The following is a 288,358-nucleotide window of genomic DNA, read 5'->3' on the forward strand; positions in this document are numbered from 1 at the left end:
ATAATGAAGGCTCTCACCTCCTTTTCCTTCTTTTTTTTTTTTACCATTGAGCGCCCCGGCTCATCATGCAGTTTTTCCTCCCTATACTTTAACCCATTTTGACCTGAGATCAGATTCTAAAAATATCCTCTACATCCTGACAGTTTTCTGAAAAAGCCATGTTTCTATGTCAGTGGTTCTTCGATTTTTCAAAAATAGCAGACCTACAAGCTCGTAGCGCGCCACTCGGTGGCGCGCTATGAACTTGTGAATAGCGCTTGATGTCTTTACGGGGCTGCCTGGAGCCACACATTCACAGTCATATGAGCCGGGCGGTGCTTCCACGCCCGCACGGCATGTGTTTGTAAAGCAACCAAGTGCTCCCCTTCCCCAGTACAGCTGGAATCGGCTGCGAATGATATAAAGTGATTGAAGGAGTGGGTTATCGGTGCAATTTACACCCGTCACGTGACGGTAACCAGCCAATCAGAATCAAGTATTGGGACTACCCGTTTTAGAATTGCTATTTTTCAATAGCTAAAGCATAACATAATGCTAACACCAAAAGGGGTTCCCCCGATCAAAATGGGTTAACAGCATGGAATCATCGTCATTACATCCTGTGGTACAACACGTTCACAGAGGAGAAGTCAGGCAGTCACATCCACCGCACTCAGACAGCATAACACACACACACACACACACACACACACACACACGCGGCTGGCGGCAGGCACCTGCAGAGTCTCACATCTCCTTTTTTTTTACAGACAGGCGGTACAAAAGAAAAGGCAGACTTTGTCCTCCACCACCATAGAGCCTTCATCACACCTTCTCTTTCAACCATGCTCTTTTATTATAGCTGCTGATTCTCTCTCTCTCTCTCCCATCAGGCCGTCACTTCACAGCATCTCTGGCCAAACGGGACGCTCATAAAAGAAGTCTTTCATTATTATTTATTACCCTCCATTATCCTTCCCTGAGGATGCCGTACGTCGCTGTCGGGCAAAGAAACTTCTTATCTCCAGATTTTTTACTTTTTGGTGTTTTTTTGGTAAATGAACGCCTTGATCACACAAAAGCATCAACAGTGAGCTGGAGACGCGGCGTGAAGGGACTTCTTTTGAACTCTTAGATTATGTGCTGCTTTTGATGCCGAATTCCAAAAAGTAATAGTTTTGGATAATATCAGGTTTCCACTTTCCACCCCGACAGAGACGATATTATGCATCCCAACTGTCTACTGTACTTTTTGATGCACCTTTGCGCACCTGCTCTTTTAATTTTTTATTTATTCATTTACCTGTATTTATTCGTTTAGTTGTAGTTATCAAATGATGTGTGTTTGATATTACTATAGACCCTATTGTGGAATGTCAGTATAGATGAACATTATCATGAATGCTACCGAAAGGTTTCCAAAAATAATGGAATTAGCTAGGGTCCCTATCACGTTATTTTGTATGTTTGTTTTTTGCTAGTATGAAGGCAAGTATGAAGAATTAGAAATAATGTTTTTATTTAATTTTGACTCCCATCCTGTCATGATATGCAGGGCCAGATTAAACCCCACGAAGGCCACTGGGCCAGTAATGTTTCGTTTTCGTTTTTTTTTGTCATCTTTTAAACACAATCAACGGCCAAAAAAGGGCCCCCCAGGAGCCCTTGTCAGGGCTTGTGCCCTTGTCAGCCCGCAGTACCGCAGGCTCCAGTTTCCCCCGAAGGGCCCCTGAGAGCCAAGGGCCCCTACTGGGCCCCCCTGGACCCACACCGGCCCAATGGCTATAATTTGGGCCCTCATGTTATTATTAATGCAGGTGAGATGGAGGAGCTGGAGGCGCAGTGGCTGACGGGCATCTGCCACAGCGAGAAGAACGAGGTGATGTCCAGCCAGCTGGACGTGGACAACATGGCGGGGGTGTTCTACATGCTGGCCACGGCCATGGGCCTCTCCATCCTCACCTTCATCTCCGAGCACCTGTTCTACTGGAGGCTGCGCTACTGCTTCAACGGGGTGTGCAGCGGCAACCCCGGCCTGCTCTTCATGATCAGCAGGGTGAGTGCACGGTGATAGTAGCAACAGGTACAAACCATAGACTGTAAAAGACAAAGCGTTCTCCGGGTCTGATATGGACGTAAGATGAAGCCTGTCAGTCCTTGGAATTGTAAATCGCCATCTTTCTAGATCCGTTTTGGCCCAGCTGAGCCATTGGCTGGCCCAGACAACGAGGCGGGACTTCCCCCCTTCTTCTTTGTTGGTTTTTATTTTGACTCGAGCGGGGGGTGGATCCCGTTCATAGACTGTAAAGGTATAGCCACGCCCCTCAGAACATACTCGACTTTATGGTCATTTTGTTTAATAAATGGGACCATAATTTTCCAAAAAGAATATTATGACATGAGAAATGAGACCTTAAACTAGTGACGGGAAGCAGAAAGTATTCATGACCATGTTTATTAAGGTAATACAGTCTAGGTGAATTTGGGCCCAAATACATGGACCTCTATGGAGCTATGGGGTTTTTTGGGCCCAATGACAGCGCCACAACAGGCCATTATATGAACTTTCAGGAAGTCAGGATTTCCTACTGGCTTCAGACACTATTGGCTTCACTGCCCCCCTGGTACAAAAGGAATAATAATAATAATAATCTTTATTTCAGACCCGTGGGTCCATATAAAAGAAAGCAGCACATACTATAAGACAAAACGGATCCCTCGAGAGCAAAATATTCAAATAAATTATTAAACATATTGAAGCTTTTTTCCTCCAATGCTCTCTGTACTGAGCCTGCATGGATGAGCATCTATAACTGCTTCTCATAGAGGCTGGTTAGAGCCTCTGTGGTGCCGTTCTCGCCGTGAAGCCGACACATACAATCTGTAGCCTACATCAATCTTAAAAATGCATCACATGTGGGCACGCCATCAGACAGAAACAACTGACTGTCACTATACCATCTGGGAATGTGGAGCAACAACCCCATATAGCATCATTAGAAGCCGCTCTGGGCCTCTGCATATACTAGAAACTCCTAATAAAAAACAATTGACAATAAAAGCCACAATATATCAAAAACGTAGTAAACAGCAACCAAAAAACAATAATAAAGGGAGTAGGGAGAAGTAAAAAGGTATATATATACACCCTTCTTATATAATATTCATATTCCATTTAAACAATAAAAAACTGTATAACCGTATATGATATCTGTATACAGATACTCCTGTATACATACAGTATCTTAATATATCCTGTGACGACACGCCAGTGATGCAACAAGAACTCAACATGTTTTACTTAAGCCAAAGTATAACATTATGTATTTGCGTCTGTGACGTCGTAATGTGGTTCAAATATTTGCTATTGTTTTTCATTTTAGTATTGTGTTTTACACGCCAGTGATCAGGGCGTCCTTAAAAAAGAGGCTCAGTGGGCTTCCCTGAATAAATATAAAGGGAAAAAGAAAGAAAGAACTAAAGTTAACTAAAAGTAAAACATTTGCCTCTGATATGTAGTGGAGTAGAAGTAAAATAATCGGAAATTGGAACTATACGCCAGCAAAGTGAAAGTACCTCAAAATTGTGCTTATATAATAACATCAGAGTTCGGTAAGAATGAACTGCTAGTCCGGAATTCTCCTTTAACGTGAACATTTCAGCAATATGTTCTAATGGATGCATCATTATCAGGATCAGGGATCATTATGGCTGAAATCTGAGGGTGGCAGAATACATTATGTTCACTCTACATGTTCGGATGTTCCTATTGTTGCATCCCAAAAGCTCTGAAGACATCCGGAATGTTGTTGTTGACCTTATCCACAAACTCAATTTCACACTCACATTATGCACGCACACGCACACACGCACTCGCACACATGCAGATAATGCAAGTTCAGAGTCCAGCTGAGGCACAAATTAGTCTGTCTGCTGAGGCTTCGTACACGCATAAAGAACAACTGTGCTGTGCTTCCAATGGAAGTCACGTGGTTTGACCAAACACTTGTTTGTTTGCCCCCCCTCCCCCCGTCAGACACAACTGTTTGGTCAAATCATGTGACTTCCATTGGAAAAGCATTGAAACACGGACAGCACAGAGCATGATCGTCTGATATGTGTGTACGAAGCCTGAGACTGTGTGTGAGGGGCAGGACACACACACACACACACACACACACACACACGCACACACAGTCACACACGTACACACGCACGCACACATACACACACACACACCATACACACACACACAGAGGCACACACACACACGCACCAAGCGGACATACCCGTTAAGACCGTTGCTTCTTTATTTATAAGTCATGTCTCTGTTAGGCAAGGCTTTTATTCCAGACGAACAGCACCTCCTCACACGTTAAGTGTTTTACAAAATGTGCGTGCATCTATATGTGTGCATCTGTGTGTGTGTGTGTGTGTGTGTGTGTGTGTGTGTGTGTGTGTGTGTGTGTGTGTGTGTGTGTGTGTGTGTGTGTGTGTGTGTGTGTGTGTGTGTGTGTGTGTGTGTGTGTGTGTGTGTGTGCAGGGTCCTAGAATAGCATTGCGGTAGATTAAACCATTCTGTACGGGAACCCCTTTTGGTGTTTTAACTAAGCATTATGTTATACTTTAGCTATTGAAAAATAGCAGATCTACAAGCTCATAGCGCGCCACTCGAGCTTATAGGTCTGCTATTTTTGAAAAATCGAAGAACGACTGACGTAGAAGACATTTTTAGAATCTGATCTCAGGTCAGACTGTAAAACTGTCAGGATGTAGAAGACATTTTTAGAATCTGATCTCAGGTCAGAATGGGTTAAGTGGCCTCCCAGCACTCTCTCAGACCCCCTACAGCAGGCGGAGGCAGGGGTTTCCAAACTTTTCAGCTCGAGAACCCTGCAGATACATTAGCTGTCTACCCGGGAGCCAGACTTACGAAAATACATTATGAATGAACCACTTAAGTTCTGTTTTATAGTGGAAATAGCCAAACTGCTATTTTCAATATTTCTTAAAAAAAAGATATGATATAAAAAAAAAAATCGTACGTTAATACCCAACTTGATCATATTACAGCGTTGCACAAAAGCATCGGAAGTAGTAGCCCTGAAACGTGACTTTCATAATCAGTCAGCCTGCTTTTTTGGGACCGCTACATTTACAAAGCAAACGTATACATAAACATTCAGATTTCAGATATCCTCACCCAAGGTGAACTTTGCTGGGTTGGCTATTGGCACCGTGCATTCTGCGTTGTTAAATAAAAAGCATTCGAATCGGAACGTGCGTTCATCTCGATGTTCTGGGCATCTTTGTAACGTTAGTGTTAGTAAAAAGCAGGTAAAAGAGTAACGTTTGAGGCAGAGTAAACATCAGTCACTCTACCGTTCACTGTAGTGGAAGAGGTGCGTCTGGTGAGGGTTTAAACCCCGCAGCTATGTCGAGTCCGCCTACAGGAAATACGTAAGCTGCGACCATGAGACCCGTTTCTGAATTTGTCTATATCGAATGCACCCAGTGTATCAGGGTCCAACCGATAGGGGCGCGTAGTTAAAAGCTCGTATAAAAATAGCTTTTTATTGAACAATGTGGAATGCATGGGTGCTAATAGCCGACCCAGCAACATTCTAAGATCCGTGGCCCACTTTATGTTTGAAATCTGAACATGTATGTTTGCGTTTTTAATGTATATCAGTCACAAAAAACAGGCTGAAGTTGCGCCATGACGCTCGTGATTTGCGAGCGTCATGTGAACCATGTCCACGATGCTCGATTTGAGCTTGTCGATCTGCAACTCTTGCAATTTTTTATTTGAAACCTGTTGAGGTTTCCACCCGACGATATATTAATTTATGTATTTGACATTTGTTATATATATATTTTTTTTTCTTTTGAAAAATGTTTCGTAGGATACCCATACAACCCAAAATATAGCACCGAAGTCGGGTTCATGTACTTTTTTTGTAATCCCCATGGGGGGATTTTAGATGGCCTCATTTAAAAACTGTGTTTGAAAAATAAACATGTCATCCCGGCCGCTTCACTCATATGGATATGAACAATCAGCTGACTGAGAGAAAATTCCATTGTTACTGCTGCTGATTTAGTTACATTTTCGCTAGAAACAGACTGCATCATATATGAGTGACTGACTGTCATAAATGATATACAGAGACACCATGTCTATACCCATTGTTTGGGATCCACTGGCCTAATAAAACGACGGCATCCTCAGCCCCGTTCCATTTGCTCAGCTGATGATCAGAGAACAGTTTTGTTCTCACAAAGCTTGATGATTATCTGGCCCAGACACATTCCCAGACACTTAAATGAGGTCAAACATTTAACGGATAGTGAAAGTATAGTTGTTATAGCTCTTAAGAACAAACATTTGCCTGGCAAAGAACTCGCATTCTTTCAAGTTGTGATGTGAGGTTTATAAGGTCAGAGGATTGAGCTCATCTGTGTCTTATATTCTCTCTCTTCTGTTTTCCTTTCTCCATTTTGTTTTTCCTGTAATACTCTCGCCTCCCCTCCTTTACTTTCCTCTCTTCTTCTCTCCTTCTCCTTCTCCTTCTCCTTCTCCTTCTCCTTCTCCTTCTCCTTCTCCTTCTCCCTCTCCTCTCCTCTCCTCTCCTCTCCTCTCCTCTCCTCAGGGCATCTGGAGCTGCATCCACGGCGTTCACATCGACATGAAGAAGAAGGCACCGGAGCTGGACTTCAGCCCCCAGGCCAACATAATGCACATGTTCAAGTCTGCCAAGTCCCTCACCTTGTCCTCTCCCAACCGCAACAAGACCGTCCTGTTGCAGCCCAACATCATAGACATGATGAAAGGTATGCTATGTGCTGTCTGTCTCTCACACACCTCCTCCGTGTGTGTGTACAAGCCTCACGTCACCTCCGAATAGATGAACACATGAAGGGATTAGTCACACACAAACGCACGCGCACGCACACACACACACACACACACACACACACACACACACACACACACACACACACACACACACACACACACAGACCCCTATAGTCCCTGGTGGTATCTTGAGGTGGAAGTGGAAGCCCTGGCTGCATACTCTCACTGTCAAACCTGACACCAGGCTCAAGAAATACAGGATAAGGACATAAACACAGTGTTAGGTTATAAAATCCTCTCCAGGGCTGTGTGTGTATCTCATTCTGTATCCACTGTGTGTTTGAGGCACATCTTTCTCTCTCTCTCTCCTTGTCTCCTAGGCAACTCTCTCCACAAGGGTCCCGGTCTCTATAGCAACGCATCCGGCCTACAGGGTTTCCTGTCGTTGTCCAGGGGAAACAAGGACCTCCTCAACAACGCGGCGCCGTTCCCGGGCGGCGGCGGCCAGCCCCCCAAGGCCTCGGCCAGCCCCAACAAGCCGCAGCTGTCCGTCACCAACGACAACGGCAAGACAACCCGGCTCACGGCCGGCGGCGGTGGCGCGCCCGCGGCCGCCGCCTCGAAGCCCCGGAACCTGTGGAAGAAGAGCGTGGAGACGCTGAAGACGCAGCCGGCGGTCGCCACCTCGCCCGGCCCGGGTCCGGGCCCGGGTCCCAGCCAGAGCCCCACTCCTGCCCCGGGGCCCGCTGCGGCGGCCCCTGGACCGGGCCCTCCCATGCCCATGAAGAGTCAGCGCTACCTTCCCGAGGATCCGCCGCATTCCGACATCTCCGAGTGCTCCAGCCGGCCCACCTCGCACAAGGAGTCCGACGCCATGGCGGCCGCCAGAGGGGGCGGCGGGTTCAAGGGCGGGGTCACTCAGCTGAGGAAGAGGTCGGGGGGAGGAGTCGGAGGTAGGCCTGTCGCGGTTATTATACATAATCGTCCGATCGCAGTTATTTGAGATAATCGCAATTATTTTTTGCATAGGCGTCATAATCGTTTCCATGTTGAAACATTTTCATGCATTTTCTAATAGAAAAAAAGCTGAAATATTTTGTTAGGCACAAGTATAAAATTATTAAATATATCTGTAATTTCTTTTGTATATTTAAGTTTTTCATCATATCTGTCCTGCGCAATTTTGTTTCATTACGAAGCCTAATGTCCAGACTGCACCAATGCAACTAGTCGCATGTCCTTGCTTAAGGCCGTCCACATCAATGCAACTCCTTGCAACCGCCATTGGGGATAATGGTTGCAAGTAGTTGCACGTTGCAAGGAGTTGCAAGGAGTTACCTTGGTGTGGACTGGGCCTTAAAAAGCCAAACTAATTGTGATCATTCTGTTTCAATGTTCAACAGCAATGCCAAAAAAGTACTAAAAAAACACAATTTGTTTGTCTGACAATTAACCATGGACCATAAATGCTGTAACGGTGACAGCCCTTATAGGATGTGCGGCCGGAGGTGGGAGTGGACCCAAGATCTACTCCATCGACTCGGACCAGGCCAGCATCCACTCGGCCCCTCTGTACCAGCGGGACGGCCAGGGGGGCTCCAGTGACGACCACAGCGGCTACCCCCCGGACATGTTCCCTCCGGACGGCGGCCTGCACTCCCACGCCGCGCGGGCACACAGCCCCCACCAGGGGGGGTCTGCGGAGCGGGCGGGGGACGCCCCCGTCCTGCAGCTGAGCGCCAGCCTCCTGCACCAGAGCCACAGCGCAGAGGCCGACCTGCACTCCCTGAAGGACAAGAAGTACAACACGTACAAACACAGCAGGTACTGACCCAGCACTGTTTCTCCATTAGCCATTAGCTTCTGCATTAGCCGCCGCCCGCGGCCTTTGCATGCTCTTTTCTTCCGAAACGGCGGCGTTGTCCGTGGTTTTGAACGGATCGGCGATGTGATCGGAGGTCGTTTTTGATTATCCGGCGATCCGCGATTGGAACATGATTGATTTTTTTGATTGATTGATTCTTTATTTAAAGTGTCATGCTTCGCCAGTGATTTCAAATCCAACGCTGCACTGCCAAAAAAACGTCTATAGACGTTCTATATGGTTTACGATAGATTGGCACTCTTCGCCAATGGTTCTAGGTTGCTAGGAGATCCCCAACTACAGTAAATTATTGATTGGATACCAAATGGACCATTACAGGTCTGTAACTCAGAAAGTGTACGAATGGAGCCAAATGGACCCTTACAGGTCTGTAACTCAGAGAGTGTACAAATGGAACCAAATGGACCCTTACAGGTCTGTAACTCAGAGAGTGTACAAATGGAACCAAATGGACCCTTACAGGTCTGCAACTCAGAGAGTGTACAAATGGAACCAAATGGACCCTTACAGGTCTGCAACTCCAAGAGTGTACGAATGGAACCAAATGGACCCTTACAGGTCTGCAACTCAGAGAGTGTACAAATGGAACCAAATGGAGCCTCGCGGGTCTGTAACTCAGAGAGTGTACGAATGGAACCAAATGGAGCCTCGCGGGTCCTTTCGCACACTCTGAGCTATATGAGCCTCCTAAATGCACATACCATAAGTGGTGATGGGAAGAGATCCATGGGCTACCCGCGTCTTCAGAACTCATTAAAAGCCCATAAAGACAGATTCCCAATGTGCTTAGATTCTTGGAAAGAAGAACGTTCTGTTTCTGTGGGAGGAGATGAGAGAGAAGTGGATGGATCTGCCAGGCAGTCGCGCACGCTTTCATCTTCTCACTACCATGGCTGCTTCCCAAACAATGGGTCGGGACCCATCTTTGGGTCACAGATCCATTTGCATGCAGAGTTAAAAGGCTTTCTTTCAGCTTTCAGGAAGAAACCAAAATATACACATAGGGAAGACACATTTGAATATTCTAACCACACCTGGGGGTCTATAGACTTAGTAAGCAATGGAGTAATGTTAACTCCATAGACTGCATTCAAAACGGCAAAAGTACAACAATCACGGCGGCATTGTACAGATCTATGAGCACCAGACTGGCTGATGATGCTCCAAATTTTCAAAAAGTCACTCCTTGGTGTCCTTGCTCCAGGCAAAGTGACGCCTCTACGTCAAGGAGAGAATATTTAATGATGTTTTAATTCGTTTTAATGTGTTCAGAATTTTATGATTCAAAGGCAATGTTGGAGGAGCAAATCCACCATTATTAATTTGTTGCGTTAACTAAATCCTATATTATTCAAAACTTTTCTTTTCTTTCCCATGGAGGTATTTTGAGCAGGGACCGAGAAAGAACCTTGACTTAACTTTGAAGCCGTGTTTCTCCCAATAAATCGTGATTTATTGGGATCCTGAATCAGACTCCCTCGATCCATTTGACCAATCAGTATATATTAAAAACACATAAAAAGCAGCAGATCTACAGCTTGTCGATCTGCTTCTTTTAATGCTTTTGAATCCGAGTACTGAAAAGTAAAGGTTTTTGACACATGAGGTTTCCATCCAACAGAGATGAAATGCTACATAGACCCTCTGTATTTGCACCCGGCTAAAAAAAAACGTTGACTGGAGGAGGCTCCGAGACCAGAGGGGGTATCACAACAGCACAATGTTCATGAAAATCTATTTAAAATATCTTTTTGCTATTTCCATTTCCGCTAAGCAGCGAGCTAGCCCTAGGGTGCGGCCAACTAATTTAGTTTCCAGAAGTAGGAGTTATTTATGCAACTATAGTGCACAGACGAAACAAAAGTGGGGAAAGCTTTATATGCGATTTCTGGAGCTTCCTAGTACAGCCTGAAAGCATTAGACAATTATGGTATATGGTACATAATATTCTAGACTGGGTCAACTCGTTTATAGCAGTTTTCTGATACGCTCTAGGAGAGCAGTAATTACTTTACTGCACCAGGCTTGTGAAAACAAATACAGAAACAAATCCTCGCTTTTGCCGTCCCTAGCACATCATCTTTTCAGACGGGGGTGTTGGGGAGGGTCTGCAGTGTGTATACACATTATGGTGGTCCATGGTGTAAATGTTTGAGAACCACACGGTATTGTAATTACGTTAAAATCCACATTCCAGCTCTGGCAGAGTGAACCAATTCCAGTTCCTCAATGTTGGTTTATAGTTTCCTCTGATTCCGTATCCCAACACCGACCGTATCCTTGACATGAAAATGTTTGAGAACCGCACTACCGACTGTGGCTCAAGAAGGTAGAGCAGGTCGTCCAACGATCCATGGGTCGGCGGTTCGAGTCCCGGCTCCTCCTGTCTACATGTCGAAGTGTCCTTGGGCAAGACACTGAACCCCACATTGCTCCCGATGTGCTGGTTGGTACCTTGCATGGCTTCCGCCACAATCGGTGTATAAATGGGTGAATGTGGATAAAGGCGCTATATAAATGTACCATTTACCATTTACTATTTACCATGAAATGTAAATGAGAACCGCACTACTGATGATGTTTATCTGTTTCCGTGCCCTGCTCTCTCTTACAGCTCGAAGGACAAGGCCGGCGGTTCATTCGAGACCCCCGGCGGTGGAGGCGGGGCTCCGGGAGGAGGAGGAGGAGGAGGAGGCCAGGGTGGGCTCCTCCGGCCGGGCCAACACTGCCGCGCGTGCCTCACCAGGCTGAGCGGCTACTCCAGCCTGTACGCGGTGCGCGCCCCGCCGCAGGCCCGCTGCGAGGCCTGCGCCCACCTGGGCAACCTCTACGACATCAGCGAGGACCAGCTGCACGCGCACTACGCGGCCGCGCACGCGCAGCAGCAGCACGCGCCGCCACCGCAGCAGCACCTGCACGGCGGCCTCGCGGACATGTTCACGCACTACCTCCCGCAGAGCGAGATGAGCATGGTGGGCGAGGGCGACGGGCTGGTCAGCCCCTTTGAGCCCGCCTCGCCTTCCTCCCCGGCGGCCGCAAGCGCACACCTCAAGGTTATGAGAGTTTGGGATTTTTTTCTTTTCGTTTTAGTTATAGTTTTGACTTCTTTTCTTGTTGTTTTTGTACGTTTTTAGAGTGGGTTAGGTAGGTTAGGTAGTTTTTGTGACAATGCTTATATTAGTTTTAGTTTAGTTTTTATTAGTTTACTGTTAGTTTTCAGTTTTTTTTCATAACTTTGGTTATTTGTCATGTGCATGATTCAAAAAGGCAAGTATTGTGTAATAAAAACACAACAAAACATACCATTTTCAAAAAATAGGGGGAGCTCGCAGGAGCTCTGACTTGATCCCTTTGAACTTCAAAGGCAGACTGGTTAGAACCAGTAGCTTCCTCCCTCCCCTCCTCGACAGCTGCCAAAGTGATTACCGTCTATGATGCAGTAACGAGCCCAGAGCGCATTTGACACACAACCACTTTGAAGTTCAAATCGATCAATTAAGAGCTCCTGGGAAAGTAGTGACCAGCAGGGAAATTACCCAGTAAGGCTTTAACAAAAATGTCAAATCAGTTTCCGTTAAACGTACAATAACCTTGCTCTCCTCTCCTCTTCTCTTCCTCTTCCTCGGCCCCGGCGCCTCCAGCTGAGCCGCCAGCACTCCTACGAGAACGTGCTCCCGGACGGCGGCCCCGAGCAGCGCCAGCAGGCCCACCACCAGGCGCACGCCTACCTGCGCGGGGCGCTGGGCGTCGGCCTGCTCCAGGACAGCGACCTGGACGACGGCAGCGGCTACGCCAACGTGCTGACCATGCGGTCGGAACGCGCCTACGGTAGCAGCCGCAGCCCGCCGTCTCCCTCGCCCTCCTCGCACCACCACCACAGCAGCCTGGACGCCGCCGCGCCCATGCCGCTGCCCCGGCGCTCCAAGAGCCTGTTCCCCGACCGGCCGTCCCACAACCCCTTCATGCAGTCGTCGTCGGCGCCGGCGTCGTCCTGTGCCGGCCCCGCGGCGGCGGCGGGCGCCCCCCAGGCGGCCGTGCGGATGCCACAGAGGAGCTCGGCCCACGAGCTCTACAAGCTGACGCTGGGCAACCACCACGGCGGCGGTGGCGGCGGGCATCACACTGTCATGGGGGGGCACGCGGGGGCGGGGGGGCACCACCACGCGGAGCAGCAGCTGCTGTACCAGCAGCATGAGGAGCCCCCCGTGGTGGCGTACATGGTCCCGCCCGCCGCCTCTCAGCCAATGAGCTATCTGGGGCCGGGGCCCCGGGCCTCCAGCGCCGGAGGGAACAGGCCCCGCCTCTACCGCCGCATGCCCAGCATAGAGTCTGACGTCTGAGAGACGAACACGCGAACACGAACACGCACACGCACACTCACACACACACACACACACACACACACACATGTTGTATACATGTATTCTCACTGTAACACACACACACTCACACACTCATACAGAGACGCATGCAGAGAGGATAGTGTTTGACTTGGACTGGGAAGTTCTGGTTCTGACAACACACACACACACACACACACACACACACATGCACGCACGCAAGCACGCGCACACACAAACACAGGCACGCACGCACGCACACACACACACACACACACACACACACACACACAGGTGATGGCATGGACCAAAAGGCTGCCTGCTGTTGATTCTGCTGATTACAGCGGAGTTTGTTGTCCATCACAAAAGGCCTCCACAGTGAGGCGACCTATAGAGACGTCATGACGACATGGGGGAGGAGCCTGTGTGTTGTGTGTGTATGTGGTGGCCTCTGGCCCTCAGCCAATGAGTCACCAGCATGGTAGAAGGTCCAATAGAACAAGGATGGGACGGTTGGGCCGTTCAGGGAAGGACCAGTGGAAGCCTTGACCCTTGACCTCCCGCAGGAGGTGGGAGGAGCAGAGAACTCCTCTAGTCCCCGCCTCCTCTTCTACAAGCTACACACACACGCGCGCACACACGCACACCACACTCACGCACACACACACACACACACACACACACACACACGGCCTGAACATGCCCCTCCCCTCCATGTCTCTACAGGATATACAGTATATATATATGGTCATCCCTGTGTGCTTTCAGAGAATCCAAACTTGCACTGCCAGTCGTATACGTATGGTTTAAAGGCCCAATCCAGTCTAATCTTAATTTGTGGAACTTTCATACCCCGTAGTTTTGGTTTTTCAAAGTAATTCCAGCCTCCAAAACTAGCCTGGGAAGCATTCCTTTTCGGGTTCATGATCCGGTGATATTCTTATACGTCATGTTGCTACCCAATAATTTTAGGGCCTACCTATGAGGCGTAGTTTCACAGATTTTTAAAATAAATATAAATGACTATTTAGCACCTGTATGCCACGGGGGAATTCTATTTTTATTATAATTATTTCATATGTTTTGGGTAGTTCTCATTCCCGTTGTGGTTCCAGCCTGATGACTATACAAACCCGTGACGATAAACTCATCTTCATCTGTGTTGTCTATTAGTTACACCTTGAGTCAAGAGCTCAGCCAATCAACTATAGCCTCTAGTATGAAAATACTGTATGTGTGTGTTTTTTGGGGGGTTTTTTGTATTGGATCACGGATTGGGCCTTTAAAACGGAATCCACGGCACAACTTCTCCAGAAGCAAGAAAACTGCACCCCCTAGAGGGGAGGGGGAGCGCCTCCTGTCCGTAGCTCTACAACCACTCAGAACACACTCAAAGCAGACTAATTGGTAATTGGTTGATATCAGTTAATTGAACATTCCGAACGGCAGACCAAAAAACATGGCCGACTACTCGCCTATATAGCCAAGATAAAAATAGAGAGACTCACCATCTCTGGTTTACCTCCCATAAGTAGGCGGCAACCTTTTTATAGGAGATTGTAAGCAGGTTGGGCTCTATCAACACTTTGACTGCGTAATTCATTAATTAATCTTTAATTCCAATGGAAGAGTGAGCGTGAACACAGCTTCTGAACCATTCTTTAGCCCCGTGGTCACTGAACTAGCCCTCACCCTAAACCTAACCTCCCACGGGGCAGCACACCTAAACCTAACCGTAACCCATGTCTAACCAATGACTAGTCTAAACTAAGCATGCACCGGTTTGCACCCCGTCACAAGCCATACAATATTCCCAAGATTTTTATGCTAAAATGGCTTCTTTTCTTTTCTCCAGAGAGACAAAACCAGGAGGAAATCCACTTTATTATCGACCTTTCTCTGTCCCAGCAACACACTCTCGTGCGATCTAGCAGGTCCTACTGGTAAAGCCAGCCGCTCGCGCCCACTCAGGAGACCATTTGTAGGATGTGTTTACCATTTCGTCTCTAGTGGGATGGCGGATCTTCCTAAATGAACCATCTTTGCCTAATAGTATAGTGTGTTCTAGTGGTTCTAGATCTATATCCCAAATCCCACGGCTTCCCTTGCTTATCCTCTCTTGAGCTTGATTCATACAAGAACAAATTGCAGAACGTGTCGTGAAGTTGGATTGGTTATTTCTCAGAGAGCGCCCTAATATGATGCCATACTATGACAACATTATAAATGAAGCGTTTAGCTAACCTTCATTATAACTGCATGCTTCCTATAGTGCCCTGTGGCGCTGCGGCCAACTCGTAATACAGGGTCACACTCGCACACAAATACACACACAAGCGCACACGCGCCGCACACAATAGCCTAGGTTAATATAGTTTAGGGTGTGGCGTGTGTGTGTGTGTGGTACAAGGCTACGAGATAGCTTTTATTTGTGCACTTTGTAGATTTTATACCCTGCCACCAAAACACTGATGTTGTTTGACAAAAAAGATTAAAATAATAATATTAAATTCAACACTAATACTTTTATAAGATCATCAATGAATATATTACACTCCAATTATTTGCTGAATAGGATCATTCCTTTCTTCGTGACATTTAGTTTAAGGGCGACATCAACCGCTTACAACTATACCTTCCTTCTACCTGGATCCTTCCGTCCTTCATTCCTTCCTTCCTTCCTTCCTTCCTTCCTGCACCATTAAATAATAGCTATATCTTTGGGTATTGTTTGGAAGTCTCTCCATAGTAATGGTAGTATTGCAAAAACTGACTCGTCGACACACACACACACACACACACACACACACACACACACACACAACACAAGAGCTGTCTGTATGCGTGTTCTTCTAAGTCAGCTGCTAAGTAAGCGCATTGATTTTGGAGTGCAGGCATTATGACTGAAGAGCAGCATAATATCCCATTAACAGAGAATTCTCTCCCTCTTTTCCCTGCCTCTCTTTCTCGCTCTCACACACACACACACACACACACACACACAAATGCACACGCACACACTCACTGACAAATACACATGTTGCCTGAGAAGAATGCAAACCAGTTTGAAACGAACAGAAAACAAACTACAACTACAACACCCCAACATCCCAAGTCGTTCTTCAGTTGTGTGAGATATTATGCACAATATCAGGTTGCAATATTATACTTGTGTACAGAGGAAAAAAACTAGTTTTAAATGTCATAAATTAATTGTTTTGATTTGAATGGTAATAAGTGTAGGACTCAATTTTAATAAAACGTGTGACTTTTATTCTTGCTTCTAAAGAAAAAGAAAAGAAAAAACAAGACTGGCATGTTTTAAGAACTTGTGTGGAAGTAGATTTATTTATTTATGTAGGCTATTTATTTATTTAATGATTTATTTATTGATTTATTTGCTTTCCTTTTGGTGCATTGTTGTTGGGACCTCACTGTTTAGTCCTCACTATATCAGGGTGAACAAAGCTAGCTAATGGTTAGCCACTTCAACCCCACCCAAAGTTACTAGCTTACATGATACACCTTTGTGAAGTGAGGGGCGCTCTTATCATCTTTACAACATGATGATGTAAAGCAAACATTGAGACAAAACAAACATTAAATTATCTTTACTGTATAGTATAAGTATAACCCATCATTTCCCTCTACTACCAGCAGTTATCAGCCACGGTTGGCATACCGAAATGAACAGTGAAAGCACCCAAATGATGCATGCTACCTGCATGGGTCACAACTGTATTACAAAAATAAACAAATCAGCACGGCGGTTTAACTCACATGGGCATGAAGAAACATCTGACGGCGAGAAAACGTCATGATGTTTCTGCAGCCACATTTGTGCAGCCACATTTGTCACTCATTTGCCCATCAAATGAGTGACTGACTATCGTAAATGATACAGAGCCACCTCCCTGACAATATCGCCTGGATTGGCCAGTATGATGAGATGATGCACGATGATAAGAGCGCCCCATCACTGCACACGGGTGTGATTTTATTTCTACCACAATTTTACATGAGACGATTCGAAGATGACCCAATGCTATTCTCCATAAGAAATACTTCCATGACCCAGGGGGTGAACGAATGACGTCAGGACTTAAGTAGGCTAGGCCTACTCTATAGAAGGAAATGATTAGTACAAAAAAACAAGCTTTATTGTTTTGTTATGTACAAACACACGGGCAAAGTTGCATAAGTCTACCTTTAAATATCTTATGCTATATTTGCAACCCCCCCCCCCCGGATGCTGCATGGGGTTTAAGTGGTTAATTAAGGTTTTAATAACATGCTGGCTGGGTCGCTAATCTCAGACACACTATGGGTAAATATAGTTCAGGCCCTGTGTAATTATATACACACACAGGGGCGTGTGCACACGCACCGACTACAAAGCTCTCTTCCAATCTTACTGTGTTTTTTTTCTTCACTTCATACGTGTGTGTGTGCGTGTGTGTGTGTGTGTGTGTGTGTGCGTGTGTGTGTGTGTGTGCGTGTGTGTGTGTGTGTGCGTGTGTGTGTGTGTGTGTGTGTGTGTGTGTGTGTGTGTGTGTGTGTGTGTGTGTGTGTGCTGATCTATAAGCTCACAAGTCACCGCGGACGCGACATGTTGTGAACGTATTACATCAGCTACTTTTGGGGGGCGCGCAACAAAGTATATACTTTGAGGGTTAGGGTTAGTGTGTGAGGGTTAGGGTTAGTGTGTGAGGGTTAGGGTTAGCATGAACAGGCACGATATACACAAATTATTGGTTGCAAGGATGCGAATAGACTCCGCACCGGGCAACGCAAAGGGATGCAAATTTGAGTGTGGAGGTTGAAATATTCCAACCTTGAGTGGAATAAGAACACCAGTCACGCAAATAAAATTGTAGCGTTAGTGATGCTAGGCAAAATGTCTCTTTGGCTCCTGTTTGAACAAATCTTTAAGTTTATACATGGTTGCTGCATTGTGCTGTGCAACAGAAAAGAGCAGATCTACAAGCTCACACGACCTGTTGTTCTGCGATGCTCTGCAAGCTTAGATCTGCTCTTTTTTGACCTGCACCTGAACCATGAAACTACAGTTAAATAAATCTAAGGCTTCAGGTGTAGGACAATAAGGGGAGAATAATGTAATGAATGTAATAAGTGAATGCGGTGTCCCCCATCAGTTTGCAAAACCAACAACGTGTGGGTGCGTGTCTGTGTGTTTTACACTGTGCAAGCATTTATATAAGGTATAGGGGATGATGCATATGTAAAGGGTGTGTGTGTGTGTGTGTGTGTGTGTGTGTGTGTGTGTGTGTGTGTGGTGTATTGCATTCTCTACTGAACTCTCTTTCCTCCCTCCTACATGCCACATTTGACCTGGCTCTAAGTCCTATCACACACAAACACAAAGCTGCCCACCCACACACGAATACACACACAGAGGGAGAGAGTTTGTATAGGACATAATTCTAACGGCCATTCTCTGGTGCCATCGATCCAGACCCCATTCATTTTTCCCATAGAGATTTCCACAAATATTTATATCAATTATTTTAAGCCTATAGAATCAAGCCATCCTGGCTCCTGGTGATTCATGACCATAACAAATAATATTTAATCATATGATATACTATAATTAATAAATTACATTTTGTGGTTTTCTTCTTTTTTCTTTCTCTCCACAGAATCAAATGTTTTGTGGTCTTAATTAAATCACCAGGATCCTGGATGGCTTGATTCTAGGCTTAAAATAATGTATCAATAATTTTGGAAATCTCTATGGGATAATGAAAAGAATATGAAGGGAAACTCCGTAATAAATACTTTTATTGTGCGCAGATCTGAGTGTGCAGATCGAGCTTCCTTTTGTATTCTTTTCATTATCCCTTTATGAGACTCCAGCAACTCACTTAAGTTTTTTCTGGTGGTTCTTCTTACTTTATTGTCGGAAATCTCTATGAGAAAAAGATGGGTATGGAGTGTGGGTTTTTGTATGTTTGTATGCTGTCGTCACCACAGACATTTTTACACCAATGATTTGTATTAAATGCATGACGTGCTGGTGGTTCTGGTGGTATACATTCTTTGCTGCAGTACCTTGAGTTCTCCTCTTCGTTGGCTCGCTGGGTTCCATTTCAAACTGTGCACCCTTCCTTCCGCTCTGCCTTGGGAGTTCTACTATACACACAAACTCAATCATTAGGACTTAAAGATGGTAAAAGTCCTCCAGTGTTTAAAAAAGGGTGCATTTGGTTACCTTTGTTACACCATCGGAGTTAGACATATACGTACATAAAGGTCCATTTCGTTTCCTTCTGTACGCCTTCTGAAGGTCCAATTTATACTTTGATGGACAAGATTCGACCAAACCAACATGTCGAGCTATAAGTGTCTCTCTCATTCACGTTCATTTAATATGGTCCTTCGAGTCGGAAAGAATGTGTACACAAGGAAGTAGATGTATATGATCTCTCGTGCATCTTTTTCCCCACCACTTCCAACAGAGAACATGCTATGAAGGCATCTACATCCTCTCCGCAGGTACGCAGCGACACAGTGTTTGTTGTTTTAACGCCACTTTCGGAATGCAACACGTCGGGCCGACATTTGATGCTTAAATTGCTCATAACACTGAGGATTTCATTGTGTGTACGGTGTATATATATATATACACACACACACCGTATATTGGCAGAGTGGAAGGTTTGATGTGAGATGTGAGCCTGGTGGGTCTCCTTTGCTGTGTATCTCACATTGTGTATGAGTTCAGGGGTTTCTAAGCTATTAGTCGTGCTGTAAATAATGACCATGTCACTCAGTACCTCTGTACAATCTGTAAATAAGTAAAGGTTACATTTTTGTAATTGTTTGGCTATCGTTTCATCGCTCATTTGTGTGTGTGTGTGTGTGTGTGTGTGTGTGTGTGTGTACCTGCGTGCACGTGTGTGCCAATGTGCGTTTAAAACCATAGACTGTAAAAACAATACCAGCGGTCCAGCGCCCACATATCAAATAGAGTATATAGGCAGGCACCGCTCACTGCACACTGGGTGTGTTTTTTACACAGAAAAAAGTAATCCCTGGAATAATCGCAAAGAGAAGAACATGTATTTTCATTTTCAGCCCTATTCATTTATTATTTTTTTAGGCTGAAATGTCCAAGGATAGCTCTCTGAATTGTCTTTCTCCCTCAAAGCAGTTTGCTGACTGAGAAAATTGAACTATTTGGGGAGCTGCTAAAAGAACAGTTTTTCCCTCTCCATGAGCTAAGGTAATAATAATACTGTGCGTGTGTGTGCGTGCGTGCGCGCGTGCATGCGATTATAGACCACTGTTCTGTTAAAAGCTTTATTTTTATATTTTGCTCTCCCTGCGGAGACTGAATATGCTCTAATCTGGGCTGAAGTGGAACAGGAGAGGCACAGACGGAGCATCCACCAACATGTGCACACGCATGCCACGCACACTGACACATACACACGCATGCCACGCACACTGACACATACACACGCATGCCACGCACAAAGCAACATAGCACAGGGACCGGATATGCATGTTGCTGAGTGCAAATAAGTAGTACCACATTTATACATCTCTCAGAAGCTAGACAGGACTGGACATTGCATTAGAGACCAACTATAGATAGATAGATAGATAGATAGATAGATAGATAGATAGATAGATAGATGCAATTTTAAGTCATCCTGCACTTTTTTTGAGTGTTTTTTTGTGGCTTTCGCCTTTATTACAGACAGTAGGCTGACAGGAAATGGGGAGAGAGATGGGGGACATGCAGTGAAGGCCGTCGGGATCGGGAGTCGAACCCGCGGCACACTGCCAGACTGGATTACTATATAGCCAAGGTGCCTGGACCGCTGAGCCACGGCCCAGGCCATCCACAGTCTTTTTAAAGAACTTCTGAGCAAAACATTACAACACTGCTAGTGTGTGTGTGTGTGTGTGTGTGTGTGTGTGTGTGTGTGTGTGTGTGTGTGTGTGTGTGTGTGTGTGTGTGTGTGTGTGTGTGTGTGTGTGTGTGTGTGTGAGTGAGAGTCCTAGCAAGATCTGCGTGCGTGCGTGTGTGTGCGTGCGTGCGTCTGTGGTGCCCCTCTGAGCCTGGGTGGGTATAAAAGGATGCTGCAATGCTGGCCTAATTCTTCTTGACGTGATCCATATGCTCACATCTAGTGGACAGGATCGTATGGGAACACACACACACACACACACACACACACACACACACACACACACACACACACACACACACACACACACACACACACACACATGTACAGATACAAAATGTGCATCTCTTATTTAATTAATAGAATTGAGCTGCTCCACATGTCAGGGTCTAACTTCGTTATCCTCCTAACACATGGCAGCTAGATGCATGTTCCTTGCATGCATCCCTGCGGAGATGCATGCACACACACACACACACACACACACACACACACGCACGCACGCATATTGCCCAAGCTATATAGACGCACATGTAATCCCATGGCCGCAAACCCACTCACTCACTTTACACTTTACTTACTTACTTAGTTTATCTCTCTTTCTAACACACACACACGCACACTGCATACTGTACAGACGATGACATGAGTACTGTGCCCACACACACACACACACTATGTGTACAACTGTACACTGTGTGTAGGAATGTGAGATGATGTAGATAAATGAAGATAATTAATTTCTAGGATTAAGAATGCCTTCATCTGAGGCAGCCTCTGGCAGGAAACATGTCATATACAGGAAACCAGAGAGAGAGAAAGAGAGAGAGAGAGAGGAGAGAGAGAGAGAGAGAGAGAGAGAGAGAGAGAGAGAGAGAGAGAGAGAGAGAGAGAGAGAGAGGAGAGAGAGAGAGAGAGAGAGAGAGAGAGAGAGGGGTCGGGAGGAAGTGAAGGAGAGACAGAGCTTCATTTGGCCCACTGTCAGTTGTTCACTTAGCCCTTCCCAAGACTGCAAACAGCCCTGTTACCATGTATCTTAGCCTGGTCCTGGAGTAATAGTGCAGACCTTTGGCTACAGTCTAGAAAGAGTAATTTTCAAGATGGAAAGGTCATCTTGGGGTCAGATGGAAGCTTAGGGACATGGGACGTTTTCTATATAAGTGAGGCAGTGATATTCGCCATAATGTGCTGGAAAATGACCATGTTGTTATTTTAGCAAACAGTTAATTTTTGTTTGTGGGGATGATGTAGGTCATATTTAAAAATACAATGGTAGCAAGCGCCAAAATCCTATTCTGCTACTTACCCCTATGTGTCAGGATACTCCATGACAAATTTCAGACTACCATGTCGATTTATGTAATGTTAGTGAATTAATATTTGTCTTTACACAATTTCGCCATAAGCCATTTGCTATGAGAGATGCTATTTTTATTTATGGAGCACCAATAAACCATTTGAAAATAGAATATTTAAATTTCAAATATTGTCTCAGCAGAAATTTGTAAATGTATACACAACCCTTGGTTTTATGCAGGCCTGCTTTTTTATTGAAGTGATGAACAATGAAACATTAAAACAAATATGAGTGAAAACTAATACTTCAGAGTACTATAGAGTATTCTTCAACACGCAGCAGCAGAGAGAGGGGGTTGGTGGGGGGGGGGGGGGGGGGGGCATGCGTCGAGTCCATTCATTGGAGCACAGCTGACAGCAAATCAGACTAGTTAGGGAGGGAAGCTCATAACTAGGATTGAGCATTTGGTTTATATTTCTTTAAAAAAAAATCATAACTTTTGACAGGAATGTGCTAGAGACTTACTTTTTTTTGGACAGACTCGTACATTTATGCTCTACAAGTGGGGGGCCTGATTAAATCATCTCGCGGGCCGTATGTCTGACATGGCTGAAGTATACAGTAAATTGGCAGACACTCCCTAACCAGGCTTCAAAGCGCTCTTTAAAACCCTCCGGTAGCCACGCCCCCTCCCTCTCCACACACACACCCACCCACATGGGCTGCAAACTTGTTTGTTAACAGTGTGAAAAATATAAACAACTTATAATGTAACTTTGCACTCCATGAAGTGGAGTAGTCTGGCGTGTTAGGAAGTGAAAACTGCCCAGTCACAACACTGTGTGACAGCTTGAAAGAGAAGTTATCTTCATAACAACAAATGGTGGGTTTGTTTTCATTCTGCAGGTGAGTTAGCTACCTATGCTAAGTGAGCATTAACGTGTGTGTGTGTGTGTGTGTGTGTGTGTGTGTGTGTGTGTGCGTGTGTGTGTGTGTGTGTGTGTGTGTGTGAGAGAGAGGGAGAGGGGGGGGTAAAATTAAATGAACAAACAAAGGTGCTTGAAGTGCTGTAAAGTGTTGTGTTACCTGAATTGCACACAAACCTGAGTTAGCTACCTATGCTAAGCATACTGTGTGTGTGTGTGTGTGTGTGTGTGTGTGTGTGTGTGTGTGTGTGTGTGTGTGTGTGTGTGTGTGTGTGTGTGTGTGTGTGTGTGTGTGTGTGTGTGTGTGTGTGTGTGTGTGTGTGTGTGTGTGTGTGTGTGTGTGTGTGTGTGTGTGTGTGCGTGCGTGTGCGTGAGAGAGGGAGGGAGGGACTGGGTGTTTAAATAAAAAAACAAAGGTGCATTAAGTGCTGTATGTGTGCATGTGGGTCCTATATATACATAAATAGAATAAATATATACAGACACAATGTTGTTTGGGGCGTCACAGGACCAAATCCTTGTATAAAACTGAATTCTTCTTAACTGTTTACCAATGATGGTTTAACCCATTCTGACCTGACATCAGATTCTAAAAATGTCTTCTAAATCCTGACAGTTTTCTGAAAAAGCTATGTTTCTGTGTCAGTCGTTGTTCGATTTTTCAAAAATAGCAGACCTACAAGCTCATAGTGCGCCGCTATGAGCTTGTAGATCTGCTATTTTTAATAGCTAAAGCATAACATAATGCTATATCACCAAAAGGGGTTCCCGCACAAAATGGTACTGTAGGATAATTCGATGCTAGAAGGCTTTCTTACTTTTCTTTGTAGTTGTTACGTCCCCACCAAAGAGGTCCAGGTGTTATTTTCTGCAAAAGCGCATTATTGGCTATTTCCCCTACCATAAACCCCCAATGAATTGAATTTAATTGAATTGAATAGGGCATTGGGGTGTTGTGCTAATTTGCTTATTTCCATTGCTCAAATCATAATGTAAATAGTATCCCAAGCGGCACACTTTACTACTTATTTCGATGGAAATAAGTGAATTAGCACAAAAATCAAACCCCCATTGTGGGCTTATATATGGGGAAATAGCCAATACTTATACTCAAAGCTTATATGGTCTCTCTCAACCTGCTCCACAGGTACACGGGCCAGGGTGACGACCCCAGATCCCCAAGATCAGCTTCTTCTTAGCCCTGACAGGCCTGACATGCTGTGAATGCTGGACCCTATAGAGCCCTGACATGCTGTGAATGCTGGACCCTATAGAGCCCTGACATGCTGTGAATGCTGGACCCTATAGAGCCCTGAAATGCTGTGAATGCTGGACCCTATGCCTATGCCCTAAATCCCTGACCACGACACTGTGAATGCTGGACCCTATGCCCTAAACCCCTGAATGCTGGACCCTAGAGCCTATGCCCTAAACCCCTGACCACGACATGCTGTGAATGCTGGACCCTATGGAGCCTATGCCCTAAACCCCTGACCACGACATGCTGTGAATGCTGGACCCTATGGAGCCTATGCCCTAAACCCCTGACCACGACATGCTGTGATTGCTGGACCCTATGGAGCCTATGCCCTAAACCCCTGACCAAGGCACTACAGCAGAATGCTTGCTATGTGCTGTGTAGTGCGAAACATCCAGACCAAGGCTGAGTGAGAAGATCAGGCAGCCAGGATAATGAGGCTGGTTGGGGGCCATTGATACTGGGAGGAGAAGTACTGCATGGCCAGCTAGCCAGCCAGATGTATGGAGGATGGAGATGAGATGACTGGAGTCTGGAGGAGCTGCTGGAGGTCTCATCATGAACTGGAGAGAGAGAGCCACAGTTTTCCCCTGGCATCACTACAACTATCTTATGAAGTCAAGTGGAAGAGTCGACAGCTCAAGGTATGAACTTTGTCTTTTGCTTCTTGGCTACTGCTTGTGTTTTTAATGCGTGTGATTCAAGCTGGTGTGCTATTGCTGTCATTTTGGGACCCATTGACCGGGTGGCAAATGGCAATGGAACTGGTTCTGGCTCTGGGGTTGAATGCTATAGTCATCATGTGAATCTAGAGTTGGTCTGTTGTGTTGTATCTGCTGTACAGTATGTGAGTTCAGTTGTTGTACCAGGGAACAGTATGTGTGTGTGTATGTGGCTCTTGATCACTTCAATAATCCCATGAGTGAATTTGCTATTTCCATTTGGTTGGAGATAGAGCTTTTGGGCTTTGACATAACAGCCATCAATTCCAATGGTTAATTTTCAATAGAAGACTGATTGACATTAGTTTATGTACGTTGTTGCGTGGTCACTGAGGTTCGTTGTGAGTCGTTGTGAGTGTGACAGGGTGGCTGTATTGGTTCATGACTGGCATGGTGGCAAAGAATGTCCCTATGTAGGTCCTTTCTTTCTTTCTTTCTAGTCCATGGACTTTAATGTTTGTTTAGGGCACTAAATGGCAACGTAAGACATCATGTAAATAGTTGTATTTGCTACTCTTGTTTCTCTGCCAAGAGGCAGCGGTGGCCGAACGGTTTGTGGAGCGATGTTGATATCGGAATGTCGCTAGTTCGTATCCCCGGACCGGCACGTTAAAATTACCACTGCTGAAGTGCCCTTGGACAAGGCATTGAACCCCTACCATGAAATGTTCTATGAGCAGGGCCTGGCTGTAAACAAGTTCTTGAGCTTAGTCCAGTTACCCTGGGTAAATATAGTAACTTCCCTTTGCCTGTCCTGAGCCCATGCAGGCAGAGGCCTTTTTGGGGTAGTTCTGGTGGTGGGGTGTCAAAATTTGAAGTCGGTGGGGCAAACTGGTTGTTGAGGTGTGTGGATTACAGACGCGCGCGCACACACACACACTGACACTCACACTCACACTCACACACACTCGGTGCATTTATGTGGAAATAAAACCGTCACTGGCGTCACACGTGCGTCTGCTTTGATGTGTGTTGTAAAGCAGCAAACAGTACGTTTTTTTTACAGCTGCTACTAAACAAAACATAATGTAAACACTTGCTAAATTGAACCTCAATCAAATGCTCGGCTAATATTATTCATTCTTACCTTAAACGTGAAAAAATGGTGAAGTGAAGACAAGTTGAAAGTTTGTGCAGGTGCTGTGAAAATGGCGTCTGATGTGAGGACACAGGAGGACTACTTGAAGGGGGAAAAGTTATTGAAGGGGCGTGTCCAGGTTTCCAAGGCTTAATTCTGTATATTTTACTGGATTCTGACCATTTTGTGTGGGTACAGAACAACATTGGTTGGAATTAAGTAAATGAGTCCATTTGAGAAATACATGCACACGTTCTTGTATTATTAACAAGAGATGATTCTCGAAAAAAGTGACATTCTTGTACACAAAAAACGTAAATGTGTCTTGTTAATCATAACACATTTAATCATGTTACATTTACTGTTCCTAATTTACCATTTGCCCGTAAATTTTAATGCATTTTGACCATTGTGTGTGCGGGTACAGAACAATATTGGTTAGAATTGAGTGAATAAATCCATTGCATAAATAAATGCACACGTTCTTGTATTTTTAACAAGAGATGATAATCGAAATACTTGACATTTTCTTGTAAACGAACATACTTAAATGTGGCTTGTTAATCATAACAGATTGAATCATGTTACATATACTGTTTGTCAGATCCACTTATATGAGTGCATGCAAGCATCAGCCTACACGCTTACTGTGTGTGCGTGCGTGCGTGCGTGCGTGCGTCTGTGCGTCTCATGCATGTGTGTGCGTGTGCTTTGAGGGTCGACTCCAGCAGCATGTAAGCGCTTGTGTTCTAAACTGCATGCTTGTACGTGTGAGAGAGAGAATGAGAGAGAGAGAGAGAGAGAGAGAGAGAGATATAAGGGGTGAGCAGCATGTCAGCCTACACACTGAACAAACCTATGAAAATTCATAAGGACCTGACGACGCCCACTCGCACATACTAAAAATACTGTGAGTCGAGCGACGTCAGAGAGAGATAGAGAGAGATAGAGAGAGAGAGATGGAGAAGAAGTGAACAGAGGAGGAGATGATTGGATGGATCTCTCCTCAGATAGATAGGTGTAAAGTAGAAGTGATGAACATCAACTGCATACAACTTATTGGAGCTTCCGTGTGTGTGTGTGTGTGTGTGTGTGTGTGTGTGTGTGTGTGTGTGTGTGTGTGTGTGTGTGCGTGTGTGTGTGTGTGTGTGTGTGTGTGTGTGTGTGTGTGTGTGTGTGTGTGTGCCACTTGTTCAACCTCCTTTCTGCCTCTTCTGTCCATCCATATTGATCGTCTCATGAAAGAAGCGAGTTTGAACAGTTGCCATGTATTGCCATTTGCCAGATGTTGGAGAGGGGTTGACATTATTGGTTTGGAAAAAAGGATAACACTAACACTACAAGGCTATATTCAGCCTATATATTTCCACCCACAGAAAAACAAAAAAGAATGTTGTTAATAGTATTTCTCAGCATTCATTCCATGCGAGTGGATTAAGTCCACATTGCAAGAAACATGGGAATGACCCATAAAGTCCTCTTTTATATCTTCTTCTGTTCCTATAAACGGAAAACACATACGGTATTGAAATTCAGATTCAATAACATTGCAGAAGAGAAAGAAAAAGAAAAGTAACTCAATCAAAGGCAGCAGCAAACCTGGCAAAATGAAATCAGACCTGGGTGTTCCATGATATAGTACAAGATCAGAAATGTACCCCTATTTGCCTGAATATATAAGACTACGTTCTTTTCCCAATGGAAATATCGGAAAAAACGGGGTCGTATTATAATCAGGGACTAGACTATTTGACATGATTCAATGTTATCTTTCCACAAATGAGTCTTGAAAAATGGGGGTCTTATAATCAAAGTCTTATATTTGGGACAATACGGTCATTCAAAGCTTTATAGACTATTTTGAAATCAATTTCTTTGACACACAAGGAGCCAGTGTAAGGATTTAAGAAATGGCGTAATCTATATATCTGTCAAAGATACTTGGAACGTAGCCCCGGATCACACCGGGCAGGATGCTGCGGCTGTCACTGAGTTCCCTCTCTGTAATAGCAGAGTGGAGACTAGGGCTAGGGCTATGCTTAATGGCAGGGTTGCAGTGTCTGACAAAAGAATCGAACAAAACGTTTCTTGGGAAATAAAAGCGACTTCTCATAGCCAGTCATCATCATCATGGCCAGAGAATGCCATTCCTATCAGTTCTCTTTGACAAAGTCTTTCAATGACACAGCCAGGAACATTCCTTTTCAGTGCATTATTATTGTGCAAATTTGTCACACATTTTTATAGCATCTCTCATCGTGTCTTTAATTGAATACATGTGGTCTCTACACATTGGTTTAATTACTCACCGGTTGATTTGCCTTGCCTATACGTCACCTACAGAGTTTTGTGCGGCATGTGTGTTCAACAAGCAGCAGCGTAAGAACAGCTGTAGCCTATTTTGTCACGCTGACGCTAATGAAACAATAAACTGGATTATGATGTCATCTTTCATGTCAACATTCAAGTATCAGATTACCCAGGTAAAGTACCTGACCAACGTATCATCCATCCATCTTCAATCGCTTGTCGTCATTCCAAAACCTGTCCGGGTTGTGCAAGTGACGACGCGCTGTGATTGGCCAGTCGCTGTGATTGACAGCTTAAACCTATAGCCCTAACCCAAACCTAACCTCAGTAAAACTATATGCCTAGTGCCCGGGGGGCGTGGTTATAAGCACAACCAGGCATGGATTTCGAATGTCACTCCGTAGTCGGGCTGTGGGAGCAACAGCTCCATCAGAGAGTTCCAGACTTCCCTCTCCAGAGCAACATTAGTAGCCTCGGAAATCGATGTAATCCCTCCAAATGCGCCTTTGATCTGCCCCGGGGTCTCCTCCCAGTGAGACATGCATCAAGAACCTCCCTAGGGAGACTGAACAAGACATAAACCTAACCTTTTTTAAATCTTACTATATTATGTTGATATAATGCCATTTAGGTACAGTAAATGAATATAACATTATGTTAGATATAATAATATAGCAGCGGGTAGCCTACTTGAGTCATTAATTCTTCTACTCTTCTTCTTCGCATCTTCTACATACATTTCGGGGCATGGCCATGCCTGGCCAAATCCGCCATTTTTGTTTAGGGCTAAAGACCATTGGAATTGAATTATGGAACCTACACGTTGTTACATTTAATGTTTTTCTTCGTCCTACAGCGACACGATGGTCAAGTATTGTAGTGTCAAGTGTCGGGAACTTCAAAAACAGCAGCAACAGCAACAAATACAACGTCCAAATGTACCTTTTCCTTGTTCCCCAGCCACGAAAAGGAACTGGAGAGAAGAACAGACACACATAAGGGTATTTCAGGGCATCTCCGAGGAGTGTGTATGGACACTGTCACCAACTTTTGTTTATACCGAGCTAACACGCTTTGGTATACGATGAGGTGCGATGCCCCCCAATCAATCAATGAGAGGCTGCGGCATGCGTTTATTTTGGACGCACGGAGAAGTTGAGGGGCGATTACGCAAGCGTATTTTCACGGGTGTGGTCCCGTGAAATTGTCGTGCTCGTGCTTGTTTCGTGCACACGCCCCACGCCACCTCGCGGGCAACTAGACCTGCAATTGTGGTTCGCTTTTATTTTTTACGCTTGCATCACTTGCTCCCATCTGAAAGAACCATAAAACAGTAGCCTTCCTTCAGACAGAATCTCAGACACTCTATTTTAATAACACGGTTATGAAAGATTCAACGTGTTTAAATATTTAAATGGGCTTACATACAGAAATGGAAATGAAAAGTATATTAAAATTAAGCAAGCTACTAGTTCATCACTACAATAAAACATTGATAATATCATGCTGAAATGCAGATTATCAAAGAACGCCACAAACTTTGAGTGCTGTTTCATCTTCACTCCATGTTCGAAAGGCCTCTCCGCACCAGCCAATTAGAGAGAGAGAGAGGGAGAGAGAGAGAGAGACGCCATGCTACGTCCATCAAAGCCCATTCGTTGTGAACAAAATGTGTCCAACTGACAATTGAAGTGAAAGTTTGCTACACTGTGACCAGTTGTGCAACTGCCAAATTAAAACACACACAATTGCAGGCACGCCCGCAGGCACGCACGCATGCTAGCCCCCACACACACACACACACACACACACACACAGAGACCATGCACACACACACTGCATCTTGAGTGCACGGGCATGCAGTACGAGAGCTGTATAATAGAGTGAAACCAACTCCTCGTTTCATTTTCATGGTAGATTTAGCCAGATTTCACGGGAAAAGACCCAGTCGTCATGACTGTTATTGCGAATATTCTGCCAACAGTATACATACAGTACAGTATGTTGATCATCATTATCGCCACCGGCTGTCCTTTTCACCTCGTTGTGTCGTCTCTCTTTCTGCCTCCTCTGTCTGCACTGCTCTGGCACCTCATTTTATTGTGAATCTGTGCCTATTCTCCCCTGGGTCGCCACAATACATAGTACAAATCCCTATATATGTTTATTTTTGGTTTTCGGGAGAGAAATCAGATGTCTCCCAGAGGACTGGATGGTTCATGATATCACACAAAGATCGAGAAATGCATTTCGGCCCTAAACCATTCAAAGCTTTATAGACCAACACAACAGTAGTATTTTTAAATCAGTTTCTTTGACACACAGGGAACCAGTGGGATTTAAGAACTGGAGTATGTGTGAAGACCGTCAAGGACCCCGAGATTGAAATGTATTTGTCCACGGAAACTCGTCTGAGAATATCTTGCGCCAAGGACACCCATATATGTGATTTGTGTTGTTGAAATGTTTCAAACTTTTAAAATGTTCAGTCGCAGATCTACAAGCTACAAGTGAGCTTGTAGATCTTCTATTTTCAAATAGATGATGTGAAGTGGTAAAACTTAGCCTAGCGCTTATTTTGGACTTGTTTTCATAGAGCCTCGTTGCTCTTCCACTATCTGGCAACACTGGCTATGGACTGTACCGCAGACTGCAGCGCTGTACCGTGTTTATATTCATAAAGGATTTACCGGCTCGATTCATTATTCAGTGTGTAATCTTCTTTTGCAGTGACCTTGTTTATATAAACTCAAACTCAAACACCTGGTTTTAAGTAGCCTACTAATTCCATAAACGGTGGCTGCTAGACACACTTTCGGGTGCCCGGAGTCGGACCATCTGTTTTTATTCATGATTGCATCCTGCTCGATCCAGGCTTCACGCTTGGCCATTTTGTAGCTATTTTGTCCCCGCTTAGCGTGAACGCAGTATATTATGCATAAGCAATAATGGTCACACATGCGTGACCCATTCATGTCCCGTTCACTTACATTCTTGGTTTGTGAGCGAAGGGAGGGAGTTTGTTGCAGTGGCAGCAAGTGCATTGGTACGTGATGTGCCATCCAGTGGCATAACCAGATGTCACTGGGCCCTGACGCAGGCTGATCAGCGAGTGCCCCAGACACTGCGACATTCTCCAGATTTACAATTTTCTTGTTGCAGTCTGCACGGGGACACGCCTTGTATATGCAGTTGTGCTGTCGAATATCGACAACCTTTGCCACTATACTTTGTACTAATAAACCCATTCTCTCTGTCCCTGGGGCTCATTCTTCATCTGGCCCACGGTTTTCCAGTTGGCCTTGGTTACGATATTGTGTGACCAGGTTGGTGTCAGGGTTTCCAAGTTCCTTCAGTAGCCTGATGGTGACCATATACTCACTCCAGTTGATCTTCCCCTCGCCAGGCCTTCCCACCACATCCACTGGTCCTGTTTAGAAAGAGAGACAGCCTTTGCACTTCTTGCGGTCTCCACCAGTTTCCTCCGCCCAAATGTTGATGCCTTACCACCAGGCCAAAGATGCCTCTTCCTTAATAATTTCTGCACTTGATCTTTATCCTTGAGGCTTACATTGTACCAATTTCTGCACTTGATCTTTATCCTTGAGGCTTGCATTGTACCAACTACACAGGCTTCTGATGAGTTGCTCAGACACTGTTGGTATATACAGCGTCGCAGTCCCGCCCCCTTTCAGAACGACGAGTGGCCCAGGAAATGATTCTCCATTAATTTTCTCCATAGGCTTTTCAAAAAGTATTTATTTAAAGGCGGTTACGCCGCGGACAAAGCCAACTCGGATCGTGACAAATCATGACAACAAACGATCAAATAATTAGTACGAAGAAAAACAAAACAAATAGTGTTGTATCCTGCCTTTATTTTCTTCTTTCAAATTATTTGATCGGCACAAAATATTGTGTTTGTTGTCATGATTTGTCACGATCCGAGTTGGCTTTGTCCGCGGCGTAACCGTCTTTCTATAAATACTTTTTGAAAAGCCTATGGAGAAAATGAATGTAGAATCATTTCCTGGGCCACTCGTCGTTCTGAAAGGGGGCGGGACTGCGACGCTCTATTGGGTCATCTCCAATGAAGAACTTCACATCTTTAAGCTGTCCCTTGACTATGTACCAAAAGTAAAAGTACTCATTATGCAGAAGGTCCATTTCAAGTTTTGAAATGTATAAAATATATTGTCACTGCCCCTTGGCCTGGCCTGCAGCCTGCATGGCCTATGCTGTGTATATGGTGTACTGCCCTGTGTGTGTTTCTCCCACAGATCATGTGGGCGTCGGCCAACTTGAGACTCCTCATTAGGTGCATTAGGAGCACCTGCGGCCAGTGTCCTGGAACCTCTATAAAAGAGGGCTTAATTGCCAGACATTCTCTGGGTCCCTCTCCAGATGATAGCACCCTTCTGTTTGTTCCCCTTTACTGTTTGATTTGCACACTAGTCTACAACACACACAATTGGAAATACTTTCATTAAAGTAAAAAAGATACCTCAAAATTGTACAGTACTAAATGTAATTATGTTACTTTAGTTCACACCGTTGCAAAACCTACACTATGTTAATTTGAACGTTGTGTCTTTACTATGTAAATAGTAAATACTCAGTACTCAGTACTATAGATTAGTGAGCATTAACTATACAGTTTGATACAGCTGCTTTCAGCACCAGCTGACTCTCGTTCTGTGATCGGCTTACTTCAGTAGCCTACTGCCTGTTTGTTTTTTTCACACTTCACCTTTGTTTAAATCTGTACAGGATTTAAACTAAAGGCACCTCATGGAGTCATTCCAGGTTATATGTTTGTAGTGAAGCGGCATATACAGTGTTTGTTTACTCACACAAAATATGTAATCTGGCAAAGCCAAGCCTAACGGTAGCCTATGGCGTTATCAAAACAAGCTGTCCAGATCTGCCGAGAGTGAGGGACAAAATCAAGTTTTCAATGCATTTTAGAGAAGGTCTCAAACAGCAGCTTTCTTGCTTTGCGGTGGAGTTCATAAAAGCTGAGGTGGGCTTGGGGTGACTCCACATGTCACCGTTGTGTACACTAGACAGGGCTTACTGTACGTGATGATGGGGTGAATGGGAGAAAAGATGTGACGTCGCCTCCTGTCATAATGCCATACAGCCTCGGTAAGCTGCTCGCTATAGTACCAACGCAAGTGTTTCCAGATGTGAGAAATAAGCTGCCCGGTCTATGAAAACAAGCCCGAAAAGAAGCGACTATAAGTCACATGAGCACTTTTAAACCTTTATAGCTTGTAGATCTGTTATAATCTTGGGAAGAAATGTGGAATATAATTGTACAAATCTGGTACAATCCCTGGCACAACATATTTTCAGATCGCAGACAAATTCATACAACTCAGGGGGTTCCTTAATTGACATGAAAATGTTTGAGAACCACTGGTTTAAACAACATTAGACAGCAAGCCCAAAATATGCAATTAGGCCTGCACTACCAAAAAAAACACAACCCACAACTACCAATATTTAAAAGCAAATTTACAGAAAAAAACCCCAATCCCAATGTCGCTTATAATAAGCAACGCAGTACAGTAGCTCGTGTCACCTTCAAAGTCCTCTATCCGGAAGGAAGGGCTTCTTCCACTAATCCCCTGTTTGCATGGATGTAGAGCAGAGCCCAGGGATTTAAGGGGGAGGTTGACACAAGTTGACATAAGCACACCCTGCCCTGCGAGTGAATCATCAACATCACGGAGACAGGAGAAAAAGCTGACATATTTCGTGGACCCTACTGTGGGGCGCATGTCATAAAAACGGGTGAAAAAAGATCGAAATACTCCCAAGACAAATGGCAGACATGTCGTGCGACTTATTAGTATGCATGCATGCATGATTAAGTACTGTATCTCGTTCCTCGTTTTCTTCGTAAATTAACGCCCTATACTTGATCATACTGCACTACAGCGTCACACAAAAGCAGTAAAAGTCGCAGATCTACAAGCTCAAAACGTGTGTTGAGCTTATAGATGTGCTACCTTTGATGCTTTTTAATGTGTTACGATTTCACTGCCCTGCCCGCACAGCCAAAAACCCTACACTCACTCTCGGCACTCACACAGGAAAGGTTTGGTTCTTGGAAGTTCTGGAAATAAGAATAATCCTCCCCCCCCCCCCCCCCCCCCTAAACACTCAAAGAGTGCTGCTCCTGTACTTTCCCAGGGAGCTGCTGACAGCTGATGTATGATTGATGGTTCGAAGCCTGGGCAAATCATTTCATATTCTACAACAAAGGGACCTGCCAGTCTGCCACATCCACACACAGCCACCTGGCTGTAAATCTCAGACAAGGGGATGTAGTTTGCACAGTGTACTGTACAGCACGTTCGTGCACGCATGCGTGCGTGCACACTCGCGCACGTATGCAAGCATACAAACGTGTATTTTGAATGTTGTGAACTGACGGCCAAGGTTAGGTTAGGTGCACCGATTAGCCGTTGCATCTATGACGTACAAAGACATCTACACGTTACATGAGCACATGGCAACACACACACACACACACACACACACACAAGCACACATGCACACACTCACACACATTGTTTTGCCTAGGCTCAGCTCATGCTAATGGCTGTATGCTAATAAGGGTTAGGCCTATTATCAGGTTCAGAAATAGCAGCATGCAGAACACATTTAGAGTGAATTTAACTTTAATAACCCGGCTAATAGCGACACTAATGTTAATGATGAAGTCATTTGGCACTCACATATACACACACGCGCGCGCGCACGGTCGTAGAAGATTCAAAATAGCACATGCACTAAAGATGTTGGGGTTTACTGGATATATTCTGTTGTTGGATAGTGTTTTACACCTGAGCGGTGTGAGGTGAAGGATGCTGGAAGACAGACAGGAACATTGAGTTGGACAAAGTGTGTGTGTGTGTGTGTGTGGCTGTTAGCGGCTCCGAGTGTGCTGAGCGTTTTTGTTGTAGGCCTATTTGTTTTATTTTGTCTCGTGGATTAGTGATGAGACCTCTCTCTGTGGGAGCGGCCAACGTGGAGCGACAGAGAGAGAGCGGCTGAGAGGCACTCAGTCCTTCTCCCCGGGGAGGTGGCTCCACGGTGGGCATCGCATCGCCTTCCTTCCCCAGTAGCAGCCATGCGTCGCACCACCACCATCCATGACAGGTTTTCGTCGTGTGCATGTATGTAACATGTATGTTTTACCGCGTCTGACTAATTGCGTGTGGTTTAGCCTACACATGTGTGACAGCATAGAGTCATCAGGGATATGTAGATTTCCCCCCCCCCCCCCCCCCCCCATGCAGGTTGGCTCAGCTAGACTGTGTTCCTTTTGTTGTTGTTTTGTGGATTTGTTTAATGAGACTGTCAGGTGACTGGCTGTTACCAGATGGGTTGTTAATTGGTGCCCCGAGACCGGGAGAGACTGACACGACGAGAAGAGCTGAGTGTTTAATATATCCTTGGCTTATCGCCCCGGGGGCCTTGGGTATATTAGCGACAGACATTTATTTCCTATAACTTCACAGGGAAATGATGAGACGTGGCAGGGAGCGGAAAACCGCGAGGCGTACGTCCAACATCCACTGATTGGATCAAGTGGATATATCATAAAGCCGCGATGCCAACCGGAGCCAATGTGGCGACTCGCGCCCTAATTTGCTCTTTTTCATCCTCTATTACACAGACTCCAGTCAGTCATGGTGGCGTCGCCATTGAAATTGGCCTCAATTTAATTTAAAACGTACATGCTGCACTTTGTAATTTGCTCCCCGTGAGGCGTAATGTCTAGTCGTCTAGGTCTAGTGTATTTAAACACACATTTTGCCTATATACCGGTATTCAACCATGTACAAGAAAAAGAATGGCACAAAAAACTTTTACATTTCTCTCTACAACGCTTGAGCAGACAGATTTTGCTGCCATTAGCCGTATTTGCATAATGAAATGTGTTTGACAAAATAGCGTCATGGAATGACTTTCCGATTAGTCTGCAGATGCCAATCGATCACCCTAAGCTATAATGTTTGCTGGGACTACTCCACTTCAATCAGTGCTTGATTGGGAATGTGATTCCCAGGTCTAGATGTTGTAAGCACAGACATACACGAAATGTATACAGAAATAGTGCCTGCAGCATAATGTGTGTATTATGCTGATTGGATTCACATTTCACATTGGATCTCTCCATTGACCCATCTCACAGAATATATGACCCATCTCAGAGAATATATGACCCATATCACAGAATATATGACCCATATCACAGAATATATGACCCATGCATATCACAGAATATGGCCCATATCAGAATATCGTTGCTGTCGGGCAGAAACCTCTTATTTCCATATTTTAACTTTTTGTGTTTTTGAGAGGTGCTATAGCTATGCCCAGCTTTGTGTTTGTGTGTACCAAAGACGCCCACCCTGAAGGGTTGACTCCCACTTCTAGAACAGAGCGGCCAATCCTCCAGGCTTTCATTTTTTGCGCCAACGAAAATGAAAGCCTGGTACCAATATAAGGCTACTGCAACAGTATCCTCAACGGCACCACCTCTAGAGTCCTCAAAAAACTCCAACACGTGCAAAACTCAGCTGCCCGTCTGCTCACCAGTACAAGAGTTCCAGAAACCACATTACACCTGTCCTCCATGACCTACACTGGCTCCCCCGTCAAACAAAGAATTCACTACAAAGTTCTTCTCACCACCTAGAAAGCTCTCAATAACCTGGCTCCCCCCTACCTCTCCGATCTTCTCGAACCCTATATATGTCCCCTCCGACCCCTCGGGGCCAGTGAAGCCAACCTCCTGAAGGTCCGCACCTGGGGGGACAGGGCCTTCTATACGTTTCTGCCCCCAACCTCTGGAATGAACTCCCCAACCATCTCAGAGTTGCCCCCCTCCCTCCTCTCCTTCAAAACCTCACTCAAAACCCACCTCTTCAAGATAGATTTCCCCAGCTGAGGTCTGGTTAAGATGCCCCCCCCCCCCCTTGTTTATCCTTTTATCTTTTTAACCTTGCAGTGATTTTGTACTTTGTTGTGTTGTTTTTTCCTTGTGTTTTTATGTAAAGCGCTTTGGGTATTTAGAAAAGCTCTATATAAATGTGAGCTATTATTATTATTATCATTATACCCACAATGCCGTGAGGAGCCACCAAGGCTCCGCCCACAACGCCAACAGCAAGAGAGGCAGGGCCAGCTGTACTCTGGAGGGCCTCATCTGTGGTGCGTGCATGTGAGGGAGACAGAGAGGCAAGAGTAAAAGTGTACAAACTGTACATGTATGCGGTTGTGTGTAATGCTTAATGAACAACTCCTGATTACAGCACTATTGGGTAGACAGAACTGCTTTCTCTTGGTTGCACACTGCGCGAGCGTGCACGTACACACACAGAATATATAAGCAAGCAGTCATGCACAAAACATAGTTTGCATTAAATACTTGATGAGGTGTATGAGTTCATCAAGCATCATTCTGCTGCTGCCACTGTGTGTGTGTGTGTGTGTGTGTGTGTGTGTGTGTGTGTGTGTGTGTGTGTGTGTGTGTGTGTGTGTGTGTGTGTGTGTGTGTGTGTGTGTGTGTGGGTGTGTGTGCATGCGCGCGCAAGTGTGTCTTCTCCAGAAGATCCTCAGTCTCGGGAATTCACAACAAACGCACACACAAACATACCACAGCATGAATGAGCACGATCTTAAACACACACACACACACACACACACACACACACACACACTATATTGCTATCGGGAAGATGTCATTTATCCCCACATTCCTCCATTCTAACACTACAGATTCATGCAAATCAAAAGCATCGAAAGTAGCAGATCCAGAAGCTCAAAACACGGTGTGAAGCAACACATTTTGAGCTTGTAGATCTGCTACTCTGGATGCTTTTCAATTTGAATCCTGCAGAAGTATAAGAGTGTTATTGGACATATGAGGTTTCCACCCGACAGAGACGATATGTAGCCTATCCATGCTCCGCGCAGTCTCAGGAGCCGCTCCTTCAGATCAGATTAGTTTGAGTGACTCGGAAGAAACTCTCCCACTGTGAGCACTCTTACTGTACCCTTTATATCTCTGAACACACACACTCAAACACACGCACGTACGCACACACGCGCACACACAGGCACGCACATGCGTGTGTGCATTATATATTTTTTTTCTTACCCGCCTCCTTTTCTGTGTAGAGACAGGAACTCGGTGTGGCTACTCCCCTTTCTTAGTCCACTTCCCCCCAGGTATTTATTCCTACTAACTCAGCACTTTCACTTTGGTTGACCACTGATGTGCTTTACTAGAGGTTCACGCACCTTGGTGCCCTCACATCTAGGTTTGTGTAAGGTGAAAATCTATACACTAAAAGCTGAATATAAGGAGGCACACTTGTGTGAAGTGAGTGGCTCTCTTAGACATCACCAAACACCGTCATATACCGTGCTCAGCCAATCAAATCGTTGCATTCCATTCCTCGGAATGTGACTACCGTTCCACCACCACCACCACCACCTGTCTGTGTCCCTTTTATGCCCATATGGAGATTTATGTATCTGTCTCTCTGTGTCCCTTTTTGGAGTTCTGTGTCGGGCATGCCCAAATATGAAGTGTTGTGATGTCAGAACAGGCCAGCTCCATATATGGAGATATAGGGGTGATCAGGTCCAGAGCCCGGGCAGAGGCTTTTGTGCTGGTTCAGGACACTCACGCACGTGTCAAATATGTTTTTTTTAAGATATTCATTGTTATGTAAACATTACATTTAATGATGTCCTTTAAGTAAGTACCCAGCCTGTCCACCAAGGTGTGGCATGCTGTAGGTCACACCTTTCGGCCAATCACATGAGGGCTGCATCATCAACGACCATATATGGCTTTGCCAGGTGAATGGGCAAAAAGCATAAACATTGCCAACGGGCCACTCTGTTCCCATCGTAAGCACGGCCGGCGCTCACGACTTCCTAAGAAGATGTCCACCCCGGATGAACGTGAAGAGTTGGAAGGCGTGCTCCTTCGCCTGGCCTACGCGGAGAGCGACGAGCAGCTTCAGGACGTCATCGCCAGGTTCCTGCCCGCCGTTCTCCTGACCCTCTGCAGCGCTCAGGACGGAGTGCAGAGCAAAGCCATGGAGCTGCTGGGCCACCTGAACAGGAGGCTCAGGAGCCGGCCCAAGGTCCAGCTCCCGGTGGAAGCGCTGCTGCGGCAGTACCGGGACCCCGCGGTCCCCCCGGCCCTCACACACTTCACCATCATCTACGTGCGGATGGGTTACCCTCGTCTGGAGGTGGGCAGACAGTGTGAACTGGCCCCTGCCCTGCTCGCCGCCCTGGAGGGCAAGCCTCGGCCGCAGCAGGACATTCTGATGCACCTGCTGATCCCTGCGCTGCACCACGTGCAGTACCCCGCTGACCCCTCCCGGAACGCTGGCCCCTTCACGCTGACAGAGAGACCCGCAACGGCGCGACTACTGCTGGAGTTCATGCTGGACGTCCTCCTGATGCCCTATGGGTATCAGGGAGGCGTGGTTGGAGGCGGTACGGTGGAGGCAGCAGGCGACGGTCTCCCCCAGCCTCCCCCAGGGATGAGTGTCTATGCTGCCAGCAGGGTGGCTGGAGAGGCCCAGTGGAGCGACCAGCAGCTGGAACAGTGCAAGCTGGGCATAGTGAGGTTAATGGAGGCCGGGCAGGTTCCGGAGGTCGACGCCGTGGTGCATTTAGTGGTCGCCTCCACGGACTCGCGACACGGCGTGGCCTCCGCCGCAGATCTTGCGCTGAGGAGCAGACAGAGCGCGGTCGACTGGAACGATCCTTCCGTCGTCAGCGGGATGTACAAGGTCTACCTGGGAGACGTTCCTCTCAGGACCAAGGGGGCGGCCGCCGTCAAGCCGGAGCTGAAACGCCGGCCGGTGAGCACCAGGGTCAAAGTCAAGATCCTGACGCATCTCCTACGGTCCCGTCTGGCGGCGGAAAGCTTCCCCGCCAACATCCAGGTTGTGTACGGTGGCCTGTTTGGAGCCGACGCCAACCACAGACTGCTGGCCCTCAGTCTTCAGTTTGTGCACCACATCTGCGCCTTCTGTCCCGACACCAACCAACCGCTGGGCCTGATGCTGCTCAACGGTCTCACCAAGCTCATTAACGAATACAAGGAGGACCCCAAGTTGCTGGGCGTCGCGTACTCTGCTGTCGGGAAGCTGTCCAGCCGCATGCCACAGCTGTTCACCAAAGACATTGCATTAGTCCAGCAGTTGTTCGAGTCCATGTGCCGGACGGGGGAGACAGACATCCGTCTGGCCATTCAGGAGGCTCTGTCCATGATGGCAGGAGCATACGCCAACCTGCAGGGGGCGGCGCTCACTGTGATGGAGGCGCTGGTTGCCGCGTACATCGGAAGGCCCGAGGTGCAGGTGCGTCAGGTGGCCATCAAGTTTGCTAGCACTGTGTTTGCACCTGATCACGTGGCCTCCAGATACCTTCTGCTGTTGGCTGCAGGAGACCCAAGAGAAGAGGTGTGCGGGGAGGCCCAGAGGGTGCTGAGGGCCTTTAACAGTAAGAGCATGAAGGAGGGCTCAAAACCTCTGCCTTCCTTCACTGAAATGGTGGTCTACGTCCAGGAGAAAGCCGCTCAGAGTATGAAAACGCCAGGCGAGTACGTTGTTGGAACCTCCACTGTGCCCTTCGACCCCTCTGCATTCAGAGAGATCATGCTGTACCTGAGGACGTGTCTGGCGTACAGTTCCGGGGGCGGGGCCACATCCACGTCCAAGAGCCAGCTGGTGGTAGACATGCAGGACGACGCACCTGCCATCGGCCGCTACGTCCGCACACTGCTGACCTCTGACCCCCGGGCCTCCCGGTCCGACCCGGTACACGTCTACGCTGACCTGCTCCAGCAGCTCCTGTCGGCCGTCAGAGGAGTCCCCGTCATGTACTGTCTTCTAGAGGTGGTGTCCGTCTGCCCAGAGAAACTGGCTCCGCGCTTTTTTGACAACATTGACTGGATTAAAAGTCTGATGAAAACAAACAAGGACGACATGAGGGAGTTGGCAGCCCAACTGTACGCTGTGGTCGTTTCCACCATGTCTGGGAACGAGCTGAAGACTGCCGTGTACAACCTTGTCCTGATCACTAAAGACAGCCATAGTCCTGAGACTCAGCATGGGGCCATCGTGGCTCTGGGCCACATGGTGGGCAGGTACATGAGGAAGAAGAATGCTGTGGATCAGCAAATGAACACCAAACCCCAGGAGGAGGAGGCTGTCATCACGGCCACCAGGGCAATCGCTTCCTTCCTTGACAGCGGTAGTGCACTTCTGGCTGTGGCAGCATGTACAGCACTGGGGGAAATTGGACGCAACGGGCCCCTACTAGTGCCCTCGGAGGGTGAGGGCTTCACCAAACTGTCCATGGTGGACAACCTCCTGGCTCGCATCCCTTCCGGAAAGGAGAGCAACAAGATGAAGGAGCGATCCATCCATACCCTGGGGTACCTCCCAGTGGGAGATGTGGACTTTCCCCATCAGAAGAGGATACTGCAGGGTCTCATGGACTCTGTGGAGGCGAAGCAGGTTGAGCTGCAGTTCACAGTAGGAGAGGCCATCACCAATGCTGCCTTAGGAAGCAGCTCTGGAGCCGGCAGGGACCCATGGACGTGCACTGAGGATGACTACAGCCCACCACTCATGTCACACGTTAAGAACAACGATGTGGTGCCGTGGGTCCTCGGCTCCATTCTGACCAAATACATATCCAGTCAGAATCCGCATGTCCGACAAGCAGCCTGCATCTGGTTGCTCTCTCTGGTCAAGAAACTCGGCCATCACGAGCAGATCCGGTCCAACCTGAAGCAGATCCAGGTGGCGTTCATCTCCGCCCTGTCGGACCCTGATGATCTGAGTCAGGATGTGGCGTCTAAAGGCCTGGGCCTGGTCTACGAGATGGGAGGAGAAGGTGACCAGCAGGAGCTGGTGTCGGCGCTGGTGGAAACACTCATGACTGGCAGGAGAGTGAAGCACGCGGTGTCAGACGACACAGAGGTGTTCCAAGGGGAAGCTTTGGGGAAAGCACCGGACGGACACGGCTTGTCCACGTACAAGGAGCTTTGCTCATTGGCCAGCGACCTCAACCAACCGGATCTGATCTACAAGTTCATGAACTTGGCCAATCACCACGCCATGTGGAATTCCCGCAAGGGAGCGGCGTTCGGGTTCCACATCATCGCCGCGAAAGCCAGTGAACACCTCACTCCCTACCTCCCCCAGCTGGTGCCCCGCCTCTACTGCTACCAGTTTGACCCAAACCTGGGCATCCGCCAGGCCATGAGCAGCATCTGGGACGCGCTGGTCAAGGACAAGACCCTGGTGGACAAGTACCTGAAGGATATCCTGCAGCATGTCATCTCTAACCTGACCAGTAACACCTGGAGGGTTCGGGAGTCCAGCTGCATGGCCCTAAATGATCTGATCCGCGGCCGCCAGGCCGACGAAATCACAGAGCACCTGGCGGAGATGTGGGAGACGCTGTTCAGAGTCCTGGACGACATCAAGGAGTCGGTGAGGAAGGCTGCGGACGTGGCTCTGAAGACACTCAGTAAGGTGTGCACTCGCATGTGTGAGTCCACGAGTGCTGCAGCCCAGAGGACCGTGGCCATCATCTTACCCCCCCTGCTGGACAAAGGCATCGTTAGCAACGTTTCTGAGGTTCGCTCGCTCAGCCTGCAGACCCTGGTGAAGGTCAGTAAGACGGCTGGTGCCATGCTGAAACCCCACACCCCTCGGCTGATCCCAGCCCTGTTGGAGGCCCTCAGCACCCTGGAGCCCCAACTCCTGAACTACCTCAGCGTCCGAGCTACGGAGCAAGAGCGGAGCGCCTTGGACGCGGCCAGGCTAACCGCTGCCAAGTCCTCCCCCATGATGGAGACCATCAACATGTGTCTGCAGCATCTGGACGTCTCTGTTCTGGGAGAGCTGGTCCCCAGGCTCTGTGAGCTGCTGAAGAGCGGAGTAGGTCCGGGAACCAAGGGCGGCTGTGCCAGTGTCATCGTTTCGCTCACGCTGCAGTGTCCCCGGGACCTCACCCCATACTCGGGTAAACTGATGAACGCCCTGCTGAACGGTGTGCATGACCGGAGCGCCGTGGTCCAGAAAGCGTTTGCCTGCGCCCTGGGCCACGTGGTCAGGGCGGCCAAGGACAGCAGTGTCGAAAAGCTACTGCTGAAGCTCAGCGCCTGGTACCTGGAGAAAGAGGACCCAGCCTATAGGTCATCGTGCATGCAGACTGTGCACGCCATCAGCCGCCACAGCCCTGATGTACTGAAGAGCCACGCCGGAGTGGCACTGCCCCTGGCCTTCCTGGGCATGCACCAGGAGGCCCCAGGCCCAGAGGAGAAGGGAGGGTGCCACGATGCCACGCTGTGGGCAGAGGTGTGGCAGGACAATGTCCCAGGAAGCTCCGGAGGCATCAGGCTCTACATGGCGGAGTTGATCGCTATTACCCAGAAGGCCTTGCAGTCTCAGTCCTGGAAGACGAAGGCTCAAGGTGCCGCTGCCATGGCGACCGTTGCCAAGGAGCAGACGGGCTCCTTGGTGGCGCCGCACCTTGGCACGGTGCTGACCGCTCTGATGCAGGGGCTGTCCGGACGCACCTGGGCGGGCAAGGAGGAGCTGCTGAAAGCCATTGGCTCGGTGGTGCGCGAGTGCCGCTCTGAGCTGCAGAAGCCCCGCCCTGGTCAGCCCGCCGTCTCCGAGGTGCTGGCGGCGGTGATGAAGGAGTGCCGTCGCAAGAAGGAGAGCTTGGCGTACAAGATGGCCGCCCTGCGCTGTGCCGGCGATGTGCTGCACAGCAGCCAGGAGGACGGCTTCAGCGACATGGCCCAGATCCTCATCCCTCTGATCAGGAAGAGGTGTCCAGAGAGCGGCGGCGGCGTCAGGTCACTGGAAGAGGATGAGGAGGAGGAGGAGGATGTGAAGGACGGAGAGCTGCGGACAGAAGCTCTGCTCTGTGCCTTCGACACGCTGGCAAAGAGCTGGCCCAGGAACCCACACACTCAGGCCGCTTTCCAGGCGGAGGTGTGCGCGCTCATGTGCGACGTGGTCAGGCGGAGCGGCTGGCGGGTGCAGCTGGGAGTCCTGCGGTGCATGAAGGCGTACTTCCAGGGGCTGGTGTTGCTCCAGAAGGACCACCACGACCACCACCACCACCATGAAGGTCAAGATTCAAACGCGCCGCTGTCGCAGATCCTCTCGGAGACCTGCGCTGCTCTCGCGTGCCCACTGGGGAACAAGAGCTACGCGTCAGTGCGGAGCGAAGCCTTGTCCGTGGTGGAGCTGCTGCTGCGGAGGACCGGGGAGAGCGGCCGCTGGGACTGCCTGATGCCCGAGAGCAGACGGCTGCTCCAGAGCTCTCTGTCGGGCCTGCTAGAGGACGTCATGCCTGGCCTGAAGGACCAGGCCCTGGAGCTCCACAGAGTCATCCAGAGCCATCAGCCCTGAGAACATGGCCTGGGATCCAGCCTGCTTGCTACATTCTGAGTTTTATTTTTTTTGCTTTAAAAAAAAAAGAATTATGAGGGGCTACGTCATACGACAGCAAAGTCTATGGATTTTTTTCAGTTTTGTTTGTTTAGAGCACTTTAGAGCCATCCAAGTCTATGAACTTTAATATTTGTTTAGAGCACACACAGTGCCCACTTTTAAACAGCTTTTTAAAAACACACCTGTATGTCAAGTGCTTTTCCTAATTTCAGTTTTATATACGTGTGTAGACCTATGTAGACCTATGTATGTAGATATGCATATATGGATATGTGTATTATTCATTTATTTATTTTTCTTTCTATCCTTGATGTGTTTTGATGTGATGTTATGCTTTGTTATTTCTGATGTTCTTGATGTTCTTTATGATTGTTGTTTTTAATCCTGTCTGTAAAGCACTTTGTAACTTTATGTTTGGAAAGGTGCTATATAAATAACATTCATTCATTCATTCATTCATGCACTTTAATGTTTGTTGAGAGCACTTTAGAGTCTATGAACTTTATGTTTGTTTAGTGCACTACATGACGACATACGACGCCATGTGGCCGATATAAATACACTGTGCGCCCCTCACTTCACACGAGTGTGATTGTTTGTTGTTTTTAGTTTTTTTTTACCTGGCTTCATATAGTCTGGAAAGCCTCCTATAGTCTGTGCCCAAACGAGAGAAAATCACTCACAGCTTCTGATTGATCTGTGGGGGCTGGTTGGACCAGTGTTGTCCAATGTAAGACTCAAGTCACTTCCTATAATGGATATATGAGATATGCTAACTGAGAAAAACATCACAGCTGTGTGAAGTGAGGGGCGCTCTTATCATCGTACATCATCAATACGTAAAATAGACACTATGCCTGTTTGCTGACGTAAAATTATCCATTCATTGTCAATGGGAATGTAATGTTTGTGTAAGACAAAAATAGACACTAAGCTGATTTGCTCAAACAATATTACGTAAAATTCTCCATTCATTGTCAATGGGAATTATGTTTGTGTAAGACGAAAATCTACACTAATAGCTGAATGTACTGCATGTAACACTTTGTCTCTTGCGGGTGGAAACTAAAAGCTGTTACTAAAAATAGCAAAGAAATAGCAGCTCTACAAAGTGAAAATGTCGCTTAGCTTGTAGATATTAGCTATTAGCTTGGCTATTTTAGCTATATATTTGTATGTGTGATAGTGTATAGTATTACGAAATAGGGCATTCATTTATGGGGGAAAACAACAACATAAAAATATGGAAATAAGAGGCCAACAGCACCGACTTATTTTATGAATGCACAGCATGTATTTGCCCTGGGTGTGAGAGATTAGTACTGACTGAGCGGGTGGAAAATTGTATCATTCCTATAGGGTTGACAGCTTATCAGTCCTAGGGCTGATATATCAGTTATGAGCTGTAGGGCTAATACACAACAGTCTAACTCTAACTAATCGGTGCACGCGAAATTGCTGCTGCACACTAACCTCAGTGCACAAACAACTCAGCATGGCAAACATGTCTGCCACATTTGCTTGTGTTTATGCCATGCTATTTTGTCGTCTTTTTCCCAGTCGTCTGGTTGCTCTAAAAGAAAAAAATAAAATCTTCTGCAGCCAACATTTCATTAGAAGTGTAATGGCAATTTATACCTTCCAGTGTCCTGTAGATTGCACATTCAGGTAGATCACAGGAGTGATCCTACGGAGTAAAGGCCACATAGTAAAAGGTATCAATATTGCAATGTAGAAATACTAGAAGTAAAAGTCCAGAATTCCCAAATTGATTTGAGTAAAAGTACAAAAGTACTGGCATCACAAAATATACATAAAAGTACTAAACGTAAATTTGCAGAATTATGCAGAATGTCCAATTTCACAGGTTTCAAAGCGGATCTACAAGCTCACAATGTGTCGCGATGCAGTGTGGTTAGCTGCCATTCTCTCTTCTTGCCAGTGGATCTGGTCCGTTGCTCTGTCTCTGTCTGCATCTGATAATAACTGTTTGGCTCCCCAAGCTGGCTTCACTGACTCTAACACCAACAGCCATAAACGATACTGTATGTCATTGTCAACCCAGGATTTGTATAGTTATTATGGGTCAAGCCCAAAGGGCAAAGGGCTTGTTTCCCTGATAAATTCTGCCATTTTAGCAGTTTTGGCAGTTCTGTGCTATCGTTCTTCACGAAATTTCGGCAATATGGTGAAGGGCCGTTTAGCTGATCTGACTGTGAGGGAGAGGTTGTATAGGGTTGGATCAGGCTTTATAGACGAAGTGGATGCCATACCTTTGGTATGTGCAAAGCAGATGCTGTGCATAGATCCACAGATTCCACACACATAGCTCCCGTTTAGAGGATTTTCTTTAATGTTCATTTTGAGCAACACAGGCACTTCATCAGCCTTATCTATATTCACTACCTCATCATTAGTCTGACTATAATTATATTGATGTATTTCATGAAATGAATGTGTTTCTTATGGCGCTGCAGAACTTGGCACCATATGCACTATCTTTAAAGAGACAGCTATAGTTCCTGCACTAGCTGTTTCTTTAAAGATAGCCCACTGCATGCTGTGCTGAGTTTTGCAAGCATACACAGTCACACAAGAAAGGTTACTTAATAGACAATATATTAGCCCTTTATTTGACTTAATTAGATGTTGACAACATAATGAGCGGTGAAATCTCTCTTTCTCTCTCTCTCTCTCTCTCACACGCACGCACACATGCACTCGCGCGCACACACACACACACACACACACACACACACACACACACACACACACACACACACACAAATGTACGCACACAGAAAGTGCACCAGGCTATTATTTATTTCTTCTTATAGTATATTGTAAGTACATGTCCATCATTCTCTGTTGCGGGATGATATGGTTATACAAAAGCACAATGAAAAGGTTGCTTGCAGCAATTCAGAGCTCAGCGCAGCTCAAAAGCTGCCACAGATAAATCACTCCCTCCAAACGACAGTCTATAACAGTTCTCGTATAAAAGAAATCATCGGGGAAAGAAAGCCAAAGGGGCTTCTCGCCATGATCTGGCTCACCACCAAGCTCCGGGAGAATCCAAGAGAATTGATTGGTCACTCGGTGCTAGGCGATGCTGCTGTTATATCCGTTGATCAGTTGTTTTCTCAAACTTAACCTGCTCCATATACTCCTGTGCAGCACATCTCTGTTGGGTGTCCAAAACTGTTACTTTTCAGGGTTCAAAAATGGTTTAGTAGCAGATCCACAAGCTCAAAACGTGGCGCGTTTCGAGCTTATGTGTATCTGCTACTTTTGATGCTTTGTGTGATGCTGTATTGTGATGAGAGTCATAATTGTGTTAATGGGGGGCACACACAAAAAGATATAATATGGAGATGACCAGTAATACATTATATATCCTAGTAAGAAGTGATACAACAGTCCTAACCTTGTTTAAACTTTCGTTTATTTTAAACCTCAAAGAAAACTTCAATCTTTAGAGTGCTTAGTCTAAATAAAATGCTATTTTAGTGCTACATAAAATGCTTTGAGCCTTTGCATATGCCTGTAAGGTCGTGGGGGCTAGGGCAAGTGCTACGGGGCATGATGGAGTCTGAAGAGGTGGGTTTTCAGACTACGGCGGAAGATTGGCAGTGAGACTGCAGTTGTGATGAGCCAGAAGCGTTGCCCCGGCGTTTTCAGTGAAGGTACTTCCAGCTTCCCTGCGTTTGATAGAGTGCAAAGTCAAACCTGCAGTATAGTTTCCTAAGCCTTTAGTCACTTTCAAGCTGGCTTCCATATTTTAGGTATGGCAGTCAGCTACTGCCGTATTAGCCCTATAGCGCTGATAACAGTTATAACCAGCCCCCGATATCAGTGATATGGAGATTACATACAAGTCAAGAGAAAAAGCGAAATGAACCATAAAGAGATGTGAGATGGGACAAGACGGGCAAGTAGTAATGAGGAGGAAAATGGGGAACGTTCGCTTCTATTGAAGCCTAATTTATTATCTCTGTCGGGTGGAAACCTCATATGTCCAAAAAAAACCAGAACTGTCACTTTTCAGGATTCAAATTCAATGATTAAGTATCGGCTACTTTTCTGCTACTTTTGATGCTTTTGATTATTTTGTTGTGCTTTTACCGTGTTTGATGCTTTTGTGTGACACTGTAGAGTTATCGGGCGTTAATGTCCATTAAAAAACACAAACAGTTAGAATATGGAGATAAGAGGTTGCTGCCTGACAGAAACGATATACTTTGTCACACTGCCTTGTCACGTGTCAAGAAATCGGAAATTCTCAGCGAGAAGCACAGACATGCGACAAAGTATAGATCGGGCTTTAAATACTCCTGCTGAGATGCTGCTGATGCTGAGATAATACTGGTCAAACACAGAGAGAAAATATATGAGAGAGAGAGAGAGACTGTTTATGCCATTGTTTCATTGTTTGTCATTCACTTATTGTTGATGTATGTTGTATGATGTATCATGTACAGTATGTACAGTATGTATTATACTGTATGTTATTCACTTGTTGAGAGAGAGAGAGAGAGAGAGAGAGAGAGAGAGAAAGAAAGAACAAAAAAGGACTCATGAGCTGGATAGAGGGAGTGGTGACTGCTGCAGCAAAACAAGGACTGATGTCTGGGAGTTATTTTCGAGACAAGGGGACTCAATGATTTGAACCGACTGCTCCATTAGGGACAGTGACAATTGTGCCAAAGGGTCTCAAACTCTGTCGCCCTTGCTCTCCCTGTCAGTTTTCACTTCCAGATCTCTTCTTCACACTGTCTGTCTGCCTGCCTGCCTGCCCGCCTGCCTGTCTGCCCGCCTGCCTGCCTGCCCGCCTGCCTGCCTGCCCGCCCGTCAGAGAGCAAAACTCTTCATGCACTCTGACATCATCATCGCACTGCCACTCTTGACATCATCACTTATACTTTTGTTGCGTTCACACGAGACATCTGCAAACATCCCAGCGTATTTGTCGCTTTGTATATCTGTTGCTCACACGGTCGTTGACGTCATCAGGCATGCATCCGGCGTATCTACGTGTGTCGGAGGCGTGGCAGCTGGCAGGGGAGATTGAGAAAAAAACAACAACGATCCAGCATGTAGCTTTCATGGCTTTGCATCTGGAAGTTGAACCTGGGTCCTGTTCCATGAAACTTGGATTAACTAATCCAGGATTTAGGCCAAAACCAGGCTTTTTAAATCCTGGTCTTTACAGCCTGGTTTATTCCGTTCCACTAAAGCCAAGCGAGGCTTAGAATGGGCGGATTTAGCGAGCCAGGATCATAAAGCCTGGCTGAATAGACAGCCTGGCTTTTTTCTGTAGACCCATTCGGTGGAATGATCCTTCTTCTTCATGGGGTATTATGGCAGTTTGCATCCTTAATAGTTGCATTACTGCCCCCTTCTGTATATCTCAGTATCTTTACTAATCTATTCAATACTTACTGATACAAGGACTTGAATAAATACTGCTGCTGTAATTAAAGAGAGAACATACTCTCAATAGTGGATAGACTGAATGATTAACTACCCCAAAAATATAGTTTACATTTTAACTATTAACAGCAAACATATTCTGGGGAACATTCACCAAAAGCAGCTGATCTACAAGCTGTCATGATGTTGTGCAGCCTATATATTTTGGTTCTTTGATTTTATATAGTGCTTAAATTAGTCCTTTAATGCAGACCGATAAAATAAGGCAACATAAACCCATAATAATTGAATAAACAGTAAAGACATCAGGATTAGGTTAAACCTGGCTGTTAGCCTGGTCCGGAGCAGGCTAAATCCAAAGCATTAGTTTCCATGTTAACTAATGTAGCATCACTTTTACGAAACCGAATCAAGCCTCAACATATCTGTGGGCGGCTGTGGCTCAGGAGGTAGAGCAGGTCGTCCAATGATCACTGGGTCGGCGGTTCGAATCCCGGCTCCTCCTGTCCACATGTCGCAGTGTCCTTGGGCAAGACACTGAACCCTACATTGCCTCCAATGAGTTGGTTGGTGTGAGCTTGCCACCATTGGTGAATGTGGGAAGTGAGGACGCTGGCGTCGACTGTTCGCCGCTTCACCTCCCAATGTATGAATGAATGGAACTTGGAAAAGCGCTATTCATCCAGGTTAGTTAAATTAATCTGGCAAGATTAACCAGTTTCCATGAAACCGGTTAATCGCTGATCCAGGATATATTAAGCCAGGATATCTGTTAAATCCCGGCGTAATCTCTAATCCAAGTTTCGTGGAACAGGCCCCTGCTCAGCTTCAATGTATAGCTTTGTTTTTGCAGCAGCTACAAACGTCAGATGTATCTTTGTATCTTCATGTTGCTGGCTTCCATTTGAAAATGAACGGTATACTGTATGTATGCATCTGCCCGTGTGAACACGCCATTGGAGATGCACGATATAATCTGTAGCGTATCAAAATCGGCCATATCGGCCATAAAAATGGCATATCGGTAAGTATTCCCCGGTGTCCTTACATCAGCAACTTACTGTCTTTCCCACGGGTACGCAGACAGACGGATATGCACCACGCACCGCATGTGGTGTGCACTGTGCACAAACACACACTCATGTACATGCATTCACTCAGTGGATACTATAGTGCTGAACTACTGGCTCTAACCTGAGCTGACAAGGCAAAAGAAGACACTTGTCGCACCTGCGAGCTATAGCATTAAAGGCTGATACTGCTGTATCAACACGCACAAATATGCTCAGACACGCCTGGTCATCAAAGCAGAATGTTTACCATGATGAAGGTATACAATGAAGGACAGCTTGACGACAGAACATTGGCTGGAAGCCTCAATTGACCTGTAAGTAACCTGTAAGTAATCTGCTTGCCGTCACCGGCACCAGTGAATAAAGTCCCAGCTTGTCCTCTGTTGGAGATAAAGGGGACAGACAGATTAGTTGGACGGCAGTGCGTGACAGCATCAGGGGCAAAGGGCAGAGATGTGCTCTGCTGGGCACAGGGCAGAGATGTGCTCTGGGGGGCACAGGGCAGAGATGTGCTCTGGGGGGCACAGGGCAGAGATTTGCTCTGGGGGGCACAGGGCAGAGATTTGCCCTGGGGGGCACAGGGCAGAGATGTGCTCTGGGGGGCACAGGGCAGAGATGTGCTCTAGGGGGCACAGGGCAGAGATGTGCTCTGGGGGGCACAGGGCAGAGATGTGCTCTGGGGGGCACAGGGCAGAGATTTGCTCTGGGGGGCACAGGGCAGAGATTTGCCCTGGGGGGCACAGGGCAGAGATGTGCTCTGGGGGGCACAGGGCAGAGATGTGCTCTAGGGGGCACAGGGCAGAGATGTGCTCTAGGGGGCACAGGGCAGAGTGTTATTTAAGATTTATTTCAACCTTTATGAGAACATGAGCAAAAAACGTCTTTGGTTTTGGTTCCTCGGCAAGTCAACATGTATGTGCGCGCATAATGTTTGTAGTCGTAATATAATTGCAGATGTCCTCAAAACAAAACAATAGGATTTAGGTAAAATGTCAATGACATTGCTACACTATGTCGATCCATCAATCCAACATTTTAGTCCCAAAACAAGATATCTCGAGAACACTATACCAGTTGGATTATCATGGACTTTGTTGTGTTGTGCACCTCCATTAGCCTGGTTTCCAGCTTGATTAGCTACTCACTCTGGGAAGGGTCCTATCTCCAAGGTAGGCAGGACATGTAAAAGGGAGAAATCGGCCCGAGTATATTCTGATTGGTCTGTGGTGCAGGTTGGGGGAAGAAACACCAGTTTGACGTTGTATCAATGCATACTGCATAGCTACTGCTGTTGTATTGATGATACATAATGATTGTAATCAGCCCCTTTGAAAATGTAGGTTCCACACAGAGATTCCTCCAGACTAATATCTACGCAGTGATATTATTCTGGCCATGCCAGGCTAGTTTAGTATGTAGTGGGTTGAACTTTCCTAGTCGTAATGTGATGCCCCAATCACCCATATTCAGGACAGCTGAGACACCTGGCTGCTGACTGAATAAAAGGGAGCCACACCCAGCCATCAGAGTAGCTGTGTTCCTGGTGGTGTATTGGGGTTGTTGGTGCAAGAGTGTCATTAGGCTGGATTACTGCAACGCACTGCTCATCGGGATCCCTAGCAAGAGGCTCCAGTACATACAAAACAGTGCAGCTAAGATCCTGATGAGAGTGCGGAAATATGACCATATTACACGGTTTACACCCACCCTCCGTTCTCTCCACTGTCCATCACCTTCAGGACCCTTCTTACACACCAGTGCATCTACGGAAATGCCCCCCCCCCCTCCCCACCTCAAAGAACTCATCGCCCCTAAACCCGCCACTCGAAGCCTCCGCTCCTCCAACACCCATCGTCTCCCCGTCCCCCACAGCAACCTCCGCACCATGGGCGACCGGCCTTCTGCCACACAGCCCCATGTCTGTGGAACTCTCTCCCTATTCACCTGAGAGCACCACAGTCCACTGACTCTTTTAAGAATGGACTTAAGACCCACCTTTTTAAGAAAGCTTTTCCCCTAAACTTGTTTTACTGCTTATGATGTTGCTTATTGTTTTACTGCTTATGATGTTGTTTTATTGTATTTTATTTTATTTCTTTTGCCATGCTTTTAACTTTGTAGCACTTTGAGATTTGTAAGAATGTAAAGCGCTTTATAAATAAAATGCATTATTATTATTATTAATGGTATGCAGTATATGGTCTGTGTTTTTCCTTATCTTGCAGGCATCTGACAGTGGGAATCCCACATGTTATTCCCCCCACCTGTTGTGGGCTTATACTATGTAGGCTTATACGTATGCTTATACGTATGCAGATTTGCATGCAGAGCTGCTGATATACGTTAGCTCCTTATCGTTAGTGGCTTACTGCCGCAGTGCCCCATGGACCAGGGAGTACTTTACTTACTTTATATGTTTATATGGACAGGACAATGCATACTAATGACCGTCACATGGATGTAAGTACACCGGATATACTGACTGCGTGGCATCTCCACGCCATCGCCTCGTATGCGAACTCACATGTGGTGCTGTGCAGCTCCTGTTGGTTCGGTGGTGTGCTTCACGGGACCAGAGCGCTGATGACAGCATGGCCTCTCATTGCCTAGTCTGGCATTCTTCAATCTGAGGAGGTAAAGGGCTGCCTATAGTATATTGTATTTTTGTTTAAACTGTAATGATTATGATTATTAATGTCCTTTTGTTTTATTAGGAGGAGCTCTGCCTCTGCTGTTTTTGTCCTTTTCTTTTGATTTAAGTTTATTTTATTTGGTTTAGGTTTATTGCAAAGAAGGTCACACTTTACTCCTGTGCTTGCGGCCTTGCACTGGCTACCAATCGACTCCAGAATTACATTTAAATTTGTATTAATTACCTATAAATCTCTCCATGGGCTGGGCCCAATTTATTTAAGTGAACTGGTGCACCCCAAGGTAAATATGAGACACCTTAGGTCTTCGAACCAAAGGAGATCGAGCTTACGCATTTGTTGCACCTACGCTGTGGAATGACTTACCACTCTACTTGATGCTGTGTCTGTTGAGATCTTTAAAGGAGAATTCCATGCTAGAATGCTTTCTTATCTTTCGTACCTTTCTTTGTAGTTGTTACGTCCCCACCAAAGAGGTCCAGGTGTTTTTTTGTGCAAACACTCCTTATTGGCTATTTTCCCTACCATAAGCCCTCAATGAATTGCATTGCATTGAATGGGAATTGAATGGGGCTATGGGGTGTTATGCTAGTTCGCTTATTTCCATCGAAAGAAGTAGTAAAGTGTGCCACTTGGGATATTATTTACATTATGAAGAGAGGATATATACAAAGAAATTATAATTTTGAGCGATGGAAATAAGCGTATTAGCACAACACCCCATAGCCCCATTCAATTCCCATTCAATTCAATGCAATTAATTTAGGGCTTATGTTATGGTAGGGGAAACAGCCAAAAAGGAGCTTTTGCACAAAATAACACCTGGACCTCTTTGGTGGGGACGTAACAACTACAAAGAAAGGTAAGAAAGCCTTTTAGTTTGGAATTCTCCTTTAAAGGACCACAAATGATTATTAGTGAGGACCTATTATATGAAGATAGGTTGAAAAGTGGTGAAGTGGTCCTTTAAGAAGCTACTAAAAACTAATTTGTACCGCAAACATTTTGGTGTGCTCCAGTGATTGTTTTGTTGATTTCTATGGCAGACGATCTGACCTCCACGATCTGACCTCCACGATCAACACCACAGCCATCATCAAGAAGGCTCAGCAGAGACTTTACCCCCTCCGGAGGCTCAAGAAAGGCGGGCCTTCGCAACTCCCCTCCTCACCACCTTCTACAGGGGCACCATAGAGTCGATCCTGACCTACAGCTTCAACCTCTTGGTTCGGCAGCCTCAAGGCCTGCAGGAACAACACCAGCTGAATCGGGTGGTGATTGAAGACAGCTGGGAGGATCATTGGTGCCTCTGTTTCCCCCCTTGTTGGTGCTCTATAAAGAGCGCTGTGCCAGAAGAGCCACCAGCATCATTGGGGACCAGCATCATCCCTCCCACGGCCATGTTTATGCTCCTACCCTCAGGGAAAAGGTACAGGAGTATTAGGGCTAAGGACAACTAGGATGAGGCTCATATGAGTGCATGAGTGCAGTGAGGCTCATAAACGAACTGTGCCCCCTTCCCCCGCTCGTAAACAAGCTGCGCCCCCTCCCCCGGAAAACTGAAAGAAGCGTTGGACTGAACTGGACAAAGAAATGCACTTTGGATGCACAACAGCACTTTAAAAAAACCAGTGCTGGTATAACGTTTTGTTTTTAAGGACTAGCCCTTACCCGTTGTGAGATATTGCCCCCCCCCCCCCCCCCCCCCTATTAATTTATAATTAGTTAAATTGGAAAAAGGGCACCATGAAACCTGCACAATGCATACTGGTGATCTGGGGTTTGTCCGTTATTTTAGTTTTTGGCAAGTGTTATTTAGATAGGCTCCATGTTTTAGTCAATGCCGATAACTGAGGGGAAACGATATTTGTATTAATTACCTATAAATCTCTCCATGGGCTGGGCCCAATTTATTTAAGTGAACTGGTTCTTTTGAGGACACCCACCTAGGGTGTTATTTTGAACAAAGAAAAATGGCCGCAATGGATGAGGCCGAAAAATTTCGGATTTTGTTTACGATTTACATTTTCGGGTTTTTTTTATTTTTATGTTTTATGTTTATGTTTCTGTTTCTTTTTTATATAATTATTGCTTATGGACTTAAACTGATATGAAAGGCGCTTTATAAATAAAATGACCTCACCTTGACCAACCTATTCTTTCTGACGCAAACCAACATTGTGGCTTTAGAGGGTGTAGTTATTAGGCTGCTATCTTCCCAGTTACAGTCAGTGTGCCATAGTCCTACAGCCGTGGTTGGTCACGGCTGTAGGCTGGTAAATCTCTCTCTCTCTCTCCCATTAGCAGGCAACTGCAGCACTCTCTCTCTGTGTCTGGCACAACAGCGCACAACAGCGCCCCTACTGGTACTCAATCTCGTGCTCATTTACGTCACAGACACACATAGATAGGCGGACACGGACATTGCTGGTTGTAGGAGTGGTTGCACCACTCAAATATATAATTATAACAAAAAACATTGCATGGATGCACCTGGGACGTATCCTCAGTGATGTATCCTGAGGTCAACGGGGTTTTGGGTCTCTCAACATCATACCCCTCACCCAGCCGGAGTGATCAAGTCCCGACTTACGTCCCAGTAGCTACCCTGGCCTCAATCAGTCCCACTAGGGAAAAACCAGGGGCACACAATCCGTTGGAACTACTCCAGAACTACTCTGCCAGGGCTAGGAGGTACACTTCTGGCACATGGAGGGACTAGGCTCTGTGGATTGTCTCCTGTCCGGGCCCCTCCTACGTCTCACCAGGTCCACTCCTGCTCTCACCAGGAGTAGAGCGAGGACCTGTGCGTTGCACCAGAGTCCCAGCACCAGACAGTTCATTCAGGAGTGGTGGGCAATGGTTCCGCAGGGTCATAGTGCTGCGGTTCCGCTTGCTGCTTGCATGGCCCTCCAAAAGGCCTCACCGAGGGTTGTTGGGCTTCATCCTCACGGAGGACACAGGCTGGGGCGCTAACCCGGGTGCCGTCTACATTCTCTGGCTGTCACCCGTCTCTCCGGTGGTCACCAGACTATACCTGGTTGTCACATAGTCTATTCCTATGAGTCACTATAAATAGAAGAACTATAATAAAAAACATCGCATGGATGCACCTGGGACATATCCTATATATATATATATATATACATATATATTTTTTTGAGGACATGTGGGGGGGGGGGGGGGGCAATACGAGCTTATGTGGGGGCTTGTGTGGGGGGCCAATTCAAGACGAACATTTGACAAGTAATGATAAATTCCACTATCATAATGAATTATCTTTTAATCTGCCATTCTGCCATCAGTCAGTTTTAGTTTCAGACTAATGAGAACATATTGCTTATTTTACTGTCCAATGACATGAAATGGCACAAGGGAACTGCTGGTAACATTATAGAGTTATAGTGAATGATATTTTAACTTGGTTTTGATACATTTTGTAGTCCTCCTTTTAAATGGGTTGTTAAAGTAAATAATTATATTTCTAACCTGATGACCCTTCCTTGCTGTTTTTAAGTGATTAAAGTATTCTGCCTTGAGCCTGAATAAAATATGATGTATTTGTACTGGAACCACATGCCTCTGCTGCTGCTCCTCATCTCAACTCTGTGGGTATTCAATGTGTATCATTATATATTATCATATATTCTCTGGGGTGAAACTTAGTCTGGTTGTTCTGTGTCCATGCCAAGGTCACACACACACACGTATAGGTTTTACTCTTGGGTCTCGAACTTGCTCATTTTATTTTGACAGTGAGAAAAGCCATTTGCCACGAAACACACTGCACTTGCAACAGCGTAGGTGAAGTAACCCTAACTATTTCAGGTAGCATGATGAAGCAGCCTCTAGCCCTGTCTTTGTCTTTGAAGCTTGAAATGTGAATAATAATTGTGGCAGTGTAAGCTACAAACCAGAAACAGAACTAGTTTTTTTTTTACTTAAAATGATGTTAATACATACACACAATATAGTTCTGTTTTGTTTTTTTGTCCCTGTAGATAACTATCATCCACGGCACCCCTGCATTTCATTGATACTATAGCACATTACATTTATGGCATATTATGCTAATTACAGTATGTAAAATATGTGAATCTTTCCCCTTTACAATTGTGTCACGAGGAAGAGAATATCCGTTTCCATTTAGGACAGATTGAAAATAACTTTATACGTGACATTTAACCACTTGAACCATCCGCTATTTCTGTTCAGAGTTGGAAGAATAACTCATTAAAGGGGAATTCCACTCATTTTCAACATTTTACTATGTCATTAATATAGTCTACCTTAGAGCTGTTGTGTGGAAATAATAAAGTCCCCCCCATTCTGTGTTTCCTAGAACTGGAGGTTTGAAAGAATCAACATGGCGAAGTACATCTTACATCTTGATGTCATCAAGGCATACTTCACCATGTTAATGGTATTGAGTATTTCTGCATTACCATATCGATACTTTTACTTAAGTAAAACATGTGCACCGCTGGATTTAAGGGTGCCGTTTCTTTTAACCACACAATGCGGTACGTAATTATGTAGGAGCAAAGAATTGAACACATTTCTAAAAAGGAACAAAGATATCATGTTGCGCAAACACAAAGACGTTGTGTAACATGTGGCATGTATGCACGCAAAACGGCTTTGTTCACAAGACAAAGCCAAACCAAAACAAAGGCATTTATATATTATTATGCATTTCAATGCGGCGCACACCTTCCTCAAGCTCTCTGGCATAATACAGGAGATACAGTACCGTAGTTCGCTGTTGTCGGGCAGAAACCTCTTATCTCTCTTTCAACTTTTTGTGTTTTTGGGGGTAGATTAACCCATTCTGAACGGGAACCCATTTTGGTGTTGGCATCATGTTATGCTTTAGCTATTGAAAAATAGCAGATCTACAAGCTCATAGCGCGCCACCGAGTGGCGCGCTACGAGCTTGTAGGTCTGCTATTTTTGAAAAATTCGAAGAACGACTGACATTTTTAGAATCTGATCTCAGGTCAGAATGGGTTAATCAGACCAGTGTGTGTCCCGTGGAAACCTCGTATGAATCTGATCTCAGGTCAGAATGGGTAACGTCCTCCTTGATCATACTACACCGTCTGTCACAGTCACAAAAGCAGCAGATCCACAAAGCTTGTCAATCTGCTACTTCTGCTTCTTTTGAATTTGAATCCTGAAAAGCAACAGTTTCGGACATATAAGTTTCCACCCGATAGAGACGATATCAAAACCTTTGATCAATGTTTGGCCATTCTATTTCCACAAATAATAAAGAGTGTGTGAATACAACCTTGAATGGTTGCCAATGGACAGGAATCAACCCCAAGCTCAAATAATAAATACAAAAGAGTTGTTAGTGACAAAAAATCCTCAGTGTTCCTTTGTTCATTTGTAACTATAAGAGCTGTATACAGAACGGAACTAAATGGATCCGTATAAGGGTCCACTTGGTTCCATTTGTATACATTCTGAGTTAAATGAGCACTCTGGCGAGGCAATTTTATTTGTAAAGCACGTTTCAACAACAAGGCAATTCAATGACATAAGGAAAATTAGAACAGTGCAAAAGGAGAAAAGAAAAGAGAACAACTCAATCAAAGGCAGCGGCAAACAGAAAGGTCAGCTGTACCAACCGCTCACTACCTTGAATTTAAAATAAAAATAAAAAAGAAGGAAATGAGAGTGGCGGCAGACCTGCAGTTTTCTTGGAGTTTGTTCCAGATATGTGGTGCATAAAAACTATAAATGCTGGTTCCCCATATTAATTACGTGCAGGTTGTAGGACAGACCAGCTGACCTGAGAGGTCTTATGATATCTTATGATATCGCACACGTTCAGAAATGTATTTTGGCCCTAAACCATTTCAAGCTTTTATAGACCAACAGTGACAATACAGTAGAAATGTGTCATTTTTTTGGTTTTTTACTATTATCTGACTCGCTTTCTCTTTTTTTCCCATCATTAGACTCTCTGGGTCTCCTCTAGTTGTCTGTGTGGAGCTCAGTAAGGATTTATAGGCCTCCTTTCCTCCTATAGACTACCCTATACTCTCCCCTTCCCCACTCTTCTCTTCCCCACTCTTCTCTTCTCTTCTCTTCTCTTCTCTTCTCTTCTCTTCTCTTCTCTTCTCTTCTCTTCTCTTCTCTCCCTTGCTTCACCTGATCCCTGAGCCCAACAATCGGACACGGGGTGCTCTGCTCTCGCACACATGTACTCATGTAAACACACACACACACACACACACACACACACACACACACACACACACACACACACACACACACACACACACACACACACAAGCCATCCCAAACCCATCTGCAGCCAGCAGAGCAGCATCTAATCCTCATGCTGAAGGGAGGGAGGGGGGGTTACTCTCTCTCTCTCTCTCTCTCTCTCTCTCTGTTCCACCATTCATCCTCTTCTTCTCCTCCTTCCTCCTCTTTTAACCCGACCAATGTGAGTGTCGTTTTGAGATAACAACATCTCGTTTTGAGATAACAACATCCATCCACCTCCTGCAAAGTCCAAGCCCAACGTCCAATCCCTAGTGACCAAGAGCTGCTGCTGAATCCAGACTCTGGCTCCACCCTGTGGCCAAAATATACAACTGCACCAATTCCTAGCACCAACCATCACCACTCACCCCCACTTCCTCCTCTATAATGACCGATTGACCGTTCGAGGTTCGATTGTTTTTTTGGGGTAGGGATGCATCGTGCACCCCCGACACACACACACACACACACACACACACACACACACACACACACCACCCCTTCTGTGGGTTGGTAAATATTGCTGGAAGATATATAACGTGTTGCTATGGTGATCAGCTCGTTTTTTCCTTTTTTCCGCTGCATTTGTAGAAGACGGGGACATGCTGTTGCATGGGGAGAAGTCTATTGCTGTGTGTGTGTGTGTGTGTGTGTGTGTGTGTGTGTGTGTGTGTGTGTGTGTGTGTGTGTGTGTGTGTGAGTGTGTGTGTGTGTGTGTGTGTGTGTGTGTGTGTGTGTGTGTGTGTGTGTGTGTGTGTGTGTGTGTGTGTGTGTGTGTGTGCCCCCTCTGGCAAGTATGAGAGAAAAAGAAAAGGAGAGAGAGAGAGCAAGGGGTGAGAGAAAGAGAGAGTGTGTCACACACATGATGAGACCCTTTCTCTCTCTCTCTTTCTCTCTGTCTCTTTCTCTCTCTCTCTCTCTCTCTCTCTCTCTCTCTCTCTTTCTCTCTGTCTCTCTCTCTCTCTCTCTCTCTCTCTCTCTCTCTCTCTCTTTCTCTCTGTCTCTTTCTCTCTCTCTCTCTCTCTCTCTCAGTAACCCTTCCACACTATCAGCCGTTGACATTGACCACATGTTATTCCCCACATGAAAAATAAATAAATAAAATCACACTTCACTGCCCTAAACACACAATTAAGTCCATATAGATTTGGCTGGTGACCAGTTATTTTTAATTAGGCTCAGTCTAAACAAACATTAAACGTCCATAGACTTGGCTGCCACATGACATCATTTCGGGTTAAGAACTATGCAGGGTTAAACTCATGAAGAGGTGCTGGAGCCAAAAGAAGGAAGGAAGGAAGGAAGGAACGACCCAGTTTTACAGGTGAGGAGACTGACCGGGAACAACCATCACTTGGAAAGTTAGAATAGTTTTATAGTTTATAGTTTTTATCAGTGTTGGGCAAGTTACTTTTAAAAAGTAACTATTTATAAGTATAGTTAATGATCTAAAAGTAACTTCACTGTGAGAGCACATCACCTGTAAGTTAGATGACAGATAGACTCCACGGGGGGAAACCAGTTCAGTTGGGTATCAGCCATTTAAATCACAGTAACTATATAACAGCGTTACTGAATGGTATAAGGTAACTACTTACATTATTACATTGGAGCAAAAAGTAGTTACATTACAGTAACGTGTTACTTGGTAAGACGTTAGTCCCAATGTTAGTCCCAACACTGGTATAGAAAATGGGAGAAAAATGTAATGGAATCCCTGTGAAACCCCTGTGAAACATACATGCTCAGTATGAATACAATTTGTGCTCAAATGTAAAGAGTGTGGGGAAAAAGAGAGACAAGTTAAGTTTCTGTTACTTGGGTGCCATAAGGTAGTTGCTATGATTTAACTGGTAGATGTGTTCTATTCAATAGAGCATTCTTATTTTCAGAAGGGGGCAAGGAGAGGGAGTTATCCTAGAAGTTATTCAGTACGCTCTGGACCAATCAGAACTCCCACACGACATCAGGTGGGAACTGGCAGCCATGGCAACCAACGACACCAACAACAACAACCGAGACCACATTCCAGACGAAGGAACAGCAGAAATATCAAGAAATGATGGATCAACATCTCATCCCACCTGATGGTGAGCCACCTCTCAGCATCACTTACTGAGATTCAAACCTCAGGAGACTCCTTCTCTCCAGACAGGCTCTCTAACCATTCAGCTAGGCATCAAACTATAACAATTGTTCCGTTGTGTTTGTTCCCGACACAATGTGTTGGGAACACAAACCGTGTCTGTATGTTCCAAACGGAACAAAACTGAACTCTCTTTATTGTATTGTCACGGGGCAGCCCGTGCCCTATACACACACACAGTGCACACACACTGATTAAGGACATTGCACGCACGCACACACCACACAGACTGTGGGTAGTGGGGCAGACAGGTCCTATCATATAATGCCAATACTGTTGATGTATGCATTTACAGGATGTACAAATGAAATGATACACACAGGGAAAACAGTCAGTTTATTAACCTGTGTGTTTATTGTAACCTCAGTATTTGTATGGCCTCTCCAGTGCATGCTGTCACTTTAAGAAGGGGGGAAGGTGCCAAGTACTGTTGAGGAGTAGGGGTGTTCCACAATGTCAAGTGTAAAGTATGTCTATTATCTGGGGAAATGAATGTAACCCCATATGATGTATAATCTAAAATAGAACATCTAGGTATGGGGTTACTTATTCAGGTTCAGCTGATATCTGTGAGCTTGTAGATAAGCTGTGTATATTTAATTGCTTCTCTGTTGGTGGTAGGATCCTCTCCTATAAAGGGGAGACTGCAGGCAGAGCTAGTCAGTTAGGCTCGGGCAGGCTTCATGTTGATAGCCCAGTGAGAGAGAGCTGCTGTTAGGTTTTTTTCCTTCTCCTTCTACCAAAAAATGGCAGTTTTGGCTGAACCGTGTGAAAAAAGAAAAAAAAATCTGCCTACAGAGAAAACAAAAATCTTAAAGACTATCTGGTACACTGAAAGCTAAAAGGAATCAACACACCAGCACGCCAGAGACCAGAATACTTCAAACCCAAACAAATAGTTAAAAATAGAACTACAAAACGCATGTTGGAGATTAAACAACAGATAACAGCCAGCACCAGCAACTGTGTTTATTTAATCACATGTGAAAAATGTGGCTTACAATGTCAGAGAAACGAGTAAAACAATAGCTACAAGGCTGAGACAACACAGATACAATATTAACAATGCAAAAAAGACAACTACAAGGATTGTTCAATATTACATGGCACATGGCATTGAAACTCTAAAAGTATCTGGACTTCAACACAATCCCAACTGGACAGTAGGACAAAGACGTTTTAATGGAAAACAATGGATCAAGAAGCTCAACACAGATTTTAAACATGCCAAAATACTAGACAAGTTGTTTTGATTTTGTACCAAAACTCCACAGCCATATAAATGCTAAACACAGCCAACAATCAATGGAAATCAGACTTTGAATATAGGGGACAAATTTGCACATTCCACACCAAGCCAACCTGGGACACGAAGCAATTGTGTAACTGACACCAAATGGGCCATTAGACACCGGGCCCTGCAGGAAACAACATGACCGGGACAAATATATCTAGTTTTAAAGAATAGACCAATACGTAAACCTAAATCCCAACGCTAAACCTAAACCCAGGAAGCCACGTCGAGCTATAGTCATAAAACCTGCCACTGGCTGAGGAGCCATGGGGTGAATTAACCCTAAACAAAGCCCAATAAGGCTAAATAAACAAATCCTAAAACAATAGGGTAAACTTAAACTCAGGGATAAACTGGAGAAAATCTATAAGAGTGGTTGATCAGGCTTCCTTCAAATACATGGCGAATGCACTCATTCCTTGCATTGTTTTACATATGTAAGTACAGTGCACTGAAGTCCCCTCAGTCAACCCCGCCTCTCTCTCGCTCACTCACTGCCTTGCTCTCTCCCACAATGTTAATGTTAAGTTAGTAAAGTTACACCTATTTCATGTAAATAACATGGTAAAATGTGCATCATTGGGAGGTAAAGGGGAGACACTTTAATTGTGAAGGGACAACAGGATGAGGAGGTGTTGTTGCTAATTGTAGGCCTACAAATAATTATGTATATGGGGGCCTCATATTTGGTCTTGAAACGGGACTCCAGATTCCAAACGCTGCCCCTGTGTGTGTCTGTGTGTGTGTGTGTGTGTGTGTGTGTGTGTGTGTGTGTGTGTGTGTGTGCGTGTGCGTGCGTGTGTGCGCGTGCGTGTGTGTGTGCGTGCGTGCTGAACTAATAGTATTCTAGCTACAGTACTAAAATCCTTCCTACTTTAATGTAGCCCTACTAAACTCTTTATGCAATTCGGAGCGTGTAGAAATATAAACAAATGGACCCGTCCGTACGGGTCCATTTGTTTATATCTCTGCACGCTCCGAGTTTAATATAGGCTATCGCATATATTAGCAAAAAACGATTTCATATCATTAGGACTCCTCTCTGACAGACTGGGTGCAATAAGCATCTCTCCGGGGAGTGTTTAACCTCTCCTAGCTCCTTCATCCTTTCCCCCATGCACTGCTCTCTGTCTATCGGTCCATCTCTCCATCTCTCTCTGCTCTCTCTCTCTCTCTCTCCATCTCTGGGGACGAATTCGCTGCCTGCCTGATTGGCTTTTGTTTATGGTGTTTGGTGTTTAATTTAATGTATGGGTGTGTGCACACCACGGGGGCGCTTGCGAGCGTGCGCGTGTCGCGCGTATATGTGCGGGGAGCGTTCTAATCTGTACTCTATCAATTAGTGGCGAGCCGAGGTGCAGCGATTATATTAACCAGCGTGTTGCCTCCCTCTGAGCGCGCCTCTTTAGTGTGTTCCCTCCCGCTGTGCGCGTACTAGTGTGTGTGTGTGTGTGTGTGTGTGTGTGTGTGTGTGTGTGTGTGTGTGTGTGTGTGTGTGTGTGTGACTGTGTGTGTTCCTTCCCGCTGTGCGCGCGCCTCAGATAACTACTGCATCATCGATCGCCAGATGTCCGCTATTGAAGAGTCCCTAATGGTCAGGCCCACGCATAACACATGATCGTTATAGGAGGGGATTTTGTGTGTGTGTGTGTGTGTGTGTGTGTGTGTGTGTGTGTGTGTGTTTGTGTGTGTGTGTGTGTGTGTGTGTGTGTGTGTGTGTGTGTGTGTGTGTGTGTGTGTGTGTGACAGTCTGTATATGGTTTGGTACATGCCACCAGCTCTCCTTTTAAGCACTGCATCCTTGGGACACCTATGCGTGTGTCTGTGCTGTGGGCGTGCACATGTGGGAGAGAGTAGGTTTTCACTTTGCAGAACATGCAGCTCCTTTTCATTAAGGGACATGTGTGCGTGAGTGGCTCATATCTGCTCAGCCCAGATGGCCGTCTTCGAGGGGTATTCTGGAATGTTCACTTGTTGCTCGCCACCACAAATATGTCTCTCTCAATCCCTTCCTCGCTTTCTCTTCACTCTACCTGCTCTGTCCCTCATTTTCTTCCTCCCTTTCGTTCTGCCTCTTGGATGGTGTGTGTGGCGTGTGTGGCGCGCGCGCACACACACACACACACACACACGCACCGTGCATTCCTCTTCGGGAGTGTGAAACAGCTTGCGGTCATATGGGCTCTTCATCCGTGGCTCCGTTCGAAGATATCAGCCCTTTAAGAGCCTCGGGTTCAGATACACACGCACGGCCGAACGAGAAAACGGCCGTTTGGCAGCTGTGACAGAGGCTTATAGAAAACCCCCAGCAGACCAGATTTCCTCACTGGGTGCTGGACACGCGGCGGCGCTGCCGGCGGAATGCCTTAACTTCTTGTGTTTGACAATAATAGACTATGTCAGGATGGATATCACAACAAGCGGTCCTCTGGGCTTACTTTGGGGCAAGCCCCGGGAACACTAGAGGTCAAAATGTTTAGGCCTATACTGATGGCCTGCTGCAGGGCTCGCTTCCTCCGTGACCGTCGAAGACTCGGTTCATCTGTGGCACTAACATAGGGAAACAGGAGGGTTAGAACAGGGGACTATAGCCAGAAATCACTAATTATTTTTTAGGCATTTAGCAGATGGATGCTAAATAAAATGGGTGTAAAGTGGCATATGCCTACTGTGTGACCCTAACCAATAACAGCGTAAGTGGTGGTCATGGAATAATTACAAGGCTAATAAACCCAAGGACTGTATGTGCTATAGAAAATAACAAGGACAAGTAAACCGCTCAGATAGAAATCCAGCCGTCATAGCAGCATGCAGGGTAAAGAGAAAATCTCATAACCCCGGAGGTTCGTTGGGTCACCATCACAGACAATCTGTTGACCAGCTCTCTCCATCTCTCTCCTCGGCAGCATCTCATTGCCTCGCCGAGTATCAAATGAGTCCAACGTTCTCCTAGCCTGGCATGGCCAGACAAATAGCGTATAGATATTAGTCTGATCTGCATTTCCAAGGGGCCTCTGGTGATAAACCTATATTTGCATACTGGTTCGGTTCCTAATTGTTGTTCCCTCACTACTTCAGAGGGAGTGAAATCCAATCCCAACTGAGACCAAATCTGCCGAGGGCACATTTTCTTTTGCAATGGCAGATTCGTCTGGTTTATGTATACCTTCCCATCTTTTTATTTTGTCTCCCTCGTCACCTTTATACGGTGCCTTTGCAGGATGGTCTTTGCCATATCTGGTTGTGTGGCCGTATACCACCTCAGTTTCTTTTTTTTTTCCACTTTCTAAATATAACAACAGGTGCCTTGGCTGGTCTTTCAGTATAGTATAGTATAGTAAGTAGGTCTAATGGGTAAATAGCTGGTAAAAGTAAGTAGTAACTAGGCCTAATGGGTAAATAACTGGTAAAAGTAAGTAACTAGGCCTACAAAATGACAATAATGTAAATAGGATAACATATAAAAACCCATCTGTGCTGTCCCAGTCATTTAGTTTATTATAAGATAGGTTTGACTCCCCCTATGTGCATGCATTTAGCCTAGCTTGATGTGTAATCAGGAGTCAATTGTGCAGCCAATTGAGGTTCAGTAATTTCAGGTGTGCAGGACAGCAGAAGTCAGTTGTTCTCCAGCAGCCTAGGAGCAAACACACACACACAGAAGCTGCTACTGTCATTCTTTGTTTTTGGCTTGAAACCATTTCTTTTTCACTGTACTGTTGATTTGTGTCACGGACGACACCCTGAGAACAGTACACCATCCGTTACTGCACTGGTGAGATTTGCAATTTAGTTTAGTTTATTGTAGATCATCAGCATTAGAGCCTATATATCTGTCGTATCGTATATGCGTTTTAAAGGGTTAGTTCAGATTTAAAGCTGTAGGAAATACTTGCCATTAATTGCGACCGAAGGCCGCAGTTATAACTATGGAATCGAGCATTTCCCGTCAGTGTGTAGGCCACACTGCAGGTGCACTACTGTAGGGCACCAGTGTGTGTCAGGCACCATATATGGTGCCCAGGTCTTGTGACATCATGTGACATCATCAGCGATGGAGATGTGGAGACCCTGATGTCATAGTAAATGCGACCTGCTGTTGCAGTGAAGCCCATATATGGAGATCCCTGATGTCATCACTATTGGCCAGCAACTCTTCATCTGACCTCAAACCTCAAACCCTTAGATCTCCATATATGGATATATATTTCAGAACCGGTTCTGACATTCCATATGTTGATCCTTCCCCATCCTTCCTCTTCGATGTCTCCCTTTTGACTTATACCTGTCCATTCAAATTTCAAACTCTAGACGGGCCTGCTCCAAAGTTATTAGTGCAGCCGCACTAGTGCAGCCCAAGGGGCCAGTGAGGCTTTCCAACGTTGAAGCACGTGGTAAGAGGAAGGACTGCAGGCGGACCCGTGGATTAATGACGAGGAAACCTTGGGCTTTAAAATTGAGCGCTCGGTTGCACTTCCGCATTTGGGCACCAAAATTTGGTGCCCAAATGCTGAATCGGCGAAAAAAGGCGAAAGTAGACGGTCCTTCCGGGTGCTTCAAAACGCCACTGAGCTACTTCCACTGACATGAATAGCAGGGGGGGGGGGGGGGGGGGGGATCAGTCTCTATCCTTTTAATACTCTATGGCAGTGATACTCAACCTCAGGCCCGCGGGCCACATCAGGCCCGCGGGACCATTATGACTGGCCCACCAATGAAAATCTAAAAAAAAGAAGAAAAAATAATTGCGGAAATGGAAATTGAGGAAATTGCGGAAATGGAAATTGAGGAAATTGCGGAAATTGCAGAAATGGAAATTGGGGAAATTGCGGAAATTGCGGAAATGGTAATTGCGGAAATTGCTCTTCACTTATAGCTATCTATTTTCAGGTAGATTGTTTTATTTTACTCAGTCAGCCATATCACTACTCATTTTTTTTCATGAAAAAGGTCATAGCTGGGTAATCTATTTTCAGGCAAATTGTGTTTATTGTATTTTATTTTACTCAGCCATAACAATTTATTTTCTGTTAACCAACTTGCTGGCTGGCAGGCAGGCAGACAGCTACTCATAGACAGGCAGACAGACAGACAGACAGCTACTCATGGAGAATTGGACAGGCAGGCAGTCAGACAGCTACTCATAGACAGGCAGACAGACAGCTACTCATGGAGAATTGGACAGGCAGGCAGACAGCTACAGCAGACCTCTCACCACGGAACTCAGGCAATCAATTAATACCTTTACAAACAAATATTTCCTTTCCCACAGTTTTAAATCCAAAAAACTGAACTAAGTTTTAACCACTAGAGAGTAGACTAGACAAGATGTACCATCTTCTCATACTACATTGTATTTGCTCTGGGAGTTTTAATACACTGGGAGGAATGCTTGTTCTTGTCATGTCTGGATTGATTGTCTTCTTTCCCTTAAACTCACTGCAGTTAAAACAATTTTGAGTGACTCATCGCATTCAAAGAAAACAAAATAATCACATTTGGAATATATGACTTCTAGCCAACAAGACATTTATCCAATATTTTGTTAGAAAATGGTCTGCAAGGACGGATTATCATCTTTTGTTAAATTTGTCCATGTATTAGTCTGACATGTTCGCTCTTCTCTACCATTTACAGTTGCATTGAGCAAGAGCCAACAAGCCAAAATGCAGACTATGTCGCCACCTTGTGTTATAAATCATGCACTACTTTGAAATTGGCCCAATTTAGCTGGAGGATACCACGGCTATATCTGACATTGCTCACAACACACGTAGCAGTCCGAAGTTTGAGAGAGTTCGGTTAACCGAACAGTTATCAAATAATGTGAAACGATAAAACCTATCGTTTCACATTTGATAACTGGAAATAGATTAAGTGAAAGTCGTTAAAATGCATATCCCGTTTTCAATGGGGTTTAGACAAAAATACATGAGACGAAAGAGAAGTCGAGAGGGGGAACAATGCAATTATAAAAACAGACCATGCCCTCAGATGATGTGGCTAAGCTTGAATTGATAGACTATCAATGTCAGCCTTGATCTTTGCTTTATTAAAAGTATCCCCGCTGGTATTTAAAGAAACACATCCCCTTGTCAGGGGGGGGTAACCCGCTGTGAACTCAAAAGATGTAAGCAGCAAAAGAGATGATGCAAAGCACCAGTAAGTCCTTTTTAGATCAAATATGCAGGGGAAAAAAATCAAAGGAGTCAGGGCTTTAGTTAAACACTTTCTCTCTTTAATGTCAGAATCAGTATTGTACATCATGATGGATCTGCACTTTTTCTTTTTACAATATGTACCACATATATAATCAGAACAGCACCTACATGTTATATATAATATATACACACAGACATTAGACAAGGCCGTATCACAAAGCAGTGTTTAAATCAGTTTGCAGCTCTCTCCTAGATGATGGGCGAGATAAGAAAATTCAAGTGACTTGAGCCTTATTCAGCCATCAAGCCCAATAACCCTCTAGCAAAGCAAGAAGAATAAAAAAAGGGAGATAATCACAGGCATCGGCCATGACTACATTGTAGATCTAAAAAGGTAGAACCACAAGCGTCAACAGTGGAATCGTCTCCCGTGTAGCCTAGGGTGGCAGTAGTTCTCAAAGTGTGGTCCAGGGGACCCACAGGGGCCCCTTTGGGGAGGGGGGATTCCAGGTGGTCCCCAGCTAAAGAATTAGGAACCAAATGACTCTTACAGGTCTGTAACTCAGGAGTGTACAAATGGAACAAAAGGGGCAAAATTATTGGACAGGAGGGGCAGATCTGTTTGGACAAATACAACGCAACAATTGATTAATGCTATAATACGAGGACCATCCGTCTCCCACAAGTCGACACAGATGAGTTTCCCCGTCGAGAACACGCAGAGTGAACGAGCAGCACTGAGATGGAGGATACCACTGGGGAATATAAAAGCATAAAGCCAAAGCTGACAAAACACACTGAAGGACATGGTTTTCGTACACTATGGGGGTCCATGGCCTAATTGCATAACGGACTGCAGGGGTGGGGGTCCTTGAAATGTAAAAGTTTGAGAACTACTGGCCTAGAGCTGTGGTTGGTTCTCAAACTTTAATTCCAATGAAATGGAACCAAATGGCAATGCTTGTACACTCCGTACACTCGCAAGTTAGACCTGTAAGGGTCCATTTAGAAGCCCCTCAAAGAGGAACCCACTTTGAGAACAACTGACCCCTAGAGAGACTTGATGGATGGTAAATGCACTTGAAGGCCCAATCAGTGCATTCCCAGTGTAAACAGTATGGCAGGCCTGTCACGTAAAATTGAAAGTGATTTCAAACATTTTCATTGTTGGTAAAAGTGATTGTCAGAGCTCTTAATGCAAGGACTGACACAAGGGGGGGGAAATCAAACAGGATTCAGGTGTATTTTGAAACTGTAAAAACAAACATTTTATATTGTTTTGTAATAAGGATGGGATGATAGCTCTAAAACAATGTCATTATAAATTATAATTCAGCGACTACCCCTTTGTTAAGTACCTCTTTTCAATAGCCCCAATGAATGTAACCATAACAGATATGTTTAACACATCTACACTAGGGACAACTTGCCAATCAATCCCATTATATATTTTTTTTGTCATTTTGAATGCATTGTCCCTCCAACCTATAATTAGCTATATGTTCAACTTAAGACTATCCTGCTTTGTGATCAAACCCTGGTTTGGGACTGCAAATACACAGGGGTAAAGGGGAAAAAATTAAATTAAAAAACAAAAAAGGGAAAAAAGAAAAATAAATCCATTTCAAAAAATAAAATTCAGTCAAGATCGTGCTTAAAAATGTGCCAGAACCTCGCACGCACACACTCATCGTCCCCACAATGACTAGAGATAGCAGCGTCCTTAAAAGGCAAAGACAAGAAAAACACAGTTAAGTGGCAGTTCTGCTGTGAGATGCCAACACACACACACACACACAGAGCAGCAGCAGATTGAGATACACACACTGACAAGCGTTTTTTTGGAAGGGGGAGGGGAGGTATTAAACAGGAAGGCAGTGTGGACCTCTCAGGACCCCTCTTTCCATACACACACACTCACCAAGCCTGGGTTTCAGTCCAGTCTGGTTTGGCCAGATCACTCACTGAGAAGAGGAGGAGTACATAGCGGGTTTGAAGAATGAAACAAAGGGATATAAAAAAGGAGACTAGAGTGAAAACGTAAGGCAACAACAAGCCCAGTTCATCAGATTATCAGATGTAATGATGTGCCATGCGAGTTATGGCCTGGTGGATGGCGAGTTGGTTCTAAATGCAGTGCTCTGTCTGCGGGGGTCACAATCTCAAGTGTGGCATGTTTTGTGCTCCCTTACAATCCTATTCAAATGTTATCACGTAGGAAATCAAGTGTGGGGGGGAGGGGGCATGAGAGGGACAGGGGTGGGTGAGGAAAACTAGATGCAAGGCAAGGAGCGAGGGGGTTAAAACAGAATGGAGGAGAGATGAGTGGGTTGTTATACAAGTTTGTGTTTCTTTATTTGCAGCATTGCAGCAACAAAGACGAAGGAGGAAGGAGTTGATTGGCTGGCCGAAGACATCGTCCTCATCGGTTGTCCAAAACTCGGCCACTGAGGACAGGACAGAGGAGGGGGCCGTGGCATGTGGGCGGCAAAGAGTTTAGACGCTCAGAGCATCCTGTTGCGCTTATGAGTAGGCGAGTCTGTAATGACATCACTGCAGGGTGCCGGTCCTCGTTTGCGATTGGCCGTTGCGTCCAAGTGAAGCGCCATCTCTTCGGCGATGAAGGTGTTCAGGTCGACGTCGTGAAGGCCATTCCGGCGGCGACTGAGGGACTGGGCGGGGTGTGTTGGAGAGCCCGGTGGACCGGAGCGCACGGAGATGCTGGCCATAGCCCCGCTCAACCCTGGAGAGGAACCACGCCCAAATTAGTTATACAATTTAGAAACGCATGCATGTCAATACATAAGGTACATCTATCAATGTTTGTTACGGAAACATTGATATTTTTTCATTTATTGACAAGTTTTCAAGTAAAGGCATGGGTTGTGGTGTATTGTCCAACTCAAGCTGAACATTTACTGTAGATTCCCCTTGCAGCATGAGCACTTGTGTGTGGGCGTTTGTTCCATTAAAATATTGTGTGCAGTGTGCAATACAAAGTGTTTTTTTTTCTTCTTTCGGTACAGTAAAAGTCCATACTTTTTTTTCTCTTTTTACACATGATGTAATTTCTGAAAGCCAGGCATTCATCTTGAGGCTGGTACACACAAAGCGGATGCCAGGCTGTCAATAAGCTTCTGTGGCTGGAAATCGGTTGTAGAATGTAGTGGGGTGTGTACACCTGACCATCAGTGTGTGAGCGTCTTCCCCTTGTAAATAAGGCACGGCCAGAGTAGTCTAGACGTGGATTAAAGCCAAATAAAATCTCACAACTGAAAATGTTTGTATGACCAAATCCTAATGTGAGACTGTGTGAAAGGCGCACTATCGCTGATTCCTAAACAATTAATAATGATTCCTAAACGATTAACAATATGTAAAATTATTATGTTTTAGCAATACTGTTCTACATACTGGCAGACCCAGGACCAGATGGGAGGATTATATTGCCATATTGGCCTGGGAATGTCTCTGGATACCGCAGGAGGAAGTTGCCAATGTTGCTCTGGAAAGGGAAGACTGGAAATCTCTGTTGGACCGGTTAGCCCGACAACCCGATTCCAGGTAAGCAGTTGAAGATGGACGGATGGATACTGCCAGCCAGGTGAAGTAGTCACAGACTGAGGTTTCAAACCTTTGCTTTTATATGAAATACCTGAGACTAAGATTTTATGGAAGACGCTTCTGAACATATTGCTAGTCTGACAACATCCTGGCTTCTGAGAACTTGAATCCGTGTGTGTAGCGTCGTTGACCTACCATGTAGCGCTATAGCTTCTCTGAAAGGCTGTAGGTCAGTCTCTATGGAGCTGCCGGTCTCTGGAGCAGATGGCCGGCTGGTGGACACCACTGAAACCCTGGGCGGGGCCCGAGTGTTACGGGGAGGTGGGGCCTTGCCACACAAGAAGCTGATGAGATCCTCTCGTCTGATGGTTCTTCTGCGCTTCTTCACCCACGCCAGCACCTCTTTATTCCTGCGCTGGTAGCCAATCTGGATGCCTAGGTCATAGCTCCTTTGGTGAGCCTCCATACTCTCTGAAGGTGTACATGGGACAGAGAAATACTCGACTGTTAATTAGATCCAACTTAAACACTTACAGTCCACATACAATAAGTCAGTATACAACTTATGCCATGTACAGAGGTCACAGAAAAGGGTTTTAATTTACTTGCCTTTGTACAGGTTAGTGACAGCTGTTGCTGCATTCTGGAAGGGCACCCACAGAGAGAGGCCTTGTTGTTGGCATACACGATCTGTTACCATTAAAAGGAAAAATTGGATTATGAGATTAAACGACAAAATAAGTGAGGTCAACCAGTATAGCAATTAACAGCATAGAAATTGATTAACCTAGTCTAGTACCAATGACGCACTAATCAAACTCAATGGAATCAAATTACACTGCAGTTTTTAAAAACACTGCGAAGCCCAGACAATACAAGCAGATGTGCTAAAGCAAGCATGGGCTCAATGCTGATGAAAATGACCATTAAACTAAACACTACATCTAAAGTGAACACAAAGGTGCCATTATGAATTTGCAGTCAGAGAAGCAGCCAGTGAGTTTCTCAGGATTTAATTCTCTATATGAATGAAAATGACAGACTTGTTGCTATTAATAAGACTACAAAAACACAGTAAGTTAGTAGTCTACACTACACCAGGGGTTCTCAACCTTTTTGTCTGGGGATTATTTGTTTGAGTCATTTCCCGTATAAGTAGTTTCAAATGTAGCCAACTACTTTTACTTAATAACTTGTGTAAAGCTTGCTTCAAGAGAGCATAGCTTGGTTAAAATATATATATAAAGAGTAATGTAGCTTAGCTAGCCATTCTTTTAAAGCAGCTTGTCTAGCAACCATTATTCATACAGCTACCGGGCCAGCCTCAGCAGTTGTTGCACAAGTCAGCAGACAGTCACTCAGAAGATGTGTGATCCCCACGCCTGTTCCCGTGTCAAATCACCAAGCACGTCACGTCAAACCCCCCGCCCCCAACCATGGCAAGAAAGCTTACACCCACCACCACTCACCAGGGCAAGGGACCCCCCGCCCCCCCCACCACCCAGGTCAGGAAGACTGACTCTCCCACAACACCCAACCAAGGTAAGGAGAACCCCAAACCGAAACCAGGCCAAGAAAAGCAGGCCCCCCCACCAATAAAACCCCCACCGGGGCAAGAAGAACATCGGCTCCGCCAAACACCTCGGGATGTGACATTATAAACAAACATAACGATAATCCCCCCTTCGCCATTTTGTTCTTCTGGGGCTTCATAACAATGCAACAACCATCAAGCCCAAAGAAGAAGGTGGGCAATAAACGGTTCGAATCCCCTTTTAAACAATCACAGACGCATAACCCACTCAGTGAAGTCGCACGCGACCACCCTGTACCGCAGCAGAGGGTTCAAAACCCCGTCACCCAAACAAGACTTGTTTTCACTCAGAGAAGGGAACTCCTCCCTGCTTGCTTCGAACGCCATTTTGACGAGATCAGTATTAAGTTAAAGGGCCTCTTTTTCAGTCCGTGTTTTAACACGTGAGACAGTCACTATTTGGGCTGGGGGGAATCAAAAGCTTGTTGTCGGCCAGCGACACCATCGCACGACGACGCATACCTAAATTAGGCTTTTAAGAGGAAGGGGTGGTGGTCAGCTCATCTGTTCCATCTAGTCCCAGCTCACCCCAAACACACAAGTTAAATAATTATAATAATGTGAAAAATGATATACGTCTGGCAACGCTTTGTCGAGTTATAGATAGGCTGTTTTTTCGGCGTGCGACACCGTGATTGTGTTACTTAACCCCCCACCCTTAACACACAGAACCATTAGCTTCTCACTGAGGTTAGCCTCATGCTACCAGTAGTAGCAGGCATCTACTCCTCGGTGTTGCCATGTCTGCTTTTTCTTAAATAAAATAATGATATTTTGGGCTGTTTCATCCACTTATTTGAACCAGTCGTTCTAAGATATTTTCACATCAAGAACCCCTCAAATTAAAATAAATAAAAATCCATCTGGACACATTGTACCAGGGACCCCCGTACCAGATTTGAGTTGGTAACATTTCAAAAACATTTCTTTTTTCCTACAATAATGTTTTGAAAAGAACAACAAGCTCGCAACGAGTCTATCAGCTATATCATGCAGCCGACGCACAATGCTCAAAATGCTCACGAGGCCTAATACTAGTAGCTTCTTTAGGGCTTGCTTTCAAAGACCTGGTAGCTTTATTTCTCACACAATCTGGCAACGTTGAGCATTAGCAGGGGCTAACGGGTTAGCCTCCTGCTAGGCTAAGCTAAATGCTAACCTTTGTAGAGCTGAGCCACGGCGGTGGCAGAGTTCTGGAAGAGGTGCCACAGCTGCTGCTGGCTCTGCTCCGCCTCCGCCTCGTCGTCCCGGCCCAGGGCCCCAGCGTCCTGCTGGGCCTGCGAGGCCAGGCACTGCCTCTCCCACTTAGAGAACCAGTGTTCGGGCCCGTGCTCCTGGATCTCCGTCTCGCCTTCTACCTCCTCCCCCGGCTTGGTGTTCTTCTTATCGGCCATCGTTCGGTCGGACGGGTCGGTCGGTAGTGCTAATAGGCTAATGCTAGCTAAAAGAACCGACGCGACGCTTCCTTATAATGTGGCGAGAATAAAGTATCTTGGGGGGTGGGTTCTTGTCGGTTAAAGCGACTAATTTATTTGATGAGATATCGAGTATTTGTAGTAATATCCCAAGAAGTTTGTCGTCAGAGCCGCATTGTTGAGAATCTGTCCGGGTCTCTCTCTGGTTGACTGTCCGGTCGCTTCAACAAACAAGCAGGAATGTGATGACAACACCTCGCCGCATTTCTTCAAAACACGTAACCATGCTTGTTAGCTGGCCACGCCCGTTTTTCCGAGAAACGCAAACGCAATTGGCCGCGATGGATATGTGGGGGCGGGCTCTTGGTGCGTCGTCCTCGAAAACCGATTGGATGAACTGGTTTGAAAAAAATTAATAGACCCACAGCTTAGAATAGCAACGCGAGAGGAAAAAGAATAGAAAGAAGTAGACAAATTATAGTTTATCCTATATTTGAGGGGCCTCCTATATACAGCTTTTCGTCCCAACACGTGTCACATTTGCCATTGACAATGAAAGGAGAATTGACGTCATATGTGTCTGAGCAAATCGGCTTTTCAAAACACAGTGCAACTGTTTTAATTCAGCTCGGGGCTTATATACCGTAGGCCTATACAGTATAGTGAGGAGGGAACCTAGCTCTGAGTCTGATCCATAGCTCTAATGCGTTGCATCGCATTAGACAGAGGATCAGATCTAGAGAAAACCATGAGGGAACCTGTGTACTCTACTGCCACCATCTGGAACATGAATCTGCATTTCATGTCAGACTGTCACGCCTCGTGACATGCTCCAATATGGCCGTCTTCATATATGAAGATGACAGCACTGGCAGACATCATCAAACCCTGGATAGCCATATACGCCTCGTGACACGCTCCATATATTGCCGTCTCCATATATGAAGATCATAGCTCTGGTCCATAGCCTTCTACTGCTTCTACGATTCTGCCCTGCGCAGGGCAGAATCGTAGAAGGCTATGGACCAGAGCTATGAAGATCACAACACTGACATCATCAAACCCTGGATAGCCATACATGCACATAGTTTACTGGATCATCACCTATATCTGCGTGGAGCCGGTCAAGCAACTCTACATCTTGAGCAGGACACTGCCTACTAGCCATAGCCACAGAAGACAGGTTGGCTGCCACACTGCTGTCTCACCAGAGCATGTAGTTGGTTCCATCAGAGACAATGGTCTTCAAACCTTTAAACGCACAGTTCATAGACATCTCCTGACCACCCCTCACACTAACTGTTGAGCTGCAGTGAATCGTATGATTGGCCAATGGATACATTACATTGGATACAGACGACTTGGCTGTTGTTCCTGTTGTTGCTGAAAAGTAGAAAAGGTAGATCTACAAGCTTGAAAGGCTACTTCCGATACTTTTGTGTTTGTTTTAGGGCATTCAAGCTCACAATGCGTGAGCTTGTGTAGGCAGAGATAAGTGTATAACAGTAGGGGTGCTAGAGCCCTTGAGGACATAGTCAACTATGTAAGTAGCCTACATATGTGGTTAATATAATATAATACATTGCTACATTGTCGCAGTGTTTTGTAGAGTTCAATACATATTCTGATATACCAGTTTTATTTTTCTCAATGGAAACCTGGCCATTAAACTGGTGTGCAAATGCATTTTGTGAACTTTTAATTTAATGTTAATAAAGTCACCCTCTAGTGGATAGATATTACACATGATATTTGGCATCCATATTGATGCAATCCTGCAAATTGCGAGTGTGGTTGCCTGTCTATAGCAAACCACACATACTATTATAGGCAAAAATGTGACGAGTTTCACTGAGTTGCGAATGTCACCATATACTGTCCAATCAGATGAGGGCAAAGCACACGAAAGCCTTGGGAAGAGTTCTGAATTGCTGTCCAATCGGAGGGGAGAATAGATAACTATTGCACGATTTAAACGTTTTTAAACAACGATGGAGTGCAATACATACAATAGTCTGCTTGCCTTTAAGCAACCACACTAAATAGCAAATATTTCAAGCTCACACCTCATGATGATGCATTGTGAGCTAGCTTAATTGTAGATCAGCTATTTTCAGTTGAAGAGGTTCAGGGAGACCCTACTAAGTAGGCCTGTATATGGTTGTTTAACAGACATTTGCACTGTGACATGTAGATCTACTATTTTCAAAAAGATTTCAGTGCATTGTTTACATTTGACATTTTTGGTATATTTAGTATTTCTACATGGAAGTACACTATACAGTCTACAATAACCTTTTCGTCTGGACACTTTGGGTTCCGTCTAGAGACTCTAGACACACTGAGGAATATTCAAAGCAGCATTGATGTCATCGGTCCATCCCAGTCAAAAATGTACAGTATTATTTTGTGGACCCGGTTTATTATGGGCCCATAATATGTAAGTGTTTTATAGTGTAAAATAAACTGGGGTTTAAGCAGGGTCACAGTGAGGAGGAGTCAGTCCAAAGGTCTCTCTCTCTCTCTCTCTCTCTCGCTCTCTCTCTCTCTCTCTCTCTCTCTCTCTCTCTCTCTCTCTCTCTCTCTCTCTCTCTCTCTCTCTCTCTCTCTCTCTCTCTGTGTGAACAGTTGTCATTGTGTTTCTTTGTGGTGTAACACGGTGTGTGTGTGTGTGTGAGTGAGTGAGTGTGTGTGTGTGTGTGTGAGTGAGTGAGGATCATGGCTAAGGACAAGCAGAGTGTACAGCATGATCCTGAAGACTGCTTCCAGGACCACGGCCCCAGAGTCACGTTCAGCAACCTGCACTACTGTGTTCACGAGGCACGGTTCTGCCGCCCGCGAGGACCGCAGAAATTCATCCTCAAAGATGTCAGGTACAGTGGGACACATACGTGCCTGTATGTGTGTGTTTGTGTACTGTGTGTGTACTGTGTGTGTACTGTGTGTGTACTGTGTGTGTGTGTGTGTGTGTGTGTGTGTGTGTGTGTGTGTGTGTGTGTGTGTGAGAGAGAGAGAGAGCCTGCAAGTGCATGTATTGTAAGCTATAGCAACGTTATCAGCAGTGGTGGAAAAAGTACTTGCGTATTTTACTTGAGATTACTTGAGATTTTTTTTTAAATTGTATTAAAAGTCTGTATTCAAAATGTACTTGAGTAAAAGTACAAAAGTATTGCTATCAAAATGTACTTAAAGTACCAAGTATAAAGTACTCATCATGCAGAATGTTCATGCTGTTTTCAAATATAAATATAATATAGATCGTCTATTTTCAAGTGGCCGAAATGTATATATAGGGCTGATCAAGTGGTCAATATTGTTTGTAATAATAATCGAAATCTACAAAATATCTTGTGATGAAAGTTTTCATATAATTGTAGTGGAGTAAAAAGTACAGTATTTGAGATTTAGAAAGCAGAAAAATTGTACAGTACATGTACACCCATGGCCATGGTCAGCTACCTGTGACATCATGCATAATAGTAGATTACATATACTGTAGAAAGCATGTGTATAGCACGCGTACATTCTCTCCTGTCATCTCTCAATGAATAGAAATTGTAATATGGCGCTTCAAACTTTAAACGTGGATATCTAATTCTGGATGTTCGTCTTCACCCCTTAGTACATTAAAATCACTTTTTTAAAGGATAATTTATGATTTAAGTCCATACAATATGGATAGCTGAATGGTGTTCAGTTGTCCAAACCGTTTGATTCAAATGATGAGTTTTGGTCTATTACAAACAACCTTCATCAGGAATCAGATACCTGATGAAGAAGGTTGCAACTCGTAATAGACCGAAACATTGTAACTCAGCCTAATAAACTACACGTGAAGCAGTGTTGTTTTCGTCGACTAAAACTAAGACGAAAAATGTTCGTCGACTACCTTTTTCCACTGACAAAAACGAATGGAAACTAAATTAAAACTAAGCTATGATGACTAAAACTAAGACTAAATATACTGACAATTTCGGCGACAAATAAAAACTAGACTAAAATGTTAGGAAGGGCCTAGTGGACAAGAGATCCACTATAAGTCATTTTACTCTTGGTTGCACTCATTACGACGGCATTTTAGTCGACTAAATCACCTGTAGATTTAGTCGACTAAAATCTTTTTAGTCGACTAAAACTAGACTAACACTAAGACATTTCCAGGTGACTAAAATGTGACTAAAACTAAATGAAGTTTCAGTCCAAAGACTATTGAAATTTGCTGCCAAAAACAACACTGACGTGAAGACAGTGTGCGGGACTTCTATTCTTCTCACTGTTCACACTGGTTGCCTGCTCCGACAAAAGGAAAGAGTGGACACGGGTATATTGTCTGATAAACATGCAGTAAAGTATATTTCAAGTTTAATAACTCATGGCCTGGGGATATATTTGTAAACACCTGCCATCGTCAAAACCCATGGAAGAATTTTTGTGCATCTCAACTTCGTATTTTTGGGTGGAAACCTCAAGTCCAAAACAGTTTTCAGGGTTAAAATTCAAAAGTAAAGCAAATGTAGCAGATCTACGATGCTTTTGTGTGAGGCTGTAGTATGATCAAGTAAGTACATTTAAATTAATTAATTTAGCCTACAGAAAAAGTTAGAATATGGAGATAAGAGGTTTCTGCCCGAATGTGTATTAGTTCCTGGTTGGTCAAGCTACAGTGTGTAATTGTCATTTTATTGCAGTGGCATTATGGGACCTGGCCTGAATGCCATCATGGGACCAACAGGAAGTGGTAAAACATCGTAAGAAACACACAGGCACACACACACGTGCACGCACACACACACACACACACACACACACACACACACACACACACACACACACACACACACACACACACACACACACGCGCGCACACAGCAGATTTTTGATACTTTTGTATGACGCTGCCGTATGTTCAAGTAGGGCATTTACAACAAAAAAAAGAAAAAGGTTGGCGTCATGATTTATGATCTTAATCTTAAGCTTGACCCAGTACGCACATGTGGTGTATCACTCACAGTGGTGGGAAAAGTATCAATTCCACAATGTAGAAATACTTCGTTACGAGTAAAAGTCTGGTATTCAGGATTTACTTTAGTAAAATACAAAAGTATTGGCATCAAAAGTACTCATTTGGCAGAATGTCCCAATTCAGGGTTTCAAAATGTATAAAAAATCTTTGCAGATCTGCAAGCTCACAATTGTACAATTGCTCTTTTCAAATAGCCAAAATAGAGAGCTTAACTGGTTTAGTAATACAAATCTAAATTCTAAAACGTATCTAGTACTTAACTAACGTTTTCAAATAGTTGTAGTGTAATGTAGTGTAGTGGCCGATGTAGAAGTAAAAGTGTTGAAATTTGTAAGCATAATTTGTCAACGAAATCAACAGTGTTTCGTCCCCAGGCTGCTGGATGTGATCGCGGGCAGGAAGGACCCCGCGGGCCTACGCCAAGGCAGTGTCCTGGTGGACGGAAAGGTCGTGACCTCCGACCTCAGGCTCACTTCTGCTTATGTGGTTCAGGTACACGCACGCACGCACGCACACGTGCATGCAGTACACACACACACACACACACACACACACACACACACACACACACAAACAAACACACACGGCAGCTCTACTTAGATTACATTTCTTTGCTGCCTGTTGGACAGAAAACTCTTATCTCCATACTCTAACTCCATACTTAATTTTTTTTTAATTTCTTCTTTTAATGAATGCCCTGTCTACTTCATCATACTCCAGCGTCACGCAAACTCATCACAAGTAGAAGATCTGCAGTTTTGAGCTTGTATAGATCTGCTATTTTGTGATACTTTTGAATTTGATTCCTGAAAAGTAACAGTTTGGACATAATGAGGTTTCCACCAGACAGGGACAATATGTGCTCTCTTAGATAAATGAACATGTGAGGATATTACTGTAGCACGCGCGCACGCACGCACGCATGCACACACGCACACTTTTATTACAGCTCAAACACACACACACAGTCACACACACACACACACACACACACACACACACACACACACTGACACACACTATTCCACAAGACATAAAGGGTTTTGTTTGGACACCCGTCTCTGTCTCCAGGACGATGTGATGATGGGCACCATGAGCGTGAGAGAGAACCTTCTGTTCAGCGCCAACCTGCGTCTCGACCCCAAGCAGCACTCCAACTCAGACAAGCGCAAACGAGTGGACGACATCATCAAAGACTTGGGCCTAACAGACTGTGAGAACACTAAGGTGTGTATACAGCATGCATAGTCACACAGCGCATACAAATGTGTGCATGAATAGTTTACATACAGTATGCATAATGGAATGCCCTGACCCACTTCTCTAGAGCATCTGCTAAATGCCTGAAGGAGTGTAGTTCTCCCCAAAAATGACTTATTTTCTATCAATTACACAGAACACACACCCCATGAAGCTTTGAATTCATGGAGATTTTCCCTCAGTCAATAATCTGATGACCGGCGGAGTCTCACGGGCCTATTTGATAGAAAATAAATACACTGTACAAGCACACATACAGTAGTATGTTCCATACAGTGACAATTAACCATCTATCTTATCTTGGTGTTGATCATCTTAAAACTATTATAGTATACGTATAACTCTGGGTGGAGAATGTGAGCATGGGTCAGACACTAGTTTCTGTGCCTGTCTGCTAGCTAGACTGTTGTATTTAAATCTTTGATACAGAGGAAAGAAAGAAGTGAGAAGGCCTCGCTAAGTGTGCTACTGTACATCCAAACAGCAAACAGGTGTGTTCCTTTTGTAACGACTATCATAGCAGCTACTGAACCACTCCAGGGTTACTAACATTCTAACATGCCTTTTGTAAAGACCAATCAAATTAATTTACGCAAGAGAATAAAAAAAATACCCTAATAGGCTAATACCCTTTTGCAAAAGACAAGCTTGGAAATTAATTAATTGTCTATATATGTTCTTGTGAGAATCTTTTTCAAAGGGCCTATACTATGAGATTATGAGTAACTATGGAGGTTGAGAACTTCTGTGAGTCAGATTAGTATTCATTATCAACCCATTTTGGGCGGGAACCCCTTTTGGTGTTAGCATTATGTTATGCTTTAGCTATTGAAAAATAGCAGATCTACAAGCTCGTAGGTCTGCTATTTTTGAAAAATCGAAGAACGACTGACATAGAAACATATAGCTTTTTCAGAAAACTGTCAGGATGTAGAAGACATTTTAAGAATCTGATCTCAGGTCAAAATGGGTTAACAATTAATTCAACGTGGTTGCGTGTGCATGTGCATGCGTGTGCGACGTGCGTGCGTGTGTGCGCGCAGATAGGAACAGAGTTTCTGCGTGGTGTGTCGGGGGGAGAGAGGAAGAGGTGCAGTATTGGGATGGAGCTCATCACTGCCCCCTCCCTGCTGTTCCTGGACGAACCCACCACGGGACTGGACTCCAACACGGCTAACTGCATCATCAGCCTCCTGCGCAGGTAAACACTGCCATGTGCATTTTCATTGATTGATTGAATACTTTATTAGTCAGAAATATGAACAGCAAGTATAAGACATTAAAGCTACAAGGACAACACAAAAAAAAGTCTTGGGGACTTTGTGGTCCTACACAGTATGTATTCAATACATCAACATACAATGCCATCAACAATTACAAACACTGTAATGTACAAGAGAAATGGGACAATTAAATTCACCTCCCTTTTTGGTCTCTGATAGATGCTTTTTCTGGCCAATTTTGAAAAAGAAACAGTGTTAAGCCCTACACACACCGTCTGGGAACGCCGCACGTCAAAACAGCCGCCTCCGTTATTTTCAATGAACCTATCCCACACCGGCAGCGTCCAACACGCGTTCAGGCCTGTCGCTCCGATACGCCACCGTTCTATTTTCCGTGCCGCGCACCCGGTGTGTGCTGGGCTTTACACATCCTTTAACACTCGCATGACAGAAGTAAGAGATGGTATATGTAGCTTTTAATTCATATTTAGAAAATGTTTCAGATGTAAAAAGCAAATCTGAACACTCGTTACTCATTAATATGTCAATGATATAATACAGTTATGGCCTAATAAAAACAGCTTAAAATAAAAATAAATCTGAGATGATTTAAATCTAATATTTAGGAAAAGTCAGGGAACCTTCTGAAAGCGTCATGGGCAAAGATAATCAACTTCAAAATAAAAAAAAAAATGCTCAAAAAGACCTCAGTGATGCGAGTGTATGGATGGTGTCAGGTCATTCCACATTTGATACAAGGTCATGGTCGCTGTGTGGGTGTCACTCACTTTGGACATGAAGCATTGAAACATGTGTTTGTGATTTCTGTAAAAAACATGCACATGCCCCATTGTTTCTGTATGTGGCTGTGGCTCAGGAGGTATAGAGCATGAGGTCTTCCAATGATCCATGGGTCGGCGGTTAGAATCCCGGCTCCTCCTGTCCACATGTCGAAGTGTCCTTGGGCAAGACACTGAACCCCAAATTGCTCCCGATGTGCTGGTTGGTACCTTGCACATGGCTTCCGCCGCAATCGGTGTATGAATGTGTGTGTGAATGGGTGAATGTAATGCACAATCTATGTAAAGCGCCAGCGCTAACCCTAACCCTAACCCTAACCCTACGTAGGCTGTCTAGGCAGGGTAAGACCGTCATCCTCTCCATCCACCAGCCACGATACTCCATCTTCAAACAGTTCGATCACCTGACGCTGATGCACAAAGGAGAGACGGTGTATGCAGGAGCCGCGGACAATGCCCTGGAATATTTCACACAGCTCGGTACGTATGAAAGTATTCACATAATAACTTAGCAACATGAGGGACCAATTTAACCTATACATAAAACCTAAACATATACACAATTTGAAAATAGATGATATAGCTTAATACAAGAAAAAAAACATCTTCAAAACAAATATGTGGGAGTCTGCGGCAAAATACAGTTTGAGATCCACTGGATGTAATTGCAGACCTGTTGTTGCTGCTCTCTCGTGTTGCTGAACGCCACTTGTCCCTTTCAGAAGTTATAGCTGCTGACCATGCAACAGCCCAGAGTCTCATTCATTATGGGAATCAAGCAGACAAATCACTCCACCCGCTAAGAACAGACATACACGCACCACCACCCACTGAAAGATCTATCACTCGATCTGTCTTGAGCTTCCGTGTGTTGAGACAAATGAAGTCTCCACTCCTGGTGGTGTCCTTCCTAAGAGTAAGACATGGGGCTGATTCTACGAACTGTTTTGCAAGCAGTGGTGCTTTGGGGGTGTCAAGCACCCCCAAAATGATATGTATTTGGTCGCGGACTCCCCGTCTCAAAATATTTTGTTCCAGGGACAAATGTTTGCTTTAAAAATCCAAAGATTTGCACAAATCTTTCAAAAACAAAAGATCTCTAAAAAAGCTTGTATGTCTGCTATTTTTGAATAGCCAGGAGTATGAAATTATGGTTAATGCGGTTAAAATCGGTGTCGGGAACTTCCCCCTAACTCACAAGGTGTAGAAAACTAGCTTTGCACTCTCTGTCTCACAGGGTGAAAAGTTCTACTACTGTGAGGTTGCTCTGCTGACCACTTTTTGCCACCAGTGCATCCTTGTTGAAACAACGGTATCTGACAGTATCCTATTAAAACCTCCCGGATTTTGTTCATGACTAATGCAGGCATTCTTGACAAAATGCTTTAGCTATTATACATCGTACGCACGGTGCCACCCGGCCTGGTCTCTTATTATTCATATGGCCACAACTTTTAACAGATAATAAAACAAACGCTCAAAATAGAACAAGACTTTTCTGGCTACTCCATTATTCATGACGTTTCGGGGCCTGCTTTGAAACACTCTGTTTCTCAGAGTGAGTGCTCTGTCTGGGACATAAAGCAGGACACTCAGTTAAAAGCATTGGGGGGTCCAGGGTCAGGAGGATGGGGGGGGGGACACACACCATCTCGTTCACAAGATAAAACTAGGAGCTTTTAACTGCAGCAAACTGTAAGACACCGTCTCATACCGTATGTCTAAAATTGTTACTTTTCAGGATTCAAAAAAAGAATCACACCCGTGTGAACTGAGTGGTGCAACTCCCCCCCCCCCCCACCACCACCTCTCTCTCTCTCTCTCTCTCTCTCTCTCTCTCTCTCTCATATTAGCAGGCAACACAGCAGCACTATTCCTCTCTGTTTATGGCGCCCCCTACTGGTACGAATAAGTCATATACTCGTGCTCATGGCCACATAGGTAGTACTAGTAACATAGGCACGGACATTGCTGGTTGTAGGAGTGGTTGCACCACTCAAAAATGGCAAAGGTAGCATTTGGAGCTTGTGGATCTGCTACTCTTGAGGCTTTTTTGTGTGTGATTTAGTATGATCAAGAAGGGCGTTAATTTAGGAAAGAAAATAAAAATAAAAATAAACCCTGTACTGTACTGTACTGTACTGTACTGTACTGTACTGTACTGTACTGTACTGTACTGTACTGTACTGTACTGTACTGTACTGTACTGTACTGATGGTCAAGATTAAATGGTAAAGATGTCAGCACTTGGGTAGAAGAGGAAAGTTATAGTGCCGCTTTAAGCATGTCTGTTTAGCAAATTCCCAAACTTGCGCAGAAGGAGGAGAGGACACACAAACCTTTTATGCACACCAAGGCCCGCCTCCGCTCTGTCATGATTGGAGGAAGGCCCCTCTCTATCCTGATTGGGTGAATAATTGGGCACTCGTCGTGTGTGTGTGTGTGTGTGTGTGTGTGTGTGTGTGTGTGTGTGTGTGTGTGTGTTACAGGATATCAAATTGAGTCATTTGACAACCCTGCAGATTTTTTCTTGGACATCACAAATGGAGAGGCCAAGTCCACACAAGTATCCCTCTCTGCAGGTACACACACACACACACACACACACACACACACACACACACACACAGAGTACACGCGTGCGCGCAATGTCCCCATGGCACATATAAGATTACAGGTCATCTCACAGTTAATGACAGTCATAAAACAGATTGCGTGCAATCTGCAAGAAGCACTGTGGCAATATTTCAAGTCAACACTGAAACTGTCATGGAATTTTGCATGTGATGATATTATTATGTCTACAGTTTGTTCAAACTATACTGTATCTCATAACTGTTAAAAAAAGAGAGGAGGTCACACAACTCTTCTTCAAACTAGCTTATAACAAGCACCAATTAATTATCTTAAGTACTGTACTGTACTGTACTGTACTGTACTGTACTGTACTGTACTGTACTGTACTGTACTGTACTGTACTGTACTGTACTGTGTTCCCAGATATTAGATATATAGCTATGAAAATGAAATACAAGCAAATGTTTACTTTAGATGTGTGTCATCTGACTACAATTGCAATTTCTAAACGTCAGACAAAGTGCAATCAAATTGATAACCTAGATGATATCATCTCTGTCGGGTGGAAACTATTACTTTTCAGGATTCAACTTTAAAAATTGCAAAAGTAGCTGATCTATAAGCTCAAAACACATCGCTTCGTTCTGCACTTTGAGCTTGTAAATCTGCAACGTTTGATGTTTTTGTGTGACGTGGTAAGTATAGGGCCCCTCATTTATGAAAGCACAAAAAGAGCCAAAACCCTCTGTATTTCCTTCTTGTCTTCCTAGACAAAACAGGAAAGGGCGCACACCAGTGTTGGTGAGGTGCTGGCCTAAGGCCACACGTAGCCACGATGCTGTATATTTATTATTATCCAACGTTTCGACCTAGGAGGTCTTCCTCATTTTTTCATTTTTCCTTCTTGTCTTCCTACCCATCAGTGGAGGAGAAGAACCCGCTGGCTCTGGCGTACCGCCAGTCCGCCATGCACCAGACCGTGAGCCAGGAGCTGGACCATGTGACACGCTCCGTGGGGGAGGGGCTCAAACATGACGGAGAGAAGGCCGACTACGTCACCTCCTTCTGGTATCAGGTCAGCTCACTGTCTGATGAGGCACAGCATGGAGTCCCGTCATTCAAGAACCAATGCATATATCGTTGCTTTTGGACAGAAACCTCTTGTCTCATATTTTAACTTAATAAATTAACGCCCTACTAGATCATACTACAGCATCACATAAAAGTATTAAAAGTAGCTCAACGCTCAAACGAAATTGGTTAAATATTTATATGACACCCACTGACGGAAGTATAACCACTTACACTCTCAGTGTCATAGATTGTTTTTTGCATGACACATCTGTACGATGAAAAAAAAAAGAAGCAATACAAAGTTTAAATATCCATTCATGAATGCAAAATGTCCCAGACTGAGAGAAAGGTGTGATATTACTGAAGCGAGCCTGGCTCTCACATCGGGGGCGTGCTGCTGTTGCCTCTTTATTATTATTATTATTATTCAAGTATTTTCTGTTGAAGTTTGCACATAAGACAGACAGGACAGACAACAGATACATGACAACAATTACAGAACAGATACAGAACAAAACAACAACACCAGTACTCAACATTCATGTATAGAGTGTAAAAGTCCACAAATTGTATATTAATGAAATAAACTATAAATGAAATAAAATACAGCTGTCGCCTCTTTTACAGTACATGAGCACTGTGTTTACAGCTGTAATCTGAGGTCATTCTCCATCTTTCATTCTCTGTGTGTGTGTGTGTGTGTGTGTGTGTGTGTGTGCGTGCGTGCGTGCGTGCGTGCGTGCGTGCGTGCGTGTGTGTGTGTGCGTGCGTCAGATGCGTGTGGTGTGTGGACGCACAGTGCTGAACTTCCTGAGGAACCCCCAGACCTCCTACGCCCAGATGGGTCTCAACATCTTCTTTGCTCTGCTGGTGGGACTGATTTATTTCCGGATGAACTTAATGCTTCCAGAGGCCATACAGAACAGGTAGAGTGAGTTACAAGAGTTCTCTGTTATCTCCACCAGGACGAAGGCTATATAGGGCGGGGTGTTTGCCCAAACAATGGGCCAGAACCAGGCGGCCATCAATATGTCCATACAGACAAATGTGTCCGTGGCCAATTTGAGATTTTCTTTTTTACACACCATCTTATTTTGATCACAAGACCTACTTGACCTACCTGAATTCCAAGTCTCCATGTTTTCTTCAGAATATGAACCTTATATTTACTACGTCCAGCTACTAGTGGTTTTCAAATGTTTTATTTGCAAGGACCCCCTTAACTCTGAGAGTGTACAAATGGAACCACGGGTCCATTTGGTTCCATTTGAACACTCTGTATGGTAGAGTATGTTAATACAATAATAACGTATACAATTTAGGTGGTTGTATTTGGTCTCACTGCTCTTCTATTGAGACGTTTAGATCCTGTGTCTATAGGTGAGCCATGACCTTTGACACAATCCTGTTTTGTGACACTTTAGTGTGATCAAGTAGGGTGTTAATTAATGAAAAAATCGTGTGAAGTGAGGGGCGCTCTTATCATCATACATCATCTCATTCCGGCCAATCGCAATTAAATTTGCGTCTTCACTTTTCTGTCTTCACTTTTCTGTCCTCACTTTTTATCCTCAATACGTACTTTGCTCAGCCAATCAAATCATCGCTGTGGGCTGCTCAGCCAATCGAATCATCGCTATGAGTTACACAAACACAAAGATGGGTAGAGGAGGGGCTAGCGCCCCTCAAACATATGGAGATAAGAGGTGTTTGCAACAAAATTGATGCCTTCTAATTCGTAACAGTTTTCTGAAAAACATACATACTAAAATGAATAATGACACAGATTAGGGGTGCAGGATTATGAAATTTTGACCGATATCCGATGTCCGATTATTTTTAGGGTCATATCTGCCGATACCAATTCTGACCGATTCCGATATTATACAGAGGACCACAATGGAAACAAGTCTAGGCCCTATACTTGGCCCAAAGCCTGTTAATAAAGTATTCAATCAATAAATATACTCTTTTTCCAAGTGTCTGTTTAACAGAATAGATTCTGTTATCACTAGTACTGAATGAGATGAGTACACAAATGAAATGCAGAAAAATGTAACGTTTATTTTTACTTCATATTTTACGACTTTGGCCTTTGTTCTAGACTAGAGGTACTAGACACTTGATTTATATTTAACTCATTGAATGATTTTTTTTTACATTTTTAATTTTTGTTTTGCTGGTGTCCCCACTAACAGCTGACACTCGTAAAGACGGTGACGGTCACATTATTATTGCGTCATCAATATTGGTGAAAATAATCTGGATTATTTTGAGACCGCTCTGATACCGATTTGGCATTTATATGGCCGATTCCAATACGCTACCGATCATATCGTGCATCTCTAACACAGATGCTTTCCAGGTATAATGGGTTTACTAGAGCAAAGGTGTGAGAAGAAGAATGTTCATCAATGGAGATAATCACACGCAGATAATGCTATCTGTGTGTGTGTGTGTGTGTGTGTGTGTGTGTGTGTGTGTGTGTGTGTGTCTCTCTGCAGGACTGGTGCATTCTTCTTCCTTATCATCAACATGGTGTTTGGGAACCTCTCTGCTGTTGAACTCTTTATCAACGAGAGGGCCATTTTCATGTGAGGTCGTGAGAGAGATAGACTGTGTGTGTGTGTGTGTGTGTGTGTGTGTGTGTGTGTGTGTGTGTGTGCGTGCGTGCGTGCGTGCGTGCGTGCGTGCGTGCGTGCGTGCGTGCGTGCGTGCGTGCGTGCGTGCGTGCGTGCGCGTGCGCGTGCATGCGCGTGCGTGCGTGTGTGTTGGTATTACGTGTATGTGTGATATTAATGATTAATATTGTTTGAGACCAAAATAATCTTCACTATTCTGTACATAAGGTATGAGCTATACAGTTTGACTAACATGTAAAGACTATAACATGTAAATATTGTGTGTGCATGTGTGTGCGTGCGTGAATTTGTGTGTGTGTCCAGCCACGAGAACTCCAGTGGGTATTACCGCACCTCGGTCTACTTCCTGTCCAAGATCTTTGCTGATCTGTTCCCAAACCGCATCGTTCCCATCTTCATCTTCTCAGCCATCGCCTACTATATGATGGGTACTGTCACACACACACACACACATGCACACACACACACACACACACACACACACACACACACACACAGCATGTACACACACGTACATATAACATGTATATAGTCTTCATCCTCGACAAGGGTCGACTATTGTCCACCGCCGTGGAGTCAAGGGGTTCAAATCCACTGTGGTACGAACACAATGTCCAGAACTCCAGGCAAAGGACGTTGGGTGCGTGCGTGCGTGCGTACATGCGTTGGGGGGGGAGATGGTCTTTGTTTGCTAGCGTTCTCACTCTTGACTCCACCCGCACCACCAGGTCTGAAGCCAGTGTTCAGTGCCTTCCTGTGCTTTGCGTTGACCATGAGTCTGGTCAGCCTGGCCGGGGTCAGCCTGGCCTTCCTGGTCTCCGCTAGCGTCTCCTCCTTCGCCATGGCCAACATCCTCGTCGCTCTGCCCTTCGTCTTCATGATGGTGAGACTTTAACATCATGGTCATAATCCTTTGACTTGTTCTTCAATTACGGTTCCGTTTTACACAGTTTAACCCATTAAAACCGGGAACGCATCTTTGTCTTTTTATATTGTAACCAATGTAACGATTATTTTATACTTTGGAATGGATATTAAAAGATATGAGCTTAGATCTGCTATTTGTGGAAAAACATGACAAACTGTGCTCTCTTCTTTGAATATGTTTAAAAATATATAAAGCTCTTTCAGAAAACTGTTGAAGAAACAGCTTCATGTTTTAATAGGTTCATACAATGTTCCTACCTTTGTGAGATTCATTTTTGTAATTGTAACCATCCCTTTATCATCAGCTGTAACTGTCAGAAATAGCCATTATTTAGCCAGTTAGCTACTGTACCTGGCCCACAAACAAATTACAATCTTTTCAAACTGTATGTCCAAATGCAAATGGAGAGCTGGTCGTATAGTATCTTATCACAGATTACCCTCCCCACCTTCACTTGTTTATTTATTATTAATAGCTCCGCTGGTTTTCAATTTGTTTTAAGCCTAGCCACTCTAAAGTGGCATAAAAAGCTACCCAGATGTTGACAGGTTTTTCACATCATGCTGTAGCCTGCTAAAAACATCTGGACACAAACAGTGTGTCACGACTGTTACGTCGTACAGACGTACTGTATTAGCAGTATTCTGTCCAGTTTGGTCTCACTGCCTCTATACATCCTGCTTGACCTGCCATATCTTCCCTTTCCTTAAGGTATTTGGCGGGTTCCTGGTCAATCTGAACTCCATGCTGAACTGGCTGTCGTGGCTGCAGTGGATCAGCATATTCAAATATGGACTGGATGTAAGACTTGTGATGCTGTGGTGTGTACTGGGTAGCGAATGAGAGGCTATCTAGGCCCTTTTTCCTCCATGGGTGGGCGGGACTTTCGGCCCCAGACCGCGACGGACAGTGGCACGCCGTCTCAAGCGAACTTGAGCCACGAGAGACGCCACCGAGCGAGCTAAAGCGAGCGAGTTGCCACGTCGAACGTTGCAAAGTTCACTGCAGCCGACTCGGCGCCGTTCGAGGTGCAAGCCGATAGGCACAGAATATTAAATCCCCCCCACAATGAACACAGCGGAGGGCTCCCTACCGCGTATATCTATTCTACGTCCCAGCATAGACATGGTAACGCCCCGCCTGCCTCTGATTGGCCTACCGACACTGCCGGCCTTACCAGGGTTTCCTCCGAGGTGGAAGATACATGCCGCAAGGTTACTCCTTGGTGGGAAATAAATAAATTACATACAAGTGCGATATAATACAAGACTCGAGAATGACAGCTTGGCACTTTTATTTTTGTAGAAGAGGCAAACTAATATTGTTTATGCCGTTGGCCTGTTTATTTGTATACATGTGTATACTTGAAACATTATTGTAGTGTAAAAGGTTCTTGTAAAATGTGACTCTCTTTTCCCCTGATCTTTATCTTTTTTAGTATAATAGTATTTAGTTTAACACTTTAATTTAGAACACAGCCAAATCCAACCATATAGTACATTCAATCAAAGCAAACGGAACAAGTTTAGTTTAGTTATTACGTAGTTTGCCTCTTCTACAGAAATGAAAGTTACAAGTTACTGTCGCACGTGCCAATAAAGCTGCCATTTCTCTTGTACTTGTATTATTTCCCACCTCGCGTATCGGAGGACAGTCTGGTGAGACCATGGGGGCTAGATGGGCAGTGTCGGTAGGGTCGGTAGGCCAATCAGAGGCAGGCGGGGCGTAGAATAGATATACAGTACGCCTCCCTACCCCACTGTTGGCCCGTTTCACCCAATCACAAGTCGCTGCGCTCCCTCCCAACCCCTCCCACCTGGGGAGGAAAAGGTAGGTCACGAGAGGGGTGGTGGAGTGCTGTAATTCACTCTTAAATGTCCACCACCACCTCCACCGCACAGACGTCGGCAGCGTTTGGAAAGCGTATGTTGCCGAAAATCTGTATTGATAGACTGATAGACTTTGAGCTCTTGACATAGGGATTGCTAGACTACACGACACAGAGTAGACAGCAGGTTTGTTAGAAATTAATTCGTTTGAACTAAAACAAACAACAATCTTTGTTAATATTTCGTCGCTGACGCTGACAAATACCCCATTACAATAAAAAAATTACACTAAAAGATGATTAAAAACTAAACTAAAACTAAGGATTTTAAACAACATAAAAACTTAACTCAGGTAGAAAACTTTAAAACTTCAAAAACAAATCAAAACTAAACTGAAATCGTAGAATGAAGATTTTTAAACTTTGGGGTAGGCAAGCAGCCATATACCTTTGGATGGCTGGTGGTAGGGAATTCCACATTTTGGTTTCATGTTTGAATACTTTGTACCGAGTATGGGCTTCTGGGGGGAACGAGATCAGTGGAGCTCCATCTGGTGTTGTTCCCTCTTCTCCCTCTTTTCAGACTCTGTCTGACAGTACAGCACATGGCCACTAGGTCCCTTGAGCGTCTTGAAGAGCAGCCGGCGGCCAGGCCCATTGCAAGTTGCTGTATAGTGTATATACCCTTGAGGATTGTTTGAAATGAGCTAGCTTTAGAGCTAAGAAAATGTAAAGTTGAGAAGGACTGTTACAGTACATCGTGTGTGCGTGCGTGCGACCCGTGCGTGCGTGCGTGCACGCATGCATAGCGGGTTCATCAGGACGATGTTTTATTTTCAACATCACCTCTCTTCTGTTCTCAGGCCGTGTTCATCAATGAGTTTACAGGCCAGAAGTTCTATAGCAGCAACACCTCTTTGTGAGTAACCTACAGTACAGTACACCCCCGCACGCACACACACACACACACACACACACACACACACACACACACACACACACACACACACACACACAATAATGAAGTCTGTGTGTTTGACTCGGGTTTGACTGGATTGCTGAATTTTGTAGTCAAGGAAGGAAGTGTGACCACATTTTCATGACAGGTTTTTGGTCAGAAACATGGCACCGACAGAGCCCATAGTCCCTCCACATGCCAGAATTGTACCTCTCAGTCCCGGCATAGTATAGTTCCGGAGTGGTTCCAACGGATTGTGTGGCCCTATGTCTTTCCCTAGTATGGGTCTGATCGAAGGTAGCTACTGGGACGTAAGTCAGGACTTGATCAACCCGGCTGGGTTGCCTGAGTGAGGGGTATGATGTTCGCGAGACCCGAAACCCCGATGACCTTGGGATACATCACTGAGGATATACGTCCCAGTTGCATCCATGCGATGTATTTTCGTTCTTTTTATGTATAAAAACCCCAGGAAAGTGTGTCTTAAAAATAAGCCCTTTAAGGCTAAATGGATACCACAAAAAAACGTCCCAGGGACTTGTTTACCTTGTGGTCTCTTCCTGATGGATTTCTTTTCAGGCCCGATTTTAAAAGAGGCCGGTGTCACACACATCCTTTAATGGACTGCGTCAGGGCATTCCAACATTTTGGTGGCAGAGAACCACTGCCATTGATTGACCGTTGCACCCTTGACCCCTTGCATACCTTTGTGTGTCCTTGCCCCGCAGCATTACAGGGGAGATGTTTCTACAGTCAATGGGGATAGACTACTCTAGCTGGGGGTTCTGGCAGAACCACGTGGCTCTCTCTGGCATCATAGCGGTCTGCATGGTGCTGGCCTACGTTCAGCTGCGACGAGTCAACCGCTGGAAATGATGCAGCCCCTCTCTCTCTGTTCCTCTGTCTCTCTGTCTGTCTTTGTCTCTCTGTTCCTCTCTGTCAAGAGTTCAAAGCGGTTCAGTCTATCAATACTATAAACAACCTGCACATTATGAAAATAATCACACACAAACCAAATTCATACTACAGTCGTTTGGAGGGTAAAAGCGGAGACACGTGTTTAGAAGTCTGTGAAGAAATGTTTTTCCATGATTTTTGTACAAAATAAATATTTATCTCTGATGTACAGTATGAGTATCATTGAATATTTTATTTATGTATGATACAATAAACACCACACACCCTTGGTATACAGAATCTCACTATCTCTCTCTCTCACACACACACACACACACACGAGCACGTGTTGTAGCACTTAAAGACTGCATAAGCTGCCATTGAGCACGTTTGGCATGTACACGAGAGAATGTTCAACACACACAGACACACGTAAACATCTTATTTACAAAGCTGCTTACACACGAGAGATCACACATCATCATCTGTTTCACTCTCAAAATGATCACACAGATTTACAGAAAATGTAATAAATACATAGCGGACATATTTTCTTAATAGTCAGGAATGGAATTCTAATTGTCTGAAATTGGCTAATTGCCTAATAATCAGAATGTTCATTGAAGATTTTTTTTATTTGTGAATCTTCCGGCACAGCGCAAACACAGATATATAAATCGCATTTCGTTTTTCATGCCAAGTGCCATTTAGGCTACAATATTTGCATTTGACCAGTTCGATGGTCCCTATACCTGTCCCTACCTGTCCCTATATGCGGAAAGTATTTTTTAAATCATGACAGCAGAGGAGAAACTACAGAGAAGAATAAATCGATTAGTTTAAAGGAAAAATCCAGACCAAATCACTTACCCTGAATCAGCCTATAATCCTGTCCCAACATACATGTTGGCCTTGAATTGTTTCATAGATGCCGCCTGTTCTCCATTTCCGCCACCCCTCCCAGAGGCTCCCACAGTAAAATGCAGCTAGAATGGTAGAAAGCTAGTTGTCTTCATTCTAATGTAGGTCTTTTAGTAGTGTAGTGTATTTCAATTGAACCCCCCCATCACTCCCTGGCACGTCCCGGACATTGAAAGCCTGTGTACAACGCATTCCAATCAGCGATCTGAGAGTCTGAGAGTGTACAAAATACAAATGGAATCATACAGTGTCTTAGTTCATTAAAAATACAGCCATGTACAAACGAAAGCACCGTGAATATCACAGAGACAGTACACATGAGTTACCATTAACTGAAAAACTAGAGTTGCCATCAGGTCCCGTCCAGACTTCAGGAGCAAAACTCACGTTCCACCATGTCTTCTTTCATTTTGACCTTCAGAAGCTTTTCAAAATGGTTCCACCGACGTTCTGGAGGCCGGCGGTGGTGCCCACAGTCACCGGGGCGTTCTCCAGCCCGCGGAGCCACTCGGTGCACTTCAGCACCACGCGCTCATCGGCGCCACAGTCTTCCTCCTCCTCCTCGTACTCCACGTCGTCGTACTTGTGCCGCTCGTTGAGGAGTGAGATCTTCACCAGTGAGCCGACGTCTCCCGGCAGGACGATGTCACTGTTTTTCACAGCAGCTCTGCTGCTGCTCAGCGTGCCACGTTTCGCCGCTGCAGGTTGATGCCGCTTGGAGACACTTCCCCGCCCGTGCCGGGCATCTGTGGTGCCACCGGTTAATACGTCGGCTTCCCCGGCCATGGCGTCGTTCCTGGCCGCCAAGCATTGCTGTCTCTCGTTGCTTCGCCGCTGCAGCAGCAGGACAGCCTCTGGTGTGAGAGTCAGTGTGAAGCGGGCCCCTTCCTCCTCCTCCTCGTGATACCTACTCTTGACCGCCGCCTGGGGTTCGCCCTTGAAGAGGCCAGAGTCCAGGCTGCCGTGGCAGGAGGCAGGGATGGTTCCCGAGAGCCTCTCGGACGTCGAGGACAGCCAATGGCCCTTACACTTGGCGTTTAATCCCGACCCCGACGACATCGCCTTGCTGGTCGGCAGGCGGCTCCTGGGCTGGCTCTTCTTCCCCAGGTGCCTCAGGTTCGACGCCAGCCTCTCCGTCACCGAGCTGCCCCGGTCCTCCACCGGCGGCGCCTTGGTCCTGGCCAAGGGGACGGCGGTCATCATGGGTCTCACGGGGGTGGAACGCGAGCGCGTGAGCGACACCGGTGGAATGAAGGGCATCTTGGCGATGCACAGCAGCAGGTAGGAGACAAACTGTGTTTTGCGGTTGAAATGCTGGAGGAGAAAAGCAGGTATCAAGGAGCAGAGGACAAAACGATGTGCTGTTGCATCTTCTCGGGCCATACGGGGTCAGCTCAGCTGGCTGGTGGCGTGTCGCCTCTCCGGGGTTGTCCCGCAGGCACCCCTTAATGCACCTTATAGGACTGTGGCTGTTGAGGCGGTCCTGTTCCAGTTCTTATGCCCCATATACGATGGCCTCTACATGCACATAGTGTGTGTGTGTGTGTGTGTGTGTGTGTGTGTGTGTGTGTGTGTGTGTGTGTGTGTGTGTGTGTGTGTGTGTGTGTGTGTGTGTGAGACAGAGAGAGAGAGAGAGAGAGAGGGAGAGATCCTCTCACGTGGATTGCCTTTACTCAATTAAAGGCTCAATGACTTAAAACACTAATAATCCCCTGAAGTCAACACTGAGAGCACGTTACGTTACCTATAATATGCACGTGTGCATCGGTATACACATGCACACATGCTGTAAATTTACAGCTAAATATTTTAGATTTTGTTGATCTTCAATTCTTCATCCACTTCATCATAGTGTGTGGCAAACCAGGGGAAACAGCAGTAGTATAATATGATGGGGGTTCGGTACACTTTTTGGCCACTAGTGGCGCTAGTGAGCAATTTAATGCATAATTTGCATAATTAATTATGCAAATTAGTAATTAAAATAGATAGATATAAATAGATATAATTAGCATAATCATAAATCATAAAATATCCATAACCAATAAAATATCCATAAATATAATTAGCATATAATAGTTTATAATTAAATAATAATAAAAACTAATAATAGGTTATTTATAAATCTATAAAATGCATGATGTGGGGTATGTGTGTGTGTGTGTGTGATTAGCTGATCTCATCTCTCCCTCTCCCTGCGTCACCATGTGCCATGTCCCCCAACATGTAAATTTTGTCACTGGGGTTAAGGTGGGGGGGATGGTCGCTAACCTCAGGCAATATTTATTTAGGGCAGGGGGGTCACTGTCTTGAAAATCGTTTGAAGTTTGGTGGGGGATGGGTTCTAACCAGGTGCCAGACATGCAAATTAGATAAACAAGGGGGGGATGGGCTCTAACCAGGTGCCAGGTGCGACATGCAAATTAAATGAAAGCGCGGGGGTGGGGTGGGGGGATGGGTTCTAACCAGGTGCCAGACATGCAAATTAGATAAACACAGAGGTGGGGTGGGGGGATGGGTTCTAACCAGGTGCCAGTAGTAAACAGGGTTAGGGTTAGGGTCCTTATCTTTGAAGTGAATTGTATGCATAAATTAATCAAGTTAGTATTTAAATTCCTTACATACATTGACAGTGGGTGTGTGATTCCACCTAGTGGTCAATATCTATATAAATATTTACACTGCAATACCATTTATGCCCTGATGTGATCTCAGTCATCTAGGGAAATGTTTTTCAATCATTGGTCTGGGGACCACCAGTGGTCCTTGAATGTAATTATTGTGTAAGTCAAGGATATCCCCCTAGTGGTCAATTTCTATAAATATATTTACAACTGCAATACCATTTATGCCCTGATGTGATTTCAGTCACCTAGGGAAATGTTTTCAAGCAATGGTCTGTGGGCTACCGATGGTCTTTGAGAGGGTTCAGGTGACCCTCCCCCGCTAAATCATGGAGAGTTGGTAACCAAATAGTCTCCTTATAGATCTTTAACTCTATACTTTTCAAAATGTTGGGTCTTTGAATTTTGTATGCTTCATGTGGTACTAATGTGTTTGGGTTATTGTCTGTCTTGTATTATTTTTGGTGTTTTGTGTTGGGATCTTTGAATTTTTTATGTTTCATGTTGTCCAAATGGGGTTGGGTATTGTAAATCTTGTATTATTTTTTGTGTTTTGTGTTGTGTCTTTGAATTTTGCATGCTTCATGTGGTACTAGGTGTTTGGGTTATTGTCTGTCTTGTATTATTTTTGGTGTTTTGTGTTGGGATCTTTGAATTTTTTATGTTTCATGTTGTCCAAATGGGGTTGGGTATTGTAAATCTTGTATTATTTTTTGTGTTTTGTGTTGTGTCTTTGAATTTTGCATGCTTCATGTGGTACTAGGTGTTTGGGTTATTGTCTGTCTTGTATTATTTTTGGTGTTTTGTGATGGGATCTTTGAATTTTTTATGTTTCATGTTGTCCAAATGGGGTTGGGTATTGTAAATCTTGTATTATTTTTTGTGTTTTGTGTTGTGTCTTTGAATTTTGCATGATTCATGTGGTACTAGGTGTTTGGGTTATTGTCTGTCTTGTATTATTTTTGGTGTTTTGTGTTGGGATCTTTGAATTTTTTATGTTTCATGTTGTCCAAATGGGTTGGGTATTGTAAATCTTGTATTATTTTTTGTGTTTTGTGTTGTGTCTTTGAATTTTGCATGCTTCATGTGGTACTAGGTGTTTGGGTTATTGTCTGTCTTGTATTATTTTTGGTGTTTTGTGTCGGGATCTTTGAATTTTTTATGTTTCATGTTGTCCAAATGGGGTTGGGTATTGTAAATCTTGTATTATTTTTTGTGTTTTGTGTTGTGTCTTTGAATTTTGCATGCTTCATGTGGTACTAGGTGTTTGGGTTATTGTCTGTCTTGTATTATTTTTGGTGTTTTGTGTTGGGATCTTTGAATTTTTTATGTTTCATGTTGTCCAAATGGGGTTGGGTATTGTAAATCTTGTATTATTTTTTGTGTTTTGTGTTGTGTCTTTGAATTTTGCATGCTTCATGTGGTACTAGGTGTTTGGGTTATTGTCTGTCTTGTATTATTTTTGGTGTTTTGTGTTGGGATCTTTGAATTTTTTATGTTTCATGTTGTCCAAATGGGGTTGGGTATTGTAAATCTTGTATTATTTTTGTGTTTTGTGTTGTGTCTTTGAATTTTGCATGCTTCATGTGGTACTAGGTGTTTGGGTTATTGTCTGTCTTGTATTATTTTTGGTGTTTTGTGTTGGGATCTTTGAATTTTTTATGTTTCATGTTGTCCAAATGGGGTTGGGTATTGTAAATCTTGTATTATTTTTTGTGTTTTGTGTTGTGTCTTTGAATTTTGAATGATTCATGTGGTACTAGGTGTTTGGGTTATTGTCTGTCTTGTATTATTTTTGGTGTTTTGTGTCGGGATCTTTGAATTTTTTATGTTTCATGTTGTCCAAATGGGGTTGGGTATTGTAAATCTTGTATTATTTTTTGTGTTTTGTGTTGTGTCTTTGAATTTTGCATGCTTCATGTGGTACTAGGTGTTTGGGTTATTGTCTGTCTTGTATTATTTTTGGTGTTTTGTGTTGGGATCTTTGAATTTTTTATGTTTCATGTTGTCCAAATGGGGTTGGGTATTGTAAATCTTGTATTATTTTTTGTGTTATGTGTTGTGTCTTTGAATTTTGCATGCTTCATGTGGTACTAGGTGTTTGGGTTATTGTCTGTCTTGTATTATTTTTGGTGTTTTGTGTTGGGATCTTTGAATTTTTTATGTTTCATGTTGTCCAAATGGGGTTGGGTATTGTAAATCTTGTATTACTTTTGGTGTTTTGGGTTGTGTCTTTGAATTTTGCATGCTTCATGTGGTACTAGGTGTTTGGGTTATTGTCTGTCTTGTATTATTTTTGGTGTTTTGTGTTGGGATCTTTGAATTTTTTATGTTTCATGTTGTCCAAATGGGGTTGGGTATTGTAAATCTTGTATTATTTTTTGTGTTTTGTGTTGTGTCTTTGAATTTTGCATGCTTCATGTGGTACTATGTGTTTGGGTTATTGTCTGTCTTGTATTATTTTTGGTGTTTTGTGTTGGGATCTTTGCATTTTTTATGTTTCATGTTGTCCAAATGGGTTGGGTATTGTAAATCTTGTATTATTTTTTGTGTTTTGTGTTGTGTCTTTGAATTTTGCATGCTTCATGTGGTACTAGGTGTTTGGGTTATTGTCTGTCTTGTATTATTTTTGGTGCTTTGTGTTGGGATCTTTGCATTTTTTATGTTTCATGTTGTCCAAATGGGGTTGGGTATTGTAAATCTTGTATTATTTTTTGTGTTTTGTGTTGTGTCTTTGAATTTTGCATGCTTCATGTGGTACTAGGTGTTTGGGTTATTGTCTGTCTTGTATTATTTTTGGTGTTTTGTGTTGGGATCTTTGCATTTTTTATGTTTCATGTTGTCCAAATGGGTTGGGTATTGTAAATCTTGTATTATTTTTTGTGTTTTGTGTTGTGTCTTTGAATTTTGCATGCTTCATGTGGTACTAGGTGTTTGGGTTATTGTCTGTCTTGTATTATTTTTGGTGTTTTGTGTTGGGATCTTTGAATTTTTTATGTTTCATGTTGTCCAAATGGGGTTGGGTATTGTAAATCTTGTATTATTTTTTGTGTTTTGTGTTGTGTCTTTGAATTTTGCATGCTTCATGTGGTACTAGGTGTTTGGGTTATTGTCTGTCTTGTATTATTTTTGGTGTTTTGTGTTGGGATCTTTGAATTTTTTATGTTTCATGTTGTCCAAATGGGGTTGGGTATTGTAAATCTTGTATTATTTTTGGTGTTTTGGCTTGTGTCTTTGAATTTTGCATGCTTCATGTGGTACTAGGTGTTTGGGTTATTGTCTGTCTTGTATTATTTTTGGTGTTTTGTGTTGGGATCTTTGAATTTTTTATGTTTCATGTTGTCCAAATGGGTTGGGTATTGTAAATCTTGTATTATTTTTTGTGTTTTGTGTTGTGTCTTTGAATTTTGCATGCTTCATGTGGTACTAGGTGTTTGGGTTATTGTCTGTCTTGTATTATTTTTGGTGCTTTGTGTTGGGATCTTTGAATTTTTTTATGTTTCATGTTGTCCAAATGGGGTTGGGTATTGTAAATCTTGTATTATTTTTTGTGTTTTGTGTTGTGTCTTTGAATTTTGCATGCTTCATGTGGTACTAGGTGTTTGGGTTATTGTCTGTCTTGTATTATTTTTGGTGTTTTGTGTTGGGATCTTTGAATTTTTTATGTTTCATGTTGTCCAAATGGGGTTGGGTATTGTAAATCTTGTATTATTTTTTGTGTTTTGTGTTGTGTCTTTGAATTTTGCATGCTTCATGTGGTACTAGGTGTTTGGGTTATTGTCTGTCTTGTATTATTTTAGGTGTTTTGTGTTGGGATCTTTGCATTTTTTATGTTTCATGTTGTCCAAATGGGTTGGGTATTGTAAATCTTGTATTATTTTTTGTGTTTTGTGTTGTGTCTTTGAATTTTGCATGCTTCATGTGGTACTAGGTGTTTGGGTTATTGTCTGTCTTGTATTATTTTTGGTGTTTTGTGTTGGGATCTTTGAATTTTTTTATGTTTCATGTTGTCCAAATGGGGTTGGGTATTGTAAATCTTGTATTATTTTTTGTGTTTTGTGTTGTGTCTTTGAATTTTGCATGCTTCATGTGGTACTAGGTGTTTGGGTTATTGTCTGTCTTGTATTATTTTTGGTGTTTTGTGTTGGGATCTTTGAATTTTTTATGTTTCATGTTGTCCAAATGGGGTTGGGTATTGTAAATCTTGTATTATTTTTTGTGTTTTGTGTTGTGTCTTTGAATTTTGCATGCTTCATGTGGTACTAGGTGTTTGGGTTATTGTCTGTCTTGTATTATTTTTGGTGTTTTGTGTTGGGATCTTTGAATTTTTTATGTTTCATGTTGTCCAAATGGGGTTGGGTATTGTAAATCTTGTATTACTTTTGGTGTTTTGTGTTGTGTCTTTGAATTTTGCATGCTTCATGTGGTACTAGGTGTTTGGGTTATTGTCTGTCTTGTATTATTTTTGGTGTTTTGTGTTGGGATCTTTGCATTTTTTATGTTTCATGTTGTCCAAATGGGTTGGGTATTGTAAATCTTGTATTATTTTTTGTGTTTTGTGTTGTGTCTTTGAATTTTGCATGCTTCATGTGGTACTAGGTGTTTGGGTTATTGTCTGTCTTGTATTATTTTTGGTGTTTTGTGTTGGGATCTTTGAATTTTTTATGTTTCATGTTGTCCAAATGGGGTTGGGTATTGTAAATCTTGTATTATTTTTTGTGTTTTGTGTTGTGTCTTTGAATTTTGCATGCTTCATGTGGTACTAGGTGTTTGGGTTATTGTCTGTCTTGTATTATTTTTGGTGTTTTGTGTTGGGATCTTTGAATTTTTTATGTTTCATGTTGTCCAAATGGGGTTGGGTATTGTAAATCTTGTATTATTTTTGGTGTTTTGGCTTGTGTCTTTGAATTTTGCATGCTTCATGTGGTACTAGGTGTTTGGGTTATTGTCTGTCTTGTATTATTTTTGGTGTTTTGTGTTGGGATCTTTGAATTTTTTATGTTTCATGTTGTCCAAATGGGGTTGGGTATTGTAAATCTTGTATTATTTTTTGTGTTTTGTGTTGTGTCTTTGAATTTTGCATGCTTCATGTGGTACTAGGTGTTTGGGTTATTGTCTGTCTTGTATTATTTTAGGTGTTTTGTGTTAGGATCTTTGCATTTTTTATGTTTCATGTTGTCCAAATGGGTTGGGTATTGTAAATCTTGTATTATTTTTTGTGTTTTGTGTTGTGTCTTTGAATTTTGCATGCTTCATGTGGTACTAGGTGTTTGGGTTATTGTCTGTCTTGTATTATTTTTGGTGCTTTGTGTTGGGATCTTTGAATTTTTTTATGTTTCATGTTGTCCAAATGGGGTTGGGTATTGTAAATCTTGTATTATTTTTTGTGTTTTGTGTTGTGTCTTTGAATTTTGCATGCTTCATGTGGTACTAGGTGTTTGGGTTATTGTCTGTCTTGTATTATTTTTGGTGTTTTGTGTTGGGATCTTTGAATTTTTTATGTTTCATGTTGTCCAAATGGGGTTGGGTATTGTAAATCTTGTATTATTTTTTGTGTTTTGTGTTGTGTCTTTGAATTTTGCATGCTTCATGTGGTACTAGGTGTTTGGGTTATTGTCTGTCTTGTATTATTTTAGGTGTTTTGTGTTGGGATCTTTGCATTTTTTATGTTTCATGTTGTCCAAATGGGTTGGGTATTGTAAATCTTGTATTATTTTTTGTGTTTTGTGTTGTGTCTTTGAATTTTGCATGCTTCATGTGGTACTAGGTGTTTGGGTTATTGTCTGTCTTGTATTATTTTTGGTGTTTTGTGTTGGGATCTTTGAATTTTTTTATGTTTCATGTTGTCCAAATGGGGTTGGGTATTGTAAATCTTGTATTATTTTTTGTGTTTTGTGTTGTGTCTTTGAATTTTGCATGCTTCATGTGGTACTAGGTGTTTGGGTTATTGTCTGTCTTGTATTATTTTTGGTGTTTTGTGTTGGGATCTTTGAATTTTTTATGTTTCATGTTGTCCAAATGGGGTTGGGTATTGTAAATCTTGTATTATTTTTTGTGTTTTGTGTTGTGTCTTTGAATTTTGCATGCTTCATGTGGTACTAGGTGTTTGGGTTATTGTCTGTCTTGTATTATTTTTGGTGTTTTGTGTTGGGATCTTTGAATTTTTTATGTTTCATGTTGTCCAAATGGGGTTGGGTATTGTAAATCTTGTATTACTTTTGGTGTTTTGGGTTGTGTCTTTGAATTTTGCATGCTTCATGTGGTACTAGGTGTTTGGGTTATTGTCTGTCTTGTATTATTTTTGGTGTTTTGTGTTGGGATCTTTGAATTTTTTTATGTTTCATGTTGTCCAAATGGGGTTGGGTATTGTAAATCTTGTATTATTTTTTGTGTTTTGTGTTGTGTCTTTGAATTTTGCATGCTTCATGTGGTACTAGGTGTTTGGGTTATTGTCTGTCTTGTATTATTTTTGGTGTTTTGTGTTGGGATCTTTGAATTTTTTATGTTTCATGTTGTCCAAATGGGGTTGGGTATTGTAAATCTTGTATTATTTTTTGTGTTTTGTGTTGTGTCTTTGAATTTTGCATGCTTCATGTGGTACTAGGTGTTTGGGTTATTGTCTGTCTTGTATTATTTTTGGTGTTTTGTGTTGGGATCTTTGAATTTTTTATGTTTCATGTTGTCCAAATGGGGTTGGGTATTGTAAATCTTGTATTACTTTTGGTGTTTTGGGTTGTGTCTTTGAATTTTGCATGCTTCATGTGGTACTAGGTACTACTATATTCAAAATATTATATTATTACAAACAGGCGGCCTGTTGTAATAATATAATATTTTGAATTAGTACCACATGAAGCATGCAAAATTCAAAGACACAACCCAAAACACCAAAAATAATACAAGATTTACAATACCCAACCCCATTTGGACAACATGAAACATAAAAAATTCAAAGATCCCAACACAAAACACCAAAAATAATACAAGACAGACAATAACCCAAACACCTAGTACCACATGAAGCATGCAAAATTCAAAGACACAACACAAAACACAAAAAATAATACAAGATTTACAATACCCAACCCCATTTGGACAACATGAAACATAAAAAAATTCAAAGATCCCAACACAAAACACCAAAAATAATACAAGACAGACAATAACCCAAACACCTAGTACCACATGAAGCATGCAAAATTCAAAGACACAACCCAAAACACCAAAAGTAATACAAGATTTACAATACCCAACCCCATTTGGACAACATGAAACATAAAAAATTCAAAGATCCCAACACAAAACACCAAAAATAATACAAGACAGACAATAACCCAAACACCTAGTACCACATGAAGCATGCAAAATTCAAAGACACAACACAAAACACAAAAAATAATACAAGATTTACAATACCCAACCCCATTTGGACAACATGAAACATAAAAAATTCAAAGATCCCAACACAAAACACCAAAAATAATACAAGACAGACAATAACCCAAACACCTAGTACCACATGAAGCATGCAAAATTCAAAGACACAACACAAAACACAAAAAATAATACAAGATTTACAATACCCAACCCCATTTGGACAACATGAAACATAAAAAAATTCAAAGATCCCAACACAAAACACCAAAAATAATACAAGACAGACAATAACCCAAACACCTAGTACCACATGAAGCATGCAAAATTCAAAGACACAACACAAAACACAAAAAAAAATACAAGATTTACAATACCCAACCCATTTGGACAACATGAAACATAAAAAATGCAAAGATCCCAACACAAAACACATAAAATAATACAAGACAGACAATAACCCAAACACCTAGTACCACATGAAGCATGCAAAATTCAAAGACACAACACAAAACACAAAAAATAATACAAGATTTACAATACCCAACCCCATTTGGACAACATGAAACATAAAAAATTCAAAGATCCCAACACAAAACACCAAAAATAATACAAGACAGACAATAACCCAAACACCTAGTACCACATGAAGCATGCAAAATTCAAAGACACAACACAAAACACAAAAAATAATACAAGATTTACAATACCCAACCCCATTTGGACAACATGAAACATAAAAAAATTCAAAGATCCCAACACAAAGCACCAAAAATAATACAAGACAGACAATAACCCAAACACCTAGTACCACATGAAGCATGCAAAATTCAAAGACACAACACAAAACACAAAAAATAATACAAGATTTACAATACCCAACCCATTTGGACAACATGAAACATAAAAAATGCAAAGATCCCAACACAAAACACCTAAAATAATACAAGACAGACAATAACCCAAACACCTAGTACCACATGAAGCATGCAAAATTCAAAGACACAACACTAAACACAAAAAATAATACAAGATTTACAATACCCAACCCCATTTGGACAACATGAAACATAAAAAATTCAAAGATCCCAACACAAAACACCAAAAATAATACAAGACAGACAATAACCCAAACACCTAGTACCACATGAAGCATGCAAAATTCAAAGACACAAGCCAAAACACCAAAAATAATACAAGATTTACAATACCCAACCCCATTTGGACAACATGAAACATAAAAAATTCAAAGATCCCAACACAAAACACCAAAAATAATACAAGACAGACAATAACCCAAACACCTAGTACCACATGAAGCATGCAAAATTCAAAGACACAACACAAAACACAAAAAATAATACAAGATTTACAATACCCAACCCCATTTGGACAACATGAAACATAAAAAATTCAAAGATCCCAACACAAAACACCAAAAATAATACAAGACAGACAATAACCCAAACACCTAGTACCACATGAAGCATGCAAAATTCAAAGACACAACACAAAACACAAAAAATAATACAAGATTTACAATACCCAACCCATTTGGACAACATGAAACATAAAAAATGCAAAGATCCCAACACAAAACACCAAAAATAATACAAGACAGACAATAACCCAAACACCTAGTACCACATGAAGCATGCAAAATTCAAAGACACAACACAAAACACCAAAAGTAATACAAGATTTACAATACCCAACCCCATTTGGACAACATGAAACATAAAAAATTCAAAGATCCCAACACAAAACACCAAAAATAATACAAGACAGACAATAACCCAAACACCTAGTACCACATGAAGCATGCAAAATTCAAAGACACAACACAAAACACAAAAAATAATACAAGATTTACAATACCCAACCCATTTGGACAACATGAAACATAAAAAATGCAAAGATCCCAACACAAAACACCAAAAATAATACAAGACAGACAATAACCCAAACACATAGTACCACATGAAGCATGCAAAATTCAAAGACACAACACAAAACACAAAAAATAATACAAGATTTACAATACCCAACCCCATTTGGACAACATGAAACATAAAAAATTCAAAGATCCCAACACAAAACACCAAAAATAATACAAGACAGACAATAACCCAAACACCTAGTACCACATGAAGCATGCAAAATTCAAAGACACAACCCAAAACACCAAAAGTAATACAAGATTTACAATACCCAACCCCATTTGGACAACATGAAACATAAAAAATTCAAAGATCCCAACACAAAACACCAAAAATAATACAAGACAGACAATAACCCAAACACCTAGTACCACATGAAGCATGCAAAATTCAAAGACACAACACATAACACAAAAAATAATACAAGATTTACAATACCCAACCCCATTTGGACAACATGAAACATAAAAAATTCAAAGATCCCAACACAAAACACCAAAAATAATACAAGACAGACAATAACCCAAACACCTAGTACCACATGAAGCATGCAAAATTCAAAGACACAACACAAAACACAAAAAATAATACAAGATTTACAATACCCAACCCCATTTGGACAACATGAAACATAAAAAATTCAAAGATCCCGACACAAAACACCAAAAATAATACAAGACAGACAATAACCCAAACACCTAGTACCACATGAATCATTCAAAATTCAAAGACACAACACAAAACACAAAAAATAATACAAGATTTACAATACCCAACCCCATTTGGACAACATGAAACATAAAAAATTCAAAGATCCCAACACAAAACACCAAAAATAATACAAGACAGACAATAACCCAAACACCTAGTACCACATGAAGCATGCAAAATTCAAAGACACAACACAAAACACAAAAATAATACAAGATTTACAATACCCAACCCCATTTGGACAACATGAAACATAAAAAATTCAAAGATCCCAACACAAAACACCAAAAATAATACAAGACAGACAATAATCCAAACACCTAGTACCACATGAAGCATGCAAAATTCAAAGACACAACACAAAACACAAAAAATAATACAAGATTTACAATACCCAACCCCATTTGGACAACATGAAACATAAAAAATTCAAAGATCCCAACACAAAACACCAAAAATAATACAAGACAGACAATAACCCAAACACCTAGTACCACATGAAGCATGCAAAATTCAAAGACACAACACAAAACACAAAAAATAATACAAGATTTACAATACCCAACCCCATTTGGACAACATGAAACATAATAAATTCAAAGATCCCGACACAAAACACCAAAAATAATACAAGACAGACAATAACCCAAACACCTAGTACCACATGAATCATGCAAAATTCAAAGACACAACACAAAACACAAAAAATAATACAAGATTTACAATACCCAACCCATTTGGACAACATGAAACATAAAAAATTCAAAGATCCCAACACAAAACACCAAAAATAATACAAGACAGACAATAACCCAAACACCTAGTACCACATGAATCATGCAAAATTCAAAGACACAACACAAAACACAAAAAATAATACAAGATTTACAATACCCAACCCCATTTGGACAACATGAAACATAAAAAATTCAAAGATCCCATCACAAAACACCAAAAATAATACAAGACAGACAATAACCCAAACACCTAGTACCACATGAAGCATGCAAAATTCAAAGACACAACACAAAACACAAAAAATAATACAAGATTTACAATACCCAACCCCATTTGGACAACATGAAACATAAAAAATTCAAAGATCCCAACACAAAACACCAAAAATAATACAAGACAGACAATAACCCAAACACCTAGTACCACATGAAGCATGCAAAATTCAAAGACACAACACAAAACACAAAAAATAATACAAGATTTACAATACCCAACCCCATTTGGACAACATGAAACATAAAAAATTCAAAGATCCCAACACAAAACACCAAAAATAATACAAGACAGACAATAACCCAAACACATTAGTACCACATGAAGCATACAAAATTCAAAGACCCAACATTTTGAAAAGTATAGAGTTAAAGATCTATAAGGAGACTATTTGGTTACCAACTCTCCATGATTTAGCGGGGGAGGGTCACCTGAACCCTCTCAAAGACCATCGGTAGCCCACAGACCATTGCTTGAAAACATTTCCCTAGGTGACTGAAATCACATCAGGGCATAAATGGTATTGCAGTTGTAAATATATTTATAGAAATTGACCACTAGGGGGATATCCTTGACTTACACAATAATTACATTCAAGGACCACTGGTGGTCCCCAGACCAATGATTGAAAAACATTTCCCTAGATGACTGAGATCACATCAGGGCATAAATGGTATTGCAGTGTAAATATTTATATAGATATTGACCACTAGGTGGAATCACACACCCACTGTCAATGTATGTAAGGAATTTAAATACTAACTTGATTAATTTATGCATACAATTCACTTCAAAGATAAGGACCCTAACCCTAACCCTGTTTACTACTGGCACCTGGTTAGAACCCATCCCCCCACCCCACCTCTGTGTTTATCTAATTTGCATGTCTGGCACCTGGTTAGAACCCATCCCCCCACCCCACCCCCGCGCTTTCATTTAATTTGCATGTCGCACCTGGCACCTGGTTAGAGCCCATCCCCCCCTTGTTTATCTAATTTGCATGTCTGGCACCTGGTTAGAACCCATCCCCCACCAAACTTCAAACGATTTTCAAGACAGTGACCCCCCTGCCCTAAATAAATATTGCCTGAGGTTAGCGACCATCCCCCCCACCTTAACCCCAGTGACAAAATTTACATGTTGGGGGACATGGCACATGGTGACGCAGGGAGAGGGAGAGATGAGATCAGCTAATCACACACACACACATACCCCACATCATGCATTTTATAGATTTATAAATAACCTATTATTAGTTTTTATTATTATTTAATTATAAACTATTATATGCTAATTATATTTATGGATATTTTATTGGTTATGGATATTTTATGATTTATGATTATGCTAATTATATCTATTTATATCTATCTATTTTAATTACTAATTTGCATAATTAATTATGCAAATTATGCATTAAATTGCTCACTAGCGCCACTAGTGGCCAAAAAGTGTACCGAACCCCCATCATATTATACTACTAACAGCCAGGCCTATTCCCCACAGAATGAGGCTGGGGGAGGTGATAGAGGGAGTATATCACTCTGTACAGGTATTGCAGCCAATGGGAGCCTGGACATGGACGCACCTGCAGCCGGTAAGGCAATCACCAGAAGATTTTAAAGAGCCGACGCCCAAGCTGTTTGGTGAGTCAGTTTGAACTAATGGAGGAGTGAGGAAGGAGGAATCACTCTGTTCATGAGGAGGCTGGTATGAGGGAGATCTCACAAGTGAGTACAAGACTTAACTCAAACCTTTGGACCCACTTGGATGTGCTGTGCGTGTATTGTGGCTCACCTGGTCTCGTTCTCTCTCCCTCCCTCCTAGGCCGACTGAACTCCACAAGGAAGAGCCTACAGCGATCTCCCCCAACTGAGTAAAGTAGTCACTAGCTCTCTCTCTGCTCTGCCCACAGGACTGCATGTGAATAGAAGCCCAAGCCCCTGACAAGAGGAACCCTGTGTTGACGTTTTGCCCCGTTTTCCCCTTTCCCTAACACTTTAATAAAAGACCATTTAAGTTTATGTTGAATCTGACTCTGAGCCTCTTATTTTATTGTGAATCTGTGCTTATTCTCCCCTGGGTTGCCACAAGTGGTGTACATTTTTCAGTAGTCTATGTTGTAGCAGTTTTTAATGAATAAAATGCAATTTTGTCCAATCTGTATATGTTAATACAAAATGTCTGTCACCTCAGGATGCAAGCCTGCTCAATTGTAAAAATGTCAGCATTTCACAGGGGTTCACCACAAAAATTACGTATTTTCCACCAATTACTCTCATTCCTAAGCCAATAATTGTATGACCGGCAGAGACCGTCTCCTACTGACCATGTGGCAGTAGGAGACTCAATTGAGTCACTCAAACTGCAGCCAGCCGGTCATCGAATTATTGGCTCAGGAATGCGACAAAAACATCTCCAATAATTGTAATTGATAGAAAATAAGTTTTTTGGGGTGAACTACTCCTTTAAAGCAGGAAACGAGGTTCTTTATTCTTTATTCAGATGGATCCCCATTAGCTGCCAACGAAGTAGCAGCTACTCTTCAACAATACATTTAACACAATATTGGGGCAGCAGTGGCCGAAAGGTTGCCCGTTCGATTCCCCTGACGGGCAGGAGAAATCTGGGTGGGGAAGTGATTGTCATCACTCACCCAACACTGCTGAAGTGCCCCTGAGCAAGGCACTGAACCCCCAACTTTTCCCCCTGGAGCGCTGCTTAGTGCATGGCCAACAGTATAAGACTGTGGTTGTACTGGTCAGCTCCCAGGTTTTAATGTGTGTCTGTGTGTTTCTATGTGCAGGGCATTGCTGAAAATGAGCACTTGTGCTCAGCTACGTTCTACGCTGGGTAAATAAAGGATTAAATATATAACAAGAATAACACTGCACAATCAAATCCGGGATAGAGGAGGACTGCTGCTTATTGTACTCCAAAATGAAACGCACCCAAAATTAAGCTTATTACCTCCAGCTGCCACAAACAAAGGGAGTTACTTGTGTTGAGGAGGGAAGGGGAAGCACAATTTGCCAGCTCACTGACAGTGACGCAAGTGAGCTGTATTTAAACCAGTCTCCCACTCGCCAGACTGACGCACGACCCATCAATGCCATCATGCCCTCTACACCAAACCTTTTGCGAAAATAGCTGTATTTGCGCTCTACTCGGAATAGGGCCGGGATGCGAGGGTTCAAGTGGTTAATGTAAGAATTTGTGTATCGCACAAAGATTTGTGTGACAGGATAGAAAGTGATGAACTGGTTGGGGGCAGAATTGTTAGTGTAAGCAATAGATTTGTAGATTGTAGTGCACTGTAAGCAATAGATTTTGACTGGCTGTTTTCTTTTGGTATGAGATTATCCTCAGGTTGATCATCAAAGAGGGCTGTTATGTATGGGGAATTTGTATGAGTTATGTATGAGTGCTCCTTTGATCATTATTTTTGGGAGATCCGTTACTCTGTAACATCTTCATGACCTCCATGCCAGCTGGCAGACTTCAGAATTAAGTTTAACTTTTAGAGTTTGAGTGAATAAGGTCACGGAGAGTACCGTATCCACTATACAGTATGTTCCTCTCCTGCCAAATAACCATATATCATTCACATAATCTTTTACTTTTGCCAACCATTTCACCGCTTAAAGCCTTGGAGCAGGCTTATATTTGAAGTACAGTAAGTATTCTTGCATTTGGTTGATCACTTTTAAATTTCCTGTCAAATCTAATAATTTCATCTCAAGTTTGATGAGAATGTTTTACCATTTTAAGTAATTATTTTCTCTTTCGTTCTTTTAACAGGTATAATTGTTGATACCGTCTTGGGGAAACACAATTGAAGAATGAACAATTTACCAAAAACATTTATTTAAATTTTTTAGGCATTGCAAAACATAGATAAAATACAATGTTATACATGACTGAACATAATTTCCTTCCATCATGTGTGGAGCTTTACACCCGTTATAAACCGATATATAAACACGAAACATTTATTTAATTTTTTTAGGCATTGCAAAACATAGATAAAATACAATGTTACATATGACTAAACATAACTTCCTTCCATCATGTGTGGAGCTTTACACCCATTATCAACCGATAATCAGCATCACCAGTACCTACTGGTTATCAAGACGATGCAATCGACCTACGGCATGTATACTGGAGCCTACTGGCTGCAATTAGGAAACGCGGAAGTGAAACTGACTTACGTGGCCGGTTAAGACTGATATGAGTGGGATTAGGGTTAGATTTGGTCGGAGAACGCGAACGTTTCCGCGTTTCCCCCAATCGCAGCCAGTAGGCTCCCAGTATACATGCAGCAGGTCGATTGCATTGTCTTGATAAGTCACCTACTGGTGATTATCGGTTGATTTTCATTAAAATTCTTGGTTATCAACTTCAAGTTCACACTACAGGTGCCAGATCCAACCCGTGATTTCCAGAAAAACAAACCCAAACATTAAGCTAATGGCAGTGCAGCCTGTCTATGTGTGTGTGTGTGTGTGTGTGTGTGTGTGTGTGTGTGTGTGTGTGTGTGTGTCTAGCAGTCATGAGCAGCAGGTCGCCCTGTGTATGTGAAGGACTCGATGACAGCGAGGGCAAGTGTGGTAGACATCCTTAAAATGGTCGACGAAGAATGGGATCAAACAGCAACCAAACAGCATCCTACAGGGAGAAACAAAAAGGTTGGTCAAACTACACCTTGAATGCATGCATGTGACCTATGATAACTAACTAGAGGTGTGTGTGTGTGTGTGTGTGTGTGTCTTTATTTGTGAGGGCCAAAGTCCTCAAGTTTGAGGAAATTAGCAGTGTGAGGAAATTTGAACTAGTCCTCACAAGAGAAAGTAATATATTTTAGAGTAAACATTCAGGTTTAGGTTATCTGGTTGGTCGTCTGGTTTCCAGGTTACAAAATAGCAGATCTAAAAGCTCACAATGTGCTGCGAATTGCGATGCATTAACAACAGAGTCAATCCATACTTCAGGTTCCATCAAATAACGTCCTCGTGTCAGTACTATAAACTGTGTGTGTGTGTGTGTGTGTGTGTGTGTGTGTGTGTACGCGCATGAGTTTTCCTCACCCACAAAATATAAACACGAAACACATGAGCCATGCGTGTCTTCCAGCGCAGTACGTGATCGTCGTGTTGACCTGGGTTTTACAGGCTGGGCATGCCGTCAGTCCAGACTCACGCTGCAACTTCCCTTCATAGCTGACAAACCTGAGCGATGCGTGAAGGGAGGAGCCTGAAATAGAGAATATGACGGGACAACATTTAAAAATATATAACCGGTACACTGTAAAATCCTGTGTTACGGGATAGTTCACCCCAAAAATAATGTTCAATCATTTTTATCCCAAGATTTTGCAACCCAGTTTTCACCCAGTGCCAGTTATCCTTAATGTAATCCTGCCCCCCCCCCCCTTTTTTGTCACATTCCTAAACCAATAGTTCATAGTTTGATGACCAGCTCCCTATACTCTCCTTTGTGTCTCCATAGGGAACCACTGCTAGTCATCAAATTGGCTTAGGAATGCAACAAAAACAAAAAAGTCTCCATGAGGTCCATAATCGATAGAAAAAAGGTTATTTGGGGGTGAACTACAAATGGTTTTACCATCCATCCATGTACAGAATACAATAAACTAGCTATCCTTCAATTTATATTATTATCATTACCCATAAATATATGTAAATGCATTATCATTTGACAATCTAGATGCATTCTTTTTACTTTCAGCATGCTTCTGCAATCCGATTACTGCAGTTATTGGAACAGACAGTGTAACTATCTTCGCAATATGATCATTGTGGCCTGTAGAATGTTACCATAGGTGCACATCACTGTTTGATGACGTTGCGTACAGTGGTCCTAATGGGCAAAAGAGGTGGCTGAAATGTGCCTGAATAATGTGTTTTATATTAACCGTACAAAATGTGACAATAGTCGAAGACATTGAGGTGGGATCATAAGCCTAGATCATAGACAGAGAAGTGATGAAGACTGGCAAATTCAGAGGCAGGTGGAGTCAGCCCATGAGGAGCGACATTAGCCCTCTGATTCTGGTAATGGGATGAGCAGGTGTTGCATAATAAACATGCACAAACCTTTGAACATCTGTTCGGTGCAACCCTTAAGTCAGTGGTTCACAAATATTATCATGTCAAAATTATATGTATTTGGAATCAGACCTCCATCTCTGTCAGGGACCCTCATCAAAGAAGACTCGCGGTCTCGTGCAATGTTTTTTATATACTGTATGTTTTGATGCAATCTTAACAAAATAGCTGGGGACACCCTGGAACCTCCCCAAGGACCCCTGGGGGTCCCCAGAGCCCACTTTGAGAACCACTGCTGTTATGTAAAAGACGACCACCAGAACCTTGTAAAGATGACCGTGTTGTCTCTGTGCAACTGCCGCCACCAGGAGAAAAAGAGAAGGCAGGTGGTGGAGGAATCTGGCTGAAGGGTGGGTGAACGTGGTAGCTCCTCACACCCGTCTGACTCTCATCTGGAAAGGTACACACAACACCATGCACATGTTAACTTTAAACCCATTAAGACCTTGAAGCCGGTTCTACAAATGCTTTCTAAATAAATCAGTAGTTTTTAAAATAGTTTCGTGCCCCCCAGAAGAGGACCCCCAGAAGAGAAGAATCGCTCAACAAGTAGCCCATGTTTGGGACTGGGAGAGAAATAAATACAATCTTACCTGGTGTGAAGTAGGGTGGAGGAGATGGAAGTTGAACACTTATTTTTGTGACCTCGGTCACCATAGCCTCGGTACCCAGGCTTTTATTTTTGTTTGCATTCGCTTCAACTGACTCCATGTTTCTCAGTTGTATTTGAAAGTTGGGAATTTGGGATGGGTGTGAAACTAGCTCTGGAAGCAGCAACAGCTCACTTTGTAGACCTACCAGGTGTGTTGGAGAGGTGCTGATTAGAGTCTCTTCTGATTGGCTAAAATACCTATTACCTGTGTAAATAATCAGGTGGAGCCTCACTGCAAATTCCTTTACTGTTTTAGCTTAAATGTAAACATTTGGTCCCTGATCCGGACCTTTTAAGCGGGCCTTTCACACTAGGCCCTTTTGTGCAATGGATAAACATTTTAATTTCAAGGACACCCATAACTCTGAGAGTGTACAAAAGGGGTCCATTTGGTAATAAAATAAATAAATAAAGAGCGAGCGAGCGTGTTTTAAAGACTTCCAGGTTACCCTGAGCTGAGACGACTTAGGCTAGATCATTTAATCCATATAGGCCTACTGACTGGCAATTAAAAAGGTTGATATGTGTGAACTAGTAAGAACTTCTATGCTATTTTGCTTTATTATTGTTTTTATGTATCTTTTTCCACAAGAGGTTCTATGGCTGACAGCTTCTCAGTTAATGTGGGTGGCAATGTTATACAATTTAGGCATTTAGCAGACACTCTTAATCCAGAGCAAGAAGAGATGAAATTACCTAGGTTTCATCCTGGAGGCAATTTTTTCCTGTGATAAAATGGCCACCAATGTAATCAGAAAAGTCAACCAAAGAACAAGCTTCCTGTACAAAATCTTCTCGTCAGCAATAATACTTGAAGACACTAACAGGTTTCTACAAGGTTTCTTCGACTATGTATGCACCCGATCATGGTACCACAGCACCTCAAAGGCCCTAAAAACAAGGCTCCAGAGTCAGACATACCAAAACAAACTGGTCAGGCTACTACTTGGCCTTACTCCCAGAACCCACCTCACCCCCGCTCATTTTGATAGGTCAGTAGGCATATAGCAACTTGCAATGGGCTTGGTCTACAGATTACTACGTTAACATTAAGGAAGTATTTTGACAGTAGACAGTAGGCCTGTCAAAATACTTCCTTAATGTCAATGAAGTCCATGATCACACCAGAGTTCATCCCAGATTCGGCCCCAAACAAGGGGTTAATAAATGTAGTTCCTATGCCACAACAATGTGGGACGCCCTACCAACAGCCATTAAGAAATGTGTATCCCTGGCCTCTGTCAAAACGGCTCTCTAAGAGCACTTGCGGATGGCTGCCCCCTTTTTGAGGGGCACTAGCCCCTCATACATTCAGCTAGTGTAGATTCTCGTCTTACACAAACATTAAATTCCCATTGACAATGAATGGGCAATTTTACGTCATAGTGTCTGATCAAATAGACGTTGTTACGATGATGATGTTGTGTTGTGTCATGATGATGTATGATGATAAGAGCGCCCCTCACTTCACGCGGGTGTGATTTATTTCTATACTGTACGTACACACATATTCCCTTTTCATAGATGTGTATATTTGTATGTCTTTAAATGTTTTGATGAATTGAAAATGGAGGACCCTGATGTAAACAAGTCTTAGTGCTGACCTGTACCTTCTCCTTGGACTGTATACCCATTCTGCAATCAATGTATTGTTGCCACATCATGTATTGTAAGCTGCATGTTGCATGATGTAACCACCGCCTACGGTATATTAGAGGCAGAGCAGTGTTTCTCAGCCTGTGGGTCCTGCATAAATAGTAATCAGCCAAACTATACTATACAAACTGGTCAAACATTGGCCAAATTGTCAAATAATATAAATATTCTCGAATTTGTATGGTTTCCCCCTCAGTCGTTGTGTGTGTAATTCCCCCAAACGAACAGTGGATGACAGCAATACGCCACCATACTGGCTTCTGGTCTGGTGGTCTCACGTTAAACCCCCAAAGAAGAAGACGACTGACGAAAGAGAAGGTTATTCAATTGAATGTAACAGCTAGCCTGATGCTAATATGCTAATAAGCTAGCTGTGTGTGTGTCGGCAGTAGGAGGAGGCATATCATTCCAATCTTTCTTTTTACTAACGAACTACCCAAACCGAATGCACCCGGCGGAGGCCGTCTCCTGCTGGACATCTTGACCGCTGCCCGGACAGAATTCGTGTCGACTGACCAGAGTCCGCGAATTCACGTCCCACCAACCATTACCAAGTCCCAGTTCGTTAGCTAACGCTGCTAGGCTAGCAGGAGGAGGAAAAAAACACTACAGAGTTTAAAGGTAAGTTAGCATTAGCATGCGGTGCTAGCGGAATGCGAACGGCTAGTAGCATCTGTTGGATTTGAAGGAATGTCGGGGAAAATTAATACACCCGATTTATTTAATTTTAACGTGGTTTCTCCTGATCAACGACGTGTTTTTTCATGTGTGAATGTAAGTGTTGAAGTGATGATGGTGGCTTTAAATTATTTGTGCAATGTATGTATGGGAATATTTCACGTCATCGTTGCTAAAATTATAATATAGCCTATAGAGACAATAATACTTGTCTTTGTAATATGAATTGTCTTTGCTTCGAATGAGACATTTTCATATAGCTATCAAGCTATTACTATGTAACAGACTGACTGACTAAGTCAATGCTATGTCTAATGTTAACACTAGCTAATGTACCGGTAATAACACTGTGTAAGTTAGCATCGGTTTGGTCAGTTAAGTTGGTTTGAACTTGAACTTGTAAACAGCAGCGGATCCAAGTGTCTATATCTATGATATGGCTGTGTCACCATTGAGCTAAGCTTTGCTAACAAAACTGAACGTATTTAAGATAAGTACAGTTGTAATTAAAGTATTCCTGTGGACTACAAGACAAATGGGTGACTCTTAAGATGGCCTGAGGTTAATGGATGTGTAATAGAGGGCTGATTATGTGAAAGCCACACACACTCCAGAGTTCATGGTTTGGTTTGTGTCATTGTCATAACAGTGTCACAGAAGGGCCACACCCAGGCGACATGTCTCTACACCAGTTTCTGTTAGAGCCCATCACCTGCCACGCGTGGAATCATGACAGGACACGTAAGACAACATTTCTTCTCACTTGTGGTGTTTGTTGCCAATGGTATTTCCCTGTACACACAGTAAAATCCTCAGTATTAAATTAACCCAAGAGTGTATGTATACGTGTGGTTCGAGCGTCCGTCTGAGTCTGGGAGGTTGGGGATTTGATTCCCTGGTCAGGTCACACCAAAGACTATTAAAACAAAAGGGACCCATTTATACAATGCATCAAGGCTTGGATTGAGAGTAGGGCCCTGTGACATACTAGCGTTATGTCCAGGGGATATACTCGCAAGCTTGTACATTCATTGGCTATCTTTGATATTTGTGCACAACACTCTTGTATGAAATAACATTTAATTGGTCAATTTATTTGTTTATATACGTTTTTATCATCCAAACTTCCAAAGGTTCGGGGGCCTCACATCTAGATTTTGGGCCTCTATGTTATGGCTGAGTCATGGTGACATAAGCGTGATGGCGTGGTCCGCCCGCCTGCCAGTCCTCCCTTAATCCAATTTGAGTATAGGATTCTGAAAAGGTTATTTTAGATGAATCAAAAACGTAATCAGTGGAACAATTGCTAAGAAGATAATGGATTAACTGTTGCACCACTAATCCCTAACACTATATATTCTTTCCACATATCTGCAGAACTCGCCATCAGTCCCAATAACCATGAAGTTCATATCTACAAGAAGAGTGGAAACCAGTGGGTGAAGACTCATGAGTTGAAGGAGCATAATGGACATATAACAGGTATACTATACAGTCAACCAAATGTTTTTACATTGCAATTATTTTAATGAATAAATGTTTTTTTTTAACCAACTTGTATGGTAGAGCATGTTAATAGTTTAGGGTTACGTTTTGTTGTAGAAATTTGGTCTCTTGCTCGCATGCAAAGATGCATGCTTTTGCAGTTCATAATGACAAGTTGGACCACTTAATACTTGGTTGGATGTAGACCAGATATTTGACAAATGAACGCTTTATGCTCTTGTAACTACCTGCCATGTCATTGGGCGATGAGACAATAACAGTCACACGGAGATACAGTATACATGTGCTGAGATTTATACATAACATGTATTATTATCATGTTAAGACTTTGGTAGTGTTTATCCATACTAGACAAGTGGCACTGGTTACCAACCTTTATCAGGACCACTTAACAAAGCACCTGTGTGGATTTTCACAGCATGTTAATTTTACTGAGCAATCAATTGATTGTGTTCCGGCTTGAATCAATGTATAATTCAATTTCCTATTCATCAATATATATATATATATATATAGTGTATATATATATATGTATGTATATATATATATATATATATATATATATATATATATATATATCAAGGCTTTAAAGAAATACATACCATGATATTTCTTTACATTAATGTTTGTAATACGAATATTATATTATCATCAAAACTGTTGCTGTTTTGCCAATTATTTGGGGGCCCACTTGCAATATCCTCACGGCCCACAGGTTGGAAATCGCTGCCATAAACCATCTGTCTACTCAGTAGTAGCGATGGGACAATAATCACTATGATCGGCACATTACAAGCTCACAAGAATACGATGCGTTGTGAGTTTGTAGATCTGATACTTTTGGCTATTGTTCCCCCTGGAACATGAATGTTGGTTAAACAAAAGTGGCATTTTAAGAGTTTTAAGCATATTTTGATTGTCATGATTATTTTGGCCACAATAATCCTGACAAAAAACTGTGTGTGTGTGTGTGTGTGTGTGTGTGTGTGTGTGTGTGTGTGTGTGTGTGTGTGTGTGTGTGTGTGTGTGTGTGTGTGTGTGTGTGTGTGTGTGTGTGTGTGTGTGTGTGTGTGTGTGTGTGTGTGTGTGTGTGTGTGTACACACAACATATTCAGTGTTTTAATACAGCCATTCATAACTCAAGAGTGTACAAATGTAACCAAAACGGACCCTTGAGTTACATTTGTACGTCGTTGAGTCAAATCAACACTCAGGGTTGTACAAGTGCATAATGCGGTACTAAATAATCTTTATGAATGGTAACAAGTAAGCAAGTGTTTTGCAAGTCAACACTCCATTGAGTGAAAATGAAAAGGCTCTGTTCCCACTTCCCACTGTCACAGGATGGAACCGGAGGAGGAGACTGTTGCCTTGTTGATTGAGATATTTTGCCAAACAATAAAGTGTGAAATGGATTGAATGGTGACATAATCCGTGCCCAAATATGAAGTTAAATATTTCAAATTGTAGCTGAACCAGTACAATAGTTTGAGATGTGCGTGCTTCCCTTTTGGATTCCATTTAAAATTGTAGAACACAACATAAGATGTGAACAAAACTAGACTTCTACATGAATCTACTGATAGTTTGCACACACAATTTTGCATTGAATGTATTCTGCTTTTGGCGGAATCTGTCTTGAGAGATTAGCTCTGGACAGACACACAGAACCTCTTTCAGTGCCACCGTAAAAAAAAAAGAAGTGCTATTACAGTGGTTGGTATTCCATGACACTGGCAGTTTTGTGGCCGTGCAGTGATTGCTTCCACAGCCCTACTCTCTCCTGTACTACCTACCATAAAAAGCAGAAAAGGGAGGCGCTGCCCTAGAGATGTCTCGTGATAATTGTGTCGGGGCAGGGCTCTGTGTGATTGAGGTCATGAAGTATATCGTCCCTTTTGTGTCGAAACCTCATATGTCCCAAACTGTTATACTTTACAGGATTCAAGCTTGGAGCTTGTGGATCTGCTAGTGTTGATGCTTTTGTGTGAAGTTGTAGTATGATCAAGTAGGGCATTCATTCATGAAAGAACACAGATGAAAGGGAAAAAAATATGGAGATAAGAGGTTTCTGCTCTGACAGCAGTGATATTAAACTCGTATGGCTCAACCAGCGTTGTGATAGTTGCTCATTAACCAACGTAATTACCGTCGAGTTGATTGTGGTCTTCTCTCTGTATCGCAGGTATCGACTGGGCTCCTAAAAGCGACCGTATAGTGACGTGCGGGGCGGACCGTAATGCCTACGTGTGGTCTCAGAAGGAAGGCGTCTGGAAGCCCACCCTGGTCATCCTCAGGATCAACCGTGCTGCCACGTTCGTCAAATGGTCCCCGCTGGAGAACAAGTTTGCAGTGGGCAGCGGCGCGAGGCTCATCTCCGTGTGCTACTTTGAGTCTGAGAATGACTGGTGAGATCTGAGGCTGATTAAAAAGAAATAAGAAAAAAGGTCTTCTTTAACTAGTTTTCTATGTCAGTGGTTCTCAAGCAATTTCATGTCAAGGACCCCCAGAATTGTTTGTATTTGGCCGGCGACCCTCATCAAAATATTTTGTTCCAGGGACCCCCCCCCCCAGAAGTAAATATTTGAGTTAAAAACATTCACTGTGAAAGAATCTACGTATATTCAAAGATTTGCACGTTTTCACGATTTATCAAAAATAGCAGGTCTTTCTTGTATTTCTGCTATTTTTCAACAGCTAAAGTATAAAATAATGTTTACTGTGGTTAAACGCCCGAGCAGAGCGTGCTCTACTGTCAATTGATTAAGGGATGACTGCTGATGAAGGCCTGAAATGCAAATGTATCATGCCTGCTACTGCGGTAAATAAAATAATTCAAAGTAATAATAATAATAATTGTATTTCGCTAAACCAATAACAGTGCAGTAACTAGTTTGCTCCGTCCCTCTATGCCCAGAAGAGCATTGGGCTCTTTTAGGCTAGCCTACTGGTACTTACCGGACTGAAGATTTTGGTGCTTTATTTTGCTGCTACTTAAATGCCCCGAGCTGTCAGTTCTCCCCCCAGTGCTCTAAAACGGACATTACAAGGAACGGAAACATCACTGCAGTGACTGCACACTGCATGTGAGACTAGTAAACAACAACACAGCTTTGATGGTAGCATGTAGGCTACCGTGAGCTTAAAAAGGTTAGAAATGCCTAATATAAAGCTTAACTGTGTGGCTGTACCTAACCCTGTTAATCCTCTTCATAACATGTGGAACATAAGGCTGTGACTACGTATCTGCTTCCATCTGGTCCTGTTGTGCCTCGCCCCATGTTAGGTTTGCCATCTTCAGTTTTGAGGTCACAGTTCTCCTCTTTCCAGGTGGGGTCCATCTCGAGGCTACTTTAGGAATTCAGTCCTGGTCCACATACGGAAACATGTCTGAGCCATCTGAGCCGGTGGTGTTTGATTTCTAGCACCACATTGCGACAGTTCGTCTTTCTGTACAGTTCATTGGAGATCTTTTCTGGCCAAAGATGCAACATATCTTCCGGAGACACCCATTGTGGAAGGCACTAATCTTTTTCATGTCGCTCTCAAACCACTCGCCAGCATTCTGAGCCATAAAGCAGGACTGATTTTTAACATTGCTGTTGTACAGTTGGAGCTTGGTTTTAAGACTATACTGCTTGGATTTCCAGATGGTCTGAAGGCTTGCAAAAGTGCTGCGAGCTCTCCCGAGCCTTATTCCGATGTCCTTGCTGCATGTATTGTCCTTAACTGAGGAGACTTCCCAGATATGTGAACTCCTCGACATAATCGAGAGGGTTTACCGTCCATGATCGGTGAGTGTGTGTGCTGTTGAGTTGATGCACATCACTTGGTTTTTGAAGGTGTTCATGTTCCGGCCGGTCTGTTTGGTCGAATCTGTCTGTCCGGTTAGTCCTTTCTTGCAAGTGATTGTGGTTGGTGGAAAAGAGCAGCAAGGTCATCAACATACTCAAGGTCTTCTAGCTGGGTGAAGAGAGTCCACTGGATGCTTCTGGGCTTAGTCTGAGAGGGTATGGGGGAGATGATTACATCCCTGGTGTGCATCGCATTCCTCAAGGAACCTTTCATGGAGGTTGCCATTAACAATGTGTGTCATCGGGACAATGTGTTTGTACTGTACATAGCCATGGGCCTACATCAACGTACCTGTGTATTAATCTTTCAGTATCCGTGTGTGTGTAATCAGGTGGGTGAGTAAGCACATCAAGAAGCCCATCCGTTCCACAATCCTCAGTCTGGACTGGCACCCTAACAACATTCTGCTGGCCGCCGGCTCCTGTGACTTCAAATGCAGGTAAGCATTATGTTATACTTTAATATTGTGAAAATGCGGCACAAATCTTTGAATATATATTCTTTCAGAGCGAACGTTTTTTTTATTTCGACGTCAGGCCTAAATGGGTTAATTCACAGACCACCGTTAGTTCGTTGTCTTTCTTCCACAAAGAGCAACAGAATCCACCAGGAGGACATCATGATCTCACCTTCCTTCCCTCTCTCTTCTTCTCCTCCAGGGTGTTCTCAGCCTACATCAAGGAGGTTGAGGAGAAGCCCGGTCCCACTCCCTGGGGCAGCAAGATGCCCTTTGGTGCTGTGCTAGCAGAGTTTGGAGGAGCAGGTTAGTATCTGTGTTATGTGCAGTGATTTGTGACGATAGCATCGTGTGTGTGTGTGTGTGTGTGTGTGTGTGTGTGTGTGTGTGTGGGTACACTAGTGTCATGCACAGAAGATCTACTGTAGAAGCGATTTGGTGTGTGTAAACCAGGCATAAGTTAAAGCCACAATCTGTAAGACACTACTACAGTTGTTTTGCCGGCTCCATTATTGCCATCGGCCCAGAGTTCATTACTGAACCATGTACAGTGATAACACTGCTTGCTTACTGTACAGCAGGACTTTTTCTTTTTTTTATACCAAAATGCTATTTTAATGACTCTGCGTCCTAGGAGCCAGAGTGTTCATTTCTCAGTGCACATTGTTATAAAATGGTGGCAGCACCCCTGTGTTTTGCTTTCTTTTTTATTTAACACCCTGAGAGTGGCATAAACGGAGGTCTCCCTATGGGATGATATCCGCCCGCACCATGGTTGGTGGTTTAGCAGAAAATCAGGTTTTAAGTAACATTAGTCCGGTTGCTAGGCAACGCCTCCATCACCCCCAGCACCAGGATCTTTGCACACAGCCCCCATTTAACTCCAGTCAAAGTAGGATTTTCTATGCCTCGTATCTCTGAAACTACGAGCGCTGTCCGTGGTATTGACGAGTCATCTGAGGTTCGGATGTGATTTTTGATTTTGTCCCGACATGTTGACGTTTCTGGTGAAAGGTAAACGGCGTGAGGTAACGCTAATAATAGCCGATCGTTACAATGGTGGTCTCCAGGCCGGGAAACCGGAAAGGAAGGTGACCAAATGCAGGCAAAAACCCTGGCAGGGTTTACCAATACCTACACTCTGCTGCCACCTAGTGGCACAGAAATGGCACATTAACCTGTGTTTTAAGGTGGAGGTGGCTGGGTCCACTCTGTGTCTGTCTAAATGCCTTTTAACCTGTGTTGTAGGTGGAGGTGGCTGGGTCCACTCTGTGTCTTTCTCGGCCTCTGGGAATCGCCTGGCCTGGGTCAGCCATGACAGCACTGTCACTGTGGTCGACAGCTCCAAGACTGCCAGGTAGCTCAGTCAACCCTCAAGAACATCCCACTGTCAATTAGCACTCCAGCTCTTATTGGCCATGTCATTTAGGGATGCAACCATACAGGTTTTTTCCATTCCGATCCGATATATTCATTTGTATATATCGCAATACTTTGCCATAGCAAAATATGGCAAACATACATAGCAAAATAATTTAATACAAAACGTGCATTATCATTATTTATTCATTGTAGGATAGGCTTCAAATAATAGCGCAGGCATACTATTATTATAGTTTGTTGTGTAATGCTACACATTACACACACAACACACACCCAACAAGGATGTAATACACACGGCATCTCATATTAAATAGCAAATAAAGTACAAATGCCTTACATTTACATTCAAAGAAGCGATGTTTGTGGATAAGTGTTTAACCTGTAACCCTTAAGGAAATGGTAACCTGTTAAGAGGTTCCACTTACGTTACTCCATCATTCTTATCGCAAATTGACATCACATGTATAATATCACTGACGCCTTGGTGAAATGTGCAAATATACACATGATTCCATTTAATGACATTTCCATTGACGTGGAGTAGAATAACGATTGATGTATTGAGCAGCTGGCTACGGCTACACATTCTTGTCAATCTAAATCAAAGTTGTAACATATTATCTGTGTGTTCAGTCCTTCTCAGCTGAAGACGGAGTTCCTCCCTCTCCTCAATGTCATCTTTGTGTCAGAGAACAGTGTGGTGGCGGCGGTAAGAACACTAATCGATCATTTAATAATGCATTAATAATCAATCCCTATTTTCTAAATGTCGAAAACATGTTAAACATTTCAACAAACAGTTGAAATCATGTGTGATGAAGTATAGAATAATGCTCACGGCGTTAATTGATTCGTTGATATATAAATACAATAAATATATAAAGTAATTTAAAACGACGCTTCTCGATGAATCGAAAAGGTCACAGATGAAAAAAGAAAATAATCGACAGTTGCAGCCCTACGTTTTGTATGTGTGTGTGTGTGTGTGTGTGTGTACCATCTCACAGCTAGGCTACAGATGTAAACTTTTAGTTTTTATCTTTGGCAGCCTAGGGCATGTGCATAAGTTGGTTGTGAGGGGCTTACAAATGGCCGGCCTTTCCAAAAGGAGAGCCAAGCAGTTAGCGAGGTATTGCTCAGTTTCAGCCATTATAGGAAGCCGCTCAATTTGGAGGAGGCGTTGTTTCCTTTATCCATGATTTATGTCTGCTGCCCTGTGTCCGACATGTCAGCTGTACTGTATGTAACGATGCTTTGCCGTCCATGCACGTTGTAACTGGCTGCTCTCCCACTGTCAAACTGCACTGGCAGTGTTTATGTCCTTTGTACAGTAACAAGGTATTCCTGTACTTCTCATTATGTGGACATAAATAAACATTTCAAATGTGCGTGTGCGTGTGTGTGTGCGTGTGTGCGTGCGTGCAGGGCCACGACTGCTGCCCCATGCTGTTCCGCTGCGACGACGGAGGGGCGCTGACGTTCGAGTCGAAGCTGGACCTCCCCAAGCAGAGCATCCAGAGGAACATCTCTGCCATGGAGCGCTTCAGGAACATGGACAAGAGAGCCACGACCGAGGACCGCAACACTGCCCTGGACACACTGCACCAGAACAGCATCACGTAAGAACACACACACACACACACACACACACACACACACTCGGGTACGCAGACAATTTGCGCACAGACATTCATGCATAGCTCATGCATAGCTCATGAATAGTCATGAACATTTATACACACACACACACACACACACACACACACACACACACACACACACACGTTGGAAGTTAACAGAAGCCTTGAACAGGGGTGGGGGGGTGGTTGTTGTAAGCTTATAGGAGCGGGGCCATGAACAACGCTCCTTATTTCCCCAAAGCTCTCCTCCTATACATGGAACTATGTCATTCCCAAGCTATCCTGTCCCCTATCTGGACCCTGGGGGGAGCAGAAACACACACACACACACTCTTTTTGCTTCCTTTATGATGAATTCCTGTTCTGTTCTTTAACTATATATAGAAGTGTCTATTTGTACGTCTCTAATTGTTTTGATGAATTGAACAAAGTGGACCCTGTTGTAAACAAGTGTAATGCTTAATTGGGTCGTCCACTCACAGTTAACAGTCTTTGTATTGAGTTTGTGCTTGAAATGTACTGTAATTCTGCAAACTGTTAATAAATATTTCAATCAATCAATCAAAGCTTATCTCTAACTAACCTGTTCACAACCTATATACATATTTTAGTATGGTGATTAGTTTAAAACGAGTAATACACTGTCTGGATGCTTTCAGGAAGAAACCAAAAATACCCAGGGAAAGCATATTTCAACTCCATAGACACATACAAAACAAGTACAAAAACCACGGCATGGCCATCTTTAAGACATTGGTACTTTAGTAAGGAATGCCTCTTCCAGGCTGTGGTCGAATGTACAACCCACTTCCAAAATGGTCACTTCTGACCAACTACTAAGAATACACACTGGGGCATCCCAGTGTGTATTCCTGGGCTCCCCCAGAGTCTAAGTGTACTTCTGAGTTTCCTCCGTCATTGGTGTATGTGTGAATGGTTGAATGTTATGCACAATCTATGTAAAGCCAAGACGCTATATAAATGCACCATTTACCATTTACACTGTACCGAAACGGCATCACATAAGACACAACAGATCAGTTTTCAGGATTGTTGGTGTTGTTGCGTTTAGGGTAAGAATGTAGGGGATATGTTCAGTTCTGCCATTGCAGAAGTTAGTTAGGGGGGAAATTCTCTATTTTCTAGTTACTTTGCTAGCTCCTAAGTCAAGGTATGCTGCCTGAGCACAAAAAGATCCTTATAAGGCCAATAATAATGTGTGCCTTGAAATAAAACCAGTTTTTATTTATTTAACCAGTCTCATTGAGATGGTAATCTCATTTAGAAGGAAGCCCTGGCACAAAGTGTCAGGTTCAGGGAGTGGAGGTTGTAATAATTCTTTGTTTTCAAATTAAAAAAGCAATTTAAATAGCCAGGCTTGATAAATGAATATGTGTCATTGAGGCCATTTAATTATCCTTCCCTGTGCTACATATCACACACTTTTCTTTTTTTTTTTAAGATATTTTTTGCGGCTTACGCCTTTTATTGGTTTTTTGAAGGGACAGACAGTAGGCTGACAGGAAATGGGGGAAGACATGCAGTAAAGACCGCGTCGGGCTCGGAAGTCGAACCCGCGGCACACTGCGACTGGATTACCAGTCGGGTGCCCAGACGGTTACGCCACCGCCTGGGCCATATCACACACTTGAGCTTACGGTAACTGATAAAAAGCTTCAGGAGAAACAATGAAGTGTAATTTGCCACAATGGAAGCTGACGCTCCGCTGAACATTAACATAACATGACATCATTTGAATGGTGACTAGAGTATGAGTACAGACTGTTTTTTTGCGTAGACAATAATGGTTGTACCCAACTCACATTTGTCATGGTTGAATAACCCGTAGGGTGGTATGAACGAATGATTGAGACTTGAGTCATGTAATGCAATAATGCTTTCCTCAAATAGGCACTGCAGCTGCTGTTCTGTGAATCAGCCTTGTTATCTGAAAAGGCAAATGCATTTCATCACTACATGTTCTCTTCCCTTGTGTCCTTCAGTCCACCCTCACGCCTTCCCTCACTAATTCAGTTCAAGTTGGTCAGGAGTAGGGATGGGTATCGTTAGGATTTTTTCGAGTCCGGTACCGATTCCGGTTCTGCTTATCGATTCCGGTTCTTAACGGTTCCCTATTTCGGTTCCAAAATGATATAAAAGAGGTCAAATGTTTAACAAAAAAGCTCAATGTCAGGTAATGTGTATGTTAGTGCTGTCAGGCAATTAATCGCAAAACCTTTTTTGGTCTAAATTCAATGATGAACTGAAAGAAAACGCTGTATTGTAGAGATGCTCTGATCAGGTTTGACAACATTAATGTTACTTTTTTTATTTACCTTTTTTCCACATGACGTATGAAAACACAAGTGCAATGTGCATTTTTTATGGCTTGCCCATTTTCTCTCTTTTGAATAATTCTGTGCAATTAGCACATTCAACACAAACAACTGTTTCCATAAAACAAACTAACATAGGCTACTTCTCTATAAGCAGAATCATGAATAGGCCTATTTAATTTATACAAAAGGAGAAGAGAGAGAGCAATGTGTTTGTGGCTCAAACTTTGTCTAATATTGTTTTAGAGCAGTGGTTCTCAAACATTTTCATGCCAAGAGCAAAGGACCCCCAATATTTTTTCAATCTACAAAAATAATCCCCAAATCGCTTATAAATTAAATTAAATTAAATTACTTACTAATCGCTTATTTGGCAACACTGGCCAGAAACGACCAGTGTTGCTTCTTTTTGTCTTATTTTGTATAGACCTAGGTGGCTTGTTTCTGCCATAGAGTTATACTGGCAACACCTGGCTTCTAGCTAAGCTGGTGCTGCTGCTCTCTCGTCTCTGTGTGTACTGTCAGTCCCAGCTCCGTGACTGGGAGATGGGACTGTCGATAGTCTGGATAGAACTTTCTGTTACAGTTAAATCAATATAAAAGTACCACACAAATGAAAAGTATTGCGACTGTGACGGCGATCATGTTTGGACATCTATGGACAGCTATTTTGGACAGCTATTTTTCGTGGCACATTATGTTTAATCACAACAACGTCACGTTTACTTTAGCTCCTCAATGTTTGGGTCGGGACATGTATGTGTCTACGTGCGCTCCAGTCTTAAGCATTAACATTTCAATGGCCGAGGATCGTTAAGAGTCTATTGTTCCGTGTTGTTGTTATTAGACGTGTGACAACGCAACAATAGGAAGCGATTACCACGGTCCATTCTGTTGCTGGCTCTCAGAGTAAAATGATCTGATTATAATCAGCTGTTTTATGTGCGTGCGTGCAGGGTGTCACCCAGGAACCGATAGAGAGAACCGAAATTGAATTATTGTAATGGGTACTCGGTACTCGAGCATGTTCGGTTCGGTACCGGATTGGTCCCGAGGTTCGGGACCCACCCCTAGTCAGGAGTCTCCACAGCCAGCTTGAGTTTCCATGAGAAACTGTGAGATACTGTTGCACTGTCACTGCAATGATTATTATTTAATATTTAGCAAGTGAACTCCTTTGAAAAGGCACTATTTGACTACACTGTATATCGAGGGCAGGGAAATAAGTTTGGTAACAACACTCATTCAAAGCGTAGTGTATCTCCTTTTTTAAATATCCCACTTACAAAAATCAAAATCTATAGCTGAAGAGTACCTTAATCGTGCTTGAAACATGATTTAAACAAACGTGTGTGTGTGTGTGTGTGTGTGTGTGTGTGTGTGTGTGTGTGTGTGTGTGTGTGTGTGTGTGTGTGTGTGTGTGTATGTGTGTGCTAGTGTCATGCACAGAAGATCTAGGAGAAATTTGGTGTGTGTAAATCAGTGGTGTGTGTGTGTGTGTGTGTTATTTTTCACTGGTACAACATATTTTTGAGATGGGGGTCCGCAGCCAAATACATCTGGGGTTCCTTGGCACAAAAAGGTTTTAGAACTAACTGCTCTAGAAGTCTCACACCTTCAGTTCCCCTTTTGTATTTGTTTTTTATCCAGCCAAGTGTCTATCTACGAGGGAGACAAGAGGGACTGTCACAAGTTCTGCACCACAGGCATCGATGGAGCCATGACTATTTGGGACTTGAAGGTACAGACCTTTTTATAAGGGTGTACGGCTCACAAACACTCTGCCTTATTAACCCCTTTTAGACCTGAGGTCGATTCTACAAACGCCTTCTAAATACTGAAAAGCTTTGAACTCGTTGCTATATAAAAGAGTTTCTGGTCTAACTGGGCACTAGCCCCTCCCATGGACAGCTTTATGTGTGCATGAGCATGAAATGTGCTCAGCTGATTGGCTGAGCACGGAATGTGATGTAGGATTATTAGGGATGGAGCTCAGAACCCGATAACAAGCTTATCGAGTACCCGGTGTCCATAAGCTTTGTGCTTATCAAGCCTGTTATCGAGCATAGCGGCCCATGGCATCATGTTTAAACAATCAAGACAAAGAATTAATCGAATCAAAAGTAAAAAGGTCAATTGCCTTCCGTCTGTTAGAAAAGTACTGTATTTGAAGGCCGTAGTAAAAGATGCTGGTTCTGTTCAGACATTATTGTTGTCTCCCGTCTTTCCACCAAATAATAGAAAATGCTCGATAGTGGGCTCGGTAAGAAACAGTCTCGATAAGCCTGATCGATAAGGTGCTCGTTATCAATAAGAATTATTCCCTAATGATGATAAGAGCGCCCCTCTCGTCACACGAGTGTGATATATTATTGTTGGTTGGTTGGTTTGGTTTGGTTTAAGAGTACACATAGCTGCCCTGGCAATAAAAAAAAAATATTGTCACGAATCATTCATAATTATACTGTGTTTTTGTATCCACCAGAGTCTAGAAACTTCTATCCAGGGCCTCCGCATCATGTGAAGGAATCGTGTGAAGGAATGAAGAAGACGCTGCTGCCGCCTCACCTGTTCTCCTCCTCCCTGCTCCTCCTCTCCTCTCCTCCTCCTCACCACCTCCTCCTCTGCTCCCACGACGCAGCCAGTAACACATGTGACTGACCACCTTAATAGAGTGTCTGCTAAAGCACTGACCAGACCATAACACACTCTTTGTGCGCTTGTATGCACACACAAACAAAACATACAGACACAGACACACAGGCACGCACACTTAAGCTGACATGTGACATCACTGTTGACATGTGACATCACTGTTGATTGTTTTTTCCTTAGTTTTGTTTGTTTGTTTTTTTAAATGAAGGCTAAACGGGGGGGTCAACGCGGGATGGCCCCCTCCGACACGTACAAACATGACGTGTGACACGATGAAGTGTGTGTGTGTGGATTTTATGTTCTCGAAAAAACCTCCTGACCTGTACCAAAACTCAGAACACTAAGAAGGTGTATTTCTTCCCCCCCAAATCAGATGGTATTTTCCCCCTCAGTTGACCCATGACATCATCTCTGATTATCATAGAAGGAGGTGCTTCTGGCCTTTTACTTCCTGGAAATACTTAACCACTAAAAGCACTAGTTCGCCCAATAAATGACTTATTTTCTATCGATTATACACACACCATGAAGCCATGGAGATTTTTTTTTGGTTTTGTTGCATTCCCGAGCCGATAATTTGATGACCGGGTCATCAGTCAGTTGGAGTCTTAGTGATTGATTGATTGATTGATTGATTGATTGATTGATTGATTGATTGAATACTTTATTAGGCAGAAACAGTACAGAGTATAGTCAAACAGTCTAAAAGGATATCACCGAAAAAAGGGGGGAAAAAGTCATTGCGGTCTTGTTTCCATTCAGATCTTGGGTATTCAATTCATAATCATGACATGAAAAATAACAACGAAATTCAAATCATCACAATAATAATAGACATGTGGTAGGAGACTGGAAGAGTCATAACAGACATGGCAGGCCATCATATTTTTGGCTCCGGAATGTGACAAAAACTAAAAATGTCAATGAATTCAAGGCCTCATAGGGTGTGTAATTGATACGCATTGTGAGCGTGTAGGTCGAGTATTCGACATGCCTAAAGTAGGGATGCCAGGTTGAACGTGGTTAAACCCTTTCTCAGGGAAGTAAAGTGATTGTTTTCTTCAGGACATTGATATGGTTTGCGATGGTGTTGATGGTGGACTGTGGGGGGAGTTGTGTGTGTGGGAACTGATCGGGGGGAGAGAGTATGCAGCCGTCTAAACCCCTGCGCGTGTGGAGGAGTCACAGCAGGGCCAGCACATGGCTCTGTTAGCTTACGACACAGAAAAATAAATGAAGGAATAACAAAGATGGAGGGTTTTTATGTAACTGATCACGAGCTAGAGACATGGAATAAAGATGAATCACATTTACAATACACAACCGGCTGTCCTCTTGTGTGTTTGTGGGAGATTTAGTTTTGTTTATTGGCACATTGTAAAATATAAAATGGGGCTGCTAAGCATGGCTTTGAGACTGGTGGGTGTTGTAAGACAGGTGTGTGCCGGCAGGGTGTGCCAGTGGGCTGTGTATGTGATCATATCACAACAGGGGGTAAAACACTATACTATAAATGAATGTTACCAAACCTTTGACCTAAAAGGTCATTTGTACTAATACTACTAGTTATTCAAATTACTGCGACTGCAAGTCGCATTTACTATGAAAATGTGCATTTCTCGTCAGTAGTTAGTTCGTCACCCCAGGCATGACCATATATGGTCATTCCTCGTGTCATCTATAGAGGGTATGCGCATGACATCATCGTACCTGGAAGTTATGCGGGAACGCCCACTGAGTGGCCAAAAACGACTTTCTGGCCTTGACAGCCCAGCCTTCATACAGAAAGGTCCTGTCTGATTGCATTAAACAATGTTAAACTCACCAACATTGCAGCTGAACGAAAAGCTTGAATTATCTTCTTTCTATCTATCTAAGTTTTTGTTTCATGAAAATCCACCATAGAAACATTATGAGCTACTTTCTGTCAAGAAATGCCCTGCATTTGAGTGTCAGAGTTTGGAAGTGCTTGTTTTCAATATCACAACATTTTGCTGCCTCCTGTATTATGTGACATTTAGAAACAGGTGGTACGCGGGGAGGTTGAGTGTTTTTTAACGAGCGCTTCCAAACTCCAACACTCCATGCTGCTCAATGTTTTGCCACTTCTCAGGCCCCATTTACACTGGCAGCCAAATCCGGCCTTAACCAGATCTGAGCCACATTTAGATTGGAATCTGATTTGTTCAAATGAGTCATGTGACATGTTGGACTAATTTTAAACCAATCGGATTTCAATCTCGATGTGGCACAGATCTAACCTGACGCTGCCAGATCCAAAAAGCTTGCTACACAAATTTGTTTAACAGCTTATTGGATCTGGCAGCGTCAGGTTAGCACAGATCTGATTCAGGCTGGATTTGTCTGCCAGTGTGAATGGGGCCTCAGTCTAGATGAGGGGGCGTGTCCTGATGGGAATGGCCAGCAACTCTACATCTGACCTCAAACCCTTAGATATCCATATATGTAGCTGTCCTGTTCTGACATTCCATATGTTGATCCTTCCCCATCCATCCTTCCTCTTCGATGTCTCCCTTTTGACTGATACCTGTCCATTTAAACTCTAGACGGGCCTGCCCCAAAGTTATTAGTGCAGCCGGCGAATACTAGAGTTCTCAACAGGCCCGGCCCTACCTGGACCCTCAAACCCTTAATCTCCATTATGGAGCTGACCTGTTCTGACATTCCATATGTTGATCTGACCTCATCAAACCCTGCACACTCAAGACACGCTCCTTATATGGCCAGTACAGAATTCATTCCATATGTTGATCTAATCCCCCCATGCCAAAGCGCCAGCGTTCGCCCAGCAGTCTGCCATCACCCAGGCAGATGCGTGCACGTGACCTCGCCCCCTGCCCCTTTAGGGCAGCGGTGGCCGAACGGTTTGCGGAGCGGTCTTGATATCGGAAGGTCGCTAGTTCGTATCCCCGGACCGGCACGTTAAAATTACCACCGCTGAAGTGCCCTTGGACAAGGCATTGAACCCCTACTATGAAATGTTCTATGAGCAGGGCCTGGCTGTAAACAAGTTCTTGAGCTTAGTCCAGTTACCCTGGGTGAATATAGTAACTTTCCTTTCCTTTGTCGCTTCTCAACCTTATGCGTCAATGCGTCATACTGGGTGTGTGTGTGTGTGTGTGTGCGTGATATTAGACTTATATTTTAAACTAAAGACGATTTGGATCGCAAGTTAGAACTTATATTCAATGGAATGCCTGAAATTAAAAGCTGCCTCCAGTAGTACATCAGGAGCAATTAGATACCATCCCGGGATATTGAACAACATTGCCATCTTGTGGTCATTCTCGCTAACTTCACCTTAGACTTGTGTGATTAAATCGTCCCCTTTCACAGCAGCTATTTAGGCCTACTGTTGATTTTGACAGGTGAACGCACTGCTACGCAGCTGAGTGAATTAACGCTGTTAATTGTGGGCAGTTGTAATTGTAAGTATATTTACTCTTTTTTTCACATTACATTATATGAGTAGGCTATGTCAAATGTTCACTACTTTTACTTATACTAATATAGCCTACTCCACTAAATCTCAGGAGAGGCAAATACTGTATACTTTTACTACACTGCAATTTTGTACAGCTTTAGTTATTAGTTTAAGTTACTTTGTAGATTGATTATTATTACAAAACATACACTAACCACTCACTGCAGCCCTAGGCCTACATTTCAGCCTTTTGAAAATAGGCAATCTACAAGCTCTTAGATCTGCTATTTTCAAAACAATTTTATACATTTGAAAACTTGTGAAATTGACCACCACTGATTGGAACACACTACACACCCACAATTAATGTGGTAACTTTCAGCTGTTGTTTATACTAGTCAAAAAGCTCAGAACTTGCACCACGTGGTATTAAGACAAGATTTTTGTTTAATCAAATTTAAAGTTCTTCACTTGTATATATATATATGTACACGTCTTTAGGCCTGTGTTACGTGTACCACTGGTAAGGTACGAATTCAGAACATCCGACGTACTCCACTCCAAAGAGGAAATTATCTACCTAGGTTCCATCCTGGAGGCAAATCTTTCCGGTGATAAAATGGTCAATCAAAAAAGTCAACCAAATACAAATACAAAGAACAAGATACAGGATCTCCTCACTGGTCGACAAAAACACCTTGAAGACGAGCCCTCGTACAAGGTTTCTTAATTTGACTATGCCTGTGCACCTTGTGGTACCACAGCATCTCAAAGGCCCTTAAAACAAGGCTCCAGACCTCCCAAAACAAACTGGTCAGGCTTCTACTTGTCTTGGCCTCTCTCCCCGAACTCACCTCACCCTTGCCCACTTTGACAGGCTGGAATGGCTTAGGGTTTGACGACAGAGTACAGCATCTTGCAATGGGTCTGGTCCACATGATTCGATACACCACCAAGATACCCATCATGTACCTGTCTAAATACTTCCTTAATGTCAATGAAGTCCACACCCACAAGCCACAACACCAGAGGGAGCTCAACAAACCATGTGCAACCCAGATTCGGCAGTCGGCACTAACAAGGGACTAAATTAATTTTGCTGACAGAGTAGTCATCCAAAAAAGGTGAAAAGAGAAGTGGAATGAAATATTACTGTCTACAGGTAATGCTTTTTACCAAGTAATTGGTTGAAATACTAGGCTCTCCAGTCATGCTGAAATGGGCATGCCAGCACGTACACCTAGCTGTTAATAGAAGATTTGAGAACGGATTAATCGCATTAGAAATATCAGTTCAGTTGTGCTGATTAGTGAGATTAGACAGGGTTTTGTCAGCAGCAGCAATATTGGTTTAGGAATGGGGGGTGTGGAATCAAGGAATTTAATTTCCCTCCTGTGTTAACTGTGCATAGCTGAATAGGATAGGGCATGTATACGCTGCTGTATTATTATTATTATTATTATTATTATGGTACAGTACTTGGAGAGACAGATAGTTCCTGAGGTGGTACCATGGCATATGGTTGTGGTAAACATCAACCCCTCCCTCCTGCCACATTTCCATGCCCTTTCTTCTCTTCTCTCCTCCCACTTCTTTCTTCAGTTCTCTCTCAGTGTTGCCAGATTTTGAGATTTTGAAAGAGAAATAAGCAACCTATGTCTATTAAACAAGCCCAAAAAAAGTGAAGGTTACGTGACACTTATTTTTAAAATATTTTAACAACACAAAACAGGGGATCAGTGGTCTGGCACATGGGGGTCAGTGGACAAAACACATTAATTTGAGGGTCATTGAAATGAAATGTTTGAGAACTACAACCACTGCAACTTCTACACTTTAGTAACAAGTCCAAAATAAGCAACTACACTCACTGAAGAAACAAGCCAAAAAAACATAACTTGGGCTACACCTTTAATATAAACAATGCCAAAATAATCAACAAACCGCATAGCCCTGGGGCCCTGGCCCATCTTTTCGCAACCCATTTTGATAGTCTAGGGTGGCTCCGGGTAGAAAACAGAGTTAAGCAATTAAAATTGGGACTGACATTTAAAATTGTAAATGCAGCATTGCCCTCTATGCCAGCGGTGGCCGAGTGGATTGCGGAGCGGTCTAGATACCGGAAGGTCGCCAGTTCGAATCAGCGATCCGACACGTTAAAATTACCACCGTTGAAGTGCCCTTGGACAAGGCATTGAACCTCTACCATGAAATGCTCCATGTGGGCCTTGCTGTAAACAAGTATCTGATGCTTAGTCGAGTTACCCTTGGTAAACATGATTTACCAGAACGCATTTCTTCTTCTTCCCTCTGTACCCGCATACCTGACACAATATCTAAAAAAAAGTGAGCGACTCCCACAGCCACAATACAAGAGGAAGTGAGAACAACGATCTGGTACCACCCACTTTACAAAACAAACATGGGCAAATTCTCCTTCTACAGCACTGCCACCCAAGTGTGGAATGCCCTGACTCCTTCCCTCAAAAAATGCGAATCCCTGGTGTCCTTTAAAACAGGCCTGAAAATCAGCATGCCAAAAGGAGAGGAAATTATTACCCCCCCCCCCCCCCCCAAGTCTAGTGACTACCCCCACCTCCTTTGTTCCCGAACATGTACATATTTTTGTTATTCTTTACCTTTTACGATGATTTGAATGTTGTTGTTATTTTTCATGTCATGATTATGAATTGAATATCCAGGAACCGAATGGTCCCATTGGACGTGTGTTTTACTGTACCCTGTACAGATTATTACATTTCTGACAATAAAGTAGCTTTCTTGGTTTTTAAATCCTCTGAGCACTGCAGAGTAGACCTTGTATTGAACTGCACTTTCCTTCCTGCTTCTTTCTGCAAACTGTTAAATAGTGTCCAATCAATCAATCAATCAATCAATCAATCAATCAATCAATCAATCAATCAATCAATCAATCAATCAATCAATCAATCAATCAATCAATCAATCAATCAATTTAACTTTATAGGAAGAAAACAACCTCATCGTCGCTTATAATAAACAGTCTGCAGACATGGCAACCCTGTCCTCTCTCTTCTATTCTCTCCTGAGTCTCCTCCCTCTTCTTTCTTCACTTCTCTCTTCCTGAACTGAACTCTTAAATCTCATTCTGTCGTTAGCGTTCGCGTTGACTGGCCAGAGTCCGCGAACTTTATTACTCCATCCATCCATCATCTCTCTCTCTCCCTCCCAGCCTTTGCAAACTATTCTCCCGTCCGCGGTCCATCTCAGTTAATTCATCTCAGGGTAAGTACTGTCGCTGAGGAACTCACTGACTGAGTGTGTTTGTTGTTGGACATGTAAGCAGACATCTACCACCCACCCACTCACTCGCTCATGTAGTTGTTAAGTATAATATAAAGTTATATGTGCTTGCTTACCCAATTGGCTGCATAATATAATATTGTGCAATGTGCAACAGGCGATACAGCATGTACTTGTACACACCTGCTTTATTACAGAATCAGCGTTTGCAAAGTGTGTGTGTGCGTGTCCAGATAAGACTGTCTGTTTTTACTTTGTTCCCCACCCTAAATCTTTCATCTCTAGTCTGTTCTGCTTTTGTTCTTTCTCTCTCTCGCTTCACCTTTATGATGTAAGCAACTTCTGTTTTCCAGATTCAACAAGGGGAACGTCACACAACGGCTCTTATCTCATTGGCTCAATAACATCAATTCCTGCTCTGCGTTTCTCCCCGACATCTGATTGGCCATGGCCTACCACAGTTTCCTGCTGGAACCAATTTCCTGCCATGCCTGGAACAAGGACCGCAGCCGTGAGTCTTTCTTGAGGGAAACCTCTGTGATTGGTCAATCATGGCTGTCTGTATGGCATTTGTTCATCAAAGGGTATGACCAGACGGTAGCGTCAAGGAAGCGCCTAGAACAGGCGTCTTAACAGCTGGTGGATGGAAAGGACGCTAGTGCGCAGCTTCAGCGTGTAGCGTGGGCCAGAAACGCTTTGCCCACGTTACAAGCTGAAGCCGCGCACCCAGAAGAGACGCCTGGACTAGGCGCTTGCTTGACCATGTTAAAAATAATAGATGCCTCATTGGTCACTGCAGTTAATTGGAGTGACCCGACCTGTCTGCAACGAGAGGAGGAAGTCAAGCTGCGTCGCTGCTGGCTGCTGGCCAATCAAATCACGTCTTTTCCGGGATCTTCCATTTACATTGCCAAAGCAAGTGCCGCTGGGAAAGAAGGAGTCGCGCCTCTGATTGGCCTACCGAACTTCCCCTTCCGTTCTTCTTCTTAAGGAATCTCGGGGAAAGATTGCCAATGTCGCCTCCATGTTCCTTCCATTGAGATACAGACGCCCCAGAGCCGTTTATATGTCTATGTTCTTCACGCCCCGGTCTGGTTATACCCAAAGTGGTGACCAAATGTGTGTTTATCGTCTTGTCGGGTGGAAAACCAATGTCTCAAAACCGTGGCTTCTCAGGATTCAAATAAAAATGGCAAAAGATGCAAGTTTACAAAAGAAGCGAGAAACGAGCTCAAAATGCGGTGCGAAGCGACTGCTACTTTTGATTCTTTTGTGTGATGCCTTCGGATGATTAAGTTGGGCCCTAATTTACGAAAAAAAAATCACACAAAGTTAGAAATATGGAGATGAGGTTTCTGCCTGACAACTTTTGTTAGTCTCCTCAACTATGCGTACGGCTGCAAAATTGCAAATATCGAGTAACTCATTACTCGATATTTGTATTCTTATTCTTTCGATTACTTTTTCAATTAATCAAATTAAAGTGCAGAAGTGTATATCAACGAATCAATACAAATTAGAATTTACTTTTTATAATTGACTAAATCGGTTTGTCTGATTAAGCGCTTACAGACCTGTTTAATATTGAATTGGTGTAACACCCGCACACACATACACTTTGACCACATGACAGAAGTCATAGAAGTGTTGAAAAAACGGGCAGAGTAGAGGGGGATGTTTCTGATTGGTTCCCAGGTGGTAGTAGGAGGTATTTCCTGTTTCCTGTTCTGCTGAGGGGCGGGGGATCCTGGGTCTCTTTCTTAGAAGCCTTTGTGCTCTGTGAGGCTCCGCAGCAGGAAGCCAAGCCATGGCCATATTTGGCCGTTGTTCATCTAGAGTCTTGGTTTCTGGGTAAAGAGGATGTAACAAAGCGGAACTGTTACACACACACACACACACACACACACACACACACACACACATAGTCATTAGAGGCCTTTATACGCACTTGTGAGGAGTAGCCCCCTCAACAAAAAAAGCACACGTGAACACAAACTCACACAGGCACTGAACCTCTGACTCATCTGCTGACTAAAAGCATGTGCAGGGGCTCCTACAGAATTATGGGAAGCAAGGTTGCACTTCTCACACATTAACCACTTTAGATGTGTGTGTGTGTGTGCCAAATGTCTCCACAAGAATAGTACAATTTGAGAAATAAGACATTGTGAGAACTATTTTCCTGGTCCTCTCAAGAGAAATGGTTGATTTATTTTTCAAAAGGTTTTTTTTTATAGTTTGACTGTGGGGGGGAGGAGGCAATGCAGTGTTGTGTGAGCTTGTAGATCGGCTATTTTTGAACACTAGACCTGTGCCCGTCGGGCCACCAGCCTACTTGGGAACTATGCAAGTTGAGAACCTAGTATGCAATACCCGTTTTAACCATATGTGTCCCTTTTGTGCCCATATATGGAGATATCTGTCTGTCTGCCTGTCAGTAATCAAATGGCAGGTGTGGGGTTGCCAGCCATGGCAATCAATTGGCTGAGGCTAGGAAGTGGGTATTGTGCAGGTGAGGGGACTTAAGGTCATTAGGTCCACTGGGAGAGCCTGACCAGAGCCTTTTGTGGTGTTTCTGGACAACTGTGTATGCAACAGACTCGGCACTGCACTCCTGTGGTGGTGTGGAACGTGCGTGTCAAATTTGAAGTCAGTGGAGCGAACGGTTCTCGAGTTGCATGGATTACAGACGTATTTACATACACACGTACAGAGATGTGTTGAATGTATACATGTGTGCAATTGTGTAATGTTGTGTCTTCCTCTGTAATGTATTTCTGTTGTCATTGATGTTTTATGTGTGGCTGTAGCTGGGGTGAAAGCCCAAGACAAATTTCAAAGGATTTTAAGATTTTTTTCTTTTTAATTTGATGATTATGTATGTTTTTTGTGTTCAGAGATTGCCCTGTGCCCCAACACCCATGATGTCCACATCTACAAGAAGGATGGAGTGAAGTGGACCAAGCTCCATGAGTTAAAGGGCCATAATGGACAGGTGACAGGTGAACGACCTTTTACTTTGAACAATACAATCACCCTAAAAGGCGCTGTGTGATAATGTTTGGTTAAAACAAATGGTTTTTTTGGCGGGTTAAAATGTTAAAGCTCTACATTCTGATATTGATCATTGCTAGTATAGATTGTTCAGTAACGGGGGTCTCGACTCTCTTCACAAATATACAGTACGCGTTGGGTGGGATACCGGTTTCATCCAATCGGGACAAAGAACCCATTGATTTCCTTCAATTTGACAGTTTTTTGTCTGCTAATCTGTTTGTTCACTTATTTTTCTTGTATCCTGATGTTTACTAGAGAACTGGAGAGTCAGTGCCCATGTTATCCAACATGGGTCGATAGCAATGATTGCTATTGGTATATAGAGCTATTCAACAGACTTGTGAACAAAAACATAGCACTTGAAGCACCCTTAAAGTTAAGCACACCAACACATCGTGTATGTAGACACTGTAAAAAAGAAACACACACAGGCGTAGTCCTTTTTCTACAACTCTCGTTGGCCTCTCTGTCACAGGTATCGACTGGGCCGCGGAGAGCAACCGCATCGTGACGTGCGGGGCGGACCGCAACGCCTACGTGTGGTCCCTGAAGGACGGCGCCTGGAAGCCCACCCTGGTCATCCTCAGGATCAACCGCGCCGCCCGCTGCGTGAAGTGGTCCCCGCGGGAGAACAAGTTTGCCGTCGGGAGTGGCTCTCGTCTCATCTCCATCTGCTACTTTGAGCAGGAGAATGACTGGTGAGGGGCTGATCATAGTGTCTCTGTCTCATCTCCATCTGGTACTTTGAGCAGGAGAATGACTGGTGAGGGGCTGATCATAGTGTCTCTGTCTCATCTGCTACTTTGAGCAGGAGAATGACTGGTGAGGGGCTGATCATAGTGTCTCTGTCTCATCTGTTACTTTGAACAGGAGAATGACTGGTGAGGGGCTGATCATAGTGTCTCTGTCTCATCTCCATCTGGTACTTTGAGCAGGAGAATGACTGGTGAGGGGCTGATCATAGTGTCTCTGTCTCATCTGCTACTTTGAGCAGGAGAATGACTGGTGAGGGGCTGATCATAGTGTCTCTGTCCCAGAGAATCAAACGCTGTCCAGAGAATCAAACGGGGCACTGGCATTTGAGCCTATGCAATGCATCCTAACCACTCCGCTACCAGATTACCCAGATCTGCTATTTTCATAAAGTTTCTCTTATCATCTCAACATCATAATGTGTAAGTTATTAGAAACCCAATCTTAGCACCATGAAACACATTTGGGGTTAATTATGAAGTCAGGAGAAGCCAATATAATGTACCCACTATAAAAACATGATTTTCAGTTTGAAAGGTGTGGATGTTTATGAATCAGATTCAGAAGCCTTTATTGCCATTACATGTAAAGATGTTAGGAAGTTGGTTTGGTGGACAGCAGAGTGCAGTTACAACATTAGGACAAGTGCAAAACAGGACAAGACAGTGCAAAAACAATGAATAGTGAATAAATATAAAGTACAGAGAGTTCAAGTGTTCAGGTCAGTTCAGAGCACAAGTTGGCAAAGGGCAGCCAATCACCCTCTCTGCTGATCGTATGACCCGCTGGTGAATCATGACTGTCCATCTGGCAGCCACTCTTGGGGTACTACTGACCTGCTCGGTGAGAAACGCATAGCTTCACTCATGTATTCTGTTGTTTTGTTGACCTCCAGGTGGGTCTGCAAGCACATCAAGAAGCCCATCCGTTCCACCATCCTCAGTCTGGACTGGCACCCCAACAATGTCCTGCTGGCCGCCGGATCCTGTGACTTCAAATGCAGGTGTGTGCACGCACACACACACACACACACACACACACACACACACACACACACACACACACACACACACACACACACAAAATGACACTTCTCTCCAGTTTAACCGTTTCCGTCCGTAGGACGTGGCCACACGTCCTAGGGAATCCAATCGAGGGATGCATTGGACGTGTGTACACGTCCTAGCACATCCTCAATGATGTCAGGCGAGGGGAGAATATTCTGAATTAACGCTTTTTGGATCATATATTGTATAAATTAAATCGATAGCAATGTAAGCTAGCAAAGTAAAGCTAACTATTTCTCCGTTTTCTTTCCCGGATTGTTTGCGGTAAAAGCAGCCATGTCTTTCCGCCACCCCAGAGCTCCTATTTTGAAGGAATCCCGGCGCTGATTGTGAATGACAGAGCAGCAGAAAAGATGAGCTGCTGTCATCTCTTAAGGGCTGTCCACAGACGCCAAGCACAATAACTATAATGATAATGTTTATGTGAGCATCCACATAATTACACCAATCTGCTTGTTCACAAAATAGCTACAAGGCTTCAGCCATTCAAGCAATGCAAATATTTCGACTGCATCCAGTGTGAAATCCCTGAGCATCCCAGATAGAGGCTTCGCGTCAGTGGTTAATCACCCCGTCTGTGAATTATCTCCCAACAATGACCAGCTAGCCAGACGTTATCCCTAACTAGCCAGTAAGACCACCGGTATGAAACCTCTTGTCCTTCCATCCGCCCCCCCCCCCACCTGCACTCACTCCCTCTCTGTCTTCTCCTCCAGGGTGTTCTCTGCCTACATCAAAGAGGTCGATCAGAAGCCCGGCCCCACTCCCTGGGGCAGCAAGATGCCCTTTGGGGAGATGCTGTTCGAGTCGGGGGCTCCCGGGTCGGGGGCCGGCGTGGGTCAAGGCGGAGCGGGGAGCGGTGGCTGGGTGCACAGCGTGTGCTTCTCCCACACGGGGAACCGGCTGGCCTGGACCTCCCACGACTCTACCGTGGCCGTGGCCGAGGGAGGCAAGACCGACACGTAAGGCTGAGAGACCTTTTGTGTGTGTGTCGGCTTTTATGCAATGTTTGTTCTACTCTTGAGTTACAAAAGGTTAAAATGAACCCTTTTGTTGTACAACTCTACAGGATTAGCAGTCTGATTTCAGAGACCCTCCCTTTGCTGTGTGTCACCTTCATTACTGAGAACAGCATCGTAGCCGCTGTGAGTACACACACACACACACACACACACACACTCACACTCACACTCACACTCTCTCTCTCTCTCGCACACACACACACAGAGAGATGTCGAGCACTACATTAATTCTGAATACACTAGACTAGGCAATTACACGGCTGTTTAGTCAATTAAAATGAAAGTTGCATCTCTTTGTTTCTGCATTTCTTTGTTGCTTGTGGTGTGTTTGTGTGCATGCGCCAGTGAGAGAGTCAGTGTAACCGAGTGCATGTCAGTGGGTCTCAAAGTGGGGTCCAGGGTTCCTTGAAATAAAAAATGGTATTGTGAATGTAATTAAAAATGTCCCCGTCTGTCCAGGGCCATGACTGCTACCCCGTGCTGTTTGTGTACGACAGCACCAAGGGCAGCCTGACGTTCGGTGGGAAGCTGGACGTGTCCAAGCAGGCGGCGCAGAAAGTGGTCACGGCCAGGGGGCACTTCCAGAACCTGGACAGCCGAGCAACTTCTGCCGAGCTCTCTGAGAAGTGCCTGGACTCCCTGCACAAGAACAGCATCAGGTGTGTACTTACTTGTATGACTGTACATATTGTATTGTTAGTTTTATATTTAGGAAGATATTCTTCAGGTTCGAGTCTTCGGGAGGATTAGGCATTTAGAGGTCAGGTTACGTTTAGGGCTTAGTGTTAAGAGTTATTTTTCCCCTATTTTTTTAGTTGGTTGTGAGAGTGTGAGTCACACACTGCTATTTTTTTCTAATTCTTCGCACTTTTCAAATCCGTCCTAAAAGGTTGAAACCCTTGTGTGTGTGTGTGTGTGTGTGTGTTTGTGTGTGTGTACACACACACACACACACACACTCATAATAATTAATGAGAGAGCGAGGGGGTAATGCTTTTCAGCCAATAGACAAACTGTGTTCATGTTGCAGCCAAATCTCTGTGTTGGACGGAGGACGGAGCCAGTGTAGCAAGTTCTGTACCACTGGCATGGACGGAGGAATGACCATCTGGGATGTCAAGGTAACACCGTGATGGAAGAAGTACTTGCATGTTTTACTTAAGTAAAAATAGCAATACAGCAATGTAGATATGCTGTAGATATATAGTATCTGCTAAATGTAAAGTACTCATTGTGCAGAATTTCACAAATTCAAAATGTGTATATAAAATAAATGGCCGATCTACAAACTCACAATGCGACACTTTGTTGTGAGCTCGTACTGTAGATCAGAGCATTTGGTTTGGCTAAAGACTCATCTCTTAGATGCTGCCACACTATCTTAAGAGCGGCGCACGTTCTCGGCTGCGCACAGCAGCTGCGCACAGTTTTTAGACAGCTGGTGGATGGAAAAGAAGCTCCACTTTCGCTGACGACTTGCGCTACGGCCAGATTCCCGGAAGCGCTCTCCTCTGCATCAGTCGTGCGCGGAGGTGGAGCTTAATTTCCATCCACCAGCTGTCTAAAAACCAGTTGCCGCACAGCTTCTTCTGTCCGCGGCTGTCGACCGTTTTGCGCTTAGGTGTGGAAACGGTGTCTGTCGTATGCAAAAATCAAGCTCTCCAACAGCCTCTTCTCTGCCTCACTCGGCTACAGACTGAGGACCCTTCTCCCAGCTTTCGTCTCTAAAAACAAACTGGGTAGAAACGGAGTTAAAAAATAAACTGCTTCAGAATCAATCCAACATCTTCGCAGTGGTACCTTCAAACCCACTTTATTTGAATCCACAAATTCATATACATTTACAGGGAGACACCTAAGGGTACACTACACGTAGCACCTTCTCCTCCACACAGCCAAAATGCCTACGACAGATGAGCTGAAACAGCAATATTTGCCTAAGTTGTTTGGCTTTGCTTCTTTGTCATGACAGCGATTTTCACACCAGTCGTAAGTTTGTATACATGGCCACGGCTTCCAAACATGAGTATACAGACTATGGTGTCTACATCTGTACCCAAAGTTTGACATGGTTTAGTAACTTTTAATGTTTCATCTTGGAATCAGGACCTCCTTGTGACGGGTGTCAAAAACATCAGAGATGTATCCGAGATGCTAGCAAAGATGCATGTCATATGTTGGGCTTATTTACTTTTTCCTATCTGTGTGATCTGCATATGCTTTGGACACATCCATTGGATATTAAGTATATTATTCTCTATTTCATAGACTCTGGAGTCTACCATGAAGGACTTAAAGATCGTCTGAACAATTGTGTGACGTCTTCTGCATTTACTCGACTTCTGGATATATGAAGAAAACCACAGCCTTTCTCTGTTTCTCTGTCTTCCTGTGCTCTCTCTCCTCTGTCTCTTTAATTAATCACTCGAAGCCTTTTGAGCAGCATTTCTAATCGGGAATAGTTTTTCTTTAGTTTTTCCAGACTTGGGTTAAACTGTTTTTGATATCCTCTAAAGAAAACTGAATCCGTGTCAAGCGCAAATCCTTAGATTTAATTCAACTCGGAAGAGCGTACGAATTGAAATTTGGTACGCTCTTCGGACTTGAATTTACAGACTCAAGCCAACATTGAAGATGACGGAGGAGGATGATACAATCTACAGTAGCCTATGTCTGTACATGGTACTTTAATTAATTAACCAGAGAGGCCTAGTAGTATAATCGGAGCGCTTAATATTCTTCTGGGCAGAATGCTGAAAGCAGGTATTTTATATTAATCAATATGAACGGCTGCAGTACCTGTTAAATGCTTATGCTGGTCATAAATATGCATTTAATGAATAAAACAATTCTTGTTAAAGCATCATTATGACTCCTGTTAGTGTGTTCAGCGTTTGATTTCTTCAGATGAAAGAGAGATGGATTGTGGATTTACGCAGTAATATCAAAGAGTTTTCCCATGGCAGACATTATGCCTCGGGTGACGGGCCTTATTTCAGTGGTTCCCCCAGATGACTAGCATTAGGCCTGACGTCGAAATAAAAAAAAAGTTCGCTCCGAAAGAATATATATTCAAAGATTTGTGCCGCATTTTTAGGATTTTTCAAAAATAGCAGACCTACAAGCTCAGCGTGTAGATCTGCTATTTTTCAATAGCTAAAGTATAACCTAATGCTTAGTTAAAACACCAAAAGGGGTTCCTGTCCAGAATGGGTTAATGTGCAACATTGCTTTCTCACTCAACAGTAAACAAACCAACATACAGTATTAAATGTATACCGGGTTATATCTGCACATTTCTACAGTTACAATTTAGTGACTTAAGACCTTTTTAATACCAAATTGTCAAACATTACATGATGAGAAAGAGGTAAATTGTGAAAATACTAACCAATACAGGCTTGCTGCAAGGCATTGAGATATAACTAAATGTAATCCCTGCAATTTCAAGTGCTTGTCAATGTCAGGGTGTGTGGGTCCCCAGTTCAAATATGATTATTTTGGGGATCACAGCCTGAAAAGTGTGGGAACGTTTGCTCTATCATGGTTCCTCAGGCCTGGCTGGTTTCCACAGCTGTTAATTGGGCAGTCAATGCCGACATCTGTTGTGCCAAAGGAGTAAAAATGATAATTTAGTTTAACTGAAGTCCGAAGGGCATGATGGACAACATGTTCATGTTTGTTTTCGGAGCGTACTGAATGAAGTGCTTTATCCTTAGCTGACCTCAGCCTGACCCAGTCTAGTTATTAGAAATGTAACTTATTATAAACCCTTTGTTGTATTGAATCCGTTAACGTCGAGAGGGACAGCCTCTCAAATATACGTGACTCCACCGCCATCTAGCGGTACAAGTAGCCTACAACACCTACAAAATAGAATATCGGCGTTTTTGTGGCCCTTTATTTTAGAAAACTAAACATCGTGCAGTTGCAGTCTTTAAACTCAAATACACTATTCCTCCCAGCTTTAGCTATAGCTATTAATAATTATTTGTGTAGGTCTGAAAGCTCTTAAAAACAACGTCGTGAGCTCGTGAAAGGGGCGACACCGCCGTACGACGAAGAGGGCCTCTTTACCACAACGCCCAGTCGCCCACACGGCCCATCCGGAGCATGATCCGGAGTGGAGGCGGTGTTGCCAGGTCTATGCAAACAAGCAAAGTAGGTCAACTATGAAAACAAGCCTAACAGGCTAAAATGATCCACTTTAATCTATATGCATCGGCTATTTTAAAACGGCTAGTGACCTTAATCTGCTATTTAATTATTAAAAGTTTAAGTGATACATTTTTGAAACATTTTAACAACATATGATTTAAATCAGATGGGGCATGGGGGGCTGCATCTTGACCTGGGGGGATCCTTCTTGACCTTAACATGAAAATGTTTGAACGACATTCAGCACTCTGCAGGCCCACAATATAAGCAACCATACACTTTAGAAACAGCAAATCATGTATTTTATAGAGTGACTTTGGCTCAGACATCTATAGGACTACAATAATACATTATGGTCTTGATCCAATGCAAAAATAGCCTATAAAGCAACTTTTGTTGATTAATTGAATGCATAGAAGTGACAGGTCTGTGTTATCCTTAATATCTACCGGTATACCTTTATTTATATTACCTACGCTACGCAGTCTGACTAACAAAGTATTCAATCAAGCAAACGGGAAAACAAAACAAAAACAAGCCCACATCGCTTATAATAACCAGGCCTGGCAACCCCGAGTGTGAGGAGAGAAGTGTCTGTATAGTTCAGCAGCTGGCTCGTCTTGTTTGTCCGTGATGCGTCCGTCCGTCCGTCGCCTGGCACAGACAGTCACCGCTGCTCACCGATGATGATGTGATGCTGCTGATGAAGATGAGAAGACGAGCAGGTCCTCCTCATCCCCGGCGCTGATGCATGTCCTCTCTTCGGTGGTCTTTCTCCTAGCGTGACTCCGTCGTGCAGCTCGTTGTCGCGGTGGTCGTCGTGGTGGTGCCTGGTAGCGTACGTGTTGTGTTCTTGCTGAAGAAGAAAGCGTGAACTGAATTTCTCCCACATCCAGCCATCCATCCACGGTTCGGACTCGGAGAGAGACTTGAGGCGCGCTGCTTCGAGCTCTGCTGACTGTCAACTGTTGCTTATTATTTATAATCCACTTTAAATGAATCTTGTAAGGTAGGTGGGTTTTAAGTCTAGACTGTCTTCCCCCCCCCCCCCCCTGCTTATTTTAGTGATAATAAAATGATGCTGTGAGGAGGATGACTGTGGTACTGATGATGATGTTAATGATGGTGGCCATGGTAACAGGCCTATTTAAATCAGCCAACATAATTCTATCCTTGCTGTAATCTAGGCTACATCATGTATATATGCATGTTATTCAGTGTGGCCCCTTATCTGTGGGGCTATTGAAGTAAGATTCTTGGACACATTAATAGGTCTCCTCCCCCCTTCATCATTTTAAAGCCTCTTCTTCACATCTTGTTCTGGTCATCCGTCCACCTCTTCTCCAACCTGTTAGCTTTACTATGGGTGTTGCCTTGTGTGTGAGATGTGGCTGATCTTCCATGATGGGACAGACGGAGACTGTCAAGTTAACTCATTTTTGCTCATAACAGTGGTGATCAAAAATAGCAGATCTACAAGCTCACTGCGCGCTGCAAGCTTGTAGCCTACATCTGCATTTTTTATCTTGAAAGTGTTGATTTTGTTTTAACACAATCTTCAGTGCTGGGGAGTGTCTGAGGCACATAACATTTTCAGATGCGGGGGTCCGTGTCCAAAAATTCATAATTTTTGGGGGGTACTTGGCACAAAAAAGTTTGAGAACCAGAACTAGAGATCACGTTTTTTTGCGCCTGATTCAATTCTGATCATATGATTTTGAGTATTTGCAGATACGGATTTTTAGTTGATGTTTAGTCCATATCACAATAGTACAATATCCAAAATCACAGACAATAATCTAATCTAGTCTAATATCATGATTTGGAATCTTTGGATATATTGATACTAGGGATGTCCCGATCACGTTTTTTGCTCCTGATCCGATTCCGATCATTTGAAAATGATTGGATCGTGACGAACTACTGATTCAGAAGGCATTTGGAGAATCGGCCTCAGGTCTTAATGGGTGTCAGTCAGTCAGTCAGTCAGTCAGTTAGTTGATAGTCATTTTGGCTCCATTTGTAGGCTCCTGTGTAATGGATACATTTGGCACAGGATTGTAATGTGTGAAGATGTGTGAATGTAACACTAACACAGCTTAACACAGAATAACTCAGTTTTGATGACGGCTTTAGTTAGCCACCAAATATGTCGTCTCCTTGACAAATTGGCTTAATCATATAAGTAGCACTTCAGTGTGGAAGTCTTAACTATACTGATACTGCCATGGTGGGGCATTGTCAAAACATCAATAAGCATTATTTTGTCGTGTGCACACTTGTGCTTTCTAAATTTATGTGGGTGTTGTGTTTGTGCAGGGGGAGGGTTGGATGATTATCTTTATGATACAACGGGCATCATTTCATTAAAATACAAAAGAGACTTCTTAAGCCTGATTTAAAAAAAAGCTTGTAGATTATTTGTGCTACTTTTAAAAGAAGAAAAATAACATTTCAAAAAATGTTCGTAATGTAATGTATGACATATGACATGTATGGTTGCAGAATGAAAAACAAGTGTCTATTGTGTCGATTAATCTGCAAAAAAAAAATTAGGCAAAAGCTAATGACATCCTGTACTGTACTGTTTTCTACATTATTGTGTAGGGCGTTGTGCGTGAGCAGGACAGGCTGGGCTGATTATGTTAATGACTTCCACATCATGATAGATTACAGGCCAGTGTTGATGAGACACACAACAGGGTGGTCTTTAGAGTGCATCTTACATCCTTTCCTCATGTACAATTTTTTCCCCCCGGTTAGAGCACTAGTTTTGATTTTCTCTCACTGATGAACCCCCCCCCCCCCTCCCCCCACCACACACACACACACACACACACACACACACACACACACACACACACACACACACACACACACACACAGAGTTCTTCTGGAGATTCTCCAGTTAAATCACCATGACACACAACACCATTATCCATGCCAAGTTTGTTCACCCACATTTATTACATTATAGCCAGGCGAGCACACACACACACACACACACACACACACACACACACACACACACACACACACACACACGCCAGTTCATGCCAGAATAAACCAGACGCAGGCAGAGATTTACAAAGTACATCACTTCAACATCAGCATAGAACAGGCACTACACTTTACAATTTAGGCATTAGCAGACGCTCTTAATCCTAAATCCTGAGCGACTTACAATAAGCCAGGACAACACAAGGTAATACATCAAATCAGCATACAGATAATAATCTAGGATCATAGGCAAACCGAGAACCTATTATCAGTCTAAAGTAAACGGTATACTATCAAACAATATCATCTGTTCTGTACATTGAAACTATATGCAAACTATAGGATGGCTGGCGTTCCACTTCCAACATTAAAGTGGGTGAATAAAGTCATCCTTTCATCACATACTTTATTTATATTATTTCTTTGTGTGTGTGTGTGTGTGGGTGTGGGGGGGGGGGGGGGGGGGGGGGGGGGGGGGGGGGGGGGGACAAAAGCTGTTCCCCAGCAGGTCTCCACTCGGTGCTCCACAGCCAGGCGGCGCAGAGCCTCCTGTCCACTGTCCTGTTAGTGTGTGTAGCCCTCTGGCCCCAGGATGCCAGGATGGCCTGCTAATTATCAGCCAGCTTGATGCAATCATTAATAACGCAGCCAAAGCCTGCTGGGCTTGGCACACTATACACACAGAGGGGGGTGAGGGAAACTCTTATTGGGGACAGACTGGCTCGTTTGTGTAGTATGTTGCTGGCTGGGTCAGGCTTTTATTAATAGCACAGAATGGATGTCAGTCTGATACTTAATTTAGATTCAGTCGTCTGCGTACATCCTCCTCGCAACGGGTCGTGATGCGATGTGCACGCGTGTGAGAGAAAGAGAGGGAGAGAGAGAGAGAGTATACACCAACCAAAAGGATTCGTGAGCTGTGTTCATTTTAATCTCTTCCTGCTGTACCTTATTCTTTCACTGCTTTTAGAATGGGCTGTGTGTGTGTTTCCGGAACTGAATTCCGTTGCTGTCGAGCAGAAAACCTAAATATATATCTCCATATTTTAACTTTTGTGTTTTTTTTTCTTCGTAAATCAACGCGCCCTAGTTGATCATTACAGCGTCACACAAAAGCAGCAAAAGTAGCAGACCTGCGAGTTCAACCTGAGTTGGCCGTCCAGTGTATGTATCCTGTGGATATAATCTCACTGGAGGAAGAGCCAGTCCATGTAGAGAGACACTTTAAAAAGCCTTAACATTATCAAAGCTTAAAGACAAGTGTTACTTTTCCAAAATGCTATAATAATGATGGTATGAGTTTCTTGTCTAAGACCCTGATGGCTCTCTTAAAGTTGTTACATTTTACTCATACAAATTGCTAAATCCAGAAAAAGAATTATACTGAATTAGAAAAAAATAAAAAGTACTGTAGGCTTCTTCCTCCACGACTACTGCTAACCGCTGTCTGCTATAGACGGAAATAGGATAGGAGATGAGAGCTTATCTCTTCCATGCTAATGTAATAAGTGGCAACAGAGGAGCTGTGGCTTTGAGTTCACCCAGGGTTGTTGGCTTACTGGAATTCTGGGTACATTTCATTGCTGAGAAGAACGATTAAAAATGTCTATAATGTCCCCCATTAATCAAGGTACGTCCTGACCGATTTTAGGTCCAATGCCGACCCCGTTCTAGAGACCACAGATGCTTTCTTTGTAGTTAGTCCGCGTTCATTTACGGAAAAAAACACACAAATATGGACATAAGAGCCAAGAGGTTTTTACCCGGCAGTAAAGGTTTTTTCTTCAAAAAACTGCTACAGGCATTAGAAGGCATTTGTAGAGTGCCGTGATTCCCCCCACCCCCTAAAACATGTGTGTTGTTAAGTAGATTTTTTTTTAATTTTAGTGCACAGTGCTAGAGTCTTTCAGTTCGCCAAAATGTGATTTATTAGGCCTACTTGAGTAGCCAATACTGTTGTGTGAAATACAATGGCAGCCTGCTGTTTGTTGCCCAGGCGTTGATTTCTGTCCTTTGGTTTAGGCAGGGCTGTGGGCAAAGCGCATGTCTAAAACCAATAACCAAATTCCTCTTGCTCATGCACTGTAGCTTAAGAAACCTTTTTTATTTTATTTCTTAGCAACGAATCAACAAAATATTCAAATTGTTTTTTAATAGTAGACTAAATCGATTATAGTCTGATTAACCACAAAAATGATCTACAGTAATGTGAGCTTGTAGATTATTTTTTATTCTTTTTTTGCTACTTTTGTTTAAAGTAGTTATGATGTTGATTTGAAGTCAAATGGCCCAGTTATCCCTAGTTATGGTTGCCTTTGCGTAGATTGTACTAAAGACGGTACAGTTTACAGTACAAGGCCAGTGGATTAACATGAACGCTCACACATATTAAATGTGAGTGTGAGTCATGTTGTTCACAGAGTGCCTCTGATCTCAGAACATCACACGTGTACGCGTCTGTGGGACGGTCGCTGTAGAATCTAGGCCTCTTATGAAATCGAGCTCTGGAAGCAGTGGAAGGAAGATGCAGCAGGAAAATAACAGGAGGGTGTGTGTGTGTGTGTGTGTATGTGTGGCGTGCATGTGCATGTGAGTGTATTTGTGTGCGTGTGCACGGCGTGCATTCTTCCTGTCTTTGTTAAGCCTCCCATTCCCCTGACACGCGTAAATTTAATCACGTGGAAGAATAAAGACAAGGGGTTGCCGATGCCAAGGGAAAAAAGGATGGGTGAGGGGGATGGATAAAGAAAAGACAAAGAAGAGAAGAGACTTTTCCCTCTTTGGGGAGAAAAGAAAAATTAGGGGGGGGGGGGGGTGGAAACACTTTTCTCATTGGGGGGAAAAAATATATACATTCAGCCCCCCCCCCCCCCCCCCCCATTCCCCCGCTCGGGGTTCCCATGACAACAATGACATCACTGTCATCTGGCTGTTCATGAGATCGTGTTCTTATCTAAAAGGAACCGTTAATCGAACTAATCAATTTATTAAAAACTAAATATCTACTTTGGGCAGAAATCTTAAAAATAAATGTCAAACAATTGAAAATAAGCTCACACGTGTTTTGCACGACGACGTTGTGCGTGCGTGCGTGCGTGTGTGCGAGGCTGTCTTGAGATGAAGACACACCTATAACTGTCACCGCTTCAGTCGGTCCGTGGTTACGAGCTGTTGCCAGGCAACAGCAGTCATGGCAACAAGTTGAAGCGGATCAAGCTTTGGTGGGAGGCGTTGCTAAGAGACGGGGCAAGATGGATGGATGGGTGGGTGGGGGGGGGGTGGGGGGGGCTGTAAGCAGCAACAGCACCCGCCCTGACTTTGTCCAGTCAGAGTAGAAACTGAAAACCTGGGTAAACATATACTGTATGAATGTGCTATATATCGTTGCTGTCGGGCAGACACCTCTTATCTCTATATTTTAACTTTTTGTGCTTTTCCCCGTAAATTATCGCCCTATACTTCATCATAACTACAGCGTCACGCAAAAGCGTCAGGAGTAGCAGATCCGTGAGCTCGAAATGCGGCGCGAAGCGACACATTTCTTTTGAGATCTGCTACTTTTGCTGCTGTTGAATTTGAATCCCGAAACGTAACGGTTTAGAACACGTGAGGTTTCCACCCGACAGAGACGATTATAGATTATGTAAATAACTATTTTTTGTCTGTTTTTTGTTTCTCCTCCCACCATCTTGACTTCCTGATCCCATACCTCCCACATGGACCCATAAAATAACTCCCCCGTAAACTATTACACCTACGCTCATGCTAGACCAAACACTTTGTTTTATTCTCTTGTTTTGTTCTTGTTTGTTTGTGTTCGTACTATTCCATGTCACCACTTGCTCTACAACACATTGTTTGTCTTTTTTTAATTTGCCCCTTTTTGGGGCTTTTCATAATGTTTGTATTTGTATTTTATTTTTTATAAAAAAAAAGGTTACAAAGAAAATGTCAAAAAGAATCTACAAGCTTGTGAGCTTATATAAACACAACTAATGCAGTGTTTTTTGTTCTGCACTAATGCAGTGTTTTTTGTTCTGCACTAATGCAGTGTTTTTTGTTCTGCACTAATGCAGTGTTTTTCTGAACTAATTCAGTGTTTATCTGATCATTGCAGATTTATGAACAATCGTGTTCCTTCCAATAAGAGATACCAGCCCACTGACTATGAGCACGCTGCCAACTGTGCCACACACGCGGTAATCACACACACACACACACACACACACACACACACACACACACACACACACACACACACACACACACACACGTCTCAAATTCTAGTATACTCGAGGGACATTTGGCACTCACAATTCTAGCAATATAACGTCTCTGTCAGATGGAAACCTCATACACGTATCTCCAAAACTGTTACTTTTCAGGATTCAAATGAGAAAAATAGCAAAACGTGTTGCTTTGCACCACATTTTCGAGCTTGTGGATCTGCTACTTTTTATGTAAACGCAAAGTTCTAACATGGAGGTACAGTAAGAGGTTTATGCCCGACAGCAAAGATAAATATATACAAAACGCACACACGCGCGCACACACACACACACACACACACACACACACACACACACACACACACACACACACACACACACACACACACACACACACACACACACACACACACACACACACACACACACACACACACACACACACACACACACACACACACACCATAATGTGAATGAATGTGCAGTGTTGACGGTGTCATTTGTCTTGCTTGTAACTCGGTACAGTTATGGATCATCCCCAGCCTGCTGGGCAGCTCGCTGCTGCACTTCCTGTCCGAAGACCAATGGGAACGCGTGTCGGCGTGGGTGTATGGGGCGGGGCTTAGCTCACTGTTCATCATCTCCACCGTGTTCCACACTGTGGCCTGGAAGAAGAGTCACCTACGGTACACACACACACACACACACACACACACACACACACACACACACACACACACAAATACACACATTTTAATTCTTTAGTTGAATGAATCCACAAATTAATATTAAGGGGAAGAAATATGACAGTTTATGTACATAATACTGTAGCGCCTTCTCCTCCACACAGCCACACAGCCTGACAGCTGAAAGAGAGCAATATTTAGTTTGGCTTTGCTCTTTGTCATGCCAGAGATTTTCAGGCCACTTGTGGCAACACGTACAGTCATGATATTGGTTAGAAAATGCAATGTCGCTACCGAAGCGCTATCAAAATAATATATTGGTTTTAGCTAATATTTTATTTGATCATATTCATGTTTGAGTTTGCTCCCAGAATCACATTTACTTATTTAAAGATATACGGTACAGTTTCAAGAAAGATGGAACGAGATTTTCTTCCCTTCTTTTTATTAAAAAAATAATAATAATGATAATATGGCAGTGTATATAGATGGGAGCAAGTTTGATATACACATAACGTGCAAAAACTGTGACATTTGTACATAACGTGAAAGGTTTAAAACACAATCTCAATTAAATGAGGCGGTTCAGATAGTGGCAGACATAACAAACAAAACGGAACCCAGGGAAACGAATGCAAAAACCTTGAGATGTTGTGTCTTGCAGGTCTGTGGAGCACTGCTTCCACATGTGTGACAGGATGGTCATCTACTTCTTCATAGCGGCCTCCTACGCACCATGGTAAACACACACCGGCCTGTAGTGTGTGTGTGTGTGTGTGTGTGTGTGTGTGTGTGTGTTTGTGTTTGTGTGTGTGTGTGTGTGTGTGTGACGTATGGAAACTAATCTGTGAAACTAATCTGTGAAATATGTTCGATATACCGCACGGTTCAGTTCTTGTAGTGGAAAAGATGAATGTAGCTATCTATGCATGTGTCTCTAGACTGAAACAGTGTGTGTGTGTGTGTGTGTGTGTGTGTGTGTGTGTGTGTGTGTGTGTGTGTGTTTTTGTGTGTGCGTGCGTGCGTGTGTGTAGGCTTAACCTCAGAGAGTTGGGGCCCTGGGCGTCTCACATGCGCTGGCTGGTGTGGGTCATGGCCTCCGTAGGAACGACTTACGTCTTCTTCTTTCACGAGAGGTTAGAGCCTGTCTGTCTGTCTGTCTGTCTGTCTGTCTGTCTGTGTCTGTCTGTCCTCTCTTAACATGTCTGTCTCTCCTGCAGGTATAAGCTCATGGAGTTGATCTGCTACACGGTGATGGGTTTCTTCCCTGCGTTGGTCGTCCTCTCCATGGTGAGGGTCCAACACCTCACATACATATACAATAAGTACAGTATGTACAGTAAAGATCCTTCTTAGTGTTAAGCCCTAACCGACCACACCAGAGGGTCGCCGCCATGCAACTCCTTGCAACCATTATTCCCAATGCCAGTTGTGAGGAGTTGCATTGGTGTGGTTTGTTTTGTTGCAAGGAGTTGCATTGGTGTGGTTTGTTTTGTTGCAAGGAGTTGCATTGGTGTGGTTTGTTTTGTTGCAAGGAGTTGCAAGGAGCTGCAGCTGGTGTGGTTTGGGCCTTAAAGACATTACTGTGTAACGTTTATTTTTTTTGTCAAAAAAGTCAAAACTGGTACTTTTCAGGATTCTAATTCAGAAATAGCAAAAGTAGCAGATCTACAAGCTCAAAGAGGCTTGCAGATATGCTACTTTTGATGCTGTAGTATGATCATGTTCATTTATGGGGGAAAAAAGGGTTATGAAATAATCTTTCACTGGTATAATCCTTCCACAATAAATGTAGCCTCATTCTCCACCAGGGGGCTCCCCAAACCAAACTAACATCTGACAGGACAGATACTTTCATACTCTGCAGAACACCTGTGTGTTCTGGAAACCTGACCCCTGCCCACATCGCTGGCACTGTCAAAGATTTGGAAAGATACTCCATCCCAATTTGCGCCACTAGAGGCCTCCCATGTTTGCACGGTCTGAAGGCAGAACTCAATGTTTACTGACTAGATCTCCCGAGTGTGTTGATGCTGGGACAGAGAAAGTTCGATAAAAAACGGTAGATTTTCTCCTATTTTTGAAAAGTCGAAGAACCACTGACATAGAAACATAGCTTTTTCAGAAAACTGTCAGGCTGTAGAAGACATTTTTTAGAATCTGATCTCAGGTCAAAATGGGTTAATCAGTCTTTGTATTGAGTTTGTGCTTGAAATGTACTGTAATTCTGCAAACTGTTTCAATCAATCAATCAATCAATCAATCAATCCTATGCAGCCGGACCAGGCGGGGCTGTACGAGCTCCTGGCAGGAGGAGTCTTCTACTGCCTGGGGATGATCTTCTTCAAGAGCGACGGCCTCGTGCCCTTCGCCCACGCCATCTGGCACCTGTTCGTCGCCATGGGAGCGGCCGTCCACTACTACGCCATCTGGAAGTACCTCTACGTGCCACCGGCCAGTCGGGTGCAGACGTCCAGATGACGGCTAGCAGGGTGTGGCGTCTCCTGTGATTGGGGAAGTGAAAGATGACACAAAGTGGAGGGATTTATATTATATGTATAGGCTGTGTGTGCGCGTGTGTGTGTGTGTGTGTGTGTGTGTGTGTGTGTGTGTGTGTGTGTGTGTGTGTGTGTGTGTGTGTGTGTGTGATGGGGGCAGGGGTTCACAACATTCGGTTCGGTTCAATATTTTGGTGTCACGGTTCTAGGGCAGTGGTTCTCGAAGTAGGGTAAACCCTAGCTAAATGAGTTAATAGCATCAACACCTGTTTAACCACTTCAACCCTACGTATATACATGGGGAATTTGAGAAAAGAAATATATGAACGTTTTCACTGCACATTCCATTCAAAGTGGGTTAAAAAAGCACTGTAGAGGCTATTTCACTGTTCACTATTATGGACATTGAGGAAAAACAAGAAAACCAAGCGCTCCTCTGTTGTTAATAGGTATGTTGCACCCGCCCAGGTTGGTGTAATACTTTGTATTTGAGTTCTGCATAAAAAACAAGTAGTCCATTTGGTTCAGGACGCTTCGGTTCGGCATGGGGCCGTTCAGTTCAATACAGCGGTTTGGGTCGGTATTTGACACCCCTACAATATACCTAAATAAGATTGTATTCTATTCATCCTGTCTTTCAGTTCAAGTCGTTTGACCCACACAACAGAGCTCCTATAGTTGATGGCATTGTACGCCTTTAAAGTAGCGTACGTTAAAGGTTTACTGGCAGTAGACGTTTATAACTACTCATGAGTACTGTATTATAATATTTATATTTATAGGTGTATTATTTTGTGTGTTATCATTATTTATATCGGGTGTTATTTAGTTCTGATTCTATAAGGGAACCGTCATATAAGTCGTCATATAGATTAGCCATATTTCGACATTACCTTTTCAGTTGCCTTTAGTTATAGATGGTATTATTATGGTTTACTATACTATTCTTTTGTCATATGCCGGTGTCCCATGCCAAAAATAGTAGATCTACAAGCGTACAAAATGCATCGTGATGATGCAACACATTGGCCCCTTTTCAACTGGGTTCAACAGGTTCTAATGTTGAACCAGGATTTAGAAGGCGTTTTTTTAGAAATCGGCCTCAAGTCTAAATGGGTTAAAAAGGAAAAGAAAAGTGAAACTGTAACTGCCATTGACGATTGAAATGGACACTTCGACCGGTCTTACGCAACACGATGCTGGCCAGGCCTAGAAGGGCTCTCTAAATCTAACAATGGTTCTTCTGCTTAAAACTGGTGTAAGCTGGTGAAACCGAAAAGTTGTTTTGGTGGAAAAGGGGCCTGTATGTTTACTATTTCCGGCCTGGAACGCTGTCCTGAGGAACCAACCCTAGTGCTTCCGCTTTTAACAAGATCCATACCAGTTGTGATTATTATTAAGCTTATAGCTACCGAATTATGAACTTTACTACTGTCGTTGGTCTACTAAGCCTACTAGATCTGCCATGAATGTCATCATTGTTAGTGTCATAGAAGATATATTTATCTTTTAAAGTATATTTTTTATTCTTCTCAAGCAAGTCTACTAATATTCTGATCTTATCGATCCATCGTGGTGGACTCTCCCATCCTCTCCATCTGAATTGAATGATAGTTATTTAAGAGGTCAAAGTATTGTGCGTTTGTGACTGAGCTCACTCAACACTGCCAGAATACAGGTTTAAACTGCCAGGATGCATAGCACAGAACTGTTGTGTTTTGCTACGCTATGGTTCACACTTGAAAGGAAACTGAAGCTATATAGTATTGTCGAACAATCGGGCCCAATATTATAACATCTCAGGCGTGTGTGTGTGTGCGTCTGGCGGTGCGAGTGCACGTGTATGTGTACATGTATACGTGCGTGCGTGTTTGTGTGTGAAATCTCCCATCGAGCCAAAGCCTCAAATCGACTGAGTCTATGTTTACACGTTAATGCATGTACCTTGAAAACACAATACACATACGCCAATATTATTATACTATATAGTATAAAACGTGTAAGAAAGAAAAAAAAGTCATTTGAAATGTGTGCAGTGCTATATGACAATATGTTTTTGATAGAGCTGAGGTTTGTTCGATGTATGGAATGTTCCAATGGAGTTATTATTTAATCATAAGCTCTTGTTAATACTTTTAATTGGTTGAATATTTATTTAACCCACAGTCACCTCTGCATCCCTATTTTGGGCAATTGCATTATAGGCACGATTTTTCAGTAATTTGCAACAAAAAAAATAGTAGATGTAAAAAGCTCATGCACTGTGAGATTGTAGATTAGACTAGTTTCTCGAACTTTGCATCATGACACTGCCATGCAACAAAGTATACAACAGGGGATACATTTATGAAGAAAACAAAAAAGATGATATAAGGAGATAAAAGGTTTGTGCCAGACATGATGACACAAAGCTGAGGGTTTGTATAGTAACAAAGTAAATGCAGTCCAGGGACCCGCAGGGTTCCTTGAGGGCAGTTACAAACCCTTAGCAGGTCTGGAACTGAGAGTGTACAAATGGACCCTTACAGGTCCATTTGGTTCCATTTTGTAGTTTGTACGCACTGAGGCTCCTCTTCCACTGGGGTTGAACCGGCTCAGTTCCTTTTTCACGCCTAATTTTGAACCAGTTCAGAGTAGTTCCACTGAAAATGGATTGGTTCGGAAACCCTAAAAGTTGGTTCGGAACTGGAACCAAAACAATACTTTCTCTTGCCTTGAACTGGGAACCAAAGTGGGCGTGTCACTATTCTACAGGTTGGAAGATGCTGATGCGATATTTAAAAAATGGCAAAAACAAGTGAAACATCTTTTTTTTAAGAAAGGAAAGGTGAAACTGTGACCTGCCATTGACAAATCTGGCGATTGAATTTCCCCTGTTAAATCGGTTATATTCAACACATTGCTGGCCAGGCCTGGAATCGATCATGGGGCAACTGGGGACTCGTTGTTCTGCTAATTCCAATGGTGCTTCTTTTTTGTTGGTGGAAACGCAAGCCGGCTCACGGCTGGTTCCGCGAAGGCACCAAGGTTCCAAGGATCTAGAACGGAGACAGTTCTTTTGATGGAAAAGAGGTTATAAAATGGGTTAGGGTTAGCATTTGAGAAGCACTGGTATAACTCATGTTATATCGCTATTACCTGAGGATATACTGTGAAAGTTCTTGTGCAGTTCTAGCGTACACGGTTTGCAAGCTATACTCTCCTTTTCAATCTATCTCTCAGGATTTGGATGAGTTCAGAGCTTAGGTATTGACCCACGTTAAAGGCACATTCTTCTAGCAGACAAGCCTGTTTGGGTGGGCACTGGGCAACGTCATTTCAACGTCAGCGTTGAAATGCCAACGAAGCTCTTAAATACAAAGTTACAAAGCCTTAGAAATGCCTAATTTAATATTCTGTCTTAGGACGGTGTTTCTTTCTGACAAGAACTGATGTTTAGCTTGCAGACAAACGTTCCATACCAGTCATTATTAACTGCCACAGGATGACTTGAAGACATTATTGTATAACAGAGGTAAAAGACGCATATTAATGTCATGACATGAGGACATGTAATGTCACTGCATTCTCTTAACGGGGATCTGTTGCTGCCTCACTGCCTCTTCTCAACAGACTTTGGGGGCTCGGATACATTTACAATATTTGAGCGTGTTTGTTTGTAATATATATTATATAGTATTTATATTCCAATCATTTACTCAAACCTGTCGGAAAACACAGGATTGATTGGCAGTTTGCTTTTTACACACTGGGAGATTATACCGTGACCACAAGTTGTTCAACTGGTCATACTGGCAAGTTCAATCAAACTGAGATTAAAGGGGAATGAATCCTTAGGCTGATTTTGTCGTTTGTTTTCCACTTCAGGTTAAAAACTACAGCAGATTAAAAACACATATAGGCTGCACAACTCTGTGTGTTAACTGCTGTCTATGAGGCACATTGGCATGCCCTAGGACTATAGGTTCTGGAAACACCTATGAAAATCTAACACTATTCATTTGTTTGGTGCAGCTCTGCTGCTAGCTCTGGTCCATAGCTCTAATGCCGTCGCATTTAGAACTATGTTACTGTCGACTTCCGGGGGTCGCATAAATGCAGATCAGCCTCTCCTCTGTAGAGAAAATAAAAATAATGTTTTACCTACTCACCAATACAAAGATGGGTTGTGTAATTAGAAAGCCTACTTTGCTTAGTGGATGCACTTTGAGCCCCCCACTACACGTATGAATGCACTTTTTGGCCAGAAAGGGTTTTTTTTCCACCCGAATGAAAAATATTCTCTATGAGGGTTTTTTCTTGACAATATCAGTGTCAGGGTGCAGTGGAGTAACACAATTTTTTTTCCACGGTTAAAAACAAACTCGCTTGCCAAATAGTGCAATTATACGTGTGGAGGGGGGCTCAAAGTGTGTCCACTAAGGAAAGTAGGCTTTCTAATTAGTAATTACACAACCCGTCTTTGTATCGGTGAGTAGGTAAAACATTATTTTTATTTTCGCTACGAGGCAGGAAGCTAATCAGTTCCATAGCCTTAATGCAACGACAGCAAGAGCAGTATAGGCTATGGACCAGAGCTACGATCTGCTTCTTACTATAGTCTAAAATGTTTTTAATCTGCTGTAGTTTTTAACCTGAACTGGAAAACAAACTACAAAATCATCCAGGGGTTGCATGCCCCTTTAAAAGTTTCCAGGGTCGACCTGGGTATAGGGTTGGGAACCTAAACATTGAATTTAAACGATTCCGGTTTCTTAACAATTCACGGTCCCATTCTTTAACGGTTTCCCTTTAACGATTCCTCTGTGGGGATTCAGAAATAGACCCTTACAGGTGTGTAACTCTCAGAGTTAAAAATTGAGAACCACCGTTATTGTAATTGTAGCCTATAGCAGACATAACAGGCTCTGACAGTGGGATGAAAGCCGGGTTCTGGAAACGGTTCTAAATGTGATGGAACTGCATGATTCCTGGTTCTTCGATGTTGGATCCCAACCCAGTCCTGGGTCCTCTGTCTGGTCTTGTTCTTTTATATCTAACACAGACCATAAAGAAGCCCCTACCTGCAGTATGATATTTTATATACAGCTCTCTGTGGTTTTATAAAGCCTCTCTGAAGTATTGTACAGTATTTCCAGATGCTGTGTGGTTCTGGGAGATGCTAAACTGTCATGTTATAGAGCCTCTGGGGGTTTCCCCCTGTGATAAATTATACTCTGTGGTTCTACTCAGAGCGTGAAGCTCAATTTATGCTTTATTGTATCTGTATGACGGTGTGCCAAAAATAACTGTGTTGCACCGCAAAGTATGAATTAAGCATATCTGTTTAACTCCTTAGGCGAGAGAGAGCACACTGCAAACTGATGTACCGCTAGTTTAAATCTCATATAAATACATTATTTGGTACAAAGGAATTGCATTCAGGAGATCAGAGTACATGCATCTCTCTCTCGCTCTCTCTCTCTCTCTCTATCTCTCGCTTGTTTTCATATAAGTGACTGTGTCTGTGTGTGGTGCTCTTGTGTGTTGTTGATATTAAGCTTAACTATGATGCCGACAATGCTTGTATGTAACTTTTGTATTCATCCTTTAATAAAATAAAATAAAATAAAGCTTTTACATGAATATTTCATTGGCCTCACAGAAGATCATTTTTCACGAATGTCTCAGATACTATGTATCATTTTGGGTGGGAACACGTTTTGGACCGTTTAGCTATTGAAAAATAGCAGATCTACGGTACAAGCTCATAGCGCGCAAGTGAGTGGTGCTGATGGATATAAAAATAGGATCCATCTTTTATCATGATAACTTTGAAAGGACTGTATAATTAAGAAAACATTGTAAATCTATACCTTCGATAGCTCAGCAGGGAGACCAATTAAATACCGTGCTGTATTTACCTTAAAATGAGTGAATATCCCTTTAAATGACCATCACTGTACCAAAAATAGAAACATACCTTAAAAAGGATTTGGAGGCAGATGAAATAGAGATCGGAGAGAGTTTAAGGTTTAACCATTATTTTAGTAGGCAAATTTACATAGAGAATGTGCTACATGGTTCAGATAATAGTATTTACATCAATATAATTTAGAATAATCAATTGTTGATTCCAAAAGAACCCGAAGCTGAACTGAACTTCCGAACTGAACTCCGGACCTGAACTCCTCTTCACAGTATTTGTTCCAGGCTAAATACTGCAGATCACGTCAGATTTGTTGATATAATGTTCATTGGCTGTAGATGTTTCATGTCCGCCATGTCAGATGACAAGACCAGTGTTGGCGCTCTTTCATTAGTGCAACGCCTAGATGATGAGGATGGCGTAGCGACGCAGAGTTCATCTTCCTTGGTTCAGTCATTGATGCCCATTGAAGCCTGGAGAGCGCCTAGGCAGGCGTTGCCAGGCAACCGGTAGATAACTTTCCCTGCACTGTGAACTTTCGGCAGAGAAAGAACGCTCCCTGACTCAGTGAGCAGCTATCTGGCCTAGACCAAGGTCATATGCATGTAGACTCCAACCATAATAGACACTTCATTATTGCACGTTTGTGGCTGGTGGCAGACAACATGGAGACTGAATAAGGAGTCAACAAGATATTAAATGGGACAGATGAAAACATATTTTGGCCATAAACCTGAATGACATGACATTTAGGATGATTAGGAACAACGCTGCACAAACAGGCCGTAGGCTAAGAGTAAAATGATGATATGGAGCATAAGGTGACAATATGAATGATCCGGCCTGGGTCAAAGTTCAGGAGAATATGAGAATATGAGACATTGACCACTGGACATTAGTTTGTAAACAGATAAGACCCATTTTATCTATCAGGTGCAATTCCGTATGGGGGTCCCTGGAAGTTCCAGACACACAGGGTGTAGGCCCGGTTCCGGCGAGCCGCCCACGTCCGAAACGGTCGAGAAATGACAGAGTTACCGTGTGGGGGTCCCCGGAACATCCAGACCCCCAGGAACGTGCCCACTGCCCAGGGGGCTGGCCAGGTTCCGGCGAGCCACCCCCCGTCCGAAATGGACTTTTCCCTCAAACCGGAAGAATAACAATAAAAGCTCTCGTAGCCTGTAGCTTTTATTGAGAAAAATCGGTTTCAGGGAAAAGGAAGTTCCGGATGATTGTTGACTACAAAACAATACTACAACATGGCATAGCGATATCATCCGCTCCCGACCGGATCATAAACCCGAAAAGGAATGCTGCCCAGGCTAGCTGACGCAAGGTTAAGCAATATGTACTACAGTACACGCTTCTTTACAGAAAAACAGACCCCAAGTCGCTTATGATAGGCACTAGGCAGACATGGCAACACTGGCTGTCTGTGACACCTGAATCTGCATGGGGATTATTAATTATGGTGATTTGAATCAGCAGTGTGGAGGGAGATCTTGTAGGGAGATCTGATTTCTGACAGGTTGTTTGCCCACATTAGGCTACTGTTGACTGATGATGATCCCACAAATGAATTCAAAATAAGGAAGTGATGGCCATATTGCCATAAATTGTCGTCGTCCCCCCCCCCCCCCCCAGGCGACCTCCCCTCAGTAAGCTCCTGCTTTAAAAAAAATCAGACCTGTCTGAAGTGAGTGTTGCAACAGCGCAGCAGCGCTCCCTGTTGGTACCCTAAACAGTAGGCTATGCATACATACTACCGTCACAGAGTGTGGCAGAGCTATACAGGCAGCTTGTGGTAGAGAAACCATAGCAATATGACAAACAGCATACATAGCCACTAGCCAGCCTTGAGCCTATAGTTACTAACAGAACAAACTCGCTCACTAGTACGCTCAGGCCAAGATTAAAAACTCCGTTTCACCTGTGGCCAATTAAACAAGATCTGCGAACCTCTCATGGCAAACTATTAATCCCTCCCATCTCATCTCTAGACTCTCGCCCAGTCATATAAACCATTCAGCCGTCCACCTCAGTTCATTCATCTCTGCCCGGCCCTAGCCCTCAGGGTAAGTATAGCCGAGGAAAATACAGTGGGTTTGTTTTGTTGGACATGTTAGCAGCCAGTGAGTACTCTGTAAATCTGTTTTTGTTTGTGGTGCTACCGTGCTACCGTGCTAGTTGGTACCATGAAGTGCATGCATAGTCGAAGTGACATTGGATGAGTGCTCCTGCTAGAGTCCTCAATGTATTGCCAATGAGGAGATCCAGTACTAAAATATTGTCCTTTTTGTTGATGTTTTTGATTACTCTACTTGCCATTTTATCACTGGAAAGATTTGCCTCTAAATGGAACCTAGGAGTAGGGCAGTAGCGGGCTACTGTAGGTAACATTGTCATCCACTTTAACTGTGAAGCTGTCGATAGGCCTAGGTTTTGGACCCAAAGAATGGATTCAGTTTTACCCAGGTGTGTTTACCAAGTATTGGTTTGTTTGCACCACCTCACAATAAGTTCTAGCCGCAATTTGCAACTCTAGATTTTCTTCTCGAGTTGCAATACCCTCCATTGATTCCCCACTCATCCAATTTGCGTTTGCGATCTGCTTGTCTTAAACGACGTTAAACTCACCAACATTGTAGCTGTAGTCCAAGCTTGAATTATCCTCTTTCAATCTGCCGAGCTTGGTTTTCATAAAAATCCCCCGTAGACATGTTATGACTCTGAGCTACTTTCTGTCAAGAAATTCTGTGCAGGTGATATTTTTTCAAAGTGCTGGAGTTTGGAAGCACACATACAATACAAAAATGCACTTCTTTGATCTTCGAATGAGCCTTCACACCTGCCAAACGAAGCGCACTTTCCGACAACACGCAGCAGGATTTGTTTTAATCGCGGTATAGCATGCTGGTTTGAATGCGACCTAAAATTGTAAATGCAGCTTTGCCCTCAGTACCCGCATAACCACCCGGGCCGGCGTCCTTTTAAACAAGCCTGAAAATCCACCTTTCAGCAGGCCAAAGGGAGAGGGAATTATTGCTCCTTCAACCAGACCGTTTTAAGTTGCTTGATTCAGTATTATATTTCATAATCTTTTTATCAGACTTCCCTTCATATCATGTGCTCCAGCAGCGTATATAGAAAAGGACTTGTGTTTTTGTTGTGTTTTAGGTGTGTGAGGAGTGTATATACGAGCTGTGCTGTCAGTGACCCATTCAGGATGGATACTTGTGGAGTTTGTTTACTGTTGCTCTTCTCTGTGTGCGTGGCTGGAACTGACGTGCACTGGGACTCTGGAACTGATCTGCACTTGGAGTTGAGCATTGGACACGGCAAAGGAGGTAAGGTTACAAAATAACATTTAACCATTTAAAGAGGTGGTTCACCCCAAAAATGACTTACTTTCTATCAATTACAACAACCCATAAAGCCTTTAATTCATGGAGATTTGCTTGTTTGTCTCATTCCTGAGACAATAATTTGATGACTAGCTCATCAGTCAGTAAGAGACTCTTTGAGTCCCCTACTGAGCACCTACCAGAGTCTCTGCCAGTCATTAAATTATTGGCTATTAGGATATATATATATATACTCCATGAATTCATGTTTAATTGATAGAAAATATGTAATGTTTTTGTTGAACTGACCCTTCTGCGTTCATCTTGGGCTGCCGACTCACTGCTAGTGGACGTACGATCGGGATTTTGTAGGAAACAAAGGTATCAAGTGTCTCTCTCTCTAATATCAGAAACACTTTGTACGTCCACTATCAATGAGTCGGCTGGCGACCGTAAGTGCAGCGGCGGCCCAAGCGGAACGCGGAATGTTTGGGTGCACTGCATATAGGCCATTGCTACTACAGATTTTGTCAAATGCACACAAAAGTGGTACACGTCAGTGACGTCATCTCTGGGGTCATGTGATCAGAATGCAAGAATGGCAGTAAGGAGGTGGGAGAGGCTGATCAACACGTCGTCCACATCAAGACCAACCAACAAGCTGCAGGTTAGTGTGTTGTATATCTATCTCTTTCATGCATGCCGTGTGTGTGTGTCTGTCCGCCTCCCAAGTCCCGACACTCTCTCCATTTTTGTTTGATAGAGGCGTAATAAAACATAATTTATACACCCAACCCAATGATAATGGACTCTTCACAGAGAACATAAAATTGTAAAAATCTCTTCAGAATTGGCTGAGTATGGCCCGAGTTAAACTACCTGTGTCCTACAACGATTTATTTTTCAACTATGTGGCGAGTCCCGCACCGGAAATGGCAGAGCTACAAGTCTTTTGTCCACAACGTGTTGTGAGCTTGTAGATCTGCTATTTTCGGCACAGGACACTGCCAATCAACAAAATATAAATTAGGCTGAAGAAATGGAGAAGAATTGCCCCTGCATTTACACGGACCGGGGAGATTATTTGGACTAGGCGTTTAATACGTAAAATGGTGTCAGACCCATGGCGGTTATTCGGTAGTGGGTTGCTATTTTTTTTTTGTTGCATGATTCGACTGAGATTGGTAGTCAAATCAAAGTAGTCAAATCACATTAGTCGACTATTCTATTAAGACTAATTGAGGTCAGGCCTACTGGATGGTTAATGATTGGTTTTCCTTCCTGCAGATTGTGGGAACCTGGCCAATGATCTAGACCAGCTGCAGACCAGCTACAACATCCTGAATGAACAGAAAAAGCAGCTTCAGAATAGTTTTGACCATTTACAGACTAGCCATAATAACCTGACTGAACACAATGATAACTTACAGTCCAGCTATAATCAGTTACAGTCCAGGTTTGAGCAACTACAGTCCAGATATAACAACGTAACTAAACAGAAAAATCTGCTTCATACCGGTTTTGACCAGTTACGGCACAGCTACAAAAACCTGACTGGACACAATGACAACTTGCAGTCTAGTTTTGAGGATCTACAGTCCAGTTTTGAGCAGCTACAGTCCAGATATGACAACGTGACTGAACAGAATAACCAGATCCAGTTGGCTTTACAGAACAGCCATGACAACCTGGAGGAACAGAGAGAGCTGTTGCAGAACACTATTGACAGGTTACAGAGCAGCCATGTCAACCTGACTGAAGGGATGGACCAGATACAGTCCGGTTTTGAACAGCTTCAATTCAGCCACAACAACCTGACTGAACACAGTCATTACTTGCAGGTCAGATATAATCAGATAAAGTTGAGTTTTGAGCATCTACAGTCCCGATATAATGACATAACTGAACAGAAAGGGCAGCTTCAGAGCACTTTTGACCAGTTACAGATCATCCGTAACAACCTGAATGACGAGATGGAGCAGATGCAGTCGAGTTTTAACCAGTTACAGATCAGCCACCACAACCTGAGCGAAGAGAATAACCAGATACAGTCCCGTTTGGAAAAGCTAATTGAAATCACAGATGAAGAGAAGAGTCACCGCTGTGGTCAGTGGGACATCACTGTTTTTAATTCATTTGTATATCATGTTGTTCATCATTAATCTGAGCAAATGGGGTGGGGGGGGGGGAGTAAAGTGGCTAACTTGATTATTTTTGTTATTAGAATTGCCTGGATGGACATTAGATGGCGGTGTGTGTTATTCCATGTTTAAAATTCGGAATACCTGGGAGGGCAGCAGAAATGAATGCAGAGACAGACTCTCGGACCTGTTCATCATGGACACCACAGAAAAAAAGGTGTGTATTATATTAAAGTCTAACTCATGTTTCTATGATTAGGTGATGTAATGGTGACAGCCCTGCCTGAAGCTCTTGCATTCCCTCATTGATAACATTTGGTTAATGAAACGGGAGACCTGGGTTCAAATCCTGTGTTATAGTTGCAACCTCTCTGTCTGGAGAAGCCATGAGACTTACTGTACCTGATTGTAGCTTTAAGTAACCAGCTGCTTTTCTGTTCAGGAACTTGTTGACAGAGTTGCTCCCCGAAACTTTCCAATGTGGATTGGTTTGTCTGACAAAAAGAAAGCAGGGAACTTTATGTGGGTGGATGGAACACCACTGACTGAAACAGCAACGTAAGACTTTACCTTTAATAAAAAATAATGAGCGAGCACGCACGCACCTTCGCACGGAAACGAATATAATGGGGTTGACCGTTCATGGGCAGAGCAGTATTTGTCAACATGGCCCAGGCTTCTGAATCTTAGTATGGCAAATTTACATCGATACCCAAGTTTTGTTATGATTCCAAATACTTAGAATGTATATCTTGGAATGCCTGGTCCATGTACAAATCAAAGGCACGGCCCACCTCCAGAATCAGGACCTCCTTGTGACTGCTTTCAATAAAACATTAGGTGTATTTGGGATGTTTGCAAAGCCATCGCATGCACAACTAAACCACACACACTTTGACACTCACTTTATGCATGCGCACTTGTATACCCTCTATATGTTCATATAGCAACATGCCCCAAATTGACTCCAGGGTTTAAGACTAAGAGGTTAAAAAAATAAGCATTTAGAGGAAAAATAAATCATTGTTTTAAAGAAAATGTATTTTAATGACTGGAATTTTCTTCAGGTTCTGGTACAGGGGTCAGCCTCATACCTATTTCGAAGAGGAAGACTGTGTTTACTATTATAATGGACTGCTTGGATATGGATGGATTGACCGTCCATGTACTGGCAAATGGTTTTTCATGTGTGAAATAATTATGTAGTGAAAACATCATTGCCACAATGTATCCGTCATGTGTTAATACCATGTTTGATTTTTAAATCGACAGTTTGGAGTGTGATGGAGGTTTACTGTTTCAAATGTTTTGTACAATAAATCAATCATTATTTAAACATGTATTATGTCACATCATTGGTTCTCAAAATGCGGTCCAGTGACCCCCAATGGGTCCTTGGAGGGGGTCCCTAGTCAAATAGGTTAACACAGCATCACTTTAACTTTAACATTTTATTTTATGTTCTATTCAAAATGGCAGACAACCAAAAGTTCTTGTTCAGTTCAGTTCTAACTAGCGCACTTGTCAGCCCTGGGGTGTACAAGATCTGCAAGCTATACAGAAATTCCCCAGAATGTGGAAAAAAGACAATCCTTTGTTTTATGTGTGACTTGTAGGTTAAGTCTTACTAAAGCTTACTAAACAAACAAAGCAGTTAACTATGAAGTAACAGAGTGCTGGGGAGGTGTTGGACAAAAGTTCCATACCAGTCATAACTGACACAGGATGACGAAGACCTCATACATTGTACTAATTTTGACAAGTAAATGGAAAATAAGCTACAAAATCATCCTGGGGTTTCATTTCCCCTTTTTGCAGTTTTGGCCTTTTATATCTAACAACAAAGAAACCCCTTTGATTGAAATATTTAACAGTTTGCAGAATTACAGTACATTTCAAGCACAAACTCAATACAAAGACTGTTAACTGTGAGTGGACGACCCAATTAAGCATTGCACTTGTTTACAACAGGGTCCACATTGTTCAATTCATCAAAACATTTAGACATACAAATAGACACTTTTTGCAGTATGATATAAATGTACATCTCTCTCTGGTTTTATAAAGCCTCTGAAGTATTGTACAGTATTTCCAGATGCTGTGTGGTTCTGGGAGATGCTAAACTGTCATGTTGTTGCCGCTGGGGGTTTCCCTCTGTGATAAACCTGGAACTGGAAATGGAACCTAAACATTTAATTTAAACGATTCCGGTTTCTTAACAATTCACGGTCCCATTCAACGGTCCCATTCTTTAACGGTTTCCCTTTAACGATTCCTCTGTGGGGATTCAGAAATAGACCCTTACAGGTGTGTAACTCTCAGAGTTAAAAAATGAGAACCACCGTTATTGTAATTGTAGCCTATAGCAGACATAACAGGCTCTGACAGTGGGATGAAAGCCAGGTTCTGGAAACGGTTCTAAATGTGATGGAACTGCATGATTCCTGGTTCTTCGATGTTGGATCCCAACCCAGTCCTGGGTCCTCTGTCTGGTCTTGTTCTTTTATATCTAACACAGACCATAAAGAAGCCCCTACCTGCAGTATGATATTTTATATACAGCTCTCTGTGGTTTTATAAAGCCTCTCTGAAGTATTGTACAGTATTTCCAGATGCTGTGTGGTTCTGGGAGATGCTAAACTGTCATGTTATAGAGCCTCTGGGGGTTTCCCCCTGTGATAAATTATACTCTGTGGTTCTACTCAGAGCGTGAAGCTCAATTTATGCTTTATTGTATCTGTATGACGGTGTGCCAAAAATAACTGTGTTGCACCGCAAAGTATGAATTAAGCATATCTGTTTAACTCCTGTAATGGGAAATATGAAATTGTGCATTCACACCACTAATTGTAAATTACTTATCCTGATGTCTAGTCAAACTGGGTGTGGTTCACACTGAGTACTACATAGGCCTCTCCTACTCTTAATCAACCGTTTTCCCATATCAATAGGCTTTTGTTATGACCAAAGTGTCAGTGAGACAGTTTCCTGGACTCCAGCTGTTTAGCAACACCAGCCCAGCTACTTTTGTGTGGTCATGCTCATTCATCACAGTTTATTCATACCCATTCAAGTTTACTAGACTTCGACCACTTCTAATTAGATTTGTCCCATTGTCTAATGTGGAGGCTACCTGTCTGGTCATGTGACCAACAGGTCCTCCTCCTCCTTTGAGTAAGACTGTATAAAATTGACATGCATGTATTGTTCTAGAGTTGAGTCATCCGACATGCTGGAAGATGGTTGTGCTCTAGGGACTGGTGGGAGCAAGACCACGAGAGAGAGATGGAACTGAGAGATGTTGTTTGCTTGTTGCTGTTCTTCTGAATAAACTTCTAAGATATACATTCACCCGGATGGACATTATATTGATTTCCATAACAATTTGGCACCCCAGATGGGACTGGATTACTCTGCTGAAGCGGATAACTCCATTCAAGTGAACCTCAGGACTAACAAATCTTTTTGACGATTTTTGGAGGAACAGTTCGAGAAGATGGAAGACAAATCAAGCAAAAGGGAAACTAACCATACTACGGCGACACAACCACAAGGACTGAAATAAAGACATGAAGGTGAAGTAGATGTTTTTGCAACCATACCTAGGAGGACAATGGGAGGCAAGTTGAGTTATAAGCGAAATGGACAGTTTGAAGAGAAACAAAGGACAAGGAAACAGATTGAAGCCACAGTACTTTCTCTACAGGATAAGTTGAGTAGAACCCTGGGGAAGTTTGTCGCAGCCCTACAAAAGTTAGACAACCACAAAATTGCAAGAACCGTTAGTTGTGATGGCTCCAGACTGGAAGACGGAGATGTACACACTGCCAATCCTTGTGCACATGATAAAGTTATGAGCTGGAGGGAAATAGAGCTGGAAGAGTTTTCCTTGAAGTGAGTTTGTACTCATTCTGTGGGGACAGTATGCAAATTAGTGCATGTCTGTGACTGAGTGAGAGGAGACACAGCATGAGTGTGTCACAGTGTGACTGTGTGGAAGTCTAGTGTCTAGATTATTTACTATTTAGTATGATGGACGCAGGGATAATCCCAGTGGACATTGTCCAAGAGAAATATTCAGTTTCATGCAAGGATATTTTGAAGATTTCAAAGAAATTTAACAAGCGTTGGCCAGACATTGACAGACCATGGCCTCTGGAGGGTACTTTTGATGCAGAAGTCATTAACATTATAAGGGTTCTTGTGCATGGATACAGAGCAGATCAGAAAACGAATGAGCGGAGACTCAAACGCAAGACTGAATTATCAGTATTAGATATGTTCTGTAAGGAAGGCCCCAATGTCAGTGATCCAGTAGCTGAATGGTTACAGTCGATGGTTTATGAGGCTGAGGTGGAAGTTCATGACAGCGGAGACATGAGGACATCAGAGCAACGGCCAGACGACAGCGACACTCAACGCTCTGTTAAGAGGGAGCTGGAACGGGTACGTTACCTGAAAGAGGACTTGACCAGTAAATTAAGGACACAGAGACAATCTATGCATGCTATAGAAACACAATTGAGTGAAATTCTGATGAAGGAGGCACATCTGATCCTCGACTTGGGTGACCTGCAGCACAAGGCAGAGGCTGCGCACAGCCACAGAGACAGTTTACATGGAGGTGACAGACAAACAGCAAGCCCCAGGGGCCCTGCAGACTGGCAGGCGAGCTCTCCACGACACTCCAGGGGGGAGATCAAACGACAAGCAGACAGTGCCACTCCGGTACTGCCAGCAGTCCAGCCACCGGCAGTGCAACTCGATCAAGTGAAGGCACTATATGAAGCAGCTTTGCAGTTAGCAACAGCAGCGGTCTTCCCCATCACGGATGGCAACACAAAGCGGGGAACAGTCGAAGTTGGTCCCCTTATCCATGACAACCCTCAGGTGGAGCCTTCGCACCAAACCAACCACAAAATTGTGACACGCAGCCAAGCTGGGCCACATCAGACATTTCCATTATTGTCGTATCCTGCAAATCCTGCTGAAGCTGCAGAGGAAATCTGTGATGCTTACTCTGAAACAGTCCAGGTCCGACACAACTGGACCCCAGAAGAATTAAGTGGAATTGTGAAGGATCTTCCATGTCCGACCGAAAATGTGGAACGCTGGTGTACATCCGTGTTGGATTTAATATCGATGTATCAGCCATCCGCAACAGAGTTGGAAACAGTGTTTCGCGAAGTTTTCAAACTGAAATGGCTACACCTGAAAGGCAATTTTGATGTGAATGGACCAAGGAAGGAAATTGTCACAGAACAGTTACAGAATGCACATGGCCTCTTCTCGAGAATAAGGGAGGCCTACCCAGTCCGTACAGATTGGAAAAAAATCCATTCCATTAAGCAGGAACATAATGAAAGCTGTGACATCTACAGAACGAGGATGGAGCAATGTTTCAACAGGCATGCTGGCCTGACCCATGATACTGCAGCATACAACCACCTATTAAAATTTGTTTTGGTACATGGATTGTCGCCATCAATTCATGACAGAGTCGTGACATCATGCATAGGCTGGGAGAGTATGGAGTTGGACCCTGTCTGGTCACATGCGGAACATGCAGAAAGGTGTGCGATCACACAGGAATACACGCGGAAGAAGAAGCTGGAAACAGCACAACTGATGTACTATGAGGGGCATGCTATGACAACACCACAGACGCCAGTCTACAAGGAGCTGGTTCCACAAAAGCAGGTTCCAGCACGACAGATGCATTTCCAGCAACAACAACAGTGCAGGAATCACGAAAGGCAAGATGGATGGCGTTTTCATCAAAGGCAGAAGCAAGACCGAGAGAGAAGACGGTGGAAACTTTGCTACAACTGTGGTAGCGGGGATCATATCCGTCACAACTGCCCACACAAGCAGTCAGGAAATAAATCCAAGGGAGGTAAATGCCAACAGTTTTGTTGTTTTCCATTCTAATACAACAACAATACCAGACCAGTACATTTCAACCTGTCTAGCGCCCTCATTTCAAGCAAGTTTGATGACAAGTGACTTTATTCAAAATGTCCAGAAATGATAGTCCCTGTTGCATTTGTTTAGTAAAGGTCAGGGGACAACGAAATCTTACTGATTCAACCTCCAGTTTTTCCAACCAGTAACGTACTACTGTCACTAAAGTTATTTAGCTGGACTCTGAGACGAATAACACAAATTGTTTGTATACATTTATTTTGTGACAATGTGCAAGAACACATTGACTCAATCACATTTTAAACATCCTGACTCCTGAGATGACATTTTGACAAAAGGATGTGTGTGCCACGGATTCAAGCCTTTATTAAGCATTGTCAAAATCTTTCTTGTGAAGCTAAAGCATTCAAAATATGTTTTGTAGGAATATAGTTTATCGAACGTTCCTTAAAATTATTATTATTATTTTTTTAATGTTAGTGTTAATAGTACAAAGGCAGTCAAATGGATTTTAATTGTTTTGTCTTTATGACTATTGCAGGGATCTTCTGTGTTTTAAACGGTGCATGCAACTTGACAAGAGCCTTTCAAAACTAGCTCACCATAATTAAGCTGATTAATGTTATTGATCATTAAGACATCTGAGACTAGCGTGGAAATATTCCACAAGTGTTTTGTTTTAAGTAACTCGTTTCCAAGTGACGTCGCAGTATTGAATTTGATAGATTTGTTTCACAGTACTAGCATAATATGTTGGATTAATGTTAATCTGTATTTTCAGGCTATAATTAATTATGTCACATTACAATTAGGAGGAAATAGCTTACAAAGTAAACATGTAAAAATAAATGATGTCACAAATAGTTTTATGTTTAAATATAGGCAAGTCAAGTTTCCAAAAGAAACAAAAGTAGATAATGGCACCTTGAGGGGGGTCTCACCTGTGGCTATTATGTCTAATCAAATTCAACCGGCAGCCGTGGTCTTTTGACCAGGCTGTATTTCAAAGAACTGGGCCTGTAGTGTAGGTGTAGGGTAAGCTATAGAGATTCAAATCAAACCATTGTCACTCCACCAACCCATGTGACACCAGTCCCAGTTTTCAAATGTAGGTACTAGTTAATAGTAAGCAATGTAAAAATACTAAGATCTTATCCTGCTGGATCAGTGTTTTTCAAATTTACCAGTGAGCAATTTAAAATCTCAATACATGATCTGCTATTTTTGCTATGTTGGAAATATACTCTCACTCACAGACACTTGTGTATGTAAGTGAGAGTGGGGGGAACAGAGAATACAATTTGAGAATAAAATGACATTGAAATTGTAAGGTAGATAATAAATAATTTGTGTGTCACATGAGTGGTTTTTCTGGACCATGTTGAATGAACAAACTGCAGATGTTCATTTGTCATGTCCAGAACCCTTTCTTGTGCACATACTGTAGGCTTTTGACTTTTTGAAGGGAATTGATTCTATTTTTGAATATTTAATAGAGTAGCCTATTGTATGATTGTTATGTTAAGTGATACTGACTTGACTTTTTAAGGCATTTAAGTTTTGAGTAAGCAAAGGATCCATGTTTTGTGAATATACAGTATATGACCATTGTCTATTTAGAAAGGAGAACATAAGAGTTAACTTGGAGTGACAGTCGCAGTAAAAGGACAGTGTCAATGCATAGACATGCATAGACATGGGAAATGGCTGCTTTTAAAAATTATAACCTATAGAGGTGTATGGAATTATGGACTGTTGCAGCCTGGCTTGGTTAAAATATTAGACATCTAATAGAGGTGTATGGAATTGTGGACTTTCAAGCCGTTTATCAGTGTCTGTTATCTTTGTGATTAGGTATATATGGAATATACCAATACAAAAATAAACCTGCGGAATGCCTGTCATATATGTTACATGTTCTACTTGCAGGGTCAGACGCTAATGTTGTATGTATTCACATAGGTGATCAAATGTAAACTTAAGGTACATTTAATAGAGTAATTATGTTTTTCAGGTGAATCGTTCCATAACTGTATTGTGAGAATAAGAATGAATTCATTAATGTTTTATCTTTGTGCTTCTTATCATAGTCCAAATTGTTGGACTGTTGTATTATTATTATGACCTACATTGATTTCAGGGTTTTCGACAGTCAAATATGTGGCCAGTATTTGATATGTTCCCTTTCAGAAAATGAATGTTAATTTTATGTTTTATTTTGTCCATATTCAATTATGTATTCTCGTGAACTTAATTTTGAATTATGATTTTAGGCATGTATTTGTTTGTATGTAATCTTAATGCCTGTATGTAACTCGTTTTATTTCATATTTCTGTAATGTCGACAAGATTGTCAAAATATATTTCTGTCGACAAAATTGTCGAAATGGGGGAATGTAATGGGAAATATGAAATTGTGCATTCACACCACTAATTGTAAATTACTTATCCTGATGTCTAGTCTAACTGGGTGTGGTTCACACTGAGTACTACATAGGCCTCTCCTACTCTTAATCAACCGTTTTCCCATATCAATAGGCTTTTGTTATGACCAAAGTGTCAGTGAGACAGTTTCCTGGACTCCAGCTGTTTAGCAACACCAGCCCAGCTACTTTTGTGTGGTCATGCTCATTCATCACAGTTTATTCATACCCATTCAAGTTTACTAGACTTCGACCACTTCTAATTAGATTTGTCCCATTGTCTAATGTGGAGGCTACCTGTCTGGTCATGTGACCAACAGGTCCTCCTCCTCCTTTGAGTAAGACTGTATAAAATTGACATGCATGTATTGTTCTAGAGTTGAGTCATCCGACATGCTGGAAGATGGTTGTGCTCTAGGGACTGGTGGGAGCAAGACCACGAGAGAGAGATGGAACTGAGAGATGTTGTTTGCTTGTTGCTGTTCTTCTGAATAAACTTCTAAGATATACATTCACCCGGATGGACATTATATTGATTTCCATAACACTCCTTAGGCGAGAGAGAGCACACTGCAAACTGATGTACCGGTAGTTTAAATCTCATATAAATAAATTATTTGGTACAAAGGAATTGCATTCAGGAGATCAGAGTACATGCATCTCTCTCTCGCTCTCTCTCTCTCTCTCTCTATCTCTCGCTTGTTTTCATATAAGTGACTGTGTCTGTGTGTGGTGCTCTTGTGTGTTGTTGATATTAAGCTTAACTATGATGCCGACAATGCTTGTATGTAACTTTTGTATTCATCCTTTAATAAAATAAAATAAAATAAAGCTTTTACATGAATATTTCATTGGCCTCACAGAAGATCATTTTTCACGAATGTCTCAGATACTATGTATCATTTTGGGCGGGAACCCGTTTGGTGTTAGCTATTGAAAAATAGCAGATCTACAAGCTCATAGCGCGCAAGTGAGTGGTGCAATTCCGTATGGGGGTCCCTGGAAGTTCCAGACACACAGGGTGTAGGCCCGGTTCCGGCGAGCCGCCCACGTCCGAAACGGTCGAGAAATGACAGAGTCACCGTGTGGGGGTCCCCGGAACATCCAGACCCCCAGGAACGTGCCCACTGCCCAGGGGGCTGGCCCGGTTCCGGCGAGCCGCCCGTCAGAAATGGACTTTTCCCTCAAACCGGAAGAATAACAATAAAAGCTCTCGTAGCCTGCAGCTTTTATTGAGAAAAATCGGTTTCAGGGAAAAGGAAGTTCCGGATGATTGTATTGTTCAAAACAATACTACAACATGGCATAGCGATATCATCCGCTCCCGACCGGATCATAAACCCGAAAAGGAATGCTGCCCAGGCTAGCTGACGCAAGGTTAAGCAATATGTACTACAGTACACGCTTCTTTACAGAAAAACAGACCCCAAGTCGCTTATGATAGGCACTAGGCAGACATGGCAACACTGGCTGTCTGTGACCTGTCTGAAGTGAGTGTTGCAACAGCGCTCCCTGTTGGTATAGGCTACCCTAAACAGTAGGCTATGCATGCATACATAGCCAATACTCTATGATACATAGTATACCGTCACAGAGTGTGGCAGAGCTATAGCCTACAGGCAGCTTGTGGTAGAGAAACCTTAGCAATATGACAAACAGCATACATAGCCACTATAGCCAGCCTAGTTACTAACAGAACAAACTCGCTCACTAGTACGCTCAGGCCAAGATTAAAAACTCCGTTTCACCTGTGGCCAATTAAACAAGATCTGCGAACCTCTCATGGCAAACTCCCTCCCATCTCATCTCTTGCCCAGTCATATAAACCATTCAGCCGTCCACCTCAGTTCATTCATCTCTGCCTAGCCCTCAGGGTAAGTATAGCCGAGGAAAATACAGTGGGTTTGTTTTGTTGGACATGTTAGCAGCCACAGCCAGTGAGTACTCTGTAAATCTGTTTTTGTTTGTGGTGCTACCGTGCTAGACTGCTATGTAGTTGGTACCATGAAGTGCATGCATATCGAAGTGACATTGGATGAGTGCTCCTGCTAGAGTCCTCAATGTATTGCCAATGAGGAGATCCAGTACTAAATTATTGTCCTTTTTGTTGATGTTTTTGATTACTCTACTTGCCATTTTATCACTGGAAAGATTTGCCTCTAAATGGAACCTATGGAGTAGGCTACTGTAGGTAAAATTGTCATCCACTAACTGTGAAGCTGTCGATTGGCCTTAATTGCATAGGTTTTAGACCCAAAGAATGGATTCAGTTTTACCCAGGTGTGTTTACCAAGTATTGGTTTGTTTGCACCACCTCACAATAAGTTCTAGCCGCAATTTGCAACTCTAGATTTTCTTCTAGAGTTGCAATACTCTCCATTGATTCCCCACTCATCCAATTTGCGTTTGCGATCTGCTTGTCTTAAACAACGTTAAACTCGCCAACATTGTAGCTGTAGTCCAAGCTTGAATTATCCTCTTTCAATCTGCCGAGCTTGTTTTTCATAAAAATCCCCCGTAGACATTTTATGACTCTGAGCTACTTTCTGTCAAGAAATTCTCTGCAGGTGATATTTTTTCAAAGTGCTGGAGTTTGGAAGCACTCGTCGTAAATCGCTGAATGGCCCTGCATACCACCATTTCGAATTTGCACATAATGCAGGAGGCAGCAGCGCGACCCGTTAACAAAAACGAGTGCTTCCAAACTCCAGCACTTAAAAAAAGTTTGATGCCTTGCAATCACACCTGCGGTGATCTGCACTCTGCTGTGCTTTGAAGCCAAGTGAAACCCCATTTTTTTTTTAGGCGAAGTAGAATGCACTTCTTTGATCTTCGAATGAGCCTTCACACCTGCCAAACGAAGCGTACTTTCCGACAACGCGCAGCAGGATTTGTTTTAATCGCGGTATAGCATGCTGGTGTGAATGCGACCTAAAATTGTAAATGCAGCTTTGCCCTCTATGCCCTCAGTACCCGCATACCTGCCGTCCTTTAAAACAGGCCTGAAAATCCACCTTTCAGCAGGCCAAAGGGAGAGGAAATTATTGCTCCTTCATCCAGACCGTTTTAAGTTGCTTGATTCAGTATTGTATTTCATAATCTTTTTATCAGACTTCCCTTCATATCATGTGCTCCAGCAGCGTATATAGAAAAGGACTTGTGTTTTTGTTGTGTTTTAGGTGTGTGAGGAGTGCATATACGAGCTGTGCTGTCAGTGACCCATTCAGGATGGATACTTGTGGAGTTTTTTTACTGTTGCTCTTCTGTGTGTGCGTGGCTGGAACTGACGTGCACTGGGACTCTGGAACTGATCTGCACTTGGAGTTGAGCATCGGACACGGCCAAGGAGGTAAGGTTACAAAATAACATTTAACCATTTAAAGAGTTGGTTCACGGTTCACCCCAAAAATGACTTATTTTCTATCAATTACAACAACCCATAAAGCCTTTAATTCATGGAGATTTGCTTGTTTGTCTCATTCCTGAGACAATAATTTGATGACTAGCTCATCAGTCAGTAGGAGACTCTTTGAGTCCCCTACTGAGCACCTACCAGAGTCTCTGCCAGTCATTACATTATTGGCTATTAGGATATATATATATATATATATATATATACTCCATGAATTCATGTTTAATTGATAGAAAATATGTAATGTTTTTGTTGAACTGACCCTTCTGCATTCATCTTGGGCTGCCGACTCACTGCTAGTGGACGTACGATCGGGATTTTGTAGGAAACAAAGGTATCAAGTGTCTCTCTCTCTCTAATATCAGAAACACTTTGTACGTCCACTATCAATGAGTCGGCTGGCGACCGTAAGTGCAGCGGCGGCCCAAGCTGAACGTGGAATGGTTGGGTGCATATAGGCCAATGCTACTACAGATTTTGTCAAAAGCACACAAAAGTGGTACACGTCAGTGACGTCATATCTGGGGTCATGTGATCAGAATGCAAGAATGGCAGTAAGGAGGTGGGAGAGGCTGATCAACAAGTCGTCCACATCAAGACCAACCAACAAGCTGCAGGTTAGTGTGTTGTATATCTATCTCTTTCATGCATTGTGTGTGTGTGTGTGTGTGACTGTCCGCCTCCCAAGTCCCGACACACTCTCCATTTTTGTTTGATAGAGGCGTAATAAAAACATAATTTATACACTCAACCCAATGATAATGGACTCTTCACAGAGAACATAAAATTGTAAAAATCTCTTCAGAATTGGCTGAGTATGGCCCGAGTTAAACTACCTGTGTCCTACAACGATTTATTTTTCAACTATGTGGCGAGTCCCGCACCGGAAATGGCAGAGCTACAAGTCTTTTGTCCACAACGTGTTGTGAGCTTGTAGATCTGCTATTTTCGGCACAGGACACTGCCATTCAACAAAATATAAATTAGGCTGAAGAAATGGAAAAGAATTGCCCCTGCATTTACACGGACCGGGGCGATTATTTGGACTAGGCGTTTAATACGTAAAATGGTGTCAGACCCATGGCGGTTATTCGGTAGTGGGTTGCTATTTTTTTTTTGTTGCATGATTCGACTGAGATTGGTAGTCAAATCAAAGTAGTCAAATCACATTAGTCGACTATTCTATTAAGACTAATTGAGGTCAGGCCTACTGGATGGTTAATGATTGGTTTTCCTTCTTGCAGATTGTGGGAACCTGGCCAATGATCTAGACCAGCTGCAGACCAGCTACAACATCCTGAATGAACAGAAAAAGCAGCTTCAGACTAGTTTTGACCAGTTACACACTAGCCATAATAACCTGACTGAACACAATGATATCTTACAGTTCAGCTATAATCAGTTACAGTCCAGGTTTAAGCAACTACAGTCCAGATATAACAATGTAACTGAACAGAAAAATCTGCTTCATACCGGTTTTGACCAGTTATGGCACAGCTACAAAAACCTGACTGGACACAATGACAACTTGCAGTCTAGTTTTGAGGATCTACAGTCCAGTTTTGAGCAGCTACAGGCCAGATATGACAACGTGACTGAACAGAATAACCAGATCCAGTTGGCTTTACAGAACAGCCATGACAACCTGGAGGAACAGAGAGAGTTGTTGCAGAACAGTATTGACGGGTTACAGAGCAGCCATGTCAACCTGACTGAAGGGATGGACCAGATACAGTCCGGTTTTGAACAGCTTCAATTCAGCCACAACAACCTGACTGAACACAGTGGTTACTTGCAGGACAGATATAATCAGATAAAGTTGAGTTTTGAGCATCTACAGTCCCGATATAATAACATAACTGAACAGAAAGGGCAGCTTCAGAGCACTTTTGACCAGTTACAGATCATCCGTAACAACCTGAATGACGAGATGGAGCAGATGCAGTCCAGTTTTAACCAGTTACAGATCAGCCACCACAACCTGAGCGAAGAGAATAACCAGATACAGTCCCGTTTGGAAAAGCTAATTGAAATCACAGATGAAGAGAAGAGTCACCGCTGTGGTCAGTGGGACATCACTGTTTTTAATTCATTTGTATATCATGTTGTTCATCATTAATGGGGGGGGGGGGGGGGAGGAGAGTAAAGAGGCTAACTTGATTATTTTTGTTATTAGAATTGCCTGGATGGACATTAGATGGCGGTGTGTGTTATTCCATGTTTAAAATTCGGAATACCTGGGAGGGCAGCAGAAATGAATGCAAAGACAGACTCTCGGACCTGTTCATCATGGACACCACAGAAAAAAAGGTGTGTATTATATTAAAGTCTAACTCATGTTTCTATGATTAGGTGATGTAATGGTGACAGCCCTGCCTGAAGCTCTTGCATTCCCTCATTGATAACATTTGGTTAATGAAACGGGAGACCTGGGTTCAAATCCTGTGTTATAGTTGCAACCTCTCTGTCTGGAGAAGCCATGAGACTTACTGTACCTGATTGTAGCTTTAAGTAACCAGCTGCTTTTCTGTTCAGGAACTTGTTGACAGAGTTGCTCCCCGGAACTTTCCAATGTGGATTGGTTTGTCTGACAAAAAGAAAGAAGGGGACTATATGTGGGTGGATGGAACACCACTGACTGAAACAGCAACGTAAGACTTTACCTTTAATAAAAAATAATGAGCGAGCACGCACGCACCTTCGCACGGAAACGAATATAATGGGGTTGACCGTTCATGGGCAGAGCAGTATTTGTCAACATGGCCCAGGCTTCTGAATCTTAGTATGGCAAATCTACATCGATACCCAAGTTTTGTTATGATTCCAAATACTTAGAATGTATATCTTGGAATGTCTGGTCCATGTACAAATCAAAGGCACGGCCCACCTCCAGAATCAGGACCTCCTTGTGACTGCTTTCAATAAAACATTAGGTGTATTTGGGATGTTTGCAAAGCCATCGCATGCACAACTAAACCACACACACTTTGACACTCACTTTATGCATGCGCACTTGTATACCCTCTATATGTTCATATAGCAACATGCCCCAAATTGACTCCAGGGTTTAAGACTAAGAGGTTAAAAAAATAAGCATTTAGAGGAAAAATAAATCATTGTTTTAAAGAAAATGTATTTTAATGACTGGAATTTTCTTCAGGTTCTGGTACAGGGGTCAGCCTCATACCTATTTCGAAGAGGAAGACTGCGTTTACTATTATAATGGACTGCTTGGATATGGATGGATTGACCGTCCATGTACTGGCAAATGGTTTTTCATGTGTGAAATAATTATGTAGTGAAAACATCATTGCCACAATGTATCCGTCATGTGTTAATACCATGTTTGATTTTTTAATCGACAGTTTGGAGTGTGATGGAGGTTTACTGTTTCAAATGTTTTGTACAATAAATCAATCATTATTGAAACATGTATTATGTCACATCATTGGTTCTCAAAATGCGGTCCAGTGACCCCCAATGGGTCCTAGTCAAATAAGTTAACACAGCATCACTTTAACTTTAACATTTTATTTTATGTTCTATTCAAAATGGCAGACAACCAAAAGTTCTTGTTCAGTTCAGTTCTAACTAGCGCACTTGTCAGCCCTGGGGTGTACAAGATCTGCAAGCTATACAGAAATTCCCCAGAATGTGGAAAAAAGACAATCCTTTGTTTTATGTGTGACTTGTAGGTTAAGTCTTACTAAAGCTTACTAAACAAACAAAGCAGTTAACTATGAAGTAACAGAGTGCTGGGGAGGTGTTGGACAAAAGTTCCATACCAGTCATAACTGACACAGGATGACGAAGACCTCATACATTGTACTAATTTTGACAAGTAAATGGAAAATAAACTACAAAATCATCCTGGGGTTTCATTTCCCCTTTTTGCAGTTTTGGCCTTTTATATCTAACAACAAAGAAACCCCTTTGATTGAAATATTTAACAGTTTGCAGAATTACAGTACATTTCAAGCACAAACTCAATACAAAGACTGTTAACTGTGAGTGGACGACCCAATTAAGCATTGCACTTGTTTACAACAGGGTCCACATTGTTCAATTCATCAAAACATTTAGACATACAAATAGACACTTTTTGCAGTATGATATAAATGTACATCTCTCTCTGGTTTTATAAAGCCTCTGAAGTATTGTACAGTATTTCCAGATGCTGTGTGGTTCTGGGAGATGCTAAACTGTCATGTTGTTGCCGCTGGGGGTTTCCCTCTGTGATAAACCTGGAACTGGAAATGGAACCTAAACATTTAATTTAAACGATTCCGGTTTCTTAACAATTCACGGTCCCATTCAACGGTCCCATTCTTTAACGGTTTCCCTTTAACGATTCCTCTGTGGGGATTCAGAAATAGACCCTTACAGGTGTGTAACTCTCAGAGTTAAAAAATGAGAACCACCGTTATTGTAATTGTAGCCTATAGCAGACATAACAGGCTCTGACAGTGGGATGAAAGCCAGGTTCTGGAAACGGTTCTAAATGTGATGGAACTGCATGATTCCTGGTTCTTCGATGTTGGATCCCAACCCAGTCCTGGGTCCTCTGTCTGGTCTTGTTCTTTTATATCTAACACAGACCATAAAGAAGCCCCTACCTGCAGTATGATATTTTATATACAGCTCTCTGTGGTTTTATAAAGCCTCTCTGAAGTATTGTACAGTATTTCCAGATGCTGTGTGGTTCTGGGAGATGCTAAACTGTCATGTTATAGAGCCTCTGGGGGTTTCCCCCTGTGATAAATTATACTCTGTGGTTCTACTCAGAGCGTGAAGCTCAATTTATGCTTTATTGTATCTGTATGACGGTGTGCCAAAAATAACTGTGTTGCACCGCAAAGTATGAATTAAGCATATCTGTTTAACTCCTTAGGCGAGAGAGAGCACACTGCAAACTGATGTACCGCTAGTTTAAATCTCATAGAAATACATTATTTGGTACAAAGGAATTGCATTCAGGAGATCAGAGTACATGCATCTCTCTCTCGCTCTCTCTCTCTCTCTATCTCTCGCTTGTTTTCATATAAGTGACTGTGTCTGTGTGTGGTGCTCTTGTGTGTTGTTGATATTAAGCTTAACTATGATGCCGACAATGCTTGTATGTAACTTTTGTATTCATCCTTTAATAAAATAAAATAAAATAAAGCTTTTACATGAATATTTCATTGGCCTCACAGAAGATCATTTTTCACGAATGTCTCAGATACTATGTATCATTTTGGGCGGGAACCCGTTTGGTGTTAGCTATTGAAAAATAGCAGATCTACAAGCTCATAGCGCGCAAGTGAGTGGTGCAATTCCGTATGGGGGTCCCTGGAAGTTCCAGACACACAGGGTGTAGGCCCGGTTCCGGCGAGCCGCCCACGTCCGAAACGGTCGAGAAATGACAGAGTCACCGTGTGGGGTCCCCGGAACATCCAGACCCCCAGGAACGTGCCCACTGCCCAGGGGGCTGGCCCGGTTCCGGCGAGCCACCCCCCGTCAGAAATGGACTTTTCCCTCAAACCCGAAGAATAACAATAAAAGCTCTCGTAGCCTGCAGCTTTTATTGAGAAAAATCGGTTTCAGGGAAAAGGAAGTTCCGGATGATTGACTACAAAACAATACTACAACATGGCATAGCGATATCATCCGCTCCCGACCGGATCATAAACCCGAAAAGGAATGCTGCCCAGGCTAGCTGACGCAAGGTTAAGCAATATCATATGTACTACAGTACACGCTTCTTTACAGAAAAACAGACCCCAAGTCGCTTATGATAGGCACTAGGCAGACATGGCAACACTGGCTGTGACACCTGAATCTGCATGGGGATTATTAATTATGGTGATTTGAATCAGCAGTGTGGAGGGAGATCTGATTTCTGACAGGTTGTTTGCCCACATTAGGCTACTGTTGACTGATGATGATCCCACAAATTAATTCAAAATGAGGAAGTGATGGCCATATTGCCATAAATTGCAAAATTGTCCCCCCCCGCCCCCGGCGACCTCCCCTCAGTAAGCTCCTGCTTTAAAAAAAAATCAGACCTGTCTGAAGTGAGTGTTGCAACAGCGCTCCCTGTTGGTACCCTAAACAGTAGGCTATGCATGCATACATACTACATAGTATACCGTCACAGAGTGTGGCAGAGCTATACAGGCAGCTTGTGGTAGAGAAACCATAGCAATATGACAAACAGCATACATAGCCACTACTACTAGCCAGCCTAGTTACTAACAGAACAAACTCGCTCACTAGTACGCTGCGGCTCAGGCCAAGATTAAAAACTCCGTTTTACCTGTGGCCAATTAAACAAGAATCTGCGAACCTCTCATGGCAAACTAATCCCTCCCATCTCATCTCTCGCCCAGTCATATAAACCATTCAGCCGTCCACCTCAGTTCATTCATCTCTGCCTAGCCCTCAGGGTAAGTATAGCCGAGGAAAATACAGTGGGTTTGTTTTGTTGGACATGTTAGCAGCCACAGCCACTCTGTAAATCTGTTTTTGTTTGTGGTGCTACCGTGCTAGACTGCTATGTAGTTGGTACAATGAAGTGCATGCATATCGAAGTGACATTGGATGAGTGCTCCTGCTAGAGTCCTCATGTATTGCCAATGAGGAGATCCAGTACTAAATTTATTGTCCTTTTTGTTGATGTTTTTGATTACTCTACTTGCCATTTTATCACTGGAAAGATTTGCCTCTAAATGGAACCTATAGGAGTAGGCTACTGTAGGTAACATTGTCATCCACTAACTGTGAAGCTGTCGATTGGCCTTAATTGCATAGGTTTTAGACCCAAAGAATGGATTCAGTTTTACCCAGGTGTGTTTACCAAGTATTGGTTTGTTTGCACCACCTCACAATAAGTTCTAGCCGCAATTTGCAACTCTAGATTTTCTTCTAGAGTTGCAATACCCTCCATTGATTCCCCACTCATCCAATTTGCGTTTGCGATCTGCTTGTCTTAAACGACGTTAAACTCACCAACATTGTAGCTGTAGTCCAAGCTTGAATTATCCTCTTTCAATCTGCCGAGCTTGTTTTTCATAAAAATCCCCCGTAGACATGTTATGAGTATGACTCTGAGCTACTTTCTGTCAAGAAATTCTGTGCAGGTGATATTTTTTCAAAGTGCTGGAGTTTGGAAGCACTCGTCGTAAATCGCTGAACGGCCCTGCATACCACCATTTCGAATTTGCACATAATGCAGTAGGCAGCAGCACGACCAGTTAACAAAAACGAGTGCTTCCAAACTCCAGCACTTAAAAAAAGAATGACCTGCACAGAATTTCTTGACAGAAAGTAGCTCATAACATGTCTATGCGGGATTTTTTTATGAAAAAAAGCTTGGCAGATTGAAAAATAATTCAAGCTTGGACTACAGCTACAATGTTGGTGAGTTTAACGTCGTTTAAGACAAGCAGATCGCAAACGCAAATTGGATGAGTAGGAAGTCAATGGAGGGTTTTGCAAGTTGCAACTCTAGATTTACCACATTATAAAAAAATCTAGAGTTGCATATTGCGGCTAGAGCAACACAGCTACCCGTGTGGGTAGCACCACTCGAGTTGATCCCACAAAATATGTTCAATTGGGTTGAGATCTGAGCTCACGGCAGGCCATTCTCCACTCCCAAATTCTGGACGTAGGCCTACTCTGTGGGGGAGAGCATTGTCATCCTGGAGGATGGTCTCAGATTCTGAAAATATTGGATCGCCACTGGCTGCAGAATCATACAGAAACATACTCGTGCTCATTGACCTACACAAACAAACGGGTACATGGACTGGATTGCTGGTTGTAGGAGTGGTTGCACCACTCAAAAATACACGAACCTGTGTACTGGGCTACTGGCGCCCTCTACTGAAAGTGACGTCAGACTTCGGTGCTTTATAGGCTCCAAACCTCCCAAAACAAACTGACTACTTCTCGGCATGACCCATCTTTTTGCAACCCATTTTGATAGTCTAGGACAGGTTGGTTCCGGGTAGAAAACTGAGTTAAGTAATTGGGATTGACATTTAAGGTCGCATTTACACCTCTACTTCGGTAGACTATGTGAATGAGTGGAGAAGTTGCATTATTTTTGCATATTTAATTTGCTGCGTTTGCCTTCACACAATGGCTGTGTCAAACCGCAGCAGGGAACCACATCAGGGAATGTTATCAATGTGTTAAATTCATAAACTATACAGTGAAATATATATATATACTTAGAGTAATAGTTAGGATTTAGGACGTAAAGTGAGGGTTACGTCTGTGTGGAATAACGGATCGCTACAACTTTACCAACTTGTTTTGTAAAGTAGCGTCTAGCCTACATGCATACTGTAAATAAACCTGGTAGGTTATAGGAGTAGCCTACTCAACTGTCTACACGAACACCACTTTTATCTGACTCCAGTCCAGATCAGCAGAGCCACCTGTCAGGACTCCAGGTCTGTAATTCTACGAGCGCAACTCTTTATGAGACATGCAACATTGTGCAAATGTGCGATGGAACCACCTCCATTCTCTCGCTATATATCCACTGCATAGTATATGTCCACTGCATAGTGTAACCTTCACCATATTTGGTATATGATCGTCTGGTCATATTGCAATAAAGGGCTTCTATCTCTTCATTAGGTCACGTCTGTCCACGGGTCATCTTTACGCGTCGCTGCGTAATAATGCCTTCTCGTTTGCCAAATACCAAGTTATTTGTCCCACAATGGCACATTCATCCCCTATATTTGATGCCTTGCAATCACACCTGCGGTGATCTGCACTCTGCTGTGCTTTGAAGCGATGTGAAACCCCCCTTTCTTTTTTAGGCGAAGTAGAATGCACTTCTTTGATCTTCGAATGAGCCTTCACACCTGCCAAACGAAGCGCACTTTCCGACAACGCGCAGCAGGATTTGTTTTAATCGCGGTATAGCATGCGGTATATACCTAAAATTGTAAATGCAGCTTTGCCCTCAGTACCCGCATACCTGGCGTTCTTTAAAACGGGCCTGAAAATCCACCTTTCAGCAGGTTAAAGGGAGAGGAAATTATTGCTCCTTCAACCAGACCGTTTTAAGTTGCTTGATTCAGTATTATATTTCATAATCTTTTTATCAGACTTCCCTTCATATCATGTGCTCCAGCAGCGTATATAGAAAAGGACTTGTGTTTTTGTTGTGTTTTAGGTGTGTGAGGAGTGTATCAGTGACCCATTCAGGATGGATACTTGTGGAGTTTTTTTTACTGTTGCTCTTCTCTGTGTGCGTGGCTGGAACTGACGTGCACTGGGACTCTGGAACTGATCTGCACTTCGGCAAAGGAGGTAAGGTTACAAAATAACATTTAACCATTTAAAGAGGTGGTTCACGGTTCACCCCAAAAATGACTTATTTTCTATCAATTACAACAACCCATAAAGCCTTTAATTCATGGAGATTTGCTTGTTTGTCTCATTCCTGAGACAATAATTTGATGACTAGCTCATCAGTCAGTAGGAGACTCTTTGAGTCCCCTACTGAGCACCTATCAGAGTCTCTGCCAGTCATTCAATTATTGACTATTAGGATATATATATATATATACTCCATGAATTCATGTTCAATTGATAGAAATTATGTAATGTTTTTGTTGAACTAACCCTTCCGCATTCATCTTGGGCTGCCGACTCACTGCTAGTGGACGTACGATCGGGATTTTGTAGGAAACAAAGGTATCAAGTGTCTCTCTCTCTAATATCAGAAACACTTTGGTCCACTATCAATGAGTCGGCTGGCGACCGTAAGTGCAGCGGCGGCCCAAGCTGAACGCGGAATGGTTGGGTGCATATAGGCCAATGCTACTACAGATTTTGTCAAATGCACACAAAAGTGGTACACGTCATCTCTGGGGTCATGTGATCAGAATGCAAGAATGGCAGTAAGGAGGTGGGAGAGGCTGATCAACACGTCGTCCACATCAAGACCAACCAACAAGCTGCAGGTTATAGTGTGTTGTATATCTATCTCTTTCATGCATGCCGTGTGTGTGTGTGTGTGTGTGTGTGTGTGTGTCTGTCCGCCTCCCAAGTCCCGACACTCTCTCCATTTTTGTTTGATAGAGGCGTAATAAAAACATAATTTATACACCCAACCCAATGATAATGGACTCTTCACAGAGAACATACAATTGTAAAAATCTCTTCAGAATTGGCTGAGTATGGCCCGCGTTAAACTACCTGTGTCCTACAACGATTTATTTTTCAACTATGTGGCGAGTCCCGCACCGGAAATGGCAGAGCTACAAGTCTTTTGTCCACAACGTGTTGTGAGCTTGTAGATCTGCTATTTTCGGCACAGGACACTGCCAATCAACAAAATATAAATTAGGCTGAAGAAATGGAGAAGAATTGCCCCTGCATTTACACGGACCGGGGCGATTATTTGGACTAGGCGTTTAACCTTTTAACTGCCAGGCTCTCTATGGGCATGCCCATGGGCATGCCCATGTTAACTCCCCTACCTTTTTATAATTTATAGAATATTCTCTGGTGGGGCTACAATGACACGGAATATTTCAAAACAAGAATTTGCATGTCTGCTTTCATGGAAAAAATAAACTGAGTTGATAATTATGTTCTGTTATGTAGATATCAAAACTTGAATACATGGTGGTTTTGCAGCTCAAAAAGCACTATTCTGAGTTACAGCCCTTTGAAGTTTCAGTTAGCTTCTAACTGAATTTCAGTTAGGTTCTACTATGGCCACGTACCCATGACAGATATCAAATGAAAGATACTCTTGTCTACTATAATGTGGAAAAAAGACCACTATTCCATTATGTTCCACTATGTACATATGAGGGTCTGAATGCAGCATGGTATTTTATCGAGTGGCATAACGAGTGACACCAAACTATTTTTGAGAGCTTATAGCTTCACAATGGTAAATGCTAGAAACTCATGCTTTCTTTTGTATTCAAGTAAACATCCTAATCTTTCATTTGCTATATAGTGTGTTCACATAGTCCCAGCAGATGATGTTCTGTGGATGCAAGGCTCTGGAAAACACTGTTTTTAGTTATAGCCATTTTACATTTCAGTTAGCTTCTAACTGAATTTCAGTTAGGTTTTACTATGGCCACGTACCCATGACATATATCAAATGAGAGATAATCTTGTCTACTATAATGTGGAAAAAAGAAAACTATTCCATTATGTTCCACTCTGTAAATATGAGGCTCTGAATGCAGCATGGTATTTCAAAGAGTGGCAGAACAAGTGACGCCAAACAATTTTTTGACAGATTATGGCTTCACACTGGTACATGCTACCATCTCATGCTTTTTTTTGTATTCAAGTAAACATCCTAATCTTTCATTTGCTATATGGCATGTTCACATAGTCCCAGCAGATGATGTTCTGTGGATTCTTTCTTCCTCCACACCATAGCATGAATATGAATGACATGAAATGTCCGCTTATTTATAAGCTACCTTTGGGCTTGTTTTAGTTATTTTCATGTAAATCAAGGACCCCAACATTATTTTCCTTGCCTAAAGGGGTGCTCTTTTCACAACACGTCACGACGCGACGCGCTGTGAGCTTGTAGATCTGCTATTTTCAAATAGCTGATGTATAGCGAAGTACAACAATGTGCAAACACAGCAGCAAGATTTGTGAGTTGCTGTGATAGGAGAAGGATATCAAATGGAACACAACCACCCTAAAGACTAATCATTGTGTATATTCCTGCACTATACCTGCATCGAGTGATCTTGGTACATAGAAGTTGATCTATTGAAGATTCTGACCTTCAAAGTACATAATTTTTGTTTTGATTGTTATATATATAATATATATATATATATATATATTATATATAATATATAAATTAAATAATATATTATAAATAATACATTGTAAATAATAAATAAAATAATAAACGTTCATCTGTGTGTGTGCATAATCAATGTGACTGTGTGCTGTACAACACTGCCATCTCATGGCCACACACACCATGTACATTCAAGTATATGCTATTACTGCACTTTCATTGCACTGTGGCACTGTGGCCATGAGATGGCAGTGTAGTACAACACACAGTCACATTGAGCATGCGCACGCGCGCGCACGCGCGCGCACACACACACACACACACACACACCAACACGTGACACTCTGTAACCAATCAGAAACCCTGGCGGTGTTGCCAGGGCTTGTGAGTAAAAAAAGCAACTAGGTTCAGAAAATAATGCACATTATATACAATAAAATGGCTGTATTGGCATGAGAAACGTAAATATTATATAATATAAGTAACCACTAACCAAAGGAAGTGATTACAAGTTGTATTATGCTGCTAGATTAGTATGAAATGTCAAACGTTTACGTTGTTTACGTTTGTGAATGGTTACCGAGTGTCACGTGTTGCTGGCCCAACATCTGGCCCCGTTGCCATGGATTTGCTTGGAACCAATCGGTTAGCTTGCGACCTCCCAGACATGGGGATTAAATCAATCCTGCCCTGCAGTCAGACACTCTTGGAATTGAGCCACCATATTGTTTTACATGATTCCTGTCAATTTACAGGTATTTAACCCTGGCCCTAATCAGGCACAGGTGTTGCCAGTGGCAGAGGTAAACCAGTTTTTGACTGTGTTCAGGCTGGTGATCTGTATGACCTATCCTGTGCGTTTGATGATTTACGTTATGTTTATTTTGTATGACAAAGTATAGGACTTTAAGCAGCTAATAAATATAGTTTAATTTCTACTCAACGGACACTTTTGGACATCAGTTATTTGATCACACGTCTGAACTTCCTCGGCAACCAGTATCACCCAAGTATAGGTTACAGTGTTTTTACAACCAGTATCACCCAAGTATAGATTACAGTGTTTTTACAACCAGTATCACCCAAGTATAGGTTACAGTGTTTTTACAACCAGTATCACCCAAGTATAGATTACAGTGTTTTTACAACCAGTATCACCCAAGTATAGGTTACAGTGTTTTTACAACCAGTATCACCCAAGTATAGATTACAGTGTTTTTACAACCAGTATCACCCAAGTATAGATTACAGTGTTTTTACAACCAGTATCACCCAAGTATAGGTTACAGTGTTTTTACAACCAGTATCACCCAAGTATAGATTACAGTGTTTTTACAACCAGTATCACCCAAGTATAGATTACAGTGTTTTTACAACCAGTATCACCCAAGTATAGATTACAGTGTTTTTACAACCAGTATCACCCAAGTATAGATTACAGTGTTTTTACAACCAGTATCACCCAAGTATAGGTTACAGTGTTTTTACAACCAGTATCACCCAAGTATAGGTTACAGTGTTTTTACAACCAGTATCACCCAAGTATAGGTTACAGTGTTTTTACAACCAGTATCACCCAAGTATAGATTACAGTGTTTTTACAACCAGTATCACCCAAGTATAGGTTACAGTGTTTTTACAACCAGTATCACCCAAGTATAGATTACAGTGTTTTTACAACCAGTATCACCCAAGTATAGGTTACAGTGTTTTTACAACCAGTATCACCCAAGTATAGATTACAGTGTTTTTACAACCAGTATCACCCAAGTATAGGTTACAGTGTTTTTACAACCAGTATCACCCAAGTATAGATTACAGTGTTTTTACAACCAGTATCACCCAAGTATAGATTACAGTGTTTTTACAACCAGTATCACCCAAGTATAGATTACAGTGTTTTTACAACCAGTATCACCCAAGTATAGGTTACAGTGTTTTTACAACCAGTATCACCCAAGTATAGGTTAAAGTGTTTTTACTTGTGGGCCAGCCATGTTTCCATCAGAGTTTAGAAGCACTCGTTTTCCCTGAAGCAACGTCCTGCTGCATCTTGCATTATGTGCTAATTCAAAACAGGTGGTACCCAGGGGCAGTTGAGTGATGTCTAACAAGCGCTTCCAAACTCCAGCACTTAGAAAAATAAGCAGCTGCAAGGACCCAAAGTAGCTCATAACAACATGTCTACAGTGGACTTTTATGAAACAAACACACAGCTGCAATGTTGGTGAGTTTGACGTTGTGTAATACAATCAGAGAGGACTTTTCTGTTTGGATGAATGGGCTGCCATTGCACCTATAGGTAGCACGTTGCCATTAACTTTAATATAATATGGTAAAATGGACGCGGTCTGCGTGATTCTCTCTCTCCCTCTCTGTCACGTCGCAGCCATCAGATCTACAAGCTCACAGCGCGGCGCGATGCGACGCGCTGTGAGCTTGTAGATCTGCTCTTCTAGTGTGGGCGGAACGAGGAAGTGTCTCGTTCCATCCTCCCAAACAGTCAGAAGATCATTTGGGCCATCTTTTTCCTCTGTGCTCTCCAGCTCTGCTCTGCTCAACAAGGACAAGGTGTACACAGGTATATATAAAAGTATATATTTATGCCGTTAGTATGTTGTGTTTACACTTAACCTGTGGTTAACAATAAGCCTATACTACATGTATCTCTGAATATTGAATACTTTAGTTACTTTTTCTAATACTAAACTAAGCAACAGCTACATATCCTTAAATATTTTCAACAGCCTGTATTGTATTATGTCTTCTGTAATCTCAGCATCATTGAAATTCTGAAAATGAAGACTTTGTCCTTTTATAAGAAAACAAATAAAGGTTAAATGTACTTTTCTGAGTTTAAGTTAGTGACAGTGCAATATATATATTTTTAAACAATGCATTTATTTTCCTTTTTTACACACACACAACTGACAATACAAACATACAAAAAACAACAATGAACATTACAAGACAATTACTGGTATAAAGAAAGCAAAACAACAATAACCACAAAAAAACAAAAACAACAACGGCACTATACTCCTCTTCAGCTCCATCCATTAAATGTGACACATTTTTGTTCTTTATATAACTTATAAAACGTCCCCACACTTCCTGAAACTTTTCTTGTTTGTCCTTAAGAATGTAATGCAATCTTTTCCAAAGGTAAACATAAACATAATTCCTTGAACCGCTGTGTGATACTTGGTTTGTCTGGCCTCTTCCAGGTCAATGCTATCATTCTCTTAGCTTGTAAAAGACATATATCGATAAACATTTGTTCATTACTCTTTGTGACAGTGCAATATAATTAGTATTATACACCAAAGACAAGCCCCTTGGCATTTTATCTGTTGATTTATCCTCCATTTTCAATTAATCTGAACATTAAAGACATGACATACAAATACACACTTCTATGAAAAAAGGAATAACTGTTAAATGAAGTGTATCTCAGTGTCTGTCTGTCTGTCTGTCTGTCTGTCTGTCTGTCTGTCTGTTTGCATTTATAACTGAAATAAACTCAGAGGCTTCGTGGAAATGGCACACGCAAGTGTAAAGGAACGGCATTTTGCTTCTCTCTTGCCGTAAAATTAACTGAAATCGAGGCTTTATGACAGCAGCGAGACGAGTGGTTGCTGCGCGAGGCGCACGCCACGCATGGCTCGCAATCATAGCTGCCTTGGAGAAATGCGAGGCCCTGTGCGTTAATAATTATATTGTTAATATACAAAACTATACAAAGATGATCACATTTCTATCTATAAGGACAAACCTTATTAGAAAAAATATTAATAGCATAGCATAGCAAAGCCTTTTGAAATGTGTATAGGTTACTGAATTGCAGGTGCTGCTGCCAAATGTAAATATATACGTTTTTTTTTTTTGGGTCAGCCCTACTGTCCGTGCACATTGTCAAAGTCTTTCTCAGGTTTGTATCAGTTACTGTGGTTAGGTAGTCTGCCACAGTATACTGTCTGTTTAGAGGCAAATATGTTTCTAGTTTGTTGTGATTGTGTGAGTTCGTTCCAATATGTGATCGCATTTATCATTTTCTTTATATATAATCTAATAGTCTCTGTCTCTCCTCTCTCTGTCTCTCTCTGTCTCTCTCTGTCCCTCTCTCTCTGTCTCTCTCTGTCTCTCTCTGTCCCTCTCTCTCTGTCTCTCTCTCTGTCTCTCTCTGTCTCTCCGCCCATCTCCACTTTATCTAATCAGGACACAGAAGTCATTTTATTATCCAGTCCAAAGTCTACAGTACAGAAGCAGAACCAAGGGTGGTGTACAGTACAGAACCATGGGCGGACGGGATTCATGACAGGTAAAGATTCAAACAAACATTTGATGACTATACGCATAACATCTTTATGGTGTGAATTTGTCCCCAGTGGGACAATAAAGGAAGATGAGATTTCATAAGTTGAAGCAGTGAATTATTATTCATAACTGGACATGTAACATTTTATTCAAAGGATTTACTCTTGTTTTCTTTCTTAAGATTTATGTTTTGGGCCTTTATTGATAGGACAGTAACTCACAGCATATGGGGACGGGGAGTAACACGCAGCAAAGGTCGTCGGGATCGGGATTCGAACCATTGCAGCCTAGGGCGCCCGTACCACCACACCGGTGACCCGGGGTGTCTTGTTTGTCATTTCTATCGTCTACTCGTGCTTATGAGAACACCACAGACAGTTTTAAGTTGCTCGAAACTCCTTCAACTTGTTTTGTTTCATAAATATGTTAGTAACAACATATCAAAAGGTCCTATAAGAAATCCCAGTGGCGGAACATGTTGAAAAATGCTGAAATAGGTCATGAATCACTCATCATGTACTTAATTATCTGTTTTGAATCTCAGGTATGTTTCCATTGGCATTGCATAGTTGACTCATCAACATAGAGTACAGTACAGTACAGTACCACACCTTAATGTTCTGACAACAACTATTTAAGCTACAAAACTAGTTTAGCCTGTAGAACTCTCCTCATGTCCCCAAGTAACACTGTCCTCTGAAAGGCCATCTGCAATAACCTAATATGAAGTATACTGCACACCCATTCAGCTTTAAATCTGCATTTCACGCTTTGTTTGTATGTACAGGATTTACTACGACGTGGCTCTTTTGTTAACCCATTCTGACCTGAGATCAGATTCATACGAGGTTTCCACTGGACACACACTGGTCTGATTAACCCATTCTGACCTGAGATCAGATTCTAAAAAATGTCAGTCGTTCTTTGATTTTTCAAAAATAGCAGACCTACAAGCTCGTAGCGCGCCACTCGGTGGCGCGCTACGAGCTTGTAGATCTGCTATTTTTCAATAGCTAAAGCATAACATCGTGCTAACACCAAAATGGGTTCCCGGCCAGAATGGGTTAATAACCTAATATGAAGTATACGGCACACCCATTCAGCTTTAATAACCTAATATGAAGTATACTGCAGTAACTGCACACCCATTCAGCTTTGCAGCCAAGTGTCCCTTTCTCGGACTGCAACTGTACTTACTGTATAAGACCCATTTATTGAAATCCCAAACATGGAATGTACTGTACTTGGACCATGCATTATGCCACATACAGTAATGCCTGTCTCAGGACGGCCACCTGCCAGTATACAGTGGATAACTTCCCAGTCTTGCTGGGTAAGTTAATTGGGTAACTACTGTATATATCTATAACTACTTTAACCCTGACATCCTGATTTTGGGCATGTCATTATAGGCTAAGAAGAAAGGACAATTGCTGATCTACAAGGTCACAACATGCCGTAATGTGTTGTGAGGTTGTAGATTGGCTTTTTTTGATAAGTGACTTATTTTAAAATGTGTAGCGCAGTGGAATAGAGTAGACAATATATGCCACGTCAAGAGTCTATTAGTACTGGAGGCTATACATTTGTGTTCTGGTAATATCATTGATCATTTAATTGTTTTGCATGTCCGTGGCAAAAATAAAACATTAATGCAAATGTCGATCACATTCACAAGCTGGCATAGTGAGGGTGCAGATAGTGCTGTACTATCATGGTTATTGGTGGTGAAGGCAATATACTAATAATGTTAGTCTGGATATATCAAATCCTGTGTTGAGGATCACATGCACTTTATGAACAAAATAACACCCAAACCAGACAATTAATTAAAAGGTTTCATAATTACAGTCTGCTTGAGGTGTAATGCAGCTTTAAACAACATAGCAGACAGTGGCACTGGTACATATCTGAACTCATCTTCTCCTCCTACAGTGCGTGTCAACCACATTAATCCCCATAGCAGACATCGGCATGGCCCTTTTGTTTTTCATACCAATCGTCGCATAGAAGCGTCATGGTTTTGTTATGCGTACACACCCATGGCGCTGTGCCAAGATAACTCACAAATCAAGACAAACGCACGCACACGCAGTCAAGTTGTCTACCGATGTTAACCATCTCCAACCCTCACCCTATAACCCAACCTCCCACGGGACAGCACACCTAAACCTAACCTAACCCTTAACGCACCCCTCAACAACCTTAACCCGGTCGTCTTAACGCACCCCTCACCAACCTTAATCCGGTCGTCTTAACGCACCCCTCACCAACCTTATGTCTAACCAAAGGATGTCTCCCGAGCCACTTCCAATGTGATTGAACTAGCCATTTTGTTTCTTAACTTTGTGTCTTATATCTTTATGGGTCCAATAAGCCGTGTCGGTCTGTCTCTGCCCCAAAAAGCAAGAATTTCAAACCCACAAAACGTATAATATTTGTCTCTTTCCTTTCGTTATTTTAATCCATTGGATGATATGCCCCAATCTCTTAACTTCATGTTTTCGTCAACGGACATGGAGAAAACGAATTAGAAAGTAAATAATAAAGCTGTCATTGGTCAAAAGCCAGTGCACCTCACGGGGCCAGAGGGCTGAGCAGAGCCTTCTATAGGCTCTGGGGCCGACAAATATTAGCCCCAATGATGAGTAAATCAACAAAGGTGTGGCAGCGCCAGGAGAGTGTGACCCAACTTCATGTGTTTTTAAGAGTCTGTTTAATTATTTAATAATTTCGTTTTATGAAGGTTCACAATTAATACTGTGAATTAGTTGCACTAGCAAAGTGTAACATGCAGTGAGAGGACGGAACGTTTGTTCTTCTAGCCCAGGTTCTCTGGGGTCACAATATAAGGAGCGCAGCTTTCGGTTCTCTGGGGTCCCAATATAAGGAGCAAATTGAAAATCAAGTCACATGTCAAAATGTATATCCAGGACCATAACCATTCATTCCTAACGGAGCTAATAAAATACTGGAGGGTGTATAAGGCCGCTACTCGCATACAGTTGTGCCGCCTGCCGTCTGTACATGGCTGTGATGAATGGGACGGCTTCGGGATTTGTTGATTAAAATAGTCTCTTAATGTTTCAATTCAAGTGGTAAAGTTCACGTGGGCATGTCCGTCCGTCTTTCTGATGGTGTTGTTGTCTTAAGTTGGTATTCCTGTCATGCGACTTCACCCCACCTCCACTAAGTAAGACTCAGTGCATGTGGATGGAGCTGTTGTGTTTGTATTCCACCTTTTACTCCATCTATCTTGCCCTCTTTTGAAAGTGCCTGTGGTCATTTTTGGGTCTTGTTTTGACTGTTCAAAGAATCAAAACTCACCTTTTATTGCAGAGCAGGGCTAACAACTGTATATACAGCCACCGGACAGACCGGAGCAAATCAGTCTACTCTTAACGTGCAGCCAAGCAGCCCAGTTTAAACACCCTATTTCCTGCCTGCGCCGTGAAGGGGCCTTCACAATACAGCGTCACCCTTTACCTCCCAATGAACTACATTTTACACTGCTTATTATTGACAGGAAATGTAGCTTTATTCGCGGTAACTTAACAGCGTGTTTGTGGGAGAGAGCGAGAGAGAGAGAGAGAATACAGTTTAATACCACGCATGCGGGAGCGGCCCCCTGAGCCCTGGCCTGAGGCGACTGCCTCGCCTATATCTCCGCGCCTGCTTGTCATGTCAGGAACAAGGAACTGAAAAATGTTACTCTGGGAAATTGAAACGATAAAGTTCCGTGAGTTGTTTAACAGGTTCTTCCCAGACCGTGCACGCCATAAAAGACATTAAGATGAATTGCAGTCGTGCCTTTTAGATGCGTGGTGAGACGAGAAAAAAGATGAGGGGGAAAATAGACGAGACGAGACGAGAAAAATAAAGGTTAAATGTACTTTTCTGAGTTCAAGTTAGTGACAGTGCAATATAATTAATATTATACACCAAAGACAAGCCCCTTGGCATTGTATCTGTTGAATTATCCTCCATTTTCAATTAATCTGAACATTAAATACATGACATACAAATACACACTTCTATGAAAAAAGGAATAACGGTTAAATAAAGTTACAAATGACAATACGACAATTATTGCAGATTTGCAGTTTGGCCACACAGCCTTATGTATATCCTACCAAAACGTTTGAACTGATGCTGGAAAAACATGCAGGGAAGATGGCCCATTTTTTGCATTTCAATTCATTCAGTGAGTGAGAGAGAGAGACAGTCATTTGAATGCTTAGCATAGTAGCCTAAACCCACCATCACAACTTGTTTAGAAGTCAATTCAAAACATTAGCATCTATTCTAGACACTCTCTGGCAGACAGTTGATCACAGCCTGACAGAAGTGGGTATGGGTAAGGGAGGGAGCAGTGCTCCACCTTGTGGTACCAACTGGGATTGGCTGTGCTTCGAAAACTGCTGAAAACATAAACTGTGCTCACAGTAAGACGCACAGAGAGACAGATGTCATTGAATTGAGCATTATCTATACACAACAAAGTGTTAACATCTAGCTATAAAGCAAGTCTCCTCACTTTGTGCTATCTAGATCTAGCATAGTAAGACAAGACACGACACAACAGATACAATGGTTCTTCTGAATGTGGGGGCCGCATGTGGCCCCCGGGCCGCCAGTTGCCCACCCCTATATAGTTAGTTACCGTACTTATTATATTAGTGCAGAAAAGAGACAATAAATCCCGCTTTGGAGAAGATGCGCTCCGAAGGGGTTGTAGTGGCAGGGAATCAGGGATGGATAGAATCCTCTTCGCTATAATAGGTGCCAACTTTGCATAACGTGGCACATTATTTTTCCATCAAAGTGGTCTTGGACTTCTTGACTTCCTTGTTAACACGTGAGGACGGAGGGGCCGGCTCGCGGACCAAAAGGGGCCGCTTTTCTTTTTAACCCATTTTTGGTGGGAATCCCTTTTGGTGTGAGCATCATGTTATGCTTTAGCTATTGAAAAATAGCAAATCTACAAGCTCATAGCGCGCCACCGAGTGGCGCGCTATGAGCTTGTAGGTCTGCTATTTGACAAATCGAAGAACCACTGACATAGAAACATAGCTTTTTCAGAAAAGTGTCAGGATGTAGAAGACATTTTTAGAATCTGATCTCAGGTCAAAATGGGTTAATGACTATTCGATCTTTTTATTTTAGACTCCCGTGCTTATCGATCGAACGTCGATTAATCGATTTTTTTTGGGTCAGCCCTACTGTCCGTGCACATTGTCAAAGTCTTTCTCAGGTTTGTATCAGTTTCTGTGGTTAGGTGTAGTCTGCCACAGTATACTGTCTGTTTAGAGCCAAATATGTTTCTAGTTTGTGTTGTGATTTTGTGAGTTCGTTCCAATATGTGATGCATTTATCTTTTTCTTTAGTTATAATCTAATAGTCTCTGTCTCTCCTCTCTCTGTCTCTCTCTGTCTCTGTCTCTCTGTCCCTCTCTCTCTCTGTCTCTCCGCCCATCTCCACTTTATCTAATCAGGACACAGAAGTCATTTTATTATCCAGTCCAAAGTCTACAGTACAGAAGCAGAACCAAGGGTGGTGTACAGTACAGAACCATGGGCGGACGGGATTCATGACAGGTAAAGATTCAAACAAACATTTGATGACTACGCATAACATCTTTGTGGTGTGAATTTGTCCCCAGTGGGACAATAAAGGAAGATGAGATTTCATAAGTTGAAGCAGTGAATTATTATTCATAACTGGACATGTAACATTTTATTCAAAGGATTTACTCTTGTTTTCTTTCTTAAGATTTATGTTTTGGGCCTTTATTGATAGGACAGTAACTCACAGCATATGGGGACGGGGAGTAACACGCAGCAAAGGTCGTCGGGATCGGGATTCGAACCATTGCAGCCTAGGGCGCCCGTACCACCACACCGGTGACCCGGGGTGTCTTGTTTGTCATTTCTATCGTCTACTCGTGCTTATGAGAACACCACAGACAGTTTTAAGTTGCTCGAAACTCCTTCAACTTGTTTTGTTTCATAAATATGTTAGTAACAACATATCAAAAGGTCCTATAAGAAATCCCAGTGGCGGAACATATTGAAAAATGCTGAAATAGGTCATGAATCACTCATCATGTACTTAATTATCTTTTTTGAATCTCAGGTATGTTTCCATTGGCATTGCATAGTTGACTCATCAACATACAGTACAGTACAGTACAGTACCACACACCTTAATGTTCTGACAACAACTATTTAAGCTACAAAACTAGTTTAGCCTGTAGAACTCTCCTCATGTCCCCAAGTAACACTGTCCTCTGAAAGGCCATCTGCAATAACCTAATATGAAGTATTACTGCACACCCATTCAGCTTTAATAACCTAACCTTTAAATCTGCATTTCACGCTTTGTTTGTATGTACAGGATTTACTACGACGTGGCTCTTTTGTTAATAACCTAATATGAAGTATACGGCACACCCATTCAGCTTTAATAACCTAATATGAAGTATACTGCAGTAACTGCACACCCATTCAGCTTTGCAGCCAAGTGTCCCTTTCTCTTGCAACTGTACTTACTGTATAAGACCCATTTATTGAAATCCCAAACATGGAATATACTGTACTTGGACCATGCATTAATAATTATGCCACATACAGTAATGCCTGTCTCAGGACGGCCACCTGCCAGTATACAGTGGATAACTTCCCAGTCTTGCTGGGTAAGTTAATTGGGTAACTACTGTATATATCTATAACTACTTTAACCCTGACATCCTGATTTTGGGCATGTCATTATAGGCTAAGAAGAAAGGACAATTGCTGATCTACAAGGTCACAACATGCCGTAATGTGTTGTGAGCTTGTAGATTGGCTTTTTTTGATAAGTCACTTATTTTAAAATGTGTAGCGCAGTGGAATAGAGTAGACAATATATGACATGTCAAGAGTCTATTAGTACTGTAGGCTATACATTTGTGTTCTGGTAATATCATTGATCATTTAATTGTTTTGCATGTCCGTGGCAAAAATAAAACATTAATGCAAATGTCGATCACATTCACAAGCTGGCATAGTGAGGGTGCAGATAGTGCTGTACTATCATGGTTATTGGTGGTGAAGGCAATATACTAATAATGTTAGTCTGGATATATCAAATCCTGTGTTGAGGATCACATGCACTTTATGAACAAAATAACACCCAAACCAGACAATTAATTAAAAGGTTTCATAATTACAGTCTGCTTGAGGTGTAATGCAGCTTTAAACAACATAGCAGACAGTGGCACTGGTACATATCTGAACTCATCATCTTCTCCTCCTACAGTGCGTGTCAACCACATTAATCCCCATAGCCGACATTGGCATGGCCCTTCTCAGCTTCAATTATGTTTTTCATACCAATCGTCGCATAGAAGCGTCATGGTTTTGTTATGCGTACACACCCATGGTGCTGTGCCAAGATAACTCACAAATCAAGACAAACGCACGCACACGCAGTCAAGTTGTCTACCGATGTTAACCATCTCAAACCCTCACCCTATAACCTAACCTCCCACGGGACAGCACACCTAAACCTAACCTAACCCTTAACGCACCCCTCAACAACCTTAACCCGGTCGTCTTAACGCACCCCTCACCAACCTTAATCCAGTCGTGTTAACGCACCCCTCACCAACCTTAATGCGGTCGTTTTAACGCACCCCTCACCAACCTTATGTCTAACCAAAGGATGTCTCCCGAGCCACTTCCAATGTGATTGAACTAGCCATTTTGTTTCTTAACTTTGTGTCTTATATCTTTATGGGTCCAATAAGCCGTGTCGGTCTGTCTCTGCCCCAAAAAGCAAGAATTTCAAACCCACAAAACGTATAATATTTGTCTCTTTCCTTTCGTTATTTTAATCCATTGGATGATATGCCCCAATCTCTTAACTTCATGTTTTCGTCAACGGACATGGAGAAAACGAATTAGAAAGTAAATAATAAAGCTGTCATTGGTCAAAAGCCAGTGCACCTCACGGGGCCAGAGGGCTGAGCAGAGCCTTCTATAGGCTCTGGGGCCGACAAATATTAGCCCCAGTGTTGAGTAAATCAACAGAGGTGTGGCAGCGCCAGGAGAGTGTGACCCAACTTGATGTGTTTTTAAGAGTCTGTTTAATTATTTAATAATTTCGTTTCATGAAGGTTCACAATTAATACTGTGAATTAGTTGCACTAGCAAAGTGTAACATGCAGTGAGAGGACGGAACGTTTGTTCTTCTAGCCCAGGTTCTCTGGGGTCCCAATATAAGGAGCGCAGCTTCTGGTTCCCCTCAGTTACGTTCTGGAAAGAAAAGCAACACTCATTGCTCCGTCTTTATCCCTGTTTATTCAGGTTCAGTTTTATTAATGAGGTACTCAGCAGCCCTGAGACCCGTAACAGAGGCTTGTCATCAGTGGCGGAGGGAATGTCCCACGGGGCCCTGAGGCCAGATTGACTACTACCACACACCCCCCCGGCCGCACGGTGATACCACGGTGATACCACTTCCGACTGAACCCCTCAACGTGGCTCAGCTATACCAGTTATACCAGCATACCTGAATCAATGAATACACATAATGTAGCCTCACAGGTTGCATATTGAAAATCACGTCACATGTCAAAATGTATATGATATCCATAACCATTCATTCCTAACGGAGCTAATAAAATACTGGAGGGTGTATAAGGCCGCTACTCGCATACAGTTCAAGTTGTGCCGCCTGCCGTCTGTACATTCGGGATTTGTTGATTAAATAGTGTCTTAATGTTTCAATTCAAGTGGTAAAGTTCACGTGGGCATGTCCGTCCGTCTTTCTGATGCTGTTGTTGTCTTAAGTTGGTATTCCTGTCATGCGACTTCACCCCACCTCCACTAAGTAAGACTCAGTGCATGTGGATGGAGCTGTTGTGTTTGTATTCCACCTTTTACTCCATCTATCTTGCCCTCTTTTGAAAGTGCCTGTGGTAATCTTTGGGTCTTGTTTTGACTGTTCAAAGAATCAAAACTCACCTTTTATCAGGCGATTGCAGAGCAGTACTGTACAGCCACCGGACAGACCAGAGCAAATCAGTCTACTCTTAACGTGCAGCCAAGCAGCCCAGTTTAAACACTCGATTTCCTGCCTGCGCCGTGAAGGGGCCTTCACAATACAGCGTCACCCTTTACCTCCCAATGAACTACATGTTACACTGCTTATTATTGACAGGAAATGTAGCTTTATTCGCGGTAACTTAACAGCGTGTTTGTGGGAGAGAGCGAGAGAGAGAGAGAGAATACAGTTTAATACCACGCATGCGGGAGCGGCCCCCTGAGCCCTGGCCTGAGGCGACTGCCTCGCCTATATCTCCGCGCCTGCTTGTCATGTCAGGAACAAGGAACTGAAAAATGTTACTCTGGGAAATTGAAACGATAAAGTTCCGTGAGTTGTTTAACAGGTTCTTCCCAGACCGTGCACGCCATAAAAGACATTAAGATGAATTGCAGTCGTGCCTTTTAGATGCGTGGTGAGACGAGAAAAAAGATGAGGGGGAAAATAGACGAGACGAGACGAGAAAAATAAAGGTTAAATGTACTTTTCTGAGTTCAAGTTAGTGACAGTGCAATATAATTAATATTATACACCAAAGACAAGCCCCTTGGCATTGTATCTGTTGAATTATCCTCCATTTTCAATTAATCTGAACATTAAATACATGACATACAAATACACACTTCTATGAAAAAAGGAATAACGGTTAAATAAAGTTACAAATGACAATACGACAATTATTGCAGATTTGCAGTTTGGCCACACAGCCTTATTTATATCCTACCAAAACGTTTGAACTGATGCTGGAAAAACATGCAGGGAAGATGGCCCATTTTTTGCATTTCAATTCATTCAGTGAGTGAGAGAGAGAGACAGTCATTTGAATGCTTAGCATAGTAGCCTAAACCCACCATCACAACTTGTTTAGAAGTCAATTCAAAACATTAGCAGCCATCTGACACTCACTGGCAGACAGTTGATCACAGCCTGACAGAAGTGGGTATGGGTAAGGGAGGGAGCAGTGCTCCACCTTGTGGTACCAACTGGCATTGGCTGTGCATCAAAAACGAGGGAACTGTGCTGAAAACATAAACTGTGCTCACAGTAAGACGCACAGAGAGACAGATGTCATTGAATTGAGCATTATCTATACACAACAAAGTTCTTCTGAATTCAGGTTCAGGTTCTTCTGAATGTGATCAATTGTGAGGGATTCACTAGACATTATAACCACAGACTGGTTGTTAGAGGGTTTCACTAGGACATTATACCCACAGACTGGTTGTTAGAGGGTTTCACTAGGACATTATACCACAGACTGGTTGTTAGAGGGTTTCACTAGACATTATACCCACAGACTGGTTGTTAGAGGGTTTCACTAGGACATTATACCCACAGACTGGTTGTTAGAGGGTTTCACTAGGACATTATACCACAGACTGGTTGTTAGAGGGTTTCACTAGACATTATACCCACAGACTGGTTGTTAGAGGGTTTCACTAGACATTATACCACAGACTGGTTGTTAGAGGGTTTCACTAGGACATTATACCACAGACTGGTTGTTAGAGGGTTTCACTAGACATTATACCCACAGACTGGTTGTTAGAGGGTTTCACTAGGACATTATACCACAGACTGGTTGTTAGAGGGTTTCACTAGACATTATACCCACAGACTGGTTGTTAGAGGGTTTCACTAGACATTATACCCACAGACTGGTTGTTAGAGGGTTTCACTAGACATTATACCACAGACTGGTTGTTAGAGGGTTTCACTAGGACATTATACCACAGACTGGTTGTTAGAGGGTTTCACTAGGACATTATACCCACAGACTGGTTGTTAGAGGGTTTCACTAGACATTATACCACAGACTGGTTGTTAGAGGGTTTCACTAGACATTATACCCACAGACTGGTTGTTAGAGGGTTTCACTAGACATTATACCCACAGACTGGTTGTTAGAGGGTTTCACTAGGACATTATACCCACAGACTGGTTGTTAGAGGGTTTCACTAGGACATTATACCCACAGACTGGTTGTTAGAGGGTTTCACTAGGACATTATACCCACAGACTGGTTGTTAGAGGGTTTCACTAGGACATTATACCCACAGACTGGTTGTTAGAGGGTTTCACTAGGACATTATACCCACAGACTGGTTGTTAGAGGGTTTCACTAGGACATTATACCACAGACTGGTTGTTAGAGGGTTTCACTAGACATTATACCCACAGACTGGTTGTTAGAGGGTTTCACTAGGACATTATACCCACAGACTGGTTGTTAGAGGGTTTCACTAGGACATTATACCACAGACTGGTTGTTAGAGGGTTTCACTAGACATTATACCCACAGACTGGTTGTTAGAGGGTTTCACTAGACATTATACCACAGACTGGTTGTTAGAGGGTTTCACTAGACATTATACCCACAGACTGGTTGTTAGAGGGTTTCACTAGGACATTATACCACAGACTGGTTGTTAGAGGGTTTCACTAGACATTATACCCACAGACTGGTTGTTAGAGGGTTTCACTAGACATTATACCCACAGACTGGTTGTTAGAGGGTTTCACTAGACATTATACCACAGACTGGTTGTTAGAGGGTTTCACTAGGACATTATACCACAGACTGGTTGTTAGAGGGTTTCACTAGACATTATACCCACAGACTGGTTGTTAGAGGGTTTCACTAGACATTATACCCACAGACTGGTTGTTAGAGGGTTTCACTAGACATTATACCCACAGACTGGTTGTTAGAGGGTTTCACTAGGACATTATACCCACAGACTGGTTGTTAGAGGGTTTCACTAGGACATTATACCCACAGACTGGTTGTTAGAGGGTTTCACTAGGACATTATACCACAGACTGGTTGTTAGAGGGTTTCACTAGACATTATACCCACAGACTGGTTGTTAGAGGGTTTCACTAGGACATTATACCCACAGACTGGTTGTTAGAGGGTTTCACTAGGACATTATACCACAGACTGGTTGTTAGAGGGTTTCACTAGACATTATACCCACAGACTGGTTGTTAGAGGGTTTCACTAGGACATTATACCCACAGACTGGTTGTTAGAGGGTTTCACTAGACATTATACCACAGACTGGTTGTTAGAGGGTTTCACTAGGACATTATACCACAGACTGGTTGTTAGAGGGTTTCACTAGACATTATACCCACAGACTGGTTGTTAGAGGGTTTCACTAGGACATTATACCACAGACTGGTTGTTAGAGGGTTTCACTAGACATTATACCCACAGACTGGTTGTTAGAGGGTTTCACTAGGACATTATACCCACAGACTGGTTGTTAGAGGGTTTCACTAGGACATTATACCACAGACTGGTTGTTAGAGGGTTTCACCAACCTGGGATTCCCCAAAAGGAGGTAAAACACCATATATGGCGGAGAAACCGTTACTTTTACCCATAGAGTGCTGAGTGACATGTCTATTGTATCATGAAAACACATCCCATGGTTTTGTAAAAGTAACTCTACTGCACCAATAATATTTGTGTCCTTCGATGCATCTCCTTTGTGTTGACATAAATAAATGGTTAAAATGTGCATGTGTGTGTGTGTGTGTGTGTGTGTGCGTGCGTGCATGCCTGTAATCTTGACAGGTTTCCTGAAGACCAAAGATGAGTCAGTGTGAGGAGAGAGAGGAGGAGGAGGGAGCTGTCAAACATCACATCCACAGACCAGAGTCTCCACATACAAAGTATGTTAATCCTGCTATTTGATTTTACTTTACTTTACTCACTGTTACATTTTTCTAACTTCAGTAATGAACCTGGACCTCCTGATTCACAGTATGTCAACCCTCCTATGAATATATACAACACTATAACACTTTAACACTATACAATATACACTATAACATATTTTATAGTGCCGATGAGAAGGCGGGCAGCTGTGTTCTGCACTAGCTGTAAACGCCTGAATGATACCTGGTCGATGCCAATATACAAAGAGTTGCAATAATGTATTCTTGATGAAATCAAAGCATGGATAACCATCTCCAGCTGTTTTTAGGGGAGGTAGGATTTGACCCTGGCGATGATTGGAAGAAGAGAGTTTTAACGACGGAGCTGATTTGTTTATTAAGTTTAAAATCTTAAAAATAAATAAAACCAAGAGGTGGGACAGTCGCACAGTCGGTAGTGTTGTCACCTCACAGCTGGAAGGTCCTGGGTTCGATTCCCGCTGTGGGCGCTGGGAGCGTGTTCTCTCCTCTGCGTCATCAGTGCCCATACCTGAGGCGGGGTTGGCGAAAGGGCCTTTCTGTGTGGAGTTTATATGTTCTCCCCGTTTCCCCTAGGGTAGGTACCCTCACATGTTCTCCCAGTATCCCCTAGGGTAGGTACCCTCACATGTTCTCCCCGTTTCCCCTAGGGTAGGTACCCTCACATGTTCTCCCAGTGTCCCCTAGGGTAGGTACCCTCACATGTTCTCCCCATGTCCCCTAGGGTACCGTAGGTACCCTCACATGTTCTCCCCGTGTCCCCTAGGGTAGGTACCCTCACATGTTCTCCCCGTGTCCCCTAGGGTAGGTACCCTCACATGTTCTCCCCGTGTCCCCTAGGGTAGGTACCCTCATATGTTCTCCCCGTGTCCCCTAGGGTAGGTACCCTCACAAAAACATGCAGTAATCCTGGTCGTAATGTGTTAAGGAGATAACTGTTAGAATTGCTCAATGCAACAGACCCATTCAGGATTCTAAAAACGCCTTCTCAATCATGACCTAAGTTTTAAGTGTTTAGAGAGGCACTTGTCTTTATCTCCTTGGGCAAATCATTCCATTGCACCGTTTGTACTACATGGAATACAAGCTACTGTTATGCTAATTACTGTCTGTTATTTACTTAGTATTATTTCTAGTAGTATTATTCACTGTCTCTGTTGTTTATGTATTGTTATTTCTGTCTGTATGATTCCAGAAGTGTCCACCACAGAGCAGAGTCTCCAACTCCCAGCCTTCTGTCTGTGAAGAGTGACCTGTCTAAAGGAATACCTCCTGACTTCAGTAACGAACCTGGACCTCCTGATTCACAGTATGTCAACCCTCCTATAAATATATACAACACTATAACACTGTAACACTATACAATATACACTATAACATATTTTATAGTGCCGGTGAGAAGGCGGGCAGCTGTGTTCTGCACTAGCTGTAAACGCCTGAGTGACGCCTGGTCGATGCCAATATACAAAGAGTTGCAATAATCTATTCTTGATGAAATCAAAGCATGGATAACCATCTCCAGCTGTTTTAGGGGAGGTAGGATTTGACCGTGGCGATGATTGAAAGAAGAGAGTTTTAACGACGGAGCTGATTTGTTTATTAAGTTTAAAATCTTTATCAAAAATAAAACCAAGAGGGGGGACAGTGGCACAGTCGGTAGTGTTGTCTCCTCACAGCTAGAAGGTCCTGGGTTCGATTCCCGCTGGGGGCGTGTTCTCTCCTCTGCGTCATCAGTGCCCATATCCAAGGCAGGGTTGGCGAAAGGGCCTTTCTGTGTGGAGTTTGTACTGTATGTTCTCCCCGTTTCCCCTAGGGTAGGTACCCTCACATGTTCTCCCCGTGTCCCCTAGGGTAGGTACCCTCACATGTTCTCCCCATGTCCCCTAGGGTAGGTACCCTCACATGTTCTCCCCGTGTCCCCTAGGGTAGGTACCCTCACATGTTCTCCGCGTGTCCCCTATGGTAGGTACCCTCACATGTTCTCCCCGTGTCCCCTAGGGTAGGTACCCTCACAAAAACATGCAGTAATCCTGGTCGGAATGTGTTAAGGAGATAACTGTTACAATTGCTCAATTCAACAGACCCATTCAGGATTCTAAAAACGCCTTCTCAATCCTGACCTAAGTTTTAAGTGTTTAGAGAGGCACTTGTCTTTATCTCCTTGGGCAAATCATTCCATTGTACCGTTTGTACTACATGGAATACAAGCTACTGTTATGCTAATTACTGTCTGTTATTTACTTAGTATTATTTCTAGTAGTATTATTCACTGTCTCTGTTGTTGATGTATTGTTATTTCTGTCCGTATGATTCCAGAAGTGTCCACCACAGAGCAGAGTCTCCAACTCCCAGCCTTCTGTCTGTGAAGAGTGACAAGTCTAGAGGAGAACATCCTGACTTCAGTAATGAACCTGGACCTCCTGATTCACAGTATGTCAACCCTCCTATGAATATATACAACACTATAACACTTTAACACTATACAATATACACTATAACATATTTTATAGTGCCGATGAGAAGGCGGGCAGCTGTGTTCTGCACTAGCTGTAAACGCCTGAATGATACCTGGTCGATGCCAATATACAAAGAGTTGCAATAATGTATTCTTGATGAAATCAAAGCATGGATAACCATCTCCAGCTGTTTTTAGGGGAGGTAGGATTTGACCCTGGCGATGATTGGAAGAAGAGAGTTTTAACGACGGAGCTGATTTGTTTATTACGTTTAAAATCTTAAAAATAAATAAAACCAAGAGGTGGGACAGTCGCACAGTCGGTAGTGTTGTCACCTCACAGCTGGAAGGTCCTGGGTTCGATTCCCGCTGTGGGCGCTGGGAGCGTGTTCTCTCCTCTGCGTCATCAGTGCCCATACCTGAGGCGGGGTTGGCGAAAGGGCCTTTCTGTGTGGAGTTTATATGTTCTCCCCGTTTCCCCTAGGGTAGGTACCCTCACATGTTCTCCCAGTATCCCCTAGGGTAGGTACCCTCACATGTTCTCCCCGTTTCCCCTAGGGTAGGTACCCTCACATGTTCTCCCAGTGTCCCCTAGGGTAGGTACCCTCACATGTTCTCCCCATGTCCCCTAGGGTACCGTAGGTACCCTCACATGTTCTCCCCGTGTCCCCTAGGGTAGGTACCCTCACATGTTCTCCCCGTGTCCCCTAGGGTAGGTACCCTCACATGTTCTCCCCGTGTCCCCTAGGGTAGGTACCCTCATATGTTCTCCCCGTGTCCCCTAGGGTAGGTACCCTCACAAAAACATGCAGTAATCCTGGTCGTAATGTGTTAAGGAGATAACTGTTACAATTGCTCAATGCAACAGACCCATTCAGGATTCTAAAAACGCCTTCTCAATCATGACCTAAGTTTTAAGTGTTTAGAGAGGCACTTGTCTTTATCTCCTTGGGCAAATCATTCCATTGCACCGTTTGTACTACATGGAATACAAGCTACTGTTATGCTAATTACTGTCTGTTATTTACTTAGTATTATTTCTAGTAGTATTATTCACTGTCTCTGTTGTTTATGTATTGTTATTTCTGTCTGTATGATTCCAGAAGTGTCCACCACAGAGCAGAGTCTCCAACTCCCAGCCTTCTGTCTGTGAAGAGTGACCTGTCTAAAGGAATACCTCCTGACTTCAGTAACGAACCTGGACCTCCTGATTCACAGTATGTCAACCCTCCTATAAATATATACAACACTATAACACTGTAACACTATACAATATACACTATAACATATTTTATAGTGCCGGTGAGAAGGCGGGCAGCTGTGTTCTGCACTAGCTGTAAACGCCTGAGTGACGCCTGGTCGATGCCAATATACAAAGAGTTGCAATAATCTATTCTTGATGAAATCAAAGCATGGATAACCATCTCCAGCTGTTTTAGGGGAGGTAGGATTTGACCGTGGCGATGATTGAAAGAAGAGAGTTTTAACGACGGAGCTGATTTGTTTATTAAGTTTAAAATCTTTATCAAAAATAAAACCAAGAGGGGGGACAGTGGCACAGTCGGTAGTGTTGTCTCCTCACAGCTAGAAGGTCCTGGGTTCGATTCCCGCTGGAGGCGTGTTCTCTCCTCTGCGTCATCAGTGCCCATATCCAAGGCAGGGTTGGCGAAAGGGCCTTTCTGTGTGGAGTTTGTACTGTATGTTCTCCCCGTTTCCCCTAGGGTAGGTACCCTCACATGTTCTCCCCGTGTCCCCTAGGGTAGGTACCCTCACATGTTCTCCCCGTGTCCCCTAGGGTAGGTACCCTCACATGTTCTCCCCATGTCCCCTAGGGTAGGTACCCTCACATGTTCTCCCCGTGTCCCCTAGGGTAGGTACCCTCACATGTTCTCCCCGTGTCCCCTAGTGTAGGTACCCTCACATGTTCTCCCCGTGTCCCCTAGCGTAGGTACCCTCACATGTTCTCCCCGTGTCCCCTAGGGTAGGTAGTGGTACCCTCACCTTTTAACCTTTTCAGGATTCTAAAAACGCCTTCTCAATCCTGACCTAAGTTTTAAGTTTTTAGAGATGCACTTGTCTCTCTAAACTCCTCTCTTCTTGGGCAAATCATTCCATTGCACCGTTTGTAGGGATGTCAGGGGGTAACCGGCTAGTAACCAGATCGTTTTTAGTAATAGTACAACATAAGAGACTGTAGTTGTCACTGTACAATACTTTAAAACAGTTGTCATGTTGCACACATGCCTAAAATTGCTGTTATTTGCTCCGCCCAGCTTGTCACACTCCAGGCTGCATGAACAGCGCTGCTCGGACGCTGTTTTCTGCCCCCTCAATGTCCCAAAGTTCTCTGTTGTACTCCGTCTCCCCACACTGGCACGGTTAGCCAAGTTAGCCATGTGCTATCGACGTTGGAGGGTTTTCTCGTCAGCGAAAAGTCAACAAACAGAACACGGTGACATGCATGCTGATCTTCCTTAATAATAAAAAAAGGCTTAGCCCATGATGCGTCCAGTGGCTTTATAGTTAGGCTATAGGCTGCTCAGATCTGGACTGGACTTATTTATGTTTTGGAATAGAACCGGCGGACCTCTGTACTGTAGACACGCATATGCATGCATGCAGATGCGATGCGTTGTTTATTGATGATTAAGCCTACAACAATTTATTTATATTGTTAAATGTTGCTTTAACAACATTTTGTTTGTCTTTTAAAAAAGGAGCATAAATAAATGTATACCATTCGTCTACCAACTTTATTTATGTAGCCTATACATGCATATTACATTTGGGGTATTATATTAAAAAAATAAATTAATAAAATCAACAACCGTTAATTAACCGGATAATGCCATCGGCTACCCGGCTTGAAAATTAACCGTTAGATACATATGTATCTATATGTATATATTCTATTGTCTTCATCTATATGTATCTATATGTACAGTATATATTATATTGTCTTCATATTTATGTATGTATATATTCTATTGTCTTCATCTATATGTATCTATATGTATATATTCTATTGTCTTCATCTATATGTATCTATATGTATATATTCTATTGTCTTCATCTATATGTATCTATATGTATATATTATATTGTCTTCATCTCCACAGAGAGACATTCAGAAACACACCTGGACAGAAGACATTCAGTCGAACCACACCTGGACACAGTAAGACTGGACACATTTTACACTGACATTTTATTTCAATGAATGAAATGGTTAAATAGCAGCAGACTCATCAGATTAAATATACTCGTTGTATTCCTGTCTCATTGTCCAAATACAAATACTGACGATAAACGCATACATTTAGACTAAAAAAACGATCCAATGTTGTATATTTTAGCCAATTTTCTCATTTGTTTTCCTTTTACAAATTCAGATTTTCTGTAGGATATATACATAGTAGTTTTAATGCTATGGATTGTTCAATGTAAAGTTGTAAATGAAGCATAATGTTTAACATGTATTAATTGTCTCCTCATATCAGATGTCCGTCTGCCGGGGTATTTAAAGGTCTATAGGGTCACTTTGGACGGTCTTGAACATGTGACATTCGTCACTGAACATCCCTCCCTCTCCAACATCTACACAGACCTCCACCTATCAGCGGGAGTGAGTGAAGGGGTTAATCAGCAACATGAGGTGTGGCAGCTTGAGACCGCCTCCAGCATGAAGACCCTCTATGACGTCCTAATCAAGTGCCGTTCCATCTTTAAGACCGTCCTCCCTGGCAGAGACACACCCAGCAGCAGAGTTCTGACCAATGGCATCGCTGGCATCGGAAAGACATTCTCCGTGCGTAAATTCGCTCTGGACTGGGCGAGAGGTTTGGAGAACCAAGATATAGATCTCCTGGTTCTCTTCGCATTCCGGGAGCTGAACTTGGTCCGAGATAAGCAGCACAGTCTTCTCTCACTGATCCATGGTTTCCATCCAACGTTAGAGAAGCTCACAGCAGAGCAGCTCGCTGCCTGGAAAGTTGGCTTCATCTTCGATGGTCTCGATGAAAGCAGGTTTCCGCTGAAATTCCAGAACGTTGACGTCGATTCTGACGCCTTCGACAACAATGACGTCGTCTCTGATGTCACGGTGACATCATCGGTGGGCCTGCTGCTGACGAACCTCTTCAAGGGGAATCTGCTCCCCTCGGCTCTCTTCTGGATAACCACCAGACCTGCAGCAGCCAATCAGATCCCTCCTGAATGCGTTGACATGGTGACAGAAATACGAGGGTTCACAGAGCCCCAGAAGGAGGAGTTCTTCAGGAAGATGTTCAGTGATGATGAGGAGCTGGCCAGCACCATCATCTCACACGTGAAGACATCCAAGAGCATCCACATCATGTGTCACATCCCAGTCTTCTGTTGGATGACCGCTACCGTTGTGGAGGACCTGGTGAAGACAGGCCAGACAGGACAGCTGCCCAAGAACCTGACCGGGATGTTCAGCCTCTTCATATCGCTCATGATAAAAAGGATGATGACAAAGTATGATGAGACTGACAGGGATGTTCTTCTGCAGCTGTGCCTGCTGGCGTTTGTACATCTGAAGAAAGGCAGCGTCACGTTCTACCAAGAAGACCTGGAAGAGTGTGGTCTCGATGTGAACCACGCCGCGCTGTACTCGGGAGTGTGCACAGAGATCTTCAAAGAAGAGACCGTTCAATCTCAGAGAAAGATCTACAGCTTTGTTCATCTGAGCATCCAGGAGTTCCTGGCTGCAGTCTACCTGATGCACTGTTTCACACAGAAGAAGAACATGGAGGTACTGAAGACGTTCCTGGGAGATGATGTCAGTTCCTTGGAGGACTTCCTGCAGAGAGCCAGCGAAAAAGCCCTGAAGAGTAAGAACGGCCACCTGGACCTCTTTGTCCGCTTCCTTCATGGCCTCTCGCTGGAGTCCAACCAGAGTCTGTTAGGAGGCCTGCTGGGTCACACAGAGAACAGTCCAGAGAGCATCCAGAGAGTCATCAACAACCTGAAGGAGATGAAAAATGAGGATGAGAGTCTCTCTCCTGACAGATTCATCAACATCTTCCACTGTCTGATGGAGATGAACGACCTCTCAGTACATCAGGAGATCCAACAGTACCTGAAGTCAGCGGACAGATCAAAGATACAACTGTCTGAGAGCCAGTGTTCAGCTCTGGCCTTCATGCTGCTGACGTCAGAGGAGGTTCTGGAGGAGTTTGACCTCCACCAATACGACACATCATCATCAGGATGGGGGGGGACATCCAGACTACTCCCAGCTGTGAGGAACAGCAGAAAGGCTCGGTTAGTAGTCATGTGGATAGAAAACCTGTTAGAATCAATCATCACACCTGATTACTATAATAATAATCAGGTCTCTGTGTGTGTGTGTGTGTGTGTGTGTGTGTGTGTGTGTGTGTGTGTGTGTGTGTGTGTGTGTGTGTGTGTGTATGTGTGTGTGTGTGTGTGTGTGTGTGTGTGTGTGCGCGCACAATATTTTTACATTACATTTTTTGCCTAAATGGAACTGACTGACACGCACAGAACAAAGTAAAAAGTATAAATAAGATAACATTCATAGATCAATCAATGCAAGTTACACACTGTAGTATTAAACCATTTTGGGCGGGAACCCATTTTGGTGTTTTAAACATTATGTTATGCTTTAGCTATTGAAAAATAACAGATCTACAAGCTCATAGCGCGCCACTCAGTTGCGCGCTATGAGCTTGTAGGTCTGCTATTTTAATCGAAGAACGACTGACATAGAAACATAGCTTTTTCAGAAAACTGTCAGGATGTAGAAGACGTTTTTTGAATCTGATCTCAGGTCAGAATGGGTTAATACAGATTATCTGTCTTTCACTTTGATGTTTGCTGGTTTCCTGTTCCTATTATGACCTGTCAATATCTGACCAACTAGACTGTTCTTAAATGACCTGTCAATATCTGACCAACTAGACTGTTCTTATATGACCTGTCAATATCTGACCAACTAGACTGTTCTTATATGACCTGTCAATATCTGACCAACTAGACTGTTCTTATATGACCTGTCAATATCTGACCAACTAGACTGTTCTTATATGACCTGTCAATATCTGACCAACTAGACATTGGTACATTTACATTTCACTTTATAGTTCATTTCATTTAACATGAATTTGATCTAATCTGTGTTGATGATCACTGATTTTACATCATCTACATTTACAGACTTGTTGGCTGTGGACTCAACAAGCCAGAATATGAGATTGTGGCTTCAGCTCTCAGCTCTAATCCTTCACATCTGAGAGAATTGGACATCAGTTATAATCCCATAACGGATCCATACATGGACCTGCTCTCTGCTGCATTGAAGAGTCCAAACTGTCATCTGGAGATACTGAGGTCACATTATTATTTACATTAGTTCTGTTTTATTTTTTATTGTTTGATTCTTAATAATATTAAGTGTTAATACATTTGACATCATGGTATCCCACTGATTAGAATAATAATATGGTCAGAGTTTGTGTTGTCTAGTTCACACTCTCACATCACAATGCTACGGTACAGTAACTACAATATGTGATCCATCATGGCTGCTAGGGGATTAACATTATCAATGCTACGGTACAGTAACTACAATATGTGATCCATCATGGCTGCTAGGGGATTATCATTATCAATGCTACGGTACAGTAACTACAATATGTGATCCATCATGGCTGCTAGGGGATTATCATTATGTGAACTAATGGGGTACAGTGATTACAGTATGTAGTCATGTTGGCACGCACGCACACTTACACACACACACACACACACACACACACACACACACACACACACACACACACACACACACACACAATTCCTATGTTGGAAGATTAAGATTATGATGATTTACTTCACATTATCCCTGCCTTCTCTTTCCATCTCTTGGGGTCTTTACTCCAAACCTCTGATATTCAGTCCAGATATTTCATGTGTAATTACAGACTTGCTGGCTGTACCTTCACACAGACAGGATTTGAAGTTCTGCTCTCAGCTCTCAGCTCTAATCTTCTCCATCTGAAAGAATTGGACCTCAGTTTCATCTCCCTGCAGGAATCACAACTGCTCCAGCTCTCTGCGTTACTGAAGAGTCCACAGTCTGCGTTACTGAAGAGTCCACAGTGTGGACTGCAGATCCTGGGGTAAAGAATGTGTGTTCTCTCTGTGTGGATCTCTACTTGAACATCAACAGCACTTTGTTAAATGTGTATTTCTCTGCAGGTTGTCAGGCTGTGGAGTCACAGAGGAAGGCTGTTCTTCTCTGGCTTCAGCTGTGACCTCCAACCCCTCCTCCCAGCTGAAACAGCTGGACTTGAACTTCAGCCACTTAGGAGACTCTGCTCTGAAGAAGCTGTCTGCTGCCCTGGATACTGTCAAGTGAGTAGACTTGTGTAGAGCGGCCGTCAAAGGTTCCAGGTTAAATTCCCGGCTCCTCCTGGCTGCTACATGTCGAAGTGTCCTTGAGCAAGACTCTCTGAACCCCTAACAGCTCCCGATGAGCATGCATGTTTTCCTCTGCCATCGGTGGGTGAATGTGAACTACATTGTAATGTAAAGCACTTTATAAATGCAGTTTCCCATATTATCATATCATATTACCATATGATCCATGGTTCATTCTAGCAGAGATTTAATATACAGTAGATAGTGTCTATGTTCCATGGTTCTATTACATAGATTTAATATACAGTAGATAGTGTCTATGTTCCATGGTTCTATTACATAGATTTAATATACAGTAGATAGTGTAGGTTCTATAACATAGATTAATATACAGTAGATAGTGTCTATGTTCCATGGTTCTATTACATAGATTTAATATACAGTAGATAGTGTCTATGTTCCATGGTTCTATTACATAGATTTAATATACAGTAGATAGTGTAGGTTCTATAACATAGATTAATATACAGTAGATAGTGTCTATGTTCCATGGTTCTATTACATAGATTAATATACAGTAGATAGTGTATGTTCTATAACATAGATTAATATACAGTAGATAGTGTCTATGTTCCATGGTTCTATAACATAGATTAATATACAGTAGATAGTGTCTATGTTCCATGGTTCTATAACATAGATTAATATACAGTAGATAGTGTATGTTCTATAACATAGATTAATATACAGTAGATAGTGTCTATGTTCCATGGTTCTATAACATAGATTAATATACAGTAGATAGTGTCTATGTTCCATGGTTCTATAACATAGATTAATATACAGTAGATAGTGTCTATGTTCCATGGTTCTATAACCTAGATTAATATACAGTAGATAGTGTCTATGTTCCATGGTTCTATAACATAGATTAATATACAGTAGATAGTGTCTATGTTCCATGGTTCTATAACATAGATTAATATACAGTAGATAGTGTCTATGTTCCATGGTTCTATAACATAGTTTAATATACAGTAGATGGTGTCTATGTTCCATGGTTCTATAACATAGATTAATATACAGTAGATAGTGTCTATGTTCCATGGTTCTATAACATAGATTAATATACAGTAGATAGTGTCTATGTTCCATGGTTCTATAACATAGATTAATATACAGTAGATAGTGTCTATGTTCCATGGTTCTATAACATAGATTAATATACAGTAGATAGTGTCTATGTTCCATGGTTCTATAACATAGATTAATATACAGTAGATAGTGTCTATGTTCCATGGTTCTATAACATAGTTTAATATACAGTAGATGGTGTCTATGTTCCATGGTTCTATAACATAGATTAATATACAGTAGATAGTGTCTATGTTCTATAACATAGATTAATATACAGTAGATAGTGTCTATGTTCCATGGTTCTATAACATAGATTAATATACAGTAGATAGTGTCTATGTTCTATAACATAGATTAATATACAGTAGATAGTGTCTATGTTCCATGGTTCTATAACCTAGATTAATATACAGTAGATAGTGTCTATGTTCCATGGTTCTATAACATAGATTAATATACAGTAGATAGTGTCTATGTTCCATGGTTCTATAACATAGATTAATATACAGTAGATAGTGTCTATGTTCCAGGTATATATATCCGAACATTGATATATTATTGTTTTAGGGTCTATTTTTTATGTCCAATGTATTTGTATTTGGTTCATAAAGTTAACATAACTATAACTAAATGCATTTGAAATTAAATAAAAATGTTACTTTTCAGGATTCCAATTCAAAAATAGCAAAAGAATAATTCAGGATTTCAGTTCAAATAATAGCAAAAATAGCTGATCCACAAGCTCAAAACGCGTCACATTGCGGCGTGTTTTGAGCTTGTAGATTGGCTGTTTTTGCTACGACAGTAGTGTGCAATGTAATGTGTAATATGTGTCCCTCTGGGGTGAGGGTGGAAATATAGCAGAACTCTGACTAGGGAGATAGGTGGGTTATTGTTCTGAGTTTTAATTAATGTAGAATGTAATTAGATGTAATTACTTACCTCTGTCATCGGTGTATGAATGTGTGTGAATGGGTGAATGTAATGCACATGTAGTAAATCGCCTTGGATAAAGGTGCTGTATAAATGCACCATTTACAGACAGTACATGTGAGGGACTTTAATAGTTTATTTTAAACCAAAAAGGCTCTTTCACACACTTATGCCGCAGTGTGCCAGTGATCACCCTCCTTATTTGTGCCTAAGGTTGCCTATAGACAATTTTAAAATAGCCAATCACAAGCTCCGTTGTAACCAAATGGACCCAAAACAATCTCAGATTTAAAGGTGCAATAGACCACTAGATGTTGCTCTCTGAACACCTCTGTTTCATGAGGGTTCTTGCTTGACTCACATCTGTTCTGTAGGGCAGCAATATTATGCAGTTTGCAACGCTGCAATATGGTAGCCTGGCCAGTGTTCATTTTGACAGCTAATTCCAATTTAGTCTTTTGAATAACACACGCTTTAGTTTTAGTCCTATTTTACTCATCTGAAATCGTCTAGTCTTAGTCATCAAAACTGGTGGCAGCTGCCTCCAAGCGTCCTTTAGGGGGGAAAGTACAAAGTCTTGAAAGTCTTGATATCGGAAGGTCGCCAGTTCGTATCCCCGTACCGGCACGTTACAATTACCACCGCTGAAGTGCCCTTGAGCAAGGCATTGAACCCCTACCATGAAATGTTCTATGAGCAGGGCCTGGCTGTAAACTAGTTCTTGAGCTTAGTCCAGTTACCCTGGGTAAACATAGTACCTTTCCTTTCCTTTATGGTACCAATGTGTGTGATGTTTGGACAGAGTCTGTGGGAGAATGATGACAAAATGTGTTTAGTAAATATTTGGTGGGCCTAAAACAGGCCGATGTGAGACATTAACCCATTTAGGCCTAAGGCCGATTCTAAAAACGCCCTCTAAAGCCTGACCGAAGTTTTCTGAAAAACTTCAATTATTATTATTTTAATATATATTTTTATCCCACGATTCTGTAACCCATTTTTCACCCCTGTGTCAATGATCTAATGTGACCCTGGGCTCTACACACCCTCCGCCAACCTTGTCCCCATATATGGGGGACAAGGGGAGAGCAACGGACTTGAACTCATGCTTCCTTCATGCCTGAGAGTCCAAGTTGCTCCTTTACACCTGACAGGGGGGAGTTTCCCTGATTGGACGTAGCGCGTGAAAGGAACACGTTATTCCAACCAGTTCCTTTCCCCTCCATCAGGCGCCCCGGCTGGCCAGGGGGAGGCAGTTTATTGACCAGGATTACTGCATGTTTTTTTTAGGGTACCTACCCTTCATAAACTTAAATTATTTATATAGCAGCATCAATTATTTTAAAATTTTGAATACTGTCCATACTGTACAGAACCCAACAATGGGTTCCCGGCCTGAGGGGGTAAAACACCAAAAGGGGTTCCCGCCCAGAGCAGAGGTTTTGACTTGATTCATTGTTGTTCTACTTCCTACAGTGTGAATCATGGAGGAGAACACTGGACTAAACCTCAATGGACTAAACCTCAACTCCTTACAACACGTGAGTCTGTCTGTCTGTCTGTCTGTCTGTCCTTCTGGGATCTATCCTCGGACCCTCCTTTTCCCTCTACACCAAATCTGCTGAAAATATTTTGTGGAACTAGGGGCGTTCCAGGGGGTCCGTGGAGGGTTCCAGGGGGTCCGTGGAGAGTTCCAGGGGGTCTGTGGGGCGTTCCAGGGGGTCCGTGGGGGGTTACAGGGGGTCCGTGGGGGGTTACAGGGGGTCCGTGGAGGGTTCCAGGAGGTCCGTGGAGAGTTCCAGGGGGTCTGTGGGGCGTTCCAGGGGGTCCGTGGGGGGTTACAGGGGGTCCGTGGAGGTTTCCAGGGGGTCCTTGGGGGGTTCCAGGGGGTCTGTGGAGGGTTCCAGGGGGTCTGTGGAGGGTTCCAGGGGTCTGGGGAGGGTTCCAGGGGTCCGTGGGGAGTTCCAGGGGTCTGTGGAGGGTTCCAGGGGGTCTGTGGAGGGTTCCAGGGGTCTGTGGAGGGTTCCAGGGGTCCGTGGGGGGTTCCAGGGGTCCGTGGAGGGTTCCAGGGGTCTGTGGAGGGTTCCAGGGGTCCGTGGGGGGTTCCAGGGGTCCGTGGAGGGTTCCAGGGGTCTGTGGAGGGTTCCAGGGGGTCCGTGGGTTGTGGGTCGTTCCTCGATTTTTCAAAAATAGCAGATCTACAAGCTCATAGCGCGCCACCGAGTGGCGCGCTATGAGCTTGTAGATCTGCTATTTTTCAATGGCTAAAGCATAACATGATGCTATAACACCAAAAGGGGTTCCCGCCCAAAAATGGGTTAAACACTTTATCCATATTTTATACGTTGGCTATGTTACGACACAATTAGTCTAGGGGTAATTAAGTGTAACATTGAATGGACCGACAGGACACCAGCTTCAAAATGCGAACATTTATTTTATATATGGATGAATAAATAGGGAAAAGACGAATGTTTTACAGAATAACAGATTAAACTCAAAAGAAAACCTAACAAACAGACACAAAATAATACGACAACTAAAGCAAAATGAATTCCTTTCCGAAGGGAATAAATTAAGGAATAACTAAACAAAAGTCCACAACTGTGTGGCGGCTGGGAGAGAGAGGGTTCCGGCCTGTCTCCCCGTTGTCTTCTAGAACAGACTGACTCATATAGTATAGGTGAGTAGGAGAGAGAGGGTTCCGGCCTGTCTCCCTGTTGTCTTCTAGAACAGACTGACTCATATAGTATAGGTGAGTAGGAGAGAGAGGGTTCCGGCCTGTCTCCCCGTTGTCTTCTAGAACAGACTGACTCATATAGTATAGGTGAGTAGGAGAGAGAGGGTTCCGGCCTGTCTCCCCGTTGTCTTCTAGAACAGACTGACTCATATAGTATAGGTGAGTAGGAGAGAGAGGGTTCCGGCCTGTCTCCCCGTTGTCTTCCAGTAACAGACTGACTCATATAGTATAGGTGAGTAGGAGAGAGAGGGTTCCGGCCTGTCTCCCCGTTGTCTTCCAGTAACAGACTGACTCATATAGTATAGGTGAGTAGGAGAGAGAGGGTTCCGGCCTGTCTCCCCGTTGTCTTCTAGAAAAGACTGACTCATATAGTATAGGTGAGTAGGAGAGAGAGGGTTCCGGCCTGTCTCCCCGTTGTCTTCCAGTAACAGACTGACTCATATAGTATAGGTGAGTAGGAGAGAGAGGGTTCCGGCCTGTCTCCCCGTTGTCTTCCAGTAACAGACTGACTCATATAGTATAGGTGAGTAGGAGAGAGAGGGTTCCGGCCTGTCTCCCCGTTGTCTTCTAGAACAGACTGACTCATATAGTATAGGTGAGTAGGAGAGAGAGGGTTCCGGCCTGTCTCCCCGTTGTCTTCTAGAACAGACTGACTCATATAGTATAGGTGAGTAGGAGAGAGAGGGTTCCGGCCTGTCTCCCCGTTGTCTTCCAGAACAGACTGACTCATATAGTATAGGTGAGTAGGAGAGAGAGGGTTCCGGCCTGTCTCCCCGTTGTCTTCTAGAACAGACTGACTCATATAGTATAGGTGAGTAGGAGAGCCATGATCAGGAGCACTCCCACTCCAGACCGACAGCCAGTCAGGGCCCATCACTCCCTGACAGACGGGCCAGCCTCAGAGGTGTCAATCATCAATCAGTCCACCTGCGGATGATTAGGGAAAACACACACAGGCACCACTCCCCCCACCCTAGTACTGTGTAGTTGAGAACAATATGAGAACTTCTGATAAATATTCATATATATCCTCCCAAATATACACTATAATGATATAATGATCCCCGATCATCACAGGCTATTTAAAAATAGCAGATCTACAAGCTCACAGCGCATCACTGCGTGCCGCGCTTTGAGCTTGTACATCTGATACTGTGTGTGTGTGTGTGTGTGTGTGTGTGTGTGTCATTGGAGGGTTCCAGGGGTCCGTGGGGGGTTCCAGGGGGTCTGTGGACGGTTCCAGGGGGTCTGTGGAGGGTTCCAGGGGGTCCGTGGGGGGTTCCAGGGGGTCTGTGGACGGTTCCAGGGGGTCTGTGGACGGTTCCAGGGGGTCTGTGGACGGTTCCAGGGGTCCGTGGAGGGTTCCAGGGGGTCTGTGGGGGGTTCCAGGGGGTCTGTGGACGGTTCCAGGGGGTCTGTGGGGGGTTCCAGGGGGTCTGTGGACGGTTCCAGGGGTCCGTGGACGGTTCCAGGGGTCCGTGGAGGGTTCCAGGGGGTCTGTGGAGGGTTCCAGGGGGTCCGTGGGGGGTTCCAGGGGGTCTGTGGGGGGTTCCAGGGGGTCTGTGGAGGGTTCCAGGGGTCCGTGGGGGGTTCCAGGGGGTCCGTGGGTCGTGGGTCGTTCTTCGATTTTTCAAAAATAGCAGATCTACAAGCTCATAGCGCGCCACTCGGTGGCGCGCTATGAGCTTGTAGATCTGCTATTTTTCAATGGCTAAAGCATAACATGATGCTAACACCAAAAGGGTTTCCCGCCCAAAAATGGGTTAAACACTTTATCCATATTTTATACGTTGGCTATTTAAAAATAGCAGATCTACAAGCTCACAGCGCATCACTGCGTGCCGCGCTTTGAGCTTGTACATCTGATACCTTGTGTGTGTGTGTGTGTGTGTGTGTGTGTGTGTGTGTGTGTGTGTGTGGTCGTGCTCCGTGCACGTATCATTCAGTGAAGGATGTATTTAATGTGTACTGTGTTGTTTTCTCATCAGATTTCCAGCGTCTCACTCTGGACACAAACACAGCACACTGTGACCTCTCTCTGTCTGAGAACAACAGGAAGGTGACCTGTCAGGATGGTCAGAGTCATTCATATCCTGACCATCCTGACAGGTTTGATAGACGGGCTCAGGTCCTGAGTTCAGAGAGTCTAGATGAACGCTGCTACAGTGAGGTACAGTTCAGTGGAGAGGTTGGGATAGGAGTGACTGACGGAGACATCGGTAGGAAAGGAGCCGGTCGGGACTGTGGGCTTGGAGGGAATGAACATTCCTGGAGTCTGGACTGTGCTGATGGTCAGCATAGTGACGTTTACTCTGTCACACACAATAGTAAGCAGACTGTCCTTCCTATCCGTCCCTCTGGCTCCAACAGAGTAGCCATATATCTGGACCGTCCCGCTGGGACTCTGTCCTTCTACAGAGTGTTAGAGGACACTCTGACTCACCTGTACACCGTCCAGAACACGTTCACTCAACCGCTCTACGCTGGGTTTGGGTTGTTCCCTGACTCCTCTGTGTCTCTGTGTGAGGACAGACAGGCTGTGAGGACAGACAGACAGGCTGTGAGGACAGACAGACAGGCTGTGAGGACAGACAGACAGGCTGTGAGGACAGACAGACAGGCTGTGAAGACAGACAGGCTGTGAGGACAGACAGACAGGCTGTGAAGACAGACAGGCTGTGAGGACAGACAGACAGGCTGTGAGGACAGACAGAGGACAGACAGACAGACAGGCTGTGAGGACAGACAGACAGACAGGCTGTGAGGACAGACAGACAGGCTGTGAGGACAGACAGACAGGCTGTGAAGACAGACAGGCTGTGAGGACAGACAGACAGACAGACAGGCTGTGAGGACAGACAGGCTGTGAGGACAGACAGACAGGCTTTGAGGACAGACAGACAGGCTGTGAGGACAGACAGACAGGCTGTGAGGACAGACAGACAGGCTGTGAGGACAGACAGACAGGCTGTGAGGACAGACGGACACACACACACACACACACACACACAGTGTGTGTGCATTGGGTCCAGATGGTTCAAATGGAACCAAATGGACCGCGACGGGGCACGGCACCTCCGATAAACATCCACCCAATCCACTTCTCTCCACCTGAGTCGTTCCCTGAGAGACAAAGACTTTGAGAAGCTGTCCAGTGTTGTCCAGTGTGTCGCAGCGTGAGCTTGTAGAGCGGCTATTTTGTGTAAATACAGTCATTACGACCGCATCAAGGCCCGCCAAATGTTTTTTTCCAAAGACTGACTAAAACTAAAATAGAAATGTGCTGCCCAAAACAACACTGTTGTCACAATGCTGTTATCTTATATAACTATATATTTGTTGTTATATTTGAGATGTGTTGATTAAAAACATATTTACATTTCATGCTGTTGAACGCCTTCTTTGACCCTCCTATGACCCTTCTTTGAGGGGCGCTAGTCCCTCCTATGAGCAGCTTTTCAGGGTGAGTGTGACCCTCCTATCAGCAGCTTTTCAGGGTGAGTGTGACCCTCCTATCAGCAGCTTTTCAGGGTGAGTGTAACCCTCCTATGAACAGCTGTTCAGGGTGAGTGTGACCCTCCTATGAACAGCTGTTCAGGGTGAGTGTGACCCGCCTATGAACAGCTGTTCAGGGTGAGTGTGACCCTCCTATGAACAGCTGTTCAGGGTGAGTGTGACCCTCCTATGAACAGCTGTTCAGGGTGAGTGTGACCCGCCTATGAACAGCTGTTCAGGGTGAGTGTGACCCTCCTATGAACAGCTGTTCAGGGTGAGTGTGACCCTCCTATGAACAGCTGTTCAGGGTGAGTGTGACCCTCCTATGAACAGCTGTTCAGGGTGAGTGTGACCCTCCTATGAGCAGCTACATTTGTACGCTCAGAGTTACAGACCCATAAGGGTCCATTTGGTTCCAAACTGAAACTATCATGCAATTTGTCAATTGCGTCTGTGATTCTTTCTATGGATTCCATCAGTGCCTGAGATGTTGATCTGTTCTTTCTGAAACCATATTGACTCTCTGAGAGTATATTGAATCTGTCCGAGAATGAATCTATGAAGTCTGCTGTTAAAACGTTTCTCCAATATCTTTGAGAATTGTGGCAGTAATGAGACAGGTCTGTAGTTTGTGAAGTGGTGTTTGCTCCCATTTTTATACAGTGGAATGACCTTTGCTAAATAATTTATTGGTCTGGAAATTAACCTGTTTGCAATGATACATTAGGCCTACATATGTGTGTAAATGGCCTAGAAATCCCCCCAATGACCTGCTTGACCAGTGTGTCAATATCATTATAGTCAGTAGATGTTTTGTTTTGACTGTTTTTGACTATGTCCAAAATGTCCAATTTCCTTCACTTCACTCAAGCAAACATTGAGCAAGGATTTCTATCAACCATTCCCCCCCACATGTTCACCATCTGATCCTCGGTCCTGAATTCTACTGCCTAGATCAGGGCCCACATTAACAAAACACTGCCAACTCCTCCATATTGTAGTTTTCAATGTCATTCTCAACCAAATATTTAGGTAAGCTGTTTTGTTTGGCACCATCTCTTATAATACTGTTTAATAGTTTCCATATCTCTTTAATATTGTTTTGGTTCTTATTTAATTTATTCTTAACGTATTCTTTCTTGCTTATCCTTATAATACTAGTTAACTTATTTTTGTATTTTTTATATTTATCTTCTGCCACTTTAGTTCTCTGTCTAATACAATTCCTATATAATGCATTTTTCTTTTTACAGGCATTTTGTAGACCTTTAGTTAACCAATTATTATTCTTTTTTATTGTATTCCTTGATTGGACAATGCTTATCGTATAATGACCTAAATATTGATATGAATGAGTTATATATGCATTGTCCACATCTGCTTCCTTGTATACATTATCCCAGTTCTGTGCCATTCATTCCTGTTTTAAAGGGATAGTTCAGATTTTGGAACTTAAGTTGTATGAAATACTTGCCATTAAAGGGACACTTCACCCTTTTTGAAAAAAAATATATGTTAATGACGTTTAGAAGCTTTAGATAACTTTCCTGGGGGTATTTATGTGTGTAATATGTGGTTTTAGATATTTTAGATTGTAGCAGTGAGCCTGTTGTCTCTGATGTCATGGACACTGGTCTCACTACCTTCCTGGACTACAATTCCCATAATTCTTTGGTGCACTGCTCCTCCTTGTGGATAGGGGAGAGCTGTCTTACTGAGACAACATGTAGTCCAGGAAGGAAGTGAGCCCAGTGTCCATGACATCAGAGACAACAGGCTCACTGCTACAATCTAAAATATCTAAAACCACATATTACACACATAAAGACCCCCAGGAAAGTGTTCTAAAGCTTCTAAACGTCATTAACATATATTTTTTAGCAAAAAGGGTGAAGTGTCCCTTTAATATGCAACTGTAATAATTGATTGCCCGAGTCCCGTGGTGGGAGTTCTGCTCTGGTTTTAGTGAATATTAAGTAGTTCTGGTCATTTTGTGGGGGGCACTGGGGGCCACGCAGTAAAAGTAAATGAATCCACAAAACGAACATAATGTGTATTGTTGGCCTATTTATAAAATATTAGCGCGACTTTCGTTCAACTTTGACCCCTCTATCACATGGAACTACTTTTTGGGCGTAGTGATATGGACACAAAAAACATAGTTCCGTGTGATAGAGGGGGAGCTTCATATTTAAATAGGAACGGAACGGACTGGGAGGAGCCTCTCAGCCTGTCTGGGACCATGTGGGAGGAGCCTCTCAGCCTGTCTGGGACCATGTGGGAGGAGCCTCTCAGCCTGTCTGGGACCATGTGGGAGGAGCCTCTCAGCCTGTCTGGGACCATGTGGGAGGAGTCTCTCAGCCTGTCTGGGACCATGTGGGAGGAGCCTCTCAGCCTGTCTGGGACCATGTGGGAGGAGCCTCTCTGCCTGTCTGGGACCATGTGGGAGGAGCCTCTCAGCCTGTCTGGGACCATGTGGGAGGAGCCTCTCTGCCTGTCTGGGACCATGTGGGAGGAGCCTCTCAGCCTGTCTGGGGCCATGTGGGAGGAGCCTCTCAGCCTGCCTGGGACCATGTGGGAGGAGCCTCTCAGCCTGTCTGGGACCATGTGGGAGGAGCCTCTCTGCCTGTCTGGGACCATGTGCTGCTGAAGGTATGTTTGTTTGTTAGAGAAACACGCTTTTATCCTCCATAAACACGGTTATTGTTTAAACATTAGTGGTTTATAGCAGTGTTGTTTTTTTTATTGTGACACTAAATGGACAACAATGTGTGGAATGTTTGTCCTTTTTGAGAAGATCAGCAAACAAACAAACTTAACCCATTTTGACCTGGGGACGATTCTACAAATAAGAAAAAACCCATGTTTCTATAACGGTGGTTTTCAAACATTTATATGTAATGCCACCGACCCCCCCCCCCCCCCATCTGAAAATATGTTGTTCCAGGAACATACATTTTCAAGATTTTTCAAAAATAGAAGACCTACAAGCTCGTAGTTGAAGCATAACATAATATGATTAAAACATCCAAATTGGTTCCTGCCCAAAATGTTTACACAAATACACCATGGTTCCAAACAGAGGTGTAAATGTTTTCACAAACAAACCATGGTTCCAAACAATGGTATTAACATACTAGCCTACATTGTCATTTTACCACCACAGCCATATTTTGGCCAGTTGCAAATGGCTCGTCTACAAGCTCGCAATGCATTAATTGCGATGTGACACATTGTGAGCTTGTAGATCTGCTATTTTCAAATGATTTTTTTTCTTCAACATTTCAAATGGCACAATCTGCATACTTTTGATAATTTATACATTTTAAAGCCAATACCTTTTTACTTTTACTAAAGTGATATATATATATTTATATATTGTATATGTAACATATAGTTAAATAGGTTGTAGTTCAAATCCAGCTAAATGGGGAAACTTTGCCACCTGCTGTTCTATACATGCCTGCACCAGGCTTCATATTAGCAAGGCATTATGGGTAATCCTCAGTGTAGTCTTGGTGCAAGCAGGAGGCGCGCTATGCCATGCATCATGATGCATGCATTTGCATTGCCGTTCCACACACATATTATACTTTTATGATGCACGCTACGCTATGATTCAGTACTGATTCGATTTGCACCGTGGACAGTGGATGGCGCAGGACAAATCGATGGACATCACATTGGGATTCACGTTTATGTTATGATGCACGCTACGCTATGATGCAGTACTAATTCGATTTGCACCGTGGACAGTGGATGGCGCAGGACAAATCGATGGACATCACATTGGGATTCACGTTTATTTTATGATACACTACGGCGCTTTGGGTATCAAAGTAGGCCTACTGGTTTTATCTGCAGCGGACCTGGGTCATTTCGATGGACATCACATTAGGTTTGTTGTTGATTTCGACAATACTAACAACTATCAGCGACGGCGGTATGGTGTATGTTGTGTGTGTGTGTGTGTGTGTGTGTGTGTGTGGGTGTGCGTGTGTGTGGGTGTGTGTGTGTGTTCAGAGGGAGCCGGCCTCTACGTTCCTGTATCCGGCCTCTACGTTTCAACGCCTCGCTTCTCCTCTCCTCTCTTCTCCGACACCTAGCCTACTATACTATTACTATAAACTAAAATTGAAAACTATAAAAACTCAAGCTAAACTGTAATTACCCTCTAACTACCTAACACTAAATAAAACGCTAAATAACTGTCAATATATATTTTCACTGCTCTGGTCTATTTTCTGTGTGCGCACTCTTTCTCTCTCTCGTCTCTCTGCTGTTGCTCGTTGGTTGCATTGTTTTGACTCGATACAATTGGTTATTGAGGCTACTTTGTGCATGGTGTTTTTGTTTTACGTGCTGTGGTCCTGTTTTTTCACTTAGACTCACGAGGTTAACAGCGATCGATAGGTATGGTTTCGTAGTATCCTATAAAGTGCGGACCCCAATAGAACGAGAATTTCGTGTTTGGCGGACAACCGTGTTCTACGTTTCTTTTGTGTTGGGCGTACAAGCAGTTAATACGTAAAATGGTGTCAGACCCATGGCGGTTATTCGGTAGTGGGTTGCTATTTTTTTTTTGTTGAATGATTCGACTGAGATTGGTAGTCAAATCACATTAGTCGACTATTCTATTAAGACTAATTGAGGTCAGGCCTACTGGATGGTTAATGATTGGTTTTCCTTCCTGCAGATTGTGGGAACCTGGCCAATGATCTAGACCAGCTGCAGACCAGCTACAACATCCTGAATGAACAGAAAAAGCAGCTTCAGAATAGTTTTGACCATTTACAGACTAGCCATAATAACCTGACTGAACACAATGATATCTTACAGTCCAGCTATAATCAGTTACAGTCCAGGTTTGAGCAACTACAGTCCAGATATAACAACGTAACTAAACAGAAAAATCTGCTTCATACCGGTTTTGACCAGTTACGGCACAGCTACAAAAACCTGACTGGACACAATGACAACTTGCAGTCTAGTTTTGAGGATCTACTGTCCAGTTTTGAGCAGCTACAGTCCAGATATGACAACGTGACTGAACAGAATAACCAGATCCAGTTGGCTTTACAGAACAGCCATGACAACCTGGAGGAACAGAGAGAGCTGTTGCAGAACACTATTGACAGGTTACAGAGCAGCCATGTCAACCTGACTGAAGGGATGGACCAGATACAGTCCGGTTTTGAACAGCTTCAATTCAGCCACAACAACCTGACTGAACACAGTCGTTACTTGCAGGTCAGATATAATCAGATAAAGTTGAGTTTTGAGCATCTACAGTCCCGATATAATGACATAACTGAACAGAAAGGGCAGCTTCAGAGCACTTTTGACCAGTTACAGATCATCCGTAACAACCTGAATGACGAGAGTAGTATAATATGGTGGGTGTTCACTACACATTCTGACCACTACCACTGGTGGCGCTAGTGAGCAATTAATGCATAATTTGCATAATTAATTATGCAAATGAGTAATTAAAATAGATAGATATAAATAGATATAATTAGCATAATCATAAATAATAAATATCCATAAATATAAATATCCATAAATATAATTAGCATATAATAGTTTATAATTAAATAATAATAAAAACTAATAATAGGTTATTTATAAAATGCATGATGTGTGTGTGATTAGCTGATCTCATCTCTCTCTCTCCCTGCTTCTCCTTGTGACATGCCTCCCCAAAAGCCAGCAGAGATGCTGACTCGAAGGTGTGAAAAACAAACAAATGTAAATTTGTTTGTTTGTCACTGGGGCTGAGGTGGGGGGATGGGCTCCCACTCTTTGTGGATTGCCATGGGGCCAGACATGCAAATTAAATGAAGCGGGGGGGTGGGGTGGGGGGATGGGTTCTAACCAGGTGCCAGACATGCAAATTAGATAAACAAGGGGGGGATGGGCTCTAACCAGATGCCAGGTGCGACATGCAAATTAAATGAAGAGCGGGGGTGGGTTGGGGGGGATGGGCTCCCCCCTTTGTGGAATGCCAGGTGCCAGACATGCAAATTAGATAAACACAGGGTGGGTGGCTTCCACTCTTTGAAGTGAATTGTATGCATAAATTAATCAAGTTAGTATTTAAATTCCTTGCATACATTGACAGTGGGGGTGTGATTCCACCTAGTGGTCAATCTCTATATATAAATATTTACATTGCAATACCTACTATGCCCTGATGTGATCTCAGTCATCTAGGGCAATGTTTTTCAATCAATAGTCTGGGGACCACCAATGGTCCTTGAATGTAATTCTTGTGAAAAATCAATGATACCCCCCTAGTGTTCAATCTCTATATAAATATTTACACTGCAATACCATTTATGCCCTGATGTGATCTCAGTCATCTAGGGAAATGTTTTTCAATCATTGGTCTGGGGACCACCAGTGGTCCTTGAATGTAATTCTTGGGTAAGTCAAGGATATCCCCCCTAGTGTTCAATTTCTATATACATATTTACAACTGCAATACCATTTATGCCCTGATTTCAGTCACCTAGTGCAAATGTCTTCAAGCATTGGTCCGGCGGCTACCGATGGTCTTTGAGAGGGTTCAGGTGACCCTCCCCCAGCTAAATCATGGAGAGTTGGTAACCAAATAGTCTCCTTATAGATCTTTAACTCTATACTTTTCAATTTTTTGTGTTTTTGAATTTTTATGTTTCATGGTGTCCTAAGGTGTATGGTTTATTGTCTGTCTTGTATCATTTTTGGTGTTTTGTGTTGTGTCTTTGAATTTTGCATGCTTCATGTGGTACTAGGTGTTTAGGTTATTGTCTGTCTTGTATTATTTTTGGTGTTTTGTGCTGGGATCTTTGAATTTTTTATGTTTCATGTTGTCCAAATGGGGTTGGGTATTGTAAATCTTGTATTATTTTTGGTGTTTTGGGTTGTGTCTTTGAATTTTGCATGCTTCATGTGGTACTAGGTGTTTGGGTTATTGGCTGTCTTGTATTATTTTTGGTGTTTTGTGCTGGGATCTTTGAATTTTTTATGTTTCATGTTGTCCAAATGGGGTTGGGTATTGTAAATCTTGTATTATTTTTGGTGTTTTGGGTTGGGTCTTTGAATTTTGCATGCTTCATGTGGTACTAGGTGTTTGGGTTATTGTCTGTCTTGTATTATTTTTGGTGTTTTGTGTTGGGATCTTTGAATTTTTTATGTTTCATGTTGTCCAAATGGGGTTGGGTATTGTAAATCTTGTATTATTTTTGGTGTTTTGTGTTGTGTCTTTGAATTTTGCATGCTTCATGTGGTACTAGGTGTTTGGGTTATTGTCTGTCTTGTATTATTTTTGGTGTTTTGTGTTGGGATCTTTGAATTTTTTATGTTTCATGTTGTCCAAATGGGGTTGGGTATTGTAAATCTTGTATTATTTTTGGTGTTTTGGGTGGTGTCTTTGAATTTTGCATGCTTCATGTGGTACTAGGTGTTTGGGTTATTGTCTGTCTTGTATTATTTTTGGTGTTTTGTGTTGGGATCTTTGAATTTTTTATGTTTCATGTTGTCCAAATGGGGTTGGGTATTGTAAATCTTGTATTATTTTTTGTGTTTTGTGTTGTGTCTTTGAATTTTGCATGCTTCATGTGGTACTAGGTGTTTGGGTTATTGTCTGTCTTGTATTATTTTTGGTGTTTTGTGTTGGGATCTTTGAATTTTTTATGTTTCATGTTGTCCAAATGGGGTTGGGTATTGTAAATCTTGTATTATTTTTTGTGTTTTGTGTTGTGTCTTTGAATTTTGCATGCTTCATGTGGTACTAGGTGTTTGGGTTATTGTCTGTCTTGTATTATTTTTGGTGTTTTGTGTTGGGATCTTTGAATTTTTTATGTTTCATGGTGTCCAAATGGGGTTGGGTATTGTAAATCTTGTATTCTTTTTGGTGTTTTGTGTTGGGTCTTTGAATTTTGCATGCTTCATGTGGTACTAGGTGTTTGGGTTATTGTCTGTCTTGTATTATTTTTGGTGTTTTGTGTTGGGATCTTTGAATTTTTTATGTTTCATGTTGTCCAAATGGGGTTGGGTATTGTAAATCTTGTATTATTTTTTGTGTTTTGTGTTGTGTCTTTGAATTTTGCATGCTTCATGTGGTACTAGGTGTTTGGGTTATTGTCTGTCTTGTATTATTTTTGGTGTTTTGTGTTGGGATCTTTGAATTTTTTATGTTTCATGTTGTCCAAATGGGGTTGGGTATTGTAAATCTTGTATTATTTTTGGTGTTTTGGGTGGTGTCTTTGAATTTTGCATGCTTCATGTGGTACTAGGTGTTTGGGTTATTGTCTGTCTTGTATTATTTTTGGTGTTTTGTGTTGGGATCTTTGAATTTTTTATGTTTCATGTTGTCCAAATGGGGTTGGGTATTGTAAATCTTGTATTATTTTTTGTGTTTTGTGTTGTGTCTTTGAATTTTGCATGCTTCATGTGGTACTAGGTGTTTGGGTTATTGTCTGTCTTGTATTATTTTTGGTGTTTTGTGTTGGGATCTTTGAATTTTTTATGTTTCATGTTGTCCAAATGGGGTTGGGTATTGTAAATCTTGTATTATTTTTGTGTTTTGTGTTGTGTCTTTGAATTTTGCATGCTTCATGTGGTACTAGGTGTTTGGGTTATTGTCTGTCTTGTATTATTTTTGGTGTTTTGTGTTGGGATCTTTGAATTTTTTATGTTTCATGTTGTCCAAAGGGGGTTGGGTATTGTAAATCTTGTATTATTTTTTGTGTTTTGTGTTGTGTCTTTGAATTTTGCATGCTTCATGTGGTACTAGGTGTTTGGGTTATTGTCTGTCTTGTATTATTTTTGGTGTTTTGTGCTGGGATCTTTGAATTTTTTATGTTTCATGTTGTCCAAATGGGGTTGGGTATTGTAAATCTTGTATTATTTTTTGTGTTTTGTGTTGTGTCTTTGAATTTTGCATGCTTCATGTGGTACTAGGTGTTTGGGTTATTGTCTGTCTTGTATTATTTTTGGTGTTTTGTGTTGGGATCTTTGAATTTTTTATGTTTCATGTTGTCCAAATGGGTTGGGTATTGTAAATCTTGTATTATTTTTTGTGTTTTGTGTTGGGTCTTTGAATTTTGCATGCTTCATGTGGTACTAGGTGTTTGGGTTATTGTCTGTCTTGTATTATTTTTGGTGTTTTGTGTTGGGATCTTTGAATTTTTTATGTTTCATGTTGTCCAAATGGGGTTGGGTATTGTAAATCTTGTATTATTTTTGGTGTTTTGGGTTGTGTCTTTGAATTTTGCATGCTTCATGTGGTACTAGGTGTTTGGGTTATTGTCTGTCTTGTATTATTTTTGGTGTTTTGTGTTGGGATCTTTGAATTTTTTATGTTTCATGTTGTCCAAATGGGGTTGGGTATTGTAAATCTTGTATTATTTTTGGTGTTTTGGGTTGTGTCTTTGAATTTTGCATGCTTCATGTGGTACTAGGTGTTTGGGTTATTGTCTGTCTTGTATTATTTTTGGTGTTTTGTGTTGGGATCTTTGAATTTTTTATGTTTCATGTTGTCCAAATGGGGTTGGGTATTGTCTGTCTTGTATCATTTTTGGTGTTTTGTGTTGTGTCTTTGAATTTTGCATGCTTCATGTGGTACTAGGTGTTTGGGTTATTGTCTGAATTGTATTATTTTTGGTGTTTTGTGTTGTGACTTTGAATTTTTTATGTTTCATGTTGTCCTAATGGGGTTGGGTATTGTAAATCTTGTATTATTTTTTGTGTTTTGTGTTGTGTCTTTGATTTTTGCATGCTTCATGTGGTACTAGGTGTTTGGGTTATTGTCTGTCTTGTATTATTTTTGGTGTTTTGTGTTGGGATCTTTGAATTTTTTATGTTTCATGTTGTCCTAATGGGGTTGGGTATTGTAAATCTTGTATTATTTTTTGTGTTTTGTGTTGTGTCTTTGAATTTTGCATGCTTCATGTGGTACTAATGTGTTTGGGTTATTGTCTGTCTTGTATTATTTTTGGGGTTTTGTGCTGTGTCTTTGAATTTTTATGTTTCATGTGGTACTAATGTATTTGTGTTATTGGCCGTCTTGTATTATTTTTGGTGTTTTGTGTTGTGTCTTTGAATTTTGTATGTTTCATGTTGTCCTAATGGGTATGGGTTATTGTATATCTTGTATTATTTTTGGTGTTTTGTGCTGTGTCTTTGAATTGGGTATGGTTCATGGTACTAATGTGTTCGGATTATTGTATGTCTTGTATTATTTATGGTGTTTTGTGTTGTGTCTTTGAATTTTGTATGCTTCATGTGGTATTAATGTGTTTGGATTATTGTATGTCTTGTATTATTTATGGTGTTTTGGTGCTGTGTCTTTGAATTTTGTATGTTTCATGTGGTACTTCAAAATATTATTAATACAAACAGGCGGCCTGTTGTATTAATATAATATTTTGAAGTACCACATGAAACATACAAAATTCAAAGACACAGCACCAAAACACCATAAATAATACAAGATTTACAATACCCAACCCCATTAGGACAACATGAAACATAAAAAATTCAAAGATCCCAACACAAAACACCAAAAATAATACAAGACAGACAATAACCCAAACACCTAGTACCACATGAAGCATGCAAAAATCAAAGACACAACACAAAACACAAAAAATAATACAAGATTTACAATACCCAACCCCATTAGGACAACATGAAACATAAAAAATTCAAAGTCACAACACAAAACACCAAAAATAATACAATTCAGACAATAACCCAAACACCTAGTACCACATGAAGCATGCAAAATTCAAAGACACAACCCAAAACACCAAAAATAATACAAGATTTACAATACCCAACCCCATTTGGACAACATGAAACATAAAAAATTCAAAGATCCCAACACAAAACACCAAAAATAATACAAGACAGACAATAACCCAAACACCTAGTACCACATGAAGCATGCAAAATTCAAAGACACAACCCAAAACACCAAAAATAATACAAGATTTACAATACCCAACCCCATTTGGACAACATGAAACATAAAAAATTCAAAGATCCCAACACAAAACACCAAAAATAATACAAGACAGACAATAACCCAAACACCTAGTACCACATGAAGCATGCAAAATTCAAAGACCCAACACAAAACACAAAAAATAATACAAGATTTACAATACCCAACCCATTTGGACAACATGAAACATAAAAAATTCAAAGATCCCAACACAAAACACCAAAAATAATACAAGACAGACAATAACCCAAACACCTAGTACCACATGAAGCATGCAAAATTCAAAGACACAACACAAAACACAAAAAATAATACAAGATTTACAATACCCAACCCCATTTGGACAACATGAAACATAAAAAATTCAAAGATCCCAGCACAAAACACCAAAAATAATACAAGACAGACAATAACCCAAACACCTAGTACCACATGAAGCATGCAAAATTCAAAGACACAACACAAAACACAAAAAATAATACAAGATTTACAATACCCAACCCCCTTTGGACAACATGAAACATAAAAAATTCAAAGATCCCAACACAAAACACCAAAAATAATACAAGACAGACAATAACCCAAACACCTAGTACCACATGAAGCATGCAAAATTCAAAGACACAACACAAAACACAAAAATAATACAAGATTTACAATACCCAACCCCATTTGGACAACATGAAACATAAAAAATTCAAAGATCCCAACACAAAACACCAAAAATAATACAAGACAGACAATAACCCAAACACCTAGTACCACATGAAGCATGCAAAATTCAAAGACACAACACAAAACACAAAAAATAATACAAGATTTACAATACCCAACCCCATTTGGACAACATGAAACATAAAAAATTCAAAGATCCCAACACAAAACACCAAAAATAATACAAGACAGACAATAACCCAAACACCTAGTACCACATGAAGCATGCAAAATTCAAAGACACCACCCAAAACACCAAAAATAATACAAGATTTACAATACCCAACCCCATTTGGACAACATGAAACATAAAAAATTCAAAGATCCCAACACAAAACACCAAAAATAATACAAGACAGACAATAACCCAAACACCTAGTACCACATGAAGCATGCAAAATTCAAAGACACAACACAAAACACAAAAAATAATACAAGATTTACAATACCCAACCCCATTTGGACAACATGAAACATAAAAAATTCAAAGATCCCAACACAAAACACCAAAAATAATACAAGACAGACAATAACCCAAACACCTAGTACCACATGAAGCATGCAAAATTCAAAGACCCAACACAAAACACCAAAAATAATACAAGATTTACAATACCCAACCCCATTTGGACACCATGAAACATAAAAAATTCAAAGATCCCAACACAAAACACCAAAAATAATACAAGACAGACAATAACCCAAACACCTAGTACCACATGAAGCATGCAAAATTCAAAGACACAACACAAAACACAAAAAATAATACAAGATTTACAATACCCAACCCCATTTGGACAACATGAAACATAAAAAATTCAAAGATCCCAACACAAAACACCAAAAATAATACAAGACAGACAATAACCCAAACACCTAGTACCACATGAAGCATGCAAAATTCAAAGACACAACACAAAACACAAAAAATAATACAAGATTTACAATACCCAACCCCATTTGGACAACATGAAACATAAAAAATTCAAAGATCCCAACACAAAACACCAAAAATAATACAAGACAGACAATAACCCAAACACCTAGTACCACATGAAGCATGCAAAATTCAAAGACACCACCCAAAACACCAAAAATAATACAAGATTTACAATACCCAACCCCATTTGGACAACATGAAACATAAAAAATTCAAAGATCCCAACACAAAACACCAAAAATAATACAAGACAGACAATAACCCAAACACCTAGTACCACATGAAGCATGCAAAATTCAAAGACACAACACAAAACACAAAAAATAATACAAGATTTACAATACCCAACCCCATTTGGACAACATGAAACATAAAAAATTCAAAGATCCCAACACAAAACACCAAAAATAATACAAGACAGACAATAACCCAAACACCTAGTACCACATGAAGCATGCAAAATTCAAAGACCCAACCCAAAACACCAAAAATAATACAAGATTTACAATACCCAACCCCATTTGGACAACATGAAACATAAAAAATTCAAAGATCCCAGCACAAAACACCAAAAATAATACAAGACAGACAATAACCCAAACACCTAGTACCACATGAAGCATGCAAAATTCAAAGACACAACCCAAAACACCAAAAATAATACAAGATTTACAATACCCAACCCCATTTGGACAACATGAAACATAAAAAATTCAAAGATCCCAGCACAAAACACCAAAAATAATACAAGACAGCCAATAACCCAAACACCTAGTACCACATGAAGCATGCAAAATTCAAAGACACAACCCAAAACACCAAAAATGATACAAGACAGACAATAAACCATACACCTTAGGACACCATGAAACATAAAAATTCAAAAACACAAAAAATTGAAAAGTATAGAGTTAAAGATCTATAAGGAGACTATTTGGTTACCAACTCTCCATGATTTAGCTGGGGGAGGGTCACCTGAACCCTCTCAAAGACCATCGGTAGCCGCCGGACCAATGCTTGAAGACATTTGCACTAGGTGACTGAAATCAGGGCATAAATGGTATTGCAGTTGTAAATATGTATATAGAAATTGAACACTAGGGGGGATATCCTTGACTTACCCAAGAATTACATTCAAGGACCACTGGTGGTCCCCAGACCAATGATTGAAAAACATTTCCCTAGATGACTGAGATCACATCAGGGCATAAATGGTATTGCAGTGTAAATATTTATATAGAGATTGAACACTAGGGGGGTATCATTGATTTTTCACAAGAATTACATTCAAGGACCATTGGTGGTCCCCAGACTATTGATTGAAAAACATTGCCCTAGATGACTGAGATCACATCAGGGCATAGTAGGTATTGCAATGTAAATATTTATATATAGAGATTGACCACTAGGTGGAATCACACCCCCACTGTCAATGTATGCAAGGAATTTAAATACTAACTTGATTAATTTATGCATACAATTCACTTCAAAGAGTGGAAGCCACCCACCCTGTGTTTATCTAATTTGCATGTCTGGCACCTGGCATTCCACAAAGGGGGGAGCCCATCCCCCCCAACCCACCCCCGCTCTTCATTTAATTTGCATGTCGCACCTGGCATCTGGTTAGAGCCCATCCCCCCCTTGTTTATCTAATTTGCATGTCTGGCACCTGGTTAGAACCCATCCCCCCACCCCACCCCCCCGCTTCATTTAATTTGCATGTCTGGCCCCATGGCAATCCACAAAGAGTGGGAGCCCATCCCCCCACCTCAGCCCCAGTGACAAACAAACAAATTTACATTTGTTTGTTTTTCACACCTTCGAGTCAGCATCTCTGCTGGCTTTTGGGGAGGCATGTCACAAGGAGAAGCAGGGAGAGAGAGAGATGAGATCAGCTAATCACACACACATCATGCATTTTATAAATAACCTATTATTAGTTTTTATTATTATTTAATTATAAACTATTATATGCTAATTATATTTATGGATATTTATATTTATGGATATTTATTATTTATGATTATGCTAATTATATCTATTTATATCTATCTATTTTAATTACTCATTTGCATAATTAATTATGCAAATTATGCATTAATTGCTCACTAGCGCCACCAGTGGTAGTGGTCAGAATGTGTAGTGAACACCCACCATATTATACTACTGACGAGATGGAGCAGATGCAGTCCAGTTTTAACCAGTTACAGATCAGCCACCACAACCTGAGCGAAGAGAATAACCAGATACAGTCCCGTTTGGAAAAGCTAATTGAAATCACAGATGAAGAGAAGCGTCACCGCTGTGGTCAGTGGGACATCACTGTTTTTAATTCATTTGTATATCATGTTGTTCATCATTAATCTGAGCAAATGGGGTGGGGGGGGGAGTAAAGTGGCTAACTTGATTCTTTTTGTTATTAGAATTGCCTGGATGGACATTAGATGGCGGTGTGTGTTATTTCATGTTTAAAATTCGGAATACCTGGGAGGGCAGCAGAAATGAATGCAGAGACAGACTCTCGGACCTGTTCATCATGGACACCACAGAAAAAAAGGTGTGTATTATATTAAAGTCTAACTCATGTTTCTATGATTAGGTGATGTAATGGTGACAGCCCTGCCTGAAGCTCTTGCATTCCCTCATTGATAACATTTGGTTAATGAAACGGGAGACCTGGGTTCAAATCCTGTGTTATAGTTGCAACCTCTCTGTCTGGAGAAGCCATGAGACTTACTGTACCTGATTGTAGCTTTAAGTAACCAGCTGCTTTTCTGTTCAGGAACTTGTTGACAGAGTTGCTCCCCGAAACTTTCCAATGTGGATTGGTTTGTCTGACAAAAAGAAAGCAGGGAACTTTATGTGGGTGGATGGAACACCACTGACTGAAACAGCAACGTAAGACTTTACCTTTAATAAAAAATAATGAGCGAGCACGCACGCACCTTCGCACGGAAACGAATATAATGGGGTTGACCGTTCATGGGCAGAGCAGTATTTGTCAACATGGCCCAGGCTTCTGAATCTTAGTATGGCAAATTTACATCGATACCCAAGTTTTGTTATGATTCCAAATACTTAGAATGTATATCTTGGAATGCCTGGTCCATGTACAAATCAAAGGCACGGCCCACCTCCAGAATCAGGACCTCCTTGTGACTGCTTTCAATAAAACATTAGGTGTATTTGGGATGTTTGCAAAGCCATCGCATGCACAACTAAACCACACACACTTTGACACTCACTTTATGCATGCGCACTTGTATACCCTCTATATGTTCATATAGCAACATGCCCCAAATTGACTCCAGGGTTTAAGACTAAGAAGTTAAAAAATAAGCATTTAGAGGAAAAATAAATCATTGTTTTAAAGAAAATGTATTTTAATGACTGGAATTTTCTTCAGGTTCTGGTACAGGGGTCAGCCTCATACCTATTTCGAAGAGGAAGACTGCGTTTACTATTATAATGGACTGCTTGGATATGGATGGATTGACCGTCCATGTACTGGCAAATGGTTTTTCATGTGTGAAATAATTATGTAGTGAAAACATCATTGCCACAATGTATCCGTCATGTGTTAATACCATGTTTGATTTTTAAATCGACAGTTTGGAGTGTGATGGAGGTTTACTGTTTCAAATGTTTTGTACAATAAATCAATCATTATTGAAACATGTATTATGTCACATCATTGGTTCTCAAAATGCGGTCCAGTGACCCCCAATGGGTCCTTGGAGGGGGTCCCTAGTCAAATAAGTTAACACAGCATCACTTTAACTTTAACATTTTATTTTATGTTCTATTCAAAATGGCAGACAACCAAAAGTTCTTGTTCAGTTCAGTTCTAACTAGCGCACTTGTCAGCCCTGGGGTGTACAAGGTCTGCAAGCTATACAGAAATTCCCCAGAATGTGGAAAAAAGACAATCCTTTGTTTTATGTGTGACTTGTAGGTTAAGTCTTACTAAAGCTTACTAAACAAACAAAGCAGTTAACTATGAAGTAACAGAGTGCTGGGGAGGTGTTGGACAAAAGTTCCATACCAGTCATAACTGACACAGGATGACGAAGACCTCATACATTGTACTAATTTGGAAAATAAACTACAAAATCATCCTGGGGTTTCATTTCCCCTTTTTGCAGTTTTGGCCTTTTATATCTAACAACAAAGAAACCCCTTTGATTGAAATATTTAACAGTTTGCAGAATTACAGTACATTTCAAGCACAAACTCAATACAAAGACTGTTAACTGTGAGTGGACGACCCAATTAAGCATTGCACTTGTTTACAACAGGGTCCACATTGTTCAATTCATCAAAACATTTAGACATACAAATAGACACTTTTTGCAGTATGATATAAATGTACATCTCTCTCTGGTTTTATAAAGCCTCTGAAGTATTGTACAGTATTTCCAGATGCTGTGTGGTTCTGGGAGATGCTAAACTGTCATGTTGTTGCCGCTGGGGGTTTCCCTCTGTGATAAACCTGGAACTGGAAATGGAACCTAAACATTTAATTTAAACGATTCCGGTTTCTTAACAATTCACGGTCCCATTCAACGGTCCCATTCTTTAACGGTTTCCCTTTAACGATTCCTCTGTGGGGATTCAGAAATAGACCCTTACAGGTGTGTAACTCTCAGAGTTAAAAAATGAGAACCACCGTTATTGTAATTGTAGCCTATAGCAGACATAACAGGCTCTGACAGTGGGATGAAAGCCAGGTTCTGGAAACGGTTCTAAATGTGATGGAACTGCATGATTCCTGGTTCTTCGATGTTGGATCCCAACCCAGTCCTGGGTCCTCTGTCTGGTCTTGTTCTTTTATATCTAACACAGACCATAAAGAAGCCCCTACCTGCAGTATGATATTTTATATACAGCTCTCTGTGGTTTTAAAAAGCCTCTCTGAAGTATTGTACAGTATTTCCAGATGCTGTGTGGTTCTGGGAGATGCTAAACTGTCATGTTATAGAGCCTCTGGGGGTTTCCCCCTGTGATAAATTATACTCTGTGGTTCTACTCAGAGCGTGAAGCTCAATTGATGCTTTATTGTATCTGTATGACGGTGTGCCAAAAATAACTGTGTTGCACCGCAAAGTATGAATTAAGCATATCTGTTTAACTCCTTAGGCGAGAGAGAGCACACTGCAAACTGATGTACCGCTAGTTTAAATCTCATATAAATACATTATTTGGTACAAAGGAATTGCATTCAGGAGATCAGAGTACATGCATCTCTCTCTCGCTCTCTCTCTCTCTATCTCTCGCTTGTTTTCATATAAGTGACTGTGTCTGTGTGTGGTGCTCTTGTGTGTTGTTGATATTAAGCTTAACTATGATGCCGACAATGCTTGTATGTAACTTTTGTATTCATCCTTTAATAAAATAAAATAAAATAAAGCTTTTACATGAATATTTCATTGGCCTCACAGAAGATCATTTTTCACGAATGTCTCAGATACTATGTATCATTTTGGGTGGGAACACGTTTTGGACCGTTTAGCTATTGAAAAATAGCAGATCTACGGTACAAGCTCATAGCGCGCAAGTGAGTGGTGCAATTCCGTATGGGGGTCCCTGGAAGTTCCAGACACACAGGGTGTAGGCCCGGTTCCGGCGAGCCGCCCACGTCCGAAACGGTCGAGAAATGACAGAGTTACCGTGTGGGGGTCCCCGGAACATCCAGACCCCCAGGAACGTGCCCACTGCCCAGGGGGCTGGCCCGGTTCCGGCGAGCCGCCCGCCCGCCCCCCCGTCCGAAATGGACTTTTCCCTCAAACCGGAAGAATAACAATAAAAGCTCTCGTAGCCTGTAGCTTTTATTGAGAAAAATCGGTTTCAGGGAAAAGGAAGTTCCGGATGATTGTTGACTACAAAACAATACTACAACATGGCATAGCGATATCATCCGCTCCCGACCGGATCATAAACCCGAAAAGGAATGCTGCCCAGGCTAGCTGACGCAAGGTTAAGCAATATGTACTACAGTACACGCTTCTTTACAGAAAAACAGACCCCAAGTCGCTTATGATAGGCACTAGGCAGACATGGCAACACTGGCTGTCTGTGACACCTGAATCTGCATGGGGATTATTAATTATGGTGATTTGAATCAGCAGTGTGGAGGGAGATCTTGTAGGGAGATCTGATTTCTGACAGGTTGTTTGCCCACATTAGGCTACTGTTGACTGATGATGATCCCACAAATGAATTCAAAATGAGGAAGTGATGGCCATATTGCCATAAATTGTCCCCCCCCCCCCCCCCCAGGCGACCTCCCCTCAGTAAGCTCCTGCTTTTAAAAAAATCAGACCTGTCTGAAGTGAGTGTTGCAACAGCGCTCCCTGTTGGTACCCTAAACAGTAGGCTATGCATACATACTACCGTCACAGAGTGTGGCAGAGCTATACAGGCAGCTTGTGGTAGAGAAACCATAGCAATATGACAAACAGCATACATAGCCACTAGCCAGCCTATAGTTACTAACAGAACAAACTCGCTCACTAGTACGCTCAGGCCAAGATTAAAAACTCCGTTTCACCTGTGGCCAATTAAACAAGATCTGCGAACCTCTCATGGCAAACTATTAATCCCTCCCATCTCATCTCTAGACTCTCGCCCAGTCATATAAACCATTCAGCCGTCCACCTCAGTTCATTCATCTCTGCCCGGCCCTAGCCCTCAGGGTAAGTATAGCCGAGGAAAATACAGTGGGTTTGTTTTGTTGGACATGTTAGCAGCCAGTGAGTACTCTGTAAATCTGTTTTTGTTTGTGGTGCTACCGTGCTACCGTGCTAGTTGGTACGAGCGTAGGGAGAGGGCACATATGGGGCTAGTTGGTACCATGAAGTGCATGCATAGTCGAAGTGACATTGGATGAGTGCTCCTGCTAGAGTCCTCAATGTATTGCCAATGAGGAGATCCAGTACTAAAATATTGTCCTTTTTGTTGATGTTTTTGATTACTCTACTTGCCATTTTATCACTGGAAAGATTTGCCTCTAAATGGAACCTAGGAGTAGGGCAGTAGGCTACTGTAGGTAACATTGTCATCCACTTTAACTGTGAAGCTGTCGATAGGCCTAGGTTTTGGACCCAAAGAATGGATTCAGTTTTACCCAGGTGTGTTTACCAAGTATTGGTTTGTTTGCACCACCTCACAATAAGTTCTAGCCGCAATTTGCAACTCTAGATTTTCTTCTAGAGTTGCAATACCTTCCATTGATTCCCCACTCATCCAATTTGCGTTTGCGATCTGCTTGTCTTAAACGACGTTAAACTCACCAACATTGTAGCTGTAGTCCAAGCTTGAATTATCCTCTTTCAATCTGCCGAGCTTGGTTTTCATAAAAATCCCCCGTAGACATGTTATAACTCTGAGCTACTTTCTGTCAAGAAATTCTGTGCAGGTGATATTTTTTCAAAGTGCTGGAGTTTGGAAGCACACATACAATACAAAAATGCACTTCTTTGATCTTCGAATGAGCCTTCACACCTGCCAAACGAAGCGCACTTTCCGACAACACGCAGCAGGATTTGTTTTAATCGCGGTATAGCATGCTGGTTTGAATGCGACCTAAAATTGTAAATGCAGCTTTGCCCTCAGTACCCGCATAACCACCCGGCGTCCTTTAAAACAAGCCTGAAAATCCACCTTTCAGCAGGCCAAAGGGAGAGGAAATTATTGCTCCTTCAACCAGACCGTTTTAAGTTGCTTGATTCAGTATTATATTTCATAATCTTTTTATCAGACTTCCCTTCATATCATGTGCTCCAGCAGCGTATATAGAAAAGGACTTGTGTTTTTGTTGTGTTTTAGGTGTGTGAGGAGTGTATATACGAGCTGTGCTGTCAGTGACCCATTCAGGATGGATACTTGTGGAGTTTGTTTACTGTTGCTCTTCTCTGTGTGCGTGGCTGGAACTGATGTGCACTGGGACTCTGGAACTGATCTGCACTTGGAGTTGAGCATTGGACACGGAAAAGGAGGTAAGGTTACAAAATAACATTTAACCATTTAAAGAGGTGGTTCACCCCAAAAATGACTTACTTTCTATCAATTACAACAACCCATAAAGCCTTTAATTCATGGAGATTTGCTTGTTTGTCTCATTCCTGAGACAATAATTTGATGACTAGCTCATCAGTCAGTAAGAGACTCTTTGAGTCCCCTACTGAGCACCTACCAGAGTCTCTGCCAGTCATTAAATTATTGGCTATTAGGATATATATATATATACTCCATGAATTCATGTTTAATTGATAGAAAATATGTAATGTTTTTGTTGAACTGACCCTTCTGCATTCATCTTGGGCTGCCGACTCACTGCTAGTGGACGTACGATCGGGATTTTGTAGGAAACAAGTGTCTCTCTCTCTAATATCAGAAACACTTTGTACGTCCACTATCAATGAGTCGGCTGGCGACCGTAAGTGCAGCGGCGGCCCAAGCTGAACGCGGAATGGTTGGGTGCACTGCATATAGGCCATTGCTACTACAGATTTTGTCAAATGCACACAAAAGTGGTACACGTCAGTGACGTCATCTCTGGGGTCATGTGATCAGAATGCAAGAATGGCAGTAAGGAGGTGGGAGAGGCTGATCAACACGTCGTCCACATCAAGACCAACCAACAAGCTGCAGGTTAGTGTGTTGTATATCTATCTCTTTCATGCATGCCGTGTGTGTGTGTGTGTGTGTGTGACTGTCCGCCTCCCAAGTCCCGACACTCTCTCCATTTTTGTTTGATAGAGGCGTAATAAAAACATAATTTATACACTCAACCCAATGATAATGTACTCTTCACAGAGAACATAAAATTGTAAAAATCTCTTCAGAATTGGCTGAGTATGGCCCGAGTTAAACTACCTGTGTCCTACAACGATTTATTTTTCAACTATGTGGCGAGTCCCGCACCGGAAATGGCAGAGCTACAAGTCTTTTGTCCACAACGTGTTGTGAGCTTGTAGATCTGCTATTTTCGGCACAGGACACTGCCATTCAACAAAATATAAATTAGGCTGAAGAAATGGAAAAGAATTGCCCCTGCATTTACACGGACCGGGGCGATTATTTGGACTAGGCGTTTAATACGTAAAATGGTGTCAGACCCATGGCGGTTATTCGGTAGTGGGTTGCTATTTTTTTTGTTGTTGCATGATTCGACTGAGATTGGTAGTCAAATCAAAGTAGTCAAATCACATTAGTCGACTATTCTATTAAGACTAATTGAGGTCAGGCCTACTGGATGGTTAATGATTGGTTTTCCTTCCTGCAGATTGTGGGAACCTGGCCAATGATCTAGACCAGCTGCAGACCAGCTACAACATCCTGAATGAACAGAAAAAGCAGCTTCAGACTAGTTTTGACCAGTTACACAGTAGCCATAATAACCTGACCGAACACAATGATATCTTACAGTTCAGCTATAATCAGTTACAGTCCAGGTTTAAGCAACTACAGTCCAGATATAACAATGTAACTGAACAGAAAAATCTGCTTCATACCGGTTTTGACCAGTTACGGCACAGCTACATAAACCTGACTGGACACAATGACAACTTGCAGTCTAGTTTTGAGGATCTACAGTCCAGTTTTGAGCAGCTACAGGCCAGATATGACAACGTGACTGAACAGAATAACCAGATCCAGTTGGCTTTACAGAACAGCCATGACAACCTGGAGGAACAGAGAGAGTTGTTGCAGAACAGTATTGACGGGTTACAGAGCAGCCATGTCAACCTGACTGAAGGGATGGACCAGATACAGTCCGGTTTTGAACAGCTTCAATTCAGCCACAACAACCTGACTGAACACAGTGGTTACTTGCAGGACAGATATAATCAGATAAAGTTGAGTTTTGAGCATCTACAGTCCCGATATAATAACATAACTGAACAGAAAGGGCAGCTTCAGAGCACTTTTGACCAGTTACAGATCATCCGTAACAACCTGAATGACGAGATGGAGCAGATGCAGTCCAGTTTTAACCAGTTACAGATCAGCCACCACAACCTGAGCGAAGAGAATAACCAGATACAGTCCCGTTTGGAAAAGCTAATTGAAATCACAGATGAAGAGAAGAGTCACCGCTGTGGTCAGTGGGACATCACTGTTTTTAATTCATTTGTATATCATGTTGTTCATCATTAATCTGAGCAAATGGGGTGGGGGGGGGGAGTAAAGTGGCTAACTTGATTATTTTTGTTATTAGAATTGCCTGGATGGACATTAGATGGCGGTGTGTGTTATTCCATGTTTAAAATTCGGAATACCTGGGAGGGCAGCAGAAATGAATGCAGAGACAGACTCTCGGACCTGTTCATCATGGACACCACAGAAAAAAAGGTGTGTATTATATTAAAGTCTAACTCATGTTTCTATGATTAGGTGATGTAATGGTGACAGCCCTGCCTGAAGCTCTTGCATTCCCTCATTGATAACATTTGGTTAATGAAACGGGAGACCTGGGTTCAAATCCTGTGTTATAGTTGCAACCTCTCTGTCTGGAGAAGCCATGAGACTTACTGTACCTGATTGTAGCTTTAAGTAACCAGCTGCTTTTCTGTTCAGGAACTTGTTGACAGAGTTGCTCCCCGAAACTTTCCAATGTGGATTGGTTTGTCTGACAAAAAGAAAGCAGGGAACTTTATGTGGGTGGATGGAACACCACTGACTGAAACAGCAACGTAAGACTTTACCTTTAATAAAAAATAATGAGCGAGCACGCACGCACCTTCGCACGGAAACGAATATAATGGGGTTGACTGTTCATGGGCAGAGCAGTATTTGTCAACATGGCCCAGGCTTCTGAATCTTAGTATGGCAAATTTACATCGATACCCAAGTTTTGTTATGATTCCAAATACTTAGAATGTATATCTTGGAATGCCTGGTCCATGTACAAATCAAAGGCACGGCCCACCTCCAGAATCAGGACCTCCTTGTGACTGCTTTCAATAAAACATTAGGTGTATTTGGGATGTTTGCAAAGCCATCGCATGCACAACTAAACCACACACACTTTGACACTCACTTTATGCATGCGCACTTGTATACCCTCTATATGTTCATATAGCAACATGCCCCAAATTGACTCCAGGGTTTAAGACTAAGAGGTTAAAAAAATAAGCATTTAGAGGAAAAATAAATCATTGTTTTAAAGAAAATGTATTTTAATGACTGGAATTTTCTTCAGGTTCTGGTACAGGGGTCAGCCTCATACCTATTTCGAAGAGGAAGACTGCGTTTACTATTATAATGGACTGCTTGGATATGGATGGATTGACCGTCCATGTACTGGCAAATGGTTTTTCATGTGTGAAATAATTATGTAGTGAAAACATCATTGCCACAATGTATCCGTCATGTGTTAATACCATGTTTGATTTTTAAATCGACAGTTTGGAGTGTGATGGAGGTTTACTGTTTCAAATGTTTTGTACAATAAATCAATCATTATTGAAACATGTATTATGTCACATCATTGGTTCTCAAAATGCGGTCCAGTGACCCCCAATGGGTCCTTGGAGGGGGTCCCTAGTCAAATAAGTTAACACAGCATCACTTTAACTTTAACATTTTATTTTATGTTCTATTCAAAATGGCAGACAACCAAAAGTTCTTGTTCAGTTCAGTTCTAACTAGCGCACTTGTCAGCCCTGGGGTGTACAAGGTCTGCAAGCTATACAGAAATTCCCCAGAATGTGGAAAAAAGACAATCCTTTGTTTTATGTGTGACTTGTAGGTTAAGTCTTACTAAAGCTTACTAAACAAACAAAGCAGTTAACTATGAAGTAACAGAGTGCTGGGGAGGTGTTGGACAAAAGTTCCATACCAGTCATAACTGACACAGGATGACGAAGACCTCATACATTGTACTAATTTTGACAAGTAAATGGAAAATAAACTACAAAATCATCCTGGGGTTTCATTTCCCCTTTTTGCAGTTTTGGCCTTTTATATCTAACAACAAAGAAACCCCTTTGATTGAAATATTTAACAGTTTGCAGAATTACAGTACATTTCAAGCACAAACTCAATACAAAGACTGTTAACTGTGAGTGGACGACCCAATTAAGCATTGCACTTGTTTACAACAGGGTCCACATTGTTCAATTCATCAAAACATTTAGACATACAAATAGACACTTTTTGCAGTATGATATAAATGTACATCTCTCTCTGGTTTTATAAAGCCTCTGAAGTATTGTACAGTATTTCCAGATGCTGTGTGGTTCTGGGAGATGCTAAACTGTCATGTTGTTGCCGCTGGGGGTTTCCCTCTGTGATAAACCTGGAACTGGAAATGGAACCTAAACATTTAATTTAAACGATTCCGGTTTCTTAACAATTCACGGTCCCATTCAACGGTCCCATTCTTTAACGGTTTCCCTTTAACGATTCCTCTGTGGGGATTCAGAAATAGACCCTTACAGGTGTGTAACTCTCAGAGTTAAAAAATGAGAACCACCGTTATTGTAATTGTAGCCTATAGCAGACATAACAGGCTCTGACAGTGGGATGAAAGCCGGGTTCTGGAAACGGTTCTAAATGTGATGGAACTGCATGATTCCTGGTTCTTCGATGTTGGATCCCAACCCAGTCCTGGGTCCTCTGTCTGGTCTTGTTCTTTTATATCTAACACAGACCATAAAGAAGCCCCTACCTGCAGTATGATATTTTATATACAGCTCTCTGTGGTTTTATAAAGCCTCTCTGAAGTATTGTACAGTATTTCCAGATGCTGTGTGGTTCTGGGAGATGCTAAACTGTCATGTTATAGAGCCTCTGGGGGTTTCCCCCTGTGATAAATTATACTCTGTGGTTCTACTCAGAGCGTGAAGCTCAATTGATGCTTTATTGTATCTGTATGACGGTGTGCCAAAAATAACTGTGTTGCACCGCAAAGTATGAATTAAGCATATCTGTTTAACTCCTTAGGCGAGAGAGAGCACACTGCAAACTGATGTACCGCTAGTTTAAATCTCATATAAATACATTATTTGGTACAAAGGAATTGCATTCAGGAGATCAGAGTACATGCATCTCTCTCTCGCTCTCTCTCTCTCTCTCTATCTCTCGCTTGTTTTCATATAAGTGACTGTGTCTGTGTGTGGTGCTCTTGTGTGTTGTTGATATTAAGCTTAACTATGATGCCGACAATGCTTGTATGTAACTTTTGTATTCATCCTTTAATAAAATAAAATAAAATAAAGCTTTTACATGAATATTTCATTGGCCTCACAGAAGATCATTTTTCACGAATGTCTCAGATACTATGTATCATTTTGGGGCGGGAACCCGTTTGGTGTTAGCTATTGAAAAATAGCAGATCTACAAGCTCATAGCGCGCAAGTGAGTGGTGCAATTCCGTATGGGGGTCCCTGGAAGTTCCAAACACACAGGGTGTAGGCCCGGTTCCGGCGAGCCGCCCACGTCCGAAACGAGAAATGACAGAGTCACCGTGTGGGGGTCCCCGGAACATCCAGACCCCCAGGAACGTGCCCACTGCCCAGGGGGCTGGCCCGGTTCCGGCGAGCCGCCCCCCCCGTCCGAAATGGACTTTTCCCTCAAACCGGAAGAATAACATTAAAAGCTCTCGTAGCCTGCAGCTTTTATTGAGAAAAATCGGTTTCAGGGAAAAGGAAGTTCCGGATGATTGACTACAAAACAATACTACAACATGGCTGGCATAGCGATATCATCCGCTCCCGACCGGATCATAAACCCGAAAAGGAATGCTGCCCAGGCTAGCTGACGCAAGGTTAAGCAATATGTACTACAGTACACGCTTCTTTACAGAAAAACAGACCCCAAGTCGCTTATGATAGGCACTAGGCAGACATGGCAACACTGGCTGTGACACCTGAATCTGCATGGGGATTATTAATTATGGTGATTTGAATCAGCAGTGTGGAGGGAGATCTGATTTCTGACAGGTTGTTTGCCCACATTAGGCTACTGTTGACTGATGATGATCCCACAAATTAATTCAAAATGAGGAAGTGATGGCCATATTGCCATAAATTGCAAAATTGTCCCCCCCCGCCCCCGGCGACCTCCCCTCAGTAAGCTCCTGCTTTAAAAAAAATCAGACCTGTCTGAAGTGAGTGTTGCAACAGCGCTCCCTGTTGGTACCCTAAACAGTAGGCTATGCATGCATACATACTACATAGTATACCGTCACAGAGTGTGGCAGAGCTATACAGGCAGCTTGTGGTAGAGAAACCATAGCAATATGACAAACAGCATACATAGCCACTACTACTAGCCAGCCTAGTTACTAACAGAACAAACTCGCTCACTAGTACGCTGCGGCTCAGGCCAAGATTAAAAACTCCGTTTTACCTGTGGCCAATTAAACAAGAATCTGCGAACCTCTCATGGCAAACTAATCCCTCCCATCTCATCTCTCGCCCAGTCATATAAACCATTCAGCCGTCCACCTCAGTTCATTCATCTCTGCCTAGCCCTCAGGGTAAGTATAGCCGAGGAAAATACAGTGGGTTTGTTTTGTTGGACATGTTAGCAGCCACAGCCACTCTGTAAATCTGTTTTTGTTTGTGGTGCTACCGTGCTACCGTGCTAGACTGCTATGTAGTTGGTACAATGAAGTGCATGCATATCGAAGTGACATTGGATGAGTGCTCCTGCTAGAGTCCTCATGTATTGCCAATGAGGAGATCCAGTACTAAATTTATTGTCCTTTTTGTTGATGTTTTTGATTACTCTACTTGCCATTTTATCACTGGAAAGATTTGCCTCTAAATGGAACCTATAGGAGTAGGCTACTGTAGGTAACATTGTCATCCACTAACTGTGAAGCTGTCGATTGGCCTTAATTGCATAGGTTTTAGACCCAAAGAATGGATTCAGTTTTACCCAGGTGTGTTTACCAAGTATTGGTTTGTTTGCACCACCTCACAATAAGTTCTAGCCGCAATTTGCAACTCTAGATTTTCTTCTAGAGTTGCAATACCCTCCATTGATTCCCCACTCATCCAATTTGCGTTTGCGATCTGCTTGTCTTAAACGACGTTAAACTCACCAACATTGTAGCTGTAGTCCAAGCTTGAATTATCCTCTTTCAATCTGCCGAGCGTGTTTTTCATAAAAATCCCCCGTAGACATGTTATGACTCTGAGCTACTTTCTGTCAAGAAATTCTGTGCAGGTGATATTTTTTCAAAGTGCTGGAGTTTGGAAGCACTCGTCGTAAATCGCTGAACGGCCCTGCATACCACCATTTCGAATTTGCACATAATGCAGTAGGCAGCAGCACGACCAGTTAACAAAAACGAGTGCTTCCAAACTCCAGCACTTAAAAAAAGAATGACCTGCACAGAATTTCTTGAAGGAAAGTACCGGTAGCTCATAACATGTCTATGCGGGATTTTTTTATGAAAAAAAGCTTGGCAGATTGAAAAATAATTCAAGCTTGGACTACAGCTACAATGTTGGTGAGTTTAACGTCGTTTAAGACAAGCAGATCGCAAACGCAAATTGGATGAGTAGGAAGTCAATGGAGGGTTTTGCAAGTTGCAACTCTAGATTTACCACATTATAAAAAATCTAGAGTTGCATATTGCGGCTAGAGCAACACAGCTACCCGTGTGGGTAGCACCACTCGAGTTGATCCCACAAAATATGTTCAATTGGGTTGAGATCTGAGCTCATGGCAGGCCATTCTCCACTCCCAAATTCTGGACGTAGGCCTACTCTGTGGGGGAGAGCATTGTCATCCTGGAGGATGGTCTCAGATTCTGAAAATATTGGATCGCCACTGGCTGCAGAATCATACAGAAACATACTCGTGCTCATTGACCTACACAAACAAACGGGTACATGGACTGGATTGCTGGTTGTAGGAGTGGTTGCACCACTCAAAAATACACGAACCTGTGTACTGGGCTACTGGCGCCCTCTACTGAAAGTGACGTCAGACTTCGGTGCTTTATAGGCTCCAAACCTCCCAAAACAAACTGACTACTTCTCGGCATGACCCATCTTTTTGCAACCCATTTTGATAGTCTAGGACAGGTTGGTTCCGGGTAGAAAACTGAGTTAAGTAATTGGGATTGACATTTAAGGTCGCATTTACACCTCTACTTCGGTAGACTATGTGAATGAGTGGAGAAGTTGCATTATTTTTGCATATTTAATTTGCTGCGTTTGCCTTCACACAATGGCTGTGTCAAACCGCAGCAGGGAACCACATCAGGGAATGTTATCAATGTGTTAAATTCATAAACTATACAGTGAAATATATATATATACTTAGAGTAATAGTTAGGATTTAGGACGTAAAGTGAGGGTTACGTCTGTGTGGAATAACGGATCGCTACAACTTTACCAACTTGTTTTGTAAAGTAGCGTCTAGCCTACATGCATACTGTAAATAAACCTGGTAGGTTATAGGAGTAGCCTACTCAACTGTCTACACGAACACCACTTTTATCTGACTCCAGTCCAGATCAGCAGAGCCACCTGTCAGGACTCCAGGTCTGTAATTCTACGAGCGCAACTCTTTATGAGACATGCAACATTGTGCAAATGTGCGATGGAACCACCTCCATTCTCTCGCTATATATCCATCCACTGCATAGTATATGTCCACTGCATAGTGTAACCTTCACCATATTTGGTATATGATCGTCTGGTCATATTGCAATAAAGGGCTTCTATCTCTTCATTAGGTCACGTCTGTCCACGGATCTTTACGCGTCGCTGCGTAATAATGCCTTCTCGTTTGCCAAATACCAAGTTATTCGTCCCACAATGGCACATTCATCCCCTATATTTGATGCCTTGCAATCACACCTGCGGTGATCTGCACTCTGCTGTGCTTTGAAGCGAAGTGAAACCCCCTTTTTTTTTAGGCGAAGTAGAATGCACTTCTTTGATCTTCGAATGAGCCTTCACACCTGCCAAACGAAGCGCACTTTCCGACAACGCGCAGCAGGATTTGTTTTAATCGCGGTATAGCATGCGGTATAGACCTAAAATTGTAAATGCAGCTTTGCCCTCTATGCCCTCAGTACCCGCATACCTGGCGTCCTTTAAAACAGGCCTGAAAATCCACCTTTCAGCAGGCCAAAGGGAGAGGAAATTATTGCTCCTTCAACCAGACCGTTTTAAGTTGCTTGATTCACTATTGTATTTCATAATCTTTTTATCAGACTTCCCTTCATATCATGTGCTCCAGCAGCGTATATAGAAAGGGACTTGTGTTTTTGTTGTGTTTTAGGTGTGTGAGGAGTGTATATACGAGCTGTGCTGTCAGTGACCCATTCAGGATGGATACTTGTGGAGTTTTTTTACTGTTGCTCTTCTGTGTGTGCGTGGCTGGAACTGACGTGCACTGGGACTCTGGAACTGATCTGCACTTGGAGTTGAGCATTGGACACGGCAAAGGAGGTAAGGTTACAAAATAACATTTAACCATTTAAAGAGGTGGTTCACGGTTCACCCCAAAAATGACTTTTCTATCAATTACAACAACCCATAAAGCCTTTAATTCATGGAGATTTGCTTGTTTGTCTCATTCCTGAGACAATAATTTGATGACTAGCTCATCAGTCAGTAAGAGACTCTTTGAGTCCCCTACTGAGCACCTACCAGAGTCTCTGCCAGTCATTAAATTATTGGCTATTAGGATATATATATATATACTCCATGAATTCATGTTTAATTGATAGAAAATATGTAATGTTTTTGTTGAACTGACCCTTCTGCATTCATCTTGGGCTGCCGACTCACTGCTAGTGGACGTACGATCGGGATTTTGTAGGAAACAAAGGTATCAAGTGTCTCTCTCTCTAATATCAGAAACACTTTGTACGTCCACTATCAATGAGTCGGCTGGCGACCGTAAGTGCAGCGGTGGCCCAAGCGGAACGCGGAATGTTTGGGTGCACTGCATATAGGCCATTGCTACTACAGATTTTGTCAAATGCACACAAAAGTGGTACACGTCAGTGACGTCATCTCTGGGGTCATGTGATCAGAATGCAAGAATGGCAGTAAGGAGGTGGGAGAGGCTGATCAACACGTCGTCCACATCAAGACCAACCAACAAGCTGCAGGTTAGTGTGTTGTATATCTATCTCTTTCATGCATGCCGTGTGTGTGTGTGTGTGACTGTCCGCCTCCCAAGTCCCGACACTCTCTCCATTTTTGTTTGATAGAGGCGTAATAAAACATAATTTATACACTCAACCCAATGATAATGTACTCTTCACAGAGAACATCAAATTGTAAAAATCTCTTCAGAATTGGCTGAGTATGGCCCGAGTTAAACTACCTGTGTCCTACAACGATTTATTTTTCAACTATGTGGAGAGTCCCGCACCGGAAATGGCAGAGCTACAAGTCTTTTGTCCACAACGTGTTGTGAGCTTGTAGATCTGCTATTTTCGACAGGACACTGCCAATCAACAAAATATAAATTAGGCTGAAGAAATGGAGAAGAATTGCCCCTGCATTTACACGGACCGGGGCGATTATTTGGACTAGGCGTTTAATACGTAAAATGGTGTCAGACCCATGGCGGTTATTCGGTAGTGGGTTGCTATTTTTTTTTTGTTGAATGATTCGACTGAGATTGGTAGTCAAATCACATTAGTCGACTATTCTATTAACACATAGACTGCTACAGGTTCTAGCGGACCCTGGCTTACTGGTGCTGAAGGCTTAACATGGGCTTTTTGAACTTTTTGGGGGGCCCACAGCGAGGGGCCTCTTATAGCGAGAATCACAATCGCATAAATAAAAAGAAAGCCCAACTTGTCCACTTCAATTTAAAAAAAAAATTATGATTCTACCATCTTCCATTCTGGAGATATTGACCTTTTTCTAACACCTGCTTTTGCCTGCACGCTGCTTGTGAAAAAAAACAACAGAGATATGGAGGCCTGAAGTTGACAGACATTTCAGTTCAGTTTTTTTAGTTCAAAAGACCGATATAAAATTGAGCACAAATAATATCCTATACAAACCATATACCGAATGAAAGCCCTGAATGTCTACTTTTAGGAGGAAAACAGTACACATTGTACACATATACAGTTTGTCACTAATTGGCTATTGAATGCAGCTTGCGCCCACCAGAGAACTTTAGAGAAGGCATGGACCCGAAGAACTATTATTCACAAAATAAGGCCTATAGCGACATGTACATACTATATACCGTATGAAACAGTAGACTCTCTGCTTTCATAAGAAAAATACCACCCAGAAAAATCACACCCCTGTGAAGTGAGCAGTGCAATTGCACTGCTCACTTCACAGGGGTGTGATTTTTATTATTATTACAGTATTAGTATTTTTCTTATGAAAGCAGAGAGTCGACTGTTTCATACGGTATATAGTATGTACATGTCGCTATAGGCCTTATTTTGTGAATAATAGTTATTCAGGCCCATGCCATCTCTAAAGTTCTCTGAAAAAGATAATTTTAGAGAGCATGGACCTAACAACTAAATATTCACAAAATAAGGCCTATAGCGACATGTACATACTATATACCGTATGAAACAGAATACTCTCTGCTTTCATAAGAAAAATACTAATACTGTAATAATAATAGAAATCACACCCCAGTGAAGTGAGCAGTGCAATGTTGCACTGCTCACTTCACAACATTGCACTGCTCACTTCACAGGGGTGTGATTTTTATTATTACGAGTAAGACGCGCGAACGCGGAAGGCGAACGCAGATCGTAAATTGCAATAACAATTAGAATAAATTACAGACATGATCTGCAGGGTGTCATAGTTAGTGCTTGGACCACGCCAGCTCCATATATGGTCACAAAAGACGCCATCACACTCATGTCACCATGACTCAGCCATAACCATATAAGGAGTCCCCAAAGCAGGACCACGCCATCACACTCATGTCACCATGACTCACAAATCACTCAGCTCCATATATGGGCACAAAAGGGCCAGGTCCACATATACAGTAAGCGGGACAGACAGACACACACACACACACACACACAGACACACAGACAGACAGACAGACAGACAGACAGACAGACAGACGTGATCTGCTAGGTCTCATAGTAAGTGCTCATTGCATTCGCAATTACAGTATTAGTTTTTTTCTTATGAAAGCAGAGAGTCTTGATGCACATTATCTGATCATAAAACGGACTTGGAAACTTTCTTCAATCGTAGCCCCATATGTGCCCTCTCCCTACGCTCATTGAACTCATTCTGTGATTCGAGCTACAAACAATCGCAGTAACGGGGGGGGGGGGGGGGGGGGGGGGCAACTAGGCTTTGAGGAAATGATCTTGCATAATCAACATTATTGTCGATTGTCGTGTGCCGCTCCAAACATGTCCAGACATACCACTAACCTCATCGATCCAGTCTCGCGTATCTATAAGGTGAGACGCGAGACTGGATCGGATTGTGTCTGGACATGTTTGGGAAAAAAAACAAGAAAAACAACGAGATGGATGCGGCAGCAGCACGTCAACGTATTTGGAAGAAAAAAAACGAGAAAGCACCACCTGTCGTTGCAAGACAAACACCCGTATGTTGCTGATAGACAGATAATAATCGATCCGATTTTGTCCTGCCGTTCATTTTATCACATTAGGTGCAGGGCAGGCTGCTCGACGGTGAGTTTATAATAGCCAGAAAGGGGGATATGGATTGGATGGTTGGGATTGCGAGCAGCGCAGCAGCAGTACGGCTTGCGATCAGCGACCAACGTATCATGGCGGGCCCTCGATAATGATGTGCAATCTGTCCATGACTAACTCCACATGTGTCTGGCAAACGTTACGTTATGAAATCAAATGCCGATCGTTGCAGGTTTATATACGGGCAGAGAGCAAATCGCGTTGTATCTTGTTCCGAGAATCAGAGTGCAAGCCTTGCAGTTGAAAGCAGTGGGGACTCGGGAGTGGGGGGGGAACTGCCAATGCGATCCAAGAGGAAGAGACCCCCCCCCCCCACCATTCTCCCTCGGGAGAAACCATGTAGAAACAGGAGGGGAGGGGGAATCGAGTGTATTCACACAAACAAGAGCATTGTCCCATCCATTTTAGGTCCCCTGACATCTGCGTTGGTCTATGCCGGACGGCCGTCTCCAATACGTCGTACGTCCTCGCATAGACCAACCAATAGGCGGTGCCAGACGCTTCTCAGACCAACACCTCTTTTCAGCAGGGGGGGGTTTTAACTCTTTTTAGAGCCGATCGGTGTTACATTATGAGTTGTCCGGGCGCAAATATAGTTGAACAATAGTAATCAATAAAAAAACGTTTTTTGGACCATAAAACGTATAAAAACGTTATGCGCTTCTTGCGCTTGGCTATAATAAAACGTTTAAAAACGCTTTCAGCATTCTATGAGTTAAGACTAATTGAGGTCAGGCCTACTGGATGGTTAATGATTGGTTTTCCTTCCTGCAGATTGTGGGAACCTGGCCAATGATCTAGACCAGCTGCAGACCAGCTACAACATCCTGAATGAACAGAAAAAGCAGCTTCAGAATAGTTTTGACCATTTACAGACTAGCCATAATAACCTGACTGAACACAATGATATCTTACAGTCCAGCTATAATCAGTTACAGTCCAGGTTTGAGCAACTACAGTCCAGATATAACAACGTAACTAAACAGAAAAATCTGCTTCATACCGGTTTTGACCAGTTACGGCACAGCTACAAAAACCTGACTGGACACAATGACAACTTGCAGTCTAGTTTTGAGGATCTACTGTCCAGTTTTGAGCAGCTACAGTCCAGATATGACAACGTGACTGAACAGAATAACCAGATCCAGTTGGCTTTACAGAACAGCCATGACAACCTGGAGGAACAGAGAGAGCTGTTGCAGAACAGTATTGACAGGTTACAGAGCAGCCATGTCAACCTGACTGAAGGGATGGACCAGATACAGTCCGGTTTTGAACAGCTTCAATTCAGCCACAACAACCTGACTGAACACAGTCGTTACTTGCAGGTCAGATATAATCAGATAAAGTTGAGTTTTGAGCATCTACAGTCCCGATATAATGACATAACTGAACAGAAAGGGCAGCTTCAGAGCACTTTTGACCAGTTACAGATCATCCGTAACAACCTGAATGACGAGATGGAGCAGATGCAGTCCAGTTTTAACCAGTTACAGATCAGCCACCACAACCTGAGCGAAGAGAATAACCAGATACAGTCCCGTTTGGAAAAGCTCATTGAAATCACAGATGAAGAGAAGAGTCACCGCTGTGGTCAGTGGGACATCACTGTTTTTAATTCATTTGTATATCATGTTGTTCATCATTAATCTGAGCAAATGGGGTGGGGGGGGGGGGGGGGGAGTAAAGTGGCTAACTTGATTCTTTTTGTTATTAGAATTGCCTGGATGGACATTAGATGGCGGTGTGTGTTATTCCATGTTTAAAATTCGGAATACCTGGGAGGGCAGCAGAAATGAATGCAGAGACAGACTCTCGGACCTGTTCATCATGGACACCACAGAAAAAAAGGTGTGTATTATATTAACGTCTAACTCATGTTTCTATGATTAGGTGATGTAATGGTGACAGCCCTGCCTGAAGCTCTTGCATTCCCTCATTGATAACATTTGGTTAATGAAACGGGAGACCTGGGTTCAAATCCTGTGTTATAGTTGCAACCTCTCTGTCTGGAGAAGCCATGAGACTTACTGTACCTGATTGTAGCTTTAAGTAACCAGCTGCTTTTCTGTTCAGGAACTTGTTGACAGAGTTGCTCCCCGAAACTTTCCAATGTGGATTGGTTTGTCTGACAAAAAGAAAGCAGGGAACTGGATGTGGGTGGATGGAACACCACTGACTGAAACAGCAACGTAAGACTTTACCTTTAATAAAAAATAATGAGCGAGCACGCACGCACCTTCGCACGGAAACGAATATAATGGGGTTGACCGTTCATGGGCAGAGCAGTATTTGTCAACATGGCCCAGGCTTCTGAATCTTAGTATGGCAAATTTACATCGATACCCAAGTTTTGTTATGATTCCAAATACTTAGAATGTATATCTTGGAATGCCTGGTCCATGTACAAATCAAAGGCACTGCCCACCTCCAGAATCAGGACCTCCTTGTGACTGCTTTTAATAAAACATTAGGTGTATTTGGGATGTTTGCAAAGCCATCGCATGCACAACTAAACCACACACACTTTGACACTCACTTTATGCATGCGCACTTGTATACCCTCTATATGTTCATATAGCAACATGCCCCAAATTGACTCCAGGGTTTAAGACTAAGAGGTTAAAAAAATAAGCATTTAGAGGAAAAATAAATCATTGTTTTAAAGAAAATGTATTTTAATGACTGGAATTTTCTTCAGGTTCTGGTACAGGGGTCAGCCTAATACCTATTTCGAAGAGGAAGACTGCGTTTACTATTATAATGGACCGCCTGGATATGGATGGGTTGACCGTCCATGTACTGGCAAATGGTATTTCATGTGTGAAATAATTATGTAGTGAAAACATAATTGCCACAATGTATCCGTCATGTGTTAATACCATGTTTGATTTTTAAATCGACAGTTTGGAGTGTGATGGAGGTTTACTGTTTCAAATGTTTTGTACAATAAATCAATCATTATTGAAACATGTATTATGTCACATCATTGGTTCTCAAAATGCGGTCCAGTGACCCCCAATGGGTCCTTGGAGGGGGTCCCTAGTCAAATAAGTTAACACAGCATCACTTTAACTTTAACATTTTATTTTATGTTCTATTCAAAATGGCAGACAACCAAAAGTTCTTGTTCAGTTCAGTTCTAACTAGCGCACTTGTCAGCCCTGGGGTGTACAAGATCTGCAAGCTATACAGAAATTCCCCAGAATGTGGAAAAAAGACAATCCTTTGTTTTATGTGTGACTTGTAGGTTAAGTCTTACTAAAGCTTACTAAACAAACAAAGCAGTTAACTATGAAGTAACAGAGTGCTGGGGAGGTGTTGGACAAAAGTTCCATACCAGTCATAACTGACACAGGATGACGAAGACCTCATACATTGTACTAATTTTGACAAGTAAATGGAAAATAAACTACAAAATCATCCTGGGGTTTCATTTCCCCTTTTTGCAGTTTTGGCCTTTCATATCTAACAACAAAGAAACCCCTTTGATTGAAATATTTAACAGTTTGCAGAATTACAGTACATTTCAAGCACAAACTCAATACAAAGACTGTTAACTGTGAGTGGACGACCCAATTAAGCATTGCACTTGTTTACAACAGGGTCCACATTGTTCACTTCATCAAAACATTTAGAGACATACAAATAGACACTTTTTGCAGTATGATATAAATGTACATCTCTCTCTGGTTTTATAAAGCCTCTGAAGTATTGTACAGTATTTCCAGATGCTGTGTGCTTCTGGGAGATGCTAAACTGTCATGTTGTTGCCGCTGGGGGTTTCCCTCTGTGATAAATTATACTCTGGTTCTACTCGGAGCGTGAAGCTCAATGTATGCTTTATTGTATCTGTATGACGGTGTGCCAAAAATAACTAGCACCGCAAATTATGAATAAGCATAACTTTATACACCCCCCCCCCCCCCCCCCCCAATCATTTGGAAAGAGCACTGCATGTACATGGGGTATTAAATCTCATAAATATGGTTTGGTACAAAGATCAGAGTAGCCTGCGTGCAATAAAAAAAAGCATTCACATTAATATTTCATTAGCCTCACAGATTATGCTTTTTTTTCTAATGTCTCAAAGACTGCAGCTATGCATAAAATATTGGATATAAAATAAATATAACGGCACAGTAGCCAGCCTATGTGCATGGCTTGGTTTATATTAAGTATTTTCATGCTTTTAAGCTGCTTAAGTTGTAATACACCAGGGGGCGCCATTTGCTCTCTAACTACATTCTACTCGAGGTTGTTCCAACTTTGGCTGTCCAGTGTCTAGCATTACTTGGAGTGGGCTCCCTGTACCATTACTAGGGATCCTTGAGGGGTGTTCCAGGAGGGGGGAAATCAAATGGGCGTCCAGGGTCCTTGAAATTAAATGGTTGACATGATAATCACTGTTTTAAGCACTGTTTGTGTTTGACTAAGTTGGGCCTGGGGTGTGGACCATGAGGGGAGGGGTCCATCTGAATTTGGTTCAATTTCGTTGAGACGAGAGCCAGTGTATTCAAATCAATATTCATACTGTACCGGGGTGTCGCGTAAGTATAGGATATCGAGCCGTGTCCGCCAGACGGAGACATGTTGAGCGCCTCGTTTGCGCATCCGCAGCAGGTGCGCCAAGCCCATACGGCCACACACACAACCTGAGACGACCCAGCAGGACGGAGCGGAGGAGCACTCGATACTTCGGCTGTTTCCGTCGCTGTTCGGCACCTCTCCGGACTCCGGTGGTTGGTGTGGACTGGAATGCGGTCGCCGGAGGCAGTCAGTCAGTCAGTGGGCAGTGCATTGCTGGACACTCCGCGGAGGAGATGCGTGGACGGAAACGGCCGCTTATCGTTCAAGTTAACTATAGGGGTGTCTGTCGAGCAGTACCGTTATCCGGGCGTTTTAACACAGTGCGCCTCCCGCGACACACGACCACAGTAGTGCGTCTTCTGTTGTGTTCTTTTTTCCCAAGGATTTTCTCTCAGGAGATCATGCATGCAGGGATCCACACGGCTTCCCCCAGAACCAGCAGCAGCAGCCAGCAGCATGGATGGAACCACGCATTGCAGACAGTGTGAGTACCGGGGAGGATAACGCAATAGGCTGAGCAGGTATAGACACCAGACACAAACGGGCTCATTCATTGTTGGAAATATAACTATAGCCTATGTCAACTTTTAAAAACAACATATATATAGCCTATATTTATTTTTAAGCATGACTTAATTTGGCTATTAGTCGTGACATATAGGCTATAGCTATGGCACAGATGAACATTTAAATACAGTTATACTCTATATGTTAAGTTATTGTGAGTCAGTCGAGTAAATACAAATTATACAATGATAACTAATACGCTAAAATGCCTGCTTTTGTTTGGTCGAAACAATTGCAGGCATTTTTGTTCATTGCTGTATTTACTATAGGCTGAGCGCATGTGAGCCACCTGCCCCGTTAAGGGGCTCTAGTCTAGGCGAGAGCCCCTCTAGTCTAGGCTACTACAACAGTAGGTTGGTGTGACTCATCAGAGGATTAATTTCTAAGGATTGTCTCCTGCCGTGTGTGTGTGTGTGTGTGTGTGTGTGTGTGTTGCCCCAGCGGTTGCTACTGGCGACCAAACTGCGACCCAGTGCCCGGCAGACCTACACACACTTTATTGCAAAGTGCCCTGAACACAGTCTGTGTTCAGTGGGTCTGTGCGTGAGGCTATGAAGAGAGGGGTTTCTATTTTGACCTTCGAATGTTCCAGACAAGGGCAGACTGAGTTAGTCGCTTTTATGTCAAGAGACAAAAGGCTATAATAAGAGATGTTATTGCAGCCTGGCTGCTGTGGGTGGCACATGGTTACAAAAAGTAGACCAGTTAGTCCTCCTCGGCTGGGTTTGCAAAACAAAGGTGCCATAGGTGTGTGTGTGTGTGTGTGTGTGTGTGTGTGTGTGTGTGTGTGTGTGTGCGCGTGCACGTGTGTGTGTGTATGTGTGCGTGCGTGTGTGACAGAGAGAGAGAGAGAGAGTCAGAGGGGGGTTGGTCCAGTGTAGTAGGCCTATAAGGTTTTTAAGTCCATTTTTGGAGTATGTATATTTTTGCAATCTCGACTTTTCGGTATGCTACATTTCGATTTGAAACATTGCACCTTTGACTCCGTTATATTTCTAGAAAGGGACTCTTGGGACTTAAGCCCTATATTTCAAATAGCCGATTCACAAGCATGTGAGCTTGGTGTATACTCTAAAGGAAATATACTTTGTAATTTGCTGCTTTTGAATACATTTTACCGGAGGAGCGTGTATATATACTTGTCGACCACTGGGTCCTAGCCAAGGGCTGTGGCCAAGTAGCAGATTACTGTGGATTAGCAGGCATCTTAAATAGTCACGTTATCCCACCAGTGCCCCAACAACAACATAACAGCAGCACATATCAGCAATAGGGTTGTTGGGATGGAACCAGTTCCGGAGTTTCTAAAACTGGTTTATTATTACACTGTCAGAGCTGCAATAGTGGACTTCACGTCTGCTCTGGGTCCATTTGGTTCCATTTGTACACTCTCAGAGTTACAGAGTGTTACATGTGTTATAGGCTCCCTTTGGAACACCATTTATAAGAATCGTGCAAGGGGCCCCGTTAAGGAATCAGGCCGTTAACCTGCATTTAGGCCCGACGTAAAAAAAAAAAGAAAAAAAAAAAACGTTCGCCCTGAAAGAATATATATTCAAAGATTTGTGCCGCATTTTTAAGATTTTTCAAAAAATAGCAGACCTACAAGCTCGTAGCGCGCCACTCGAGCTTGTAGATCAGGTTCCCGATCCCGACGACCGTTGCTGCGTGTCACTACCCATTTCTCTCCCCTTTTCCTGTCGGTCTACTGTCCTATATCAATAAAGCATAAAAGCCCCAAAATAAATCTTAAAAAAAAGAAAAGGGAATCGTTAAGGAACTCAGCCCTAATATAATCATCAGCCAGATATGTAGAAAATAATGAATTATATAGCCTGCAAGGTATAGGCTACAAGACAAGTTACATCAACTACTAGACAGCAGCCTTCCCCCTTCAAAGCATGCTTTGCTGCTCGAGGATTATTTTCAGTACGCCTAACTCAACTGATAATACATTAAGGGATGGGTTGGTGGCATCGAAGATCCAAACGGCATATGGACCTCCAATTTACATGTATTTGGCCACAGACTGATTTTGATGCCATGCATGGTACTGTAGCTCATTTTGCTGCTGATCTCACTTTGAGAACCACTGCAATAGAGAAACATCTGAGTTTCCTTGACCTGAAAGATAAGTCACTTTATTGTTGACAAAGCAAACAAAACAACATTGGACTTGGATGCTGGATCAAAACCAGCTATTGACAGCACAGTATTGATGCTGGACAGAAAACAAACCTGTACCTACTGTACGGCCCAGAGAAATTGTCCTGATAATAAATCAAAACAATCAAAGCATTATACAGCTGGCTGCTTATCGGAGATGGGAAGTCTAAAGTTAAATGTAAAGCTACCTTAAGATATATTTTCGTGAACGGAAATGACGGCTTCCGTTCTCGGTTTTTGGGATGTGTTGTTCAAAACTCTATAGTTGTCTGGCTACGCGAGCCTATAGTTGTGAAGTGATGCTTTATGGGCACTCTGTTTGTTTTTCTCTCCTCTTACTGTCCAGTATGACAGGAGACAGTGAGACATGAGACGCATCTGACCCTCAACCCTGTGCAGTTGACCCCTGAGGTCAGTGCTGTGGCACACAAGGGGGGACAAATTCACGACAGTATCTGGGTAAGAACCATGCAAACATATGCATACATGCGCGCACAGTCAGCCACACACACACACACACACACACACACACACACACACAGAGAATGATAGATGCGATGATTTTGTAATGCATAACATATTTAATTTAGGATTCAACTAAGATTCCAGTATACTGTAGTTCACAAATTTAGAAATAATGTCCTTCAACTGTGTGTTGCTACGCTGTTGTCACCTCTTAAGTGCCCGTGTGTGTGTGTGTGTGTGTGTGTGTGTGTGTGTGTGTGTGTGTGTGTGTGTCAGTTGTAGACCGTGTGGACCCAGCAGTGACATCATGTTCTACGGCTCTTCATCCGGGGCCAGTATGTCGCTGCCCTCCAAGAGCCGTATGAAACGTCAGAGCAGAACCTTCACACAGGTGGGTACTGTACACATATCTGGGCTTGGATCCATTTGCCATTATACCGTACACACACAGCAGTGCTTCTCAAACTTCTTCATGTCAAGGACCCCCAAAGTGATAAACACTTTATCTGTGCATACTAGGGGTGGGAGAAAAAAAAATCGATTCACTCAAACATCGCAATTTATAATCTGAATCGCAATATAAATCAAATCGGCACCCTAGGTATCGAGATCGTATCGAATCGGGAGGTGCGGTAAGTGAATCGTCCCACCACCTCTAGTCCATACGATGCATTCATTTAATTCTGATAACCGCAGACATTCAGAGTTTCTACTGGCTGATTCTCCAGGTTCTGTACCGCACCCTGAGCTACCGGGACCGCGTCCCGGCGGAGAGCAGCGGCACCACCACCACCACCTCGCGCGGCGACCGGCGCTCCGTGACCGAGCCCCCGGAGCGGCCGGCGGACGACCCCGCCGAGCTCTCCACCCAGAGCTCCGCCCCCGGCGTGCTGAAGATCTTCGGGGACGAGATCTGCGCCGGCGCCAACTACAAGAGCGTCCTGGCCACGCCGCGCTCCAGCGCCCAGGAGCTGGTCAAGGAGGCGCTGGAGCGCTACTCGCTCAACAAGGCCGCCGCCCACTCCTATGTCCTCTGCGACGTGATCGGGCGCTTGGAGGTCGGCGGGGCCGGCGGCGGCGACGACATCGACGGAGTGGGCTGGCGGACGGAGTGCCTGCGGCCCATGGGCGACCACGAGAAGCCCCTCCTGCTCCAGGAGCTGTGGAAGCCCAGGGAGGGACACGCGCGCAGGTTTGAACTGCGCAGGAGAGCGGAGGTGGAGGAACTTAACGCCAAGGATAAGGACACTGTCACCGCTGGTGAGGAAATAACTGCACACAAACACACACACGCACCCACACACACAGTCACACACACAGAGTCAGCAGACATCAGGCAAATAAGACAAATAGGGGACAAGAGAAGCAAGACAGATGGAGACACACACACACACACACACACACACACACACACACACACACACACACACACACGGTTGCGCACACAGATAGACAGACATATATGCACTCCCACACACAGCAGCTGGTCTTTAATTTCCCCTTCATTCTTAACATGTCAAACTCAGCAAAAAAAAACACAGCTTGTTAGCTATTTTGCAGTACTGTGTGTATGTGCGTGTGTGTGTGTCCATGTCCGTGTCCGTGTGTGTGTGTGTGTGTGTGTGTGTGTGTGTGTGCGCTCGCGCGCACGCGCATGTGTGGATACTTAGAGAAAGAAAGAAGGTACACTCTCCCACTAAGTAAGTAGGCTGCAGCAGACAGATCTAGGCTGTATTTTAAAGAGTGGTTATTATTCCATAGAAAAGCCATGGCTACGTGGTTAAGCAGCTCTGAGACCTGGGTGGTGGTGGTATACACTTGCCTCTCTCTTGATTTATTCTGTTCCCACCAGCGGATCCTCCACTCCACTCTGTCTGAGAGGAAACACATTGCACTATTACAGTAAAAACTCTGATTTAATGTATCCATAGTATGGAACTCTGAGCCATGTTACAAATGTAACCAAATGGATCATCCCTGAAGAGTTATATGAACACTGGAGATTTTTTCTGAAGTGCAGAAGCGGCGGAAGAGATAATTTTGGATGGATGGATGGATGGATGGATGTGCTGGCCGATTGATTGGATGAAAGCTGACTCCCCAGTGCTTCCGGAGGTGTAGGAGAAGGAAGGTGGTTGTGTGTGTGTGTGTGTGTGTGTGTGTGTGTGTGTGTGTGTGTGTGTGTGTGTGTGTGTGTGTGTGTGTGTGTGTGTGTGTGTGTGTGTGCGCACACACGCGTGCATGGTTTTATGAATGACAGCTTTCTACTCAATTGTTGTAGTATTATTGCACTGCTTCCCTGTCATAGTGCTGACCTACACAGCATTGAACAAACTCACACCTGTACTGACATCTACACCCGTTGGCAGGCAGGCAGACAGGCAGGCAGGCAGGCAGGACAGGCAGGGCAGGCAGGCAGACAGGCAGGCAAGGCAGGCAAGACAGGCAAGACAAGACAAGACAGATCTTTATTCCCTGTGTGGGGATTTGTAGTTGGCAAAGTAAGGTAGTACAGCAGTTACAATAGAAACACAGGAAGGAGAAGAAAAAGTAGTTACAGCTATGGGCATAGCAACAGTATACTAATAACCATGTAAGGACGCCTGAGGGCGAGAAGCGACCTCGCCCTGAAACAACAGAGCTTCTTATAATACTGCACAGTTAAAGAAGCAGGAGTTAAACTATTAATCTGGTGTCCGTGAGCCGTGAGGTCAGATGTAGAGTTCCTGGCCGGCTCCATATATGCAGATCTATAGGTGATGATCCAGTCTTCTCCATATATGAAGATCACGACACTTGACCTCATCAAACCCTGGATAGATGTTGAGCTGGTCGAGTCATCGTTGTGATGTCAGAACATATATATCTAGGGGTTTGATGATCAAACATATGGAATGTATTGGCCTTGGCCATATATGGAGCGTGTCACGAGGTGTGAAGGACGCAGGTTTTCCTACGGTCGCAATCATGAAAAAAGATGCAAAGCAGTATCAACAATATTTAGTATTGGTGATAAAAACAGTACAGTAGTGAATAGTGATGGTACAGTATTGTGACGTTGCAGTGAGCCTCTCAGCTAGACGGTGTCTGGTTGGATGATGGCATTGACTCCCAGATTTATTTCTTATAAAACCGTCCATTTGTTCAATAGTTCGAGTGGATTGTTAGCTATACCCTGATGTTTGCCTGGTACATTACGTGAACTGTAGAGGGTGAAGGACAAGGTTCCAGGTGGACCAGTTGCTCCAAGATCTTCATGACTTGATGCGATGTCAGAGAGCAACAGTCGCGGAGGAAACGAGGGACATCCCTCGTATCGTGGGACAATGTAGGAGGATTACCAGAGTTTAAGCATCCGTCCCACAGCCTCAGGGAGATGTTGAAGAGGTCCTGGAGTCAGGGCCGCTATGATCTGTTGTCTGTAGTAGATGCCTTCAGTACCAATTTATGCTTATGATACCAGATGTGTGAATGTGCAGTTACGGTAGGCTATGTCCCCAGTGTGAATGTACAGTTATAGTATGTCCCCAGTGTGAATTTACGTTTTCTCTTTCTATAAATGGATCACCAAATGACAGAAATTCAAGATTTATGGCTGTATTGCGTGTGTGCGTGTCGTGTGTTAGTGGATAGAAACTTCGTAGTGAGGGACCATTTTACCTGAAATAGACCTTTTTCAAAGCAGCCATGTTTACATCAAATAGTATAGGGTCGATATAGGTGTTGCTAATGATTGATGATGATAATGCATAATTAATGATTCTGTTCCATGTAGTGTTGAAGAGCTTTCCAGTGAGCCAAGACACACACACACACACACACACACACACACACACACACACACACACACACACACACAATAGCAGCACCCCAACTTCTGTTCGCTCTGAATGGAGTTCACAAAATGGCTGCTGTGAAAGCGGACTAAATTGTATTTCCACACCAAAAGAGAAAATTCAATAATTCACCTTTTATAAATACTAAACTAATGTACAATATGGTGCATTAACAGATATACACACTAACACACTTATTCATATTCACCCTAACCCCCTCTCTCTCTCTTTTTCACATGCTTTCTCTCAGTGCACCACACCAAAGGGTCGGGTTGGGACAAAACGTTTTTTTTTTTAAAGGTAGACCAAACCGCATTGGTGTGGTCTACCTTACAAACAGTTTTGTCCCAACCCGACCCTTTAGTGTGGTTTGGGCTTTATTAAAGAACATACATATTAAGTTAGTGTGTGTCGCATGCATTATGCAGGTGTGTGTTGCATTGTATTCTCACACACATACTTGCTAAACACATTGCAGTGTGTAGGATATTTTCTGAATACATCACAGCCCGGGTGGAAGCCAGGCAATGGCACAATATAGTATTCCAGTGATTCTGAACCCACATTTGGGACCACTGCAGTATTCAGTTTCAGCCACTGTGAGGTTGCGGCCGACTTGTATTGAATGCCATTAACTCTCGCTGTAGGTGTAATGCGTCACGCGCCGCTCCGTTGGAAAGAAAGTTCTGAGATTTCTCTTGACAAATTGCAATCGAAACCTTAATGAAGGAAAGCACAAGGCTTGCTGATGGGCTAGAAACGAGCTACTGAATACGGCTACTGGAGTTGGTTTAGTGTAACAACCTCACCAAAATGTCAAAGTTTGGCTTTGTTACGAGTAAACATATTAAGCGATTTTAAGTTACCTTGAGATGAGCATTTACCATATTTTTTGCCCTTAATTACCATATTTAATAATACTTCAGAGTTGCAGAACTAACAGTAGTCGGACAGTGATGTATTACTTAGAAAAGTCCTACACATCACACACCTTCAGCTACATATGTCTTTCTGATAATTTGACGTGAACACGTATACACAACAAAGCTTTTTCTATGCATGGTATTCTATGCATTGTGGCCAGGTGGTGAGGGTTTGGATGTTATGCCATGTGACCTTTTCCGCCAAAATCAGGTGGATGTCAGTGTGACGAGTTCGTTTTGGTTCTTTTTATTCCCATTAGTTGTGTCTATAGGGTAAGAAAGTGAGGTAAAAAACGCCTGGAGATTTCAACAAACGTGTTAGTTAGATGTGTTGCCCTATATTCATCTGAACTGGACAGCAGAATATAGAAATTAATACCTCCCATTTAAATCATAAACTATTGCAGTTCCCCAAATGAGTCTCCGTAATATCCAGGGGTGTATACTGGACGGACCCGTGGGAGTGCGTCTACCTCAAGTATATCGATCAAAAACAACCTCTATCAACGCTTACAAAAGCTGCCGAGTGTCACAGTTAACAACAATTAACATTAGCCATGACCCTGACTGGAGGCATATCAATGGTCCATTGTTTGACTTGACTAAGTATACTGTAGGTGATCGGCGATCGTTCATGCGCGAGCGTGTGCACGTGTGGGGCCGTAGGGCTCAGCTATAGTTTAAAAATCCACTGGTGATATCTGACTGATTTTGGTACAGCATAGGTCACATCAGTCTTGTGGGTGGGTATGTGGGTTTGTCGGTGTTTGGGGCGGGAGGGGCTTGTTCTCTTAGCACGTCCCCCTCTGTTAATCCCTCCCACCCTGCTGTATAGGGTCCAAAACACCACAATTCCTGGTGGCTCTAATGGGTCGGTCCGGGCTGGGCAGACACAGGAGCTCTCCCCTGCGCTCTGGTCGAGTGGTACAGTCCAGCTCTAAAGGTGGGCACTGCCCTCAGGTAGGGTGGCTGTCAATCATCCTACCATGGAGACCACCACCCCTATACCTGCCTCCCTGCCTGCGTGCGTGTGTGAGCGTCTGTGAATCCATCGCATGGTCTCCTCAGTTGTCAGACTCTCTGGGAGGGGGTGGTTGTTGTTCGATTCACATTTCATCTGAGTCACTGATGTTTGGCTCCATCCAATGCCACTCCGTTCATCTGACTCCCGTCTGACTCCCGTCTGACTCCCGAATCACCTGATTTCACTACAACCTTTGACCCCTTGTTGCTCGCTTCACATTTCATCTGAGTCACTGATGTTTGGCTCCATCCAACGCCACTCTGTTCATCTGACTCCCGTCTGACTCCCGTCTGACTCCCGAATCACCTGATTTCACTAAAATCTTTGACCCCCAGACCTCATGACTCATGCCCTGCCACGAAACAAAAAAATACCATATTTACATGTGTATTTATATCCATCTATATGATCTATATTAGTAGTAAATGGGGAAAAAACAAACAAACCATAATGTATATCATTTGCAATACATCTGCCTGTTTAGATATCTAAAATATTGTCAATCATGTCGTTCGTGTCCAATTGTTTGTTCGTTGTTGTGTATACCATTTGTAAATAAAAAAGAAAAATGGCTTTGAAACAGCAGTCTCCGTTTCCCCCATTCTCATTAGATTATGTTACCGTCGCACCCTCTCCCGTCTCCTCGACCCCTTTCATCTCTCCTTGTGCCCTCCCTTCCTTCTGTCGCCCCCTCTTAAAACACGATTGTCCGTCTCTTTTCTCACTCGTCTCCTCTGCTTCCTCTTCCTCTCGTGCTCTCTCTCTCCACTGCTTCCTCTTCCTGTGTTCAGACATTAATGCTCAGGCCCGTAAGCTCCAGAGGCACCGGGCCAAGGGAACGCTGACGCTGCCCAGGAACGGAACCTCTTCCCTCTGCCGCAGTCTGAGTGAGACCAGCCTCAACCAGGTAGAGAGACGCACGCACGCACGCACGCACACACACACACACACACACACAAGGTGTACCCTGGCCGTACATGCATTTGCCCCTTCTCTTGCAATCCAGGGAGATATGGGTTGGGAACCGATGGAGACTATAGGCAAAAGGGAGAAGTGATCCGCTTGTGGAAACCGTCTCATTAATCTGCCAGAAGATAGGTTAACAAAAGGGGTATTCAATTGGGATAAGGCACACAATGGCCCCTGGATGAAGGAAGTTTGTTCTATTTTTAGAGAGGCAGATCTGTCTTATATCTTTCAGAATATGCTTTGTGGAAACAAAAACTATTTAGTAATTACAAAGATAAATGGTCAAATGACAGATGGTCTAAACCAAAACTTAGATCATATGTCCAGATGAAGCAGTGTTTTGGTACTGAACTGTATGTCAAATCCACACAACACACACACACGCACACGCACACGCACACGCACACGCACACACGTCACACACGCACGCACACGCACACACACGCACACGCACACACACACACACACACAAACATTTTGAGAGTTGCATTTGAATATAATGACTGATTGGTCATGCCTAATTGCCCATACGTTGTTTTCTCAGCTCGGAGCCGGGGAGGATCCCAAGCGTTTTTACTCCACGTTGCCCGGCCCCCTGAGGGCCCACGGCGGGGGCCGAGGAGAACGTGACGCCTCCTGCAACGGCCGGAGGAAAGAGGACGGGGGGAGTCAGGGGGGAGGAGGGGGGGTGAGGCACTCCCTCTACCAATCACCACACCTGCTGCTGCTGCAGGGCTACAACAAACAGGTGAGGCATGTGTGTAAAACAGGGGTCTTCAACGTAGGACCCCCTACCTGATAGAGAGAGAGAGATGAAGCTTCATATTAGATAAATGACTTTATAGACTTGTTTGATATAGATTAACTTTTCTATTATTATGTTGGATTCATGTTAATGTGTATTTTGAGACCATTTAAACCTTTAATATTTAGTCAACTTAAACGTCTGTACTTTTTTCCCTCCACACCAACTCTCCGAAAATAGCAGATCTACAAGCTCACGTTTGTGAGTTTGTGGATCAGCTAATTTCGGCTAATGTTCCTCATCCCTGTTCAACCCTGTTCCTCAAGGGCGTCGTGGCTCAGGAGGTAGAGCAGGTCGTCCAATGATCCCTGGGTCGGCGGTTCGAATCCCGGCTCCTCCTGTCCACATGTCAAAGTGTCCATGGGCAAGACACTGAACCCTACACTGCCTCCAATGAGTTGGGTCGGTGTGAGCTCGCCACCATTGGTGTGTGAATGTAGGAAGTGAGGACGTTGGCGTCGACTGTTTGCCGCTTCACCTCCCAATGAATGAATGAATGAACTATTGTAAAGCTCTTTGAGCACTTGGAAAAGCGCTATAAAAATGCAATTCATTATTATTATCCCACAAAGATTTGCCCCGAGTAAGTTAATCTGAGGACTCCCCTGGTGAAATGGCATTGTATGCAGGGTTCCATGTATGCAGGACTGAGGACTCCCCTGAGTTTTCTTTTGCTCTAAGCCAGTCAAGTCAAACTGCACGGTGGTGGCACGTCCACGTCCAGGTGGCACAGGGTTGGTAGAGTTTCAGCCCACGCCGGTGGAGAGAGACTGGGGTGTGCTTCCTTCCTGGCCATGCACTCCCAACAAACACAATGGGCTCTGTGCATGACTGTAGCACCACGTCTCCAGTTTAGGATCGAGGCATATCAACCTTTCCTGTTCCAGTTCGGGTTTTGCATTCGGTATCTTAACTACTTCAAAAGAGTGAGAAACTGCCCACGGGCACAACACCAGAGGGAGCTCCACTCATCTCACTCCCCCCCCAGATTCAGCACAAACATGGGGATTAATTCATTCTACTGTTATGCCACCAGAATGTGGAATTCCCCACCACCAGCCAGCAGAAAGGGTGACTCCCTACCCTCCTTCTAAACTACTATGAAAGAGCACCTGTCCCAAGTCTTCTAGCTTTGCCAGAAGAAATGATCCCACATTATTTTTCTTCTATAAATCTACTTTTACTGCTCCTAGCTTTGACAATGTCTTTATATGTCTTGATGAATTTAACAAACAGGACCACAGAGTATGTCTTTCCAGCACCCCGGCGCTGATTGTGTTAATGAAAACATTAAAAGTCCATAGACTTGGCTGTCACATGACGTCCCGAGTGGGGGCTTGCTGATTTTTAGGAGAGCGTGAATAAGACCAGCATGACATCATGTCTGACTCTGAAAGCCAAACGTTGGAGGGGCTAGCGCCTTTCAAAAACATTTCTTAAGCTCCTGTTTTATTGATGTGACATGTGTGTTGTGTACGGTATGTATTGCCAGGACTGCGTGGTGTTGAACAGATGTTTTACTGACCTCCTCAGGACTGCCTGGTGTACCTGTTGAACAGATGTTTATGTGACCTCCTCAGGACTGCCTGGTGTTGAACAGATGTTTTACTGATCCTCAGGACTGCCTGGTGTACCTGTTGAACAGATGTTTATGTGACCTCCTCAGGACTGCCTGGTGTTGAACAGATGTTTTACTGATCCTCAGGACTGCCTGGTGTACCTGTTGAACAGATGTTTATGTGACCTCCTCAGGACTGCCTGGTGTTGAACAGATGTTTTACTGATCCTCAGGACTGCCTGGTGTACCTGTTGAACAGATGTTTTACTGATCCTCAGGACTGCCTGGTGTTGAACAGATGTTTTACTGACCTCCTCAGGACTGCCTGGTGTACCTGTTGAACAGATGTTTTACTGATCCTCAGGACTGCCTGGTGTACCTGCTGAACAGATGTTTTACTGATCCTCAGGACTGCCTGGTGTTGAACAGATGTTTTACTGATCCTCAGGACTGCCTGGTGTACCTGCTGAACAGATGTTTTACTGATCCTCAGGACTGCCTGGTGTTGAACAGATGTTTTACTGATCCTCAGGACTGCCTGGTGTACCTGTTGAACAGATGTTTTACTGATCCTCAGGACTGCCTGGTGTTGAACAGATGTTTTACTGACCTCCTCAGGACTGCCTGGTGTACCTGTTGAACAGATGTTTTACTGACCTCCTCAGGACTGCCTGGTGTTGAACAGATGTTTTACTGATCCTCAGGACTGCCTGGTGTACCTGTTGAACAGATGTTTTACTGACCTCCTCAGGACTGCCTGGTGTACCTGCTGAACAGATGTTTTACTGATCCTCAGGACTGCCTGGTGTTGAACAGATGTTTTACTGATCCTCAGGACTGCCTGGTGTACCTGCTGAACAGATGTTTTACTGATCCTCAGGACTGCCTGGTGTTGAACAGATGTTTTACTGATCCTCAGGACTGCCTGGTGTACCTGTTGAACAGATGTTTTACTGATCCTCAGGACTGCCTGGTGTTGAACAGATGTTTTACTGACCTCCTCAGGACTGCCTGGTGTACCTGTTGAACAGATGTTTTACTGACCTCCTCAGGACTGCCTGGTGTTGAACAGATGTTTTACTGATCCTCAGGACTGCCTGGTGTACCTGTTGAACAGATGTTTTACTGACCTCCTCAGGACTGCCTGGTGTACCTGCTGAACAGAGAGCAGCACACGGTGGGTCAGGAGACGCCGTCGGCGCGGCCCAACATCTGCCTGTCGTCGCCGGACATCCTGTCGCTGCACTGCCGCCTGCGGCACGTGGCCGCCCCGCCGCGCTGCCGCGGCAGCAGCAACAACGCCGGCGGCGGCTACCGAGCGCCGGGGGGCGCCGGCGGGGAGGACAACGCGCCGGACGGCCCGCGGCTCTGCGTGGCCGTGGAGCCCCTCCCGCACGCCGCCGTCCTGGTCAACTTCTCCCGCTGCGAGCGCTCCACCGTGCTGCGCCACGGCGACCTGCTCTCCTTCGGCGCGCACTACATCTTCCTGTACAAGGACCCCACGGGCGCCAAGCCGCTGCCCGCCCAGACGCTGGCCCGCCTGCGCACGCTGGGGCAGCTGTACGACGCGGGGGGCGGCGGCGGCGGGGGGCTGCTGTCGGGGGAGGACGGGGTGGGGTTCGGCGGAGGAGAGACGTGTAAGATGTGCGGCTCGACGCTGCGGGACCGGAGCGGGCCGGTCGTCGGCAGTGCCGTGGCCGTGGCCGTGAGGCGCAGCATCAAGCCACAGCTGGTGAAAGACAGCAGAACGGGAGGCGGAGGAGGTGGAGCCCTCAGTTTGACGGTCGGGGACAGAGGAGGAGGAGGAGGAGGAGGAGGGCCTGTAGGTGGAGTCACCGGAGTTGCAGTTGGAGTTGGAGGTCAGAAGAGGAGGCTACAGCTGGAGTTCGACCAGGTCCATGAGGACCAGCTGTTGAACAGGATCGTCTCTCTCATTGAGCCTGGAGGTCTGTGCTCTTTCTGACTACCACACAGTCTGTCTATGTCGACCCTGCTCGATCATACACACGGCGTCACACAAAAGTAGCAAAAGTTAGCAGATCTACAAGCTGAGAATTTGACTCGAAAAGCATCTCGAAAAGCGCCGCAAAGCTACATGTTTTGAGCTTGTCGATCTTCAATTTCTTTAATTTTGGATCTTGGAATCATCATCATCATATACATATATATATATATATATATATATATATATATATATATATATAATATAAACTTACATACTGTACACGTGTGTTGTTCATCACGTTCATCACTAAGGATGATGATAATAAGTAGAAGTAGAAGAAGAAAAATATAAAATCAGGTATTGAGAGCTGCTGTTGATAGAAGCATGTTTTAGGAGGTGATTTAAAAGTCTGTCAGGTGGAAACTTCCATTGTCCAAAACTGTTACTCTTCAGGATTCAAATTCAAAAATAGCAATCCACAATCCAGATTCACAAGCTCAAAATGCGTCGCTTCGTGCCACATTTAGAGCGTGCGGATCTGCTGTCTTTGATGTCTTTGTGCGATGCTGTAGACATTTTACAAAAGAAAACACAAAAAGTTAAAATATGGAGAGGTCTCCGCCCCGACAGCAGCAGCGATATAAAACCAGGTATTGAGAGCCGTGATAGAAGCTAGAGTTTTAAAGAGGTGATTTGGAAGAGGATATATATTGATTTTGACAAATTGTTCTCAAGTCCTGGAGCCCTGGTGGCAAGGCCCCACTGTCCTTTTGTCATCGTGTTGTGCCAGCGGTTGGCCAGATAGTGCGTCGTCAACACATTGGTTTTCCAATTAGGCTGCAGGGCTGTGTCGCACACGTCCTCCCCCCTCTGCTCCTCTGCTTAATTCTCTCTACTCTGCTGTCTAAATAAAACCCAAAGCTGTCCAACAACGTGATGAACGGAGCAGCCAGGGTGAACTGTGCTCCCGAAAGTACAAAGGGTTCTGTGCCGATGAACCTGTATATTTGTAGCCCTATTTATTCCTAAGCTTCTTTGCCTTTTTTATATTTTTTAATTTTTTATATATATATTTCTTTTAGGTGGGAACCCCTTTTGGTGTTAGCATTATGTTATGCTTTAGCTATTGAAAAATAGCAGATCTATGTACGGTAGGTCTGCTATTTTTGAAGAACCACTGACATAGAAACATAGCCTTTTCAGAAAACTGTCGAAGACATTTTTAGAATCTGATCTCAGGTCAGAATGGGTTAAAAATCTACAAGCTCACAATGTGTCGCTATAGATCGGCTAGAACTATTCAAAAATCTCTCTCTCTCTCTCTCTCTCTCTCTCTCTCTCTCTCAGGAGATGACCATAAGCTGACTCCAGCCTACTTGCTGTGTCTGTGTATTCAACACTCAGCCGCTACGTTCCCCCCTGGCAGCTTCGGGAAGCTGCTGCTCAAGATAGTGAGACGCATCCAGAGCATCGCGTGGGTCAGTGCTCTGCTCACTCTCTGCGCGCGCGCGCGTGTGTGTGTTCACAGCAAAGTCCTCCTCCGTGTTCATTTAAAGTAGTCAAGGACCTCCAAATTACTTGGCCACGGACCCCCATGTGAAAATGTTTCGTGCCCCCCAGAAGAAAAGACAAAAATTCTAAACTACATTTAAAAAATGCCTATAACATTTTCGATATCTTTCCCCAAAAAGACAAAAAAAAAACTAACATAGCAGATGTACACGCTCACAGCATGGCACAAAGTGGCACGCTGTGAGTTTGTAGATCTGATATTTTTTAATAGCCTATATACGTATGGATGGATAAAGTGGTTAACTTTAAATGATTGTGATACTGTAACTGCTTTTACTGAGGAAAAACGCTGTAGTTCTCTCTCTGTCTTTCTCCGTGCTCGCGGCTGTAGTTAACAATGTAGTTTTCTACTTAAGATGACCTCATGTGGAGAAAGCAGGTCAGCCATGTCGGGTCAGGTGAATCGTTAAGCAGCAAGGGTGGAACGTTTCACTTACACATGCACAACACGCACGCGCGCACGCATGTATGCATATACTATAGAAGCCTTTGCTTGCAAGTGGCTTACGTTTGCACTCCACAGCCTCGGTTCACACTACTGTGTGGAATATCAGTGTCACACTGTCTGTCTGTCTGTCTGTCTATCTGTCTGTCTGTCTGTCAGTTGAAATGCACAGTTCTTTTGCCTTTATTGATAGTATCAAATGAATAGAAAGGAAAGAGGGAGAGAGAGAAGGGGAGAGACGTGCAGCAAAGGTCGTCATGAACGGGACGCGAACACGCAGCGCGCTGTCAGGCCAACAAAGCCTATATGTGGCATGCGCCTGGACCGCTAGGCCAGTGGGCGCCCCTGAAATGCACAGTTATGGACAATTTGAGTCTGCTTCACTGTGCTGTTAAATATCTTTGCTGTCGGGTTGGAAAACCTTGTGTGTCCAAAACCATTACTTTGCGTTAAATGAAAACAGAACACGTGTGTTCCAATGGATCCCATGTAATTATTTAAGACACGAGCTCTTGTTAATACAAAACAAAGTAAATCTACAAGCAGACAAATATACAAATGTTGGGTGAAATGTTGTTGTTTGTTGAAATGTTGATGTGATGCAGACCGGAGCCCAGGCTCCACTATTAGGGTTGGGATCCTTGGGAAAAAAGTTGTGAAGTCCCGATTATACTGGAGCTGCTGTGCGTAGCAGTGAAACTGAGCTCATGGGGGGGGACTGATGCATTGTGGGACAGGACAGGTCTGGAGGACCACTGGGAGATATACGACCACAGCACGCTGTCTTTGTTGCCATAGCGACCCTGACCATCACAGAGACTATGGAAGTTTAGATAACAAATGAGACGGTCTATATAATTATTAACGTGTGGGTATGCGTGCCATTGGCGCGCGCACGTGTGTGTGTGTGTGCATGTGTGTGTGTGTGTGTGTGTGTGTGTGTGTGTGGGTGTAAAGAGAGAAGCGGTGTTGTTTTCTGGTGGTTAGTGAGCTCTTTGAGAAGCTCAGCTCTCCTACGCACAACCTAAAAGTTTGATGAGGTCCTTAATTGCTCTCTCTCTCTCTCTCTCTCTCTCTCTCTCTCTCTCTCTCTCTCTGTGTGCGTGCGTGCATGCGTGTGTGTGTGTGTGTGTGTGTGTGTGTGTGTGTGTGTGTGTGTGTGTGTGTGTGTGTGTGCGCGTTGTGTGTGTGTGCGTGCATGTGCGTGCGTGTGTGACACTTGCAGGAGAAGACAAAGGACTTGGCACAGAAGCAAGCTCAGCAGTGAGTATTATTTTCCACCTTGGGGAGAGAGAGAGAGAGAGGGAGAGGGAGAGAGAGAAAGAGAGAGTGCTTGTTGCTGTACAAAATGTTTAAATGCATTACTTTATACATGGATTATACTGGTCATTTTTAGCAATAGAATATGTTCAATTCCTTAAATAAATGTAAATGGATTGTTCAGAAGGATATTCCATGAAACCCTGAATCCCTATAATGGTCAAAGATATTTCCTAAAAGCAAAGGTTAAAGCATCGACCTCCAATTTCTTCAACTGGTCCGCTGTGTCACTGTGTAGAACAGCATAACATACTGTAGGTTTAGAATAATAATACCTGATCATAATTCAAAATGTTTAGCTTTTTAATCCTTGTTCGTGTGCGTGTGTGCGTGCGTGAACTAATCCCGCTAACTGCGTGTATGTGTATGTCCCATGTAGCCAGGACACAAAGATAGTAATACAAAGCTGTGTGTATGTATGTCCCATCATGTAGCCAGGACCCTGCTCAGATGTCCTCACAGGGATAGTAATACAAAGCTGTGTGTATGTATGTCCCATCATGTAGCCAGGACCCTGCTCAGATGTCCTCACAGGGATAGTAATACAAAGCTGTGTGTATGTATGTCCCATCGTGTAGCCAGGACCCTGCTCAGATGTCCTCACAGGGATAGTAATACAAAGCTGTGTGTATGTATGTCCCATCGTGTAGCCAGGACCCAGCCTCTCTGTCTCTGCTCAGCATCTCAGATCTGATCCCAGACCTGCAGACCATCTTCTTCTGGATGTCCAACTCCATAGAGATCCTCTACTTCATACAGCAGAGGTCTCCTGCTTACACACACACCCTGGAGACGCTGCAAGGTACCAGCGCACGCACGCACGCACGCATTCACACACTCACACACACACACACACACCCTGGAGACGCTGCAAGGTACCAGCGCACGCACGCACGCACACACACACTCACACACATTTTTTTCCCTCGTGCCAGAACGTGTTCCCCTCGATTCATGAGCCAAGTATGGTTCAATAGCTACTTTGCATAACAGCTTTACAAGTGAGTGTGCAAATGCATCCTCCTCACCCTCCTCGCATGCACTGCATATAAGCAATATAGCATTTTGACTGTGATTTATTAATTCACAACAATGACTAACGTTGGGCTGATCCAGCCTGTCATAGTTGTTGATCTGGTACAACCCACATTTCTCATTCTACTATTCTGCCACCAAAATATGGACCTTTGTCCATCCAAAGGATGTGTAGTATCACTGGTTTCTTTCAAAACTGGCCTGAAACATCTGTTATCAGGAGACCACAGAGAGGTCATGTGAATTCCCATGGAAAGTAGCTATAGGGGTCATTCACCGCCACTGTTTTCCCTTTCTCTCCTTTGTACATTACATTGTTTGTATGTATTATTGTGTACATTTTGTATGCTATGTTGATCAATATCGAACACATATAGGACCACAATGGAAACAAGTAACCTTTTTTTATTATTATAATTTTTTTGCGTGTTGTGCAGGTCATTCCACGACCAGGGGCCAAATAAAGCGAGACATGTTTTACTCCCCATAGATGTAAATGAGGGTGTACTACACACCGTATAGCCCTTCATTTGATCTGAGGTTTAGACCGTTCTTAACCACATTGAATTTGGAGGAAATGTTTACATTTCTGACTAATGCAGTATTCAATCAATCAAAAAGCTTGCAAAGATTAAGCTGCGGAAAAAGACAGTGACAAACAGCACTGAATGTATTCTATATCCGCTTGGAGGTAGATAACAAAGTGTTAATGATGAGTGTTGGGATAGCAGCTGAAGAGTCATTTGTTACAATGACATTTATACCGATACAGCTAAAAGAACGGCCCTATCTCTCTCATATCCTTGTTGTTGTTGTAAGGCAGAAACCTTGTATGTCCGCAAAAATCCTCATATCCGGCGGGCGGACCTGACATCACGCTCATGTCGTCATGACTCA

General features: G+C 43.0%; 11 protein-coding genes across 15 annotated transcripts in view; 9 read left to right on the forward strand and 2 right to left on the reverse strand.

Moving 5' to 3' along the window:
* The window catches only part of LOC308336822 (glutamate receptor ionotropic, NMDA 2A-like), a gene marked incomplete at its 3' end in the record, with an annotated part of 187,358 nt that extends 174,295 nt beyond the window's left edge, over positions 1-13,063 (forward strand). The window contains exons 16-21 of the mRNA XM_080794398.1: positions 1,797-2,035; positions 6,633-6,822; positions 7,219-7,791; positions 8,332-8,662; positions 11,338-11,776; positions 12,365-13,063. Coding sequence (XP_080650524.1) covers positions 1,797-2,035; positions 6,633-6,822; positions 7,219-7,791; positions 8,332-8,662; positions 11,338-11,776; positions 12,365-13,063 — 2,471 coding nt within the window. The remainder of the gene's footprint in view (positions 1-1,796; positions 2,036-6,632; positions 6,823-7,218; positions 7,792-8,331; positions 8,663-11,337; positions 11,777-12,364) is intronic.
* A 26,510-nt stretch (positions 13,064-39,573) lies between these two features.
* On the forward strand, positions 39,574-45,093 carry LOC308312026 (proteasome adapter and scaffold protein ECM29-like; the record flags this gene model as incomplete). Its single annotated transcript, XM_080758881.1, has 1 exon — positions 39,574-45,093. The coding sequence occupies one exon, from the start codon at positions 39,574-39,576 to the stop codon at positions 45,091-45,093; it is 5,520 nt and encodes a 1,839-aa protein (XP_080615007.1).
* A 25,137-nt stretch (positions 45,094-70,230) lies between these two features.
* On the reverse strand, positions 70,231-77,012 carry LOC308313139 (HUWE1-associated protein modifying stress responses-like). The gene is made up of 4 exons (XM_080760074.1): positions 76,493-77,012; positions 74,349-74,429; positions 73,935-74,210; positions 70,231-72,918 (listed from the first exon to the last, which is right to left on the reverse strand). The coding sequence occupies exons 1-4, from the start codon at positions 76,725-76,727 to the stop codon at positions 72,680-72,682; spliced, it is 831 nt and encodes a 276-aa protein (XP_080616200.1). The 5' UTR covers positions 76,728-77,012; the 3' UTR covers positions 70,231-72,679.
* Positions 77,013-79,439: 2,427 nt separating this feature from the next.
* Positions 79,440-96,107, forward strand: abcg2b (ATP-binding cassette, sub-family G (WHITE), member 2b). Its single transcript, XM_080759620.1, has 15 exons — positions 79,440-79,621; positions 81,437-81,496; positions 82,146-82,263; positions 82,843-82,998; positions 84,075-84,232; positions 85,383-85,534; positions 87,544-87,636; positions 88,555-88,706; positions 89,480-89,631; positions 91,210-91,299; positions 91,651-91,775; positions 92,076-92,230; positions 92,987-93,076; positions 94,967-95,022; positions 95,790-96,107. The coding sequence occupies exons 1-15, from the start codon at positions 79,467-79,469 to the stop codon at positions 95,935-95,937; spliced, it is 1,860 nt and encodes a 619-aa protein (XP_080615746.1). The 5' UTR covers positions 79,440-79,466; the 3' UTR covers positions 95,938-96,107.
* Positions 96,108-97,296: 1,189 nt separating this feature from the next.
* LOC308312036 (uncharacterized protein) lies at positions 97,297-117,389 on the reverse strand (the record flags this gene model as incomplete). Its single annotated transcript, XM_080758884.1, has 4 exons — positions 117,264-117,389; positions 116,934-117,062; positions 115,647-115,795; positions 97,297-98,193 (listed from the first exon to the last, which is right to left on the reverse strand). The coding sequence occupies exons 1-4, from the start codon at positions 117,379-117,381 to the stop codon at positions 97,297-97,299; spliced, it is 1,293 nt and encodes a 430-aa protein (XP_080615010.1). The 5' UTR covers positions 117,382-117,389.
* A 1,863-nt stretch (positions 117,390-119,252) lies between these two features.
* On the forward strand, positions 119,253-134,811 carry arpc1a (actin related protein 2/3 complex, subunit 1A). The gene is made up of 11 exons (XM_080759690.1): positions 119,253-119,599; positions 120,306-120,397; positions 121,034-121,138; positions 123,348-123,570; positions 125,349-125,456; positions 125,677-125,780; positions 126,723-126,831; positions 127,491-127,566; positions 128,283-128,476; positions 132,484-132,574; positions 133,319-134,811. The coding sequence occupies exons 2-11, from the start codon at positions 120,334-120,336 to the stop codon at positions 133,355-133,357; spliced, it is 1,113 nt and encodes a 370-aa protein (XP_080615816.1). The 5' UTR covers positions 119,253-119,599; positions 120,306-120,333; the 3' UTR covers positions 133,358-134,811.
* Positions 134,812-140,025: 5,214 nt separating this feature from the next.
* On the forward strand, positions 140,026-148,980 carry arpc1b (actin related protein 2/3 complex, subunit 1B). Its single transcript, XM_080759689.1, has 10 exons — positions 140,026-140,197; positions 140,569-140,726; positions 143,113-143,217; positions 143,748-143,970; positions 144,921-145,028; positions 145,809-146,054; positions 146,162-146,237; positions 146,574-146,773; positions 147,145-147,235; positions 148,383-148,980. The coding sequence occupies exons 2-10, from the start codon at positions 140,663-140,665 to the stop codon at positions 148,419-148,421; spliced, it is 1,152 nt and encodes a 383-aa protein (XP_080615815.1). The 5' UTR covers positions 140,026-140,197; positions 140,569-140,662; the 3' UTR covers positions 148,422-148,980.
* A 1,966-nt stretch (positions 148,981-150,946) lies between these two features.
* On the forward strand, positions 150,947-166,174 carry LOC308313052 (monocyte to macrophage differentiation factor 2-like). The gene is made up of 7 exons (XM_080759935.1): positions 150,947-151,281; positions 157,390-157,471; positions 158,027-158,187; positions 158,852-158,926; positions 159,222-159,323; positions 159,408-159,477; positions 160,465-166,174. Exons 1-7 carry the CDS (start codon positions 151,268-151,270, stop codon positions 160,666-160,668), a joined length of 708 nt encoding a protein of 235 aa, XP_080616061.1. The 5' UTR covers positions 150,947-151,267; the 3' UTR covers positions 160,669-166,174.
* Positions 166,175-169,819: 3,645 nt separating this feature from the next.
* On the forward strand, positions 169,820-187,538 carry LOC308312047 (uncharacterized protein; the record flags this gene model as incomplete). The annotated part of the gene is made up of 7 exons (XM_080758885.1): positions 169,820-169,940; positions 170,527-170,604; positions 171,225-172,043; positions 172,162-172,295; positions 186,374-186,489; positions 186,999-187,096; positions 187,534-187,538. 7 exons carry the CDS (start codon positions 169,820-169,822, stop codon positions 187,536-187,538), a joined length of 1,371 nt encoding a protein of 456 aa, XP_080615011.1.
* Positions 187,539-198,207: 10,669 nt separating this feature from the next.
* On the forward strand, positions 198,208-230,810 carry LOC308313259 (NACHT, LRR and PYD domains-containing protein 3-like). Of its 5 annotated transcripts, none has more exons than XR_013963870.1 (15): positions 198,208-198,225; positions 199,863-199,965; positions 205,456-205,558; positions 212,635-212,732; positions 213,952-214,065; positions 215,073-215,186; positions 216,315-216,428; positions 218,331-218,389; positions 218,712-220,500; positions 221,413-221,586; positions 222,180-222,377; positions 222,457-222,612; positions 226,165-226,229; positions 229,417-230,247; positions 230,282-230,810. XR_013963870.1 is itself a non-coding variant. In XM_080760290.1 (14 exons), exons 4-14 carry the CDS (start codon positions 212,653-212,655, stop codon positions 230,070-230,072), a joined length of 3,519 nt encoding a protein of 1,172 aa, XP_080616416.1. In that variant the 5' UTR covers positions 198,208-198,225; positions 199,863-199,965; positions 205,456-205,558; positions 212,635-212,652; the 3' UTR covers positions 230,073-230,810. The 5 variants fall into 5 exon arrangements, 2 of the variants coding, with proteins under 2 accessions (XP_080616416.1, XP_080616417.1); XR_013963871.1 differs by having other exon boundaries at positions 229,417-230,230; positions 230,299-230,810; XR_013963872.1 differs by having other exon boundaries at positions 229,417-230,209; positions 230,409-230,810.
* A 41,526-nt stretch (positions 230,811-272,336) lies between these two features.
* Positions 272,337-288,358, forward strand: part of radil (Ras association and DIL domains) — a gene marked incomplete at both ends in the record, with an annotated part of 35,141 nt that continues 19,119 nt past the window's right edge. Inside the window, 9 exons of the mRNA XM_080760302.1 lie at positions 272,337-272,420; positions 272,758-273,289; positions 277,624-277,731; positions 278,604-278,719; positions 279,326-279,529; positions 282,283-283,090; positions 284,437-284,567; positions 286,332-286,369; positions 287,077-287,228. Coding sequence (XP_080616428.1) covers positions 272,337-272,420; positions 272,758-273,289; positions 277,624-277,731; positions 278,604-278,719; positions 279,326-279,529; positions 282,283-283,090; positions 284,437-284,567; positions 286,332-286,369; positions 287,077-287,228 — 2,173 coding nt within the window. The remainder of the gene's footprint in view (positions 272,421-272,757; positions 273,290-277,623; positions 277,732-278,603; positions 278,720-279,325; positions 279,530-282,282; positions 283,091-284,436; positions 284,568-286,331; positions 286,370-287,076; positions 287,229-288,358) is intronic.

Source organism: Protomyctophum bolini (genome assembly GCF_963924005.1).
Source record: "Protomyctophum bolini genome assembly, chromosome: 3".
NCBI lineage: Eukaryota > Metazoa > Chordata > Actinopteri > Myctophiformes > Myctophidae > Protomyctophum > Protomyctophum bolini.

What these genes read in the sequence shown, in the direction of transcription:
- LOC308313139 (XM_080760074.1), bottom strand. Translation starts at nt 76,727, where the DNA reads ATGGCCGATAAGAAGAACACCAAGCCGGGGGAGGAGGTAGAAGGCGAG. An exon ending in CGTGGCTCAGCTCTACAAAG is followed by an intron (nt 74,430 to 76,492) that starts GTTAGCATTTAG and finishes TAATGGTAACAG; the next exon opens with ATCGTGTATGCCAACAACAA. An exon ending in TGTCACTAACCTGTACAAAG is followed by an intron (nt 74,211 to 74,348) that starts GCAAGTAAATTA and finishes GTACACCTTCAG; the next exon opens with AGAGTATGGAGGCTCACCAA.
- abcg2b (XM_080759620.1), top strand. Translation starts at nt 79,467, where the DNA reads ATGGCTAAGGACAAGCAGAGTGTACAGCATGATCCTGAAGACTGCTTC. An exon ending in ACAAGTATCCCTCTCTGCAG is followed by an intron (nt 87,637 to 88,554) that starts GTACACACACAC and finishes CCTACCCATCAG; the next exon opens with TGGAGGAGAAGAACCCGCTG. An exon ending in TATTCAAATATGGACTGGAT is followed by an intron (nt 93,077 to 94,966) that starts GTAAGACTTGTG and finishes TTCTGTTCTCAG; the next exon opens with GCCGTGTTCATCAATGAGTT.
- arpc1a (XM_080759690.1), top strand. Translation starts at nt 120,334, where the DNA reads ATGTCTCTACACCAGTTTCTGTTAGAGCCCATCACCTGCCACGCGTGG. An exon ending in GCATAATGGACATATAACAG is followed by an intron (nt 121,139 to 123,347) that starts GTATACTATACA and finishes TCTGTATCGCAG; the next exon opens with GTATCGACTGGGCTCCTAAA. An exon ending in AGAACAGTGTGGTGGCGGCG is followed by an intron (nt 127,567 to 128,282) that starts GTAAGAACACTA and finishes GCGTGCGTGCAG; the next exon opens with GGCCACGACTGCTGCCCCAT.
- arpc1b (XM_080759689.1), top strand. Translation starts at nt 140,663, where the DNA reads ATGGCCTACCACAGTTTCCTGCTGGAACCAATTTCCTGCCATGCCTGG. An exon ending in CCATAATGGACAGGTGACAG is followed by an intron (nt 143,218 to 143,747) that starts GTGAACGACCTT and finishes TCTCTGTCACAG; the next exon opens with GTATCGACTGGGCCGCGGAG. An exon ending in AGAACAGCATCGTAGCCGCT is followed by an intron (nt 146,238 to 146,573) that starts GTGAGTACACAC and finishes CCGTCTGTCCAG; the next exon opens with GGCCATGACTGCTACCCCGT.
- LOC308313052 (XM_080759935.1), top strand. An exon ending in GTCTTCTTCTTTCACGAGAG is followed by an intron (nt 159,324 to 159,407) that starts GTTAGAGCCTGT and finishes TCTCTCCTGCAG; the next exon opens with GTATAAGCTCATGGAGTTGA. An exon ending in CGTTGGTCGTCCTCTCCATG is followed by an intron (nt 159,478 to 160,464) that starts GTGAGGGTCCAA and finishes AATCCTATGCAG; the next exon opens with CCGGACCAGGCGGGGCTGTA.
- LOC308313259 (XM_080760290.1), top strand. Translation starts at nt 212,653, where the DNA reads ATGAGTCAGTGTGAGGAGAGAGAGGAGGAGGAGGGAGCTGTCAAACAT. An exon ending in CCTGGACCTCCTGATTCACA is followed by an intron (nt 214,066 to 215,072) that starts GTATGTCAACCC and finishes GTATGATTCCAG; the next exon opens with AAGTGTCCACCACAGAGCAG. An exon ending in TGTCATCTGGAGATACTGAG is followed by an intron (nt 221,587 to 222,179) that starts GTCACATTATTA and finishes GTGTAATTACAG; the next exon opens with ACTTGCTGGCTGTACCTTCA.